This window comes from Sciurus carolinensis, chromosome 2 (genome assembly GCF_902686445.1).
Source record: "Sciurus carolinensis chromosome 2, mSciCar1.2, whole genome shotgun sequence".
Classification (NCBI taxonomy): Eukaryota; Metazoa; Chordata; class Mammalia; order Rodentia; family Sciuridae; genus Sciurus; species Sciurus carolinensis.
In genome coordinates, this window is record NC_062214.1 from 51,160,802 (window position 1) to 51,449,159 (window position 288,358).

The 288,358-nt window shown below is 40.0% G+C and overlaps 3 protein-coding genes and 2 non-coding genes across 8 annotated transcripts; 2 read left to right on the plus strand and 3 right to left on the minus strand.

Moving 5' to 3' along the window:
• The first annotated feature begins 466 nt into the window (after positions 1–466).
• Positions 467–121,726, plus strand: Il16 (interleukin 16). Of its 4 annotated transcripts, none has more exons than XM_047538711.1 (19): positions 467–547; positions 24,639–25,051; positions 64,449–64,557; positions 69,067–69,209; positions 72,798–72,908; positions 76,160–76,274; positions 81,355–81,428; positions 82,192–82,408; positions 85,107–85,224; positions 87,822–87,954; positions 91,953–92,040; positions 96,407–96,888; positions 100,333–100,483; positions 102,601–103,690; positions 104,849–105,017; positions 107,025–107,126; positions 109,659–109,917; positions 110,142–110,267; positions 112,590–121,726. In XM_047538711.1, the coding sequence occupies exons 1-19, from the start codon at positions 508–510 to the stop codon at positions 112,781–112,783; spliced, it is 4,134 nt and encodes a 1,377-aa protein (XP_047394667.1). In that variant the 5' UTR covers positions 467–507; the 3' UTR covers positions 112,784–121,726. The 4 variants fall into 4 exon arrangements, with proteins under 4 accessions (XP_047394667.1, XP_047394668.1, XP_047394669.1 ...); XM_047538712.1 differs by having other exon boundaries at positions 110,145–110,267; XM_047538713.1 differs by lacking the exon at positions 467–547 and adding an exon at positions 11,752–11,917.
• Positions 114,007–125,060, minus strand: Stard5 (StAR related lipid transfer domain containing 5). Its single transcript, XM_047538715.1, has 6 exons — positions 124,917–125,060; positions 124,234–124,283; positions 123,743–123,875; positions 119,850–119,967; positions 118,969–119,062; positions 114,007–116,964 (listed from the first exon to the last, which is right to left on the minus strand). The coding sequence occupies exons 1-6, from the start codon at positions 125,013–125,015 to the stop codon at positions 116,817–116,819; spliced, it is 642 nt and encodes a 213-aa protein (XP_047394671.1). The 5' UTR covers positions 125,016–125,060; the 3' UTR covers positions 114,007–116,816.
• A 6,126-nt stretch (positions 125,061–131,186) lies between these two features.
• On the minus strand, positions 131,187–168,922 carry Tmc3 (transmembrane channel like 3). Its single transcript, XM_047541377.1, has 22 exons — positions 168,834–168,922; positions 167,305–167,451; positions 163,678–163,753; positions 160,946–161,027; positions 159,150–159,256; positions 158,319–158,417; positions 158,074–158,216; positions 156,936–157,083; positions 156,033–156,076; positions 153,039–153,186; positions 151,367–151,476; positions 148,677–148,755; positions 146,379–146,624; positions 145,612–145,740; positions 145,063–145,130; positions 143,396–143,524; positions 140,233–140,343; positions 139,214–139,339; positions 138,437–138,515; positions 135,462–135,504; positions 133,242–133,497; positions 131,187–132,027 (listed from the first exon to the last, which is right to left on the minus strand). Exons 1-22 carry the CDS (start codon positions 168,920–168,922, stop codon positions 131,187–131,189), a joined length of 3,300 nt encoding a protein of 1,099 aa, XP_047397333.1.
• Positions 146,873–146,979, plus strand: LOC124978331 (U6 spliceosomal RNA). Its single transcript, XR_007107369.1, has one exon. It is a non-coding gene; the product is annotated as a U6 spliceosomal RNA (small nuclear RNA).
• A 49,014-nt stretch (positions 168,923–217,936) lies between the features above and the next one.
• LOC124978355 (U6 spliceosomal RNA) lies at positions 217,937–218,047 on the minus strand. Its single transcript, XR_007107390.1, has one exon. It is a non-coding gene; the product is annotated as a U6 spliceosomal RNA (small nuclear RNA).
• Positions 218,048–288,358: the final 70,311 nt, after the last annotated feature.

Here is a 288,358-nt window from a genome sequence, read left to right on the forward strand (position 1 = left end):
AAGTACATAAACACATCAGGACTCATTAGAAACATTAGGGGCGGGGTTGGAGACTCAGCGCTGGGACATGCGAACACTGGAGCACATTTTCCATACATTAGACCTCAGAAAGAATTGAGTTCTGCCCTCTCACAACATCTTCTGGATCCAAAGGAAAGTTTGAGGTTTTACATTTCTGTTTGCGGTACAGGAAAAGGCTTATGATCTGAGGGCTTGAGTCAGTGAAATAACATTGCTTTTATACACATTTGCTTCGCAAGAAGTGCAGGAGTTGGAAGCGACCGTTGTGAAACATTAAAGATTTTCTGGCAGAGGGAAAGGGATTTTTTTTTCCTCCTCCCTCCCTGCCGAGGAAAAACAGTTCTAACGAGGAGTTACTTTGTAGTTTTAACTCCCATTCAAATACTCCCAGCCCTGGAGGCTGTGGTTGGATCCCCCCCACAGCATCTTGATCTGGGTTTGGAGGGACTTTTCCCAGCTCTCCCTCATCCTCCGAGTCCCGTGGTCATGAGTTTGCAGAAGAGAGTCTTCCCCAGAAGGGAGACCGGTAAGTGGAGCTTCTTCGTCTGTCTCAGGGGATTTATGGGGAGATGAATTGGAGGGGCTGATCCTTTTTGATGTCTTCCGGGAAGGGTGGAAGAGCAGTTTTTTTTTTACACTGAGCAGCGTGTGTGTGTGTGTGTGTGTGTGTGTGTGTGTGTGACTGTGTGTAGGTGTGCACACGTTTGTGCGCACATGTGTGTGTGTACACATGCACACGTGTGTGCAGTTAGAGTTCCTGGCTTTCTGTCCTTGCAGAGACTGGTTGAGCTCTACCATGTGCTTGGCAGAAGGGTGAAGGGATATATCACAGGACCCTTGAGGGGATAAGAGTGAGCCCTGGCCAGCTAAGTGTCTGCCCTTCTGTGAGTGTTGCAGGCAATGCTGAGGCAGGGGCATTCATGTCTAAATGTTATAGCTGTCAAGATCCCCAGCAGCGGGGCTCCAGTTTCAGCAGAAGCAGAAGAGGGAGCTGCTCAGTTCCTGGTGGAGAATGAAGCACAGGTCTCAGGAGCACAGGGGATCCCCAAGACTTGCGACTTGAGCCTTGCTTGGTAGATCTTAGAAGTGGGAGGGGCCTCCAACATCCTGGCTGGACCCCTGCCTTCCTGCAGGTACAGCCCATTAGATGAGATCATTTCTTATAACAACCTCCTTCTTTGCTCCAGAAAAATAAACAATGAGGCATCAGGGTAAAGGATTTTAACCCTTCTGCCCAACTTTTAGAGTCGGTGCTGGCGAAACTTCAGTTCTGTTTTAACTTTGGCATAAAAGAATAAACACATGGTTTTCTTTAAAAAGGAGAATGAAACAAGTCAAAGGCATATTCTGGCTTTTCCAGCTCCAGGAAGATATGGCTAAAGCCCTTGGGATCTTTTGCTCAGGTTCCATTCAAGCCTTGCCTGAATGCTGAAGAAAGGTAGTGAGTCGTAGGAACTGAGAAAAGGGGCTGCAGTGAATGGCCACCTGGGCTGGAATCTTGGTCCTGAGAGACACCTAGCCTGGCATATTGGAAAAGGTATTTCACTTTGCTGTGGCTCAGATTCTTCCTTTGCAAAACAGCAATCATAAATTCCTACCATACAGGATGGAAGAAGCAATAAATGAGATAAAGCTCGTGAAGTGCCCTAAGCAGCTTGTGCACAATACCAACTCTCATAAGCAGGCTGCTCCCCTATTCTGTCACACAACCATCCCAAATGCCCAGGGCTCGAGGATGAAAAGCAGCTGTGGTCTCCCTCTATAGCTAAAATGGGCTGAGCACTCGGAATGTGCCCCCTTTGGAGGTAGAGGTTGTGAATATACCTGACCTGGTGTTCAATAGGTGTTCCATATCTAAAGAAACCGTTGACTCCACATTTATTCACAGGGAAGTCTTACCACTTCCTGTCCCTGGCTGCTTTGCCTTTGGTTAGGTTTCCCTGGTAACAGACTCTGAGGCAGGGATTTGTGTGTAGGAAGTTCATTGCAGAGTGCTCTGGGAAGGACACCTGTGAGGGCGAGGGAGACAGAACTGGACAGATGGAGGAGTGGGATCAGCAGCACTGGCTAATCCCAGGGGGCTTTGTGCCCCTATAATGACCAGTCATGTCACAGGGGCTGTGCTTGGAACCAGGGCATGATCCTGGGCAAAGTAGGTTGGAGGCAATGCTTGGTAACTCAGCAATGAGCTATGACAAGCAACCATGTGTTAGCTGTGTGAATGAACACCTTGGTTCTGGGGTGAGGGGCTTAGCTGCATGATAGCTCATAAAAACCTCTCAGTAAATTTGATCACATGCTTTGTTTTTGTTGAGTTCAGCTGTTTAGAAGGTTGGGCCTGAAATACATGGACACCTGTTCAGTTCAATTCTTACATAGCAGCATGATTTTGGATAAGTCCTTTTCCATAGCCAGAACTCAGTATCCCTGCCTATAAAGAGGACAGGAGGGTGTTGGGCTACAGATGACTTCTAGGAACACTTCCAGCTCAACCATTTCACAAGTGAAGATTTTGAGTTTGTGACTATGGTGGTTGGTTGGGTCCCCAAATGTGGTCAGTTCACATGATCTCAGGTGTCTCAATTCCTTCTGCTGAAAAATGGGAATCAAGATCTCTGGAGACCCTTGTCATGAGACCAGCTGTCAGCAGGGAGATGGTGAACCTGAGAAGTTGAGGGAAGTTCTGCCTAGGCCTGGAGCTAGGTGGTGAGTGGGGCTGAAGAATTCTGCTGCCTACATTCCCCCACCCCAACATTTTTCCTAGGGGGGAAAATCATAAACACATGAGACACTTCATATATCTTCAATAGTTAAGAACTATCTAATGTTGTCTGGGACAAACATAGATGTAGCTAGATTTCTTTTCTTACCATCTTTCCTTGACTACCTCCCAATTTTCTATTTATTTTTCAATATACAAAGAGTGAAATCACTTTCCCAAACACTTGGAATTCATTTTCAACAAATTATTTGTTTAGAGCTTTTTATGCTCTTGGCACTGTGCTGGGATCTGGGGATCTATTGGGACACATTAAATAAATGTGTGCACGCAAAGATATAAAGGCAAAGAAGGCTAGGTGTTTGGGGAGCTGTAGTGGGAGAACTGACCTAGCTTGGCTGGCCTAAGAAGGTTTTGTTTGAGCTGTTTTCTATAGAGCGTGTGGGATGGGGAAGAAGGTTCTGGCATGATCTTAGAATATCTCCTAATAAAAATCCACACATTCCAAGCTAGTCGCTGTGGCACATGTCTGTAATCCCAGTAGGTCAGAAGGCTGAAGCAGGAGGATTGCAAATTCAAAAACCAGTCTCAGAAACTTAACAAGATCCTAAGCAACTCAGTGAGACCAGTGTGGCTCAGTGGTTAAGTACACCTGGGTTTCATCCCTGGTCCCCCCGCCCCCCCCCAAAAAATCACTCATTCTAAAGAAGGAAAAGTGTTTGTGGAGAAGCATGGCCAAAATTTCAGTCAGTTATCAAGTTGATTTCATCAGTGGAGGGGGAGATGGAGCTTTGAGGAGGCCACAGCATCAGTCTGGGTTGTTTTTGAATATGAATCTGCTCAGGAGGAAACAATGGGCAAATCTGGCATGGAGTCATCTGTTGGGAGCAGAACTGGAGAAGACAGCCCTAGATGAAGGGGCAACACATTTTTTATGGTTTGAATATGGGACACCTCCCCCCTGCCACAAACTCTCATGTTAATGGAGAAATATTGAGGTGAAATAATTGGATTGTGAGAACTGTCCTCATTAGTTCATCCTGGTTTGAATGGACAGACTGGGTGGTTACCATATGCAGGTAGGTTGTAGCTGGAGGAGGTGGGTCACTGGGGGTGTGCCTTGGAAGAATTCATCTTCCCTGTGGCCCCTTCCCTACCCTCCCTCTGCTTCCTGAATACCATGACATGAACTACTATCCTTCACCACACCCGTCTACACTGATGGCTAACTTAGCTTAAGTCCAGAGCAATGACTATCTATGGACTGTGACCTCTGAAACTGTGAACCCCAAGTAAATTGTCCTCCACTAAGTTGTTCTGGTCACAGTGATGCAAAGCTGACTAAAGGAACATTGCAGAACAGGAATGAGAAAAGAAAACTGTTTCAGACCTTATTGGCTTAACCCAGCCACTGTATCTTTTTAAGTGTACTTCCATTTAGGCTCTTTTTCTTGCAGCATCTTTTAAAAAATAACAAGACAGCTACTTAGGAGCCTGAAACAGGAAAATCACAAGTTCATGGCTAGTCTGGGCAACTTAGTGAGACACTATTTCAGAATATAAATAAAAAGACCTAGGGATGTAACTCAATGGCAAGGACCACTGGGTTCAATTCCCAGCACTGGAAAAAAAAAAAAAAAAAAAAAAAAAAAAAGAAAAGAAAAGAAAAGAAAACTTGTTAGCTCAAGGAGTAAGATGTTTTTGCTGGTGGGGCTGAAGTCTCACTGTATATTAATCATCTGTCTATGTTCCTCACTCTGGCAGCCAATCCCCAATTATGTCCCCAGAGGGGCCTCACTGTGCATCTTCGAATGCCCTCTTTATAACCAGAGGTTCCCTTTTCTTGAGTTGAGTTAGGGTCACCATGGGCATGGCCTCCTTTCATCTGTTCCACTCTGAGCAAAGGCTAGTTGTCTTTATTTTACAAGTGAACTAACACAGGACACAGTGGCTTTCCCTGGACAGTGAGTGACAGGACTGAGATTTGAACTCAGGCAGGTGTATTCCATTTGAAAGTATGTGTTCTTTGCATGCTACATTGTTGCTCAAAAATAACAGTACTCCTTGTACACACAAGGATAGTTTTTTGCATGCTCATGTTCCCACTTGCTGTTGAGTTATGGATAACTTCACGTTTCCTGCATAGGTATCAGAACCACCACCCTTAATGGCCTTAGATAACCACCTCAGATGTCTGACTCATGGTTTATTTTACTATTTCCCATATTATTAACTTCATTTTGATTTCAATTTTATTTTTTCCAAAACATGATTATAAAGATTTTAAACATATGGAAGAGTGGAAAGAATTGTAGTTAATATGCATATATCCACTAGTTTTTACAAAGAACATTCTTACTAAATTTCCCTTATCATGTATGGACAGCTCTCTCTCCTTCTATCTATCCAAGTGTCCAAATTTTCTTAGATGTATTACCATGTGTGTCAGGCATCACTATACTTCAGCATACATATAATTAACTCCAATTTGAACAATATTTCTTGGTGATTCTTCTTTTAGAGATAAAATTTATGTTCAATGAAATGCACATATCTTTTTTCAAAGTAAAGGCAGTTTATTATTACATTTTTATTTACATAAAGAAGAAAAGTGAAGGAGCAGAGAGGAGAATAATTTACACCTGATTCTAAAGACAGACATCCAGGACATTTTGTGTGGTAGCGATGGGCTAATGTCTGGCCTACTTAGGGCAAATGTACTTTCAAAGGCATTCACACCTCGATGGCTTATCCATGTTTATTTAACAAGCAACAATGATAACCTCCCATGTAACAAAGCTGATGCAAAGTCTGTTTCTAGAGGCAACTTCTTCAGGGTGAATGACACAAATAGAGGAAAACTTGGCTGATAGATGTCCTCACAGTGTGATTTCACCTGCAGATCATTGGTGTCACTGACTTCTTTTTCAGATGGCCAGCAAAATGGAATTATCTGAAAAGCGATTTATTTATGAGTTAATGCAGGTATAGTTGATCTTCAACATAATGTTCCAAATAAAGTAATATTTGCTTTGTTGAGGTAAGATTGGTCAGGGGTTTGAAGTAAGAAATTCATCTTTTAGTTCCTGTATTGCCCCCAGCATCCAGTTTTGCTCCTTCTGCTGTCCTGATGGCTGAGTCCATTAGATTCTTTTAAAAAATTTGTTTTTAGGTATACATGACAGTAGAGTGTATTTTGACATATTATACATACATGGAATATAACTTATTCTAACTAGGATCCCATTCTCATGGGTATACATGATGTGGAGTTTCACAGGTGGTGTATTCATATATGAAACGCACATATCTTAAGTGCACCGTTCAGTTAGTTTTGATGGTGTACACCTTTTTAACGTACACATACTCCCAACATGATATAAAACATTACGATCACCCCAGAAAGCTCTCTCATGACTCTTCTCAATTGCTTTGTTTTTACTGATGTTATATAATGTTAGTTAAATAAATTCTGGTATTTCCTCGTCCTCCTCAGTTGTGGGGATGGAGCCCTTACTGGTAGAGACCCCAACTGTGGTGGACAGGCCTCACGATGGGTTCAAGTGTAGGTGCTGGCTTGGGTTCTGGGAAAAGGGAGCATGCCAGGCAGTAGGTAATCCTCAGCTAAATGGGTAGCCAAGGGAAGCAACATACAGAGAGTTTTTTAGGCTGTCACTGGGCAGGAGTTAAGGTTGTGGTTTTGGGTCCTGATAGTAGGGTTAGGAACAGACCAGGGTAAGGGAGATGGAGCAGAGACCTCATCATGGGAACCTGACCCTGAGATGGTGAGAACTGATCACAGCTCTGTAGGTACTTGTGTGCCCTAATGCTCTCTTGTGGGGCCCCAGTGATCCTGAGGCAGCTGAGGGGAGCTGAGCTGTAACCACTAAGACTGGCCTTGTATTTCTTGCCATTATGTATTTGCAGTCCCTCACTGTCCTGACACTGGGGGCAATGAGTGCATATTTATTGGCAAGATGAACACAGAAGCAACCCAAAATTGCTTGTGGGCAATGAAGTGTGGATGGACTTTCAACTGTCTCAATTCCTGTGCTGTTATGAAACATAGGTAGAGAGGGTCCAAATGCAGGAATTTCTGCCTCCTGCACTCTGCCACTCTTGCTTCCCCATTTCAGAGGGCATAGGGCCACTGCAGATGAGGTGGTCTGAAGGAAGGCAGAGCTGGGACATGTTAAACCACCATGTGTCAGAGAGTGAGCCATCCTTATTTAAGTCTTATAACAACTCATTTTACAAATGAGAAATCTGATGCTCAGAAGTGGGAATGACTTATTCCAGGTCAAAGAGCCAGTTAGCAGCAGCCTGGGGATAAAAACTCAGGCTGCTTCACTCCTGGACTAGTGCTCTTTTCAATGCTTGCCTGCCTCCTATGCCTAGGGTGTGCTTATGCATGTGTGAGCTTGCAGTGAACTTATTCATTGGTTCATTTCTTTATCTTGCATTTGTTTCTATGTGTCTGACCGTAGTGATCCTTCTCTCCTGCTTTCCATTGTACCGCCCCATTCTTTCCTCTAACAGCTATTTAGCATTCAATTTGTGCCAGGTACTGTGCTAGATGCCAATGCTACACAGGGAAACATAAGACATGGTGCCTGGCACCAAGGAACTGACAGTTACTGGAAAAGTCAGACAGAGATGAGAGAGATCAGCCTGGAATGCTTTGAGAGTGCCAAAGGGCAGCTGGTAATTTAATGGGTGAGTTGGAAGACAAGGTTGGGGAAGGCTTCCTGGAAGAGGTGACTTTGAGCCAAACCTTAAGAAACATGTGTGAGATTGTTGCACAGAGTGTGCAACATGCAGAGGTGGAGGAATCAGGGAACATCTGGAGGAACTTCAAGCTGGGGGTGGGGGAACCAAGCCTGTGACCTTGGGCAGGGATTTAAAATTTTTACATATTGAGTCAGTCATGTCACGACAATAACAAATAAAGAAAAGAAAGAAGGAATTTCTTCATCTTTTAAAATGTTGCTTTCCAATGCAAGGCAGGAAGGAGCCATTCTTCAGATAATTGTGTGGGCAGAGAGACTGAAAAAGTGAGATAAATAACTGCCTGGCACAGCCAAGCACGGTCCACCTCTCACTCCACCCTTATCCTGTGTCAAAACACATGGGAGGGGCCAGTCTTTCTGTTGGGGCATCTCTGATATTCTGTAAGAGCTACAAAAGTTGAGAGATCCAGCTGCCTCTGGAAGTGTCAAGACTCCAAACTGAATATATATCACTCCTGTCAAAGCCTGGCTCAGTGGAAATGTCGCATCCATCTCCTCCACCACAGAGAAGTGTGCTTCCATTGAGACCCAGTCTTTTCCTGTTGCCAGGTGGAAAGGCAGGATGCTGGTGCTTTGTAAACCATATTAATCTTGACCTTAAAAAAACACCACCCAAGCTCTGACCACTCCCTCCAGTTCTGGTATCTGATCCTTTCTAAGCCTGCCCATGTGGTGGGGGCAAAAGGGCTAGGGAGGGATCTCCAGATGCTTAGCTAGTCAAAGTTGATTTACTCTGCTTTTGTTAAAAGGACTGGACTTTATTGTCAGATAACTTAGCTGGGTTCACATCCTGGCTTTGTGCCTTGAGAAAGTTGTTGCACCACCCTGTGATGCTTCCCTGTCGCTTCCTCACTAGGGAGAGGGAGATAATTTTTTTTTTTTTTTTTTTTTTTTTTTTTTTTTACCAAGTCTACAGGTTCATTGTGGAGGTAGGGACTGCGCTGATCAACCATACTCAGTATCCTTGGACCCACAGCAAGTACTGCACAAATGGTTGTTGTTACTGTTATCAATTAGTCCATCAGAGTTCTGCATCCCCAAGCATTTTTCTTTGCCCTGGAACTGTGAATGAAACCAAGTGATTCTGCTGGTCCAATCCAAGGGGTTATTAGTGCTCTTGGAACTAACCTCTCTTCCCTGGGAGAGAACAGTCTTACTATTTCCTAGACTGTGGCCTCAAGGAGCTAGGATAGAAGAGGGTACATTTTTAAAGTGCCATTTAAAACTGAGTCTAATCACATGAATTGGACAAAGGCATTGTCTGTAAGAGCTCTTTGTAAACTCTCAAGTACAAACAAATGTAGAAACTCATTATGTGGCATTAGTCATTTATTTATTCATTCAGTTATGCATTAATTCAGTCAGTAAATGTTTATTGAGCCCTTATGGGCCAGACATGTTCTAGTGCTGGGGCCCCTGCAGGGAACAAGGCTGATGGGGTCCCTGATGGGGAATCACACTCCAGATGGGGCAGATGGATGATGCCCAAGTACCTAAATAGACTCTGAGGATGCCTTCCAATGGTGGCAAGTTTGATGAAGAAAACAAACAAGGAAGATGTAATAGAGAGTATTGCGGGCTTATTTAGATTGAGTGGACAGGAAGGGTCATATTTAGAATGTTGAAGTAGCAAGGAGCCAGCCATATGAAGATCTAGAAGAGGAACCTTTGGGAAGAGGGAGCAGCTAGGGCAAAAACCTTGGGGCAATGTGAGCCTGGCCTGTTCAAGAACAAGCTAGAAGTCTGAGCTGACTGTGAAATGCAGTAAGGAAGATGACGAGAGGTAGGAGCTGAAGTTGGGAGGACAGACAGCAAGGAAATCATGTAACTGCTTTGGGCCATGGCAAGGAACTTGGATATTATTTTGAAGAAGTAATGCAAAGTTGGGAGGGAATAAGTGATGCACAGGGCATTTTTAGGTCAGTAAATGCATTCTTCTCTTTGATATTATAATGGTGGATAAGTGACCCTATGCATTTGTCTAAATATATAATTCTATGGAATTATAAACACAAAGAATGAATCTTAGTGTCAACCATGAACTTTAGTGAATAATCATGTATCTTTGTGGTTTATTAGTTGTAAAAATGTATCATGCTAATGCAAAATGTTAATAGTAGGAGAAACTGTATGTTTGTAAAGAGAGAGGGCATGTGGGAAACTCTATACTTTGTGCATAATTTTTCTGTAAGCTGATCTGTGTGGTGCTGGGTTGGTGGGAGTTTTCTCTTTTTTTCTGCAGGAGGTCCTTCATGAAGGGCACACCTTGACATATAGACCACCCTGTATGTATAAGGGACAGGGCAGGGTCCCAGCCACACTGGAATACATTCACCTTAAAACAGTAGGGAAGAGGGGCTAGGGTTGTGCCTTAGTGGTAGAGCATTTGCCTCACATGTGTGGGGCACTGGGTTCAATCCTCAGCACCACATAAATAAAAGTATTATGTCCATCTACTACTAAAAAAAAAAAAACAAAACAAAAAAACAAAACAAAAAAAAACAGTAGGAAAGAACGGGTGACTCAAAGACAGAGGGAGAGGCAGGAGCTGGTCTCAGGCACAGGAATCAGTGAGGGCCTAAAGCTGGAGTAGTTGTGAGACTGTGGGGCCTTTGTAGGTCACAGGATCCAGGAAGAATGAGGCTGGGTTCCATGGGCCTAGGGGTACAGAATCACACCTCCCTTGCCACACGGGAAGAGTCAAGGTGGGCGATGCCTATTCTGAGCCCAGATGCCATGGGCCTGGGGAGTTTCAAGAGAGGCCATGGGTGGCACAAGGCAGGCAGCACTGACCAACGCCCCCATTCCCCGAACTTCTGAAATTCTTCCCCTGCACACCAGACTCAGCCCTACAATATGGCACTGTCCCCGGAGCCTGCCAACAAAGGCAACCCTATCTCCAGCATGCCCTCCCTGTGTGTCCTGTGTGATCACTGCCTGGTTTCCCCAGCAGTGGCTGCACCTCCACAGCCATGCCTGGAATTTCAAGGGCTTCCTACAGTTTGCACCTACACCCTCATTAAAACCTCCAGGGGCCCTAAAACATTTGGTGGTGAGCGTCACGAAACATTCCATTTTTCAGAAGAGAGGGCCACACAAAGGTCCCAGTTGGTCACACAGGAACAACTCACAGAGGCCCATACTTAGAAGAGATGTGTGGGATGCTCTCTGGGGGGCAGTGGGGTTAAATGCCTGAGATTAGGCCATCAGAGGGGACATGCGAGGGAAAGGCATTCTGATCACATGCCACTAAATCCTGTAGGACACACAGAGGTGTCACGTCCCTTTAGGTTGTGGTTTTCAACACGTTTTATCTAAGTTAGATCATTGGTTCTTGAACTTGGGCATGCACCAGAATTACCTGGGGGGCTTGCGAGTTGCCCTGAATGTTGGTGCCCCCCTCAGGACTGGGACCAGAGAATTTGTCTTTTTAGCAGGTGGTATTGCTGCTGCTGCTGCTGGTGTAAGAACCAGAACTGAGGACATTTCATGTGCTCCTGAGAGCCAGTTTGATTTAGGGAAAGTCTGGCACAAAGAGGCAACATGAACAGAGCCAAGGTCTTGGAGTTGGTGGATCTTGATTAGACTCGCGGTGTGGTATTTTGCTGACTGTGTGACGTTGGGGAAATTGCTTGACTTTCTGAGTCAGTGATTAGCTTTGACTCCAGGTCACCAAGTATAGAGCATAGTAAGTAGATACTTGATGAACTTTTGGGCAGTGATTTTCTCTACCTGTAAAACGGGTATGATAATATTCACTGGATTTCTGGTAGTAGTGTGAGAGGATGAAGTTTATGGAAAGCTCCTGTCATGTGCCAGTCACATCATAGGCCCTGAGTAGTGTCTGTTACCACCCTGCCCTTCTTGCAGTCACTTCTGTGCTGTCCAGGGAAGGCAGGAGCAGACTGGGACTGGAGCAAGGAGCCTCACTTTGATTCTGCAGCTCTGGAAGGAGCCTGCCTCCCACGTGTTCCCTGCCAGCTCAGCAGATGGTGGACTTTGTTCTGAAGCTGAGCTTCCCAGTCCTGGCAGACCCCTTTTTGGACCAAGTCTTTTCCTATGGAGATGTCAGATGGCTACGGTGGGAAGTCTTTGAGCAAATCTGTGCCAGGCTGGACACATTTGCCCAGAGTCACCTGTCCAGAGCAGGTGGTGTCGACAGTGTCTGACTCAGAGTCCCTTCCATTGGAACTGGGATGTGACTCAGAAGCTGGCCTCTGTTTGAGGAGGGAGTGTCCATTGCTCACTCTGACAGATACTGCCCAGGCTTGGACCCCAGGCCATTCAGAGATAGATGGTACAGTGGTCCCTACTGGGCAGTTGGAGAGAAAAGCAAGGGAGGTGGCAGCCCTGGGGGGCTATGCAAAGGGAAGTCGATGGGCACCAGGTGAGTGAATATACCTCAGGCAGCCACCTACACGGAGGGGCTGTTCCCTGAGGTACCGAGCTGGTTTCCCTGGCCTTGATGAGGAGGTTCTTGGTTGCTAGGTCTTAATTTCACATTTGAAAGTCATGCTGGGATCAGGGCAGGAGCAGAAGTGAGAACCCCTGTTCCCAGTGGGCTAGGGAGGAGGCTTTGGGGGCCTGGGGGAGGGCAGAGGGACGCCACTCGTTCTGGCTGTGCAGTGCTGGAGATGGTCTTAAGATTTCTAGTCTTGTCCTTGGTACTGAGAACGTGAAAGGAAATGGAAAAAAGGAAGCAAGGGAAGCAGAAAAGGCAGCGAGGCTCTTCCTCTCCCAGGTGGGCATGGTGACTGACAGTGACAAGAGTGTTCTCTCTGCCCGTCAGCCACTCTACCCCACAGGACTGCATGCCACCTTGGTCTGTCCCAGGGATGGCATTCCTTTGGTTCATGAGTGTGTTTGTTTTTTGTTGCTGGGGCACGAGACATGGGCAGAATGGGGTTCCCTGAGGCTGCAGGGAAGCACTGGCTTCTCCTGCCCTCATCAGGCTGTGCCGGGAGATTGTCTCTTTTCAGGCTTGAGCTACTCAATGGCTACATCATTGTCCCAGGAGCCCAGTTCAAGCCATGCAGGGCTCCCTGAGGCAGTCCTAAGAAGCTGTTCTCTGTGGCTCCCCTTCCTCTTTCGCCAAGCTCTCCAGGAGGGAGAAGACTGTTCTCCCCGTTTTTCCTCCCAGCCCTTATTTTTTGCTGTGCAGTTAGTGGTGGTCGACACTTAGGAGAACAGCAGAGGGCATCTCCCCTACCCGTGAGCTGTCAGGACAGGTCGGTCTCTTGCTGGAGGCCCTGCTATTCATTTATTCAATGCAATGAGGCTTATTACTAATATTTAACGCTCCAACAGTTTCCTGAAAACTCTCCAAGCTCCAGGCACTGGGCTAAAATCTTTACATTTGTTACTTCACTCAAACCTTACAACGACACTGAGTTTCTGTTCATTAGGGTACCATCAAACCGTACAGTAAAGATCATTCAACTAAAGAGGGGTACACCCAGGACCTGAACCCTAGGCAACGTAACCCCAAATTCCATGCTCTGTGACATGGCTTAACAATGTTTATATTCCCTAAACACCAAATTGTCATATATGCACAGGGTTAAAAGAAAAATAAAACTGTTGGATTATAATTACCCAAAGCAGTTATTTTCAAATTCCTCTTATCCACAAACCATTTTAGAATTAAAATCTTTCAAGAATACTCATATATAAATGGTTAAGGCAGAATTGTTCTGGTGGAAGACAGGCCAGTAGCTTGAGATTGGCCCTCTTGTCAAGGCTTTCCCTTCTTTCTGGATCCTAGCCAGGTTCAAAGTTTGGGGAGTAGTGGGGGGTGGAGGGAGTGTGGCTTTTGAATTGAAATCCACTCCCCAGCACAGAGGGTCCTTATTCTTGAAGGGACTCCTTGGTTATCCGTGATTGCTCATTGTCCTTACTTGGCTATTGGGTCCCTCTCCTCTCTGCCACATCCCTGAGTTCTGCTGCCACCAAGAGATTTGCTCTGACCTGGATACAGAAGGGTCCTTCCCTCATTCTGACCCCAAGTCTCAGCTCATGGCTTAGTTCCTTGAGCTGCCTTTCTAACCAAAGCTCCAAAAGCTTGGAGTCAATTGTTTATTTTGCCTCCATGGATATTTTCTCCCCATGCACAGGAGTATGTGACTATTTACACTGGACTGCCACTTCAGGCTGTGGCAGATTATTCCAGCCTTTAATGTCAGCTCCCCACAGGGGGAATAATAGCTGTTTACACATCTGTCACCCCCAATAGACTGTTAAGAACCATGTCTTCATCTTTGATGTGGTGTCTGATATACAGTGAATTTCAGAAAACAATTATTACAGAAATCAACAACAAGACCACTTTAATAAGCACAAGAATACCTTATATTTGCATTGTCCATTTGGTCTAGCAATGCACTTTTATATGTAATTTTTTTATATTAAAACACCACTCAGTGTAAATAACCATGTACTCCTGGGCATGGGGAAGAAAAATAGCCACGGAAGCAAAATAAACAAAGAACTAGGTCCAAAAACTTGGAGTTTGGGTTAGGAAAGATAGCTTGAAACAGAGATTCACTTTGAATTTTTGTTTCACATTTCTATTAAAACCAGGACAAATCTATGTCAGTTTTGTAGACTAGGCAAGGTGGTTCCGTGTATGCCAGAATCATGGAGAGGCATCTCTGCAGGAAAGAGCATGGAGCAGATGGGGGTGCTGAGCACAGCTTGTAGATGAGCAGACCGCCGGGTGGCAGGGCAGAGTCCATGGGAGCTGTGATGCTTGTCACACTTGCAGAGGCTGGAAAAGTTTGCATTGGCTAAAAAGAGTTTGCAGAACTGGTAGTGTCTCTGCAGGGTGACCCAGATGCTGGGGACAACCCAGAGTGCAGATCCTCATAGGTCTTGTCTGTGGCTTAGGCTTGGCATGCAAAGCATAATGGATGAGCACAGCATCTGGGATGTGGCTGTCCTGCTCTGTCACCTGGAGGTAGTCACTACCAAATCATCTTCGACCCACAGACATTACCCACTGCTGGGATTCTGGGGGCAGAATCACAGTATTTCATGTGACAAAGGAAAGCTAGAGTTAAATCTGAGCCCTTTCCTCAATCTTGCATCTGTGTCTGAGAAGTTCCAACAGGGAACTTCAGAGCCCATTCCAGCTCCCACATCTGGAAAATCGAAAGTTACTCGAAGAAGGGTGGGCAAACGCAACAAAAGTCATGCACACACAAAGAAGTTCAGGGAAGAGAACCAGGTGAAGAATCAAAGCAAACACCCCATATGAAGCTGCTGTGAGAAATTGGAGAAAACCTACAAGTAGTGGTTTTCAAATATGACCCAGGAGTGGAGTGAAACTGCATTTAGTGGGTTGGGACCAACTTTACTTTTTTATACATAAAACAGAATGGGACATATCACAATTCATCAGGGTCTTGGCAAACTTATATTTTATATGATCTTTTCTGTGCTTTTTATTTATTATGCTATAGTTAGGGTATTGCTTCATGAAACTTATATTTTAGTTTGATGTATTTTTGTAGACACTTACATACATATGTTTTATGTGTGTTCATGTGGTGCATACTATGATGCAAAGATGTAAATTCTCACTATAAGTCAAAATTTTATAAAAAGCTTAAGAAACAGTACTCTAGAGCATTGGGTAGGATCTAGAATAGTGGAGGTGTGTAAGAAGAGCACTTTAAATCCAAATGTTCCCAACCTTCTCTTTTGACAAGATGTCCTTTCTGCCATCATCCTAGGCAGGGATCCTCAGCAAAGTCATCCATGGATTTATCTCTCTTTCTGTCCTTCCCTCCTCCTAAGCAGAATGGTGAGCAATGGAAAGGGCTGGAGAGAGCAGACAGCAGGTCCCATCTCCTGTGCCTACACTTTCCTCTTTCTTCTCCTTTCCTCCAAGGATGGTTGAAGTTAGTTCCAGTCAAACTGCAGGGGTCAGGGGACACTGCAGCAGCTGCTGAAGGAGGCAGGGGACTGATCACATTAACTAAGGTGATGTCTAGGCAACATGTATCCCCTGCATTGAGCTAATTGCCAAAAACATAATAAAAGTGTGTGTGGTGTGTGCGTGTTCATATATACATATGTGTATGTATATCATATATATATGTATGTGATTTTACATGCATACACACACACATTTGCACACACACAGTCATATGCCACATAATGTCAGTCAATGTCAGACTGCCCATATGATGGTTTACGGAACACTTAAAACACTGTCACAGCATATACTAGCTTAAAAAGTAAACCCTAGTACATGCCAACAACTAAAAAGTGCTCAAGACACATATAATTAAATTGAAATTTTCTAATAAGAAATTCAAGAAGACAAACTTGAAAATTTAGCCAAATGAAAGAATGAAATTAGTGATAGCAGTCTTCTGAAGAATTGAGTTAAAACTGGAAGTCAACTATAATTATAGAATAACAACAGTAAGAACATCATCTTTCAAAATTCATGGGTTGACCAAAAAGTATTCAGAGGAGAAGCTCTACCTTTAAATAATAATGATGAGGACCATAGTGGCAATATAACTATTCAACAAACTGTGCTAAGAGATTGACATCTTATATTTCAATTTACTATCATGAAGTTGCAGAGGGGTGCTCCTGGAAGCATCTCCATTTTACAGGTGACTGAGTCACAAAAGTTTAAGCAGAATTCTAGGGTCAGACACAGTGAATGATTGGACTGAGACTGAAACCCAGGTTTACCTGACTCTGAAGCCAAGCACATCACCACCACACGAGATGCTTCCATTTCTAAAGAAGAATATCAAGTTTTGAGAAAATAAGTGGCAAACGTTAGAGGATACAGAAACAGAGGGAAACAAATATAAAAGGAGTAAGAAGGAAAAAAATACGTAAAGCAGAAATAAATCTATTAGAAAGCAAACCAAAAGTAGCAGCAGATGTTTTTTTCACTACTTCTAAGGATAGGTGCTTGGAAAGGACCAGCAGAATGGGTAGACTTTAGTGAAGACAAGGCAAAGTCAAAAAGAGGGGCAGCCACGGAAATACACATCCCTGGTGACACAGCACACGGCAGGTGCAGAGCGTCTCAGAAACTTTATAACTGTGAGTCTGGGATGGAGAACTCTACACTGACAGTTAGAAAACCTGAGCAGAAGGGCAATTTCATGGCAAGGAAAGTGATCAAAATTAACAAAGAAAAAGATTTTAAAAAAATAAATAGACTCATATGCAGGAGAGTCACTGAAGAAATTTCAAAGAACTGCCTAAAACTGATGCCAGAATCAAACGATTTTATGGAAAAATTATTTTAAGCCTTTTTAATGAGATATATTTTAATCTGTTAAGTGGTTTCAGAAAGTGGGAAGAGACCCAACTGACACAAGATAAGATGATGGACCACTTCTTTCTTTTCTTCTTCTTCTTCAAAGAGTGTTTTGGACCCCCCACCATCAACTGGGGACCTGGGGATTTGAACCGGGGCCTTTGTGCATCGGAGACAAGCGCCCTCCAACATGAGCTATCTCATCAGCTTCTTCTTCTTTTTTAATTAGAGCTTTATAGTTACACACAGTAGTTGGGTGGTTCCTGACAAAATCATACATGCAGAGAATTTGATTTCACTTCACGTTCCTTTTCCCTCCCCTTCCATTTCCCTTTCTCTACTAATCTTCCTTTCATTCATATATTTATTTATTTTTGATTGGTTTTTTTCTACTTATACATAAAGGTGAAATTCCTTGTGGTATATTTATATTATGCACATAGCATGATTTAAAAAAAATTCAGTCATGAAGGATCACTTCTATTGGCAGATATAGATACAAAAATCCTAAAAAATATTAGCAAGGTACATCTAGCTCTCCAGTAAAAGAAGTACATGCTGTGATCCAGTGAGATTTAAAATAAGAATGAAATGCAGGAGGCTAAGCTTAGGCAAGGCATTCATACATTTCTTCACTTCAGCAAATCAAAAGAGGAAAGGAATAGACTAGTGCCAGTGAGCTGAAGCATATTTAATAAACGACTTGGTTTTGATGAAAAAAACATTCCAAGTTAAAATTAGTAAAAGATAGTTCTTTCTATGATAAAAAATAATTTCATCTCACTCTATTAGTCATGGTCCTACTTACCAGAGAATGTTAGAGGAATTTCCATTAATGCCTGGAAAAAGATGTGGAAAATCTGTATTGTCAGCATCACTTATGAATATTTTAGAAATTCTGGTCAGTAAAACTTTAAAAAAATAAAATGAGATGAATGGTACAACATTATTAAATGAAGCAAGTTTATTAACTTTCAGAGAGCACATGATTGGAAACTCAATACAAGCTATTGAGTAATGACAGAACCAAGAAGACATCTCTAAGGTTGTCAGTTATGAAACAAAGTAAAAAAGTTACAAAGTACTTACACATAAAAAAAAACCAAATAGATAATATACTTTGCCAATGATTCAACTTAAAATATAAACAAAATGTTGAGGAATAAATGTAAGTAGAGATTTTTAAAGCTTAAGAAGAATATGAAATTTGGTTGAAGATCTGAAAAGAAAATTTGAACAAATATAAAAACAAAATAATTTCTAAAATGTCCCTGGATGGGAAAACTTTTCCTACAAGTTGTCCATAAATCTAAGGCAATTCCAAACAAAATTCTATCCAGATATTTTAAAATTGGAGAAAATTATTTCAGAATTATTAACTGATAGAAATTAGTCATGTACTTTATTTTTGTTACCCCAAATAGGCAACCTTTGTTTTTCTGATAGTAACTGTAATATGTGACCACTACAAAAAGAAAGCGAGTATAGGAAATTATTACATAGAAAGGAAAAGACTCCTTGTGAATACCATCCTCCAGTGTCTTCCAGAAGTATTGTTTGGTGTTTATTTGTACAAATCCATTTTTATAAGTAAAACTAAGTCAATACAACTATTTTATGGTATGTCTTATCCTTATAATGTATCATGTATATCTTTTCCCTATCTTTCTATGTTATTGGTTGTATAGTACTTCATCATATGAAAATACCACAAAAGAGTTAATAAAAGCTTTCACAGATGTTCATTTAGGTCATGTACACTCTTTTGCTATGTTTTTGCTATGTTTTCCCATTCTTTCTCATTCACTCACACATCCAAGGAAGTTGGGCTCCATGAAGCTAAGCTTTCCATATATACTATTATTTTTTGAGTTTGCTTTTGTGTGTGTGTGTGTGTGTGTGTGTGTGTGTGTGTGTGTGCGTGTGTGTGCGCACACACTATATGCCAGGCAAACTGGCTCAGAACGTCTTTCTTTCTCATCCTCACAGTGGTTGGCACTGCCATGTCCATCTTATGGATGACTAAACCATAAAGGTGAAATACTTTGCTTCAGCTTGCACAGATAATAAGTGGCAGATCTGGCATTCAGTCTAAGGTCGACTGCAGCATCTCAGCCCGTAGGCATCAGGTTTGCACTACTGGTTGTCGTTCCTCCCAGTTATCAACAGCACTGTGTGGGATCCCCCGGTGATCCCTCACTTCACTCTCCATGACAGTTACTGAGTGTCTTTCACATGTGAGCCCCTGCTTGAGGCCTTGGGTTTTCGGGAGAAGCCAGCCTTGGATAGCCACTCCAGAAAAATGATGGAGAAATAGGCCCTTCTTGAATTGATCTAGATCCTCCTTAAGATGAATTATATGTTCCACTTCCACCATCCTGAGGTAGTATGTGCTGCAGGGGAAGTTCATTCTGATTTACCCTGTGCCCAGGGGCTGGGGTCTTACCAGTGCCCACGTGTCAACGGGTCAGATCTCCTTTTAGGATGCTGAAGTTGCCACAGTTTGTGGGAGGCACTCACATTGTAGCCTTAGGGGCTTCCCAGAGGAGCAACCTCCAGAGTGTTTTCCTGATAGCTCTGAATCATCCTATGCTGAGGGCAGCTCACTCTGGAGTAAATCTGGTACTTGGAGCCCTACATTCTGTGGCCCCAGATGTGTGGGTCTTCTCCCGGAGTATTTCACATCACGTTGGTGCAAGAAGAGCCAGTCGGAAGGGGTCTCTGAGACACTCAGCCACTATTCATTTACTGAACAAGCAAATGCCCTTTCCCTGGGCCAAGCCCTGGCCAAGCTCTGGGGAGGAAAAATTGAGATAGAATCTCTCTCCTCCAGGAGGAAGGAAGAAAAACAAGAGGTATAAAATTAACTCCAAAACAACCTGCTTACTTGGCCATCTGGGAAACTGAGGACCAGAGCCGCCCTCTGTCTTCCTAGTCCCGTATGCAATGCCCGAGACACAGAGAGCACCAGTCCCAGCCACAGGCCCACATGTCCTACGAAAGCTGTGCCTTTTGGAGGAAAAGGAGCCATAGTTTCTTCCCTTCATTACTTATCACTGAGTCACTCTTTTGTTCAAGACCAAAAAATACCCCCTGGACTGGAATCACCAAACTTTAAAATTTGCCTTTGATATAGGACACTGTCAGAGGACTCAGAAATTTAAAACACATTTTATCAACTAGCCCCCCTTTTCTCCATATGGTTATTTACCCTCTCAAAGTTCTCCAGTGAGTGAAATACGTTTTATCCAGATGGAAATACTGTGGCCCTCCTCCAGTGGTTGGTTTTGCCCAGCAAGATGACAGTACATCACCGTTTCTCAACCAGTGCTTTTGAGTGAGAAGAAATGACCATGGAGGAGGAACAGAGGGAGGGGAGCAAGAAGGAGGGGGAGAGAAGGTCCCCAAGGCTGTCTGGTGGAGGATCCACTCGGGATGGAGAAAATCTGGCAAGAATTTGGCAAGTGTTCATGGAACTTGAAGCCAAGTAAGGGAAAGCTCATTAGTTGCGACCTTTCAAAGGGAACTGGCAGGGAGGGTGGCATGGGCCTCCCCCGGAGCTGCTGACGTTTGGTTCCATGAGGGAGTGATAGCTGGTCCCACTGTCCTGAGCACAATTGCCGAAGCTAAGCTGAACCATGTGACCACAGCGCTGTGTTTTCAATTATTCTTCCTCCTTCTCTCTCTCTGTGCCAGGCCTGGAGGGAAGTGGTCCCCACAGAAGTCCGACACTGGCTTCTCTACCGCAGCCCGTTCGCAATTTCTCTCCTTTTTCATTTTCTGCAAAGACAAGGCTTAATTTGAAAACTGTCTTTGCTCCTAACTTTGCCCACCTCCCTGGGCATCGTCACTCTCCCACTCATGGCCCCTACCTTCTCGAAGAGCCCAGGCTGAAGTGGTGGATCCTTCTGGAAAAGCTTATTTTATAAAACTGACAGAACTCATGAAACACTCCTGAAAATGCCCCACCCCACCTAGCAGTTTCCACCAAGGAACTCGATCCTTCTGCTCACCGAAATCCTGCTTGCAGTCAACGTAAGGGTAACCTCTGAGGGAAGCACACAGCACTGCACCTGGCCCCAAAGGTCTCACAGAGGGTTTGTTCTGGAAAATGGTCTGTGAGGGACTTGCCACTGCTGGGGCATTTGCTGTTGTTCAGAAGAGAATACGGAGGAGAAAGGAACTGGGTTTGTATTCCAAGAATCCATGGAGACTGTGGCAAAGTTTGGTGGGACAAGAATACTAGAGCCTGGCACTAGAATGGGGATAGGGAGGAGAAGAATTCAAACTTTGAGTGGGACTTGGAGTAGGATAAGAAAGCAGATTAAACAGCTCTCTTGGTCTTTGTATGTAATTGTTTTTCATGCCTTAAGCCAGTGGAATGAAGAATCATTATTCCAGGAAGATTTCCAAAACTAAAAGAGGAATCTATTGACTTACACAATTGAATTGATAGTGATAGCTTCAGGCATGGCTGAATCTAGGTGCTTATGGGATGATATCTGGATTTAGTCTCTCTGACAATTTCTCTATGTCCTCTTTCCTTTCCCTCCTTCTTTTTCTCCACTTCTGTGAGTTCTGTACTTTCTGTGTTGACTTCACTCTCAGGCAACCCTCTACACATGGGGACTCTCAGTAATTCATATGTATATCGCCCCCCTATTTAATGCCAGGAATATTCTAGTAGGATTTTAATGCAAAAGTGATGATCTTTCAAATTTTTGAATGGTGAATGGATTATTGCTAACCGATCAACACACACACACACACACACACACACACACACTCACACACACTCCTTTCCCATGAATTCCAGGGCCACAATGGGGAGTCTTAATGAGGTTGATCCAAATGAAAGAACTTTGGTTGTTATTAATATTTGTAGTGACATTGGTGTTGAGAGTTGCTAGCTTGGAATCGATTTATTTATATGTTTTTGATGCTGGAGATTGACCCCAGGGTCACTTTACCACACAGCTAAATTCCCGGTCCTTTTTACCTTTTATTTTGAGGCAGGGTCTCACTAAGTTGCTGAGGCTGGCCTTGAACTTGTGATCCTCCTGCCTCAGCTTCCCAGATTGCTGAGATTACAGTCGTGTGCTGCCACACCCAGCTAAGTTCTGGGGATTTAAGTAGGCAGAGTGCAATTCTTCCTGTGTTGGGAGACGGCAGAGAGAGAGCACTGACAATTTAGACTTGAAATGTGGCGTCTGGAAGAGGAGAGTGAGAAGGAAGAAGGAAGACAGACTCTGACAACACGGACTCGACACATGCCCACCCAGTTGAGCCAAAGGTTGATAGACTGCTCACAATCCTCTCAAAATGAAGCAGATTTTATCCAAAAAGCTCAGACCCTTTGGACTTTAAGTTCATGACTCTGGGGCACATCAAATGCAGAACTGATTAAAGAGTGTTTCTGTGGTTTTAGGGGAAGGAAGCAGACTCTGGGTGGAGGCTGGAAAAGGCGTTGACGTGGGGAAGAGAAGGTACAGAGTGCAGGGCATTTGTTGAGAAGCTGTGAAGGGGATAAAAGGAAGGCAGGGAACAAGGGGGAAGATGTGGAGTCACAGCTTTTAAAAGAAAGAGAAGACTTAAGTGTGTTCCCATGTGATGCTATGGAATGGCACAGAGAAAGAGACTGAGGCTATGGGTGAGAGAGGAAATAATCAATGTCAGTGTAGAGCTCCAGAGTCTCTGGCTCCAGAGTCAGACTGCATGGTTTAATTCCTGCTTTTGTTGCCTCTTAGCTGTGTGATCTGCAGAAAGTTACTTTACCTTTCTGTGCTTCAGTCATCACATCTCTAAAATGAGGATACTGATGGAGCCTACAGTAGATTTTATGAGGACTACAGAGTAAAGCAATTAGAACACTGGTCCACCAGAGTGAAGTTTTGAAGTAGTCATTGGGAGAATGTGTGATAAACACAGTACCATTGTTGACCAAAACTGGAGGTCCCCTGAGGGCCATGAATGTTTTCTGGTACCGATTTGCTCAAGAGTGTGTGTCCTGCAAGGCTCAATCAGGCAGGGTGGATCCATCCATGTTTGGGGTTTCACTGTCACTTGAGTTGGAGGAACATAGAATACAGGACTTTGGGAGGATGGAAAGAGTGCTCGATGATATGGGCCAGCACTGAGTTAACTCAGCTAGAGCAGCAAGCACAGTGACTGCCACGAAGTAGGTGTCCATGCGTTCATCCATTCATTTAAATTCATCACCCACTGGTTGCTGTTGATGACTGGAAAATAAACTGGTAAAAGCAAAGGGTTGCTGGGCATTCCTGCAATCCCAGCCACTCAGGAGGTCGAGGTGGGAGGATGGCAAGTTGAAGGCCAGCCTGGGCAACCCAGTGAGACCCATCTCAAAAGGTCTTTAATAAGGGCTGGAGATGTAGCTCAGTGGTTGAGCACCCCTGGGTTTGATCCTCAGTATCAGGAAAAAAAAAAAAAAAGTAAAGGGTTAACATGGAGAAGAAAAAAATTGTGCAAAGTTGTTGTTGAAAACACAGTCTTCTTTCAAGAAGAAATTCTCTTTGACGGGTGTTGCGGGGAGGGGAATAGGCAAAAGGGTTCTCTGTAATGAAAGGCCGGAGGTTTCTGCTTTCCCTTATTCCATGCAGGATGTATGTGAACACCAGTTCCAATGGGCCACGCACATCCCACGACGTGCCGTTCTGGCCCCAGGCTTTGTGCTTGGGCCTGAGTCAGAGCTCCTCCGGATGCAGCACCAGGGCCCCCTTTGCCACCTGCCTCATGGAAACCGAACCCATGGAAGGCGAGACTTGCTGATGGGCTGGGCAGGGCTGGACTGGGTGCCATGCTGTGGGCCTGACGGGGGGTGAGCCATCTCTGGTCCTTGATCCAGTGGTGACGAGTGATGGGGCAGGAATTGTGCTGCCTGCTTGATTGCCACCACTGTGTGACCTGGGGCCCAGGAGAGGGCACACATGTGCACCAAGTGCCTGTTGTGTGCAGCCATGACCAAGCCTCGCCTTTGTTCACACTCATGTTGATCCTGGCTGAACAGTGTTGGGTGAGGCTCCTGACTTTCTTAGTCGAGAGTTTTGCTTTGTGAATGGAGGATGTGAAATATCAGAGGCCTTTTTTTTTTTTTTTGGTACTGGGAATTGAACCCAAGGATATTTTACTACTGAGTTACATCTCCAGTCCTATTAATTTTGAGACAGATTCTTGCTAAATTGCTGAAGCTGGCCTCAAACTTGGGATCCTCCTGCTACAGCCTTCTGAGTCACTGGGATTAAAGGCATGTGCCACCACACCTGGCTACAAATTAGAGGTCTTCAGATTGAGCTCCCTGGATTCTGGGGTTTCTTTGAAAATGCTATGGGAGTCACTAAGAAGAGTAAAAGGGACCAGGCAGGTGGGCTTGGTCCTCACTCATTCCCTAATCAGTTTGCTCTAAAGACTGGAGTTCCCTGTAAACTTTTACTTGAAGATTAGTTTCCAAGTTTAAAATCCCTGGTCTCTACGATACCTAAACTCTCTCCTGTGACCTTGGGTTTGCACTTTTCCTGTCTTTGCCTCAATTTCTCTGCATGTTGGATGAGGCTGTGCACAAGAGAAGCTCTGGGACAGGGTCTCTATTAGCCTGGGAGTGGAGGGGAGTTAACCACTGGATTAACTAAGCCCCTTTTGACTGGCAAAGGGAAGGGTCAGTGACTCCGAAGGATGACCTGCCTATCTGCCCTGCTTCCCAGGCACTGGGCACCATGGCTCAGTTCCAGGACTCATGTCCATCTCCTCTTGTCAGCAGCAGGTCACATTGCTTCTTCCCATTTCCTCTTTCCTCTAGGGACTCATGAAGTGGTGGCTAAACCCAGTTCAGTTGCCACCCATCAACTAAGGACCAGAGACCAGGAAAGGAAGAAAGGCAGCTTTACTTCCTCTCTGAGGATGGAGCCACACAGCCGTTCCGGAAAGAGCCGAAAGTCCATGAAATTCCGATCCATCTCCCGATCCCTGATCCTCTGCAATGCTAAGACTAGTGACGATGGCTCAAGCCCTGACGAGAAGTATCCGGATCCCTTTGAGATTCCGCTGGGCCAGGGCAAGGAGGGGATTTCCCACTCATCTGTACAGCTGGCAGACACATCAGAGGCCAGACTCAGCAGCATTCCTGATCTGGCATTGGCCTCAGAGGCGGCTCAACTTCAAGCAACTGGGAGTGATCGAGGCAAGAACTATAGGAGGATGTTCTTCATGAAGGTATGCCCAGGATTTGTTTGACTAGAAAAGCCTAGGTTGGCTGTGAGCTAGAATAAAGTCTTTGGATTCATTTTTCAAAGGTCAGGTAGTCAAAGAGTTCTAATTCTGAGCAATAGCAAGGAAAAAGTTGAGTCAGTGCCCACTGGACCTGCAACAATGAGCATGGTAGTGAATCAGGCTCAGTTGACACTCTTGCTTCAGAGATTCAGTGAGACACTCTGTCAATCCAAGATATACTGAGCCTAGATCCCTGATGAAAAATGGCAGATGTGATAGTCAATACACTGAATAAGTTCTCATCTGCAGACTCTTAGGCATATCATAGCACGTCAAATCACAACTGTCATGTAGATATGTGGAGGCAGACTTTGAAAGCTTGGACACAGAAGGAGACCTTGGGGCAAGCAGAGGAAGGAGTACAGGGTGAGGAAGTTTTCTCCCCAAATGCTGACTGTGAACATTTTCCAAGTGTACTCTGCCAATCTCAACATAGGTGGAGTGCTGAAAGTGACAAGTGTAGCTATAAATTGGGGGAGGAGTGGTTAAGCAGTGTTTGGGGACTTGATCAAAATTCATAATGTTTTCTGTTAGGTCACATTTCAGTTTTTCGCCATTAAAATGAGATGGGAATTGCAGGGTACCATGAGATCTGGAAGGATTAGATTTTGTCCTGTCATCCCCTATCTAATATTGTGCCTTAGTGCCTGCTATTGGAGGGATTTCTCAAGGGCCCATGTGGCCTGAACCTTGGAGTAAGTACTGCTCACTAAGTGATGGGCCTGCCCCAAGGAGCTTCCCCCACAGCCTACTGCCAAGAAACCCTTGGGAGTCACCGACCTGTGAGCTGCAAAGAGCAGAAGGCATTCCGGTGCTTGAGGAAGGGCCTAGCACTTTCATACAGCTCGGTTAACCTCCCTCAGGAGGGAAGTGACTACTCAACACTTATATGATAAATGACCTCAGATTACATTCCATAGCATGCTGCGGGAATAGCACCAATGATCTCTAGGTACAGATATCCTCAGTCCAGATTGTGCCATCACCCATGACATGACTTCTACTGACATGGCCTGAACTCACCTGATGGGGTAGAAGGTCTCCCAGTTTCTGATAAATGATGAGAAAAATATAGAGTGTCAAATATATTAAAGACAATATGAAAGTATCTAGAGGAGAGGTCAGGTAAATCAAATTCAAAAATCATTTCAAGATCCCCACAGACTCCTAGAATGAATTATTCACTTCTGATTAATTGCATAGGCATTTCCTGAGCACCTACTAAGTGCCAGGCACTGTGGGAATTCAGACCCTGACTTCCAAGAACTTGCTTAAAGTAAATTAAAAATTACACTTCAGGAGGTTCACAAGGCCAGTCAAAGTCTCAAAAGAAAGAGGGAGCACAGCTCTGAAGAGGTATCTGTCCTTTCTTCTTTCAGGAAATATTTATTGCAGCACCTATCTGTTGTAGGGAGACAGTGAGACAGACTCAGTCCCTGCCCTGATGTGGGGGACAGTTATTAATAACTTAAATATAGATGTATATTATTAAATAGTGAAGGCAATGAAGACATATTAAGGAAGATAAGGGATTAGAAAATGAGGAGGTGTTAATGTCCTTTTGAAAAAGGTGATTGCAAAGTCTTTTCTAACCCAATAACTTTGGATTAAGTTTCTGAAGTGGAGGAGTGAGTCAAGTGATCGTAGGAAGAGGGGCACAGAGAGGGAAGAGCCAGCGCAAACAGGAAGAAAGAGTGTGTTCCAGAAGCATCAAAGAGCAGAACACGGCAGGTAGGGAGAAAGGGGAGAAGGCAAGAAACAAAGTTGAGCCAGTCCAGGGCCTGAGCTGATGACAAGGGTTTGGACTTTCATCCTAAGAAGGAGGGGCTGCAGGGGAGTGATGTGTCTGACTGCCAAGCAGAGAGCGGTGTGTAGGAGGACCTGTTAGGGAGCTAGACCTTGAGGACCCGGCCCAGGGATGGCCAGTGGCAGAGGCACTGAGACTGGTCAAGGTGGGGATTCATTTTCTACACAGAAGCAACAGGATTTGTTGTTGGAAGAACAGAGTATGGAAGGAGAGGAATCACCCATGACTGTGAATTGTGGTCTGAGCAACTCGGGGTGGGGGAAGAGAGGGGCCCTGTCCTAACATGGGAAAAACAGTGGTGGTTAGAAAAAGGATCAAGAAATGAAGAGCTGTTCCTTGACAGACATTGATTTTACTAAGCAGGGGCTGGTGGGCGAGGAAACTGCAGAAGGCAAGAGGTAGAGAGGCGACTGTGTCAGGACCACCCGGCCCAGGCCAGTGTGTCTGGGGCTCAGTTCTTGCACCTGCTCAGCAGCCAGGGAAAAAGCCAGCGGACAAGGATAGGAGTGGCCTAGGGGACAGGCCTGGGTGGGGATGAGGACGGACCTCACCTTGTTTGGTTCTTTATATTCTCCTGTGCTGCATACTTTAGTTTTCAAAACAATTCACTGCTTTTCATTCTCCAAAACCTTAGGAAGAAGGTGGTCACAGCAGTATTAGAGTGTTATTTCTTGGGAGCAGGATGGCACTGGGATCAGGGATGTGGGCTCATTACTCTGGTTGCCTGGGTTGGAATCTAACTTGCTATTTACTGTCTGTGTGATCCTGGACAATTCACTTTACCTCTCTGTGCCTCAATTACGATTCACTTTACCTGTGTGCCTTGATTACACTGAAGTTGCTAATAGTATATAACTCATATGGGCCTAATGAAGACAAAGCTGGAGGCATTTATTTACAGGAGAAAATCTACTCAAAACAGTACAGTGCTCACAGAGTAATTACTTGATAAATATTGTTATTTCTATTTTTAAGGATGCTGTATTTATTCTGAATAATTAAGGGATAATGTTGATTGAGTCCTTCAAAGTGTCACAGAGTGTGCAAGAGTTGTAGCTTTCATGGTGATCAAAGGTTAATGAGGGAGACATGGGCAAAGCAGACCATTCTGATTTCAGATGTGGTAAGAGTAGGGGTAACAGATATGCCCAGGACATTGTGGATGCAGTTTGATTTGGGAAGGGGCATCCTGGCGGAGGTGAGGTTGGAAAGCAGAATGCTTCAGTGTGGAAGTCCAGACTGTGGGGAGAGGTGGGGATGTGCAGAGGGACATGAGCTGGGTTTGGAAGCCAGAAAGAGTTTACTGGGGAGGTGGGAGGGGGGTCCCCACATAGTTGAGTCAAGTTTGAGGTAAGGAGGAGCTGGGATGGAAGGGAGGGGTGTAGTCCATCTTGCAGCCTGATACCTCCTGCTCATTTTAAAGGAGCATAGAGGATTCTTAAGGATTCACTAATGAACTCTAAGCAGGTGAGGGTTCCAGTCATGTGAGCAGGTGTCATAATCACAGGTGGGTGGTCAGAGAGGTGAGAGGTGACAGCTGGTCCCCATATCCTTTCTGGAGGTGTCACAGAGTAATACACAGATACCCACTCCTTCTTAGTGTCCCTGCCCCAGCTGCCTCCCTCCCTACCTTCCCTCACCAGAGCAGCCCTGTGCTCAGGCGTGACTCAGTTGGCCCAGATGGACTTCCCAGCTTCCAGCAATGCCATGACTACACCGATTGCAAAACAACATCTGGAATGAGACCCTGTGACATCAACTTCTTCTCTAGAAACGCCTAATATGAAAATTAAAGAAGAGGAAGTTGTATAAACAGCCAACTTGGAAAAAAAGCCCTTATTGGATGGGTTGTGTTTGGCACAGCCAGACCTGAGCAGATTACTGCCTGGGGGCATGCCAAGGCTGGCAGGGACGTGAGGAATTCAGAGCAAGCATTTGAGCCTGGGTTGTATATTAAGATACTGATGGGCTTGTCCCTGGGGGAGCTTCTAGACCCCCTAGGGATGGAGTCACATGGCAGAATATTAAATACCAGGTTTTCTAATTAACAAACTAACACACATTCAATAGATTAAGCCCAGAACTTTGAAAGGAGGGAATAAGCAGACTCGCTGGCTACACTGAACCCGCTGACTGTTTTTTTCAAGTGGAAAGAGTATTTTTAAATGCCCTTTAAGCAGAAAGTTGAGGCCAAAGGGAAAGGAGCTCAGCCAGGTTGAACTGAAGCTCCTGAACTCTCCCTCCCTGTTCTCTTTCCTCTTTTTCTTCTCCTTTATCTCTTGCCTCTTTTTTTCAATCTCTTCAAACATTGCAAAGCACCTGTTTTAAACTCTCCTTTAGGGATAAATAAACAATTTGATGCTGCACCCTTAGGGAACTTGTGTGTAAGCATGATTAATCCCTTCTTTGTTCCTTCAAGCTACAGCTTTGCTCATTCAGTTTTCTTAAGGAAAGATCTTAGGCAGAAGCTGAGTAGTAGGAGGATTATATCCTATAAAGTGATTTCTAGGCCACTGTCTAGTTTACTTTCTGTTACTAGATCAAACTGACACAGACTGGGTGATTTATAAAGGAAGAAGTTTTGTTCGCTGTTCCGGAGCCTGGGAATTCCAAGGACATGGCATCTGGCATTTGGAAAGGGCTTTCATGCTGCATCATAACAAGGTGGAAAGTGAAGGAGCAAGCATCTGCAAAAGAGACAAACTCACCTTAGAACAACCTTCTTTTGTGGCAAATAACTAACGTGCTCCAGCAATAACATTAATCCACTCATGGGGGCTCCGTCCCAGGGGGCCAAACACCTCCTGCTAGGTTCCACCTCCCAACACCACTGCACTGGGAATTAAGGCGCTAGCTCATAAACTTTTAGGGGACACATTCAGACCATAGCAGTTACCATTAATTTCCCTAGAGCATTGCACAGTACATCTCTCTTTATGGAATCCCCTGAAAGGGGAACAAGTCCAGTTAACTTACTGTGAAAGCTAAGCAATCTCAGAAACAAGCAAATAACTCAGGCCCAGTTGAAAGTTTCCTGTCCACATCTCGAGGAAGTTCAGTGTGCATGGAGGAAGGACAGAGGGACAGATTTCCTGGAGAGGTAGGAAAGAGTCAGGGTAGTGGGGTATGAAGGCAGGATGGAGGTACAGGTGCCGAAGGAGATGGTGAGGGGGAGTGGAGACAATGGGGCTGCTGCAGGAGGGAGAGGGTGACTTTTCTACGTCCCACAAGTAAAGCCTGGCCCCAAATTACAAAGGATCCTTTTGAAAGAAATTGTCAGAAAGATATTTTCTCATGTTTCTTCTAGAAGCCTTGCTGCTTGATCTTTCACATTTGGAACTTTAATTCATAGGAAATAAAATTTTGTACATGTTGAGGGGTAGGGGCTTTTATATGTGGGTAGCCTGCTGGCCCAGCCCGGGTGTTTGGAAAACTGTCTCCCGCCATTGCACAGCAGTGTTGCCTCTTTGATAAGTCAAGGACCACAGGTTCAAAGGTCAGTTCCTGTTTTCTCCATTCTTCTTTGCACTAAGAACATACGATTTTAATTCTTACAGTTTTATAGTAAGTTTTTTGATATCTGGTCATGTGAGTCTCACCACTTTGTTCTTTAAACTGAACTTGGCTATTCTGTTGAGATCTTTATTGGAATTGCATTGATTCAACAAATCAACTTGGAGAGAACTGACATCTTTATGGTGTCACATCTTTCAAGTCTTCCAATCCACGTACAAGATTTTCTTTTTCTCCAAAAGTTTGCTGTAGATTCTTTTGGTTTGTTTTCAACGTATCAAATCCTTATCTGATATTCTTGAATAATTACAGTTCTATTTCAAATTTTATACTTTTCCTCCTCTGTTTGTCTGTAACCTACAGTACAATGTTGAGTAGAAGTGGTGAAAGCAGGACACTTTTTTGCATTGATCTCAAGAACAGTTTCATATTTTACTACATCACTATGTATGATTTTTAAATTTTATTTTATTTTTATTTTATTATTGGATTAAAGAAATTTCCCTCTATTCACAGGTGGCAGACACGTTTTCTTCCCTCTTGCCCACCATGAATTGTTAAATTTTATGAAATTATTTTCTGCATTTATTGAGATGATCTTACGGGTTTTTCTATTTTATTCTTGTTTATTTGTAAATTATGTCAGTTTTGAATGTTAAAACAGTTTTACATCCCTGGAAGAAACTCACTCAATTATCATTCTAATATAACTCTAGATTCGATACACCAACATTTTGATTGCTGCCTTTTGTGTTTGTGAGAAAGATTAACCTAAAATTTTCTTTTCTTGTAATGCCCTGTGTGATTTCTCAAAACATGGGTATTTTCACCTTTCCATTCTCTGGGTTAGTTTGGCTAATATTGATGTTCTACTTTTAAAAATGGTTGGAATAATTCACCTATGAACCATCTGGACCTAGAGATTTCTTTGTAGAAGGGTTTTAAATTTTCATTAAATCTATTTAATAGATAGAAGTTTTTTTTCAGATTTTTAAAGTCTTCTGCAATCAGTTTTGGTAGAATGCATTTTTATTCCTGGAATTTATTGAATTTTCATATTTATTAGCATAAAGTTCATAAAGTCTTATTATATTTTATTGAAAATTTGTTGAGATAATTGCATATTTACCCAAATTTATATTTCTCTGTATCCTTTCCCAGTCTCCTCACTAGGTAACATTTCACAAAACTCTGGTATACTATCATAGCTGGCATGTGATGGTGATACAATTCCCTGATCCTTTTTGAATTTCCCCAGCTTAACTCATACACATTTGCATGCACTGTTTGTGTGTGTGAGCTACCTTTTAGACATTGATAGGAACTGTTGTGAGGTGCATTGGTACTTGATGTCTTGTTTCTATTTCTTTCTTAATCTACATTATAGATTTCATCTCTCAAAGAACTTTTTTTGCATTTATTGGATTTCCTTGTCCTGTGTCTTCTACTTAATCAATCTTTACTCTTAGTTTTATCTTCTTTCTTCTTTATTCTTTAAGTGTAATTTTCTGTTTTTAAAAAACTTTGTGAGATGGAAACTTAATAATTGATTTTCCTATTTTCTAATGAATGCACTCAAGGGTATAAATTTTGATGTGTCATATTTTGTATAGACAGATATAGACACATTTTTACCTATTGTGATTTCTTGTATGACTCATGGTTTATTTAGAATTACTTTTCATGCAGTTGAAGATTTTCTAGCACATATTCTTCTCTCTCTCTCTCTCTGTATTGATTAATTCTGAGATTAACTATTCTGTAAGAGTAACTAAGAAAAAAGAAAAGAATATATCATGAATGATCTTAATCATTGAGAATTTGTGAGACAGAATATATATGTATATAAATGTTGTTGTTGGATGCAGTAGTCCGTGTTTGTCTTTTAGGTCAAATTTGATAGCCATGCTTTCCATATCTTTATTATCTTTCTCAATTCCATCTCTATCAGTTACTGAAAAAAGTAATCTAAAATCTCCCATTATGATTATAGAATTTTATTCTTTTTGTTCTGTTAATTTTTGCTGTATATGTTTTGATACTTATTTTTATATGCATAGACTTTTGTAACTTTTTATATTTTCCTGGTGGATTAGTACTCCTATAATTTTTAAATAGCTCTCTTTTGCCTATGGATGATTTTTGCTGAAAAATTATCTGATATTGGCATAGCTTCGCCTACTAATTTTTGGCTAATGTTTACCTGGCATACCTTTTTCCTCTTTTTTGTTTTCATCCTGTGTTCACATATTTAAGATTCCTCTTATGTGAGCTGCACATATTTAAGCTGTTTTTCTTCTATCTTACAATCTCTATCTTATTTTGTGGGTTTGACACTATTTATATTTTATGTAATTTTGGATGTGTTTGTATCTATAGCTACTCTATTACTTGTTTTCTAGTTGTCCCACATCTTTTATATTCTATTTTCTCTCTCTTCTTGCCATCTTTTGGGCTAATATTTTTAATTATTCCATTTCCCTTTCCATATCCTTATTCATTCTCATTTTTCTATGATGATTTTTATTAAAGTATAAAAATACATTCTTATCATTATCTCATGCAAATTGGTATTTTATGTCAGTTCTCAGACAATGCTAAGAAGTTAGAACACACAACTCTATTTGCAATTGCCCACCTTTTCCCCATGTTTTTTGTATTATTGTCATGAATTTTAATTGGACCTATATTTGAAACACGAAAGAATGTCATTATTATATTCAAAGTCAATATTAATTTACATTAATTCTTTTTTTTCAGTTTTATTAAGATAGAAATGACAAAACTTACCATATTTAAGGTATATGGTATATTGTTTTGATACATGTATACATTGTGAAAGTAATACTACACTCAAACTAATGAATATATCTATCAACTTACATAGTCAAATCTGGGATGTTGACAACATTTAAGATATACTCCTTTATAAAATTTCGAATAGTGTAAAATTGTTCCTTTTCCTTCATATCCTCTCCAATATTTATTATTTTTTGTATTCTTTTTTATGTTTTTAAATTTTTTAATTTATTTTTTATTGTAAACAAGTGGGGTACAAATTGTTTCTCTGTTTGTACATGAAGTAGAGGCATACCATTTGTGTAATCATACATTTACCTAGGGTAAGGGTGTTTGATTCATTCTGTTATTTTTTCCTCCCCACCACCCCTCCCACCCCTCTTTTCCCTCTATACAGTCCCTCCTTCCTCCATTCTTGCCTCCCCCCCACCCCCCATTAGGTATCATCATTCTCTTATCAGCGAGATCATTCGTCCTTTGGTTTTTTGAGATTGGATTATCTCACTTAGCAAGATATTCTCCAATTTCATCCATTTGCCTTCAAAGGCCATAATTTTATTATTCTTTATGGCTGAGTAATATTCTATTGTGTGTGTATGTGTGTGTGTATATCTATATCTATATCTATATCTATATCTATCTCACAGTTTTTTTATCCATTCATCAACTGAAGGGCTTCTAGTTTGGTTCCACAGTCTGGCTACTGTGAATTGAGCAGTTATGAACATTGATGTGGCTGCATCACTGTAGTATGCTGATTTTAAGCCCTTTGGGTATAGGCCAAGGAGTGGGATAACTGGGTCCAATGGTAGTTCCATTCCAAGTTTCCTAAGGAATCTCCACACTGCTTTCCAGAGTGACTGCACTAATTTGCAACCCCACCAGCAACATATGAGTGTACCTTTTTCCCCACATCTTCGCCAACACCTATTGTTTGTATTCTTGATGATCGCAATTCTAATTGGGGTGAGATGGAATCTTAGGATAGTTTTCATTTGCGTTTCTCTTATTACTAGAGATGTGGAACATTTTTTCATATGTCTGTTGATTGCTTGTAGATCTTCTTTGGTGAAGTGTCTGTTCATTTCCTTAGCCCATTTGTTGATTGGGTTATTTGTATTCTTCATGTAGAATTTTTTGAGTTCTTTATATATTCTGGAAGTTAGTGCTCTATCTGAAGTATGACTGGCAAAGATATTCTCCCACTCTGTAGGCTCTCTCTTCACATTGCTGATAGTTTCCTTTGCTGAGAGAAAGTTTTTTAGTTTGAATCTATCCCAGTTATTGATTCTTGCTTTTGTTTCTTGTGCTATGGGAGTCTGTTAAGGAAGTCTGATCCTACCTCCATCATGTGGAAGATTTGGATCTACTTTTTCTTCTGTAATCTGCAGGGTCTCTGGTCTGATTCTGAGGTCCTTGATCCATTTTGAGTTGAGTTTCGTGCAGGGTGAGAGATAGGGGGTTAGTTTCATTCTGCTGCATATGGATTTCGGTTTTCCCAGCACTATTTGTTGAAGAAGCTATCTTTTCTCCATTGCATGTTTTTGGCTCCTTTGTCTAGTATGAGAAAACTGTATTTATTAGGGTTTGTGTCTGTGTCCTCTATTCTGTACCATTGATCTACCTGTCTATTTTGGTGCCAATATCATTCCATTTTTGTTACTATTGCTTCGTAGTATAGTTGAAGTTCTGGTATTGCAATACCCCCTGTTTCACTCTTCCTGCTAAGGATTGCTTTAGCTATTCTGGGTTTCTTATTCTTCCAGATGAATTTCATGATTGCTTGCTCTATTTCTGTGAGGTATGTCATTGGGATTTTAACTGGAATTGCTTTGAATCTTTTGGTAGCACTTTTGGTAGTATGGCCATTTTGACAATATTAATTCTGCCTATCCAAGAACATGGGAGAACTTTCCATCTTCTAAGGTTTTCTTTAATTTCTTTCTTTAGTATTCTGTAGTTCTCATTGTAGAGATCTTTTACCTCTTTGGTTAGATTGATTCCCAAGTATTTTTTTTTTTGAGGCTATTGTGAATGGGGTAGATTTCCTAACTTCTCTTTCTGAAGATTCATCACTGATGTATAAAAATGCCTTAGATTTATGAGCATTGATCTTGTAACCTGCTACTTTACTGAATTCACTTCTGAGTTCTAAAAGTTTTCTGGTGGAATTTCCAGGTTCCTCTAAATGTATAATCATGTCATCAGCAAACAGGGATAGTTTGAGTTCTTCTTTTCCTATTTGTATCCCTTTAATTTCTTTGGTTTGTCTAATTGCTCTGACTAGAGTTTCAAGGACGATGTTGAATAGAAGTGGTGAAAGAGGGCATCCCTGCCTTGTTCCAGTTTTTAGGGGGAATGTTTCCAGTTTTCACCATTTCATTCCTTTAGGATATTGACCATGGGCTTAGCGTAGATGGCCTTAACGATGTTAAGGAAAGTTCCCACTATCCCTATTTTTTCTAGTGTTTTGAGCATGAAGGGGTGCTGTATTTTATTGAATGCTTTTTCTGCATCTATCAAACTAATCATGTGATTCTTAACTTTAAGTCTGTTGATATGGTGAATGACATTTATTGATTTCCGGATGTTGAACCAACCTTGCATCCCTGGGATAAAACCCACTTGATCATGGTGCACTATCTTTTAAATATATTTTTGTATGCGATTTGCTAAAATTTTGTTGAGAATTTTTGCGTCAATGTTCATTAAGGATATTGGTCTGAAATTTTCTTTCCTCGATGTGTCTCTGTCTGGTTTAGGTATCAGGGTAATATTGGTTTCATAGAATGAGTTTGGGAGGGTTCCCTCCTCTTCTATTTCATGGAATACTTTGAGGAGTATTGGAATGAGCTCTTCTTTAAAGGTTTGTAGAACTCGGCTGAGAACCCATCTGGTCCTGGACTTTTCTTGGTTGGTAGGCTTTTGATGACTTCTTCTATTCCATTGCTTGAATTTGATTTATTTAAGTTGTGTATGTTCTCCTGGTTCAGATTAGGTAATTCATATGTCTCTAGAAACTTGTTGATGTCTTCAAGGTTTTCTGTTTTGTTGGAATATAGATTTTCAAAATAGCTTCTAATTATGTTTTGTATTTCACTAATGTCTGTCGTGATATTTCCTTGTTCATTCTGAATTTTAGTAATTTGAGTTTTCTCTCTCCTTCTCTTTGTTAGTGTGGCTGAGGGTTTATCAATTTTATTTATTTTTTCAAAGAACCAACTCTTTATTTTGTTGATTTTTTTGATTGTTTCTTTTGTTTCAATTTCATTGATTTCAGTTCTGAGTTTAACTATTTCCTGTCTTCTACTACTTTTGGTGTTGCTCTGTTCTTCTTTTTCTAGGGCTTTGAGCTGTAGTGTTAAGTCATTTATTTGTTGATTTTTTTTCTTCTTTTATTGAATACGCTCCATGAAATAAATTTTCCTCTAAGAACTGCTATCATAGTGTCCCAGAGATTTTGACGTGATGTATCTTTGTTCTCGTTTATCTCTAAGAATTTTTTTCTTTCCCCCCCCCGATATCTTCTGTTATCCATTCATCATTCAATAGCATATTATTTAATCTCCAGGTGTTGGAGAATTTTCTGTTTTTTATTCTGTAATTTATTTCTAATTTCAATCCATTATGATCTGATAGTATATAAGGTAGTATCTCTATCTTCTTGTATTTGATAACAGTAGCTTTGTGGCATAACATATGGTCTATTTTAGAGAAGGATCCATGTGCTGCTGAGAAGAAAGTGTATTTGCTCTTTGTTGAATGGTATATTCTATATATGTCTGTTAAGTCTAAATTATTGATTGTGTTATTCAGATCTATGGTTTCTTTGTTAATTTTTGTTTGGAAGATCTGTCCAGTGGGGAGAGAGGTGTGTTAAAGTCACCTAGTATTATTGTGTTGTGGTCTATTTGATTCCTGGAATTGAGAAGGATTTGTTTGACGTACATGGATGAGTCACTGTTTGGGGCATAGATAGTTAAGATTATTATTTGTTGCTGATTTATGCTTCCCTTAAGCAGTATGAAATGTACTTCTTTATCCCTTCTGACTAACTTTGGCTTGACGTTACATTATCTGATATGAGGGTGGATAGTCCGGCTTTTTTGCTGTGTCCATGTGCATGGTATGTTTTTTCCCATCCTTTCACCTTTAGTCTGTGTGTATCTCTTTCTATGAGATGAGACTCTTGCAGGCAGCAAATTGTTGGATCTTTCTTTTTAATCCAATCTGCCAGTCTATGTCTTTTGATTGATGAGTTCAGGCCATTAACATTCAGGGTTATTATTGACATATGATTTGTATTCCTGGTCATTTGGCTCATTTTTTTTTCTTTTTTGACATGACTTGGTTTCTCCTTTATTTGGCTATTCCTTTAGGGTAGTTACTCCCTTTGCTGATTTACATCATTGTTTTTCATCTCTTTCTCATGGAATATTTTGCTGAGAATGTTCTGTAATGCTGGCTTTCTTTTTGTAAATTCTTTTAGCTTTTGTTTATCATGGAAGGATTTTATTTCGTCGTCAAATCTGAAGGTAAGTTTTGCTGGGTATAAAGATTCATTTTCTTTCAGAGCTTGAAAAATTTTGTTCCAGCCCTTTCTAGCTTTTAGGGTCTGCGTTGAAAAATCTGGTGATATCCGTATTGGTTTTCCCCTGAATGTAATTTGATTCTTTTCTCTCACAGCCTTTAAAATTCTGTCTTTATTTTGTATGTTAGGTATTTTCATTATAATGTGCCTTGGTGTGGGTCTGTTGTAATTTTGTATATTTGGAGTCCTATAAGTCTCTGGTACTTGATTTTCCATTTCATTCTTCAGATTTGGGAAATTTACTGATATTATTTCATTGAATAGATTGTTCATTCCTTTGGTTTGTTTCTCTAAGCCTTCCTCAATTCCAATAATTCTTAAATTTGGCCTTTTCATGATATCCCATAATTTTGTAGATTCTGTTCATGATTTCTTACCATCTTCTCTGTTTGGTCAACTTCGTTTTCAAGATTATTTTGTCTTCAATGTCTGAGATTCTGTCTTCCAGGTGTTCTATCCTACTGGTTATGCTTTCTATGGAGTTTTTAATTTGGTTTATTGTTTCCTTCATTTCAAGGATTTCTGTTCTTTTTTTTTTTTTTTCAGTATCTCTAACTCTTTATTGAAATGATCTCTTGCTTCCCGCATTTGCTTTTTTAACTGTTGATTGGTGCGATCATTCAAAGCCTGCATTTGCTCTTTCATCTCATCGTTTGTTTCTCTGATCATTTTAATTATGTACATTCTGAACTCCCTTTCTGTCATTTCTTCTGCCATGCTGTCATTGGATTTTATTGATGAAGCATATAGGTTTGTTTGGGACATATTCTGCCCTTGTTTTCTCATATTGCTCAGGTATCTACCCCTCTATTAGTGAAACTCTGAGATATTGCAGATTTCCTCTGTTGACTTATTTTGTCCCTGTAGATTTCCAATAACTCTCCTCCTAGCCTTTAGTAGCCTAAAGTCTTGGAGGAACTCGATAATGCAGTGCTCCACAAGGAAGCTGCCCCTCTAGGGGTGGTGGCCTTCAGGTGGAGTATATTCCCTGCTAGTGGGCAGAGGTGCCTCCACTTGTTGACCGATGGTCAACCAAAGGGAGACTAGCCTGTGGGCTGGGGCATGGCTGGTCTGGGTCTGTGTCTCTGGTTTTACTGCCCTGGTGGGAAAGCCTCGCCCCACAGGGAAGACTCACCTGGTGGGGAAGTCTTGCTGGGCAGCTGTCCTCCAAGAAGTTCCCTTTGGTTAGAACTACCACCTAGGCTGGGCAGCCCTCCTCTGCGATATTCCCAGGGGTCCATACCTACCTCCTGGGCCAGGGAGCCTCGCCCTGGGAGTCTCTTGCTGGGCAGCCCTCCTCTGCGACATTCCCTGGGGTCTGAACCTACCGCCTGGGCTAGGGAACCTCACCCTGCGCCAAAGTCTCTCACTGGGTGGCCCTCCTCTGAGAAGCTGCCTGCAGTCTGGTTTTGCCTCCCGGGCCTGGGACCCTCACTCAGTGCCAAAGTCTCTGGCTGGGCGGTTCTCCTCTACAATGCTCCTGGTCGTCTGGGTTCATTGCTCCAGCAGGGGAGTCTCACTGGGCAACTCTACTCCACAAAGTTCCCTGCATTCAGGCACTACCGCCCTGTCTGGGGAGCCTTGCCCAGTGGGAGAGACTCACCCAGTGGCTCTGAGTTGGTCCCAAGTCTCTCAATACCTCCTTTTCTTGAATCCTGAGTCCTGGAGCAACATGAAATGCAGTCACCCTCTAATTCTTGAAAAAAAACCCTACATTAATTCTTATGTTTGCCCTTTCTACCATTCTTCATTTCTTCCTGCATTTCTGTGTTTCTCACTGAGATTGTTTCCTTTTGCCTAAAGCAGACTTGCTTCCAATGTGGACAGGACTTGGGCTGAGCTTGCAAAAAAGATCTACATGCCAAATGTCTAAATATTTAAAAGTTATAAATAAAGGTAAAAAGATGCTTAACATATGTGTTCCACCCTCCCACCTTGACAAGCACACATTCACAGGACTTGGGTGACTGAGTTTGATTAGATTCTTAGACTTAACAGAGTTATTCCCTGGAAGGTGGTGGCCCAAGGAGATCCCTTTTCTGGCTCTTGGCTGTTGGCCATGCTCCTCTTTCTCTTAACCACTCCCAGCGCAGTCCTCCACCATGAGCAGCCTTACATGTGAACTCATGGATACCTGCATTTCTCTATTCACTGCTCTCCCCTAGCAAACAGTCACATTGGCACCCCTGCAACCTAGAGTTACACACACCAGTGGCGTGATTAGCTCTTGATAGTAGGATGGGCTCTCCTGATGGAATCTGATCCCTCCCATCCATATTGTTTCTCAGTTTCTATTTAGCTGACTTTTAGCAGGTCACCAAATAGCCTGAAGTTCTATGTTTATTCACTCTGGAGCTGGTATTCTTTAATAGTGTGGGATGCAGAACTTGATGAGACTTGGAACTGACATATAGCAATTGCCAATATAAATATAAATATTTGTGGAAAGAATGGTTGCATAAATGGGTATAATTAGGCCACCCTTAAGGCCAGAAAGTCTATACATGGTCTGGACTTGTATCAGTTCTTTCTGAGTCAACACGTAGGTTTATATTGGGAATGGCTTTGTGCATTTCCATCAGCTGGGTCTGGAGTCACTGGGTTTTGATCTAGGAGAAGGACAGCAGCAGATGAGAGTAGATGTGTGGGAGGTCCTCTCCTCTGGAGATGTACTTCTGAAAGGATATAAAACACTTTGATCCACATGGGAATGGCCTCCCTAGTGTGGAAAGTCCTGCTTTTCTTTACAAATTCAAAATATTGGTTAGGCCAAGTCACCACTCACGTAGTGTGACTCAGGATGCGATGAAGTCAGATCAACTGTCTGAACCTCTGGCTTATGCTGTGGGTGGAGAGAGGGTGGTTAAGGCCCAACCGGAACAGACGAGTCCTTCATTTTGCTGCCTGTGAGCTGCTCACAGTGGGAAACCTTGGCAAGTGGGAAACCCAATCCTTTGGCTGCTTGCCTTTTTCTGCCACAGAAGAGCAGCTTGTGGATGCTGAGAGCAGCCACTGGGAGGGAAGCTTGGGCATCCAGGACTCCCACGGAGCTTGCCGCATCCCTGAGTGTGTTGGAGGATGGGGAGGGAGGCAAGGGTGGTCCATGTACAGGAAGCAGAGAGGGGCTGCCCATAGGTATGATTAATGTTCGCTTCTTCATAGTCTTCCAAATTTCACGTTATTTCTAGTTGCTGTTTCTGATGTCTGAAAATATTTGGAGCTATTTTCCTAGAAGCTAATTTAATTGGTTAGTATTTTGAATCTCATTAGTTCTGGAACAATGCCATTTGGTTTGTGAAGAGGGGTTTCATGAAAAGGAGAATAATAAAGGAAATTGGGAAGAATTAGTAAACCATCTACCTTTCCAATCCTATTTCTCTATATTGCCCTTCAAAAGTATGTTACAACCTAGCTAGGCTTCTCTCCATCTATAATGGTTTGGATATGAAGTGTCCCCTAAAGACTCATGTGTTAAATCTTTGTTCCAAAGTGCAGTAAAGTTCAGAGGAGGGTATTTTGGGAAGTGATTGGATCATGAGGGCTCTGGTCTCACCTGTGGATTAATCCATTGATAGCTGAATGGACTACTGGGAGATGGTGGAGGTTGTGAGAGGTGGGGCTTAGTTGAAGGAGTGGGTCCTTGGGTTCTTATCCTTGAGATCTCTATCTTATCCCTAGTTCTTTCTTCCAGCTGCCATGAGCTGATAGCTTTCCTCCATTCATGCCCTTCCACCATGATGGTTCTGTCTTGGAAAAAACCAACCCTGGACTGAAACCTCTGAAACCGTGATCCAAAATAAGTCTTTCCTCAAGTATTTGTCATAGTGATTAAAAGCTGATGAGCACACTCTCTTTGCATATAACCCCTTAGTTATGGTCTTGAAAACTTTGTTTTTGCTGCTTCTTCTGGCTGAAATACTTTCTTTACTCTCTTAATCATCCCAAATCTTAGTCACCCTTTAAGACTCAGCTTCAATAGAACAGATGCCATAAAGTTCTATCTGACCTCCTCCTTTATCCAGCACCCCTAGTTCCACCGTTCCTATTTGAAACAGCAAATAATAAAAATTTTACGTGTTCCCACCAAAGATTAAATTTTGGGTGCCAAGCATAGGTATGAAAAATGGACTCTATCAATCTGTGATTCCACTACCAGTATAGGAGAATGTCTCAAAAGATGTTTAAGGCTCCATGAGATTCTCTCTATCATATGGATGCATCACAATATCATTTTAAAATCTTTAAAACAATTTTCTTTAATACAAAGCATATAAAAATAAATTTATAAAATGTATACATAATCTAAAAAATAAGTGTTCCATCTACTTATATATTAGTCATTAGTTTTAAGAAACAAACCTTAGAAAGTTAGTGGTAACTAACTTTGAGGTCCTTACATGATGCCATTCATTCTTGCTCCTCTCAGAGGTAAGCACTGTTCCTCACTTTGAGTGTACTGTTCCCTGCTTTCCTGTATGGTTTACTGTATCTGTTTGTATAGCTTGATGATGTTTGTTTAGGTCTGCTTATTTCTGATTTCATGTTTGCTGGGTATTTTTTTTAATCCTTTTACTTTCATCCAGCCTGTGTTATTAAATTTCACATGAGTTTCTCACAAAGAGCATGGTTAGGTCATTTAAAAATTTGTATCCATTCTGTCAATCTCTGGATTACTGTATTTTGACCAGTTACATTTAAAGTGATAAATGGTATGTTAGGCCTTGTGTTTTTTCATTTTATTTATTTTTTCTGTTTTTTATCCCTCCATTTATTTTCTCTTGCCATTCAGTGGATTACTTGAATTTTTTTCAAGAGTTCACTTTGGTTATTTATAATGTTTTTATTATATCATTTTTGCAACTTTCCTAATGTTTGCTGTGTGTATTATCATTCACACACACATCTTATCACATCACATCACCTATTGGTACTGACATTTTACCATTTTGAGTAACATGTAGAAACCTAGCTTAAGCTTAGTTCCCTTTGTCCTCTTCACTTCTTAAACAGTATTGTCTTAAATATTTATTTATTTTGTATCTACTGAGCACTACATAAGATAATATGATAATTTTTTCCTCAACCACAAAATATAATTAAAGAAACTCAGGGGGAAGATAATCTATTATGTTCACCTCTATTTTCACCCCTTGTACTGGTCCTATTTCCTTTCTGAAGGTTCCAGCCATTTATCATTGTCTTCCTATTTATATAGCTTTCTTTAGCCACTCTTTAAGGGTAGATCATCTGGGAACAAATTCACTTAGTTTTCATTCGTCCGAGAATATCTTTATTTGACCTGAAAGGTACTTTTAACAGATGTCGAATTTATGACTGACACAAATTTTTCTGCACTTGAAAAATGTGCTTTTTTTTTTCTGCCTTCCATGATGTGAAATCTACTGTCATTTGAACTGGTGTTTAAGTGTAGGTAACGCATCATTTCTCTCTGGTTGTTTGGAAGAATTTTTTGGGGGGTGGGCGGGTACCAGGGATTGAACTCAGGGGCACTCAGCCACTGAGCCACATTCTCAGCCCTATTTTGTATTTTATTCAGAGACAGGATCTCACTGAGTTGCTTAGTGCCTCATTGTTGCTGAGGCTGGCTTTGAATTCATGATCCTCCTGTCTCAGCCTTCCAGGCCTCTGGGATTATAGGCATGAGTCACCATGCCCTGCAGGAAAAATTTTTTCTTTCTTTGGTTTTCAGAATTTTGATTATGATGTATCTGGATATTGATTTATTTGGGCTGTTGTATTTGGTTCTATCACCTCCAATTGTTTATTTTTAAAAACTTCTATTTGTTAGTATTCTCTAATTTTTCATTTGTTTCTAGAAAATTTGTAAATGATTAATGAAGCATTTTATGATGCCTTTTGAAAATTTCTTGTCAGATAATTCCAATATCCAATTCATCTCAGCATTAGCACCAGTTGATTGTCTTTTCTTATTTGAATTATGGATTCCTAGTTCTTGATATTGTAAGTGACTTTCAATTGCATCTTGGATATATTAGAAGACTCTTGATCTGATTTTTTTCTTCTTTTTTAGGAGGCAGCCACCATGTGTAGGTGTAGTGTGTAGTTTTCGTCTGCTCCTGTGGTCCTTTGTTGAAATGGCATTGTAGTAGTTTTCAGAACCCTTACAATGCTATTCTGGTCCATTTCATTTTTCCTGGCTCTATGGAGCACTTGCTCAACACCGGCAGTTCTGCCTAGAGGTGAAAAGGGCTTTTCTGGGCTGCCTGATATCACTGGGTGACCATGTGTTGCTCTGGGTGGAGGTTGGCAGAAGCTGCAGGGCCAGGGTCTTCTAGGCCACCCTTTCAGGTAGAGGGTAAGAAAAGGAAGCACTCAGTGGATACTTTCCTTGCAGGTGGGCTGGGACACCTGCATGTTTCCCAGTGATAAAGTGGGGGCTGCGTTAGTCTGGGGTTTATTACTGCCAAGGCACCATATTAGACCACCCTTCAGTGCCATGACTATGGAACTTAGGCCATAGCTCTTCACTAGGTCTTTGCTGAGTGTCCCTCTTTACTGGTGTTTTAGCTAGGCCAGAGGGAACAGGCGTTTCTAATTTATTTGCTTGCTTGCTTTTCTTCTCTTTGCCTGTTGGCAGTTCTAGGTTGCAGGCTCTCCTGTTCCTAGTCTGGAGGATAGGCTAAACAGAAAGACAACCCAGGGAACTCACCACATTGTTCTTTAAGTCCTAAAGTCCCTATCCATTTCTTTCTGACTTTCAGGATCCTTTGATCATTGTCTGTTTAATAATTAAAATAAAATTTAATAATAATTTCTGTTTAATAATTTATCAGGGAGGAGAGGGAGTGAGTCTATGCTATCTTGTCTTTGAACTGGAAAGTTCAGTTCCTCTTTGTTTTGAATGTGACATAAACATAATTGCACAACAATTCCTCTTTGCTGGACTTGCTTCTGTTACTCAAAAGTATGTTCCAGAAATCCATTCGTGTTATTTCATTTTGTTGTGCTCCATTGATTTTCACTGCTCTGTAGAATTCCCTTGTGTGAACTTTACACAGTTTATCTCCCCATTCTGCTCCTGATGGATGTTTGGAACATCTCCCTTTATTTTTTCTCTTTTAAATTAGAGACTCTACTGCCAGGCACATTCCTGTGCATGTCTTTTGGAGCATCAGTGCAAGTTTTAAGGGCTGAAAATCTAGGTGTGGAATTGGTAAGTAATAGGTATGGGTATCTTCTATTATGCTAGAAAATGCCAAACTATTTTCTGAAGTGCTATTCAACCCTTCCATCAGCAGGTGTAAATTTCTACCCTTCTCTACATCCTCCTCAGTTCTTGATATCATCAGACTTTAAACATTTTCTAGTCTGGGGACTATTAGCTTGTTTCTTATTTTGGTTTTAATTTGCCTTTCCCTGATTGCTGACAAGGTTGCACGTATTTTCATATGTTTAGGGAATGTTTTAATTTCCTCCTGTATATTATGCCCATTCAAACCTTTTTCTACTTCTCTTTTTGGAGTGCTAATCTTTTTCTTTCTTCTCCCACCTTTTAACTTGTCATTTTGTTCTGGTTGATGAATAGAAGTACTTAATTTTAATGTAAAACTATTGATCATTTCCTATGTAGTTTGTACTTTTTGCATCTTATTTAAAAATGTTATCCTTTCCTGAAGTAATAAACATATTCCATTATAGCATCTATTTTGTTGTCTTCCAGACATCTGGTAGTTTTGTCTCTTGTATTTATGTTTTCAATCCACCTGGAATTGAAGTTTTGGGAGTATAGTTGTATGTGGTCACTTTTTCCTCATGGTAGACCAGTTGTCCCAGTGCTCTGAACTTTCCATCCTTTTCCATGAAGCTGAAGTGTTAATTTTGTCACAATTTAAATGTCCTCTTGTAAATGTTCTGTATCTTGTCTGCATTGAGATACAGATTGTTGTATTCCATTGGTTAATTTTTTGTCCTTACGCCAAAATACTGCAGTCTTAATTGCTAAGTTTTAAAAATAAACGTTATTCTCTTATATGAAGATTTCTCCCTCCTTATTCTTATTTAAATATACTTCTTTATTTAAGGTCATTTGATTCTTTATAAAAATTGATAGACTTGTGATGTTCTAAAAGACCCTTGAAATTTTGTTTAGAACTACATTAAATTTATAGATAAGTCTGGGAGAGAATGGACATCTATTAAGTCTTCCATTTATATAAACATGGTATATAAAATTTTCCTTTATTCAGAGCTTATTTAAAGTCTCTCAGTAGTATTTGTAATTTTTTTCCAGAAAGAACTTGTATATCTTTCACTTATATTAGTTCCTAGACATTCTTAATTGTCTGATTCAACTACATGTTGACCTTTCTCACTGCTATATACTGATATATGGAATACAGTTTTAAAGTTGCTTTAATTAATTTTTAATTTTAATTTTTTCAGAATTGCTTTTAAATAATCTTTAAAAATCTATGTGTTACAATCACACATAATAATGGGGTTCATTATTCCTTATTCACATAATGCAATTTGATCAATCTCATTCCTCAATACCTTACCTTTATTTTTACATTGATTCTCATAAGGATATAAGAAAATAATAATACTATAGCTTAACACTTCAGTTAGTTGATTGGCATTGATGCAGTCAAGATACAGAACATTTCCATCACCAGGATTCCTCTGGATGACCTTTCACTTCCCTTTGACCTTCACCTCTACCCTTTCTCCTCCTTTTTCTAAAAGTGTTGTAGTTTTGCATTGTTTACTTAAGTCCATTTAATTTTTGTATATGTGGCGAGACTCCTCTGCGGGTGTCCAATTATTTTAGCAGCATTTGTTGAAAGGCTATTTTTCCTCCACTAAATGTTCTTGCACCTTTGCAGGGCATATCTGTGTTCTGGGCTCTTTATTCTGCATGTATATCCATCTTCCAATACCACAGTGTGCATCACTTTAGCTAAATAAAGATTCTTGAAATTGGGGAGGGAGATTCCTCCTGCTTTTAAAAATCATTTTAGCTGTACTAGGTCTTTTGTATTTCCATATAAATGTTGGAATAACTATCTATATCTATAAAAATTCTTATGGGGATTTTGGTAGGAATTACATTACATCTGTAGATCAATTTGGGGAGAATTGATATTTACTATGCTGATTTTTTTCTAATCTATGAACATGATTATGTGTCTATATTTATTTGGATAAATAAATTTTTGACTTCTTTCATTGGTGTTTTTGTAGTTTGCAGCATACTAGTCTTGTACATGCTTTGCTACATTTATGCATAAATATTTCTCCTTTTTAAATTCCCCTGCCCCACCCCCCCTTTTTTTTTTTTTCTAGTGCTGAGGATCAACCCTAGGGCCTTGAGCATACTAGGCCAGTGCTCTTACACTGAGCTAAAGCCCCAACCCCAACATTTCTCATTTTTTCACTGAGTATAAATTATATGCATTTTAATTAGGGTGTCCATATATTCATTGCTGGTATATGGAAAGACTATTGATTTTTACATCTTTATGTTGCATACTGTGAATTGTTGAAACTTGTTAGTTCTAGCAACTGGGATTTTCTATGTAGGCAACCATTTCTATAAACAAGAACAGTTTTGTGTCTTTATTGCAAGTGGATAGAATTTTTAGTACCATGTTGAATAAGATTGTTGGGATTGGGATATTCTTGCCTCATTTCCAATCTTAGTGGGAAAGCATTCAGTTTTCCTAATTAATTATGTTGCTTCAGATTTTTGGAGATTTTAAAAATGAGGTTGAGGATGTTCTTTTCTGGTTCTAGTGTACTGGGAGTTTTTAATCATGTTGCGTGTTTAATTTTGTAAGATGTCTTTCTGCATTGATCATGTGATTTTTCTTCTTTACTGTGTTTAATAGGGTAGACGCATCAATTGATTTTTTAAATATTTAACCATTTGTGAATCCCTGGAATTCTGCTTGGTTGTCATCTCTGATTCTTTTTATATATTGCTGAAATCTATTTGGTGATATTTGTTAAGGATTTTTATATCTATTACTCATGAGGGATATTGGTCTGTAGTGTTTGTTTGTTTTGTTTCGTTGTTGTTTGGTGTCCGGGTAGTACCTACTTCATAAAATAAATTGGGACATGTTCTCTCCTGTTTTCTGGAAAAGACTGTGTACAATTGATATTAATTAATTCTTCTTTAAATATTTGGTAGAATTCTCCTGTAACACTATCTGACCCTAGAGAGATTGGTTGGGAATTTAAAAGTCACAAATTCAGTGTCCCTAATAGTTATAGGACTATTCAAATTGAATTTTGGTAGTTGGTGCTTTTTGAGGACAAATTGGTCCATTTCATCTAATAGTCATATTTATGTGTGTAGCGCTGTTCATCATAGTCCCTTGTTAACCTTTTTATATCTTCAGCATTTGTAGTGATATCCTCTGTTTCATTAAAGATAGTGGTAATTCGTGTCATTTTTACTTCATCTGTTTTGCTAGACAGAGGTTTGTTTCATTAATAGTATTTATTTTTTTGTTTTCAATTTTACTGATTTCTGCTCTTATTTTTATTATTTATCTCTGCTTTGACTTTATTACATTCTTCTTTTTCTAGGTTCTTGAGCTGTGAACTTATATTATTGATTTCTCCAATGTATGCATTATAATTGTCCTCTCAATACCGCTTTAGTTGTGTCTAATAAATTTAAGTATACTTTAATTTTTTATTTTAATTTTAATTTTTGGGGGGTACCAGGGATTGAATTCAGGGGCACTCGACCAATAAGCCACATCCCCAGCCCTATTTTGTATTTTACTTAGAGACAGGGTCTTACTGAGTTGCTTAGCATCTCACCTTTGCTGAGGCTGGCTTTCAGGTTGAGATCCTCCTGCCTCAGCCTCCTGAGCCACTGAGATTATAGGCATGTGCCACTGCACCCAGCAATATATCTTATTTTTATCTTTATTCAGTTCAATGCATTTACAAATTTCCTTGAAGACTTCTTTTTGTCCTCTGAATGATTTGGAAGTATGTTGTTGTTTTTCCAGTGTTTGAAGATTTTCCTGGCATTTTCTGTTATTGATTTCCAGTTTAATTTCATTATGGTAGGAGAACACATTCTAAATGAGTTTGAATTTGTTGAGGCTTGTTTTTTGGTCTATCTCAGAACACATTTTGTGGGCACTTGACAAGAATGCATGCTGCTAGTGGTTCTATAAATGTTGATTAGATTCTGTTGGTTGATAGTGTTGTTGATGTCCTCTATATTCATGCTGATTTTCTATTTGTTTTATCAATTATTGAGACAAGCATTCTGAAGCCTCCAGCTTTAACTCTGGGTTTACTTCCTTCTCTATTCCATTCTCTCAGTTTTTGCTTCACCTATTTTACAGCTCTGCTGTTTGATACCTGCATGGTTTAGTATTGCTTCATGATGATCCTGCATCTCAGTCAATTTTCTTTGTTTTGAAGTCTACTTTGTCTGATGTTGATATAGTTACCACTCCTGTTTCTTTGTGATTAATATTTATTACAAAATATGTTTTCATCCTTTTATTATCTGTATATATCATTATATTTGCCATGAATTTCTTGTAGACAGAATATAATTGGATCATGTTTTAAAATCTACTCTGTCAATCTCTTTTAATTGGTGCATTTTGACCATTATCATTTATTGTAGTTATTAGTATATTAATACCTAGATATGTCATTTTATATTTTCTTTCTATTTGCTCTTTTTTTCTGTTTCTTCTGCACTTCAGTGGGTTACTTGAACATTTTTTAGAATTTCATTGTGATTTATTTAGAATGTTTCTAGCACATCTCAATTTTTAGTTGTAAGACTTACATTATAGATACATAACATTATAATCTACTAGCAATCATTTTATCAATTCAAGTGAAGTGTAGAAACTTTATCTCTCTTTATGTCCTTTTACCATCTCTTGCTTATAATTGTCTTAGATATTTCTTCTATACACATTTGGAAGCACATCACAGTATTACAATTTTTACTTTGACCATCAAATATAATTTAGAAAACTCAAAAGGAAAAGGAAGGTCTATTGTATTGTAAACATTTGCTTACCACATTTTTTCTTTCTACCTGATGTTCCAAGATACCTTCTTTTAATTGTTTCCCTTCTGATTGGAGAACTTCAGTTATTCTTTTAGGGTAGTTCTGTCAATACCAGCTTCTCATAATTTTCCTTCATTTCAAAATGTCTTGATTTTTCCTTCATTTCTGAAGGATATTTTTACTAGATACAGGGTTCTTTTTTAAATCTATCTTTTAATTTTTTACAGACTGCATTTTGATTCATTGTACACAACTGGGAAACATCATTTCATGTCTATGGTTGTCCACGATGTAGATTCATACCATTAATGTAATCATACATGTACATAGGATAATGATACCTGTCTCATTGCACCATTTTTCATACCCCCCTCCCTCTCATTTCCTTCTACATAATCTAAAGTTCCCCCATTCTTCTCTCACTCTCCCCCATCCCCATCATATATCATTCTACACTTATCAGGGAAAACATTCGGCCTTTGGTATTTTGGACTTGGCTTATTTCACTAAGCATGATATTCTCCAATTCCATCCATTTATTCGCAAATGCCATAATATTATTCTTCTTTCTGGCTGAATAGTATTCCATTGTGTATAGATACCACAGTTTCTTTATCCATTCATCTGTTGAAGGGCATCTAGGTTGGTTCCACAATCTAGCTATTGTGAACTGAGCTGCTATAAACATTGATGTGGCTGTGTTACTGTAGTTTGCTGATTTTGAAGTCATTTGGGTATAAACCGAGGAGTGGGATAACTGGGTCAAAAGATGGGTCCATTCCAAGTTTTCTGAGGATTCTCCACACTGCTTTCCAGTGTGGCTGCACCAATTTGCAACTCGACCAGTAATGTAAAATTGTGCCTTTTCCCCCACATCCATGCCAACATCTATTATTGTTTGTGTTCTTGATAATAGCCATTCTAATTGGAGTAAGATGAAATCTTAGAGTTGTTTTAATTTGCATTTCTCTAATTACTAGAGATGTTGAACATTTTTCATATATGAACATAGGAAAGTTATGTCTGATTCATTCTACTGTCTCTTTTTTTCCCATCCTCCTTCCCTTCCCTTCATTCTCCTTTGTCTAATCCAATGAACTTCTATTCTTCCCTCCCCCACCTTATTGTGTGTTAGCGTCTGCATATCAGAGAGAACATTTGGATTTTCATGTTTTGGGATTGGATTATTTCACTTGGCATGATATTCTCCAGTTCCATCCATTTATCAGTAAATGCCACAATTTCATTTTTATTTATTGGTAAGTAATATTCCATTGCGTATGTATACCACATTTTCTTTATTCATTCATGTGTCAAAGGGCACCTAGTTTGGTTTCACAGCTTAGCTATTCTGAATTGAGCTGCTATAAACAATGATGTGACTGTGTCACTACACAGTTTAAAATATTTGTGGTCGTTGATATGATGAATGATTTTCAATTGAATCCTGGACATTTTTACCTTGTGTTATGAGTGCCTGGATCTTATCGAAACCTTCTATTTTAACTCTCTTCTTTTGTCAGTGTTCTTACAGGGAAAGGGAGTGGAGTCACTACTTTGTTACTACAGGTAAAGGTAGAAGTTCAGGTTCCCCACTTGGCCTACATGATATTCAAGATGAGGGGATTCTCATTAACGCTGAAAAAAGAGTGAGTTACAGCTCTCCATTAATACCTCAGACCATGGATGAAGAGATCCCTTTACCAGATGGCAGGGTGGAAGCTTCCATCATTTTACTTAGCTTTCTTCGTTGCCATCCTGGCCATGAGTTCACAGCACTCCATTAGTTCATCCTGGCAAGAGTGGAAGTTCAAATTTCCCACTCAGCCATTGCTACCACGGATGGGATGGGTCTGCCATTTTTCTTTGATGAAAAGTAGTTTTCGTCTAAAGTTTTCTACCTTGTGGACTATTCCCTTTCCTGGTCCTTTGACTAGAAAGATTAGACTTTTATCTGTACCGGCTGGAAATTTCCAGTAGTCAGCTGTAATTCTGGGATATATGAGGCAAAGAGAATTCTCAGGGAACTTATCATCTTGTCATTACTTGGGCCCCAAAATTCCTACTTGCTCTGTCTTCTTTTCTCTGCCTTTCAGAATCTTCTTGTGCTTGTTTTATCAGAAATGTCTAGAATTTTTAGTTGCACATAGTGGGAGGATTAGGGAAAATTAGGCCTACTTCATTTTCTCAGAGTGGAATGGCAATTTATTTTTGTACATTGATCTTATATTCAGCATTTTGCTCTTATAAGAGTGTAGTATTTTATTTGTAGATTTTTTTTGTTTTCTACATGGGTGATCATGTTACACAGATGATCATATCATCTATGAATTATGATCTCTGCTTCTTCTTTTTAAACTCCCTTGCTATTTTTTCACTTTTAAAAATTTATTCTATTTAGTTATAAATAACAGCAGAATGCATTTTGATTCATTGTACACAAAAAGAGTACAACTTTTCATTTCTCTGGTTGTGTATGATGTAGAGTCACACCATACGTGTATATAGGTAATGACGTTTGTCTCATTTCACCATCTTTCCAACCTCCTCCACTCCCCTCATTCCCCTCTGCACAATCCAAAGTTCCTCCATTGTTCCCTTACCTTACCCCGCCACCCCTGTTATGTATCAGCATTCACTTATCAAAGAAGACATTTGGCCTTTGGTTTTTTGGAATTGGTTTATCTCACTTAGCATGATATTCTCCAACTCCATCCATTTTGTGACAAATGCCATAATTTTATTCTTCTTTAAGTCTGAATAATATTCCATTGTGTATATATACCACAGTTTCTTTATCCATTCATCTATTGAAGGGCATCTAGTTTGGTTCCATAGCTTTGATATTGTGAATTGAGCAGCTATAAACACTGATGTGGCTGCGTCACTGCTTTTAAGTCCTTTGGGTATAGGCCAAGGAGTCAAAAAAGGTGGTTCCAATCCAAATTTTCTAAGCAATCTCCATACTGTTTTCCAGAGTAGTTGCACCAATTTGCAATCCCACCATCTCTTGCTATTTTTTTAAAGTTTAAGTTCAAATACTGAAAAAAAGCCTTAGTTTTTTGGTGTAGAGTTCATGAAGTTACAGCCACAAGAAGGATGCAGAAGGACACAGAAGAGTTCTGTGCCTGCCAGAGGTTTATATACCCCTTTGCAGTAGAGTCTTCACTCCACCATGAGTTCCTGGCAACCACTGCCCTCCTCTCTGTCTTTATAGCCCTGCCTTTTACCGAATGGCATATACAATGAATTCAGACACTATATAATCTTTAGGAATAATTTGTCTTTAATTTGTTAAAGTGGTAGATTATTTATTTTTCCAATAATAAATCATTCTTTTGATCCCTGGTTGCAGTCGACTACTGTTTTCTGGTTTTTATGTTTGTGTGTGTGATTGCTCTGTAATTGTGTTTCCTACACTGGTTCCAAGATTGGGCCAACCTCATGCTAGCAGCAGAATTTCTTTGCTCATCTCTTTCATGGGTGGTGAGGTCATATCTTTGTCAGGTCTCTAGACTTTCTGCTCTTAAAAATGTGAGAATGTGAGATGGTGCTTGCACTCTGGAATACTTTGTCTATTTAGGGATTGTTGTTGTTCTAGAGTTTGAACCCAGGGGCACTCGACCATGGAGCCATGTACTCAGTCCTTTTTATTTTTTATTTTGAGATAGGATCTTGTTAAGTTGCCAAGACTGACCTTGAACTCACAATCCTCCTGTGGCATCCTCCTGAGTTGCTGGGTTTAGAGGTGTGTACCACCATGCCTGGCAGGAAATTATTTATTTTTTGAATAATTTGAATAACTTACTGTTTACAACCATCTGGCATTAATGTTTCCTTGTGGGAAGACAAAAACCACTCAGTTTCTTTAATTTGTATAGACCTAGGAAGGTTTCAAAGTTTTTTTTGAGTTGATGTTGATAAGATTTATTTTTCTCAGAATTTTCTCGTTTCATCTAATTGCTTAAATGTATTCTATAAAGTGGTTTATAATGTCTTCTTATCATTTTTTTAAAATCTTAACTGCATCTGTAATTGTGTTTACTTTTTATATCTTGTGCTTTTTCTGTTTTCTTTTTATCCTGAGTAATCTTAATAGGATATCATTGGCATTTAAAAACCTTTCCACAGAACAAGTTTTATATATATATATTCAGGGGAGGGTATGGGGGATTAAACCCAGAGGCCCTTCATTATTAAGTCACAACCCCAGCTCATTTTATTTATTTATTTTATTGTTTAGAGACAGGGTCTCACTAAGTTGCTGAAACTGGCCTTAAACTTGCAATCCTCTTGTTTTAGCACCACTTCAACCAACTCCAAGTTTTAATTTTGTCAATTCCCCATAAGAAGTTCACTTTTATTTCATAAATTTTGTTTTGTTTTGACTCTTATTGTTTTCTCTCTGTTTTTTGGTGATTATTTTATTAGTCATTTTCAGTGCCTCCTCTCCTCCTTCTCCTCCTATTCCTTCTTTTGGTGCTGGGGATCAAACCCAGGATCTTACGCATGCTACGCAAGTGCTCTACCATTGAGCTATATCTCCATCCCACGTTTCTTCTTTGTTAATATATGAATTTAAGAGTAACTTTTCCAATAAGTATTGCTTTATCTTTAGCTGCTTTTCACTGAATTAGTATGTAGATTTTCATTATCATTGAGTGCTAAACACTTATAAATTTCCAATACGATTTCTTCTTTGACTCAGGAGTTACTTGGAAGCATATTTCTAAAATTACAGGTATTTGAATATTTTCCAGTTATCTTTAAAAACACTTTTTTTTTCTTTTGAGATAACTATAGAATCATAAGAAGTTTCAAAGATAATACAGAGAGGTCCCATGTACTCTTTGCTTATTTTTTTCCCAGTGGGCACATTACTATAGTGCAACATCACAACCATAGATTTGATATTAGTGCAATGTACGTATAGTTCTGTGCTGTTGTTTCAGGTGCATACTCCACAGAAGTGCACCATCCACACCCAGCCTCCACCCACTCTCCCTAGTCTCTAGCAACATCATGTGTTGTCTGTCTCTCCAGTTAACTTTTTCAATGCTTTTGAGTAAATTGTGTTTTGTCAGAAAACCCAGTGTGTGCCATTACAGTTTTCTGTAATTGTTCAGAATTGTTCAATGATCCTGTTTATAGTTATTTTGTAAGCATTTTGTTTATGCTTGAAAAGACATTATATTCTGCTCTTATACTTTCTGACTTTTGTCTCTCTGATCAGTCAATTTCTTAGGGGAACCAGTTAAAAAAAAATCTCATGCTTCACTTTCTTTTTAGTTATGTCAGTATTTATGAAGCTATGTTATAAGGTGTGAGCAAGTTTAGAATTGTTATATCTCTTTCATGATTTAAAGTATTCATTATAATCTTTCCCTTGTTTAATCTACTTTGTCTATAAAGTGGCACCAGCTATATTTTGAATAACATCTGACTGATTGATTCATATCTTCTAATTTTTATTCTTTCATTCTTGACCACACATACATATATGTGATTTTTAATTATCTTAATTAATTATTAATTTAACATACTGTTTGACTTTTTGTTGCAAAGTGACTTTAAGTTATTTGTTCCTATTTGAAGGACATCTTCTATTGATCATGTATGTCTTGGTGTTTTTCAGTTTTAGAAGGCCTTTCTAGGTATGCTTTGCTTTTTATTTGTCTTACTTGGAATTTGTTGAGATTGGTGAATTTATGTGTTAGTTTATTTCTTTAGGACTGAAAAATTCTCAGATCTTGTACATGAAATATGTCTCTTTCTCATTGTTTCTATTACCTTTCTGGTATCTGATTAGATGTTAGGCTTTGTCTCGCTAACATGTTTCTTAACCTCTCTTTCCTATTTTCCATCTGTTTGTGTTGCCATTTGGGTATTTTTTTTTTTTCAGATCTTTAGTCTAATTCTCTTGTCTTCAGTATTGTCTAACACTCTCTTCAATCCATTTACTTCTGAATACTAATAATTTATTTAAAACATTTTTGATTCTTTTTCAGGTCTGCGGGGAAATCTTTGTAGCTTCTCCTAAAATTTTGTGATCATTTCTTTCAGATATTAAATGTGTTTGTTTTGTATTTTTGCATCTGTTCATTCTGCAGTCGCAGTCTCCGCAGGTCTGATTTCTGTGTGTGTAACTCCTTGTGGTTCTGTCTTATGGTGCCTGTTTCAGTGTGTGCTGCTTCTTTCTCTGAGAGCTCACATGTCCTGTCACTGTCTCTGTGGGAATCTTTGTGACCTGAGTCAAAGCTGGCTTGTGCCTCCGCCAGGTAAGTAGGGGCACCACCAGCCTGGAGTCATTTCAGCTGAATTCTTGTCTAGATGTTTTTAAGACACCATGTGGTATGAATTAGGGTTGCCCAGTTGTGAGAGCCAGCTGGTAATTATTAATTCTCAGGGGGGATTTTCTCCTTTTCATTCAGGGCCATTTCCAGAGTGATAATTTTTATTCATTTCCTGAGGGGTGGCATGCATTTATTTCTAGTTAACATTCAAAATGAGGATATAGCCCTGTGGGCTTCCTCTTTGTGCAAGAACATCCTATGTGACTCCACATCTTAGGAGGGAACTGAGACTTCTGCTCCCATTGAGGCTGTGGAAGGCAGAATTCAAATTCAGCTGGGTCATCAATCATCTCAGAGCAATAGTCAGCTTCTGAGCTTTGCATTTTTGTTCCCCCTTAGGAAAACCGTGGTACAGGCTTTTATTTTCTTTTTGGCCTCTTCATTTTCCTTACTCACGTGCTATTTCATGAATATAGTTTTATCACAGGTACTTGTTTTCAACACAGGGTCAATGTAATTATCACCATCTCCTGTTATAACTCCTGGTCAGAGTGGCCCCCTTCCCCCGTGTTTCCTGCTACAGTGTGATGATGATTATCTTTGCATAAACATCTTCACATATTTTTCCCGGTTATTTCTCACAATGAATTTTTTAGAATATAAAATGAGACGGAGTTGAGAAATATTTGGGAGACAGTTTGGTACTACTTGCAGACCAATTGGATTATTTGTGTTCTTGGTGGTAGTGACATTAGTTCATTTACTTATTCCAAATGTTCCACTGGACCTAATATGATTATAAATTCCACTGAAGGGCATTTCCATTAAATAAATAGAAATGCAAACACATTTTTTGGAGAAAAAGAGCCAATATATTTTTAAGTAATATTTATCTAGAATTGTTTTTTTTAAATTTAGGGGAGTGCCTCCAAAATTATTGAGGAATAATTTTTGAAAACTAGAAAACATAATTCTATAATGCGTTTGAATAAAATAGTCTATAAGAATAACCAGGAAGAATAATGAGAATCTGATCCTATCAAATATTAAAACAATTGTAGACAGTCATTGATATTTTAAGGCTTCCTTGGCCTGTTTGGCGGAGAGAGTCCATGGTTTTCTCAGGAAGCAGCTCTTGTGTCTGGGAACATCACTGCTGAGGTATGGACACATAAATTAATTCTGGAAGGATAAAGGGAGCAAGAACTGGTTTTCACACAGGCAGGACAGGTCATACAAGTGTCCACACGTAGGAAGTGTGACTGGGAACAAGGGAGGCTTGGGTCAGTCTGGATAGTGTCAGAGGAGAAAGGATCTTAAATGACATGCCAGGATATTTGGGTTTGGTCTTAAATTTTTTGGAAATTGATCCATCAGAGACTTTACTAGGTAATCTGATGAGTTTCCTTTTCATTTTTCTAAAATCATTCTGACAGCAGGATTCAGAAGGATTTAAAGAGAAAAGACTGGAGACAGGGAAATTAGGAATGGATGAATGAACAATCATTTTTAATAATTTTATTGACACAACTCACATATTATACAATTCAACCACCTAAAGTATAATATGAAATGATTTTAGTATATTTGAAAAGTTGTACAACTATCAATACCATCTAATTTTAGAACATTTTCATCACCTCAAAAGGAAATCTCAAGCTGGGCATGGTGGTTCATACCTGTAATCCCATTGGCTAGGGAGGTTGAGGCAGGAGAATCATGAGCTCAAAGCCAGCCTCAGCAAAAGCGAGACACTAAGCAATCAATGAGACCGTGTCTCTAAATAAAATATAAAATAGGGCTGGGGTGAGTGCCCCCCAAAAAAGAAGAAAGCTCATACCCTTCAGCAATCACTTCCTAAGCCCCATACTTGGGCCCCATCCCTACCATCCATTCACCCTCTATGCCACTGTTTCTGTATATCCCTCTGTTCTGAATGTCTAATGTAGATGGAGTCATGCAATACGTGACCTTCTGTATCTGGCATCTTTCACTTAATGTAACATTTAGTATGACTTACCATAACTGTGTTGTCACATGGATTACTACTTCATTCCTTCTGGTTGCCGAATGACATTCCACTGTATGAAATAGCACTTTATTTTCCCTTTATCAGATAATAGACATTGGAGTTGTTTCTACTTTTTGATGGTTATGATCATTTTGAACATTTTAATGTAATTTTTCATGTGGATGTATATTTCAACCATCAGTGTATGATTGTTCTAGTTTATCTTCCCTGTGCTGGTGAGTCTGGAGTAGGTGTGATCATAGCCTCCTAGTTTGTGTGAAGTAGAATCTCACTATGATTTTAATTTGCATTTCCTTGATGACTCACGGTGTTGAATATTTTTTTCATGTTCTTCTTGGGAAAAATGTCCTTTTTCAATTAAAAAATTGAGCTAAAAAATCAGGATGAACCCAACTACTATGTATATCTATGAAGTGCTAATAAAAAATTAGGCTACTGGTCTTTTATTGATTTTTTAAGAGTTTTTTTTTTGCATATTTTAGTTATGCAAATCCCTTTTCAGATATATGATTTGTGAATATACCCTTCAATACTGTAGGTCGTTTTTTCACTTTCTTTATGCTGTCCTTTGAAGTGCAAATGTTTTAAATTTTGATGAATCCCTTTTATCTATTTGTTCTTTGGCCCCTTGTGCTTTTAGTACCATACCTAAGGTGACTTTCTCTCACCTAAGGTCATGAAGATTTACTGTATTCTCTTCTAAGAGTTTTATAATTTTAGCTCTTATATCAGTATAAGATCCACTTTGAGTTCCTTTTTTGTATGGTGTGAGAAAGGAGTTCAACTTCATCCTTTTGTGAATATATGATTGTTTCTGCATCAATTATTAAAAATTAATCTTCAAAACATGCTTGAATACCTTAGGTCATTTTCATAGTCCAATATAAAAAGACTATCTTTGAACCGTGGCATGGGCAAAGAGACTGGATGTGCTGGGGAAGTTCGAGAGGTGGGATTATAAGGATTTGGAGACTATGGTCATGCAGTGGTTAGAAGAAGAAGGACTTGAGTCCTAGGGGCTGGTACCCACCGTGCCACTAATAATAGGAGGTATAAGGCTTCATCCTCCCATGTAACCATGTGGTCATCCCAGAACCTATCTGCTGGGGCCCCTACTTGTTTATCCTCATGATTTGAAGATCAAAGCCTATTACTGCCTGAGCAGCTCAACCACAGGAAACAAGCCTCAGTCAGGACAGTTGAATTATATTTTGTGGTTCCTTCAGACTGGAGCAGTTAATAGTATCTCAGTTCAAAGAGAAAACGGAAAGGTTTGTATCAAAGAGAAATGTAGTCAGCAAACTCAAGAAGAATCCAGCCTCGGTCTGTCATGATTGCCAGAGGGATCCATGTACAAAGGAACTTTAATAACAGGGACCTTCTAATTTTTGGAGAGAAGTTTAGGCTCCAGAATTATCTTGTGTGCAGGACATGATGCCCCAGAATTCTGCATCTTCTTTCTGGATTTGTTCTCTGGTTTCATGGGGAATGTGGGTTTTCCATTTCTTGGGGGTAAGCTATTTAGCACTAAGAGCTATATGATTAATCCTGACTTTGGGAAAAATACTTTAAAGAGCTCTCTGGACAGTTGACCCCAAACCCCACTCGGTTACCATTGGGACTGGTAAATGTGGACTGTGACCCAGGTAATGACGGGGTACCTCACCCACAAAATCTGCCCAGGGCAGTAGTCTCTGAGGGGAACAAGGGAAATGTGTTCAGAAGTGACATTGCCAGCCCCCTGACCTCAGTCAAATTCCCAGCTTCAAGAGCAGCCCCACCTTGGGAGCAGGAACAGAAGAGCTCTGTTCTGCGTGCTGGGGAGGGAGGGAGTCCTAGTGTGCAAACGTTCACGGGCTCCTACAGAGACGCCTTTGATGAAAAACCACTCCACCCAGGACATACTTGCCCGAGAGTGACCAGGCTCCCCTTGGAGCCAAGGAAAGATTTTTTTTCTTGTGAATGATCCTCTGACATGTGACTATTTCAGAGCAGTCGCCCTGTGGCCCTTTAAACATCAGTTACATTGAAAAGCAAAGAGCTGGATGTGGTTACAAAGATAGTTTAGCATATCCCCTCAGCTTACAAAAGAGGAAACCAAGCCCAACAACTGAGAGGGTCCCAAGTCATGAGGCATTTAATGGTGCTGGTCTCGTGACCCTCTCTTACATCCCCCTGTTCATTTCTGGTGAAGAAACCATTGAGCTTGACATTTTAAGAATGAAAAAGAATGAACGATACCTTGAGATGATCCCAGAGCACGAATGAGTACCTGACCCCTTCTTGGTACTTTGGAAATAGAAAGAAGGACCAAACCTTTGTGCATTGTCTCTACATTAGGGACACTTAGAAGTCATGTGGTTTTTCAAGTTAGAAAATTGCTCCTTAGCTCTCATCTTCCCTCATGCTAGCACATTTCCATTTTCCCTGTCATAGTCATCTAGTGAGCCAGTCCACACATGGCACGTCAGAGTGATGCATGTCAATTTCACACAACTATCTAAGAACTTGACAGAGCAGACTGGCTAGACCCAACTTGCTGAAGCTTCCAGCTAGTTCAGAGACTGGCTCCATGACAGAGGGAAAGGACCAACTGCTGTGTGATCTCTGTCTGAGACAGTTTTGGTGGGAGGATGCATGTTGTGGGGAAGGAGCAGGGCTCGTCTATGCAACGTGTATGTGCACAAGAGCTCCCTTGCTCTGCATGTAGGATGCAGGTCACTGCTCCTGGGCACCAGGAGCAAGAAGAGACCGAGTCACTGAAAAATGGGGCCCCATGATAGAGTCAGTTGACTCAGTTTCTTTGGGGTAAGGTAGTCTTAAGTCAATATTAAAACCCCCAAAGAGAGATTTCCTCCTCCTCTGAATGTGGAATTAAACTTTTCCAGTTAATTTGGGGGGGGGGGTCTCCTCTTCCTATGGTCCTCTTGACATCAATTAGTTTTTACTGATCAAGCAATTTTTAAATCATGTTTTAGACATGGGACTTTATAAAGAGGAAAAGAAAGAAATTTAACAATAAATAATATTATGTCTATGAATACGACAATTGAAATAAATGTAAGATTCATACATGCTCACTGTAGAAAATGTGGGAAATACAGAAAGGTGTAAAAAAAAAAAGTAGCCATAATCTCATTATCCAAACACTCTCTTGGTAATTCATGAGAGCAGGATCCCTTGTTTCCCATATCCTCAGTAGTAAGAATCATGTTTAGTATATAGTAAATGCTTGCTAAACATTTGTTGAATGAATTCATTGTTGAATAAACATTTGTCAACTGAATTTTACTTAGTATTTAGTAAGTGCTTAATAGACATTTGCTAGTATTTTGGTGCATTTATTTCCAGTCTTTGTAAATTTATATTTTATATGAGTATAGTCAGACCCCATAATTAACATAACATAATATCTTTTTTAACTTACCATGATAACACAGGTATACTGATGTCACAAAAGTTCTTTATACACATTATTGTTTTAAGATGCTTAGTATTCTCTGTCTTGTATGTACCTAATTTACTTATTTATTTTAATATTACTCAATACTTTGTGGAAATACACATTCAAAGTTACTTTGTGAACAAGGCTTACCTTTGGATAAGTAGATGAATTGGCTGCTTTACTAGGCCCTGCCATGTTCAGTGGAACCTAAAAAGTTCCTGAAATCACATTCTATTATTTAGTTCCAGAGTCTCACTGGAGTGCATGAAGAACTGGAAATAATGCCAGAGGGAAGTCTTGAAATTAGAATCAGGACATGACCTCATCAGACTATTGTAATTAAGAAACAGCTTTTGTATATCTTGTTGTATGAAGAAATTGACTCAAAGAAGTAGCTATTATGTTAAATTCTGGAAATACAGAGCCTTAAGAATTCAGTTCAATTAAACCATTTTCTTATGTAATCCCAGTTTTCTCTCCTTTTAAACAATTCCCTGGGTTATTATTCAGTTTAAAGATGTGATTTTGTTCAGGTTAATACAGCGCCATCTGGTGCTAAAAAGAAAAATGAGTGTGTAGGAGTCGGCTAAGATGACTTCTCTGATTTTAAACGCTGAATTCTACAAGAGATAAAAGGGAATTAATATGTGATTTCTTGCAGGAGCCCCTAGTGTAAGAACTGGGGACATTTATTTGAAAGGTTATAAGTGGACTTCTGGCTCCAGACTGCTACAGCATACACTTTATTAACTCTTCCACCTATTAGAAATTCCTATTAAAACTCAAAAGTAATATACAAGTAGGGAGAAATGCTTGTCAGAACAAGAAACTGTAGAAAGGGGCCACATTCTGAAATTTTCTGTATGACGGAGTGCAGGTAAGCCTGGACTGAAGGAAGGCTCATCCGCCTGCCATCTACCACACAGGAAGGGAAAGCACGGGAAAGCACTGGGGCAGATGTTAGCAGACCTCAGTACCTAGCAGCTCACAGTGGAAGAGGTGGAGGTGAGGGTGGGTTATGGGTCGCTTGGGGAGAGGTGAAAGTGAATCTTCTCTCTGCTTCAGAAACTGCACCACATGTTGGTGACTGCTCCTTCATGGAACGTGAAATTCAGGCCTGCCATGCTTGCCTTCGAGAAAGGGGTCCTGTAGGTTAGAAAGTGAAGTCATGCACCCCCAACAGACTTCCCACTGGAGCCCTAAATACCGGAAAGCGTTTGAGCCATTGACGGTTTCCAAGCCCAATAATTAATCCCTGAAGATTCTATATTCAGCCAATCCTTCAAATGTGACAACCACAGAAAGAAATTCTCAGACTTGCAAATATTCAGAGGGCTTTCCATCCACATAGCTTTCCCAAAAGAAAACACATCCAACATTTAAGGATTGTGGCAGCAAGTAATGAAACCAATAGAACTCAAAAATTAGGTCGTCTTTGTACCTTGTAAAGGTGTGTTAAAATAACAGCTCCATGAAGAGAAGTAAATTAATATCATTGCCCTCAGTATTGACCTCTATCCGTATTACTCTCTGTTTCTAAAATCATGGGAGAAGGAGAGGGAAGACAGAGATATTGTCTCAGGTTCTCATTTTGCCAAAGGAAGAGTGATATTTTCTATTTTGTTATTGACCACAATACATAAATGAGCCCCATTATGTTGTTTAATATACTGCTTATATGCTTAACACAATGAAAATTATTAGTATAAGATTATTAGTATAAGAATGAAGTGAAGAAATTCTGTTCAATTTGGTAAGGTAGAAAAGAATAAGAGAATTATAAGAAAATTTAATGTAATGACATTTTTCTTTTTTGGTACTAGGGTTTGAACTCTGAGGTGATTTACCACTGAGCCATATCCCCAGCTCTTTTTTTTATTTTTTGAGACAGGGTCTCAGTAAGTTGCATAGAATCTTGCTAAATTGCTGAGGCTGACCTCCAGTTTGCAATCCTCCTGTCTCAGCCTCCCATGTTGCTAGGATGACAGATGTGTGCCATCATGCCAGGCTAGAGACATTGTTTTTTAAAATTTTTAAAAATCTGTTTTAATTTGTTGTACATGACAGTAGAATGCATTTAAGGGACATTGGTTTTTAAAGTTCTAAATTAAATCTTTGCAGATATAAATCAGCAATATAGTAAAATCATAATACTCATAAGAATAATTGGATGTTCAATACTTAGAAGTCTATTTCTATAACATTCAGTTAGCAAGTGTTTTGTGAATGCCTATTATTAAATCTCAGAATAATGTAACATACTCATCATTGTCTCTAATATATAGATCCCAGACATCCTATTCATGTAACACTCTAGTTCTTTTCTTCATTGCAATTATCATTCTCTGCAATTATCTTTTACCTTTAGTTGTTTCCTTGTTTTCTGTCTTCTTCCTTTGCTAAAATGCCATTTCTCCAAGATCAGTGTTCTTGTCTGTCTTGTTCAAGGGCATGCTTTTCCTTCCCCTGTAGTAGATGACAGGCAGATGAGCCTTCATTTAACTTTCTGAATATCTCCCATGTCTAACAAAGTAGTAGTCACATAATGGGTGACAAATTCACTCAATATTTATTGCATTAATTAAATATTTATGTAATATCTATTCAATATTGCTTGTTCAATGAATGAATGTATGTCTGTGAATGGATGGATGACAATAATCCTAAGTCACCGCCCTTATAGTGCCTGTCACTTAGTAGGAGAGACAGATAATTCAACCAGTGCTTCTTCCATGGTTAGTGTCGAAACTCCATTTTGCTAATTAAGCTTTATTATTTTAACTTGCTGAATAAAACACGGGGATTGTTTTGCAGGAATCTTCCACAACTTCCTCTAGAGAAAAGCCTGGAAAAGTAGAAGCACAAAGTAGTAACTTCCTGTTTCCTAAAGCCTGCCACCAAAGGACACGCAGCAACTCCACCAGTAAGTGTCTCATCAAAACATCCTCAGTAACAGGGCTTAACTGAACATCTGAATATCAGGAATGTCAATGATGAGGGGAGGTTTGGAGAAGGTGTATATTTTCTGATCCAGTTGGATTAAACCAAGATGGTGGCCTACTTGCCTCTCTGAGGGCATTCTTCTTTGCCTATGCAGATCCTGGCCAGGTAGAGGGGTCCCCAATGACTTTTTGAGCTTCCTGTGATAAATTCCTCCTCTAGCTGGGTACCTACTGCCATGCTGAGAAGAACTGGCCTGGGGGATAAGAGATAAAGGGTTACTATTATTCTGATTTGTGACATTTCCTTAGTCCTGAGTAAGCCACTCTGTCTCCCAGGGCTTCTGTCACCCCATCTGTAACATTATGGGGGTTGAGGCTTGAAGACTTCATGACTCTTGGTTGCTGCAAATAGAATAGCATTTATATAAAAGTCAGGAAAATGTGAAAAATGCAGAAAAGGATGAGGAAGTTAAAATCACATCAAATTATAATATCAGAAATAATCTATACTGACATTTTCAATTATTTCTCAGTTATTCACATATATACCTACGGGAAACATATGCACATACATAAACACACATGCATCTATATCTATGTTTCATGTTATTGGGAAGTCTGTTGTAAACACTTGTGGGGGTTTCTGCCACGTTCTGCATGGATGAGAAAAGTTTAACTTCCGGAGGACAATGTTGGCTATAAATCAATCAATTACCCATCATGAGCCAATACTCTTTTTAAATGAGAGGGGGCATGACGGGTTGGGCCATATCAGATCTGGCCTCTAACAGCATGGAGTAGCCCAACTCTTATTTATAGTCGCACAGGTAAAGGGGCCCAGAACGGGAGGGGCTTCTTCTGTGATGAACTGGGTGGGGTGGAGTGAGGGGAGTCAATTTGCTCAGGGAAACTATCATATAACCAGGCAGGGAACCACTCCCACAGTGCCACATACTCCCGGCAATCTGGGGCAGACCTCTGTGTCTGCCAGTTCCGAGAAGTCAGGGCTCTGTGTCCTGTGGCTCAACCTCGTCTGATTCTGCTAGATAAGGATGGCTTCCCACACACACTATTTTTAGTAGACATGTCATTTCATTGTATGAACATACACACTCTACCCTTACTAGATATTTACATTATTCTCAGTATTTTACTAACAGAATCCACATTGCTGAGTTTGTACATGAAATTTTGTTTGAGGTTGTATCATTGCCTTAAGGGAAATACAGTCTGCTCTCCTTATCTGCACATAGACTATATTTGAAAAAAAGGTACGTCTGTACTGATATGTGCAGAATATTTTTCTTGTCATTATTCCCTAACAACTATTGACATAGCATTTACATTGTATTAGGGATTATGAATAATCTAGAGATGATTTAAAGTACACAGGAGGATTAGATAGGTTATATGCAGGTATTACCCTATTTTATGCAAGGGATGGAAAAGTGTCCATAGATTTTAGTAACATAGGGATCCTGGGACCAATCCCTATGGATTTGGATGACTGTAAATTAGGTAGTGGTGTATACTTAAGGGCTTACATTTGAGAGACAGTGCACTTGAATTTGGATCCTGCTTCTGGAACTAAGTGTTGGTATGACTTTAGACAAGTACTTTAAAAATCTCTGAACCTCATGCTATGGCTTGGATACAAAATGTCCTGGAGAGCTTTTGTGTGAGACAATTCAGAAATGTTCAGAGGTGAAATTATGAGAGCTACAACCTAATTAGCAGATTATTCCATTTGATGGATTAATAATTTGAATGGACTGCTGCACTGGGTGATAATTGTAGGCAGGCGGGGCATAACTGGAGGAAGAAAGTCACTGGGGTTTATATTTTATCCTTTGGGGTTTATATTTTGTCCCTGGCTCCTTGGACTCTCTCTATTTCCTGGCTGCCATGATCTGAGTAGCTTTCCTTCTGCCATGATGCTCCTTCATGAACTCAGGCCAGATCACTGGAATGACTGACCGTGAACTGAATCTCGTAACTGTGAGGCCAAAATAAACTTTTCCTCCCCTAAGTTGTTCTTGTCATTGAACATGATACTTTTGATCTCTTTCTTGGTTGGCTGGAGCACATCCACAAGTAATTTTCAGGAAACGTGAAGGAGGGTTCAGAGCAGCTAAAGCTTTGGAGAACCTGTTCTCTCCTGATTCTGGCCCCCATTCATGCAGATCTGTTAACAGCTAAATGCCTTAATCAACTGGCTTCAATCTACTTCTCCCGCCGTTAGAAAAAAAGGTGGGAGAAGCCCCGGCAGAGTTGAAGCTGCTCCTTTGAATTTGCAATTCAATATGAAAATTCACCTCAGGGCTTGGTAAAAAGAGGATTCAACCTCTGTCTTTGGATTTACAGTCTAATGCTTGCTCAGCCATTTTACCACCTACTTATGTTCATCAACCGTTGATTATTCTCAACAAATCACAAAGATATTGGAACATTATATCTCTTATAATGGGTTATATCTGAACCCATAGCAGGAATAGGAACCCCATTCCCCACCCCAAATGCATGAGGGTTGCCTGGATCAGGTAAGGTTGAAGAAGAGGTGGGTGTGGTCTGAACATCTTGGTGCTGGGTTTGCCCATCACTCTGCAGTTGATTGACTCTGTGAACCATTCCAAAGTTGCAGCCTGTTTGCATGTCCTTATTCCCTCTGAACCCAAACCACACAGTGCTGCCCTTCTTCAAATTGCAGGTCAACCCTGCACTGCCATGGGCAGAAAATGCGGAGACTAGGATCCTGGAGGCCTGGATTATGTTTTAGACTCTCTTGTTTGCTGCTCTGGAGCCCTCTGAACTTCATTTCCTTGCTGATGCATAAGAGAGGGAACTCCAGCAGATTCCCCCAAAGACTAATGATTGCTGTCTGCATCATCTGGACAACCTGAAAATATACAGGTTGCCTCCGATCCAGCCAGTGTGGAGAAGGGATTTGGTAGGTTGGGTGGGATACTGGAATCTGCCTTCTTATTAAACACCCAGAAAAATATGATGCATAGGAAGATTTGGGATTATATCCCCAGGTTCTCCTTCCAACTCTGACCCATGATGATGGGACTCCCTTTCCAGTGTGTGGTTTTCTAAATCCTCTGACTTCTCCCTCTTGGTCCACTGGGATACACTGGTCCTTGTTGGAGAGGACCACCTACTTGTACTGAAGCAGCTGCTGGGAGCAGCTGTCCTGGCAGAGAAATGTTTCCTCAGTCATTCTTGGAGCCCTGATGAACCAAGGCTCTCCTTTTTTCATCATTCCTCTGTCCCTTTTGTCACTTCCCTTTTGGCATCGCATATTCTCTCATGCTCATTCTCTTCTCTTTTCTTCTCACTCTACCCTGGCTAGTGATTTCCTCTCTTCAGCTTATAAACAATCTAAAGTCTTTCCTATCCTAAAAATAAAAGCAAACCTCAAACCTTGGTCCATTTTGTATTTCCTCTGAACTACCATCTATCTCATTTTTTTTCCTTGGGGTAATTTTCTACAAAGTCCTGTCTGCTAACTTGAGGGATGCTGTACTAGCCCTTCATTAAAAAAAAAAAAAATTAGAAATAATAATCATAGCCCCTTTTTAAAAAGAATTTCAAATTTTGAGTTGCTGAGGTTGGCCTTGAACTTGTGATCCTCCTGCCTTGAGTTGTCATGATTATAGGAGTGTGGCACTGTGCTGGCATCACCTGTTTCTTTTAACTTTTAAAAATGTGACTACTAGAAAAATTTCAATCATCCATGTGTCTGGCATTGTATTTCAGCTGAGAAGCACTGCTCCAGACAATGGTAATCTCTGAGGTTTAAATCAGATAATCTCTGAGGGCTTTCCAATTGTATACAGTGGTACAGTGGGTTCCTGGTTGGACAAAATGAAGCCTGGAATTCCCACAAAGAAGAGGAAGCTGAATTCTTTGCATTTTCTTAGATCCCAAAGATTTGAGTGTGGTGTGCACCACATACCCTTGTGTGAGTACATGGATAAGAAGTAGTCAGATGATCTGTTTGGGCGGTTGGAGGATCTCCTGGCCCACCCTGTCCCTGCCTGGTCTTAACCTTCAAGGCCCTTGGTTCAGTTCCACCCATCCTGGGGACCCTTTGTGCTTCCCTCCTCTCTCTTTGGCTGGAATTGAAAAAACTCCCTGACGGCCAAGACTGGATTTGATATGGACTCATGGTCTCCCAAGAGCCCGCACACTGCTTGACATGCAGGAGATGCATGTGAATTCTTGCTGAGTTGATCTTTCACTCTCATGGAAGTGAGAGCTCTGCCTGCACCCTGCATACAGAATGCACGAATGGAGAGAATAAAATGCCACCCACGTCTTCAACAGCCATCTCTCCCCATTGTGCACCTGGTACTAGGGCCTAAAAGGTTTATGTTTGCATCAGCCCCTGCTAATGAGGGTTTGGTGGGGGTTGATTTTGTTCCTTGTGGAACTTTTCATTTTGAGAACACAAATGATCTCTTCCTACTATTCCTCTCTTGGTTTAGGTGTTAATCCCTATTGCACAGGAGAAATTGATTTTCCAATGACCAAGAAATCTGCCGCTTCCGCTGACAGACAGCCTTACTCTCTCTGTAGTAACAGGAAGTCCCTTTCTCAACAACTGGACTGTCCAGCAGGAAAGGCTTCGGTAAGAAGAAAGGGAGGGAAAGTTGGGGAATTGGGAGGAAGGGGAGGGGTCATCGTTAGCAGTTGCTGAAGAAGTTTTCCTTCTAGTCCTGTGCCCTGTGTCCTACTGAGAAGAGGGGCTTACTTAGTAGGCAAAACAATCACATTAGGCAAAGAACCGCACTACAACTGGGCATCCATTGAGCACCCTCTTGTGCCAGTAACTTGTAACTGCAGCCACTTCTATGCGGTTAGGAAATAATAGATAGTAAAACTGCATATGCAGTCTCTGAACTAAGGCATTATGTGGATCCCTGTGTTTCATCTGCACAGTAACTCTCAGCGGTAGACCAGGGAACTGGATCTGGGACAAGTTAAGGAATTTATGCAAGTTCACGTTGCTAATAAGTAACAGGGCTGGGACTTGAAGTCAGCTTTGTGACTCCAAAACCTGTGCATCCTATGATTAGGATTACCTTATCAACATTGTCACTAATTTTTAAAACAAGTTGAGAAAGGAACATATGATTAGACCCATTTCACAGTGTGCAAACAGGTGTGGCAAGGTTGTGTGGGTCCCAGTCCGTGTCCTTCGCACCCACAGGACATCGGCTTACAGCTTGGGAGCTGAACAGACACCAAGCACAGTGTCCTCTGCACATGTCACTCCCTCCTGCCTGTGACGCCCCCTCCTGTCCTTTCCCTGAACATTTTCTCAGTGACTCATGCTGCCACTCATATCACACAGTGTCCTCTGTCTGTAGTGTCCCTTCATTCATCTCTGTCACTAGAAACCATGCCCCCAAACCTTCCCGACTCCTCCCTTTCCTGGAAGCACTCCAGATCCCTCCAGCTGCACCAGCTTCATGATTTTTTCAAATGCTCATCAGAAGGTGCCTGCACCTCTCTCACAGTGCTCACCAGATCTGCTTATTAGGATCATTCGTGTTAGTGTCTGATCTCCCAGCTGATCATGGGCTCTCCAAAGATAGGTTCCAAAGTCCAATTATGTTTGATTCCCTGCATGGTACATTGTAAATGCTCAGTAAATTTCATTTCTATGTTCCCTTCTCTTCCTTGGATCACTGTTTTTCACTTGCAAACTGGGAATGTTGGTGTCCTAGTGTCAGAAGAAGATAACTTTCAAAGTGACTCCCTGAGCTGAGAACTCTCCCGATCCCTTGGTTTCTGGAAACCTATCTAAAATCTAACATCTGCAGCCAGCACTGGTTCCTAAGTCTTGGGGCACTGGTGGTGGTGGTGGGGGTGGGCAACCAGAAATTGGCCTCCTGTCTTTGCTGTCTCATACTTTTAGAGTTCCCATTTCTGGGAACAGGAGGTTCTTCTGGCTAGCATGGATAGGCTACAGGTCAGTTGGTGGTAGGTCCCTGGAGGGATGTGTTGAAAAACATCAAAGGGCCACATCCAACCACTTGATGTTTGATTCAAAGCATCAAGGGGTCCTACCTATCTATCATCTATCTATTTATCTATCTGATTTATTATAAGAAATGGGCTTATGTAAGAATGGAGGTGGGTGAGTCTCAAGATCTTCTGGATGAATTAGCAAGCTGGAGACCCAGAAGAACTAATGGTTTAGTTCAAGTCCAAGTCCAGAAGTCTGAGACCAGTAGGGCTGATGGTATAGTTTCTGACTAAAGGTATGAAGGCTTATGACCCAGAAAGAACCAATATTTCAGCTGGAGTCCAAGGGCAGGAGAAAAACTGCCACAGGTTGTAGATGGTCAGGCAGGATGGATTCTCACTTAAGGGAGTGTCAGGCCTCCGTTCTACTCAGGCCTTCAACTGATTGGACGAGGCTCACTCACATCAGGGAAGGTAATCTACTTTGTCTACAGATTTAAATGCCAATCTCATTCAAAAGTACCCTTACAAACACACAGAAAAAGCCAGGCATAGTGGTGTATACCTGAAATCCCATCTACTTGAAAGACTGAGACAAGAGGATTATAAGTTTGAGGTCAGTCTCAGCAACTTAGTGAGATTGTCTCAAAATAAGATTAAAAAGGGCTAAGGATGTAGCATAGTTGTAGAACACTTGCCTAGCATGTGTTTGATCCTGGGTTTGATCCACAGTACTGATAAACAAAAACAAGAATGTTTGACAAAATATCTGGGAACCTCATGGCCTAGTCAAGTTAGCACATAAAATTAACTGTTACAGATGCCCATGTGTAGTTCATTTGTCTTCAAAACAACACTGCAAGGGCAGTGGAGAGGAGGTGATCAGAGAAGGACTGCTTTTAGAAGGGAGGGAGGGAGAGTGGAGCACACAGGCTTGGGAGAGACTTAGGGCTACAGGACCTACTTCGTGGGTACCTTTGGGGGAGATCACCCAACCAGATGTGGGCAGCTGCAAGCCAGCAAGAGGAGGAGCATGAGAGGTGATGAGCTGGTTGTCCAGGGAGTGACTGTAATGAGCAAAGGTGCATCCCAGGTTCGCTACATGCCAGTCATGGGACTGTATATTTTATGTGGATTCTATTATTCATCATCTAGAGAGGTGTAAAACCAAGAGAGTACAACCCAAAGAGGTCAGTACTTTAAATATCCAGCTTTTGTAGGTGAGCAAATCAAGAGAAACTGTCATTTTCAGATGACCTAATCAGTAGGTGGGGGAGCAACAGGATGAGAAGACAGGCAGATTCAGAGCCCATGCTCTCCTCCCTGGCTCTCCTGCCTCCTCCACCCAGAACCATGGGGACAGCGTCTGCCCAGGAGTCAGCAGCCCAGTCCTTATGTTGCAGCATCTCAGAGCTCAGTGAATAGGAACCATGCAAGTGTTGGCATATTCACAGCTGGTGTGGCTGCTTTGGTGGACATACAGGAAGCCCCAAAGAATCTTTCCAGGTCATAGAGGGTTGAAAGAAACAAGTAGCAATAAGAAGCATCTATAAAGCATGTTTTAAGCACTTGCCAAGAGTTGGTCTCCAAACCAACACCTTTAGGCAGGTCTTATTAGAATCATGATCTTACAGTGGAGGAAACTGAGAGAGTGGCTAAGCTACTTCCCTAAGGTCACCAACTGATAATTGTTTGAGCCAAGAGAAGAATCCAGGCAGGGAGGTTCCAAAGCACCATCTTAACCTCCAAGCCATACTGCCCCCACTGGGGCAGCTCCCTGGGGCACTGATTGTGCCTCTCTTTAGCATCCTTTGCTTTTCCTGTGCAAATAGCTAACCAACTGTCTTTCTCCCCTAGAATTTAAGTTTTAACTTTATAAATCTTTGGGTTTCTGCCTTCTTGGACACTACCAGGTGCCTATTGTAAATGTTTCTTAAATTGAACACAGTTTGTAGAGGGCATTCCTTCCAGTTGAACCTTAACTTTGGGGACTTGTCCTAGGGCAGCATGCTGGTCTACAAGGAGACAGGTGGAGCACAGCTGGCTCCTCAAGCTCCCAGAGTCAGACCCTGCCAACCACTGTGGCACATTCCATTAACCACGTTCTAGTTCTTATGCTGTGGGTCCTTGGGAGAGAGAGAAAGGATTTGGCTCCTCTCCCTGGCTGAGCCTTCTGCCTTCCCTGGGAGGTGTATGCTGTTGTTCCACATGGCTCACTTCTGCCTGCCCTGGTTCCTTGTTGCAGGGAGCTTCGAGACCAACACGGTCACTGAGCACAGCTCAGCTTGGGCAGCCATCCGGGGGACTCCAGGCTTCGGTCATCTCCAACATCGTGCTGATGAAGGGCCAGGCCAAGGTGAGCATGGACCACTGCCAACAGGAAGTCTTGGAGCGGCACCTTCTGAGGAGCTGTTATGTCAAGGGAAGGATGTGAACAGGCGAATTGGGCATCCCGACGCATCAGAAAGGGGCAGAGTTCAGTCTTTTTTAAACTTGGAGCCAGCTGAGTTTCAAACAATACACATTCTTGTCATTAGACAAAGTGCTCATTTTTTTCTCTTTGAGGACCCCATTCCCTGACAACTGCCTTGTCACTTTCAAAGCTTGTTCCTTAATTCCTTCCTGGCATGATATTTTTCAGGCCTCTACTTATCTGATGCATAAATCCAAATCATTTACATAGATTTCACCTCTACTGTTCAGATATTGGAAGAAGAAAGTTGGACTCATACACAAGTTTAAAAATATATATGCTACCAGCTGTTTGTGAATAATTCCTCCATCTATAGTACTTTTTGCCATTAGTGGGTGTTTCCCGAGAGTCCAAAATGACTCTAGTTCTCCATCAGTGCTGAGGCATTGTGCTGATTTCTGCCCTATAATTGAGAAAAATCAAAGGGGAAATGGAAGTATTGGTGGTGGAGGAGCATCCCAAATGTTTCTTTGTGCTGACCTCAAACATATTCGTGCATGGGGTTGGCATGTTCCTAAAATAACTAGAAAAGGCCTAGGCAGTTGCTGGCAAGTTCTCAGACTAACCCAAGCTACCCAGATGCTGACCTAATGAAAGGCTGGTTTCTTTGGTTCAACTGATATAATTTTGGTGTGTGGTGGGAAGCAGGGATTTAACTGTTGCTTATGGTCTTTCTAAGGGCAGTATTCCACCACACACCTAAAATCCTCTTTCCCTCTGTCTCCAGTTTCTTCTCACTCCTGAAAGCTCAGAGAATAAACAAAAGGTCAGCTGTGAGGAATGCTGGCATGAATGCCCTCAGATCACCAGGGAGTAACTGTCTCCTCTGTGGTTTACTCTGAACAGTTCCAGCTTCTGATTAGTCAATCACAACACTTTCTCCCCTTGAATTTAGAGAAAAAAGATTTTTAATTTTTTCATAATGCTCAAAAGAAGGAAAAGTGGAAAAGGGCATTCAAACTCATGAAAAGATGACCAAACATGGTTTAGATGATCCTGGTATATAATATATTCAATGAATAATCTTTATGGGACCCAAGGATGAAATGTGTTATTTGGTTTCAGAAGCCTGGAAGACAAAGCAGGGGAGATGCATTCAGAAATGAGGGGGCCTTCCATGTCTAGCTACACAACCTACACACCTATGACCTCATCAATAGCAAGGATGACAGGTAGGGGTGAGGCTGGAGTTGAGTTCAGGAGGGGAGGAATCAGGCTTGAAGGACCAGGAGGTGATGGAGACAGAATCAGTCAAGTCAGACAACACTAGCTACCCAAACCCAGGCCTGTGCTCAGAGCTTTGTAAGGCAACTCCTTTGCTCCCCACAACAACCCTGTTAGCATTTCCCTTTTATAGAAGTGGAGACTGAGGGTCTGAGAGGTCATGTGGTTACTGAGCAACTGACCCAGACAATGGCCCTGGACTCCCTGACCCCTGGGTTTCATTCTCACCATTATCCTGCTCAGAGCAATTATTTCAGCCAGGATCAGACTGGGGTCACCTGTGTTACTCTGGTAATATTTGTCCCTGTCATCTTGGAACACACATCACTTTCACCAAAAGCTTTAGAACCCTGACCAATGGCCTTCCTGGCTGGTGCATGCTCACCTTATTCCCTGTGGCATCTTGAAGACGGCTAACAGGCCGCCATCTCCATGGTCCAGGAGGAATGCTCCTAATCAGTTCCAAGCAGCTGCTGGACTGAGATAAATTGCCAATAGCAGTGCTGCTATTCCATTCGCTTTAAGTGTCTGCCTAGGAGTCATAACCTGGTACCCTGGTGAGTTGAACCCAAAGACCAGGCTTTATTCCTTAAATAAGTGTTTCAATCACCTGCCAGAAGCCAGACATTGACAAATACGCTTCACTTTCTGCTTTCAGATTGCTCATAGTCTAGAAACAAGTTCCTCAAGGCCCAGCTAAGCCTGCCTGAGAAGTATTCTTCAGCAAAATGAAGCTTACTGTTTGCATTTCCTTTGCTTCTCCGTGGGTCTGTCTTAGTCTTTTGGTTAAGTCACTGGTAGGTCTGTGGGGAAAGCCAGACCTTCTCTCCTTTCTCTTCCTGCTGTAGGTCTCTTTCCCACCTTCCTCCTACAGCTGACCTTCTCTCCACTGCTTCCTCGGAGACTGCTAGGCCCCAGGATCCTCCCAGAGCCACCTGCACATTCCAGGATGTGTTTGTCAGCTCCTGGGAATGACCTGGTAAAATGACAAGGAGGACAACAGTGTAGGTTCAGGCAGGAATCACATGACTGGAGTGATGTCCTTGAGAGGCAGAGGGGTGGGATGCAGAACAGAAAGGGGACAAGGGGGCCTTTGGTAAGAGAAGGGACAAATTTCCCATTGTAAGTTGCTGCTATTATTATTGTCAGTCAACATTGTCTTCAATGTTGTTGCCAGGTATCGTGTTTGATCTTCAAACACAACCTGTGGGTTAGGTAACATCACCATCATTTTACAAGGGGGAACTTGAAGCTCAATAAATAAGAATGAAATTATGTCATTTGCAGGAAAATGGATGTAACTTGAAAGCAGTATGTTTAAGCAAAATAAACCAGATTCAGAACGTCAAGGGACATATGTTTTTTTACTCATATGTGGCAGCTAGAGGGGAAAAAAAGGAGGAGGGGAAGGAATTTCATGAAAATAGAAGGGAGACTAGTATAGGAGAAGGGGATTGAGCAGGGGGAGGGGAGGAATAGGGAGGTACTAGGGAATGAAATTGACCAAAGTATGTTGTGTGCATGGATGAATGTCACAACAAATCCTACTATTATGTATAATTATAATGCACTAATTTAAAAATTAAAAAATAAAAAGGCATTGAATCTGAGAAACAGGAAGTGATATGACCACAATCACCAACTGGAAAGGTAGAGAGCTAGGGTCTCGCCTCCACCCAGCCTCCTTCAGTGTGAGGAGCATCAGATTCATGAGAGAACTTCAGACACCACACAGGCCAGCTGACTGGTGTGCTACTGAACCTCCCATTCCTTTAATCCCAAAGACCTATGGGACTAAAATTGTTGCCTCCTCTCCTGTCTGACTCTTTGGTTCAGACCAAGGCATGCTCTCCAGAAGCATCCACAGCATAAAACCCTCCTTATTCTACCTTCTCCTCTTCTTTCTACAGGGCCTTGGCTTCAGTATTGTTGGGGGAAAGGACAGCATTTATGGGCCCATTGGGATTTACGTCAAAACCATCTTCGCAGGGGGAGCTGCAGCGGCTGATGGAAGGCTACAGGAAGGTAGATTTCCAATCCCTATCCTATCATGGTTGAGAAATCAAAACAGAATCCAGAATCAAGTCATAGAAGACATTGGGATGCAAAATGTATCTTGAGTACTCAGAACATGGCTTCTGTGGGTACCAGGTTCTGCTGGCAGTGGGGACTTCTTCCTGGAGAAATCCATCATGATGGGCCCATGAGCCCCTGGCACCATCACCTCCCAGCTGGTCCTATCAACAGCTTGGGACTGAAGGCTGATCTGTCCCCTCCCCTTCCTTGCCCTGCTCTCTGCTGCCTTCCTTTGTCTCTCTAAGGTCCTTCCTTAATTGCCGGGATTCACAGCGATCCCCTTCCCTTCTTATTCCCTAACTCACAAGTATGGAAAAACCAGGTTCACTGCTTCTAACATATGAGTTGGATAAATATTTTCTGACAGCTTCCAGAATACTAGGTTCTAAGAACAGCAAACCATCAGACATGACTCCTTTTGATTGAAGGGCTACTGGCCACCCTCTCTGTCCACCATCTGCCCCTAACTGCCTCCTCCCAATTCCTTCATATTTCCATAGAACAGAAGCCCCCAGCCATCCCAGAATGAGCTGCCTGGGGAACAGAGCTGCCTGTCTTCTTGTCCTAGAACGTCAGACACAGCATCCCACTTCTACCCCAAGGTCCTATTTGGATTATTAGGACATAGGCTTGACCCGAGGAGATCTCTGGATCTCAACTAGAAGGCAAAGTTCAAGGTAATGAAACCATGAAGTAGAGGGGGCCACTGCAAGCCAGGGATTTCACTATATTTCCACTCTTCCCTGTCAGGTCAGTGTCTGTAGGCTATGTTGGCAGCTGAACCATCTTTAGTAGTCTGACTTGTTTAGGGAAGGGCATGTACACTATAGCCTTTAGACTAAAACACCACCAAAAAAAAAATCTACATTTCTAAATAGTTAAAAAAGTCAAAATTGTTTTTGATCCTTTTGCAACCTATAAAATGAAGTGAAATATAAGTTCAGGGCCCACAGGAAAGCTTCATTGTAACACAGTAATGTCCCTTCAGTTACCTACTGTTTCTGGTTCCCACTGTGCTATAAGGGCAGTGTGGAGTAGCTGCAGCAGAGACTGTATGGTTCACAAAGAGGAAAATATTTACTGTCGATCTCTGTACAGAAATCATTTGCCAACCCCAACATGGTGCAGCATTAGGCATATGGGTTTCATTGTGTGGGCAGTGGGGGCCTTTGAAGGCTTTTTATCATATGGGAGGGACCAGCTACAGAGGTTTTGGATGATCTAGGGAGCAGAGTGTAGGATGCAGTGTCCTGGCAGGAGACACGAAGTGGGAAGAGCAGCAAAGAGGTCAGTGGGGGAGCCAGGTTCAGCTCCTATGGGCTGCCCGGAGACAGTAACCCAGTGAAGAGGCAGGGACAGGAGTGACAGAGTCCGAGAAGAGAAGCAGCAAGTGAAGAATGGGTAAGGGGAAACTTGAAGGTTTCTGGTCTCGGCCAACTGGAGAAAGATGATGTGTTACTTAGAGGAAGAGGCAGCAGAGGCAGTGGGAAGGAAAGACTTAGGTTGAAGCTGCAGAGAGGAGGCTGATGTGCCCAGATGACCACGAGGTGGCACTATCAGGCCAATGAAAGCATGAGCTACTGCTCAGGAGGGTTAGGATGGAATGGAAATTTGAGGGTCATCAAAGTGTGGGAAATAACTGAAGTTACAGAGTGAGCGAAAGCAACAAGAAATGAGGGAAGAAGGGAGAGAGGAGAGGGACACAGCACAATTCCAGAGGAACAGCTACATCAAGAGTAGACAGACAATAGGAGCCAAGAAGGGAAAGGAAGAAAAGTGGAATCAGAATCTGGAGAACATGGTCTTGTTTGTTTCATTGTCTTTCCTACTTGTTTGGTTTAAGTACAGGGCCAGGGAGGGGTTGAGGTGGCAAGAAAAGAGAGTTTTGTACTTTGTTTTCTTCTTTTGTATTTTGCATTTCTTTCCTGAATGCAAGCCTGCCCAAATCCATGGTCCTTGTTTTTTCCTAGGTATTTATTTCTCTTAGTTAATAGCAATCATAAAAAATGAAGAATTTCAATGAATCAAGATATTCTGATAGTGTGCAGTCCTTGGCTCTAGCCTCAAATATTTGGCCAAATCGCCTTTTGTAGTCTTCTTCCAGCAGTTAAGTTTCTGAATCTACTCTTGAGTCCCTGGGTGGATACAGTGGTGGGGACAAGAATTTGTTGTACAGATCAAGGCCATACAACAGCCTTTAATATCCTCTCCAAAAAATGATCATGTAAGATGTACTTGGCAAGATTGAGGTCAATCGATTCTCACCAATATGTCCCAATAAGGAAAGGACAGAAGAGCACAGAACTGGGCTATACAACCCTGTTGGTATGGGCGTTGTAAAGACTTGAGAGGTTCAGCCCCTTACATAATTAAGAATGGCATTCTGCAGATTTTTCTTTGTCTATCATTTTTTTCAGCACCCAATTACATTTTGAATATTTTTAATGTGTCTGTTCTTACTTCTGGATTTTGAGACTCACAAGGACAAGGGCTGGGTCATTCCATTTTTTTCACTCTGGTTCCAATGACCTGCCACACTGAGCTGATCTGAGTATTTTCCACCCTGCCTCTACCCTCTACGGCAACACACAGACATATTGGATGAAATAACACATCTGAATGGAAAAGAGAAAGAGATAGAAAGGAAAAAGGAAAGAGATAGAAATGCCCAGCTGCCAGAAAGCAAAGAACAGCTTTAAATACAAGCAAGGCAAATTCAGAAGTTGATGATATGGTAGCCCAGAGAGCTGCTGAACTGTTACAGTCCCTAAGGGACAAGGGCAAGGACTCCAGTGCTCAAGTAGGGACAGGGCACAGGGCCCTGGGTCCATGTGAGGCTCTGAGAATCTGCACAAAGTCCTGATACTAAAAGAGCTATGACTCACGGAAGGCCAACAGGCACCAGGGAAGCAACAAGGAAACCTGACTTTGCCCATGACTTTTTAATTTATTTATTTTAATGGTACTGGAGATTGAACCCAGCAGTGCTCCTGGCCTCAAACTCAGCCTTCTGAGTCTCTGGTGTCTGCCACCACATCTGGTTGCCCATGACACTTGAGTGGGGGGAAAACAAGGAAATAAACATCAATGCTTGTATTATATGTGGGTTCAAAGGTCGTATTTATAGTCTCTGTAGGAATATAAATCTCCAATCTGGGAAATCAGTATTAAAACTCATCTTGAACCAGCAAACCCCAAGGGGTTCCTGGTGGAAATAAAGGAAAAACTGGGTGACCTGAAGTATATAGGAATCCCACGGGATAACAGAAACACTCTGAAAAACAAATTCACAGTAAAGATTACATACTACATCAGGAGGGTCAGCAGAAATAACATAGAATGTTAGCCCTCAAAAACCTAGTATAATAGAAAAATGAAAAAGAGACAATAGAGCTACTGTGTTTAAAATAATTTCAAGTGCTGAAAGAATACGAACTATAAGGAATAAACAGAACACAAAGAAAAATTAGATGAATGTGAAAAAGTGATTTCTGGATGTCTTTTTTAAAACATGGTAATTGCAGTAAAGTATCAATGGATTGGTGAGAAAACAGATTTGATGCAGATATACGAAGAATTAGTGAACTAGAAATTATCCAGGAGACTACACAGAACAATAAAGAAGAAAAAGAACAGCATTAAAAAAATATGGAGGGCCAGGTGCAGGAGTGCATGCCTATAGTCCCAGCAGCTCAGGAGGTTGAGGCAGGAGGATCAAGAGTTCAAAGCCAGCTTAAGCAAAAGCAAGGTACTAAGCAACTCGTTGAGACCCTGTCTCTAAACAAAATACAAAATAGGGTTAGGGATGTGGCTCAGTGGTTAAGTGCCCCTGAGTTCAATGTTCAATCCCTGGTACACTGACTTTCTCCAAAAAAAAAAAAAAAAAAAAAAAAAAAAAAGAGACATGGAGAACTTATTAAAAATTTTATCTAATAGGAATTTTAGAAAAAACAGTGAAAGGAGAGGGGTGATACACAAAGAGATAGTGAGTTTTCCAGAATTGATTTAATACCTGAAACTATAGCTTGAGGAAGAACAGGGTTTCTTTCTGTCCTAGCACATCAGAGTGAAACTGCAAAATATCAAAAACAAAGAAAAAAAAATCTTTAAAGCAACCAGAGCAAAAGAATAGAATATATACACTGGAACCATAATTAGTGACATCAAAGTCAATATAAAAAATAGCTTTTGTATCTGAATTGCTCAGCACAGTGTGGAATGAAGAGAAAGTGCTCCTTGTTTGTATGTTGAATAAATTGAATGAAAGGGAGAAAGTGATTTTCATTCACATAAAAATAGACTTCTGGATAGAAAAAAAAATTCTCCTAGGGGTAGAGTGTGATGAAGAAAAAATTTGATGTTGAAAGATCCAAGTCCTAATTCTCTTTACCTTGTAACTTGGGACTTCTCTGAGTTATTTCTTCCTCTGTAAATGGGGTCTACTCTGCATTCTGGAAATACCACACTCAACCCACATCTATTGAGCACTTTGTTGACCTTACCCAGAATTGACTCTGGGTTATCATCTAATATGAAGAAGTTCTTCTCCTGTCACCCTGGCCAGTGAACGATTTTTGCAGGTTACTGGTTACCACACAGGGTGATGAGTGCTATGACAGTGGTAGGTACAGGGTGCCTTGAGCATTACAAAAAAACGATAAACATAACAGAGGCTGAAAGGTTACGAGAGAGTTGAGTGAGGAAGGTAAGAGAAGTACATTTTAGTTGAGAAACTGCCATGGGACAGGCATTTAACTGCATAACCATTGCAGAAAATGCAGGTCATGTTGAAAATGATGTATGGGAGCAAAGGTATGAGCATCAGGGAGGCAGGGAGGGTGGATGTGAATCAAGGAGGTAGGTGGAGACCAGATCAGGCTACCATTTGCTGTCCTGCCTGCCTCATAGTGGGGACCAGGGAATACAAAACTGTTCTTCCCTCTACAGAAGGTTGGGCAGTGGTAAGAACAGAGTTCAAAGTAAGGACAGTGTCCTGTGATGGGCAAAATTATTCCCCTTATCTCAACAGGTGATGAAATTCTGGAGCTCAATGGTGAATCGATGGCTGGACTAACACATCAGGATGCTTTGCAGAAGTTCAAGGTGACAGTTTCTAATCAATATCCAGTCAAACTCCAGGGCCTTCAGGCAACAGCACCAACTGTTCCCTCCTTTACATGAAGGGTCCCTAGCTGATGCTGATCTTGAGCACAGTGTTAAAAAATGGCATTACTCAGAAAATCAGAATGTGATCAGGATTGTTGTTGAGGGATATTTGAACTACTTAAAATTTATAAAGTTGTTTTAAAACAGTATGCATGATATTTTATGTATTTATACTCATATATTTACAAATATATTTTGAGTTTTTAAGAAATAACTAAAAGAAATTTTTGAGTCTCCATATAGTTGGTTCAATTCAAAAGACTATTTTGTATACACATACACAAATATGTGTGAATATATATATATATATAGTACTTATATATCTGCTTATATGGTATGTAATATATAATATAATACACATTGTACATAATATATAACATATAGTACTAATGTATGTATAGATATATAACATTTATTATATATGTGTGTGACATATATATCGTATTCAATGCTATATACAATGTCACATATAATGTTATATATTATATGTAGTAAATAATGTATGATATACAATATAGTACTTTTGTGTGTGTGATATATGTCACTTATATGAATAATACACATGTTTATATATTACACACACACACTGAGCTGCATTTCCTTTATTAAGTATTTTATTACCGTTACTCATGGAAGCCAGTTTTCCTCACCTGCCCTGGCATGGCTGGTGGGTATTGTCACATTCTCCCTTTCCTTTCAGCAAGCCAAGAAAGGCCTCCTCACCCTAACTGTGAGGACCCGCCTGACAGCGCCCCCTGCCCTGGGCAGCCACCTGTCTCCACCCCTGTGCCGCTCCCTGAGCTCCAGCACATGTGTCGCCAAGGACAGCAGCCTGTTTGCCCTGGAAAGCCCTGCGTCTCCTGCCAGCACTGCCAAGCCCAATTATAGAGTCATGGTGGAGGTTTCCCTGAAGAAAGGTAGGAGCGCTGCCCACTAGAGACTCTGCCAGCTTCTCCCAGCCTCCTACTGGGCTTCCATAGCTGGCTGAGTTCAGGCTTCCCTGTTGGAATCAGCCCAGGGTGGGCAGGATGCTCTCAACTAGCAGATCCCATGGCTGTTGCTGGGCTGAGCTAGGCAGGAGGTTGAGTTCTCTGCTTAGAGAAGCTCAATACAAACCATTCAAGTCCAGACAAAGTGTCCTTATGTAGTGGTGGAAATAAAACAAAACACAGATGGTAAGTGGGAGGAAGGAAATGGACACAATGGTCCAGGCTTTGTAGCTCTGCAGCTAATGTACTCAGTAACCTTGGGCAGGTTACTTTCTCTCTGGGCCCCTGTTTTCTTACCCAGACAAGAGAATTGAAGTTCTTTCTAGCTCTGACATTTGAGGGTCCACAGCATTTTATTATTTTACCACGGGGCCCAGGAAACCCTTTCTGCCAAAGTTCAACTGAACTGAGACCAGAAGGATGGCAGCTAGTCAGAGTTAGGATCCAGCAGAAGGTCATGTGTTCTAGGAACAGAGGGAGGATCAGCATGACCAAAGTAAGGTGGACAGAGTGAATGGTGATGTCAGAGTGCTTGGCATCCACAGAGAGAGGCTGACTCCACAGAACTTTGCAACTGGATTCTGTTCTAATTGCAATTGGAAGCTGTTCAAGTATTTCTAAGTAGAGGGTGACATATCAGCTCAGGCTTTGAACCACATCTCCTGGGTTTCTCTGTGCATAATATCCTGTGGTGTGATGAAAGTGGAGGCTTGAAAACCATTTGGATCCTTTTGTGTCAGAGCATGGGAGTAGTGTTTTGGAGAGAAGTAGATGGATTGAGATGAATTGTAGAAGTTTGGGGGGAAGAGGTTGTGTAATTAATTCATTGCATAGGAATCTGCCTGATGTATGTCTTAGCTCCCCTGCTGGACTGGGAGCTCCTGGAAGACTCAGACATCTCTGTGTGTCTGAGGCCTGGTGCAGTGTTGAGAGAAGTGCTAGGTGCATATGGGTGTGTACAGGCATGCTGTACAGGGTTCCTGCAGGGAGTTTTCTGAACATCCATGAAATATGGGTAAGGCATGGCCTCGGAGTGGTGTTTCCTCTGATCACTGGTATCTGAAGCACCTTTGGGAGAGTCTTTGCCTGCATGATTTAATAAGCACCTTCTTATTCTTAGACTCTACCTGAACAGATTTTGCTTCAACAGTGTTTGGACTGAGGTTCAGGGATCTACATTTTAAATAAGGACTCCAGGTGATTCTGATGCCCATTGGGCTGAGGAACTCTTGCTCTAGCCAGGAAGGCTGCCTAGGGTTCTGACTTGCGTTGGTGGTTCATGTCACAGCCCAAATTCTTCACCTGTAGAATAGGGTCACTAGCAATGGCCCATGACATCCTGCAGGGGGCTTTGGAGAGAACCAGAATGAAAAAGGTGAAAATATTCATGAAAGTGCTTTGTAAAACATGTGAAAAACCATAAAGGAGGTCTTCCTTCTATTTTGTGGTCACTCAATTTAGTCCTCCCTGCTGACTTCTCGTTTTCCAGATCTCTACTCTGAGACCTGAAGTGGCCATCCTGTCACCTATTAGCAAACCTCTAGTCCTCTCCTTCCACATTCTGTAGGATTCCCCATGGCCCGATACCACCTATATGCTGCTAAAAACTTTTAACTTCTGCTCCACTTTCTTCCTGGGTTCCAGGATGACCTGGGCCACTCTCTGCAGCACAGGTCCTCCCAGCATCACAAGTGCAACTTGAGCGTAACTGAGTGCTGGGTCCTCATTCTCATCGTCACTGTCCCCGCTAACTTTCCCAGTTTTGGTAAACAGCATTGTCATTCATTCAGTTACTCAAGCCCAAACCTATCTGAGTTATTTTGATATTTGTGTACTAAATTCCTGTATTTCATCCCTCAGCAAATCTGTCTTCAACAGATATTTCACACACATAGATCTTTCTTTCTTCATTAATGGTGAAGTCAAGGCCACTGTTGTCTTGCTCAGCAGTGCCACTCAACTTGGCCTCCATGCTTCCCTTCTTGAACACCTATAGTTCTTTCTCGCTGCTGTCAGACATTCGTAACAGAAGTTAGATCACGACACTCTCCTGCTCACAGCTCTCCCATGGCGTGCCTTCTCAGTATGGAGTAGCATCGTTTCTGTGGTGCACTTGCTTCCAGAGCCCTGTTTAATCTGGCCCTTGATCCTCTCATTCATCATCTCATGCCACCATGCCCTTCCTGAACTTGTAATATGGCATGCTTTGTCTTGCCCTTGGGCCTTTTTCTTATCTTTTCTTTTTTTTGTGTGTGTGTGTGTGTTGTTTGTTTGTTTTTGTTTTCTGCTTCTGGTATGCTCTGCCCTGTCTCCTCATTCCTGGCTCTTTCTTGTCATCCACATTTTAGCCTAAACATCATCGTCTCCTCTAAGGTTCAAAGTGGTCTCCTTCTCTCCTTTCTTTTTAGTGTTTTCCCACTTGGAATTACTCAACTTTGCCTGCCCTTGTCACTTTAGAACCCTAAGTAGCACCTATACACAGTGGATACCCCACAGATGTGGGTGGATTAAATTGAATGCCATGATAAATAAGGGACCCTGATGGACAGTGTTGAAGGCAGCTAAATGCCTAGTGCACACCTGGGAAGGCTCACCGTCTCCCGCCTCACCCTGTTCTGCCTTGCAGAGGCTGGCGTTGGCCTGGGCATCGGCCTGTGCAGTGTCCCCTACTTCCAGTGCATCTCGGGCATTTTTGTTCACACTCTCTCACCAGGATCTGTGGCACATCTGGATGGACGACTGCGGTATGTCCTCACTTCTGTTTTTGAATAGACCCCTGACTCACGGCCAAGGGAAGAAATACCTAGGAATGTCAGGAGATTGATTAGGAGATTGCTGCATAGAACGACATAGGCATGGCCCAGAGTCTGCTCCTCAAAGTGGCTGGACCAGCAGCAACATGACATAGACATCACCTGGGCCCTGGGCTCAATCTTCAGCACACTGAGAGAGAGAGAGAGAGAGAGAAAGAGAGAGAGACAGAGAGACAGAGACAGAGACAGACAGAGACAGAGAGAGAGGAGGAAGGAGAGAGAAAGGAGAAAGGTTTAGGAGGGAGAGAGAGGCAGCCGACTGGATCTGCATTTTAACAAGACCCCCTGGGATTTGTATGTATGTGACAAACGTTTAAGAAGCAAGGCCTCAGAGAGCCAGTCTGCAACAGAAAGTGAAGTAAACACACTTTAACTCAGATTTAAGCAGTATAGAATTCCTAGTGTCACAAATAGGAGCTTCCAAGGTTTGCCTGTGAGCTCTATATAGAAAAAGCGGTTCTCTGAACAAATCAGTTGCATAAATACAGTGTCTTGCTGGCACAAACAAAATATTTTCAGGCACTCCAGGCATATTTCTTTACAAATATATTCTAAGAGCAGTACAAATCTAAATGTTCTTTTCAATAAGTGACCTAATTTTGCTCAAAATATTTGATCTCAATTCAACTTGTTACTTTATACTCACTGTAACATTTGCATATAGTACATTTTCTTTCATTGGGTTTGGGTTTTGCCAAATCAAGAGATTTCTGCTCCATTTTGAAAGTTTTCCTATAATTGCAGTATATAGGCAAGTCTTGCATAAGATGGTATCTTGGGGCTGGGGAGACAGCTCAGTTGGTAGAGTGCTTGCCTTGCAAGCACAAGGCCCTGGGTTCGATCCCCAGCACTGAAAAAAAAAATGGTATCTTGATGGAGCTTCTGAATTAGAGATACACTACTACTGTCATCTGCAGGAGGGTGATAGCTGACTTGCTGAGCTTCTATGCTGGTACTTGGGGCATAACTGCAGGGTCAGGGGGATGGCCTTTGTCCTAGTACCCTCTAACAGAGAGTGTCTCCTTCCTAGGCCTATAAGGTAGGGATTATTCAGGAAACTTTTACTTGCCTTGGCATTTAGAGCTCTATGACAGTAACTTTTAGTTACATCAATAAATTGTGTACTTTCTTAGCAAGGGTGAAAGGGGACCTGCTCAGCAGAAATATAGGAAAAGGGAACAGCAGACCACAACAGGGGTATCAGGAAAAACAGCATAGGAACCTGCATTTCCATCCTGGTCCTGCTGATAACCAGTGAGGCCAGGGATCTGCAAATTTCAGACCTCTTGATTATTCAATAATTTTTTTTTGGAAGAAAGCCATAAACAGGTGTCTCTGAATTATCCATAGCCACAACTGTCATCCTACAACAACACAGCTTGGTCACTGTGACAGAGATGGAATGACCTGTGAAGCCTGAAGTACTCACTATTTGCTCCTTACAGAAAACGTGTCAAATTCCCTGCTAGGTTGTATCAGAGATTTTTTCATGTTTTGTGTCAGTTTCCTCATCTGTGATGGGGAAAGAAGGTAAATTGCACAAATCCTCCATGTATCAATGCACCCCTATCTTTTCTACCTCTTTTATTTTACTGTTTAGGTGGCTGTGTTAGTCAGTTTTCTGTTACTATAACTAATGCCTGAGATAATGAATTTATAAGAGTGAAGGTTTATTTGGTTATTTGGGAGGTTCCACTTCATGTCTGATTGGTCCCATTGCTTTTGGGCCAATAGTGAGGCAGCACATCATGGCAGGGTGCATAATATGTAGCAAACTGTTTACCCTGTAATGGGAACATGAAAAAGAGACAGAGGAATGGGAGTGTGTCACTCTCCCCTTCAAGGGCATTACCTTCCCTTCCCCATAACCAGAAGGCCTCTTGCTTGGTCCCACCTCTGAAATGTTCTATGACCTCCTAATAGCACCAAGGTGAGGATCAAGACTTTAACATAAGGATATTTGGGGGACACTTCTCTAAACTAGAACAGTTGCTGGTAACTCCCATCCCATGTTAAAACTAAAATGAGGTTCATCACCTGCTTTTAAAATTTCTATTTGCAAGAACCTCAATTGATTTCCTACCTAGCTATTTCATTTTTGCTCTTCAGCACATTCTATCCAATCCTTCCTCCTAATCATTCTACTTATGAGAACACTGAAGTCCAAGGAGAAGATGCGATGGGTTACATCATGGTTGACTGCTCAATCAGTTACATCAGATAAACCCTGCCCTCAGCTTGATTGGGTGTAAATGGGAAAAGGAGGAGCAAAGTTACAGATGAAGTTTGTTCATGTTGGAGCTAGCTGGGTATGAAATATCGGCTACTCTGTGGTTGTGCAAGAATTGGGTGAGGGATGTATTGCTTTGGTGCACCTTGTTCTGAGTTTTGGTTAAGTAGTGAGGGAGGTGCACTTATTGCTATGATATTTTGATCTCATCAACAGCCCAGGCTGCTCCCAGGGCAGTACCCTTCCAAATGTCAATATTCATTAGCTTTCTGATGGCTTCCTGTTGGTTTTTCTGCAGGTGTGGTGATGAGATCGTAGAAATCAATGATTCGCCTGTGCACTGCATGACACTCAATGAAGTCTATGCGATCCTGAGTCACTGTAATCCCGGTCCAGTGCCCATCATCGTTAGCCGACATCCAGACCCACAGGTAACATCCCACTAGGTTATGCACTTCTTCCCAGGTTCACTCTTCCAGTACCAAATTGGAACAAGAATGAATGACAACAGAATATTACTGGCTATGGTTTGAACTGAATCCCCATGAACCCATTCCAACTTTCTGTGATAAACCAAATAACTTTATCAGAGATCCATTAACAAAGTCCTAGACATCTGGAGCAAATGGGTTCAACTCAGGCAACCTGTTACAACTGAGTTACAAGCAGGAAGATAGAGACCTGTGGTCCCAGTTAGTATATGCAAGAGATTTATTTGCATATGTGTCTAGTGGGTACACACTATGGTAATGTCTGGAGCTCTGCACTGAGGATAGAGATGAACAAGTTCACAGTACATAGTCCTGCAGAAGTCCACAGTCCCAATAAAGAGACTGACAGAGCAATAAGAGCAATACAGAGAGGAAAGTACTAAGGGGAAGAGATGAGTATGTAAGGCAAGAAATCCTAGAAGCTAGTTTTCTTCAAAGAATTTGAAGTAGATCATCCCAGGTAGTAGGAAGGCAAAGTTCAGAGTCATGAAGGGACCTGTCATGGAAGACAGGCAGTTTTGGGGGGGGGCAGCATGTAGTGTGCTAGGCAAGAGTGATCAAGAACCAGGTTTGGCTGGTGAGGCACTGTGGTTACCTTGTAAAGGTTGTTAGACAGATTGCTGAAGACTCTATTTTTTCCTGTATGTAGTGCAATGCTACAGAAAGTTGATAGTTATAGATGTAACACGTTCAGATTTTTTTTTTCAGTATAGAGTGGGTGGAGTGTGAAATTTGTAGGAGGAAAGACACAGATAGAGAGGGCCTGAATGAAACAGAAGACATGGGAAGAGATTACAGGAAAGGGGGCAATAGGTGGCCAAGCTTGGGAGCAATCAATGGTATTTGTTGACTGGTTAGCTGTGGGTGAGGGCAAGCATCCTAAGACTTGGGTGTTTCTAGACTGGATGACAGAATGATGGTAACACTACCACCAGAATGGAGACTTGAAGAAGGGGAATGGGCTTGGGAAAGAAGAAAATGACTTCAGAGTGGGACATATCGAAGTTAAATTTCTTGTGGGATGTCCAGAGGGAGATACCCAGTAGACATTTGATCTGGGTCTGACAGTGGTGGTAAATGAGATTCAAGTTGGAGCTAGACTTGACAGTTGATGCCATGGCCCTGATGAGATCATTTGGGGGAACCTGGTGATTATCACTGACACCTTTTATTTAATCCTTATTGTGTGCCACGTGTAATGGTTGAAGACTTGACACACACAACTGCATTTAGTTGTTGTACAACCCTCTGCAGTTGGTATGCTCCCCTCACCCAACTCACCAGGAAGAAACTGAGGCTCGGAAAGGAAAAGGGACTTGCCCACTGGTGGAGCCACTAAGTGGAGAGGCTAAAACTTAAGCCCACCCAAAGCCTTTGCTGTTAAGTAATTAATTCCCAAACTCAGTGAAAATAGGACAGGTAATGGAATAGTGGGGAAGATCAGTATATACAGGGTAGAGCAGGTTCAAACTTAGCCCCCTTCAACCACTGCACACTGAAGCTAACCATGCTGGAGAAAAGCAGGCTTCTACTTAAGCTAAACAAATAATTGACCTAAATCTCTGGGACATAAAAGAAAAGAAAAGAGTCTCAATTGGTTTGTGGATGCCTCTTGCTTCCTGAAGGACTATGATGGAAGAGCTGTGGAACAGGGCCAGGATGTGGGGCAGATGCTGTGGCTCTGAGCAAGGGACGCTGAGAGATGTGGCTGGAGACCTGGGGCAGACACTCCGAGAGCCACAGGAGGTGATGGCCTTGGGAGTGAGGGAGTCATACACATGATACAAAACTTATTTTAAGTTAACAGTTTAATGACATTAAGTACATTCAATATTGTTGTACAAACCACCAAGTCTCACCTTGCAAAACTGAAGCTCTGTATCCAAGAAGTAAGAAATCCCTACTTCCCCTCCCTTCAACCCTTGGTAACTGCCCTTCTACTTCTGTTTCCATGATTTTGACTGTTCTACGTACCTCATGTAAATGGAACCATACAGTATTTGTCCTTTTATGACTTGATTATTTCATTTAGCATGATGTCCTTAAGGAGTATCCATGTTGTAGCTTGTGTCAAAATTTTCTTCCTTTTTAAAGGTTAATTAATATTCCATTTTATTGCATATACCACATGTTGTTTATCCATTCATCTATGGATGGATAATTAGGTTGCTTTCACCTTTTGACTACTATGATAATGCTGCAATGGATGTGAACTGTAGAGATAGCTTTGAGTCACTTATTTTAATTCTTTTGAATATGTTTAATTCTTTGGGATATGCTGGATCATATGGTAATTCTGTTTTTGACTTTTTAAAGGAACTTCATACTGTTTTTCCATAGAGGCTCAACTACTTTATATTCCCATAAACAGTGAATAAATGTCCCAATTTCACCACATCTTTGCCAAGACTTGTTATTTTATGTTTTATTTTATTTTTATATTTTAATTTTTAATTTGTTTGAATTAGTTACACATGACAGCAGAATGCATTTATGCATTTTGATAAATCACACATAAATGGAGTATAATTTCTCATTTTTTCTGATTGTACATATTGCAGGATCACGTCAGTCATGCAGTTATATATGTACGTGAGGTAATAATGTCTGTTTCACTGTACTATTCTTCCTACTCCCAGACCCCTCCCCTCCCTTCACTCCCCTCTACCCAATACAAAGTAACTCCATTCTTCCCTAGTGTCCCCCAATCCCTTATTGTGAGTTAGCATCCACATTATCAGAGAAAACATTCAGCCTTGGTTTTTTGGGTTTGGCTTATTTTGCTTAGCATGATATTCTCCAACTCCTTAAACAGATAAAGAAAATGTGGTATATATAGATGATGGACTATTACTCAGCCTTAAAGAAGAATGAAATTATGGCATTTGCTGGTAAATGGATGAAGTTTTATTTTCTTGATAGCAGCCATTCTAATAGGTGTGGAGTGATGATTCCTTGTGGTTGAGATTTGCATTTTTCAAATGATAAGCACATTTTTCAGGTGTTTTTTGGTCATTTGTAAATCTTCAGAGCAAGTGTCTATTAATTTCCTTTGCCCATTTTAAATTGAATTATATTTTGTCATTGTTGAATTGTAGGAGTTTTTGTGTGTGTTCGTGTATTTTCTGGATTTTGACCCTTTATCGAATACATAATTTGCAAGTAATTGTTCCCATCCTGTGAATTGTCTTTTCACTCTTGATCTGTGTTCTGTGATGCCTGGAAGTTTTTAATTTTACATACTCCAATTTATCTTTCTTTTATTTTCTCTACTTTTTCTTTCAAATGATTTCTCAAATATCTCTGTCTGTACTGTGAAGTGGGTTCTATTATTGTTATTATTTTACAGAAAAAGAAATTGAGACTTAGAAAGTTAATTAACTTGTAAGCAGGAACAAGGACTTGGAAAAAAGTCTGTTTGACTCCAAACTCATACTCTTAACTTTTACTGTAATGAGATTACTGACTTGTGAGGCAGCAACAGAGAATACAATGATGATGGTGGTGGTGATGGTGGCCTGATGGTGTGGTGGTGGTAATGATGATGTTGAGTGGTAGTAGTGTGGTGATGGTGATGGTGATGATGGTGATGGTGGTGATAATATGGTACTGTCATGACAGCATTGCCAAGAATGGAGTTGCTTGCAGGGGTAGACTGTGAAATAGTTACTTTACTTCAAGTTTTATAGCGAGAAGTGGGGAATAGCTTGGAGAGTCAAAAGGACCCACCCAACTCTTTTATTGGCAGACTTTGGACATTATCTGGAAGATTCTGGGGAATCACTGACTCCCAGGGTATTTCTGGAAGTGGAACTTGTCAACTGTTTGCAGAATGGACTGAAAGGAAAGATATTAGAATCCAGGGGCACAGGTGGCTTTGCACTTGGAGCCTAGGGCAGGGGTTTCCACTGTTTGAGAATGGAATCAATGTTTTCTAGGTCTCTGAGCAGCAACTCAAAGAAGCTGTGACTCAGGCTGTGGAGAACATCAAGTTTGGAAAAGAGAGGCATCAGTGGAGCTTGGAAGGTAAGGAAAGTAGTGAACTTTGATTTGAAATATCTTCTTTGAAATGCAGGGTTTGGGCATTAACACCCTCTACCGTAAGAATACGTGAGAACGGTCAGCACAGCAAGCCTGGTGCACAGACAAGGGTTGAAAGCCAGGATTCCACCTGCTAAACATGCCTCACATTTTTGCTTTGTTTGGAAGGTGCAAGATTTTTCAAGCACCTGAATTTGAATTCTTTTAAATATGGCAGGCACCTTCCAGTTCTCTGTGGTCCCCACCATTTCCTTTTTCTTCTACTAGTTTACTTTTCACACGCATTTCCCTATACACATTTAATTTTGCAGCCACTATTTTTTAATGATAAAATCTGCAGAAACTGTAATAACTAATAATATATCTCACTTATTGAATTCTTATAATATCAGACACTGTGCTAATTCATGTTTTATTTTACTGAATTTAAAAAAAATTTTTTTTATTGTAAACAAATGGGATACATGTTGTTTCTCTGTTTGTACATGGCTTAAAGGCATACCATTTGTGTAATCATAAATTTACATAGGGTAATGTTGTTTGATTCATTCTGTTATTTTTTCCCTTCCTTCCCACCCCTCCCACCCCTCTTTCCCCTCTATACAGTCCTTCCTTCCTCCATTCTTGCCCCCCTCCCTAAACCTAACTCTAATCCTAACACTAACCCCTCCCACCCCCCATTATGTGTCAGCATCCACTTATTAGCAATATCATTTGTCCTTTGGTTTTTGAGATTGGCTTATCTCAGCATGATATGCTCCAATTTCATCCATTTGCCTGCAAATGCCATAATTTTATCATTCTTTATGGCTGAGTAATATTCCATTGTATATATATACCACAGTTTCTTTATCCATTCGTCAATTGAAGGACATCTAGGTTGGTTCCACAATCTGCCTATTGTGAACTGAGCAGCTATGAACATTGATGTGGCTGTATCTCTGTAATATGCTGATTTTAGGTCCTTTGGGTATAGGCCAAGGAGTGGGATAGCTGGGTCAAATGGTGTTTCCATTCCAAGTTTTCTAAGGAGTCTCCACACTGCTTTCCAGAGTGGCTGCACTAATTTGCAGCCCCACCAGCAATGTATGAGTGTACCTTTCTCCCCACATCCTCGCCAACACCTGTTGTTGCTTGTATTCTTGATAATCGCCATTCTAATTGGGGTGAGATGGAATCTTAGGGTGGTTTTGATTTGCATTTCTCTTATTACTAGAGATGTTGAACATTTTTCCATATGTTTATTGATTGCTTGTAGATCTTCTTCTGTGAAGTGTCTATTAATTTCCTTAGCCCATTTGTCGATTGGATTATTTGCATTCTTGGTGTAGACTTTTTTGAGTTCTTTATAGATTCTGGAGATTAGTGCTCTATCTGAAGTATGATTGGCAAAGATTTTCTCCCACTCTGTAGGCTCTTTCTTTGCATTGCTGATAGTTTCCTTTGCTGAGAGAAAGCTTTTTAGTTTGAATCTATCCCAGTTATTGATTCTTGCTTTTATTTCTTGTCCTATGGGAGTCCTGTTAAGGAAGTCTGGACCTAAGCTGACATGTTGAAGCTCTGGACCTACTTTTTCTTCTATAAGATGCAAGGTCTCTGGTCTGATTCTGAGGTCCTTAATCCATTTTGAGTTTAGTTTCGTGCATGGTGGGAGATATGGGTTTAGTTTCATTCTGTTGCATATGGATTTCCAATTCTCCCAGCACCATTTGTTGAAGAGGCTATCTTTTCTCCATTGCATATTTTTGGCCCCTTTGTCTAGTATGAGAAAATTGTATTTATTTGGGTTTGTGTCCGTGTCCTCTATTCTGTACCATTGATCCACCTTTCTATTTTGGTACCAATACCATGCCGTTTTTGTTACTATTGCTTTGTAGTACAGTTGAAGATCTGGTATTGCGATACCCCCTGCTTCACTCTTTCTGCCAAGGATTGCTTTAGCTATTCTGGGTTTTTTATTCTTCCAGATGAATTTCATAATTGCTTGCTCTATTTCTGTAAGGTACATCATTGGGATTTTAATTGGAATTGCATTGAATCTGTATAGCACTTTTGGTAGTATGGCCATTTTGACAATATTAATTCTTCCTATCCAAGAACATGGGAGATCTTTCCATCTTCTAAGGTTTTCTTTCATTTCTTTCTTTAGTGTTCTGTAGTTCTCATTGTAGAGATCTTTCACCTCTTTTGTGAGATTGATTCCCAATTATTTTATTTTTTTCGATGCTATTGTGAATGGGGTAGTTTTCCTAATTTCTCTTTCTGAAGATTCATCACTTATGTATAAAAATGCATTCGATTTATGTGCATTGATCTTATATCCCGCTACTTTACTGAATTCACTTATGAGATCTAAAAGTTTTCTGGTGGAATTTCCTGGTTCCTCTAAGTATATAATCATATCAGCAGCAAATAGGGATAGTTTGAGTTCTTCTTTTCCTATTCGTATCCCTTTAATTTCTTTGGTCTGTCTAATTGCTCTGGCTAGAGTTTCAAGGACGATATTGAAAAGAAGTGGTGAAAGAGGGCATCCCTGCCTTGTTCCAGTTTTTAGGGGGAATGCTTCCAGTTTTTCACCATTTAGAATGATATTAGCCATGGGCTTAGCATAGATGGCCTTTACAATGTTAAGGAATATTCCCACTATCCCTATTTTTTCTAGTGTTTTGAGCATGAAGGGGTGCTGTATTTTATCAAATGCTTTTTCTGCATCTATTGAAATAATCATGTGATTCTTGACTTTAAGTCTATTGATATGGTGAATTACATTTATTGATTTCTATTTTACTGAATTTTAACATGTAATTTTTGTGTACATTTTATAGAAAAAAAGTGAGACCCTGAGAGACTCGCTTACCCAAAATCACAGCAAAATTATGCAGAGGATCTGGGACAGTGACCCAGCTGGCTGGCTCCCATGCCCAGCTGTTGGACATTAGGGAGGTCATTATGGAGCATCCAAGTGCAGTCACCACACTGATACTGACAAAGAGAATAAATGGTGCAGGAAACATTGAGAGAAAAAAACAGGACATAGAATTCTATTTCAACTGTGTTCTACTATTTTCATCCACCCAAGATACATATATGCTATGGGGAAGTTGACTGAGAAATTCACCAACATTTCAACTATGGTAATCTCTAGATGATTGGAATACAAGGGAGTGTTTACTTTCTTCCGTGCCTTACTCTTTTGTGGCTGGGTTTTCTCAAATGAGGATGCATTATTTTGTGAACAGGAAGAAACAAAAGAAAACTTTTTTTTTAAAGAGGATTTGAATTATAAGCTTGGCTGGTCTTGGTTCTCTCCTAAAGTCTAAGGTGCCTTCCCATGGGGCTCACTTGGCTCTCCCAGCCTCACAGAATATACTGGGGTTTGAGCAAGAAACCAGGCTTCAATCTACTCCCACCTGCTTTAGTTGTGATTCTAAGAGAAAGGAGCACCTTTGACAGTTTACTACTAGAGAGAGGGACCTCTCAAGGATGTGTGGGTGGCCCAAGTACAGGAAACTATGGGGGATGGGTTGAGGACTAGAAGGAGGTGCAGAAATGGGAAGGGCAAGAAAGAGAGGGCCACAGCAAGAACCTATGGTTTACTGAGCTCACTTTATCTTCAGCTGGAAAGAAACTGTAGCTTGTTGGTATAAGGTTCAAAGTGCCTTCCCTTGTATTCTCTTTCCTTGATGTTGAACCTTAAAGCAAGCCTAGCAACCTTGCAATTATCCTTATTTTACAGATGCAGAAATGGAGTGTGGTGGGCTGAGTTCCCCAGGAAGCTGATCTTGAGATGGAGTTTAGCATGCAAGATATTTTTAGGAGGTTTCCCCAGGATTGACACCTGTGGAAGGGAGGAGAGGAAGCAGGGTTGGGAAGAGGCAGAGAGGAGCCCTTGGAGATCTGAAGCTAAAATGATCCATTAAGGTTGGCCTGTGTTGGCAGCAATGGCAGGACTGTTCTCACCCATCTCCACCAGTCACTGGAACTAGGCCACCCCCTTGGCAAGGCAGCTGTCTGCAGCTGAGGTGGTTCCTAGAGGAACTGACATTTGAAAGCTATCTGCCACCAGTCACTGCACAAGAGGGACACCAAACCCTTTTTGATAGGTGATCTGAGCAGCACATCTTTGTATTCACCACAGGCTCAGAAACTTTGAATGATTTTCTCAACCCAAAACCATATAGCTCTTTGGAGACCAAACCAGAGGCTGCTGAGCTCTAAATACAAAATGGTCTTGGCTGAGCAGCAGACAGCTGAGAGTGGTGTGTGCTGCCTGGAGCGGTCAGGGCAAGGCTGGGGTGTTTTCTGACTTCCAAAGCTCAGCTGTGGAGGTACCCGTATGCTTCCCTTGTAGGTGTCAAAAGGTTGGAGAGCAGCTGGCATGGGCGGCCTACGTTGGAGAAGGAGCGAGAGAAGAACTCAGCACCCCCACATCGCAGGGCTCAGAAGATCATGGTCCGCTCCAGCAGTGACAGCAGTTACATGTCTGGGTCCCCGGGGGGCAGTCCGTGCAGTGGCAGTGCTGAGAAGCAGCCCTCTGACCGGGAAAGCAGCACTCACAGCCCCAGCCTGCCCCTGGGGAGGGAGCCAGGGGTGCTTCCAATGGCCTCATCCAGGCCATCTCAGGAGAGCCCACCCCTCTCGGAGGGCTTGGATGGCCATCCGCCTCTAAGACTGAAGAAATCCTTCGAGATCTTGGTGAGAAAGCCTACGTCCTCCAAGCCCAAGCCTCCACCCAGAAAATACTTTAAAAGTGACAGTGAGCCTCAGCAGAGTCTGAAAGAAAGAGAGAACTCCTTATGCTCTTCTGGGCACACCTTGCCCAGCTGCAGCCAGGTAAGAGGTCATGTGGGTGGACTGAGTGTCATCTAGTTGGTGTCACACACAGGAATTCCTGAGCATCAGCCGTGGCAGAATATAGTTTCCTGCTCCAGCAGAGAAAAGCTGATACTCAGGAGTCAGGTGAAGACTTACTGTGCAAAGATAGATTTTGAAGCTTGGCAGATCCAAAATGGAAGCCCCAGTCCTGCACAATGGCTCTTGGCTTCCCATCCATAACCCACTGGAATTTGAGGTCCCCTGTGTGTGGGTTGTCACACCCTTTGTGATAGACAAAAAGATGTCCAAGAGGGTCACTCCCTGATGGGGGGGAGAGGTCACTGCACAGAAATCCTCAGGTGCTCTGCTTGAGAAGAGTAGTTGCCTAAGTAACTAAAAGGGGACAAGAGCTAATTACCCTCTTTTTAATGTGAGTAGACAGATGCGATTATGAGATATTGGCCCCTATTTCTCCCCCAGTGAGCTTAAACTTCCAAAGTGGGAATCCTTGAGGGAATCTCAACTTCTCTAAGCCGAGGTTTCCTTATCTGTCAGTTGAGCCTGCATTTAGTTATTCCCTCAAAGAGCTACTTTACCAGTTAAGTGTCTAGCACAGTCTCAGACCCAGTGTGCTCCTTGCTGTGATCATTCCCCCATCACACCCCTTAGAGACCTTCTTCCTCACAGCCCCACCCACCTCCTTACAGGAAGACCAACTCACAGACAGGAAGCAGCAGTACTGGGAGCCATTTTATGCACAGAACTATGCTAAATACTTTTATGTACATTATCTCAGCTCATGCATGTACCATTCTGAGGGTGAGGGTCCCAATTACACAAAGACAGAACTGAGAAACTTGCTTAAGTTCATATTGCTAGTGGGTCCCTCTTAACCACTGTGCCATGAGTTTTCCCCAGGTAGCTGCTCCACTGGGAAGGTAGAATGAAGCCTCAGAAGTTCCCTACAATGAGGGTTGATGAGCTTCAGGAGTGTAAGAAACCCCGAGTGGTGGTGGAGAGGTAGTGGGAGAGAATGGTCTCAACCAGGAGAGACACAGTGAGTGAGGATAGGATGAGACCAGGTTACTAAAGAGGAAGTGCAGTCTTGTAGAGAGCAGGAGGATGTGACTGGCTACCAACACATGGTGGAGTTGTCAAGGTGGATCTGAGTCTCCACCTTTTGGCAAATAACTCATTTTTCCTTGGGCCTGAGATCTAGGAGAAGGGAAGATTGGAAACAGGCAGGCTGAGAGGTCATGATTTTACTCTCTTCCTGGAATGAAGTAGGGTAGTGGGCCTAGTAATGCCCAGGGGCCACCTGGTCAGGTGGGGCCATACAGAGGGCAGGGACTAGCCCAAAGTAAGATGGCAGGAGGAGGAAGCAGGGTTTCTGGGCAAGGAGCTGACACAGGAGCTTTCTTGCAAGCAGCTGCCCTCATCTTTGTTACCTTGTCCTGCCTTGTCAGTACACCGCTCCTTCCTGCATCCTCTACCAGCAGCACAGAGACAGCTGGCAGCACAGGGACAAATCTGCAGCTGCTCTTCTCTGTCCCCTCTGTGTTTTCCCACATGGCCTTCTCCTGTAATCTATTCCACCGTGCACAATAAACACAACACACTTGTGCTGGGTGCTGGGGTTAATAAAGAAAGGACTATAGCCCAACAGGAAATAGGAAACAATCTGCTTGATTTGGCTCTTAAAATTTCCTTGACGGTTCCTGGGCACTTCTGATTGGACGTTATTCTGTGCCTCCAGTGTACACAATGTCCCCCCCACCTCTTTCTACTTCTTTTTCCCTCCCTCCAATCCTTACTCCCCTTTGTAGATCTTTTCCTTCATAGTCCTAAGCCCTTCTCAAGGGCCTGTGGATGTCTCCCAAATCTTTCTCTTCTACTATAACTCAAGGGAACTTAACTTCCATAACCAAAATGACTATCAGGATGTTTTCCTCAACAAAACACCAATTCTTTTCTTTTTAGAAAATCAGCACAAACTATAACCTGTGTTAAAGCAACAACAACAACAACAATTACTTTCTCTCTTCTCTGCTAAATCCCTCTCTCTAGACCTTTTTCTTTCTTTTCCTTCTCCCTCACTCATCCATCAAGCACTGTGCCAGGAAACATTTGTCAGAAAAATACTTTATATAAAATTAAACTTATTTCAGTAACTAATTTTAAAAACCTCCCATGAGGAGGGTGCAATATCAGATGTATTGATTAAAAGAAAAAAAATACATTTGTATCTATTCCCAGATGTCAAGCTACTTTGATGATCCAGGCTCGGTGATGCATACCTGTAATCCCAGCCACTTGGGAAGTTGAGGCAGGAGGCTAGCCTCAGCAACTTAGTGAGGCCCTAAGCAACTTAGTGACACTTTGTCTAAAAATAAATAAATAAATAAAAAGGGTTGGGGGTGTGGGTTGGTGGTAAAACACCTCTGGGTTCATTCCCCAGTACCTTAAATAAATAAATAAAGCTACTTTGATTACCGTGCTTCGTATCAATTGGTATCAGTTGTGTCTGCCTGTAAAAAGTGCCAACAATTTATGGACAGATGTCACTTTACAGAACTTAGAATGGGATGAAATGAAACATCCTGAGTGATAAGAGTTGTAGAGACCTTCAGGTTAATATTTTAAGTGTCCAATGCCATGGCCAACCCTTGCTTTTTTGAATGACTAGTTTAAGAAGCCCAAAAATTCCTTTAGATTGGTTGATCTCTCAGTATTTCCAAACTGCTCTCTTTAAGCTCAGTTTTACAGTAGGAACTTGGAATGATGCAATGGCTTGTGAACACGTTTCTAACTTCTGTACATCTTTCCTTCCCAAAAAATGTTTCTTGTTGATGTGGATCTCAGACTGTGGGCATGTGTGGTCCCAGAGGATGCATGCATGTGCTCCTCCATCTTTCCTGCCTCTCTGCAGGGAGGCCTGCAGCCTTGTCAAATGACCCAGTGTTACATGACTCTGGAACCAATACAACGCAGAGGTCACCACAGCACAGTGAAGTGTTTCTTTTGCAGATGATGGAATATAAGAAGCATCATTGTGATGATGTCTGCCTTTCAATTCTTTTTTTTTCTGGGAGGGTATCATGCTTGGTTGGTCTATTTCTCTAGTACACTCTTATTTAGCTTCTCTGTAAAATTATTACTCTTTTTTCAAAAATGAGACTAAAAACACCTCTTTGGTGAAGCCTCCTCTACCTCTGGAAGACAGCTGGTACCCCCTGCTTCCAGAGCCATGTACTGGATGCCAGGTTGTCTGGGGCTCCAGGAAGGGCCAGTTCTGCCATGGTGGCACCGTGGAGGAAAGAACCCTCTTTACAAGGCTGCTGATGAATTTTCCATTAAAGGCAGCTCAATATCCGCCCTCCAGTCCTAATCAAAGTGTGCCTGGCCTTCTCACAGCTGGAGGCTACCGTTTTGACACAATCTTGCTTCCTGTTTACACCACAGGAAGTCAGAGAGCTGCTGTCACCACTGCTGCCACAGGAAGACACAGCAGGGAGAAGCCAGGGTGCTGCTGCCTGCTGCTCAGGACCTGGAGTAGGCCCTCTGACGGCGTCCTCCACGGAGGGTGAGCCAGGGAGGAGAAGAACCAGTCCAGGTAAGCTTTCATGGAGATCTTCTAGAAGGAAGGGCCCCCTGGAGAAAGGTCCAGTGATAAAGTAAGAGCTGGAACTTGGTCTGAGGATCAGTTTTCTGCATTGACATGTCTGGTGGCTCAGGCTGATAAGCCATCAGGAGTCTGGGGCTTTGGGACAGCAGAACAATGGATGCTGTCCAGGCTAAAAAATTTCCAGATTGTATCAGTGATGCCGCAGTGGTTGTGGTGAGAATGCAGAAGAATCCAGGAAGGCAATAGGAGAATAGGGCCCTTGGGAAGAGGTCCAAAGACACACCCACTCAACCATCATGGGGGCAGCCACCTGTGGAGTGCTAACATCTAGCATGCTGCTTTCAGTCTTTCCCAGTTGGAGAACATAGTGTCAGAGACGTATAAGTAGCATTTTGTTGGTGTTCATCATATCCACAAGGTGGATAGCAAATGTGTGTCCCCCATGGTACATTGAGCAGTGCTAAGACATTACCCGAGTATTCATGGCTTGCTAGAAAGCGTAGGATTTGGAGTTGGGAAATCCTGAATCACCCATCATTAACTGTGATTCTGGACACCTATTCTGCCTTTGAGAGCCTCAGTTGGCTCATCAGCAAGGTATGGAAGATCTCATAGGAATCCAACACATGATTCAATTCAGCAAGCACATGCCAAATGCTGGATTCCAGAGGCCCTTATGCTTGGTGCTGGAGGAGAGAGAGAGAAAGGGATGAGACAGGCAAGTTTCTGCTATAAGGAACTGCAAGTTACCACAGAGAAATAAAAATGTAGGCTACAAACCATATGCCTAGTTGAGAAATACTACCAAAAAGCTCGTGACAGGCTCCTGGAGAGTTAAGGAACATTATGAATAGAAAGATCCAGCACATCTCAGCCAGACAGGTGCACCTGTTAGTCTTCCCCAGCTTGCAAAGGTCTTGCCTGTAGAAACTTTGACTCCCACATCTCAGCACAGGAGCCCCTAACTGCTGAACAATTTATAAATGCAAAACAGAACAAGAAGACTGTATTCACTTGTCTGAGTCCTGGGGTCATTCATTGCCACCCAGGGCTTTCAGATTGAGCAGAGAGCATCAACACAGCCCTGGTGACCTGGCATTGAGACAAGGGATAGAGCAGAACAGTGTTTCTTAAACTGGGTTGCATTCTGGCATCAAGCATCTCGCTTAGAAGCACACAGCCAAAGCAGCATATGCTTAATCAAAGAAATATGGTATGTGGGAAACACGGCAGGGTCACGTGTCGACTTGTTTCTTGACACTGGAGCTCAGGGGCCAAACTTTTCCTATCCCTGAGAAAGACAATTGGGGCAAATTCTTCTATGCCCATGCAGATGCGATGCCAGTTCCATGCCCATTTCTGAGGACTCCCCTGTGCCTCCTAGGTTGAAGGGCTGGACATGTTAGGGCATGCCTGAGGTCCCTGCTGGCACAGAGCTGGTGGCACTATGAAATCCCCTGTAGGGCTTATGGAATTCCCAACACCCAGACTGCACCCCAGCTGCATCAAATCTGAACTAGGGATGAACCCTTAGATCTGATGTTGCCAAGGTTGAGAAGCAGTGTCACGGAGCTACCTGGAACATTGTGATCAGCTCTTAAAAGTGTGCACATTCACATTGGACATAGGCCATCCAAACCAAATATGGGAACCAATTTGGCCTAAAAGTTTAAAAGGGAAGAAAATTGCTTTGGTCTTTACTTCTTTAATGAGTTCTCTGCGTGGCTACTTTAGGCAGTGGAAAGGACATGCGAGTGGCCAGACAGGAGGTGTGGGGTCTCGTACTTGCTCTGCCAGCGGATGGTCCCTGGCTCTTCATGCACGCTGCAGTCCTCAAGTGCAAAATACCAGAGATTAGACCAGACATTTCTTGAGAACATCTTCAATGCTGGAACATTAGGATGCTAGGAAGTTAACTCCCCTTTCTGGTTCTCCTGTCCTGCACCTCAGTCAAGTGATGGCAACTGGAGCTGCCCATCTTGGTGTCCACCATTTCTGCTCATCTTCTCCAGAGCCCTTTTGCTACTCAGCTTTGAAACTAGAATTTAGGAAGAAAAGTCATAATAAGATTAATGCCCAGCTCTGGTTTTGTTTCTCCTCCCTAGTGACCCAAGCGTCCCCAATTAAACACCCACTGCTTAAGAGGCAGGCTCGAATGGACTATAGCTTTGATACCACAGCCGAAGACCCTTGGGTTAGAATTTCTGACTGCATCAAAAACTTATTTAGCCCCATTATGAGCGAGAACCACAGCCACATTCCACTGCAGCCCAGTGTCAGTCTGGGTGAAGAAGATGGGGCACAGAGCCATCCAGACGGGACCTCACCAAAGCTGGACACTGCTAATGGTGCTCACAAAGTTTACAAGTCAGGGGACAGCAGCACTGTGAAGAAAGGGCCCCCTGTGGCCCCTAAGCCAGCCTGGTTTCGTCAAAGTTTAAAAGGTCTGAGGAATCGTGCTCCAGACCCAAGAAGGCTACCTGATACAGCCTCATCCCCGCAGCCAACACCGACTTCTAGGGAGCCCCTGGGGCCACACCCGTGGGCCACCTCCTCTTCCATTAAGCAGAGAATCAGCTCCTTTGAAACCTTTGGTTCCTCTCAACTGCCTGACAGAGGAGCCCAGAGACTAAGCCTTCAACCCTCCTCTGGAGAAACCTCCAAACCTCCCACAAAGCAAGAGGGAGGACGGTTTTCTGGTCTCTCTGGGCGAGGGACTCCATTCTCTGTGGAGCACAGACAACCAGAGCAGGAGCAGCTGCCCTCAGGTTTCCCTGCAGCCTCCAAGGCCAGTGATGCAGGTGTGTCTGAGTCCCCTCCCCCAGGACAGCAGCCCCGTCAGAAAGCCCTCTCCCTTGACCCTGACCCTCTCTCGAGGCTGCTGTCCACACAGATTGAGGACTCTCAAGGCCCAGTCCTCAAGATGCCAAGTCAGCGGGCACGCAGTTTCCCCTTGACTAGGACCCAATCTTGTGAGACAAAATCGTTTGATGAAAGGACCAGTAAGCTCTACTCCATCAGCAGCCAGGTGTCATCGGCTGTCATGAAGTCCTTGCTGTGCCTTCCATCTTCAATCTCCTGTGGCCAGACAACTTGCACTCCCAAGGAAGGGGCATCTCCAAAGACACCATCCAATGAAGATGCAGCTACAGATAGTTCTGAGCTGGCCTCCTCAGACCTGGGGTTCTCTCTCAAGTGAGTGTCTATACCAGTGTTTCTCTCACTGTCCTCACCTTTCTTTCCTTTCTCATTTTCTTTCTTTTTTCAGTTCTCCATACCACTTTATTTTATTTTTGTGGTACTGAGGATTGAACCTAAGGGTGCTGTCCCAATGAGCTCTATCCCTAGTCCTTTTTATATTTTATTTTGAGTCAAGGTCTCAATTGTTGAGGCTGGTCTTGAACTTGCAGTTATCCTGCCTCAACCTCCTGAGTCGCTGGTATTACATGCATGTGCAACCACCTATACCAGTTTAAAAAATTTCTCAGATGTATTATCAGATGCACTAGTTTAAAAATTGTTCCTCCTTTTCTGCTGTTCTTCCTCTTCTTTTACCTCCTCCTCCTCCTCCTTCTTTGAAAATCTAAGTTGGCACATTATATATAATAGTGGGATTCCTTGTTACATAATGGTACATTCATATAACATAATTTAGCCAGTTTCATTCCCCAGTACCTCTTTGAGTATGTGTGTGTGTGTGTGTGTGTGTGTGTGTGTGTGTGCACGCGCGCAGGCGCGCACGTGCTACACTTCTCCCTTCCATATCAAGGAGAAGTTTTCACAATGCCTGGCATCAGGAGATGGGGCACAAGAATGGTCCCCTGGCAAATTACCCATGGAGAGTTTGGAAGGCTGGTGCACATTTGAAAGATCCCATTCTTAACTCAGATGAAGCTAGGAGATTCCCCCCTTGGGAGTTCCTAGTGCTCCCCAAAAGGAATTCATTTGTACTTTGCACATTGGCTCAGACCCTTGGACAGGCATTTAGGACACTTGGGTTCTGGCACTAGCTCAGGTACTGACACTCTGACCATGAGCAGGTTCCTTCAACTGAGTTTCCACTTCAGCTGAAATTAGGAGGTGAAAGAAACCCGCTTTGCAGAACTGTGAGCTGCCAGAGGTTTTGGGTGGCTTCTTCAGAGCGGGAGCTTGATGTTCTCTCTTTAATAAGTTCAGTTCTGCATTTGTTAGTCTTATTTATTGTTCTTAAGCTGCTGAGAAATTGCAGTTGCTGCCTCAAATTTTAAAATGCCCAAAAGTGTTTAGCATCATGCCTGCAATAGAGTAATTTTGCAACAAAAATTAGCTCTTAATAATATTACTATTCATGCGGTATGCTCTTTCTCCCTTCAGCCTTTCAGAGCTGAGAGAATATACAGAAGGTCTCACTGAGCCCAAGGAAGTTGATGACAGGGACCATTGTTCCTGTCAGTCTGGTCAGTCAGTCATCTCCTTGCTCAGTTCAGAAGAATTAAAAAAACTCATTGAGGAAGTGAGAGTTCTGGATGAAGCAACATTAAAGGTAGGTTTCTTTTGTAAGTATTTACAGTGACAAGGGTTTATTGTGGGTTGTGTGGTTACCTCAGTTTGGACAAAAAGGAAGCAACTCAAGAAGTTCCATGAGTTTTGAAGCTAGAGAAGTCAGCTCCTAGGAGACCCAAGTCTCTCTTTCCCAAGGTAGAAGGATATTGTAATACTTGACCTCAGTAAGACTTTACATTTGAAGGAAGTTTTTCAGCATGAGATGCTTTTAATACACTGCATCATTTTGCCCATTTCATAAATGAGAAAAGCAATGTTCAGGACACAGAGCCTCGGTGCTCTCCCTCCAAGTTCAAATTCAGTACTGTGTCCACGTCCCATGGGTTACCAACCTGGCCTGAGTCTCCAGAGAGATGCCGTGTGGCAGCACAGTGTCCATTGTAAATAGTGTGGGTTATGAGAGCTCTCACCTTGAAACTTTCAGCAGTTGCACTCCACACTGGAAGGGGATGAGGGTCCCCATGTATCAGCCAAGTCACTTCCCTTATGCTTTCTGAGCACAGTCCAAAGGTATATAGTGAGAAAGTGGCTGGGCAGAACTAGGACCAACTGTCAGATGATTGTGGGCTTCCCAGATCCCACACAGAATTCCTGCACTGGAACAATCCAGACTAGGAAGAGAGAACAAGGAGACCCTCACTTCCCTGTAAGAGGAAGCAACATAGTTGCAATTCCCAGGTCAAAAATGTGGTAAAATCTAATGAGCACAAGGTGCCCATGGCCTTGGTTCCTCCTCTGAGGCTCTCATCACTCCTAGCTGGGACCATGGTTCCCCAACACCTGATCTAGCTCAAATGAAATAAAGGAGTCAAAAGTGCATAAAATACAAAGACTTGTCCCACCTAGGGTGTTATTGGGAGGGTATTTGTATTCTAACCTGGAAAATGCCTACAGGGCATACCTGGGAGATTTGGGCTGGCACTGGATCAGCAAGGGACATTGATCCTTTCATCATTTCTGTGTCTTGGAGACGCCAAATCAAAGTATTACAGAGTTAGCTGCAAGTCAGGGCTTTGATGGAGCTTTGAGAGAGTGAATTCTTTGACATAAATTTACTCCCTAGCACAGGTTGCAAAACAGTGATTGCAGAACTTTAAAACCTGAAGGTGTATTTTCTTTGGTCTGTATGGTGATATTTTTGTTATTGAATTCTAGATATTACAAAACCTAAATCAATACCTGGATTTCTAACTCATTTCTTTAAAGGGAATGATCTAGTAGCCTTGGGTCTACCTTCCTGTGTAGATACCCACCTTTTAAGAGCAGGAAATATATTTGATAGCTGTGATTCCTTCATCTCACATCTGCCCATTTTGCTCATTTAAGTGACCTGCTGGCCTCTGTAGGAAATGGAGCTTAAGACTGCAGTTCTAGACCAGAATAGGTGTCTCTGGCTTTGGTCTGTACACAGAGGTTATCCTGGCTCTGTGGGAGCCCATGTCCAGGCTGGAAAGTGCTGTGTGTGTGTGTGCCTGTGCTTGTGTGTGCATGTCTGGTTATGCATCTCTCTCCTTGAGAGAGTTGTCAGCTGGGCCTCCTGACTGCTGCTACTGTACTCCATGGAGGAGAAGGGAGAAAGAGGGAGCAACCAACTTCTGCAAAACTGTACTGAACCCTGGACTTTCTGACCCAAAGTCCTTGCTCTACAAGACATGGTAGAGCTACGTGATCTATCATGCTGGGATCTCGGCTAACTCTATAGCAGGTAGACCAGCATGTATGAGTGTGGGTGCAGATGGGACAAGGAAGACAGGAAAAGAATTGTGCTTGCTGCTTTACATGCATCTTTTTTTTTTTTTTTCTTCTAAGCTTCCTCTGGTTTCTGAAAGTACAGTCTTCTCTACAGTTGATGAAACTGAAACTGAGGTTTGAGGAAGTAACAGAACTTACTGGCCCAGCTGAGCTTGATAATCAGTCTGATATTAAAGCATTGATTGAATTGTTTATGCTGCTGCAGTGAAGTGTTTGTATGTATTTTCATTTACAGCAATTAGACAGCATCCACGTCACCATCTTACACAAGGAGGAAGGTGCTGGCCTTGGTTTCAGCTTGGCAGGAGGAGCAGATCTAGAAAACAAGGTGATTACGGTAAGTGGCCCAATGATGGGGGCATGTCAGAGCCAGAGGGAATGTCTCTGGGGGAGGGGAAAACTTGCCAGGTTGGGGCCCTGTGCTGGGGAACAGAGAAATGCATGACACCAGGTCACTGGGCAGGCAGTTAGGACAGGATCTTGAAGGACAGCCTTCAAGACCTTTCTTTTTAAGAACCATAGATGGGTTACCTGTGTGGGACTCCATATTTGACCCTCATCATAATCCTTACTTTAACAAAGAAGGTCTCTGTATACCCAAAACAATTTTAATGTACCTAAATGATTTTCACACCAGGACATTTGAATCAGAATTTTGTAGGACTGAAGCCTGATTGCCTACAATTTTTAAGGTTTCAGGGGAATATTTTAAAAACTAAAACCAATTTTATTCAATGTCATGTCTCTTCCTTTGGAAATATAGGTCCAGTAATCACTAAGATTTAGACAAGAATGATTTGTGAGCACAGGAGCCTTTTGAGAAGGCTGTACAATCAGGATTGAAAACCTGACCTGAGGTGCAACACAGCTTACCTTATGGAAAAGAGATGTGAGAAGGCAGAGCCCTGTAAAAGCAGTGGGTTTCCTTCTGCCCACCTGGAGGGTGAGAAAGTTCACTTGGGCAGCTGAGAAACCAACCTCATGGTTGGTTGAGCACAGTGAGCTCCAGCTGGAGGGAAGACACAGTTACTGTGCCTTCATGTAGACTGCACACCACAGTGCACACCTCAGCACTTCAGAGTCTGTGATCCAGCCTGTTCACAGAGGACCTACTAAAGCCTGGATAGTGCTGGGAGAGTGACACACCTGGCTGCATCTTTTCTGGTGAACCCCATGATTCTGGCCTGGGCAATCTGATCAGCCCACTGTACTTGACCCAGATGTTTTCTGATCCTTCTAGCTTCATGGACCAACCAGGCTGTGACATAGCTGCTCTGTCTCTCCAAAGCTGAGTGCATAGTTGTCATCCCACAGCTGTGCTGTCTCAGGGTGTGTGGATGGTGCTGGGCTTATTTGAATGTCTTTGCCCAGCTGCAATAAATCCTCCAGTCCATAGCACCAGTCAGCACTTAACACACCATACCCCCTCACAGTGGTGACTTGGCACACTCCTGTTTGTCACTTCAGTCAGTCCTGTGTGAGCAGTGACTTCCTTGATTTATTTATAAGTTCTGTACCACAAAAAAGCACATAAAACCAAAAAGTACCTATTTCTGTTATTAAGCATAGAGCTGAACATTATAAACAGGTTCAGATTGTGTAGTTCACTTTCAATTTGTAGAGAAGGCTCTCTTGTGTTTGAAGAGAGCCTGACCATGGAATAACACTTTGGATCTTTTTCTCTGCCCTTCAGTAGCAATTTCTCTCCACTCCATTTGGCCAGCCACCCCTTAATACTCAAGTTCAGCACATCGACTGAGCATGTGTGCAAAAACTTCCTCTTTCTCCTTCCGTGTTTAACAGTTCTCTTCATTTACAGATTCATTAAAAGAGAACTAACTATGAGACCATGCATGACCAAGCACCCTGATGGGCCCTCAATGACCTCTTGTCTAAATTAATCTTCCCACCTCTTGACTTGAATGGTTGTTTGATAGAGGAGGGACCTGAGATTCACAGCAGAAATTCTGCTTCATGCTGGGAAGTCAAAGCCCAGGAATTCTAACCACATCTGACCACATAATAAGAGTTTTCTGAAACTAGTTTAGGTTCAAAACTAAAGAGCTTGTTCACTTTCTAAAAAGTACAACAATCTGTAGCCATTTGAGTGATTGCCTATCAATCCTCTTAATTATAATTTACATCATTAAAGAGGGTGAGAGAAAGACATTTTGTTTTAATCCTGCATACTTTGCTGAAAGAGATCAAGAAGTGACTGGAATTAAAGAATTCAGTCAGAGAGTTGCCCTGGGTGTGGTGAGGAAAAAGCTTTAAAAATGTCTAGACGGCCTAGGATGCTGTATATCAAATGCATCCTACAGAACATGGGACCAGAGAGAGCATCTTTCTATGGAAAAAGGATTCCTTGGTGAAACTCACCACCATATCATATTGCCAATTCATAGAGACCTATGCAAATTTACGTTGTAGAGTTTCTAATGCCTTTAAAGAAGTAGACATTTTCAGAGTCTTTTTTTTTTTCTTAACTCAGTATTCCTCTTTTCTTACATATTACTTATTAACATGCCATAGAATCAGAATTCAAATGAAGTAGTTTGGGAAATGCTGATCTAGGGCAAGTAAGGCAGAATATTTCCCTTGGAATATCCATGAGGATTGTTGTGATGTGGTCCAGGGCATGGCACTAGGAAGGATTCTGAGGGTTCACCTGGCTGTTATTGCTGGTGATCTGTGCTCTTGGTAGAGAAGGAAAGGAATCTAGCCCCTGTGCCAGCAGTTCTGATCTAGGACACAACTAGTCTTAGTTTTATTTGGTTTTAAAAACCCTGACAGGTTCAGATCCTCTTCCATCAAAAATGTGAATCTGACTTGGTGATTTTGGGGTCCTGATTTCCTTTCATTGGCTCAGGTTCACAGAGTGTTTCCAAATGGGTTAGCCTCCCAAGAAGGGACTATTCAGAAGGGCAATGAGGTTCTTTCCATCAATGGCAAGTCCCTCAAAGGGGCCACCCACAATGATGCTCTGGCCATCCTCCGCCAAGCTCGGGATCCAAGACAAGCTGTGATCGTCACAAGGAGGCCAACTCTGGAGGCCACACTGGATTTGAACTCCTCCACTGACTCTGCAGCCTCAGCTTCTGCAGCCAGTGATGTTTCTGTAGAATCCAGTAAGTTCTTCCCACTCAGTGGAAGTTTTATGGGCCACATTGCCTCTGGTCACTGGGAGCCAGTCTGGGTGGGGATGTTCAGCAATTTGTGACCCCAAGCACATGTGGCCTGCCTAGTATGTTGTGGAATGTGTGTCTTGTGTTCATGAGTGTGTGCACAGGCACAGCATCAGCCATGCCTTGGAAGCCAAACAGCCTCTAACAAATCCATGTATTTTTCTCAGCAGCAGAGGCGACAGTCTGCACGGTGACACTGGAGAAGACCTCTGCAGGGTTGGGTTTCAGCCTGGAAGGAGGGAAGGGCTCCCTGCATGGAGACAAACCTCTCACCATCAACAGGATTTTCAAAGGTGTGGTATGCATGGGGCTCTTGGCATACTCTCCAGTCGTTAGCACTTTCTGGTGACATTGGTTTCCCACAACCCCATGTCCTCTTGAGAGGCACACAGGCCCATTGCTCAGTTCTGCTTTTTGACTTTTACCCCTTCACTCAGACATCCTCTTAACCCTCTGTTTTGCTCAGTCTTCTTAAGCAACTGAGCCCTGGGTTTGTTCAGCTTAGCAGGGCCAAGATTAGTGTGAGGCAGGTGAAGCCCCAGCCTAAGGCTCAAAATTTAATGGGGTACCATAATACACAGTAATCAAGATCAATATGATTTCCTTCCTTCCTTCCTGTGGTACTGTGGATTGAACCCAGAGACCCTCTATCACTGAGCTATACTCTTGATCCTTTTTATTTTTTATTTTGAGGCAGGGTCTCCTTAAGTTTCTGAGACTGGCCTCAAATTTATGATCCTTCTGCCTCAGCCTTCTGCGTTGCTAGGATTACAGGCATGCACCACCAAACTCAGTTCAATGCAATATTTTAATTATTAATTAAATAATTTTGCAGTACTTGGGAATCAAACCAGGGGCCCTGAGCGTGCTTGACAAATGCTCTACCATTGAGCTATATCCCCAACTCTCAAAGCAATGTTTTTAAAAAATTGAAATTAATTTAAAAAAATTCATGATGAATGAAATATCAAAGTTTTAAATAAAATCAAAGTCTGGCTTTGTACCTGCTCCACTTGACTTCACTGGCCTTACCTTAGTTCTGACTCGTTGGCTCCCACCTTTCCTTATAATTTTGATATTTTGTTCATCATAGATTGGGGTACAAAGAGAGTTTGACATGGGGGTCACTCTGATTTGGGTTTTCCTATGAAAATCATGAATGACCTGAAGCTGCCATATAAATCTTCCTTGGATTCTTTGCTGCTCTTCAACTGGAAGCCTGTGTACCACAGGGCAAGGTGTTGTGAGACAGGAACACTGGAAAGGATGCTAATAGGTCTGGGAGTTAGTCCCAGCTCCGCCTCTGATTGGCTGGGTGACCATTTCTTCTCATCAAAGGAAAAAAATAAAAGAGGCAAAGAGGAAGACGTATGTACTGAGTGCTCTTAGAACTGGGACCTTAAGGGCCTCCCAACTCTGCTCTCTGTCCTACACAGGTCCCTATGACCAATGGTTTTAAATCTCTGTGGCAGCTGTGAAAACCCAGAGGGTAGGTTGAGGTGTATCTGGTAGTTGCCTCAGAATCCATGTTAACCCAATTTTGAGAAAGATATTTTTAACTTTTTCAAAGGTCAATTTGGAGTTAACTTGGGGTCCAAAGTCAACAGAGTCAAGGGACATGGACCCATAAACTTGGTTCCAATGTTAGTTCTACCACTTACAGTAGAATGACCTTGAGCAAGTCAATTCACCATTCGGGGCCCATTTGCTTATGTGGGGATATGCCAACCAACTGCATGGTGACATGGTACCAAGGAATGTGGATGCTGGATCCAGAAGTTCTGGGTTCAAACACAGGATCGACCACCTTAGCAGTTTTGGAGCTTTGAAAGAAGTACTTGAGTCTTTGGTTTCTTCACCTGTGAAAAGGGAATACTAAAGGCACACACCTCATAGGATTACTGACATGAATGCAAACCGTTAGCACAAAGTCCATTATAACAATTACTCAAAACACTTTAGCTATATTTTTATTATTATCATTATTTTCTACTCTTCTTCATTATTTGTGAAGATCATGGTGTCAAATGGGAGATTTAGAAACAGTACAAAAAGTACTGTTTTCACTTGCAGTTTTTTAAGAGTAGGTGCCATATAGAATTATGTTATTTTTATATGGGCACAGAAGTCTTCTTCATGCTGTTCAGAGCCAAAAACCCCATAAGACTGCCTCATGAAAATCTCACCAGTTCTATTCCTGTACCATCCAGTGATGCTCTCACCAGAAGGGGAGATCAAATGCAAGGGGGTGGGATATTGGCTCAATGTCCAAGGGGGGGCATCGAGGAGGACTCAGTACCCTAGAGTCTTCTGTGAACCATGGGAGTCCCTTTAACCAGACTCCCATTTGGCACTGCCTGGAATCTCCTTCCTCTGGGAACAGCAAGGGCTACAGTTTTCCAAGGGCCATAGAGAGCTGGAGTCTAGTGTCTAAACACTGAGCCACCATTTTATGAGAGTCCTCATTTTGGAACCACCACCAAGCTTCCAAGAAATGGGTGTGTCTTTCTCTTTGAAGTTATCTTGGCTCCTTGGAGATCACAGGTAGAAGGTAGCTTCTCTTTTTGCCTTATCACTAATGGAGCCCATTATCATGTTCTTCTCCCTTGTTTCAGGGGCAGCTGCAGAACAGAGTGAGATGGTCCAGCCAGGAGATGAAATTTTGCACCTGGCTGGCACTGCCATGCAGGGTCTTACACGGTTTGAAGCCTGGAATGTCATCAAGGCACTGCCTGATGGACCTGTCACTATTGTTATCAAAAGGAAAAGCCTGCCTTCCAAGGGGACCACAACCACTGGAGACCTCTAAGCAGGGTGCCAACTCTGAAGCCAAAGCCATGAACACACAGCTCCCATAACTGCTGATTCTCAGGGTCTCTGCTGCCCACCCCACCCATATCAGGGAATGCACAAGTGTGCTTCCTGGGGATTGCTGCTCAGGTCCAGACTTTCTGGAAAACAATCCAGCAAGAGGATTGTCCCAAAAATAAGGCAGAGTCACACTGGGGTGGCTGATACAAACTGTAGACTGTATATATAGAAAACTTAATGATAATGTTGTGGTGCCATAATAAAATGGATATATTACATTTGATCTGAAATCCATGTCCTGCTGTAAGTACTATAACTGTGACAACCTGCCCCATAACAGCAACATTTGTTTATGTTATGAATCTACAGTGTGGGCAGGACTTGGAGGGACAGCTCATCTCTCTCTACTCTACTTGGCATCAACTAGAGGAGCTCAAAGGCTGGGAGTTGTCTACTGGGGATGCAGCTGGGCTTTGGCCTGAACACTTACAGGTGGCCTCCCCCTGTGACCTGGGCTTCCTTACAACATGGCTCCTGAATTCTCTGGGTGAGCATCCCAGGAGTGCAAGAACCAGGTAGAAGCATCTTCTTTTTTAGGCACTTGTTTCAGAAGTCTCTATAATCTGTTAATAAGAGCTGGCACAAACACACCCAGATTTAAGGGAAGGTAAAATATGGCCAGGGCCATTGTAAAATAAAATATCACACAAAACTGTTTTTGGTTAGTTTGAAGAAGTGATCCTAGGCAAGGATGGTGTCAAGGTGATAGAGCCAGCAAGCAGAGAAGAGTAAAGGTGAAACTCAAGATGTGGACAAGTACACCAACAGGATGTACCACTGTGTATGTGAGCAAAAGGTAACATGGCTACCACTTCCTTGTCACATGCCAATCACTGTACTTGATGTGAAATGGAGTCTTTAGTAATCACAGCAGTTTGCACAGCTTGTGGTTCTGTGCCATTATGTTGATGAGGGCACTGAGACTCAGGGACAGTAAGTAACTTGCCCAGCTGCAAAGCGATCAGAGAGATTTGAGACCTTTAGTGATTTGGGAGAGATCAATGGGTTTTTAGATCTTGGAGGCCAAGCTTTCTCTAAGCTAGGGAAAATACCTCTGAATGCCTGACCAGTGGGTATTCACTTTGGTCATCCCTGAGCACCTGATTGCCAAGCTCGAGATAAGTCAATGTGACTCTGAATTAGCAACAGCCAGCATACTTTGACTAGGCCCCTCCTGAGTCCCTGCTCCTATGCACTGAAGATATGGGGGAAGACCTGGCAAAGACCACAGACGAAACACAAAAAGTAGTTTATTCCCAGGCCAATATCAGTGGAACCATGCTAATGTAATCTGATGGCTTCTCCAGGGTCTACAGGAAGCCAAGAATCTTTCAGAATGCCGGACTCAGAAAACCCATCTGGGCTCCTATTCTTCGTGTAAACCCCTTTAGTGTCCTTGTCACAGTTGGCATCAGCTGATGGTTTTATTGATTCTGAGAAACCATGGGCTTAGCTTGTTTGCTGCATGTTACCTTGCTCACCCCATCCTGAATTTCATCAAGTAGATAAGAAATTTGAAATACCATTTTATCAACTTCTTTTTCCTCTGGAGGTGAACTTGATGAAAGGTGAAACTCAATACAATACCCATTCCCCACTGTCTTACTGTGTGCCTGCCAAGGACTGGGCAATGAGGCCACATTCCCTGCCTGCACAATCTCATCATCTGGGCACTGTGATGTTTCCTATAACCAGGAATTGTTTTTTGAGTCTTTTAAGGCAGCCAAGTGATAAGGCTGGACCAGCCCAGGGAAAGAGAAAAGGTGGGAAAGGTATGAGCATGGAGATACATGAGGCAAAGTCAGCTGATGGGAAGGGAAGAAGTTGTCTGAGGACAAGGGCATGGACATGGTAAGCCCAAGGCTCTCCCAGTTCTCTTCCTGTCTCTGGCCTATTTTAGAAGGTCCCCTCCTCCTGCCCAGGTTCCTGGTCTCCAAGCCAAGGGAATTCAGGGCAGGGCAAGAGGGCCCTGAAATTAAAGCTCATCCATCTAAGCTCCATCCTGCTAGGATTTCATTGTGAGGTTTCACTGTCTTTGGCTACTTCTTTGAAGCTGACAAAGGCTTAGAAAACAGTGGCTTGGAAACAATGTTTCCAGTTGCCTTCCCACATTGCAGACATCACAGTTAGCAATCCTGGATCCACCTGTACTCTCCATGAGAAGGAATTCTCTCCAGGGCCTCGCCCAGGAAGTCCTACTTCTTTGCATGGCATTTTACTTATTAATACATTATCTTCCTGTGTCAAAATTCAAGAAACGGACTATGCTGGGATTGGCATTTGTTTCTCCATATATTAGGAAGTCAGAGCAGACCTACTTTCTGGTTCCTTATCCTGGGCTCAAACCAGTTTAACTTGATGCCAGCTGATACATGTGTGGTCAGCACAGAACACCATATGGGCCAGAGACAAGTGAAAGGTCATCCAGTCTGCTAGACAGGATTACACAGGCTACCCCATCTTGGTAAGACCACCACTTTCTGAGGTCTTCACCTCAAACAGGCAGGCATGAAAGTTCTCTTTGGCTGGGGCACCCAGAATTGGCTTTGCTTGGGAGGTCAACTCAAATGAGTTGACAAATAACAGTGCTTGGAACAGAGTAGGGACCTGTTGGGCCCCTACTGAATAAAGGAATGAATTCTAAGCAAATTCAAGAGTTGGATAAAGATTTCTTACTGAGTCAAGAGTTTGCTGGTGATCTTCATGGTGTCACTATGGGTTCTACAGTTCATGACAACAGAGAGAGGGAGCTTTTGTGTCTTAAAGCTTGCTCACATCTTGGCACACTAAGGAGACAGTCAGCCCAAGTTAAGGCAGGTAAGTTAATATCACATAAGGGAAGCGACTTATGTTTGAAGGAGTAAAGGTGGAATGCTATGGAAATTCCTGCATAGGAATAGTAACAGAAGCTGCCTCTGGGCAGACACAGGAGAGGTCTTCCTTACAAAGGTGGGAGCCCAGACAAGGTTTCAAAACAATGCTAGAGGATCCCTCTGGCTGTGCAGCCCTGACTGGACAGAGGTAAAGGAATTTGTGTGCTAACTTTCTGTTGAGTCTCTTCTGGGTGATAAAGCTGTGCTCCCTGGCTCTGAAGATGTATAGGGTGGATATTGACACGGCAGTGTTGTACAGTCTAGCAGCAGATTCTCAGAGGGAGGATTCAGACAGGGGCGCCCTGCCCTCTTTCTGGGTGGCAGTGTGGCCTGATGGGGCCCTGGAGGCCGGAGCACTCCGGCCTTGGCCTCCCTAACCGAGGACAGGCAGGCACCCTTATTCCTAGAGTTCTGCACACAGACAGGAGCAGTTTGCTCCATTTAGAGTCACTCCCAAAGAAAACTAATCTTGAAGACTACAGATTTGCCCTGGGGCAGATTCAAACTCCCTGGTGTTACTAAGATATGAAAGTTAACTCACTGAAAGGAAAGAAGGCAGAAAACCAATTCCAACAGAAGATCCACTTAAAGTATTGATCCAAATGGAAAGAATTTTTTCTTAAGGCTTATTCCATTGTTCAAAACCAATATTTTCCAAGTTGACATGTTTTTAAGGGGAAAATCATATTAAAAACATGTATGAAGGTTTCTAAAAACTGCACACAGGACTTGGTTTCAGTGTTCATGATAATTCTCTAGGACAAACATGGAGACACGGTCTCTGACAGTGACAGGCACATACAGGATTGGAACATAGTGCCCGAGCTGAGTCCTTGTCAGGTAGCCAGAGCCTAGGTTCACCCTGCCACAGGTGTGTTTGGATCACAGATAGAGTAAGAAGTATGTGAATGGCTCCTCCCATGCCAACCGTGAGAGGACAGAGGAGGTAGGAGTGGGTGGGCCGTTGCCCTTGGCTGGCATTCTTAGAGAGTCATTGCCCAAGAGCAAAACAGGCTTGGGTTCTCCTAGATCCGTGGTGTTCCATGAACCAGAGCTCCTTAATGAGTCATAGATGTTCTTTGCCAACAAGTGAGGGCATCAGTCATGGAATTTCTTCACTGCTTTCTGAAGGTTGGCATAAAAACTGGTCATGCTGCGAGGAAAGAAGGAGTCCACAACGCTTTGTGGGAGGTAACCGCTGAGGTCAGTCTGGAAGAATGTGACCAGGTTGGTCCTGTTGGGCTCTCTGTGAAAGCAATAGCAGAGCTGTGTTAGTTATCTGCCACAGAGGGGTTGGCACAGTACCAGGTAAGGCAAAAAGAGCCTGGCACAGTAGAAATGGCCATTACACTGACCATATTCAATCCTTTGTGGGGTTCACTGCCCAGGGTGCCACGTTGGACTTTCTTGTTTAAGATGAAGACATGGCCTCTAGTGGACATGTCCTCCAGTCCCACCAGGCTCTCAAGGGTTGAGGGGGAAGTCCCTCCTTCCAGTCTGGGAAGACAGATTCCCTCTGACAGATTTGTTTGCAATTGCTTTCAAGAACCCTCTCTGTACGAGGCCCTGGGAGGAGTGGATGCAGAAGCTGATTTTGTCTATCTGCTCAGGTGTCAATTCTCCAAAGGTCAGGAGTTTCTGCGAGTCCCTGGCACCCTTTCCAGGTTTTCATAACAACACAAATAGATGGTTTGCCTTTTTCACACTTGGATCTTTAATGCATTATGTCCCATTATCCCATTTATGAAATGCCAAAAACATTGAGCAACAAAACACTTGTGGTAACTGAAATAATTTGTTTTTAGAACTCTATTCTTTTGAGAAAATAGGTGAATGATTTGTGATAATTTTCATTAAAATAATAAGTTTCATAATACAGTGATAATATCATTTAATGATTATTTAAATAATTAAATGATAAATTACATAACAAGCTCTAGATTATAACTTCCAACCTACTTCAATGCACCCATGTCAGTTTCATTGAAGTATTAGCAGAACTGAAAATGCAGGACTTAATAGGTTGAGTGGACAAGAGCTGGGTAAGTCAATGCTTGATTTAAAATCTGTCTAATAGCTGGGTTTTGTGGGGCCTTTCTGGTCCCAACTAGGCCATCTGCAAAATATGTGCAATAACCTTTGCTGTCCTATATGAGGCTCATCATACTGTATGTCCTCCCCTCCCACCACAACTAAAAAGATGGTCCTAGGGTTCAGCCTCCAAGGAGAAAAGGCTCAGTCTCTTATTCTGAAAAATTCCTTTCCAGCAGAGCTGGCACCATGGAAAGGTGGTTCTCAGCACTGACTGCCAGGTGGGCAGGACAAGGAAATGAGGCAGAGGTTAGAGCCCTTGGTGCAAGCCAGTGGATCTGGGGTGCCTCTGTACTGAGAGGACTGAAACAGCAAGTATGTGTTAAAGCATGGCTATGTTATTTTCAGACTCAAAACTTTGTCACATTTAAGAAAAGTCTTTTAGAAGATGCTTGTAAAGCCAGCTTAGCAGACACAGGTCTGGTTTCTTGTAAAGTCCTATGGCACCCGGTCAGCCTCCTGGGGCTGAGAGAAAGCTCAAGCCCCACCTCTCTTGGAGTCTGCAGGAACACAGGGACACACTGGCAGGCGTAATCTCTTTCACTGTCAATTTGCATGGTACCAGAATAAACTAGTGACCTTCAGGTAAATCATTACATAGAAACTTCCTGGTAAAAACCTGGCCTTGTGAGCTGTGGGTAAACAGGGAGGGATCCTGGGCTTAGTTCTGTGAGTGACTCACAGTGTGGTCTGATTTGCTCTCCAGCTCCTGAGCTCCACCCAACTCCTCTGCTTGATGAGATGATTGCTGTGTGGAAAGTATAGTAGGGACTGCTCCAGGCTGGTGGATGGTCCCAAGAGTATAGGAGGAACATCCCAGAGCCCAGTTTCTGTCAATCTCCTAGATTGACCATGGACACATCATTTAACCACCCGAAACTGTCTCTTCATCTGACATTTGTCCAACCTGCCTTATGGAACTGGAGTAAAGATTTTCCACATTAAAAATTTAAATTATAACAGCTCCCCACAACACTTTCCCATGTGCTTTGGCATATTATGTCACTCGTGTTCGTGTGTAATAGTGTTTTGTAACATCAAAGCCTAAAGAGTTTAAAGCATTTTTGTTCTTGTGAATTCTTGTCAAAGTACTCATTCTTAGTGTCCACAGTGAGGTCAGTAGGTCTGAGACAGGGGTCTCCATCCTGATCATTCTTACCCTGGCAGAGGTTCACAGAAGCAACCACAGGGATGGTTGAATCCTCTCACAAAACCTGGTTTTGGGGGGCATAGTGGATGTTCCACATGGGTAGCTGGAAGACAGTTCAGACAGTCAGTGATCTACAGCTTCCATCAGGGCCCAGCCACTTAAGTGCCACAATGCCTGCAGCACCAGTTACTGGGAGCTGGGGAGAGGGCAAGAGATTCTAGCTTCATGGCCTCAAGTTTCTTCCCCATCCTATACAACCACTTATACTCATATACATGTGCAAACACTCAAAATCACACACACATGCATTACACTCCCACATGCAGCTTCCCCAAGTTGGGAAGAATATTGGAAAAAAGAATATTCCAGAATGCAAGGTTTGGAGGGAGGAGGAAGGGACCCCTCTTAAAACCCAGTTGACAGAGGAGGTGATGTGTCTACCATCTCCCCAATGAGGCAGACTCAAAGGAACAGTGTAGGCTGTGTAGTGGCAGTTTTGCTTCTTGTTAAGTGGGAAGGGAGTGGACAGTGCCCATCCCTCTCAAGAGGACACATCCATGGACTCAGTGAGTTACTGCATATCAAGATTTTGTGACACCCAACTGTAACCTGCACGTCCACAGTCCAAACTACCAGTCTCAGTAGGAACAAGAAGGGATTCTAACAAGATCTGGGACTTAAAAATAAAATTACTGGCACATCGATTCTCCCACCTCAGAACCCCATGGTATAGAATCCCCTCAAACCCTGAAGGCAAGGCACATACACAGAAAGGACCCAGGTGAGTTTTCTGGTGGTTTCTAGCTGCTTGGCTTTCCTTGAGAATCTGAGAAGCGGAGGAGAGAGCTCAGCCTCCTGGGCAGGCCTGGCAGCACTTGGCTGTCACTCACCATTGGAACTGATGGTCCCATCCTCATATCTCTTGACTAGCACCACGTCCACAAAATCCCTGGGAGAAATGAGCTTCATGGCAGCTGAGGGGGTGGAGGTTCTGCTTATGCACAGTGTCTGCCGAAGAAAAAGGGAGCCTAGACGTGTCTGAAGGACAGACATCTTCTCTCAACCCTCCCCTGTCTACCAGAGCCTGGTTGTTACATACCTGTACGTGTACACAATATAACAATATAATTTGGTCAATTTTTTTTAATAGCCATACCGCTTCCACCCCTGATTATTAGCCCCAAATATATCATTTCTGAGGGAAAGTATCTGGAGACCAAGATGATGAAAACAATAGAAATTCTGAAGCTAGCAGCAAGTCAGAAATGCCAACAAATTCATGGTATGACTCTATGTTTCATCCATCCATCCATTGATCTATAGTCTATTTCAGAATTAGAATATTTAAGATTTGTCCAAATGATGCCAAGAAATGCCATTCTATGAGGAAGGGCCTTATCTCCACATTTTCATTATTTTCCCTGAATGGTAAAGAGCTACCATTTGTCAGTTCTTCTCAGATTTTTTGCAAACCAGTAGCCTGTGCTTTCTATGTTGCTTGAGGTTAATGTCTATTGAGAGCTGAACCTCTCTGGCAAGAAATCATATCTTTTCATGGATACATGAATTAATTAGAAGAGTTCCCATTCATCTCATCCAGAGATTAAAAAATACTTTTCTTTTTGTTTAACAATTCCCCATCAAAAGTTGCAATGAAATCATGCTATTTTAATAAATTATACTCATACCTCAATCCATTCAGATTAAAAAAAATTAGTCTTATAGTCAAAAGAAATGATGATTAAAAAATAATTTTAATTTATATTCATATCTATGATGTAATATGATGACTTCCAAGAATAACAAGTATTATGTTAAGATAAAATTCATTGTGTTGTGTGAAATGGAAATTTGAGTTTAAGGAGAATAATTATATACAACTTCTGACTATTAAAAAAATACTTGTGTATTTTTAAAATGGGTGATAGTAGATACAAATTCATATGCTATTTAGATACAACTAAAAAAATGGTGCCATTACTTTGTTCAAATTGACAAACTTATATGTCAAAATGCCATGCTTTGCAACTTAGAAAACTTTAGCTGTCAACTAGATGTGTGGGGTGATGCACAATTTCTCAAAACTCTGTCAGAGGTATGAAATCAAAGAAATTGAAGACCCTTGCACTGGAGACTAACTGGGATCAGGCAGGATACATGGGGCAGACCATGGCCCAGCAAGGGATGAAGGGTCCTGTGTTGCCTGAAGCAGAAGCCCATATAGGGAAGCAGGCATGCATAAGGACAAACCAGGGTACCAAGAGCAGCAAGAAGACCTGCTTGCATGACTCACTGGCAAGCTGATCAAGAGACAATAGCAATGTGTACCAATGTAGAATTCAGCACAGGTGAGCACCTGGCTATCTTATATGGTCCTGGTAAGATGGGAAAAGTGAGGAGCTCACAGTATAACAATGAGGAAAACAACTCTGTGGGGCCTCTGTGGGATCAGGTCACCAGGACTCAGAACTGGAGCTGGGGCAGAGGCAGCGGGTTAGAAAGAGGTTCTTGGTTTCCTCTGGAAGACAGTTGGTACCTGTGGTGACTGAGAGCCAGGAGAGCTGGAGCCATCATCTGGCTCTCAAGTCCCAGGTCAGTCTCTTATCTGTGTGAACTTGGGTGCTTCCCTTTACTTCTGTCAAGCTATTTCCCTTCTCCAAGGTTTCAGTTAAAGTTTGTAGCATTGTATAAAAAGATACAATAAATGACATCTCAGTATGTAATCATTGTTATAGAATCTCAGTATCAACCTCTAATTTTTGAAGTCTTTTATTCTCATTCCCACCAATCACTGTGTGAAGACAAAGAACTGCAAACACGATAAAAAAATGTAGCCACTTTTACCTTTAAAAAGAAAATTCTGTATGCTAACTTTTTTTTTTTTTTTTTTTTTTTTACTGGTGATTGAACCCAGGTTCACTTTACCACTGAGCTACATTCTCAGTTCTTCTTTAAAAAAAACTTTTTTTTCTTTTTAAATTTTGAAACAGGGTCTCATTAAGTTGCCCAGGTTGGCCTAGGACTTGTTATTCTCCTGCCTCCGTCTCTTGATGGAGTTGCTGGGATTACAGGTGTGCACCATCATGCCTGGTTGTATTATTCTTTTTTTTTGGTTCTAATTAGTTATACATGACAATAGAATGCATTTTAACATATCATACATGAATGGAGTGTATGATTCTCATTCTTCTGGTTGTAGATGTTGTAGAGTCACACTGGTCATGTAATCACCTATGTACATAGGGTAACAATGTCTGATTCATTCTATTGTCCTTCCTACCCCCAAGCCCTCTCCCCTCCTTTCACTCCCCTCTGCCTAATCCAAAGTACCTCGATTTTTCATTATTCTTTAAAAGACATTAACTCGTTTCCTCGGCTTCAATCATTTGCATATAATTATTTGAATACTCTCTTAATTTTTTCTTTTTGCTATCTCTGGTATCACCTGTCATGTTAATTCACTTCATATTGCTCTCTAAATGTGCTACATTTTAAAAACTTAGATCACTTGATTTTAAAAGGAAGTTATTCATCAGAATGGAAAAAAAAAGTCACTTGCCATAAATTAAAGGCAACTGCAAAGTACACATACAAGGGATTACAGATACAACACTAATCCTGACCCTGAGACCAGCCATCTATTTTGTTATAGAGGAGAGCAACAAATGTTACACAGGTGTCAAGGGCATATCAGCAACAGAGAAAGATACCTGTAAGTCATCAAAGAGATTAAAGAAGAATTGAAACAGGGCAGTTTTCCTGCTGTGGGATTCAATTTCAGCTTTGACTGTGTAGGATCTAAAGTCCCCTTTGATATCCCAGGGATGCATGTCTTATCCTTCAGAAAATGTTGACATAAATCCCTGTAAGACTGAACTGGAGAGAAGTGTGAATTCTTGGACAGGACTGAGAATACCTGGCTGCCAAACATTCATTGGTTTGAGGTTTCAAAGAACCACCTGTGTGAACACTCAGGAGGGTGCCCAGTCTCTGAAGTAAAAATCAAGATATCATTCAAATTGGACAGGTCAGCAATGCTTACCCACAGCAATTTGCTTATTAGTTTTAGTTATGACTTTTCCCCCTGAAAAGTCTGTAATCCAAATGAGGTGATCCCAGGGCAGACTTATCAATATCTGAATTTTACTATGATAGTCACCAACTCCATGTGGCTATTTAAACTTACATTTAGATTAGTTAAAATTAAATAAGCAATTCATTTCTTCAAACTAGCCACCTTCTAATACCCTGTGGTCATAGGGGACTTAGTGACTATATTATTGGACAAAGTGGTTACAGAACATCTCTATCATTGTAGAAAGTTGTGCTAGATAGGGCCAGCCTGAATGGTATACATCTTCCTAAAGGAAACACCATAACCCAGAAACTACCACCTGGCACAGCCCCACAGCTGGCAGAGAATTCTGACTCCATGTCAAAGGTCTCTCTGTTCATTCTCATGGCCCCATTAAGGGGCAACCTTTCAAACGAACAAATTCAGGCACTGCCACCTTGGAGCCCAAACTCATTCTATACTTCATCAGTTACTGTCATCTATATTTTCTTGGTTCTGTTGCTGTCTTCTCTGCCTCTCTAAGTCATGGTTTCCTACCTGTATCTGGGTCAAGGCTGGGTTAGAGTATTTCAAGCAGTGGGCAGTCAGTGTGTACAGGGCATGCTCTTTACCAAAAGGTGCCACAGACCCCTTCCAGAGGAGATGGGGTTAGGTTACCGCAGCAAGACCTAGACAATGTCTATGGATAACATGTTCAGAAAAACTTACATCTGTGATGCTTTGGATTACTTCAAAACTGGTCACATTCTCATCCCACTTCTCTCGAAGGCCCCCAGCAGCTGGCTTTACACAGTCCCACACTTCTTCTGGTGTCCCACACACAATCCCTTCTCCTCGATACCTGGGGCACAAAAAGGAATTTGACCCCCAAGGCATCAATCAAACTTGTGTATCTTGGGATTATATTTGAGAAGTGGAAGGTGGACCATGCCAAGTCCATCACAGCTCCTTAGGAAAGGCTGGTAGAGAAGGGGCTGAAATATGCTAGGCCACCTCCCCTTGGGCCCGCAGAAACAGGTGGTATGCTTTTTTTTTTTTTTTAAACAGGAATATGACTTGCTGTAAATGATTTAGTTAAAACAGAAGCTAGTGCTTCTGGGGAAGATAACTGGCTAGTTGATCACAGTGTGCTAGGGTTGATGGGAATCTTCTGGGAAGCAAACTCTCTGACAGGCTTTTTGAGCAAGGTGTGCACTTACAGGTTCCCTGGAAACTCCACAGATGGCCTCCAGGAAACTGAAACTCCATTCTGTGAAAAGGCACAGAATCACAGAATTTTAGAGCTAGAAGTGCTCTGGGAGAAAACCTGGCTCAGTCCCATGTTCTTCAGAAGAGGAGTCAGAGACTTCAAGGGATGCGATTCTCCAAGGTGTCCCACCCCATCCGGGCAGAGTTGGGACTAGTAAAGTGCCACCACCGCAGATGGTGATGGAGAGATCTTAACTGCTGTGGTGGTTTTCAAATCATCTTTAAAGCCATTAACCATTTTATTTCCTTAAGTAATTGGGGGATATTTGTTAAAAAAAAAAAATTACAAGTGTTAAGTAAGAAAAACGATTCCCATACCACCTTTGGGGCAAAGAGGATCACACTATAAAGAACAGAGTAAAGGCTTGGAGCTTGGAGTTTCGGGTTCCAATTCTAACCACCATTTACCAGCCCGGTGACCCTGGGTAAGTCACTTAGAGAAAAAGGGCAGAATCTTGCTTTCTGGAGTCATTGTGAGCACAACAGGTCCAATATTTAATAAGGAAACAACCCCCTATAAGATGCCCCTCAATTGTGCTATGGGGGCTCGGAGTGCGGTAAGCCACGGGGACTTTGGGGACTCGGCCCCAGGGAGCAGTCTCCGCGACCCCTTCCCGGCCAGCTTCTCACTCACGCTTTCCCGGCAGATCTTCCAGCCTGACGCGTCTCGCCGGTACTGGAGCACCTTCTCTGCCACGGTCTCGCTCACTTGCGCAGCCACCGCTGAGTCCATAGCACCCAGAGATGTGAGGAGAGAGGAGTGGCGCACTAATTGGGAGGCCGGAAGCCAAACCCTAGGCGGAGCCTGGAGCCCCGTCTCCGGTCTCCCGCTCCAGGATTGGTCCGGATCCACAGCCTAGCCAACCCCACATCGAGATTGGCAGGTCGGGAGACTGACGGACAGGCCCCACAGGTCGCGCCACCGCCTGGGTAGGCTCAAGATCCTGGTGCAGGTTCCGCAGTTTTGCAGCATCCGCCCAGTGCACTTGGGCGCTTAGGCCGCTGGGCTAGGTCCTGTAACGTCGGGACCAGAAGAGGTCGGTGATGGAGAGCCAATTGGGCCTGGCCAAGTCATGAACAATGTCGTAGCGTTGTTTAACGAGCGAATTCCGGGAGCTGCTCTAAGGGAGGGAGAGGGAATGTGCCTGGAGGCTGGGAGACCCATTAAGGAACTGCTGAGAAGGTGAAAAAGAGTAGAGGCCTTGAGCGGGGCCAAGGGAGGACTGAGAAGGACTGAGGAGGAGTGAGGGACAGGAGGTGCCGACCCACGTTGAAGTGTTTAGGAGATACAATATAGAGGTCTCTGCCACTGATTGTGGAGGATGAAGAAAGAGGAAGGAAGCATCACGATTCCCAGTTTTCTGACTTGCCCCGCTGGCGGCTTAGGTAACATGGGAAAGAGATAGGCTCCAGGAGGAAGATGGTGAAATTAGTTCTGGACCTTTAGATTCCTCAGGGACCTCCAAGTGGAGATATACAGGAGACAGTGTGATGTGCTGGCTCGCAGAGGCCCTGGCTAAAGGGCCTTATCCGGGAATTCTTTGCATCCAGGTGACCTAACCAGGGGGCAGGGAGACACTGGGTGAGGTCTGAGGTCTGAGGTCTGGAGTCGCAGCCCCACAGTGGGAACTAAAAGGGCAACTTGATTCTTCTTCAAGGTTGTGTTCATCTAAATTTTAAAAAGGTTGTTGCTGAGACCTATTTATATTTTCTTTCTTTATTGCATGCTCATTTTTTAAGGTTTGAAAGAAAAGTTTGGAAGAGTGGTGTAAGCAAAATGACAACTTAAAAGTCCCTTTTGGAAGATGTGAAGGACTGCCACACTCGTGAGGAGGACCTGGATGAGGAATTGGGGAACCTCAAGTGTCACACATTATTGTTTGGGTGGTTTGTGGCAAGTCGCTTAACCCCTTTGAGCCTCCAAGGTGAAATGGGATAATAATAAATATCTCCTCAGGCCAGCATGAAAAGCAGGTGAAATAATACATATGAATATTCCTAGGAGCCACAAAGAATAACCTAAGTATATCCACATTAAAAAAAATATTATGCGTACCAAAATACAAGTTAGATAAGAAGCAGAAAAATATTGGGACATATTTTAATCAAAAGTAAGTATCTTATTGAACAAAATTCTTTTAAAAATCATTAATAAAATTTCAAGCAGCCCTATAGGGGAAAAAAAGTGCATCAGACATAGATACTTTGTGGAAAAATAAATCAACAGAACTAATAACGACACAAAAAGATGCCAAACCTCAGAGAATTACAATAAAACAGACACTTTTAAAAGATCCATCTAATGGACAAACATGAAGAGGTTTGTTAATACTCTGTGTTAATGACAGTATGGGGAAATAGTTTTGTGTTTGTTTTTACACTGTGAATGAGAATATAAATGAATGCAACTCACTAGGAACAAAAGAAATACATTAGCATTTTACTTTACTTGTTATTTGACTTAGAAACTCCTACACAAAGGCATATAAGATTGATTTTGCAACTGGAAGCAAGCTATTTCTCATTATATTAAACAAAGTTACATTATATACATTTATTGGAATATTATGTAACCATTACAATAATGTAATATGAGGCTAGAGAAGAAACTCAGCTGAGGCCCAGGCTGAATCTGGCAATATTTGTTAATATGAATAGACTTTTCTCACCAAATGCAGTTTACTCTCTCTAAAGGACATGAATGGTATTTAATGTTATTAAGTTCTTACCCTTTCCAGTAAATTTCTTTTGTATATGAACCAATAGGGAAAAATATTCAAATATTACATTATATAGTAAGTCAAAAATAGAATTTGAAGGGCAATGGTGTTGTGAATAAGTAAGCAGATTTCCTGGTTCAAATCCCAGCAGCATCACCTACCAAGTCATTGACTTGCCAAGCACTCTCATTTGGAAGGTGAAATAAATAATAGGACTAACAGTTGGTGTGAGGGTGAAATGGTTTGATAAAAATAGGATGGTGGTTCACATACAGTGAATGTTTATATGTAATAACATATTTTCATACATATGTATGTATGTGTACATATATATATATATATATATATATCTTGAGTGAGAAAGAAATAGACATGTGTTTGATTGTGTTTATATGTTCATACTTAGATACAGTCATGTGGTGCATAAGGGTGTTTTGGTTAATGACAAACAATATACACGATGGTGGTCCCAGAAGATTTTATCACCTACTGATATCATAGCCATCTTATATAAGTTCACTCTATGATGTAACAAAATCATCTAATGACACATTTCTTAGGATGTACTCCTATTGTCAAGTAATGCATGAACATGCATATATGCTGTATATGTTCATACATGTTTATGTTTAGAATATTCACTTATAGGAAGGAAGAAAACAAATTTGTAATAATGGAGAGTAAGGCCAACAGACATTTCTCTTTCATTTTTGATCACCATATACTGTTTAATTATTTTACTTAACAGCATGTAGGACTTTTAAATTTTTAAAAAGGACTCATTAAAAATTCAATGTAGAATATTTCTATAAAGTTCTGGCTTGACAGTCTGACTGGGGCCTATTAGAATTTTGTTTAAAGCACTTTGGAAACAAAAATAAGGGAAAGTATGTGTTAATGTAGAAAGTGATTTTTGTTAGATATCAAACATTCAAGAGATGATTACCCTTATTAAAAGAGAACATGGACTACAGGTTTAAAAAAATCAGCACTATAAGAATCTTTAATCTTTACTTCCACCAAATTGGGAAGTCCTGGGTGTACAAAATATTTGGAGATAGAAACTGTCCCCAAGGCCTGCGACAAACTGGCAGACCCAACGGTGAGGCCAGGGCAGCCTTGTTGCAGGTAGTAGTTAACCTATTTTGCCACTAGAGGCCGGCACAGTGCAGGATGAACAGCGGGCAAGAGCAAGAGGGAGGTTGCCACTGCCCACAGACTGTCCCTGGGGCAGTGATCTACTTTGCAATCAGCTTGAGGCTGCAATTGAGAGTTGAAGGAGAAAGAAGAATGACTGAGCTTTATAAATTTCATTGACCAGAGCCCCTCCCATGGGCTTCTCAGTTACCCCAAAATGTTGTCCATAGCAGATCTTAATCCTAGTTTAAATTTCAAACTGGTGTTTATGGGAGAAGGGGATCCAGCATCATATTACTAAGTTAGCTCAGTAAAGTGTTATGTGAATCTACACAAGTAAGCATTTAAATGTATATAATTATTGTTTGCTGAGTCTTAAGTAATTGTTACTCAACACTACTGGCCAGCCACTATTCTATGTGCACTTTATGTAGCATAATTTTTAACCCTTGCAGAACTATGAGATAATGAGTACTACCTCCATTTTGTAGGTTAAGAAACTGAGGATTGCATAGTGTATCTAAAGCCACATAGCTAGTTAAGTGACAGAGTTTGTGGGCAAATAACCAGTTTCTAGTTTCAAAGACAACTTATTTATTCACATGCTTTATTAAATCCACTTCCTATAAGCTTGTGTAGTGTTTCCCATGAAATGTGCGCAGGCTTGGAGTAGCTTGAAAGTTCTATCTTAGGCTAGGGAAAATGGTCATTCAGAGATGTGCAGAAAGCTCATCTCAAAATTTTCTAGCATTCACAAATTCTGTAACACAAGTAGTGACCCAAGGAAGCATCTCTAGTTTGTTAAGATGTTCACCAGGCAGTTCTTATCAGGAGGAATTGTTCTTCATTTTTAATGAATAGTTGTTGTTTTAGTCAGCTTTTTTGCTGCTGTGACTAAAGGACCAGACCAGCACAATTGTAGAGTAGAAAAGGTTTATTCAGGGATGCATGGTTTCAGAGGTCTCAGTCCATGGAGGGCTGGCTTCATTCCTCAGGGCTCAAGGCGAGCCGGAACATCATGGCAGAAGAGTGTGACAAAGGAAAACAGTTCACATGATGATCAGGAAGCAGAGAGAGACTCCACTCACCAGATACAAAAATATATACCCCAAAGCCACACTGCCAGTGTCCCACCTCCTTCAGCCACACCCTACCAGCCTTCAGTTACCACTCAGTCAATCCCTATCAGGGGATTAATTCACTGATGGGTTAAGGCTCTCACAACCCATTCATTTCTTCTCTGAACTTTCTTGCATTGTCTCACGTCCAAACCATAATGTTGTTCTGATCTTTGATGCTTGAGAGAAATTTGTTATATAAGTGTTTTTGGTGAGATTTTTAGAAAATGCTTGTATTAGTGCATTCTAGTGGGGTCATTTTGACCTATTCATACATACATGAAATATAATTTGCTCCATTTCTATCCCCAGTGCTTCCTGTTTCCCTCCCCTCCTCTCTTCCACACCCTCCCTTTCTGTACTCCATTGGTCTTCCTTCTATTTATTTATTTTTTTAAAATTGTTGCTGTACATATATATATATATATATATATGTATATATATATATATATGGAATCCACTGTGGTATATTCATGCTTCTTTATTAGTAGTTTTCACTAGTACAGACCCCTGTGCCTCAGCAGACAAGATGACCATTTTCTAACAGCCTCACCCAAACTTAATCTTTGTAGCCAAAGATAATTGATTCAAGCAATTGATGTAATTCTCAGTTTGCTTTTAAAAACTTCCCCTTGCCTCAAACACTTTGAATATGCTCACAGTCTACAGTATCATTTGTATTTCCATTACAATGTCCACTATTACTGAAGAAATTTAATACTTGGAGAGTGTACCTTGCTATTTTGATTGGCAGTAGCAATAGAAAACGATTATCCATTATATGTCAGTTGCTGGGAATGTAGAAATGAATAAACACCATTTTTGTTCTGAGGACACTCAGAGTTTGGTGGAAGAGACAGAAATGTTAAAAAGACACAATTTAGTGTGGAAAGAATTATATGGAAATACAAATTGGGACACAATCCTGGTTGACATGGCAAATTGAATACATATTGCTGCCCAACCTTGCCAGTCAAAGGATTAAAAGGGGGTCAACCTATAAAGGTGAAGAAATTGTGAAGTAGAGAGGGTAGCTCTGCTCTTTTTTTTTTTTTTTTTTTTTTTTTTGGTAGCAAAAGCCGGCTCAATGCTGGCATTTTCTGTGGCTATGAATTCATCTTCCCCTTACCACAGGGAGGAAGCCTGTTGGCAGTGGGAGAAAATGAAGTCATTTCAAGTCACTCAATTGGTTACTGCAGTGCAAAAACTGTCAGGATCAAAATGCAGTCACTTGTGTCAAGTCATAACAAGAAGATAACAGAGCAGAGAGGTGAAAAAACAGATAATCCTGAAGAAGTTTGAAGCCCTGGCTCCAACTAAGCCTGTGACTGAGCTTTGATTGCCATCCTTTCCAGTTAAATGAACCAATAAACTTTAGGTTCAATAAACTTATGTCCAATCCATGATGTCATAATGAATATGGACATATAACCCAGAAAATGGAGTAAAAGAAGCTCTCAATAAGTTTGTTGCTTTCATCATTACTAAGTGGATTATTACTAGGCAGATTATTCCTTCAAGCTAAGCATTGTGAAATCTTTAAGGGCAGCTACCTAATTTCTGTGTGATATTTGTATACTGAAAATGGCACAATATATATAGTTCATTCAAATCACTAAAGAAAAGAGTAGACATCTCTGGAGGCTTCTGCAGTGCAATGAGATTTACAGTCACCTTGAATAAAGGAAAAGGACTGAAGTTTTCTTGAAATGATGGCCTGAAAAGACTCCAGGAAATCACGCACTTGTGTATGGATACTATAGAATAGACGGTTATAGCCCTGTGAGTCTCCATGCCTTCACCAGCAACCATGGATGTGACTGAATATGCTCCATAGCCTTCTAACACCCACCAGAGGTGGTAAGACCTTGTGCTGACCCAGTGCTTCAAAAGGGGGCCAATCTGTGTGACTGGGTCACTGGAGGAAGCCTAGACATTTGAACAAATTAGATCGCTCAGATCTGTGGTCAGTGCCTGCCTGGACTTGACCTTTCTCCTGCCGAGTTGGCCTGAAGATCTTGGCAACTTGCCCCGGCTGTGGATCACTTGTAGGTATTGGTCAGCATTGCTGTTCTGCTGGTCGCTACTGGATGCTGCTGACATAGAATCAGATTCTGTGAAGGATGGCTCGAACTTGGGCTTGACTCTGGGCTTCAGAAGATGCTGTGGGTATTGGAAATGACGGGAGCGTGTTTTTTTGTGCACATGAATAGGCCTGTCAAGGTGACCCTCAAAACCATTATTCTCAGAGCTGTAGTGCCTCCGTCCCTGGTGTGCTTGATCTAGAGCCTCACTTTCTGACCTTCCACCAATATAAAAGTGAGGAGCCTGATGGAGGTCTGTCAGTGAGCCAGGCGGGAAGGGACCTTTGACCAACTCTCTCCTCAGCATCTCCTCCTCTTCTTCACTCAGCTGTGGAGAAGGCTGATGAGAGGCCCTGGATATGTACTGTCGAGTGTTCCTGGGGTATATTTCCACAATGTCACCTGAAGCATCTATTTTAAAATGTTTCTCTGGATAGAAAGCTGGACATGTTTTTTTGCGAGAATCACGTTCATTAATGATATAATATCCGGGGGCATGACGTCTGTGACCATATGCCACCACGGCAGAGACCCCAGGTCCACAGAGAGAAGGGTTGATTTGTTGAAAGTCTTTCCTGAAAAGAGGTTCTGAGCGAATGTCTTCGATGTGCCGTGTCAATGTCACAGGTGTGCAGGATCTGTTCTTGTGAAGGTCACCAGTGCTTGCACACAGACCACGTTGATACCTGTAAGACAGAAGTAAGTAGACATGACCTTGTTGTCTTTAAGCCCCTACCTGAGCACTGTGAGCTAGGGAAATGCTAGGTTCCCTCAGCATTTTCACTAGTTCCAGAATGTTCATGGGTTCTGTGGCTTAACATTTGGGGAACTGGGCCAAATAGATTTCTTCATTGCTGTCATGCTCAGAACTCTAAGGCAATGTCATGTACCACCAATCTCCAATGGGGGTGGGGAGCAGCACGGGCTTGCAGGGCAATGGTTTGCTAATGTATCTTGCCATGGAGCTCTCATTCTGCCAAGGAGCATGTCATGGGACTGATGTTTGTGGAGCACATATTATGAACACTATTCCTTCTCACCTCTGCTAAACAACCATCCAGCTTCTCTGGAACCTCCTTGAGTTTCCACTGGGGGGAGTTGATATCTGTTGGAAAATTCTTCCTCATAAAGACTCTGACCTGAGTCTCTGGTTTGACCCCCAGTGACCTTTCCGGGAGAATTTGAATCCCTGCTCATTGTCAAGAACTTGCACAGATGAGAAGACAACCCCTCATATAGCAAGGCTTCAAGTTCTTTGGTAACTTAGTCATTGACTTAAAAAAAAACAAACCCCAAAATGAAAAAGTCTATCTATGTTGCTTTTACTCTGCTACATTGTTGATATGATTTTGGGTCAGCATAGGCCTGTCTCTTCATCTTTTTGGATGTTCTATTAAAAAAAGCAGGATCTTCATCTTTCTTCTTTGGAAGACTGAGCCATTTGACCCCATTAAATGCATAGATGACCTTGCTGAGAACTTCATGGCCCAAAGCTACAGTACAGACTTGCCAATTACATAACCCGTTTGGAGCTTAAAAAAAATAAAAGGAAGATAATCAATTAAAAAGAATTGTTATTTCCTTAGGCTATAGGAATATGTATCCAAGGAAAGTTTGCTTACAGGTTCCCCTGCAGAGAGTGTAGGAGGAAGAATTTGACCTGTTTGACAAACTCTGACCCCCTTCCCTTCCATTTCTCCCCAGTACCAGCTGTCACAGTCTGTTGACTTCCTAGCTAGCCTTCTGGCAGAATGGAATTTAATGGCCCAGGCCTCCTGAAACTGTTGAGGCCTGCATACTCCTAATGACCCTTCTGCCTACAATTTCTGTGGCCTGTGAGCCATTGCTGATATCACATTCAAGGATGCCAGATTTCCTTCTGTGTTCAGTTCAGCCTCACCTGTTAGTATTGTGCTCTGGCCTCAACTGGGAAGTGCCAGGAAGAGGTGAGCAGGGACCCCTTTGCCCCATCCTAGGACTCTGGAGCATGGGTTGGGTGATTGTCTCTATTTTGCTGTTCTTGTTACTCAGTGAGTCAAAACTGACCACATTGCCATTGTTTTGGGGTGTTGCCAGGTGTGCTGAGGACAGCTGACTGATGAGATTGCTGTCCTTCGGAAGTCTCTTGGTGCTTTCCTCCTTGGTCTGGATTCGAGCTGCAGGTAAAGGCAGGATATATAACCACATGATGTCTGAGTAAATAACATATTCAGGCTTACTATACTATACTATACTATACTATACTATACTATATATCCTAAAAGTCCCCCAAAAGCCCTGTGTTAAAGGTTTGCTCCCCAGGATGGTGCTACTAGGAGGTGGTAGAGGGTGAGGTCTTTAGGACTTTCAGGTGTGCCCTTGAAGAGAGTTGTGGGACCTCACTCTATTCTTCTCTTTTTGTCATGGCTATGAGGTGAGCAGTTTTGCGTGGCCACATGCTCCTGCCATGCAGGATATGCTACCTCAATCAAAGAAAGGGGACCAACTGATCATGGACTTAAACTCCTAGAACTAGAACTCCTTAAACTCCTAGAACTCCTAGAACAAATTAAACCTTCTCTTTTTATAAGTTGATTATCTCAGGTATTTGTCATAGTAATAGAAAGTTGACTAGTATAAGTCTGGCTTACCTATAAGAGTTTCATGATTGCTAACGATTGAGTCTACAAAGTAATTGGGTGCATTTGCAAACACAATGAGCCTGTGGGTAACAGACAATCTGTAATTCAAATCATTCTATCACAGAAAGTCAAAGCAAGGGGCATAAGAAGAATCAAATGGACCCAGAGACTCTACAGTGTGCCATTTGGCACCCCCATGAGAAAGGCAGGTCACTTAACAGCTTTGGGGCTCTAATGCTTCATCTACACAATGAATATAATAATGCCTATGTGCCTATTAAGACTTTGTGGCATTCTGAAAAATCATTTGACTTTGAACTGGAAAATGAACATTAGACAATGCTATTGCTACGTTGAAGAAAGTGAGTTAGATCTTGGCTTTTGAAGGTGCTACCTGAAGTAAACTTAATTATTCTGGATTAGCAAGTAATTCCTGATAATTAGGGTGGAGTTTTATAGCACAAGCCACAGTCACCTTCCATAGTTAATTGTTCTTTGCCCCCCGACCCCCATCCCCACCTGGTGCTGGGGATTGAACCCAGAGCCTGCAAGACAAACACTCTACCAACCGAGCTATATCCCCAGCCCAGTTAATTGTTCTTTAGTGGCTTCTCTCCACAAAGCTGAATGGAGCAAGCATAACCCTTAGGCCTCATGACTCTCCCTGGCATCTCCTTGTAGGTCTCTTCTAATGTATTAAAACAGGAGATGACCCAGGGAAACTTTCTGGCTCCCTTTCCCATACTGAGGGGCAATATGGACTATTCCAGTCTAACAGTGCCAGATATGCCTTCTGGCTCAAGGCATGCTCTGTTAGTGGTCCCAAGAGGCAGACCTTCCCTGCAGTTTTTTTGAGCTGCATCTACCCACTTGCTTCCCTTACCACCACACCAAAAATCTGTTTCCCATGCTTTCATTTTTTCTGGAGCTCAATTCTTTCTCATTTTCCCAGTGAACTAAGATGGGAATGAGTTTAGAGAACCTGGGGTGAGAAGGTGTGCCCTTGGAGAGTCCTTGGATTCGGGACTTACTCCCTTACTCAGGAACCCATTACTCAAGGTCTGCCCAGCTGGCATCACTAGGGACTGGGATGGAAAGGACAGGACCTATGGTGGCTGATCCCAGGGCAGAGGCCTGGGAGGGCATCATGGAGGAAGAAATGGAACACTGGAAGAATCAAGGGAACACTGCACAGGAAGCAAGATAAGGATGTCCTTGGGGTTTTGTTCCAGATGTGTTGTTTTTCTCTCCTACTTTAAAACTTCCTCTGATTTTCTGTTAGGAGGTTATTTGTAGGCTTGGGGTGATGTCGAATTTGATTATTTAAACAAGTGTTTATTGCCTTAACTTTTATTTTTTTGTGCCTATTTAATTGTGAAAAACCACTACTGGTTATCAGGAATTTTTATAGGTGGTGTACCTTACACTATCTCACTGCTCTTTTTAAAAATGCCCATCAATTGAGACATCAGACTTTTGCATTTTTAAAATGTACTTACCTTCCACCATTTGAGCAACCTTTTTCTTATCTTCAGACCTTGCCTAAAACATAAATGATAATCATGTTTGTTTTGGACTTAGCAGAAAGTAGTAAAAATTTTTGTTCTTCAGAGGAAAAAGATTTATGTGCCATTGTTCATACCTTGCACCATGACTGAACCCTGGGGACAGAGTGTTCTGGACTGGGTCTACTATTTGAATGAATAATTGCAGATACCTACGAGTCAAAGTTTTATACTTAGTTGGTTTTATTTAGGGGCAGCTAATTCAAAGAACAGTGTTAGATTCTGACAATATAGTTTGAGTATCCCTTATTTGAAATGGTTGGGACTTGAAGTTTTTGGATTCCAGGTTTTTCTGACATTTGGAATTTTTGCATATATATACTGAGAATTTTGGGGATGAGACCAAGTCCAAACATGAAATTGATTTATGGTTCATATATACCTTACACACATGGTCTGGAGGTAATTTTATACATAGTTTAAACAATTTCATGCCTGAAACAAAGTTTTATGGTGTGGAATGTTCCACTTGTAGCATCATGTCGTAGCCCAAAGAGTTGGATTTTGGAGCATTCCAGGCTTTGGATTTATAGATTAGGGTACTTAGTTCATAATAGCTTGCCTGAGTACCAAAGAATATGTGGGTCAGATCAATGGTACAGAATAGAGGACATGGACACAAACCCAAATAAATACAATTTTCTCATACTAGACAAAGGGTCCAAAAATATACAATGGAGAAAAGATAGCCTCTTCAACAAATGGTGCTGGGAAAACTGGAAAACCATATGCAACAGAATGAAATTAAACCCCTATCTCTCACCCTACACAAAACTCAACTCAAAATGGATTAAGGACCTCGGAATCAGACCAGAGACCCTGCAACTTATAGAAGAAAAAGTAGGTCCAAATCTTCAACTTGTTGGCTTAGGATCAGACTTCCTTAACAGGACTCCCATAGCACAAGAAATAAAAGCAAGAATCAACAACTGGGATAGATTCAAACTAAAAAGCTTTCTCTCAGCAAAGGAAACTATCAGCAATGTGAAGAGAGAGCCTACAGAGTGGGAGAAAATCTTTGCCAACCATACTTCAGATAGAGCGCTAATTTCCAGAATCTATAAAGAACTCAAAAAACTCTACACGAAGAATACAAATAATCCAATCAACAAATGGGCTAAGGATATGAACAGACACTTCACAGAAGAAGATGTACAAGCAATCAACAGATATATGAAAAAATGTTCAACATCCCTAGTAATAAAGGAAATGCAAATCAAAACTTCCCTAAGATTTCATCTCACCCCAATTAGAATGGTGATTATCAAGAACAGAAGAAACAATAGGTGTTGGCGAGGATGTGGTGAAAACAGGAACACTCATACATTGCTGGTGGGGTTGCAAATTAGTGCAGCCACTCTGGAAAGCAGTATGGAGATTCCTCAGAAAGCTTGGAATGGAAACGCCATTTGACCCAGCTATCCCACTCCTTGGCCTATACCCAAAGGACTTAAAATCAGCATACTACAGAGATACAGCCACATCAATGTTCACTGCTGCTCAATTCACCATAGCCAGATTGTGGAACCAACCTAGATGTCCTTCAATTGATGAATGGATAAAGAAACTGTGGCATATATATACAATGGAATATTACTCAGCCATAAAGAATGATAAAATTATGGCATTTGCAGGCAAGTGGATGAAATTGGAGAATATCATGCTGAGTGAGATAAGCCAATCTCAAAAAACTAAAGGACGAATGATCTCGCTGATAAGTGGATGAGGACACATAATGGGGGGTGGGAAGGGTTAGCATTAGGTTTAGGGTTAGGTTTAGGGTTAGGGATAAGGAGTGTGGTAAGAATGAAGGAAAGAAGGACTGTATAGAGGGGCAAGAGGGGTGGGAGGGGTGGGGGAAGGGAAAAAAAATAAACATCATTGCCCTATGTAAACGTATGATTACACAAATGGTATGCCTTGACTCCATGTACAAATAGAGAAACAACATGTATCCCATTTGTATACAATAATAATAAAAAAAAGATACAAAAAATAAAAATAAAAAAAAATAAAAGATAAAAAAAAAAAAAGAATATGTGGGTCAACAACAATGGAGATATATATTGGCAAAATGTCCTTTGCAAGTCCAAATGAATTTTTAATTTGACTTTTCATAAAACTAATTTGTAGTTTTTGCATGAATTAATATTTATGTGAATATTTTTTAACTAGAAAGGGTGGAAGGAGTTTTGTTTCTGTGAGGTCAGGATGAAGGTAAAGTAACTGAGTTATCCAGGGTACCACATTTAAAGGGGTGTTCACTCTCAGGACTGTGAAAGGGCAGGGTTAGCACAACCTCGAGAGAGCTTCCTTAAATTTGCTATACTAGGCGTCTCCCTGGATTCACCCTAGTCATGACCCTGAGGGAGCACTGAGATATGCAGAGGAGGAGACACTGTGGACAGTTTGGGGACAGTTTGTCTCTGACTCCTCTGAGAGGGTCTGAGTTGCTGATGAGAGAGAAGGTCAATAATATACAGAATCTAAAGGAGGTGAGAGAGGTGAGTCTTTGGGGATAAGATAGCATGTTTGGGTTTAGATGTCCAGGTTGACACAGGATGGGGAAGGGGCCCTTTCTCTTCTCTGCCAGTCTACCAGAGTCTGCAGAAGTACCTGGTACATGGAGGGCTTGGTGAGGTCACGAGGAGCACTGAAGAACCCAAGGGCCATTGCAGAGAACAAAAAAGACAAACAGGCTTGCTCCTGAGCTATGTGAGCTACCTCTGGGAATCCTTAGAAATGAATCTAGGAGATCTTGGGGGTGGTGGACGTGGGCCATAGAAGGTTTCCAAGAGTCATAGAAACCTAAAGGGTGACCTTCTTTGCATTTCTGTTCTGCACAGAGTTCAGTCATGTGGTTGATGGATGGCCAGCGATCATGATAGTGAAGTTTATATAATACTTGCATTTTGGATCTGCATTCTGAGCTGATGGTTGCTGAGCTTCAATGATCGTGCGATGCTCTGAAGGTAATAGATGAGCATGCTAAAATAGAAGACAGACTGGTGAGTGTGCTGCAATTGGCTCTTGGACATTTAGGCCACATTTCCTTGCTCAGGAGGTTGGTGGAAATAAGAGTTCCTGGATCACCCCGGTAGGCTATCCACTGACTCCTCCACCACAGACAAAACCCAGCGGGGAGTTCCCAAGTCCATGAGCACTGGAAAAGAGCTGCTGTCCTCTTCTCTCTCTTGCTTCCTTCAGGAACCCCTACTGACCTGGAATTCTGCACTGGTGATCAACAAAAAGTGGGCGGAGATGGGGGCAGGGGCATTTTGCAATGTTTCAAGTTCTGATTACTGGCTCCACTTGTTTTTAGTTTCCCCTTTAAGCCAATATGAGTTAAATCTACTCAGCTGAATTGTAAAAGTCTTTTTTGAGGTTATTTAAATTTCTGCTAAATGAGATACTGATATGAATGGAGTTCAGCCCCATTATCATGGCCACAGTCACTGACCCAAAGCTGTGGATAAGTCCTTAACTACCTGATAGCAGTGGAAATTTCCCCTCTCTCACTGAGAACCATTGGCTGTGTTTCCACAGCACAGTGGGTGTGTGACTCAGTCTCTGCTTAGATCATCAGGCTTGGTAAGTGATTAATGAGTGAACTAATTAATTTTATATACTTATTGGAAAGTGGAGTTGTCTTGTGGCAAAGGCTGGCAGGCATGGCTGGTACTTACAACAGAAGCAACACAGCTGGCAGGATGACTATTGGGCTGCTGATGTACCCAACCACGGAGCCAAACCACATGGGGAAGTCATTCTCAATTGTTTCTGACACAATGTCATAAATTTTCTCTTGTCCACTGTGAGAAAGAAAAACATAACTCTAGATTGTATTGCTTTTAGCAGAAAGATGCTACAAGACATTGAAAAATGTCTGGATGCCTAGAGGCAGACCCTTAAGGTCAACTAGAACCAATACAGGTAAATAGCCAAATGGAAAAAGATACCTAACATTCCCAAGGCACCCATGAAGCTGCCATCTAATTAAATATGTAGAATTGATAATCACATTGTATGAGCATGTGTTTTAATAGCATACACAAAGATAGACTCTGTTACATACGTGTTGTATCAAAACTGATTTAAACTCTAGGTGGAGATGGTATTATAGTTTTCTGCCTGAATAAAGCTAGATAATGTAGAATAAAAAGTTATATGGACTTTCTTTTAATAAAACTGTCTGGGGTTTGAACAGGTGAAATTTCTCTCTAGCCCAGGAGAAATGTTATTTCCTTATTTTATTTTAACTAATTAATTGAGGTATTTATTGCTTCTGTGGTGCTACGAATTGAACCCAGAGGCATTGTACCACTGAGTTACAACCCCAGACCCTTTTGGTTCTTGAGACAGGGTCGCAAAGTTGCTGACGATAGCCTGGAATTTGTGATCCTTCTCCCTCAACCTCCAGAGTCACTGGAATTACAGATGTGCACTCCTGTGCTTGCACTTTTTTAAAATTTTATTTTAAAGGAGCTTTATTTTTTAAATGTGAGCACAGAGATGACTATATCTACAGGCAGTATGCTATCAAGGAAAGAATTTCTCTCTTGGCTTCAAATGATGCAGTTTTGAGCTCCTTCTGTTCTGTCTGCCTGTTGTGTGAGCCAAAAGAAGAATGAGATTCGATGTGACTCAATTTCCCTACAACTCAAGGTGGCTCTAAGGTATAATCAAATGAACTAAAATAACTTACCTGAATGGTCCACAGTTTAGAGATGGCTTGTATCTGACAATAGCAAAAATAGTTGGCAGCATACATAGGAATAGCATGAACAGGAGCATTGCCAAATAGAAGTTGTTGGATCTGTCAAGGAACCAAATGCTCTGGTTTCAGTTCATTCCATAGCGAGGATGCATATAAGAACTAACACAGAAACTGTCACCCCAGCTCTTTGCAGACAGGAAGATGTTTCCATCAGAGCTACCTAGGTAGGAATGGGTGTGCTCTAGGACTGCATACTACTCAGAAACCTGGAAATCAGTGCTGAAAGGAACCTTATAGACCTGTCAGCCCAATCTGTTCTTCTAATAAACACTGGAAGAGCACACATCTACCACAAACCATGAGGGCAGGGAATCTGCTTCTGCATCTAGGGCTCCTACCCTGTTATGGTTTGAATGTGAGGTGTCCCCCAAGAGCTCACATGAGAGACAAGATGAAAGAAGGTTCAGAGGAGAAATGCGAGTGTCTTAACCCAATCAGAGAATTAATCCCTTGATAGGGATTAACTGAATGGTAACTGAAAGTGGTAGGGTGGTTGGAGGAGGTGGGACACTGGCTGTATGGACTTGGGGTATATATTTTGTATCTGGTGAGTGGAGTCTCTCTCTGCTTTCTGATCATCATGTTAACTGTTTTCCTTTGCCACACTATTCTGCCATGATGTTTTGGCTCATCTCGAGCCCTGAGAAATGGAGTTGGCCTTCTATGGACTAAGACCTCTGAAACCATGAGCCCTCAATTAAACTTTTTCTCTTAAAATTGTTCTGGTCAGATCTTTTAGTCACAGCAATGAAAAAGTTGTCTAAAACATACCCAGCAAGCTCAATTTATGGAAAAATCTTAGAACCATTGTCCATCCACCTGGGCCCTTATCTAATACTTCCCTCTCAATGCTGTCACCCTAGAACTTTGTCTCATGTGTTTCAGATGGTTTGGTTCTTTTTGTTAAGATTCTTGACTCTCTCACCTGGAAGGGATTGGCACTCAACATCTTTACCTCTATGCTTCTGGCCATTTAGGGTAAATGTTCTGTCTGATTAAGCCCTGGTCCCTGGTCTCTGAGCCCTAAGCTGCTATCAGGGAGCTTGACCACCCAGGTCTCCCCTGAGGGTACCTCAAACCTATTTGATGTGCAAGGCCACACACATCATTCTGAAAAGAGAACTCAGTCAATCCATCTAGTGACCCTCAATCAGCATTCTCGGTCTGTTTCTCAACTATTAGTCTTGATCATAGTGTACAGGATGCAGTACCATGCCGCTAGGGTTTGAGTGTTTGTCCCCTCTAAAATTCATGTTGAAATTTGTCCTCATGGCAGCATTAGGAAGTGGGACCTTTGAGAAGTGACTTGAGTCTTGAGGATGCCACTTTTATGGGTGGGATTAATATGGATATAAAAAAGCAAGTTCAGTCCCCCTTTGCCTCTTTACTCTTCTACTCCTCTGCTATATAAGGAACATTGTTATTCGCTCTACAGAATGCAGCATTTAAGGTGCCTTAACCTGGCTCTCTGGTTCTCACCACTCATCAAACCTTCTGGTGCTTTGACCTTGGACTTCCCAGTCTCCAGAACAGTGAGTCAACAAATTTGTTGATTATAAATTACCCTGTCTCAGGTATTCTGTTATAGCAGCACAAAATGGACTAAGACAGAAGGTGAGTATACACTTATGAAAACTTCTTTCTCTCTACCCTTCACCACACAGAGAAAATCTACACACATATATAAAATAAATTTAAGTAAATATATTAAAACATATATATCTGAATATAATCATGTATGTGTACTGGTCACCACATAACATGTAAATACATTGCCATGCATATCATAGTCAAAAATTTTGAAAGTTACTGATATAGATAGGCACACACACACACACACACACACAAAACTATTAATGTCAAAGTAACATAGTTGCACTCTGGTGTTCAAAATGGGTTATGAATTCACAAAAATGAAAACCAGAAAATAACATGTATTGAAAAGGTTGTGGAACAACTGAACTTCCATACAGTGTTGAAGTATAGAATGGTGTGACCACTCAAGAAAACTTTCTAGTACTCTCTACTAAAAGTGAACATCTGCATGCCCTACAACCTGGCAATTGCAATGCTGAGCATATCCTCAAACAGACACAAGAATATTCAAGGTGGCGTTGTTTATCTATAGGTAATAGCTAGAAACATACATGTCTATTGGTAGTAGTATGGATAGAGAAATAGGGATATATTTCTTCAGGAAGATGACTCTTACTAACACAATGTTGAGTGAAAGAAGTTGAACATGAAGGAGTACATCCTATATGTGGTTCCACTTACATAGAGTAAAAAGCCAGGCAAACCCAACCATGCCATTAGAGGTCAGGGGTTATTGGAATAGAGAATACATGGGGGTGTTCTGAGCAACATTCCTGGTCTGTGTTTTAATTTTGATGTTCATTGCATGCTTATGTTCAACTTGTGAAAATTTATCAAGCTAAAAATTTATAATTTGTGCCTTTTTTCCCTAAATGATTATTAATTCTCAGTAGAGTTTTTAAAATGTGTATTAAGGATGGGTATGAGGTGTCCCCTCAACAAATTCCTATGTTAATGCAGGAATATTCAGTGATGAAATGATTGAATTGTGAGAGTTGTAATCTCATCAGTCCATACTAGTTTGAATGGACTGACTGGGTGGTAACTGTAGCTGAGGTGTGACTGGAGGAGGTGGGTTCCTGGGTCCCTGTAGCCCCTTCCTCTTCTCTCTCTGCTTCCTGGCTGCCATGAATGAACAGCTTCCCTTCTCGATGCCCTTCCACCATGATGTTCTGCCTTATCTTGGGATCAGAGCAATGTTGTTGACCCACCATGTACTGCTTCTCTCAAACTGTGAGTCAAATTAAACTGTTCCTCATCTAACATCTTTGTCCTTGTTGGATATTTTGGTCATAGTGGTGAAAAGTTGACTAACACAATGCGTCATGAGGTCCAGAGGAATAATGAATAATTCTGAGGGTGAGTCACAGGAGATGGTTTCATAGAGAAAATAAAAAAGGAAAACAGGCAGGATTTTGACAAGCAAAAAGTGGGGGGACCCTTGCCACGTATAGTGACATGAATCAAGGAGAATAAGATCTCCTGAGGCACTGACCTGGAGGCTCGGAAGACTTGCTGGTGGGGCACGTTACAAGTCAGCACAGCCCAACTCCTCAGGTACATGAGCCCAATGAGCTTGAGAACATTGAATGCTGGGAGACATGGGGAGAAGAAGGCCCCCATCCTGGAACCACAAAGAAAATCAGTTTGCATACATTCTTTTCCAGTGCATCTTACAGGTCTGTGGTCTGGAAGCCCCAGAGAAGAAAGTAGCTCTGAGACTTTGGGCATTTAAAATGCTTAAAGAATTGGGGAAGACTCCTGAAGGTCTGAGACCCCAACCTTCACATTCTAGAGAAAAGATAAGTCCCTGCAAATGGGTGGCAATCCTATTTTTGATATATCCCTTTGCACCACTATTTGTGTCTGAAAACTGGCAAGGCCCTCCTAGGGAAGGGAATACTGGATAACTACATCTTGGAGTAATCTCAGATTTTGCCTGTCAACAGTGAAGACTGTGTTAATAAACTACTGAGATTCAATTTAATCATATATGTTGAGCACCGACTTTTGATAGACATCCTGACACATTTTAGTGCATCTAGTCATTTGTAATTACAAAAGGAAGGGTAAATATCCAAAGCAATTTGGATTTACTAGTAGGATAATAAGTATAGATAAAAGGATATGTTTAATAAGTACAAGACTTAAAATAGATGTTTCATTTCTTGTGGCAGGCAGAAATGTCATTCTGTCTGAAGATAGGAAAGATGCTCGGCTTCCTTGTGCCTCAGTCTCATCTTCAACGTGCAGACAACGATGGCAGGTACATCATAGGGTTACAATAAAAATTAAATAATTTACCTTAAAAAATGCCTGATATCTAGCTCATGCTAACATGTTATTTTTAATACTGTATTTGTGAAGATATTTTTCAAAATACAGTGAACTATAAGAATGCAGCATTTGACTGTAGGAATATTACCTTTTGCCTCTCAATTCCCCACACATTTTAGTATTTGAGTGAATGATTTTGAAGCAATATTGTGTTTTCTGAATGTGCAGGATATCCAAGCTTCTTCTTTTTCTTCATTTGCATGTGAACAAATAGAACAGTTTTCGGTCCAATTGGTAAAAGCAGAATGTGAAATAACTTAAGGGCTCTTCCTGCACCCCACCCACATGCATACTTGTGCATTGGATGACCCCTATGGTTTGACAGTGTCTGTAAAAGCAGGGTTGCCTTGCTTCTGGGAGGTGCCTGGGTGAACAGACTTCTGACCTAGATTATTTGCCCCTCTTCTGGGGTGGATCTGTCAATCTGGGATTTGGCCCTGCTCCTGTCAGAGTGAAAACCAGGAGCAAGGGGGAAGCTGAGGGCAGGGCTGGCCCCATGTTCCCCAGTTGTGAGCACCTGCACTCTTGAAGCCTTCACTGGGGAGAAGCAGCTCCTCCTCCTTGCCTCTCCCAGTCCTGCCCCAAAACTTATTCTACGATTAATATGCAGATTTTTTCCTATAATGAATAGCAGTTTAAAATTGGACTATTTCCTTCACCATTGTTTATCACAAAATCCATAGAAAACCATTAATAAAATTGCTACACATGTGGAATCCCTTGCAAACACCCTGTAACTGTTTATTCTGGTCACGACCTATCCAAATGAATCAAAATCTTAGCCCAGATGGCATGTGAGCAAAGACAAGAAGCTTCGACACCTACCAAATCATTCCTTGGTTGTAGACTAAATGTAACACATTCTCAGCTATTTTGAATTCCCCATATTCAGGCTAGAAGAGAAAAAGAATTTCCACATTAAAAATGAAAGTTGGATGCCAGAATCAGTGACTGGGAAGCTGAGGCAAGAGGATCACAAGTTTAAGGTCAGTCTCAGCAACTTAGTGAGGCCCTAAGCAACTTAGCAAGACCCTGTCTCAAAATAAAAAATAAATTTTTAGAAAGGGCTGGAGATGTGACTCAGTGGTTAAGTGCTTCTGGGCTCAATACCCAATTAAAAAAAAAAAAAAGAACATTGCAAAGTCCTTTGTATAATCTAGTTCTTTGCTCTGATAGACACTAGAAATTATTGCCAACAAATGGGGAATTTAAGATGCGGGGTGAAACTCAGCTTTGTACACCTCTCCCCTCTTCCTTCTTATGTTTTCCCTTATGTGCCCCTTCAGTCATTCCTGGCCATTTCTTATGGCCTGGCATGGGTAAAAGATGGATTTAGCCATAGGAACTTCCCCAAGGACACAGCACTTTACTTACAAACTTGCTTTCCAGGTCCCAACACCAGTAGTCACTTAAGTAGCGAACAAAAAGTCCTCGAAAGAAGTCTATGAGCAGGATGCTTGCCACTGTAAAGAGCATGTCAATGATGGACAGCTTCAGCATCTCCTGCAACATGGGGTAGGGAAGGATCTCAATTGCCATCATGCCCCACCCTCCCACAGCCCTCTCTTCCTCTACAATGCTCTTGTCTCTGTCCTTTCTCCTGGGCATAAGCCATTGGGCCCTCCAGGGGCACCTTCAGAGAGAAGGGCTTCTGGTACATAATAGATGCTCAATGAATATTTGTTAATTTGAACTTGGATTCTGATATATAAAGGCAGAGTTACAGGAAACTAGGAAGGAATCTAAGTTCTATGGTTCTGAGTCACAGGAGACTCGTTTCCATGGAGTAATAACTCAGGGTTGAGATTCTCTGTACAAGATTAAATATTGAAGATGAAAAGGAAATGGCTGAGGATACAGATTTTGGAGCTGTGCCTGGGTTCAAGTCTTTATTCTGCTCTTTGCGTGTCCTTGGGCCTCATCTTTGCCTATAAAGGGTGATAACAATAAAACTCTCATGAGGATATCACCCAGCACTTAGTTACTACTGCATAAGTCTGTGCTCTTATTTTTATTATTATCAATTTTGGGACCTGGAAAAGCATAAACCTCAATGAATTTTACTCTCCTTTTCTATAAAGTAGGGGCAATGATGCTTCAGAGAGTTGCTAGGATTAGACAAAGGGACAAAAGAAAAGCACCTGGCCAACATATGTTTCCCAGCACTGGCCTTGCAAGCTCAGAGTGTGGAGTGTAGTCTTGTTGGCCTTAGTGACTGGTGTGGTGTAAGTTGGAATGCTGGTCTCTTCCAAGACCCATGTACTGTTTGTCCTTAATCCCATTCCAGACCAAGGTGTGGACCACTTCCCTTCTTCAGGGGCTGTCCTGGTGGCAAAGAAGACGGCAGAATCTATCCAATGACTTGTGTTATTTTTGGTGGTAGTTTCCTGTGGGGAAAGAGGCAGGAAAGGAAGGAAAAAATAAAAAAAGACAGAGTACCTGTTTATAAATAAGAATCCATCATGGACACCACCAAGTTTATCATTGGATTGCCTGGGAATAATTACATTCTCTCTCTCTTTTTTTTTTTTTTCCATTTGAATAAAGTTGGCCTCAATTATGGGACACAGAGATGTGTTTATTGGTCCCTGGTGTCTGAACTGCTCTGTAACACAGGTAAGAATTATCACCCCAAGTGCTCGCTTTGACAGCACATATACTAAAATTGGAATGATACAGAGAAGATTAGCATGACCCCTGTGCAAGGATGACATGCAAATTCATGAAGCGTTCCATATTTTTTCCTGGTTCCCATCCCTGAGCTCCTCTTCATGCTCTGCATCTTCGGATACCTTATCTTCATGATTGTCTATAAGTGGCTCATGTTTTTGGCAGAAACTTCCAGGGAGGCTCCCAGCATCCTGATTGAATTTGTCAACATGTTCATATTCCCAGCAAGCGGGACGAGTGGCCTCTACCCAGGGCAGAAGCACATGCAGAAAGTCCTGCTGGTTGTCACAGCATTGTCTGTTCTCATTCTCTTCTTGAGAAAGTCACTGTTTTTGTTGTGGCTGCATGATGGGTGCAGCTGCTTTGGCGTGAGCAAGAGTGGTTATACATGGAAAGATAGCGAGGAAGAAGTTTCTCTGCTGGGCAACCAGGATATAGAAGTGGGAAATAACCAAATGGAAGATGGATGCCCAGAAATGACGTGTGAAGAGTTTAATTTTGGAGAAATACTGATGACGCAAGTGATTCACTCCATCAAACACTGCCTGGGCTGCATCTCCAACACTGTGTCCTACCTGCAACTTTGGGCCCTCTGCTGTCTGATGTCCTGTGGGCCATGCTGATGTGAGTGGGCCTGCGAGTGGACACAACCTATGGCGTCCTGCTGCTGTTCCCAGTGATCGCTTTCTTTGCAGTTTTGACTATTTTCATCCTCTTGATCATGGAAGGGCTTTCTGCATTTCTTCATGCCATATGCTTCCACTGGGTAGAATTTCAGAACAAATTCTGCGTTGGTGCAGGCACCAAATTTTTTCCTTTCTCATTCAGTCTACTCTCATGGAAGTTCAGTGACAGTGACAACGTGGCATGATCATATTGCTGTAACCAAGGAACTTTCAGATTTACGGAGAATAGCATGTTATAGAATTTCACATATATCCAATTTGTGATAGGAAAAATTCTGTCTTCACTGGTTGCCTTATGATATAGCCAAATAATTCTGTAAGATATACCTCTTCCTCATGTCAAATATTTGTAAAGTTTGTCAGATTCGGACAAAAAAAAAAAAAAAAAACCAGAATTATCACCCCAAGTTATGACCGGAAGACAAAATTGCTTAAGCTCAGTAAGTGGCAGGCAAGGATCCAGGTCTATGTAACCTCAAAACCCTGATGTAGACAAATGACTGTCTGTGGTTTCTTCTGCCTACAAGTCTTGAGATTTGATGCTAGTGTGGTGTATCCTGAACAAACAAGCCTCAGAAAGCTTCTTCTCCCTGGTATCCCCTTTTCCCACCATTTGGGGTGTCCTCAAGGAGGAGCAGGTTGGAAATGGAAAGTTGTCCCCCTGGGCTGGGATGGTGGGCCTCACTCTGAACTGTTTGCCATGAGATGATTATTTTTTTGCAAATTGTCTGAATAAGCCTCATGGCCTACTGCTCTTTCTGGGATCATTTATAATAGCTGTTGACAGCGTCTCCTGATGGGATTCAAGGAAACAGGGCACAAAGAGACATGGAGTTAAAAACCCTAGTCACTGTCACTCACTAGCCATGAATCACAGACTCTGTTTCTTTATTTGGGAAATGGGAACACTTTTTCTATCCTCACCTTGAGAAGACCACAGTAGAGTGGAATTTGGATGTGCTGTATGAAATGCAGTTATTAGCACTGATGCTGGCAATTATGATGATGACCTAGGTGTGGGGGGATGGGGTGGGGTAGGAAGGGTAGTGGTTGGGCAGGTGACTGTCCAATCTGGGCACTCACCTCAATGCTCATGCTGTTTACTTTGTCCAGCAGGGCAATGATCAAACTGTAGAGATTTCCCAAATATAGCACAAGGACCCTGAAAGGCACAAACAAGTCCATGGGTCTAGACCTATCACATAGTTCTAGACTATTGTGGATATTCTAAGACAATGACTGCTACACTTGCATCTTTTAAGTCACCTTGAGGGCATTCAAATACAGAATTCCAGAATCCACCTTGCTTCAGTAGCTCTGGGTGGAGTCTGGGTATCTTACATCCTTCCCAGATAATTTCCACTATAGCCCATCCTTGGGTCAGCTTTTAAAAACACTAGTATAGCAGGTGAGTAAATTTAGGAAGTGGGGTTCTAAAGGGTAGTGTAAAAGATGTGTCTCTGTGCTGTGTTTCTGGTTTATAAAGTATTCTTCCCAAGTACTGTTTCATGATTCTCATTCAGCTCTATGAAGTTCTCATCCTTGTGAACTCACTTAAGAAACAAGTTAACTGAAACACAGAGAAGCTGAGTAACTACTCAGTTTCATCAGGTTAGAAAGAATCAGATGCAATATCTGCATCTCAGTGCTCCCATTAGAAACACAGATGGGCTGTGGATACAGCTGTACCATGTGGGTCACTGGAAGTGAATGGAATCTTCCAGCAACAGTCTCTATCAGTCAAGGACCAAAGACTTGATGTCAGTTTACGTAGAGTTAAAAAGTTGCTTAGGTAAGCCTATCATGGAATATCCCAGGATGTAGCTTTGATTTCTTATGGGAAATCAAACAAGATGGAAAAGGAAAATGGTAAGTTTCCAAATACTTCAATGTGACAAGAATTAGTACATTGAGAATCATGAAACCAGGGTCAGTTGATAGGAAAGCAGCTTTATCTTGACAGAACAGAAACCAGAACCAAATTGAACCATGAGTTGGCCATCCCCACAGGCTTTCTTTACCTCCTCAAGGTAGTGGTGACCACCTGTGTGCAGGCAGAGACATTGCAAGGGGACATCTGTGCAATGTGCAAGACTTTCTCTCTGAAATTGTGAAGGGACTTCCTTTGGTATAGTGCCAGGACCTTTTCATTTCTGTATTTATAGCGCCTCAGGCAGGTAATAGACCCTCAGAGTACATACAGTAAGAGTTGTTTGAAGGAAGTGTGGAATGAATCTCACCTCCTCTTCTTGGCATCCCATTGCTCTGGTTTTCACTATGCCTTGGATAAAAGGTAACATGGTCTGCTGGTGAGTTAATGGAACTAAAATAATATGTCTTGCTCTTATTATCAAAATTAGCCCTAATTTGTCTGGGGTAAGTCTCTCAATGTCTCTGTTTCTCTAGTTTTGAACATGAATAACGAGGTCAATCTGTATAATAGGATTGCTGTTAGACCAAATGCAATAATGGAATTGATTCTCTCCAATGCCTGCTAGTGAGGAAGGAGCTGAGGAACACACTTCTCTTATTCAGGTCAAAGAGGTGTTAAATGGAGCAGAAAGAACCAGGGTTAGGGGTCAGGGGGCTAAGAGCCTCATTCCCCAGGGGAGCCATCCTGGGCTGTGAGACTCTGGCCAACCCCTTTGTTCTTTCTAGTTAGTTTTTTTTTTTTTTTTATCTTTAAAATGACAGTTGGATTTCATGGGTTGGCAAGTTATGGCCTTAAAATCACCCTCCCCTATTTTTGTGAATAAAGTTGTGCTGGAACACAGCCCCATCCTTTCATTTGCATATCATTTCTGTGGTAACTTTCATGGTACAACCTTAGAGCTTAGAGTTGTGACAGAGATATTTAAAAATTAAAATATTTGACTATAGTATCATTCTCAGGTGTTTACCAACTCCTGAATGGGAGCAAATCTTTACAAAGTGGTCTGCGAAAATTAGTTCTGGAGAATGTTATTAGGTGATACAGGAGCAAACAGGGTGAAATTGATAGGGGTATGGGTGGGAGCAAGAAAGAGTGGTTCTGACTGTCTCCCTCTCCATGCTCAGCTTTCCTTACCTGCACATACAGCTTAATTTATGAATGAGGACACCATGCTCCAGGGAAAACAAGTGGATTTTTCAGGAAGACAATGGTGAAGTCACACTAGAAATGAGAATGTTTCTTCTGACACCTGAGGCAGGTGTCCAAGGATGTTCCTTTGGACATGCCAGCTGCCACTTGTTCTTGTGGCCATGGATCATCCTGGAATAACCCCAGAATCTTCCAAGAAAATCCAAAAGAACCTCTCTGAGTCTGTGCTTTTGGGAAATTATTAGCAAAGCACAAACTGTTCTCATATCTGGAAGAACAACCTAGATCTCTTCCGTCACTCATAGTCAAACCATGGAGGGAAATCAACAATGAGGAAAACCAGACACACATTCCATCACCCTGCTCCTCTTTCTCCTCTACTTTTTCTATCTAATTCTCCCTCTCCTCCCTCTTTCTTCTCCTTTCCTTGTTCTCTTTGTCCACTTTCTTTTCTTCACTACATTTTAATCCATTTCTTCTGTCCTTGTCATCCTGATCCTCTTTCCTGTCCCTCATCTTCCCCTGCCTCCTCACTTTTCTCTCTGATTGTATCCTGTGTTTCTCTTGAGTGAAAGTTCTGGGCTAAGTTGGGGGAAAGAAGCAAACTCTGGCTCACAAGGGACTCATGTTCCCACTGCAGTAGCCAGATGGGTGATCCACAATGTGGCATGACCTGGCAGGGCTGCCATACCTTGCCAACTGGAAGCGCAGTGTGGTCCGTGGGTGGTACATTTCCAAGGCGGCGATGAGGTCAAAGGCAGATGGTGCCAACATGGTGACAAGAGAGACTACCACACTCACCTGTCAAGAGAGCATGTGTGAGACCCTGCAATTTCCAGGGTCCCCCTGACCTACTTCAATTACTTACATTTGGTCTCTTACTCTAATATTTGGACTGTGGGTATCCACAGGGTCATGTATTTCCTATGTGAAAGACTTCTCCAAATCTCTACTAATTATCTTGTTTTGAAAGGCCACTGTTACTTTATCACAGGTTTATTCTTTATAGGAACACTCCTTTAGCATTCTGAAGACACTCATATGTACCATTTGGGATTCAATAGCATTTCTGCCACATTTTTCAATTACCATCTCATCTCATTTATACTTTCCTGACCTGGGATTGAAGATGGAAATAACTGTGATTATTTTGAATAGAAAAAGGAAGGCAGAGGGTAATTTAATATTCTTTCTGTACATGGAAGATTAATTACCTAGAGAATTATTCCTGGCTCTTGTTTCTCTGTACTTACAGCAAAAGAGAGAGGCATTTTAATGGGTGTATAAGATGTTTGAGCTAAAATAAGACATAATTTCTAACTATATCTAAAAATATACCTATCTATCTGTAAAAAATACACACATTTACATAACTTAATTGATATAAAGTATAAAGAGGTATGGGAAAAGATACCTCATATAGTCTTAGATTTTAATATATTATTATACATGGATAGATATGTATAGAATAAATAGATGATCATCTTCTGCATACATACTTCTGCATACATACTTTGCTTTTTAAATGGTGATACTTTTTTCATAGAAGTGGTCTAAAAAGTTTCTTTTTTTTTTTGGTGTGCTATTTCTGCCTTTCAAATATTTCTAGGTAAATTGAATCAAACTTTCAGAACAATATACCAATATTAAGAATTGTAAAATTGTCCATAACCTTCCATTTGGTAATTTTCCTTTTATGGAATATTTACACAGTGGGGGAAAGGCTGTTCAACATACAAGCCATTTATGTGGAGCTGATTCTAGGAGTATTATTTGTAATTTAGAAATATAAAAACTTCCTAAGCACTCAATAGCAGGCACCAGGCCAATTTTGATGCACACACTGGAGTACAGTGCAAGCATGGATGTGCAAGAACAGATGTGAGAAGAGCAGCTGGGTGTGGTGGCACACACCTGTAATCCCAGGGGCTCTGAAGGCTAAAGCAGGAGGATGGAAGTTCAAAGCCAGCCTCAGCAACTTATCAAGGCCCTAGGAACTTAGCAAGACCCTGTCTCAAAATAAAAAATAAAAAGGACTGGGAATGTGACTCAGTGGTTAAGTGCCCCTGGGTTCAATCCCCAGTACCAAAAAAAAAAAAAAAAAAAAAAAAAAAAAAAAGGTTTAAAGGTAAAGATCTGTGCAAACACTTGAAGTTTCTCTTAAATCAAACTCTTCCCCTGTGGCAACCAATAAAATCATTTAGCCAAGTCTTGATGTTGTCATTCAATGGCTCAAAGCCCTCGTGGTTCATGCTCTAGGACAAGGCTGGAAATATTCCCTAGAAGTAGTTCTATGTAACCCACTAATGAAGCGGAAGGGCAGCTATTTTGAAGACTGAATTCAGATAACAGACACTGGGTACCTCATTCTTTTCCCAAAGAGTCAGTTCTTTCTTTGACTGCTCCAGCTTCTGGGACCGGTCCACCACAAAGTAGATGAGATAAATGCTCCCAGCCAGTGACAGAAGAACCAGGATGTTGGCAATGATCCTGAGGCAGATGGTCACTGCCCTATGGAGAGAGGCAGGCACCATGACCATCAGAACACCAAGATGCACAGACAAAAAACACATTCCCTGCTGAGAGGGTCCTCCACCTTGAGGAACCATCTCTTTTCCTCACCTCAAATTCCTCATTTTCTATGAGATCAACATTGAGTTATAAAGTCCACCAGCCAGCATCTTGGGACTTAAAACACATAAACAAATAACACTGTTTTAGAGTCTGAATATTTGGCTTTCAAGACAATCTCTGTTACTTAAACTTGGAGCCCCGTGGTTTGTATGTTTATGTTTTAGGAATTGAAATAAATGTATTCAGTAGAGGAAGGGAGAGAAGGAGGGAGAGATGATTGCCATCACTCTATACAAAGAATCTGACACAGCATCACATACCTTCTTGGGGCCTTATTAGCTGTCTTTCTGCTCTGGAATGTAAGTTCCCAGACTTTTTAGTGTTTTTGTTGTGGTATCCTCAGCTCTTAGAATAAACCTAAGCACATCTAGGCATGTGATAAATATTTGACAGATGAGTGAGCAAATAAAGAAGCAACTAAATAACCGTGAGACATGGGACTCATCTCTCTCCTCATTAGGTCTCACTTTCACAAGTCTCTTATAATCTGGGAAATCCCAAAATCAACAGTGATTCTGGAATTTAGTATAATTGAAACCCATTTACTTTTTGTCACAATGGGGGACAACTGACTGATCGGCTCTGGTTGGCCTGTTTTTAACATAATCTTCTGTCAACTTTGGGGCTAATTTTAGCCTACTTCTCCTGGTAGCAAGATTCCAGGTAGAGGCCTGTTTGAATGCAGTTGATTTGGGAGGTGACCCTGGAAAGCAGGACAAAAGAGTCATTAGCAGAAGGATGTGTGGTAAAGTTGGCGACAGCTGGAGGCAACTGCAGGACCTCCTTAGGGACCTACAGAATGCCTCCTAGAACTGTCTGCCCAGAGTGAAGGAGAGAAGCATTGATTCCATTCCCTATGGGTCAGCACCCTTCCAGCCTATGGTTGTATGAGTGTTGACTGGGACTTTGTGGGCACTCCTCAGAGGACCCTGGGGCAGCAAGCAGTAGGCAGAAGTAGTAGGCATATAGCCAGCGGCATCCTGTAAAGCCTTACCTGGGGACAGAGACAGGAGAAAGAGATATGGTCAAGAGGAATTGAAGGTGCACACAAGAAGGGCACCATCCCTTCTGTGAAGTTCTACCAGCTGGGAACCTGTGAAGGTGTTCTGACCCTTCATCTGCACAACGAAGGAATGCATCCCCAAATTGAAATGAAAATGTCACCTTGCCAGGTAAAAATAAAAACATGGCATACTATGGTATTATTAGCAACTCTGGTGGTGGAGGACTACAGATCAAGAATCATAGAACACTGGACATAGAAAACCCTGAAAGAAAGAGAGAGAGAGAGAGAGAGAGAGACAGAGAGAGAGAGAGAGAGAGAGAGAGAGAGAGAGAGAGAGACAGAGAGAGAGACAGAGAGAGAGACAGAGACAGAGAGAGAGGGTGTGTTAGGTCCATGAATGCCATCCTGGTGCTTCTTTATTCCCTCCAGTCTGTAGATCACACCATCATTATTTCCAGGGTCATGCTGCCTGCTTGGTCTCAGTCCAGAGAAATGTGGCCCTGGAGCAGGTCCTGCAATTTATTTTCCCTTCCAGTACCTGGTGGCCCTTCTGGGGATTACACCAGAAAATGCATGTGGGCCGAGTGTTGTAGCCTATCAAATGTTAGATTCACCCTTTCTCTACCCTCTTCTTCTGGGTCCTGTTACAGCATGCCATATATCCCAGAATGGATACCATTTTTGCTTAGAAGAGAGATGAGGAAAGGTTTCTCCTTGGATCATTTGCTTGTTTTAATAATGACTTCAATTATTCGGAATGAATTTAAGATAGCTACAATTTTCAAATTTGAGGAAACATTGTAATCATGTTGTAAGATCTACTAAAGATAGATTTAGTGATCTATTCTCAGGGATTCTAATCCAGTAAATTGGGCCACAGAAGTCTTCATTTCCAGTGAATGCAGGTGACTCTAATGTGGGTGGGAGTTCTCCAGTTTCTGAAGCACTAATAAAGTCCTATCCTTTCATTTATCAGGTGAGAAAGTGCAGGCCAAGAAAGGTCAGGGATATTTCCTGGGTCTTGGGAATGAACGACAAGGGCAGGGCCAGAATCCATGTCTTTAGAAGACCTGTAGATAGCCTTTCCCAATTCCACCCCTTGCTTCCTGCCATTATCCCTGTGATTGGTGTGTTTCTTCTCCACAACTCCAACCAATCTGTAGGATATGAGAAGAATGAACAGACAGAGCCACTACCCCTTTGACCCTTCCTGGGAACACCCTTGCCTTGCATCTGTTCTCTGGTCATGATGTTGTCCCCTCACCAACATACTTCTCAGGTTCTCATGAAGAACCTCACATGAGGAAACCATCTTGAGGGACTTGTGAATGCAAAGGATGCTATTTGTGTCTTGTGAGCTTTAGGGATTTATTTCTAAATAAAATTAGTCCTAACAGCTTTTGTAGATTTGCTTCATTCACCAAACTAGAAGTTGACCCTAAATGTAACAGTTTTATTATCTAAGTAAAAAGGTAGAATGCTGGTTCACTTCATATTTATCACCCTGTCACAGGCTCTGTGGAAGGAGCAAGCACTTTTAAATACTGCTACAGGAAAATATGGGGTTCCCACAGACCATAGTACCAGGGGACTGACATCACAAAGAAAGAAGGCCTATTTGACTTTGAAAATAAAATATAGATAATCTAGTAAATTTTTGTGCTAAGGTGAAACAAAACTCATCAATGACTTTAGCACAGGGCATATTAATACCTACAGATTTTTGCTTTTCTTCTTTTCCTGTTCTTCTAGGATAGCCTCCTTTAAGGAAAAATATATATAGCATTAGAAGTTTAGCACCATCATTAACTGTAAATCATTAAAAATATTCAGTATTTTAACTCATATGTTTAAGACTTTCTTTTGTAAGATTCTATTAATATCAATGAATTAGATAACAATTGTTTAATAATCAACCAAAGAAAGGAAATTGGAAATTGAGAAGAAAGATTGGAGATGGGAAGATTGTCATAGTTTGAATTATTGAAATAAATTTTTCTCAAAATAGGGTGCCATTTAATTGTTGGAGTGGTTCAACTAATCAGATTTTTGATGCTTTTGATTTCCTTTTCTAAGTAAAAAAAAAATGCTTATAACCCCAGCTTATGCATATTGAATCATTTACAGGTTATATAATGTACCATACTAATCATCCAGTATGTGAATTATAAAAAATACAACAACTGAAATTTTTAAAGGATGAAATAAAAGTAAATAAAGGGAAGTTCTAGCCAAGTGTTGTGGTGCACTCTAGTAATCCCAGTGCCTGAAGCAGGAGGATTTGAAGTTCAAGGCCAGGCTCCACAATTAGTGAGCCTCTGTCACAAAATAAAAAGGGCTAGGGATGTAGCTCAGTGGTAGGGAGCCCTGGGTTCAATTCTCAATACCAAAATAGAAAGAGACAGGGAAGTTCTGACGTTTTCTTTCCTCACTTGCTGGAATCTTTTGTTGTGTTGTCTGGGGCTTGCTCTCTTCTGGAGACTCTGCCCTGTGCAAGGCGCCATGTGGGGTAGATGGCATGACTCTCCAGCAGAACACGCACGCAGCGCTGCTTTAGTGCACTGAGCAGGGACTCAGCAGCACACTCGCTGCAGGGCAGCCTGGACAGGCCTCCACTCACCCTGATGCTGTTCACGACTGCAGCGGTTTTGCTCTCTGCAGCTTCTGGGTTTCCGATGAGGTAATCCCAGGCACAAAACACCCGCCAGCAGAAGGTGTAGTTTTCATTGGAAGCACTAGCAAGGCTTGTGCGGGAGTTCTTAGCCATCCTGCAAAAGAGGAATCAGAACAGGATCATGGGAACTGTTTCAGGACTAGGATCTTCCTAAGTTGTTGCTACTGGACTCAAAGTTTTTATGTGAATTAGAAAAACTGCCCCATCTGGGTGGATGTAGCTCCTTAGGCAGAATACCAACTGGATTTCATGCCCTCAGTTGACCTTTCTGAACACTGAAAAGTGCATTGACACATTAGTGTGAGTCCATTTGACAAGGAGTCTCACCACTGGGACTTTGTTTGCACTTTGGTAAATTGCCACAGATTGGAAGCACAAATTATAAAGAAGTGCACTTGAGACAATATGGTCAAGTGCACTTGAGACAAGTTCTCCCCAAGTTCAGAAACTGTTAGTCTGTGTTCCTTTAATGTCTTAATTTAATTTAACATAATTTCTTAACAGGACATTAAGCTGTAAGGAAACCTGGCGATTTTCCAACCCAAACTGCCCATTTTACAGATGAAGCACAGAGAGGGAAAGCAAGTTGCTGCAGGGCTCCCAGTGGGGTGGTGCAGGACTCCCAACCCCTTGACAGTTTGCTTTCTTTTGCATTGTGCCTCCAGTAAAGGATGAGTTTGAAGTTCCAACTGTGTCACAGCATAGATAAGCTGACCTTAGCAGAATCCAAAACCAGGTCATCAGCAAACATAAAACCAAAGGAGCATGTTTTGCTTTCAGTAATCTCTGGTTACCTAGGTCATATTATTCTTCTCTATTAAGGCAGTTACTACATTGTCTAAAATTGCATAAACTGGTAAGTCTGAATGATCCTTGTCTTCCCAATTCCAAAACAGAACCTAACTTGAGGCTGTAAGTGTTCAAAAGCACTGGTTAAAATGAGCATACCTCTTTGGTCCTGGTCTCCACCTCTGTAAAAATAGGTACAGTTATGCCACAACTTAGAAGGGTTATTGGCAAGATTAAATGAGATCACATGTATCTTAATTCCTGACATGAATCTTGAGGAATTGAGGAGTCATACTTTTTTAAAAGAATGATGAAGCTGTAAGCAAACACTGCCATCCCCACCAGGAAATATGCCAATGGTAGCCGGTAGCCTGCTCTCCCGATCTTCCTCTCCCTGCCATAATAGCCATAGAAGAGAACTGAGTACTGGAGGTAGCCCTGCAAAGAGAATAGTCTGTGTCATTTCTGATTCCCAGGTCTCAGAATTGTGCCCATTCACTCCCTCACTCAAGGCAAGAGTGTGTCAAGTATCAACCTCACCCCCAGGGACCAGACGGTGTCCAGGTCTTGGGCAGATGCAACATGCTCCTGGGGGATGCTCTTGCTGGCTGTGCTTCCAAAGGGCTGGCCTGCGATCAGCTGGTGAGAGAGAAAGGGATGTCATATGGTCCTCCAGGTGAGGGGATCAGAGAAAAGGGAGGCAGATTCCCACAAGTCTGTAAAGGTGTCACACATAAGAGCTCTTACGGGGCTTTTTTCTTTATTCACACGAATGGAAAGTTAATCATGGGTGATCAGATTTTCTTTTGCTGTTTAGGGGTTGCCTGAATGCACTCTCTCTGGACTAGATGTGGTATCTGGGTGGATCACTGAGGTCCCTTGGATTTTGGGATTGCATAGGAAATGAATGACCCCATTTACTTTATTAGAATGAAATTTAGTTGAATAATGGGTTTTATTTTGACAGGGTTGGCAAACTGGGCAGTCTGTCACTTTTTTTGTAGGGCCTTAAAGTTAAGAATGGGTTTTGCATTTTTGAGTAGTTGGGGAAAAATCAGAAGAAAAATAATATTTTGGAATAAACTAAAATTATATAAAATTCAGCTTTCAGTTTGCATAAATAAAGTTTTATTGGCTCACAGACACATTAATTGTTTTGTGTGTTGTCTGTGACTGCTTCTCCCTGGCAGATCTGAGTAGTTGTGACAGAGACTGAAGGGCTAAAATGCTTAATTGTGCCATCCTTTATAGAAAAGATCTGTTACACATGCATTATCCTTCCCACGAGATTAATGAGAGGTCATTTTATACTATTGTAACATATCCCCTTTGAAGCAATGGTACTTTGTTCTCTTCTAAAATAGTTCTTACCTCTGGGATGACAATAAAAGCACCTGTCATTATTGTGAGCACAATATTAATTCCAAATAACCATCTCAAGAAGATGAAATAGGAGGCCACACCTGATCCAAAATGACCTAGAGAAAGGTAAGACAATGCAGTCCATTTATGCCCAATTCTTCCAGTGCAAGCAATCTTCATAAAGCAACACTAATTTTTCCTGTTATCATCAGGGTATAGAGTAAAAATGCTATATTATACCCATAAGAGTATTTCTCCAAATGATAATTTAGATGGGTCAAGATGACCATGAATATCTACTAGTTTTATATGAAGAAAACAAATTCTTAGTTTACCAAAAATAATCATTTCCCTAATGACATATTCATCTAAAATGCTCTATCAAACTTACAATAACAAATGTATATTAAGAAGTGTGAACATCTTTTGAGAATTCAATATATTTCTCTTCTATTAGAGGTTCTTTCGAGAATTCCAAAGATTTTTCTGAGGGTCCTTTTGGTTAAATTTCAAAATAAAAACCAATTTGTTAGATGTTTACAATTGGGAATACCAAGTGAAGGATACATGGGAATTCTTTGCAAATTTCATTTTGCAAATTTGTAAAAATTCTTTGCAAACACATCTCACTCTAAATTAAAAATTAAGAAAGTGCTTGATTCCATTTAAACATTGAAAATAACTTTCCTCATTTGTTATCTAACTTTAGATTTATTTTTATGTATATAACATTTCTTTTCTATGCCATTAAATATAGCAATACTTTCCTTGATAACTTCTTTCTTCACTTTTACAATTAGATGGGTCTCCATTCTGAGATCAAATCACTCATATTTTCTTTGATTCTTTCAGGATTTCTAATTAGATATTTAAATACACAAAGCAATTTTAAAGTAAAGGAACTAAACTTACTCTTTAAGACAATTGAATCAATTATTCCAGCAATACGTATGGAGTAATTTAGACTATAATAATTATCATATGCTAAAGGTTTGCATGTACTTCTGCTTCTGATTTTTTTGCTTATTATTTTGATTTATCAGCCAATCCCTGCACTATTCTATACTGTTTTGATTGTTTAGCTTTCTAATGTATTTTTAAGATTTTGGTTGCACAACTTCATTTGTATTTTTCCTTAAAATTTTTGTTTAATTGATTTCTTCAATGTTCTTCTTCCATCTAACTTTTGTGATTATTTTGTCAAGTACTCAGAGCAATATATTGAAACTTTTATTGGAATTGCATTAAACTTGTAAATTAATGTTGGAAGTCATCATCTTCCAAATATTAAATCTTCTCATATCTCTTTATAGAACTTTTGTACTATATAGTCCAATTTTTATGGCTTCCTTTATTTTAGAATTATTGTCAAGTTTATTCATGGCGGTCTTTGTGTGTGTGTGTGTGTGTGTGTGTGTGTGTGTGTGTGCTTGTAAAGTGTGATTTTACTTATTTTTTCAGCATATGTTTTTTAAATGCTTACAATTATTTTTATGAAAATGTAATTTTTTTGTATTATGCAATTCCTCGCATTACTATCTTATTTATCCTCAGAGTTTACTTCATCCTTTGGGGTTTGGTGTGTCAAACTGACTGAACTGACTAGGAGAGAACAAACAGGGCCATTTTGGAATGTAGCAAAGAAGCATGGGGATTATTCTTATCTTGGTGGGGACAGACCATGCCTGCTATGCAAGTGCCCCCACCTGCACATTGTGGGACTGATACACACGAGACTGTTGTCAGGCTGAGGCTTGACAACTGGTCCTGCATCCCTGACCCCTTTTCCAGGTGCAATTACTTACTCTCAATTTTCTTTATCCTCATTTCCCAGGGAATGAAGATGACCACAAAGTTACAGGCGAGGCGAGCAAATTTCCGCCAGAGCTAAAAAGGAGAGGATAGGATTAGAGAACTTCCTGTTCATGAGGATGGCAGTGGCCAGGTGGTACCAAGGTCCACTGGAGGAGCGACTCCCAGACATACCCTTTGGTACATTTAATGATGACTTCATAGGCCGTTAAGCAGCTCTAGGATCAAAGTAGCATCCTTGTCTTTCCCTGTGCTCCTGACCAGGTGAGTGGAAAACTGCTTTGGGCTCTGAGTTGTGTCTGTGTTAAGGTGCATACTCTTTAATGATGTAGCTCCTCTTGTTTATGCCATTCCTGATGCAGGGATGAAGGTCAGACTTAAGGAATGATGTTTAAAGACACCACTTGACCCTGCCACAGACCTAAGGTTACTCTGGGAGTGGGGCCCAGGAATTCACACAGCTAAAAAAAAATCCCCAAGTGACCACACCTGTATCTCTGTTTAAGGCCCTAGAGATGAGAGCCTACTGTGAAAATCAACCCCACCTGATGTGTGTCTTGCATCCTGAGCAGGGTTAATTTCCCAGGCTGAAGTTGTCAGGAATAAGGTCTAGAAATTTGTCTTGTGGATTTAAGATGCAATTGTTAAAAGTTTGAAAAAACATGTTTTTCTCAAAGAAGAATAAAGTAAAACATGTCCTGACATTGGCTCTGCTCTCGGACAAAGTTGGCAGGTTGTGCATTTTAACACACAAACAATCTGGGTTTGTGTTGGAAGCAAATGATATCATTGCACAAAGAAGAGTTACAAATGTGATTACCACATTCTGAACTGTAAGACAGCACACGGTCCTGATACAGACATGTATGATAATGTCATTCTGGATGTGTCTGCTAAGGCCAGACGACTGCTTGGAAATGAAAATCTGAATTTTATCAGAAGTTGGAATTGTTCATCTTCTGATCATGATTCCAGAGCCAACTCAAATAGGGCCACTCCCATGTAGCTGTCATACAGATTTTCTGTAGCCAGAAATAAATTTGTCCTGTCTGAAAACTCCCTTAGCAATGGCCTTTGGTCTGTCTTATGATGTTGATAATGTCCTACCTTGCATTACCTTTATTTGGTGCATCTGGCTTAACTCTTCAGGCACAGAGGTTTTCTGATCTTTGTCCCCAATATTAGTCAGAGGCAGGGGCTCTCAGACATCTTTTAGCAAGAAGTTTGGGGTTAGAAAGTATTTGGGTCTTTGTTCTGTTTTAAAAATATAGTCTAGGAAATGGGTGGGAAGCCAGAGATCTGAGTTCTAGCTTCACTTCCACATCTCTCACTCTGTGCTGCTGGGGAAGTCATTCTCTTTCTTTGGGATGTTCCTGGCTCATTTGTATAAGGAGCAGTAGAAATCAGCCAGTGGCATTCAGAGTGCTCTTTGCATGTAAAATTGCTTGAGAATTTTAGTACATGAAAACTGCAAAAGCAGGGCAGCTTTTGTACATAGTTTTTCAGACATGTAAATTTGTGATCATCTTTAATTTAAATTTTATTAAGAATATTTTGAGACAGACATTACCCTATGAACATGTATGATTACACAAATGGTATGGATGTACATCATGCACAACCATAGAAACAAAATGATGTACCCTGTTTGTGTACAATAAATCAAAATGCAATCTGTAAAAAAAATTTAAAAAAGAATATTTTGTTTTAGAGAATTTAAGAGTATATTTATCAATTTTTCTGTTACAATAAACTTTTAAAAAATGTAATACTCAACATTGGTACATATGAGACCAATAAATTGTTTCATTGTGTATGACAGTATAAATTAACAAGACTTTTGGAAAATAACTTTTTAATATTAAACAAGAGCCAAAAAAAGGATTATAATCTTTTCTACAGGGATCACTTAAGAAAAGAATTTAAAAAGAGGAAAAACTATATACAAAGATGTTCTTTGCAGGGTTATTAATAATAATGAAAAGTTAGAAGCAATATAAATATCTACTTGCAGATGATTAAATTAATATACACTAATCTGATGTAATATTAAACAGCCATTAAAAACAGTTAAGTCTAACATGGACCACAAGCAACATAGATAAACTTTATGATATTAAGTGGAAAAAGTAGCAAAACAAAAATATTTGTAAACTACAATTACCCTGAGGTGAAAATGACATATTTATGCAATGTTTGACACATGGGAGTTTTAAAAAAATACCATATTGGGGAAGTGATTTTTTTTTCTAAAAAGATATGTGAAATATCTTTATACACATATCATTTCAAGGTATACTAAAGTTTAGTTTAAGTAACTGCTTGGGGCTGCTTGGGAAAAATAACAATCAAAACTCTTAGCACTGTACTATAAAGTGAGAGCTGGAATATGCCTGTATTCTCTCATTGCCAGGGATTCAGTGATACAGCTGTACATAGCTGTATCTGCATGGGTGGGGTTAGGTCAGGATGGACACTGAATCCTTCTCACAGGGAAGCCATCTTTTCCTGATAAGCTAGGTTTATTGGGGTCACACAATTGGTAAGTGATGGCATCTGGGACTAAAACTGAATTTTGGGGAATTCAGATTTTCTGGTTTATCATCCTACCCTACAACTGTTAATCACTGAGTCACAACCTATGTCCACTGGCAAGTGCAGCTTCCTGGCCCTGGAGACCACAGGAAGGGACAGCTGTGAACACACACATGTGTGTGTTCTTTACCTCTGCACCTGCTGCTTGGTAGCCTCGGGTCCTGGTTAGCCTCCCTTCAAACTTCAGCACAATCTCCTTTGCTCGTCTGAGAGAAGAGAAACAAAAGGGTGAGCACAATTTTATACTCCAGTTTTTAAAATATTTGTGAAGAAGTAATAGAAACAGATACCAAACCTGCAGGGTAGGGTGGGAGGGTGGTGTTAAACTAAGATCTCGTTTCCTGACTTTTGTTAACTAGAAAACTCCACAAAATATTTTTCTTTAATACTTAAATAGATGAACTAACCTGATGAATTCATACCCAAATTAGTTACAACTGAATTTCTTAAAGTCCTTCGCTGATTCTGAAGTTTGGCTGGGAATCATGAGTTTTGGAAATCCTATAACAGACTTGAACATCTTGGCTCCTTTAACCTAGTAAGGTTTCTCTTTCAGTCAATGTTTTGGAAGTGAAAATCGGATCTGGCTTCAGAGAATTATCTTCAAGAACAGGGTGGTGTCTGGTTAATGAGAGCAAAAAGTTGTGTTTAGATAGCCATGAGCAACCTGAATCATTCCAATTAAACTATTGACACACTATTGATATCATTTTGTTGAGTTGACATGATTTCTCTATTTAAATGTTTGATTCTTAAAAACAGACCAAATTCCTTTGGATAGATGGTTAAATTCACAAATAAATAAGCAAAAGGATTAGAAAATAAATGTTAGTGCTATGGAAAAGACTGAATACTTTACCTCAAAGTACCCTAGACATACATGACTCCAATGCAGACATCCTCCTTATCTGGTAGTCAGCTACCCTTTGCTTGATTGTACTCAGTGTTTAAGAACTTAGTTCTTCAGAATCAGTCAATTTGCTAGTTTGGCAAGTTTACTCATTGGGCTCTTCTTTTGTGTGTCTTCCAAGCAACCTCCCAGTAACACCCACCAGTTGTGAGTCCTCCCTTAGGAGACACAAGTAACTAGCCAGCTCTCTTTTCCACAGCCAGGGTGACTCTCCAAAACATGACCTAATCAAAGTACTGGGTTTTGGTCTCTGCCCACTCATTATCATAGCTCAACCAATGCACTGGCTTCATTCTGGTAAAAAAAAGAGCAGATAAGGGTAAGGTTGATGTCTGACACCATACTCTAACTGCCCTAATAGGGACCATCTTCAATACAGTTGCATGCTACATACATCTAGAAGATGAGAACCCATCCATATTAAATAGCAATTTATTTTATGTATTTATTTATGATATTTTCCCAGCAAACATTTCTGTGTACCTATTTTTGATCGAGCATAGTAGAACACAGACATGTATAAAGCAGAGACACTGCCCTGGAAAAGTGTGGCACTTAGAAAGGATGAAAGATCTAAATATACAATGACTGAGAAAGAGTGGGATAGCATGTGCTATTCCAGGGGGTGATCAGGGGCAGAGGTGGCAACGAGGAGTAGATCTGACCTAGGCACAGTCATAGAACTATGTTGATCCCACCCATCTGACCACTCCCTTCCCTTCAGGGGAAACAGGTGTGTGCTATGTCCTCTCAGACAGTGGTGTTTTATCTGTGTCAGATGATGCCCCCTTGATTCCCAAGCAGTCAGGGATCAGTGCTTTTTGCACCTTCCACTGAAGTGCTGGGATAAGCCTCAGCAGGTCCAATTAGTGAGGTATTGCTCCAGTAGCTTCTTAAGGTGATAGAGAAGAGACCTGTGTGACAGGGGATGAGAGATGGACGTGCTCAGAGGGCAAGCTGCACTCTGAGAACCTTACCATTGGCCTGATGTATGGCTGGCATTAGCTCTTTGGAGCTCTGGCTGAGTCATGCAGCTAAGCAACATGGTGGAAGGCCTAGTTTTATCTTTTGTTTCTGAAGTGCTTGACAGTAAAGCAATCATTTTCTCTGTTCTGGCCTCAAGGTTAAAAAAGGCTTAATCTCCTATTATACAAGTAACAGTTAGTCATCATTTCTGAATGATTTTTTTAAAAGTTTTAGTGGAACATATGCTGTTTTTATGTTTTAGATTAATTTATCCAGTGATCAATTTGATAAAATTCCTATGTTTCAATACCAGAGAACCCTGGACTTGAGGCCAGAAAATTTTGCTTAAAACCAAATTCTAGCACTCAGAATTAAACCATGCATAGCTTGGATTAGTCTTTTAACATCTGAGTATCAGTCTTCTGAGCTGAAAGGGGACATAGAGCCATCCTTACTCCAAGAGTAGAAATGATGAGAACTGATAATAGTCAAGGAAGACAGATAAAGGAATCAATTGGGACTATGGATGACTAGCTAACTGTTGCAGTCACCTGAGAGGCAGGTTAATCCAACTGGAAGAACAGTGTCTGGAATGGAATCCTAAGGAAAGAGTGATTTGATGGAAAAGTGCAAGCTCCATAGATGGTAGGTATGGAGAGAAAGAAATGTCTGGTTAGCATCTAGAAAACAGCACTAAAGAATAAGGTGTGACAGGTTCTGTCCACACAGTGGTTGCCTGATGGCCAGGGTGGTGTCTGCTTTGTTATGAGAGTGCTCTGATAGCTCACAGTAGCTCATTGACACAGGTGATGGAGGTCATCCTGCTGATTCCCCTTGCTGGGATCCCTGGCTTGGGCATAAGCAATCATCAGTCAGTCTTAGTGAGTGACTACTACCTACCCAATACAGTGCAAATCCTTCTACGAACTGCTGTCAGTGGTCTCAAACTTGACTTTGTGAAAGAATCAACTTGAATGTATGTTTAGAATACCGGGGGACCTCTAGTTCTGACCCCAGCACTGGAAGATGAAGGGAGAAGAGGAAGAGGAGGAGGAGAGAGGAGAAAGAAGGACAAGAGGAAGAGGAGGAGGAAAGAAGAGAAAGAAGGACAAGAGGAAGAGGAGGAGGAAAGAGGAGAAAGAAGGACAAGAGAAAGAGGAGGAGGCAGTGGCTACCAAAAATGCCAGGGCCTTCCCTGACAGCCTGGTTTAGTAGATTTGAGGGTAACCAGTGTCTTTGAGTTTTTAATTGTACTCTGAGAACTTAGCAGTTGACATTTTTGGAATTATTTCTTCAGGATGTAAGGGCTATTCCTTGTTATCACTTTAATTTTAAAGTGAAAGGAACTGATATTTAAAGAAACTAAGAAAAGTACTCAATATCCAATGATTAGAGATTGGCGGATAGTATTTGAATTCAGGCAATCTGTCTTCAAATCCTTATACTTAACCATTATACAGACACACTTGCTAAACTGACTCTAAGTACAATAATCTGGCTTCCCTCCCCTCCAGGGGAGGTAATAGCAAGGAAACTAAAATGAACATCTCTTTTCATTCCGGCTTGTTCCCATCTCCTGTGATTGGAAACAATGTTAAAAACTAGCGTTTGGAGTGGAGGTAGAAGACCAAACACTTTCCACCAGCACACACACAACAGACACATAGATGCACACCATATAGACACACCCACTCACACACATGCACCTGCTATATGGACCAGTCAGACCCCTCAGTCACCTTTGTGACTTCTCTGGGTCAGATCAAGGGCCACAGGAGACCATGCTCATGTGGATCTGTCTCTTTGCTTCCATGGGTAGGGCTGGGTGGCTTATCAGAACGTCTATTTACAGTAATTAGTAACCACTGTTGAAGACCTTACCTCAGTGCCTTTAGCTTTTGTCCCATGGTCCAGGGCCTGCAGCGAATATTTGCCATGAGATCTTTCTGGAACTGTATATTCTGGAAGATTTGTTCCGGATCACTGCTGTCCCCTGTTTCATCAGCATTAAAGCTGTCATCCAAGTTACTGAATGGATCATGGCATTAAGAAGGAAATCTGATTAGTAGAATTGCTTCCAGTGAAGATCATCTTTCCTGGGGAAAGTTCAGCATCTCACTGCCCCAGGGTTAACTGTATGACCTGTGTGTGTGTGTAAGGATCCATGGAGGTAGAGAGAGAATTTGGCAGTGTTAGCAGCCCACTTAAGCACATTTCTTGGATTCTATTACTTCCATAGTCAGTGAAAGAGAATGATTTCTCAGGGCAAAAGATAATATCAGAAAAAATAGAAGGGAGACCAGTGGAGGAGAGACAGGGGGTTGGGGGTGGGAAGGGAAGAGAGGAGGGAAAGAGGAGGTAGTGGGGAATGAGCTTGATCAAATTATGTGCTTGTACAAATATATCACAATGAATCCCACCATTATGTTTAATTATAATGAGGCAATAAAAACCATACGAAAACACACAAAAGGAAGCAAGAGGGGACATGATTTAATTCCAGAATAGCCACAATTTTGGTAGGCAAAACAATTTGTTTTACAGGATCATTGAAATAATTTTAGAGACTTCTCCTTGTTTCCCAATTCTGCAGGTGAAATATATAAAAATCAAACTTCTGTCACCTAGAGACCCTTCTCTGCCCTTCCACTTTGATTCATTTTAAACCTGAGATAACAAAGGCAGCAGTTTCTATGAACCAGAAATTAGTTAAGTGAGTGAATATGAGCAAAATGTGTCAGGGAAATAGTTACTCTCTAAAAAAAAAAAAACAATTTTCAATGTGTGTCAAGGTTTATTTCCAGTAATAATTGATATGCTAATCCTAATGCGATCTTTTCAGGAGATGAAGATTCTTTGTGACTGTTAGAAACATTTTCTTTGTTATTCTCATTCAGATTGTTTCTACTACTCAAAGGAGAATTTCCTCCAATTTCTCCAAAGTAAACAGAAGTCCTAATACTTAACAAAATATTCTTTATAAATATGTAACAAACTCAAATAGCACTTCCATCCACTTCTAACTATTCTGAAACCTTTTCTAAGGGACACCTTATTTATTGTGACAGATGTTTTATCTGCTTTCTCTTGACATTGCTGATTGAGTAAACAGAGAAAACAGACAAAGCACATTTATGGAGCTGGCAGCAATGAAGCCAGTCTGGGATACATGTTGTGGGAGTCTGATCCCCTCATCAAGAACCAGCAGCTAAGAACCAGTTCTCCCTGTGCACATTGCTCATGTTGCCATCCTAGTTGTACAAAACCTGTATGAATAAGTTTCTGAGTTAATTTTGAAGAATAACAAGCACAACAGACAGAGATGTTGCCCTGGCTTGGGTGATCCAAACACGCATCCCTTTCTCACACACTTTCCTCCTCTGCCCAGGTGATGAAGGGGACCCACTCACCTGAGCAGCAGGGACTCCTGGTAGAGGTAGCGCTGGCTAGCATTTCTCCTGATGCTTCGGTAGCGCTGGGCTGCTCTTGAAGATTTCATGGGAGCAGACCTGCCAACTGTGATCCCTGGTGTCAGCCAGGGAGCTGGTAAGCTGGGAAACTGGCAGGCGAGGGTCTGATACGACTGGAGGTTTCTAAACAGGAGCTGCAGTGTTGCTCTGTCCTCTCCTTCTCAGGAGCAGGATTGCTTGCCTGCTGCTGGCTCTGGGAGCAAGGAAGAAGCCAGGAGGCTGATCATGCATATATAATGTTAAGGTGGCTGCAACAGCACTGATTGGCTGGAGTCTGGGCAGACCAAGGTGGAAAGCTTGGCCAGGTGATGACATGCACTGCCCAAGGAACCTATCCATAGCCCCTAGTACTCAGACAGGGTTTTATGGTTTGCAAAACACTGTATGTCTATTACCTTGGCTAGTGTTCATAAAACACTTAGGGGATACAACAGACAGGGCTTAATTTCCCCATCTTTACCTCTCAAGAAAAAGGCTTAGAGACAGCAAGGAGTATGTCCATGTTCACGGCAGAGTCCAGGAGAGGCACCAGCATGGCATGGTTTTAATTTTTTCCTTTTATTTATTTTTTCTGTTTCTATCTTCCCCTCCCAACACTATTTGAAAATAGGTTGCAGAAATAATAATATGGCAACCCTAAATACTTCAGCATGATGTTAAAAATAATCAAATTAATATTTCATCATGTTTTTGTATTTACCTTATGGGGTCACATTAATGAGCATGATGACCTTATGAGATTGAGTCTAAGAGAAATGAAGGAACTTGATAGAGTTTCACGGTAAGAAAGAATTTGATAGAGATCAGAGATCCTGAAAATAAATTGCCCCTGTAAAATGGGATGCCTAACCCATGATAATCCTTAGTCAAATTGGCAGGACTCCCAGCTACAGGCAGATTGGTACCCTGTTCCCTTGTCACCTGTGGCTTCCCTTAGTTAGCCATGCACTAAGATTCTCAGTCAAAGGCTTTTCCCCAAGTCCAAGACCTGCCTATGGTTTCACAATATCAACCTCTATTTGCTAGTTACCACAAGAAATGGCTTGTTTTTAGTGAAGTTAATTGTAGCTTTGGACCAACTGAATGGGAAGGTGCAAGACTGGAATAAAAATGGCTTTATCTGTTGAGACTCTACCCAGTATGCATTAAGGACTCAACAAATGGGTGAATTCTTAAATTACTGGGTTATGTACCAGACAACAGAGCAGAAAGCAAATTCATCAGCAATTTCAATTGTAGGGCTTGGGAGAGAGACTCCATTCATTCAAACCTCCATTAATTGATTAACAAATCATTAGATAGCTCTTATTATATGCCACACACACTAACCTGGCAAAGGTGAGCCAGAATCCCAGCTCAGAATCCTGGGGTACAGGGCTACCAAACAGGTGTTCAGATCTAGGGCACAGGGCATGGGGACAAGGCTGAAACTCATGAACCAAAGCTGACCTTTACTCATAAACAAATCTGGGGGTCTTTGAGACCAAGTCATGTGTCTATCAATATGCCTGAGGCCATTTGACCTGATAATCTACCTAGAACCCTGCTATAAAACATGTGCTTGTCAAATGGATAAATGGCATATACATCAGAATTCTTTTTAGATCTACTAAGACATATTGGGTTGTTTTAGAGAGCTTTCTACACTTACAGGAATGATTTCTGAACTTTCCAATACATTTTAATCCTACTTTTTTCTAAGGTCCTGACTTAGAAATATTTACTTGAAAATGTAAAATATTTTATGTTGATCTTATACATTTAAGTATTTCAAACATTTTTGTTTCTTCTTTGCTATTATATGCATATTTCTTTTTTAATTTGTTCTTTTTAGGTATCTGTCACAGAGTGCATTTTGACATATTATACATACATGGAATATAACTTATTCTAATTAGGATCCCATTATTGTGGTTGTACATGATGTGGAGTCATATGGGTCAAGTATTCATATATGAACATAGGAAAGTTATGTCTGATTCATTCTATTTTTTTATTCCCACCCCACCCCACCTCCCTTCCCTTCATTCCCCTTTGTCTAATTCACTCAACTTCTGTTCTTCCTTTCCACCCCACTTGTTCTGTGTTAGCATCCACATATCAGAGAATACTCAACCTTTTATGGAGGGGATTGGCTTATATATCCTTTGTTGGGGAAGATAAATAATGATGGTAGCACATTTCAAGGTTCTATGGAGCTTTATCAAAATAAGTGAATGCAAACCCCCATGTTATTTTAAAAATTTTTGTGAACATACTTTACACACAGACCATTGAGTGAAATGTTATATCTAGACTCTACCCATATCTTGAGCATCCATTTCATTCTCCCAAATACATTCTTTTTGCCATTTATTTTCTTCTGCTTTGAGAATCATTACTTTAGAATTACTTTTCTAGAAGTGAAATTACTGGATGAAAAGGAATATTATTTTTTAAAATTAAATATATTGTCAAATTGATACTATTCTTTTTACATTTCTATTAATGCATGTTAGTGTTGCTAAAATAGATTTTAGAAATTATTGTTAAATTAAAATTACTTTTAATTGACACATGGTAATGGTACATGTTTTTGAGGTGCTGTGTGCTATTTTGATACATATATCCAATGTTTAACAATCAAATCAGGGTACTTAACAAATTCATTGTCTGAAACATTAAAAATTTCTTTGTTTTGGAAGCATTCAAAATCCTTCCTTCTGGCTCTTTTGAAATCTATAACTTAAAAGAAAATTTTAACATGGTCACATTTACCTGAGATTCCTTATGGTTTCTTTGGTCTGGTGTTTTAAAATTCCCTTGCAGGTCCCCTTGGCCTTGATTTGGTCATGTGATCAGGGTGAGGCTCTGATTACTGCTCCTTAATCCCCAGTGGAAGAACTGGGCCTCACCTCCTCATTTCCTTTCTAGGTTTCTGTCAGTCCTATGGCAGTTTGATTAGAAGTTTAAGATGCATTGGATGATTTGAAGGTAAGCCATAATATGTCTATAGATAAAATGATTAAAAATTGGTCAAACACTTAAAATTGGGTCTTTAAAAAAAGTTCAGAAGGTATCTGAACTATATCAAACTGGGTTACAACTGTTATTTCCCAGAGCAACGGCTTCCAGGATTTATATGGTAGAGAAAGAAAAATCACACAGGGAGAGAGATAGTGAAGCAGCAGGTCAAGAACTAATTTGTATAGCTTGTGCATCTCTTTCAGTTAAAAAAAAAAAGGGAAAAGGGAATAAAATTTAGTTATAAATCCCAGAAGGTTTTAACAGAAATCATTCGAGGGCTTAGCTTACAGGAACAAAAACATTCATTTCCTACATCATCAATTAAAGAATTTTTCCTCCTGCTAAGTGAATTCTATTCTGAGACATCAGTATCCCTGGGCACATCTTAGAGTGTATGTGTGAGTCCACTCTGTCCCACCAGCAGGGCCAAGCTCCTGCTTCCTTCTCAAATGTTTAGCTCTGGATTTTATAGGACAGTCTTGCTCACTTCTTATATATAGTTACATGACTATAGTATTGTGCTAGCAACACTGAGAACTTTTGTTTGAAGTTGGGAAATATTTGTTGAGTCTGGAGAATGTTATGCTGGGAAGATAATCTCAAGAGTAGATTATTTCTAATATTCTGAGCAACAACTGAATTGGTTGAGACTGAGAACAATTTTAATTTTAATTTTTTTTGATTCTCAATGAAATCAACAGCAGCAAATAAACTTGAAACCCCACAGACTAGCTGAGATTTCCCTTATGTGATCCTCTGTTCTTCATTTAGAGTAGTGATTGATTGGTAAATGGACTGGTGGCCATGGTTGTCCTTTGCCACAGTTTCCCCTTTACAGTAAATGAAGATCAGTTCTTACCACCACAGCACAGTCCTTTGCAAAAAGGGTATTTTTACCATCAAGAAATGATAAAAGTTCAAGCTGAGTGTGGTGGTGCGTGTCTGTAATCCCAACAGCTCAGGAGGCTGAGGCAGGAGGATTGGAAGTTCAAAGCCAGCCTCAGCAACTTAGTGAAGCCCTAAGCAACTTAGGGAAAGCCTGTCTCAAAATAAAAAAAATTAAAAAAAGGCTTGGGATGTGGCTCAGTGGTTATGTGCTGCTGGGTTAAAATCTGAGCACAAACAAAGTATAAAATATCATCTGGTACCCAATAAATATATGTACGACTTTTATGCTTTTATGTATCAGTTAAAAATTAATTTAATGTACATTAAAAAAAGAGGGACTGATCATCACACAGGTTGCCATTTGGATCTAAGGTATAGGGCTTTCCTGTCCTGCCAGTAGTTGACTTTTCTCAAAGAAGAAAATTCTTTCTCACATGTTTAAATACACAAACTGCCATTTCCTCCAATTTCTGACAGGAATTCTGTGCCTCAATCAGCAGATGGAAGCCAAGTAGCATCTGGAATTAGCTGAGGAACAGAACAGAATGGATTCTAGATAAAACATCTTTGTGATATGTGGACCTACCACCAAAATAGGCAATACTCTTGCTTTAGGTTCAGTATGATATTTTAAAATTTGTTCTTTTAGGAAAACTATCTTTATCATTTATCTTTTGGGTTAAAGCATATTTTCATAGTTCCAAGTCTTGCCACATCCCCACGCACAAATGTGGATTTGTAGGTTTTTGAATGAGGAGAGTGGTATTTTGGTCTCTGTATGCCCAGAAATAGTGTTCATGCATGAATTATTTTCTCACCTTCAATATATAAATGCTGTAATGTTCCTCCTTATCAATCATCTGACATTCTATATTCCTTGTAATTTTATGTTGTCTGTGTAGAGACTAGAGCAACAGCAGGCAAAAGTGAAATTTCTTACCACTTTTTTCTTTTTTTACAACTTTTTTCTTTTATTTTTGCCAACTATTATGGTTGGATAAAGGAGTTCCTCAAATTCTGTTAATGTAGGAATGTTCAGAGAGATGAAATGGTTAGCCTATGAGATCTGTAACCTAATTAGTGGATTAATCCTTTCAATGGCTTAATAATTTGACTGGACTAACTGGATGGTAGTTGTAGGAAGATGACAGAAGGAAGTAGTGACTAGGGACATGCCTTTAGAGTTTATATTTTGTCCTTATTGCCTTGTCTTTGCTCTCTCTTTACTTCCTGGCTACCGTGAGGTGAGCACCTGCTCTCCACCATGCCTGCTGCCATGACGATACACCTCACCTCAGGCCAGAGGAGGGAAGCTGGCCAACCATGGGCTGAATCTCTAAAACCGTGAGTCCAGAATGTCCTCCTCAAAGTTGTTATTGATATTTTTTTTACATTGATAAAATACTAACACACCAACATTATTTTTGTTTCCAGTCTCACTTTCATCCCATTATTTTTGTTTCCAGTCTCACTTTCATCCCAGTGGCCTGTCTATGGCTGTCTGGCTTTCCTTCTGTTGATACACGCTGCAGCCTTTGCCAGGTGAGGGTTGGGAACATCCCACTGTAGATATAAAGGAGTAGATGGGTGGCTTCCTATCAAGATGAACCTCCCTGATTGGATGCAACCTAGTAGAATCAGTAGAAAGCCCAGCCATCAGCTTTGGTTGAAATTTTGTAGTGAGACTTTTCTTTGAATCTCCTGCTACAGGCAGAGATGAATGTCATGGATCTTTTCTTGCATCTCAATTGTAGCATCTTGAAAGAGCTTGGTACTGGGCTAACATAGCTAAGCAGCAAATGTGTCTCCCAGTGTCCCTTTCTCTGATTAAAGCTGGGTTTGTTGTGGTTGGCTAAAAATGATATTGGTATAAGATTTGAAAGGTAGAAAAGAAGGCACTGCTGTTCTGTGTACTCTGAATGTATCTGAAGGGCACTGGGTGCTGCACAGCATGTCTTTTCTCATCTGCTGTCCTACTTTGTTGGCATAGAGTTGTACGCAGGCCCTTAGTAGCCCTGGCACCCAGTAGGACTCCTCCTCCAGCTGCTCTGAGCCCTTGGCCAGGTGTGTGTGCAGCTCCATGGTTGAAGGCACCAACTTCGCTTGCAGGCCATCTCCATTTATTTCCACCTTTGTAGTTGGAGGTGGTAAGAGAAAAAGGTGGGCTCTAATTTGCCCTTCTGTGTTTTGGTTATCCCAGAGGGATGGGGGACAGTCCCTTTAGTCCTCTCTTCCATCGTTCACCAAGTTCTCTTTTCTAGCTCATAGGACACATAACCTAGAGAAATTTCATCATTATCAGAAGTAAAAGCAACACAGAGACTTCACATACAACCATATTCCAGGGTTGTGTAGTTTGTAATCACTATTTAAATCCTATGTATTGGATCTGCTTGTCCAATTGAGCCATAAGTGGCTCTATGGCTACTATTACCTCTGGATTTTATCTCTTGAATTAAGGTATAGCTGCTCTGCTAGGACTATTTGACTTCATGAACACTATCTCCCCACTCTGCCCTCTGCCCCCATTCCTTTCTCAGAAGGAAAGTGCTAAAAGTAGGGATTGTAATCATGCCACCAATGACCTATGGTCAGTTAGTAGTGTGGTCTGTCTGCACGGTACATTTCAGTGACATCAAGAACATTCATCTTGTTATGTAACCATCACCACTGTCCATCACCAGAACTTTATTCATATTCCAAAACTGAAATCCATACCCATTAAACAATTCCCCGTCCTCCTCTTCCCCTAGCCCCTGGAAACTACCTTTCTACTTTGAGTCTCTATGAATTTGACAGGCACCTCATGAAAGTGGAATTATATAATATTTGTCCTTTTGTGACTGGCTTACTTAGCATAATGTCCTCACCATTTGTCCATATTGCAGTCTACATCAGAATTTCCTTCCTTGTTAAGACTGAATAATATTCCATTGTATGCAGGTACCATATTTTGCTTACCATTATGAAGGTTTTTAAACTTTAACAAAAAACATGATGAAATTAGAAATGGTCCCCATCTTTTCCACAGCCCATCTTCATGTCTAGTTCCTGCTCATACAAAATTGTGGTGTCTGTAGGGCTCTAGAGACTTCCTGTAAAGACACTTAATTTCCTGTGGATGAAAGTTCTGAATTACAGGCACTGGGGCCTGTACTTAAGTTTCTTCTTTTTTACCATATCTTCTGGAAACTTCTTGAAGTATTTGGTATGTTGATAGTTCTTTTTCCTAGTTCTTAATGGTCAAGCAAATTTCCCCTTAATTAAAAAAAACTACTAAATACAATATTGTCTGTTTCTGTTGGATGAAATTCCCATGTTCATGCCACTTTTCCTCTGTTCTTACAAGTGTTAACTCTTTTGTTCATTTGTTTGACAAATATCTACTAAGGACTTGTTCTACATTGAGTTATTCAAATCCTGTGTCACAATATCCCCATGAGATGGGAGCCATGAGCACCGGGGAAGCACTGGGCAGTTTCCTGGGGCCCAAGAAGCCTTTGCTCAGACTAACTAGTCAGAGAAAGTGGGTTTGATCTGGGGATTCTGGTTGTCATGGAATCTTCTCAAGTGTATCACAACAAATGTAAACAAACACCACTGTGCAAATGTTTAAATTCAGAGAATATTCTTGGCATCACAGAGATAGGTTAAAAAATGTCCCCTAGGCACATGATTTAGTCACAACTTAATCCCTGGAACCTGTAAATATAACCTTGGTTCGCAAAAAGGTGACCGGGGCAGGGAGTATATGTCTGCAGATGTGGTCAAGGATATAGAGAGGGAAAGATTTTTCTGGGTTATCTGGGTTGGCCCTAAATACAACCTCACGTACCTCTCAAGAGGCCGAGAAGCTGGAGATCTTACTACACACTGAGGAGGAGGTAGTATGAAGGCAGAGCAGAAAGACTGGAAGATGCTGACCTTGAAGACTGAAGTGATGCAGCCACAAAACAAGGAAGTGCCAGCACTTATCAGAAACTGGGAAAGTCAAGGGAGCATCCTGCCCTACAGCCCCTGGAAGGAATGGTTCAGCCAGATGTTCATTCTGGCTCAGCAATAGGATCAGATTTCAGCGTACAAGCTTCTGGCCTCCAAAAACCTGATAATAAATTTCTATTGTTTCAAAATGTACATCCTTTGGTGATCATTTATTATAGCAGTGTCAGTGAATTAATAGTCACTTTATCTATAAAATGAGACTAATAATAGCATGTACTTCAAAGTGTTTTTGTAAAGATAAGATGAATGAATGAGTACCTGAAGGAAGCTCAGAATCATGCTTGGCACAGTAAATATTCACAAATGTTAGATACAGCCAGGTGCGGTGGCGTACACCTGTAATCCCAGCAACTCAGGAGACTGAGGCAGGAGGATAACATGTTTGAGCCCAACCTGGGAAACTTAGCAAGGTACTGTCTCAAAATGAACAATAAAAAGGGCTGGGATGTAGCTCAATGGTATAGTACCATTGGATTTAATCCCAACTACCAGCAAAACCCCCCACAGAAACAAAGAAAAAAACAAATATAGATTTAATTAGGAAAGATTTATCTAAAACATGAGGCCACATCATTTTCCAACATTAAAATGTTAAGTAGCAAATATATTAATGAAATATAACCTTTTATTCAAAAAAACTGAACCCTCAGAGCATAATCAGCACCTGCCTGCGCCACAGCCCTCCATGACTACAGCCCCAGTCCAAGTCACTATCACAGACCACTTAGCTTGTCACCATAGCTTCCTGATTGTTTCCCTGTCTCTTTTGACAACCTTTAAAGACTATTTCCCCCACAAAAACATCCCTTTCTCCTTTCTGCAGCCACAGAGTTCTTTGTAAAAAACGTCAATTCAGGTCTCTTCTCTTCTAGAAATCTAGAGTGGTTTCTTCTCTGGGTCAGAGCAAGTCAAGTCCTGAGTAAGACCCTCAATGCCTGACAAGAACTGGTCCTCTGCTGTCTCCCTGAGCAATTCTTCTGAAGGTGAGGTAAATAACAATATGTTCTTTGAAGTGTTTTGTGAGAATAAAATGAATGAATATCAGAGAAAGCTCAGAAGAGTGCTTGGTGTAATAAATGTTCAGAAATGTTAGATATATTTATGATAGATTTATTTAAGCCAGTGGATGATAGATTTATGTATTTGTGACTATTTAAAAAATGTCAACTCTCTTTATGGTCACACTGGCCACTTTGTGGCACCCAAGTACTCAGGCCTCAGGGCCTCTGCAAGTTTGTTCCTTTTTGAAATGTTTTTTCCTCACATGTTCAGTTGCCCCTACCCCTCCTCCTTCAAGTTCCTTCTCGTATGTTGTTTTATTTGGTGAGTCTCTTCAGCAACCCTGGCTATAAGAGCAAAGTCGAACATCCCTCACAGGCAGCTTATAATATTTATTAATTTTATAATACTTATCCCTACTAGATGTTAAATATTTATTCCTTGTGAGTCTACGTATTATAGCACTACACATTTGCATGACATTAAAAAACAAAAATCAGTTTACACATTACGTCTTTCTTTCAAACATACAGTTTATTTGTGTGAATGAATGACAATTGAGTCTGTCACTTATTCTGCTCCTCCTAAGAATCGAGCTTATAAACCAAAATAGTCTGCTTGATATGTTGCAATGAACACGGACTTAGGGAAAAATAGTTTAGGTATTCATTTTAGTCAGATTTTTTTGCTGCTGTAACCAACAGACTTGACCAGAACAATTTTAGAGAAGGAAAAGTTTATTTGGAGCTTATAGTTTCTCAATTCGAAGATGGGTGACTTGATTGCTCTGAGCCTGAGGTGAGGTAGAACATCAAGGTGGAAGGTTATGGAAGAGGAAAGCAGCTCAGGACCTGACAATCAGGAAGCAGAGAGACTCCTCCTCTGACCAAGGACAAACTATACACCCCAAAGGCATAGCCCAATGACCTACCTCCTCCAACCACACCCTTCCTACTTAGAGTTACACCCAGTTAATCCCTATCAGGGAATTAATGCACTAATTAGGTCAAAACTCTCTAACCCAATTATTTCACCTCTAAACTTTTTTCATTGTCTCTTACACATGGGATTTGGGGGATACCTAATATCTAAGCCAAAAAAGCTTTAAATACCAGTTATACTCCTTACTAGATTGGATTGCCTTGGAGACATTGCTGCCCACCCCTAAGTCTTTCCTTACCTGCAAAATGTAAATAAGGTTGCAATTTTGTGAGGATTAGTAAAATTATGTGTGACACACCTAACACAGAGCCTGGGGCATGGTACGAGCCTAAAATCTAGCATTATGCTTATAATAGTAGAGTTAAACTCCATCATAGAAGCATGGTCAGAATGGTTTGGATTCATATGAGCTATTGTTATAGCCATTATTGTCATGACTATTAGCATTATTGTAACATCAGCATGAAAACTTGGTTGGAATGCTTGAAATTAGTTATGTTTTTAAAACTAAACTGATTCATGTTGAGATTTTTAAAAAAATACTACAAATATATTTATTAACTACACAACAGACACACTGTCTGAGCTCTTTAATCCAGCTACAAATACAAATAAAACTCTAAAAATGACTTCTTGCTTTAGATAAACAAGTCTGGACTATATTCAGGTACATGTATAGAATTTAACTTAGGGAATTAGAACTTCCTGCTGCAGGCCTTGGGTGTGGGAAGCAGCCTTCCCAGGCCCAGGGACACAGGGATTAATTCCCAGAGCTCAGGGAGGCCTGCTGATTGGTGAGGGAGACTGTGCTGTGTAATTGAACATGTGGTCCCAGCCCAACTGCAGGAAGGATGAAATTTGTTAAGTGGCATCTTTCCTGAAGTTAAAAAAGGAAGACCAACTGTCACTGATTATGAAAAGGTCTTATTAAATTTCTACTCTACTAATTTGGAAACTTTGATAATTCAGACTTGGAAAATATGATACAGAATAAAAAGTACAATGAAGTACTATCATTTGGAAATTTCACATTATAGCATTACTGCTAGATGGTATAGGTCTATCATTAATTTCACTTATTTTATTTCAATACTATTATTAATCCCCAAGTGTCATTTACTAGAAGGATGTTTTGGATCACCTCTGATATAGAGCTCAGAGTACAAGAATAGGACCTACGCGCCAGCAAATCACTTGGGTGGTTGCAAAAGAGACAGAAAGGTCTATGAGGATTATTTTTCTGAAGAAACCCCTGGGGGAAGCATTAGGGATGTATTACAAAGAAATACCATTCTATGATGCACATAACTAACCAAATCCTGGAGCAGAGAGCTCTCTATTGTAACTGAGAAGGGTGCCACAGTGAGGACAATTTGAGACCTGTGACGCAGGATTGGATGACTACAATTTCAAAGAGACAGCTCCTGTTGGAGCTCACTGGGACCCTGCCCATGTCACCTGCCTCATGACCTCACCAGGCAGGAGTTCAGCTGGGCTGAGAAAAGAGGACCGTCTGTTTTTCCTTGTTGGTTTAACCATATGATGCACAATCCTGTAAACAAATTAATTTCCCCTGAGACTTTTGAAAGCATCCTAATTGCATTATCATTTTTCTGCATAAAGGAAGCTCAGCTAGAGAACAGTTATGGAATGGGCTTCAAATGATCTCCAAATGACCATAAGATAGAGGTGGTGGTTAGCAGAGATGCAGGGAGGAGGGGATTAACAAGGTTTTGTTTGCTAAAATCCAGGATTTGATTATTCTGAAAGCTGCATTATCTCACCCCTGTTCTTTCTCTTTTCTCTCAGCTCCCTGCAGAAATCATTCGCACTCTTGTCCGTAAAGTTTTTACTCTTCTCTTACTGTTAGTAGTTTTCCTGATCTGGCTTCCAAGTCAACCTCATGTCAAGGTCAAAGTAGAATTCTCAAACTTGGCTTATTCAGGGACAAACTGACACCGCCAGGACAGGGAGTACATGTGAATATTTCAGGGTGACAAGGAATGAATTTAGCACACTCATTTGTTTATTCTCTCATCAAGCATTTGCTGGTTTGTACCTGACTCTGCGCACTTCCTTGTGGATTGAAATGAATAATATACCGGAGCCTTTCTAGGAAGTGACTTGATGCTTAGTGGTATGACAAACAAAGTGAGGACCACAACAAGGCCCGGGGATGGCTGTGCTAGGTGGACACTTGGAGCTATAGAAGGAATGGAGGAAGAAGAGGAGCAGAAGTGTTGCTCAGTTTGGGACTTGAAATATATGTTACTATTCTGAAAACACAATACATAATGCATGATAAATGTATTATGATAATGTAATTATGTATGTGACTGATATTCTATCTTGATTTCATGAAAAAAATCTCTTAAAGAGCATTGACTGTAAATAACAATAATCAACTGAGAGGATTATAGCCTTGTTTCACACTTTTTAATAATCCTTCCAGCAGATCTTTCTAATCCCAAATGGCCAGCCTCAACCCTTCAGTGTAATCTCATTTATTCTGACCTCTGTCCTTTCCTGCTGCTTAATGATCTTCTTATAAATCATGTAGGGAGTGATGCAAATGCGCCCACCTGCTCAGATGCAGATAAAATAGGCAGGAGTTTGGACAGCTGTCTCAGTGTCTGGTGACTTCTGATACCAACGATGAAGAGTTGGGCCAAATTTCACAGGCTAGCGGCATAGTCCTCCACAAGTTCAGGGACTTGCAAGCCACTCTCACCTCTGATCAACTGGCTTCAACTTTAGAGATTCCCTTTACTCTGTGGATTTCAATAATTTAATAGAAGCGGTCACAGAACTCAGGAAAGTACTATAGTCACAGTCACTGTTTAGTATAGCAAAAGGAGATAAATGGCAACCAGACAACAGAATGAAGTCCGGGAAAGACATAGACCATCAATCACAGAATGGAATTGCTCCAATGACATCATTAGCTACTGGAGAACAGTGATCATGAGAAACCATTTCAAATGTATTAGAATTCTGACTCTCCAGTGAATAATCCATTGGATCTTCAGGTCACAGTCAATCTTTCTTTAAAACCTCTGTGTCAGTGCTTGCTTCGGTAGCACATATACTAAAAACCTTTGTGTCATAGAATACTAAGTCTCTATCCCAGACCTGAGTCTCTTCAGACTACAGAATCACGATCAGCCATATTGTTGGGATGGGTGGGTGGGTGGGGTGTTGTATGGGGCAGTGAGAGATTTATCTGCATGAGAAAATGGAAATTAGATGACTGGCAAGATTTCTGGCCCTTCAAAACGAGATTTCCAAGTTCCTTCTTAATTCTATAGTTGCAGTTCTAGAAGGAAGATATATAGTACAGAATCAGGGAACTAACTTCTTGTTCCTTATATATAGTGTTTGTCTGATACATAAAAACTGCGCCATTTTTTGATCTAGCCCAGGACAAAATGCAAATGGAAAAATGTTTCTCCTTATATAGTCTTCAACCTTGAGACAGTAGGAATAGAAAAAGGAACTTTCCTATCTGGACTGAGTAGATGCAAGGAACTGTTTTAATGTATCTTTCAAGAGCAGGATCAAGCTGGGCATGGAGGTACATGCTTGTTATTCCAGCAACTCAGGAGGCTGAGGTAGGAGGATCAAGTTTGAGGCCAGCTTCAACAACTTAGTAAGACCCGATCTCACAATTAAAAAAAAAAAAAAAGGACTGGGGATGTAACTCAGTGGTAAAGCATCTCCAGATTCAATCCCCAGGATGAAAAACAACAACAATAAAAAATTTAAGAGCAAGGTCAGCACTTTGGGACTAAGGTACTATAAGAGAAGCTGGGAACCCATTATAGGGATTAAAAGACCAAGAGGCTACATAAGAACAAGGAAGATGACAGGTTTTGAGAGTCCAGAGATTCCAATTCCTTGAACCAGAGGACAGGACCCTTCTCCAAGTTCTTCCATACTTAGACTTAGTCTGAGTTAGCACTCTGGCCCCTGCCCCTGGTCCTACTCAGAGCCCCACATTCTGACTTTATCTGACAAGATCAACACATACTCATCATAACTGTGATATGACATTGAAAAAACGGCACTTCCCACCATCAGTTCTGGTCACTGTCCTTGTTGTTTTAACTATTTGTAATAAAGAACACATCTAAATTTGTCACTGGCCTGAAAGGTAGCATCTAAACTCTCATTATTTCCCCAGTGATAGGAGCATCTTTGTTATTCATGGAAGGTCATTTGGATCACACTTAATAGTTTATGCTAAGGAGATGATTCAGGATAATGGCTAGTCCTGCAGAAAGACCATGTGATTAGAGGGTGGGGGCTTTGAGCAAGGCAATATCAGCTCAGTCTCCAGGGAGAGGAGGAATTTGGAAATTGAATTTGAATACATTGCTAATGATTCACACCATTAAGCTTATTTAATGAAACCCCCAATGGAAACTCTGGACACCAAAGCTCAGTCAACATTCCTGGTTTGTGGTAATACTCTGTATAATGTCACACACTGATGTGCCAGGAAGGTTGTGCATTTTGAATCCACAAGGATAGGACTACAGAGACTGTGTGGCAGAAATTTCCAGACTTCATCTCATGTGTATATTTCTCCTTTTGACTGGTTCCAAATTACCTCCTTTTGCTATACTAGAACTACTATCATGAATCTATAGCATTTTCTTTAGTTTTGTAGGTTATTCTAGAGAATTATTGAATCTGAAAGGGTCATGAGAAACCCTAAAATTTATAACCAACTCGTCAGAAGTGAGAGTGGCCTCTGAAGCCCTGAAAATGTACTGGTATCTAAAAATTGGGTGATCTTGTGGAGGACTGTACCCTTAGCCTGTGGAGTTATCTCAGCTCTGGGTGGTGAGCATCAGAAACCATTGAACAAGGCACATGTGGAACCCCCTGATGTCGGGGACACTCTACTTCAGCTACATGCTCCCAAGTCTTCACTAAGTCCCTGTCACCACCTTAGTCTTTTCTACTTATGAATAATACCTGACTCCCTGGTCATACAATGACCCGTCACAGGTATCACTGTATTTTTGTTGTTGTTGTTGTTCCTCAACTACAATGAGATATCCAAACTCTTAACTCTTCCAAATATTAGCTTTTTTCTGTCCTCATAATTGCCAGTCTTGAACAGAATCCCATGATTCTGTGTTAGTTAGCTTTACATTACTGTGACCAATATGATCAACAAAAATAACTTGGAGGAGAAAAAGTTTATTTTGGCCCATAGAGGTTCAGTTCATGGTTGGCTAAGTTCATTGCTCTGGGCCCAAGGAAGGCAGAACATCATGGTAGAAAAGCATGGCTAAGGAAGGCAGCTCAGGAAGTAGCAATAAGGAAGCAGAGAGAGCCTGAGTGCAAGGAGCCAGGGATAATATAATCCTCAAGAGCATAAACCCCCAGTGACCTACTTCCTCTAAATACCCTCCTATCTGCCTACAGTTACCACTCATTAATCCATCAAATAATTAATCTATCAAATGGATAAATCCACTGATCATGTTACAGCTCTTATAGTCTAATCACTTTACCTTTGAATATTCCTGGCTTGTCTGTCTCAATGGTGAGCTTTCAGGGGACACTCATATCCAAACCATAACAATGACTAATTTCTGAAATTAAACTATTACAAGTATTCTTGATCTCCTGGCATGTCTACCTTTCTGAATACTTGTCCCAAAAAAATATAATTCAGAATCAATCTTAAGATATGCATCACAGTCAAATATTTGCAGTCTTAGTTTCCTGGTTCTATAGAGGATGACTAATATCTTATTGTCTGATCTCTTAGCAGAAGAGGAATCAGATAGACAACAAAGACTCCAGGGTACCAGTGATGAAATTATGGGACACTAAGGGGTGTGTATGTTTGTGTGTATGTATGTATGTATGTGTATATGTGTGTGTGAGGTGCCTAGCCTCATTTTACTTTTGAGACTCTGAGATCTAGTGATGATAAGTGACTTGAGCAAGGACACATTAAGATGACTTCTGCCATTTTGGACCTGAATAAATTTGTCTTAGAATTTGAAAGCATGAATTTTCCCCTCCACATTTATAATTTCTAATTGGGAATAGATAGACCCCAGACCTTGCCTTATTCAGTAGCAAAGAGTGGGTAAAAAGGATAACTGTAGAAAGTCATGACAGTTTTTCATCTTAAAGACATTACCTTCAAGACTAGAAAGAAAGGGTATCTTCTCCACTCTTTCTGTATCCTAATACTCAGTCTGCTACCCCTTGTGTTAATCAGCTTTCCATTACTATAACAAATACTTATAAAGAGAATAGGTTTATTTTGACTCATAGGTTTGGAGGTCTATGATCAGTTGGCCCTGGTGCTTTTAGGCCTGTGGTGAGAAGGAACAAACCCAACTTACCTCATGACCAGGAAGAAGAGAGAAAGAAGAGGAGATCTGGGTCAAACCCTTTTTGGGGTACACCCCAATTATTTTAATATCTTCCTCTAGGCCCCACCTTTTAATGGTTTGACTACCTCTCAATAGCATCGTGGGTGGGGGACAAAGCCTTTTTAATACATGGACCTTTGGGGGACAATCTAGATCCAAACTCTATCACTCTTATCCCAGCCAGTAGGATGTCCTTCAACTGTTGAATTGCCTTGTTAAATAAGCTGCTGCCACCTTCATCCCATAAAGATTGCCTGATCTAACTAGGCAATCTGGGTTCCCATGTGCCTGACACACATGCTTCCTCCCACATGCCCGTGAGTCTTCTCTATTGTTCCAGCATGATCTGGATAATATGATACTTAGTACAAGCCTGAACTTGTACCTCACCACCAGCAAACTCAGTGTGGGCACAACTGCTACCAGAATTCTTTTGCTCAGAATAATCCATCTGCATAGACTAATATATCCCCAACCATGTGATCTTATTTGCAATGGTTTGAGTAATGACTTGGGACAACTGGAAAGACTTCTGAACGTTCTCCTAGTTTAACTGTAATGCTATCATGATTTTTTTAAAAATAGAATTTGTAAACAAATTTACTGTGCTTCATTAGAAGGCAGCCAAGCATTTTATGCCTACCTTCCTGTGGTGAAGTTCCTGTACTTTGCTTCTCTGTGATATCATGGGGGCGGAAGCAAGTAATAAACAGCTCCTTTTCCATGGGATTGGTCAAAGTTAGGGCTCTGGTGTTCTAGCACAGAATTGTTCTGTTCGTTTCTTTCAGCTATTTGATCATTGTATTCCAAACCAAGATTGAGTCTTTTGCAGTTCTGTTGCTTTTCCTTGTTATGTCAAAATAGGAGAAAGATAAATTCTTTGGAAGGTTCATTGACATGAAATACTGGAAATTATCTTTTATGCCTTGAATATGAGGTGTCTCCCAAAAGCTCGTATGTGTGAGACAAGCCAGAATGTTCAGAGGTTAAATTATTACATATGAGAACTGTAACTTAATTGGCAGAATAATCCAATTGAATTGACTAGCTGGGTGGTAACTGTAGGCAAGTAGGGTATGGCTGGAGGGAATGTCTTTGGGGTTTATATTTTGTCCCTGGTGAGCAAGCTTTCTCTGTTTCTGGATATCATGAACTCAGCTATTTTCTTCTACCAAGAGCTCTTGCTGTGATGTTCTGCTTCCCTTCAGGTTCAGAGCTGTGGAGTCAGCTGACCATGAACTGAGACCTCTGAAACTGTGAGCCAAAATAAACTTTCCTTTCTCTAAGTGTTCTTGTCAGCTACATTCATCATAGTGAGGCAAACTGACTAAAATACCATCTGTGGCTTTTTCTCCCACTATTTCCATACCCAGAAATTTATTTCCTTTGTTTACACGGGTATTGGCAACTCCCAGATATGATTTGTCATTGTGTGGCCTGGAGGTGGGAGAGGTCCTTAGAAACCATTCTATCTTCTTTGCAGAATTGATTAAAAATCTCATGGACAGTAATGGAAAAAATTTACTCCCCATATTTGAGTTCTGACAAAGCCTGGCTTGTTGAAACAGAATTCTGATGTTCTCAGAATTGGGATAAGTCATTTGTCTTTCACCAAAACTTGATAGATTTTCTACATTAAAATCCACAGTAGTCAATTTTTGAATTCCCGTGGCTGAGAAAGTAGGATGCATCAAATGGTCCAGGTGTTCCCTTTATGTTTATCGTTAGTCTGGTCGATGTAACCAGTTCTGGCCAACAGTGTGTGGGTGGAATGATGCTGTTATGGTTTGGATATGAGGGGGCCCCTCAAAAGATCCTGTGCTAATGCAGGGATGTTCAAGGTGAAACGATTGGATCATGAGAGCTGTAGCCTCAGCAGTCCATCCTACTTCGCATGGACTGACTGGTTGGTAACTTGTAGGCAGACGGGGTGTGGCTGGAGGAGGTGGGTCACTTGGAGGGTACCCTGAAAGAGTTCATTTTCTCTGTGGCCTTTTCCCCACTTCCCTCTATCTGCTTCCCTGCAGCCATGTCTTGAGCAGCTTACTTCCACCACATCCTTTTACATGGTGTTTGCCTCACCTTGGACCCAGAGCAATGAACTCATCCAACCATGGACTAAAATTCTGGAACCAGGTGCCAAAATACAATCTTCTTCCTCCAAGTTGTTCTTGTGGGGTATTTTGAGCACAGCAATGAAAAGCTGACTGACAACTGTTTTGGCAAAAACAGCGGAACACCCATACATAATATTTCAATTTCACTTCCTCTACTATGGCAATTAAGGTTGCATGAACCAGATAATGGAATTACAGAATTACCTAGCTCAGCCTGGATCCTTGAATAGTGATGTGGGGTAAAGCGCCATGGACACTTGTTGGATATGACCATGAGTGAAAAGTAAGCCTTTGTTAGTTAGGCCACTGACCATTTGCAGTAATCTGTTACCACTGTACAACTGAGCATATCCTAACTAATATAACTCTTGTTCTCCAGATGTTGTTTTTCTTTCTTGGCTATATAATTTGCTCCAGTTGTTTGCTTATAAGATTTCATGGCTCCTTTTCCTTTCCCATGTCATCTTTTTCTTCAAGGATCACCTAAGTCTTCTATTGAGTGTGCCTCCCAACCTCTTCTCTATGGATGGAAAGAACAGTGTATTTCACTTCCAACAATCATCTCATTTGCTTGCCTGCCTCCTCCCCTTAACTCAGAGCTCCTTGAAGGTGGAGACCACATCTGAGTCATCTAAACCCCAAGCTCCCAGTTCAGCATTTCAGGGTAGTTGGTATTATTTATTTATTTGGTTGAAATGGAGCTTTCTCTTTCTGTCATGAGGATAACAAAGCATAGGCCAATGTATACAGCACTATGAAATGATTTTAGCTAAACTCTCTGCCAGATAAATAACAATGGGAGGAGATGGAAAGTCAAAGAAGAAAGAAAGAAAGAAACAAACAAACAAAAAAAACCCTTTACATGAATCAATGTGATTTTCAGAATGTAAGAGAATTAGAATTTTCTATCAGAGAAGATGGAAGAAACAGAAGTGATGCTAACTGAAGAATACCAGATGGAGAATTCGGAAACAAGTTTCTCGATCTGAACCCTTTGAAAACTGATCCAGTGAACTCTCTAGGATGCAGGTTCTCCATGTTGTGGACGGGGTCAGAGGCTGGACTAGAAATTAAATAAGGTCACAATTGTTAGATGCAAAGATTCCAGGAAGTAGGCTGTTTTCTAGAACTAGGGCGATGTCTCCATCTTGTGGTTAACTTCTGTTTTACATTCACTCTTCATATTACTAACACTATCAAGCAACCAAAAAGTCAACTTAGAGATCAAGGACTTCTATGTGAAATAAAAACACACCTTAAATTAATGCATGCAGCAGAACAGGTTTCATCCACAACCATTTTGGAAGAGATTTCCACTTGTACAGTGAACTGTGCAAAGATTCATTATTTTACTCAAGAGAGGATCTTTTCCTTACCTTTTTCAGCATCTAGAGTGATGTCCCTTGCACTCCTTAGCCTATCATTCTTTCCACTCTCTGAAGTCAACAAAATGGCTTCTTGTTTCAGATTTTACTTTGCCTTATTATTCTGTATCAAAAGTCCCTCTGTCTTGCTCTTAGAAGGGCACTCAGATATCTATGATAATCTCCCATCTCAAGATCTTCCATTTAATTATATTGGTGAAGGAACTTTTGTCCTGTAAGATAATCTCCACAGATTCCAGGATTAGAACCCTGGAAACCATTACTTAGTCTGCCATGGGAAAGAGGTTGGGAATGTTCCCAGGAGACTGGTGTTCTATCCAGGCTTCATTCATTCATTCCCATCATTGGATGGCAGCTAAGAGGTGCCTTCCTTCAGCTCTCGGAGTGTATTCTGAAAAGTATAAACACATTACTATTCCCCCTGACACCAGTGATCTGCTCAGGAATGGGCACTGGAACTAATTCAGATCACCCTCATGAGCTCCCACCCCATAGCTAGGGATAGAGATGTTTCCTTTTCTTCAAACATTCTGGTGGGTAGCAACAAGAAGTGAAAAGGATTGCAGACTTTTGTTTATTTGTAAGCCTGTTGTATTATTTGACTTTTTAAATTATGTGCATAAATTACTTGAAGTTATTTTTAAAAATTGAAGTGGAAAAATAATCAGATTTAAAAGAGAGACCTAACAAATGTAATGTAATTTCAGGGTATGGTTATTATTGTCCAGAATATCCTTTGTTTCATTCTTGTTCTTAAATTGAAATTCAATGTGCATTGTCCAAGCAGCATGTTGACTAAAAGGAATATGTTTTGAATGGACATATCATTGTGGAAAGGTGTTGGGCATCCTTGATCTTTTCTGCTCATTGCAGATGCTTTCTAGAAGACAGTTTATCTTAAAAATATCCATGCTTCTCATGAACTAAATAGTAAACCCTTCACAATACTGCCTTTCCCAGTTTTCTTGGCTTTTCTTGACAACTCTCTTGTTGGAGAGTTCCTATAGTTATTTGTGACATATTCTTTGTTGACCGTTTTCTGTCACTAAGAGTATGATGTGAATGGCCTCTATTCAGTACAGCCTCTTCATAAGAACATGGGCACACCCTATCTGAACACACTTCTTGGAAACTGCTTCATGGGCTGTAGTCTGGACTCTTACAGCCAGTTCATCATCTGCCATGGGTCATCCCCTCAGTTTTGAACCAGCTGTGGAGTACGTTCAAGAGAGAATCCTCTGCCTTCATAGCTATTCTCAAAGTCAATTTCTTCCCTTTTTTTTCTTTCTAGTTCTCTTGTCCCTCTTTTTTCTAGTGCCGTGGAGGGCTGAATTTTTTTCTGGAGAGGATGGCAGTTTCTCCATGTGTCAACTTGTTTTTATTTCCAGGCACACTGGCGATCCAAGGTAAGGAATACTCACAAGCTGTGCAACAATTCTTAAGTTGGAAAGGGTTTTGAAGCCAGTGAGTTCAGTGTCTCATCAAGGGAGGAAACACCTGTTAGAAACTCCCTGACCTACTGACATCTTGCATTAGTTAAGAAGAAGGTGTGCCTGAAATTAATGGAATCTGATTTTTCAGATGAAGAGAGGTCTTGAGAATGATCCCAGGTAATATTTCTCAATGTGAGAAATCATGTGGATCACTTGTATCAAAATCATCTGAGATATTCATTTAGGATTCAGATGTTTGGGGCCTAACCCTGACTGACTCATACTCTCCAGGGACAAACTCTACACAAATGCCTAGAAGGGGAATCTTAACTACAATGCCATTTCAGATAAATTGACTAACTGCCCTATCCAGTCTTCAGGCCACCTTGACATTGACTTGGTAAGCGTTATGCCTTCGCTCCAGAAAAAAAGACATGTGTACCCTACTGCTTACTGCCCCCCCATGTATTACTATAGATTTAATTAGAGGAGTTAATGCCAGTGGCTATATAAAGTCAGGGGCCTCCCAGAGTTATTTTTCTCAAAATGTGAAATACATATTGCTCATAGCATATTAGTGGTCTATGTGTTGTTTGGCAATCTGAGAAATAAAAGTGAAGAAACAACCCAAGTCACATGTTTTATCAGTTAGAGATATAATACTATTATTTTAAAATTCCATTGCATTGTCAATTTTATATCCTAAAATTAAGACATTAATATTATATTATTATTACATAATAATAATATAATTACATAATATTGTATTATTATTACATAATAATAATAATTAAGGTGCTCCCAGAACAGCACTGGTGAGTTCATATTGGCTATCATTCAGATAACAGGGTCCTGTATTTTCCAGGTTGTTTGTATTCTATTGGTTGTAATTTGCATTCCTAAATAATTATGCTGAAATTAATCTATGGTGACAGTAATCAGTAGAGTAGGAATGGCTTGCCTGCAAAGAGGTTCATGATCCTGGGAATTTTGGGGAAAAAAGGAATTGTTCTTATCTTGATTGGAGTGGTTACATGAGTGTGTACATTTGTCAAATATTCACATGAAATGAATGCATGTTATCATATGTAAATGATGCCTTGATAATTGATTTTTAAGTAACAAAATTGTTTCGATGTATTATTATACCATTTTACAGCTAATTATTATCAAAGGTGACTTATTAAGGAATGTAATGAATAAAATTTAATGAAAGTAATATGTCTGGAAAACATAATAGGTATAAACACTAAAAGGGTCACCAGTGAAAATAGAGAAGGAAATCTGTATATACTGGGAGAAGTGAAGTTGCAAGAGTGTTGATTTCATACAAGCAGAAGAGAAAGAACAAAGATAAGAATGGATACCTGAAAAGTAGACTTGTTGATATTATTGATTCACTCACCTGCTAGTCCCATTGTGAAAATTCTCCCAAGCAGTGTTATGAAATCTTTTAAGGGTTCGTGAAATTTTCCAAATAAAATACAGAATCTCTTTGGTGAGGCAAATGAGTATTTTTGAATGAATAAAAAACTTTTCCGCTAGAGATCAATGTATTTTAGGGCAAGAAATGAAGCGGTTGTTAAGAATGATGGCATATCAGGGTCGGAGTTCTCCCTGCTGGAATGGAAAGTTACAGAGCAGCAAAGGGAAGAGGTTAGAATTAGCCACAAATAATTAGAGTTGGAGAAATCAGTATGAACTCATATTTAGCTTTATATCCATAAATATTTATAGACATATGTGTATACATGTGTTAGAATTCATATATACATACAGTCCTATATATATTCAGGTTTTACACTCAGAAATTCAACAAACTATAGATAAAAATATTTGGGAGAGCAGAACTTGGCATCATGTACAGACATTTTTTAGTGTTATTCCTTAAATAATAGAGTATAACAGCTATTCACATAACATGTTACATGGTATCAGATACTGTAAGTAACCTAGAGATGCTTTGAAGTATACAGGAGGATGTGCATAATTAGCAACCATCCGTTAATGGTGTGTGCCCCTGATACAATGTGATGAGAATTCTAGCTTACTGCTGATGGCCCTCTCCAAATTTGGTAATAGCAGCCTAATCATGAGAAAGACATTTGGCAAATTCAAAATGATGAAGATTCAATTCAGTTGGTAAATAGCAAATACTATGTATTTTATATAAAGAGCCTGAGCATCACAGATTTGGTGTGCTCAGAAGATTTTGAAACCAATCTCCCTTGGGTACTAAAGGGAAACTGTATTTCTTTGCTTTGTTAGTTGAGAGGAATTAGATGTAATTGACTTGGGTAGCAAGTATATCTGACACTCAGATTCTGGTTTTTAATACTACTATCCAAAACGAAGAATCAGGAATCCTTGAAAAAATGGATGATTTTAGGACTGGAGGGAGAAATATATAAGATGATTCAGAGCGTAGAGTCAGAGATAAGGAAGTGCTAAAAATATAAACAACAACAACATAATACCTGGATTGATGGGGTAAGTCAAGAGAGACAGGAGTCATCAAGAAACTGAAAGAGGACTAGTTTGTGCAACAAAATAAAGTAGTACTCAATTTTAACCCAAAGTATAGAGTAAATATATCAGTCCACACTGCCATAAATAAATGGCTACATAAATAAGAAGAGGACCCAAATCTCCAAGCAGAATTCCAAATAATTATGTAGATACTCTGATGGTTAATTTTATATGCCAACTTGGAAATTTCATCCAACTTTTTGGATGAGATTAACATTTAAATTAGTGGACTTTGAGTAAAGCAGATTGTCCTCTATAATGAGGGTGTTTCTCATCCAATCCGCTGAAACCAGAATAGAGTTTGGCCTCCAGAAAAAGAGAAAATTCTCCAGCAATCTGCCTTTGGATTTCACCTGAACCATCAGCTCTCCTGGTCTTGAGGCTGCCACCCACACTGAGAGTTTTGACTTGCCACTCTACAAAATCACATGCCTACTCCTTAAAATAAATCTCGAAAACACTAATGCAGATACTATGACTCAAGAAAAGTGAACAAATCTCCCCATGTCTTGTGTGTAGGTTGCACAGAGTAACTTCCTTCCATAAATCACAGCATTGGAAGTTGAGAGAAAAGAGGGACTTTACAGTGGAGAAACCCGATAACTACTATTTCGGGTGAATCAAAGTTAATACCAGGCAACTATTGGTCACACTGGTGTGTTCCCTGATAGGAGATGATGAGAATCACAGTTTATCTCTGATTTTCCCTTTCCAAAATCCAGAATAGTGCCTGATCATGAGAAAAATTAGATAAATTCCAGTTGATGAATATCCTATTAAACACCTAACAAATCCTCAGCAGTGTCAAGGTCATCAAAACCAAGGAAAGACTCTCACAGCCAAGAGGATCCTGAGGAGACTACAACTACATGTAGAAAGGATATTGGGTGGGATCCTGGATGGGGCCATTAGGCAAATACTAAAGAAATCAGAATAAAGTGTGGACTATAGTTAATCATAATGCATTAATATTGGTTCATTAACTGTGACAAATGTACCCTGTTAATGCAAGATATTATTAACAGAGGAAACTGTATGTGGGATGTGTGAGAGCTCTCTATTTACTATTTTCACAAATTTTCTGTACATCTAAATCTACTCCCAAATGAAAAGGTTGATAAGAAAAGGAGGAGGAGGAAAAGGAGGAGACCAATACAAGGGAGCATCTTTTGAAGTCACATGCCCCAGAGCAAAAAGAACTACAGGTCATATGCTACCAAGAAGCTTGGAATTAGCCACAAAACCAAGGATAAACATTACTCCTGGGAAAACAACAACTCAATGATTGCAAATTTTAGGGAGATTATACTATTGAACACCACATAATAACAATGATATAGAATGCATTGAAACATACACTATTATTTTTAAAAAAATCCATATGTGAAAATAAAGCAAAAGGGAATTGTTGGTCCTTTCAGTCTTCTATACTGGAACCTTGTGTAACCCAAGGATTATTTGTTCCAGAAGATGGACTTCTGCTTGGTTTATTATTTTCCATTGATTGAGGCCAAGACTCTGAAGTTGCAAGTTATCTCATATTTTTTTTTGTCCAATGGAGATGAAAACATTAACTAGTTAAGTACCTAATTAATTTTGGTATTTCTTTCCTAATATGCTATATAATCCCTGTTCCTCTAATTTTTCTTTAAATTATCCTGTGGATGTTGCTGGTTTCCTCATTGACTTAAATGGCTCATTGACACATGCTCCCTTTATGTTTGTATGAGAGTAATGTTTTTTTAAAATTTTGGAAAATCATGCTTTGACACTAGAAGGCATGTTCTAATGGTTATTTTATGCTGCAATTAGATCACCAATCGATCACTGGTGCATGATTCTGCATGCATGCAGTGCACATATCAGAGGAGCTACTTGGTGTTCTATTTTCCTATTTTTTAAGGCAGAGTACTTTTAAACTCTATTTTAAACTAGAAAACTCTAACTACTACATGGAGATAGCCACTACTACTCAAATAGGACTTGTTCTTGGATGCCAATTTGTACACTCCTTTTCTCCCCCCTCTTAAAAAGTCATAATTTAACTAAAACAGAGCATCTGGAATTGATTCAGTGTTCTCAAAAATTGTAAAATTTTTTTGGTGAGGGTACCAGGGATTGAACTCAGGGGCACTCAACCACTGAGCCACATCCCCAGTCCTATTTTGTATTTTTTTAGAGACAGGTCTCACTGAGTTTCTTAGCTTTGAACTCCTGATCCTCCTACCTCAACCTCCCCAGCTGCTGGGATTACAGCCATGCACTACTGTGCCCTGCTAAACATTTTAATTATAATAAAATTGTGCCTGCAGATAATATACATTTTTAGTAAATCCCACCAAGAAATTTGTAGCAAGGATATGCTTATGCTTTTCCTTGTTGATCCACATTGGCTGCCAACAGAAAGGTTTTTGAAACAAAAAGAAGAGCTTTAAAAAGTCTTTATTACACCAGTGATCCTAATGTGACAAAAGTATATAAGGTTTATTTCTGTCCTCTGACAACTTTAGCCTGAAGCTCCTGAGCTGGAACAGGAGGTGTAAAGTGTTGTGATATTCCAGAACCAGAGCTGCCCAGGTAAGAGATGTCCAGGTAAGAGAAGTTAAGAGATGGTAGTACTTACCCCTCTGTCATTAGCTTGCCATGTCCCTCAGCATAAGTAAGAGCAAGAGTCAGGAAGAGAGCAGAGCCTTCAGAGTTGAAGTCGAGGATATGACTTCTTATGCTTCCCCAGTGCCCACATGAAATGACAACTGCTTTTAGAGTCACTTGCGGAGATCTGGATATTCAATATTGTCTTGAAGTGTGTGGTGGGGGGAAGAGTCTCAATTCCCTGACAGACAGCTGGGTAGGCAGGAATCTGACTTCAGCATGTCCTCTGTGTGTATTTAAGCAAGGGGAATTGAGGAGGGAGACAGTAGGACAGGCAGAGGAGCTGTATCTGGGGTCGGAAGATTTTACCTTTCAAGTGGACACCATGTGAGGGTGCTGGACTTCAGTCACCTCCATGGGACTTCATTAAAAGGGATGCAGGCCAAATAGGAGAAACTGGGGGCTGACCAGGGAACATGAGGACTAGGGTGTCCCTATGAGCCCAGGAGCTGTGGAGAAGGTTTACTAAGAGGTTAAGCAGGAATGATTCTCCCAAATAAAAAAATGTGCCTAGGAAAGCCTCCTGTAGAGTCTCCTAAACACACACACAAGACCCCAAAATAGCCATCCTCCTGCACAAAGCACATTTCCCATGAGACACCTATAATGATAGCAGTTAAATAAAAAGACTTTGCCTCTCATTTCTAGCACATTCTCCCCTGCCCCAAAGTAGAAGCTGAAAGGAGAGGGGCAGAGGGGAATGGCGGAGCACAGATCATTCTGAAGTCTCTGGTCTGGTGCATGGCTGGTTCTGGGGAGCAGAAGAGAAGCAATATAAGATTTTGTAAGTGATTGAAATTTAAAATGAACCACTAGAGTGGGGTTTTAAACACCACTTTAGTACCTGAAAGTGACTTAAAAAGCTATGCGATTTGCCAAAGCATCTAAGTGATGCAAAAAAGAGATATAACTAATCAAGTTTGAAAGAAAAATGCTAGAGAAAAATAAAAACCATTTCATGTTGTACCCCATTTAGTTTAGATGATTCAATAAATTCAGTACATGCATTTGGAAGTATATTTCAGCAAAATAGTAAATATCTTAAGTAGCTTGGATTTATTCACTCAAGAATCCCAACTTCTAATGTTGAGAGTATGATATCCGAGATGATCGAGATTCAGTTATGGGGCAGACAAACTGATCATCAAGAACTTCATTTTCTCGAGGCAATAATTTACTTTCCTCATTGAAGAGAGGATCTCATATTGAATGTATTTTAAAGTCATATGATTGTGAAGAAATTCTTAGACCCAAGTGTAATTGGAGACCATTTACCTCTGCTAATATTATTTTTAAGCATTTATGTAGCATGGCCTGTGCGGCAAGTACTCTTCAAGGTATTTTGCATATATTAATTTGCTTCATATATATATATGTATATATGAAAACCCTTTGATACTGTTCTATATGTAAAAGGTTTTTGTAAGCTATAAAATGTTGCACAATTATCAGAGGGTATTACCAATGTTATAACAATAATTATTAACATAATTAGAATTTTTTCTTGTTTTGGAAGTTGACTTATGTTAATATGAATTGAAAGAAAATGAAAAAAAATGTTCATTGTAGCATGTTCTTTAATCACACATTAATCTTGTTACTGCTTCAGGGGTCAACATGTTGGGGACAATAGTACTCTTTTTTGATCTCACCAACATCTGGATTTTTTATTTCTTCCTTTCATCTTCCCCTTCCCCTGCCCTATGTGTACCCAGAAATTCCCACCTGTTATCTATGATGACATTATTCATAATAACATGAATTATGAATGTGCTTATGTGATGTCCATAACTAGATTATAAAGCAAGAAAATAATTCTGGTTGAGAGGGAATGCATCTCGCTCAGCATCCATCATATTGAGGACCCAGGGGTTGAATCTACATTGATGGGATCTCTGGGTTTGAGTATGGACTCAGACAGTTTGTTTTCAGAAGCAAAGCCATCTTCCTAGGCTAACTCTCATGCCCTGGTGACAGCCTGCTTGTGGGAGTGAAATCTAGTAAACACTTAGCCTTTCAGGGAGTACTTACTACACAGGCCTCATTCTTCTCACTGGGTAGAGTCTACTCCTGCAGCCAGATTAGAAAACCTCATGATTCATAGGTCAGTGGGTAAAGTACACAGAAAGATCTGGTCCCACCTAATAAATCCTAATGCTTCTTGAATGCTGCTGAAGTGCCTCTGTGGTAAGCACTTTTATGCACATCAAACCATTTCTATCTCACAATAGTCCTACATGGTGCAGACCATTAAATCCATTTTGGAAAGAAAAAGATAGAGGACAGAGAATTTATATAACTTCTTCAAGGTCACACACTTTATAAATGGTGGAGCTGTTATTTGAACCAAAGCAAATCTCAGAACTTATGTCTTTATATGGAAATACTCTAACTATCTTCCTATCATCCTTCTAACACCTGAACTTGGGCTAATGAAATTTAAATTAGAGTCTACTCAAAGTAAGTGGAGTAAAGCACTCAACTCTTGCCTGGTGAGATTTTCTGTAAACAGCCTCTCTGCATAGTCCATTCTTTCCTACCACTTAAAAAAATGACTGATAGTGCTGTTTGATGTTATATTAGGAAGGATATGTGGTCAAAATTGCATAAATCATTTCTTCAGCTGGTGCTTCACTTCACCTTTATACGTGTGATCAGGACTCTTAATTTAGAATGACATACTTGAACCTCTTGGTCCCACGTGGTTTGTCAGAAATAAATTTCAGGATGTGACTCTAACTTAAACCTCCAGATGGCACTAGAGAACTGAGAAAAAGAGAATTCTGTTCCCAATGAGTTTGTGTTGTTAAGAGAGACAGAAAGGCTGAGGAAAATTGCCCTGTTTGTGGTTTAGTCACCTTTAAAGAGAGGGAGTCACCTGATGATGCTCTTTGCTCATGTGGAGGGAGTTTTGGTTACAGACAATGAATTGTGGAAATCCTTGGTGTAAGCATGCAGGCCTTGTATTTTTGTAAGGACCTTAGAGGATCAAGAGGGTAGTCCTCTTGGCTGTCTTTGGAACGGATTGGGTAAGTACTCAAAGATGTGTTATTGTAGAACTTACTTGTTAAAGCTCCTGGCAACATAGATATGCAAGGATACCTACTAGAAAAGCAGGAAAATAAAAGGGCTACACAGTCTTAGATGTTGTGTTCATTCTCATTTGCAATAGAAAGTCCTGTTATGGTCTCTCATAAAGTCACAGAAAAAGGTAACATTGAAAACTGTCTGTGATAAACTATTTACAACACATTTGAAAGAGGGTTTGTTGAGTATAAAGTGAAATCTGTTGCGTTTCTGTGCCATTAGAGACTTGCTTACACTTTATCTCCTAAACAAACAAATGAAAAGGTATCACCCAACTGGGGGGAATTTCTTAGGATAAAGTTATAACCAATGGTCATCACCCACCATATCTTCTTCAGTTGGTTATTAGCTTATCTTTCAGACACTGGCTCTACCAAGAGAAACCACAGAGACACCTTCCCCTCTTGTCCCTATCACATCATGCATCTAGCCTCCCAGTAGCGTGCAACCACAGGCTAATGAAGTCTGGGCATATCCCAGCACAACTCCGGCAGCACCAACACCATTAAACCTACAACTCATGACTTAATTCTATAACATTGAGACACCTGATAGGGTCAAAGCCCAAGGAGCAAGTGGGAACCTCAAGTGCTCTTTATCTCTCTTATCTCATAGCTGTTTATCTCATCTCTCAGTTAAATGCCACCTAGTGGGAGACATCTCTCCTGATCTTTCTATATAAAATGCTTTCCAGTCATGTACTCATCTCCCTGTTTATTTCCATGTAGCACTTATCAAAATAAACTTATCTTATTCATATTTGTGTGCCCTGCCTCCCTAGAGTTACTGTTGAAGCATGAAGGAGCCTCTGCAGTCTGCATCCCATTATATCTCCACCTTTTTTTTTTTTTTTCTTTTTGATGCTAGGGATTGAACCCAAGGGTGTTTTAGCACTTTATCACTGAGCTACATCCCCAGTCCTCTTTATTTTTTGAGACAGGGTCTTACTGAGCTACTTAGTGCCTAAGTTACTGAGGCTGACCATGAACTTGACTCCTGACTCAGCCTCTTAGGTCCCTGGGATTACAGCCCTGCATACCACATCTGGCTTTTATCTCCACCTTTTAATAGGTATGTCACATTGTAGAAAACTCAAAATGGATTGAATAAATGAATGAATGGTCCATTTTCATATTTCCTTCTGGTTAAGAAATTTGGTTAGAAAATAAAATTTGGGACCACATCCACTAACAGAGAATGTTCTATCAACATAAGTAACTAAATGATGCCTTCAGAATGGGTAATGCCAGTTGGGTGAGATGCTCAGAAAAGAGCATAGAACAAGAAAGAATTATAGATAACCTAAAGGAACACCTTCCTTTCAGTGATAAAACAGTATAACACTTTAAAATAAATGGCAAAAAAGTGCAGGAGTTCTGTTGACGAACAGTTGTACATAAAAGGAATATGATTTCCACGAGAACAAGTATATCCTGGCTCAAAAATAGCAGAATAAAATTGGTACAACCTCAGGTTTATTTTGTTATTTTATCTAGAATTGCACAACCATGTGGGACACCCTCCAACTCACCAGTACTGAACTGGGGGGAAAAAAACCCACCTTGGATTCCTCTTATATTTATAGGAATACAAATTAAAAATTGCGTTATCTCTAACACACCTCTGGATGAGCTAGAAAAGGTCATCTGTCAGCACTTTCAGAAAACTCTTTCAGACTTTCAGATAAGCCCAGGTTCTTCTGTCATTTCTTCTACTTCTTCCAAATGATCTCAGTTGTAATTGAGTGATGAGTTAGCAGATTTATGTAGCTTCTTTCACCTTCTTTGGAAAAGTATGTATCTTGATGGCTGAGATCAGTTCCTGTCCAATAATGTCTTCCTAACCTGCTAAATCAAAAGTAATAGAAAATAATTGCTGAATGGATGAATGGAAAAATTGAGCACTTACACTCCAAGTATTGCTAAACATTTTTCTGTGTGCGTAGTATTGGGAACTGAACCCAGGGTTGCTCTGCACATGCCAGGCAAGAGCTCTACCACTTAGCTACATCCCCAGACCTTGTAATATATTCTTATATATACTTAAAAATTTCATTTCATACAGCTCTGTCAGGTATATAATAGTTTTTTTTTTCATATTTTAAAGCCATTTTATTTTTTTATTTTTTTTATTGTAAACAAATGGAATATATGTTGTTTCTCTGTTTGTACATGGCTTAAAGGCATACCATTTGTGTAATCATAAATTTACATAGGGTAATGTTGTTTGATTCATTCTGTTATTTTTTCCCTTCCCCCCCACCCCTCCCAACCCTCTTTCCCCTCTATACAGTCCTTCCTTCCTCCATTCTTGCCCCCCTCCCTAACCCTAACTCTAACCCTAACACGAACCCCTCCCACCCCCCATTTTGTGTCATCATCCACTTATTAGCGATATCATTCGTCCTTTGGTTTTTTGAGATTGGTTTATCTCACTTAGCATGATATTCTCCAATTTCATCCATTTGCCTGAAAATGCCATAATTTTATCATTCTTTATGGCTGAGTAATATTCCATTGTATATATATACCACAGTTTCTTTATCCATTCATCAACTGAAGGACATCTAGGTTGGTTCCACAATCTGGCTATTGTGAACTGAGCAGCTATGAACATTGATGTGGCTGTATCTCTGTAATATACTGATTTTAAGTCCTTTGGGTATAGGCCAAGGAGTGGGATAGCTGGGTCAAATGGTGGTTCCATTCCAAGTTTTCTAAGGAGTCTCCACACTGCTTTCCAGAGTGGCTGCACTAGTTTGCAGCCCCACCAGCAATGTGTGAGTGTACCTTTCTCCCCACAGACTCGCCAACACCTGTTGTTGCTTGTATTCTTGATAATCGCCATTCTAATTGGGGTGAGATGGAATCTTAGGGTGGTTTTGATTTGCACTTCTCTTATTACTAGAGATGTTGAACATTTTTCCATATGTTTGTTGATTGCTTGTAGATCTTCTTCTGTGAAGTGTCTATTCATTTCCTTAGCCCATTTGTTGATTGGATTATTTGCATTCTTGGTGTAGAGTTTTTTGAGTTCTTTATAGATTCTGGAGATTAGTGCTCTATCTGAAGTATGATTGGCAAAGATTTTCTCCCACTCTGTAGGCTCTTTCTTTGCATTGCTGATAGTTTCCTTTGCTGAGAGAAAGTTTTTTAGTTTGAATCTATCCCAGTTATTGATTCTTGCTTTTATTTCTTGTGATATGGGAGTCCTGTTGAGGAAGTCTGGTCCTAAGCCGACATGTTGAAGCTCTGGACCTACTTTTTCTTCTATAAGATGCAAGGTCTCTGGTCTGATTCTGAGATCCTTAATCCATTTTGAGTTTAGTTTCGTGCATGGTGAGAGATAGGGGTTTAATTTCATTCTGTTGCATATGGATTTCCAATTCTCCCAGCACCATTTGTTGAAGAGGCTATCTTTTCTCCATTGAATATTTTTGGCCCCTTTGTCTAGTATGAGAAAATTGTATTTATTTGGGTTTGTGTCCATGTCCTCTATTCTGTTCCATTGATCTACCTGTCTATTTTGGTACCAATACCATGCCATTTTTGTTACTATTGCTTTGTAGTAGAGTTGAAGATCTGGTATTGTGATACCCCCTGCTTCACTCTTTCTGCCAAGGATTGCTTTAGCTATTCTGGGTTTTTTATTCTTCCAGATGAATTTCATAATTGCTTGCTCTATTTCTGTAAGGTGCATCATTGGGATTTTAATTGGAATTGCATTGAATCTGTATAGCACTTTTGGTAGTATGGCCATTTTGACAATATTAATTCTTCCTATCCAAGAACATGGGAGATCTTTCCATCTTCTAAGGTTTTCTTTAATTTCTTTCTTTAGTGTTCTGTAGTTCTCATTGTAGAGGTCTTTCACCTCTTTTGTGAGATTGATTCCCAAGTATTTTATTTTTTTGATTCTATTGTGAATGGGGTAGTTTTCCTAATTTCTCTTTCTGAAGATTCATCACTTATGTATAAAAATGCATTAGATTTATGTGCATTGATCTTATATCCCACTACTTTACTGAATTCACTTATGAGATCTAACAGTTTTCTGGTGGAATTTCCTGGTTCCTCTAAGTATATAATCATATCAGCAGCAAATAGGGGTAGTTTGAGTTCTTCTTTTCCTATTCGTATCCCTTTAATTTCTTTGGTCTGTCTAATTGCTCTGGCTAGAGTTTCAAGGACGATATTGAAAAGAAGTGGTGAAAGAGGGCATCCCTGCCTTGTTCCAGTTTTTAGGGGGAATGCTTCCAGTTTTTCACCATTTAGAATGATATTAGCCATGGGCTTAGCATAGATGGCCTTTACAATGTTAAGGAATGTTCCCACTATCCCTATTTTTTCTAGTGTTTTGAGCATGAAGGGGTGCTGTATTTTATCAAATGCTTTTCTGCATCTATTGAAATAATCATGTGATTCTTGACTTTCAGTCCATGGATATGGTGAATTACATTTATTGATTTCCTGATGTTGAACCAACCTTGCATCCCTGGGATGAAACCCACTTGATCATGGTGCACTATCTTTTTAATATGTTTTTGTATGTGATTTGCTAAAATTTTGTTGAGAATTTTTGTGATGATGTTCATTAAGGATATTGGTCTGAAATTTTCTTTCCTTGATGTGTCTCTGTCTGGTTTAGGTATCAGGGTAATATTGGCTTCATAGAATGAGTTTGGGAGGGTTCCCTCCTCTTCTATTTTATGGAATACTAGAAGTATTGGAATGAGCTCTTCTTTAAAGGTTTTGTAGAACTCGGCTGAGAACCCATCTGGTCCTGGACTTTTCTTTGTTGGTAGACTTTTGATGACTTCTTCTATTTCATTACTTGAAATTGGTCTATTTAAATTGTGTATGTCCTCCTCGTTCAGTTTAGGCAACTCATATGTCTCTAGAAACCTGTTGATGTCTTCGAAATTTTCTATTTTGTTGGAGTATAGATTTTCAAAATAACTTCTAATTATGTTTTGTATTTCAGTCGTGTCTGTTGTGATATTTCCTTGTTCATTCCGAATTTTAGTGATTTGGGTTTTCTCTCGTCTTCTCTTTGTTAGTGTGGCTGAGGGTTTATCAATTTTGTTTATTTTTTCAAAGAACCAACTATTTATTTTGTCAATTTTTTGTATTGTTTCTTTTGTTTCAATTTCGTTGATTTCAGCTCTGAGTTTAACTATTTCCTGTCTTCTACTACTTTTGGTGTTGGTCTGTTCTTCTTTTTCTAGGGCTTTGAGCTGTAGTGTTAGGTCGTTTATTTGTTGAGTTTTACTTCTTTTATTGAATGCGCTCCATGAAATAAATTTTCCTCTAAGTACTGCTTTCATAGTGTCCCAGAGATTTTGATATGATGTTTCTTTGTTCTCATTTACCTCTAAGAATTTTTTAATTTCCTTCCTAATATCTTCTGTTATCCATTCATCATATAATAGCATATTGTTTAATCTCCAGGTGTTGGAGTAGTTTCTGTTTTTTACTCTTTCATTTATTTCTAACTTCAATCCATTATGATCTGATAGAATACAAGGTAGTGTCTCTATCTTCTTGTATTTGCTAACATTAGCTTTGTGGCATAATATATGGTCTATTTTAGAGAAGGATCCATGTGCTGCTGAGAAGAAAGTGTATTTGCTCTTGGTTGGATGGTATATTCTATAAATGTCTGTTAAGTCTAAATTATTGATTGTGTTATTGAGATCTATGGTTTCTTTGTTCAATTTTTGTTTGGAAGATCTGTCCAGTGGTGAGAGAGGCATGTTAAAATCACCTAGTATTATTGTGTTACGGTCTATTTGGTTTCTAAAATTGAGAAGGATTTGTTTGACATACATGGATGAGCCACTGTTCGGGGCATAGATGTTTATGATTGTTACATCTTGCTGATTTATGCTTCCCTTAAGCAGTATGAAATGTCCTACTTTATCCCTTCTGACTAACTTTGGCTTGAAGTCCACATTATCTGAAATGAGGATGGATTCTCCAGCTTTTTTGCTGAGTCCATGTGCATGGTATGTTTTTCCCCATCCTTTCACCTTTAGTCTATGGGTATCTCTTTCTATGAGGTGAGTCTTGCAGGCAACATATTGTTGGATCTTTCTTTTTAATCCAATCTGCCAGTCTATGTCTTTTGATTGATGAATTCAGGCCATTAACATTCAGGGTTATTATTGAGATATGATTTGTATTCCCAGTCATTTGGTTCATTTTTAAAATTTTATTTATTTATTCATTTATTTTTTAATACACCTTGGTTTCTCCTTTATTTGACAGTTCCTTTAGGATAATTCCTCCCTTTGCTGATTTGCTTCTTTATTTTTTATCTCTTCCTCATGGAATATTTTGCTGAGAATGTTCTGTAATTCTGGCTTTCTTTTTATAAATTCTTTTAGCTTTTGTTTATCATGGAATGATTTTATTTCATCGTCAAATTTGAAGGTAAGTTTTGCTGGGTATAAGATTCTTGGTTGGCATCCATTTTCTTTCAGAGCTTGAAAAATGTTGTTCCAGGCCCTTCTAGCTTTTAGGGTCTGGATTGAAAAATCTGCTGATATCTGTATTGGTTTCCCCCTGAATGTAATTTGGTTCTTTTCTCTCACAGCCTTTAAAATTCTGTCTTTATTTTGTATGTTAGGTATTTTCATTATAATGTGCCTTGGTGTGGGTCTGTTGTAATTTTGTGTATTTGGAGTCCTATAAGCCTCTTGAACTTGATTTTCCATTTCAGTCTTCAGATTTGGGAAATTTTCTGATATTATTTCATTGAATAGATTGTTCATTCCTTTGGTTTGTTTCTCTAAGCCTTCCTCAATCCCAATAATTCTCAAATTTGGCCTTTTCATGATATCCCATAGTTCTTGGAGATTCTGTTCATGATTTCTTACCATCTTCTCAATTTGTTCAACTTTGTTTTCAAGGTTAAATATTTTGTCTTCAATATCTGAGGTTCTGTCTTCCAGGTGTTCTATCCTATTGGTTATGCTTTCTATGGAGTTCTTAATTTGGTTTATTGTTTCCTTCATTTCAAGGATTTCTGTTTGGTTTTTTTTTCAATATCTCTAACTCTTTATTGAAATGATCTTTTGCTTCCTGTATTTGCTCTTTTAACTGTCAATTGGTGCTATCATTCAGTGCCTGCATTTGCTCTTTCATCTCATCATTCAATGCCTGCATTTGCTCTTTCATCTCATCGTTTGCTTCCCTGATCATTTTAATTATGTACATTCTGAACTCCCTTTCTGTCATTTCTTCTGCCATGCTGTCATTGGATTTTATTGATGTAACATCTGGATTTGTTTGGGGCATTTTCTTCCCTTGTTTTCTCATATTGTTCAGGAATCAGTGGGTCATTAAGATATTGCAGATTTCCTCTATTGACTTATGATGTCCCTGAAGATTGCTAGTATATCCCCTCTTATCCTTCAGTAGCCTGCAGTCTTGGAGGAAGTTGATAATGCGGTGCTCCACAAGGAAGCTGCCTCTCTAGGGTTGGCGACCCTCAGGTGGGGTATATTCCCTGCTAGTGGGCAGAGGTGCCTCCACTTGTTGACCAATGGTCATCCAAAGGGGAACTAGTCTGCGGGCTGAGGCAAGGCCTGTTTGTGCCTGTGTCTCTGGTTTTACTGTCCTTGTGGGAAAACCTCACCCGGCAGGGAAGACTCACCCGGTGGGGAGGTCTCCCTGGTCAGTTCCCCTCCTAGAGGTTCCCCTCAATCTACAACTACCGCCTGGGTTGGGCTGTCTTCCTCTGCAACGTTCCCAGGGGCCTGGACTTACCTCCTGGGCCTGGGAGCCTCACCCTTTGCAGACGAATCTCCTTAGGCTGCCTCTCCACAGAGAATCTGCCCGCAGTCCTGGAAACTTCGCTCCGCCCCTAGGCGTGTCTCTGTGTGGCTCTTCCACCAAGAAGCCCGTCCTGGGACCCTGCTCTGCACCTAATCGCCTGGCTATGTGACCCATCCTCTGAGCCACCACCTGGAGCCCCGTACAATAGCTCCGAGACCCAGAGACCCGCCACACACCTCTTCCTCTGGACAGCCACCCAGTTTCTGACCCAGTCACTAGGAGTCCAAGCAACTCACTTTGCGTCTCCTCCTCCCACCAACCGCCCATAGCCCTAGGCAGTCACTCTGAGTCCAAGTGACCTGCCCTGTTCCTCCTCCTCCTCGGGGCTACCCCCTGGGTGTTCAGGAGCGGTTGCTCGGAGACCAAGCCACCCACCGCGCTCCTCCTCCAGGCAGGCCACCGGTGTTCAGGAGCGGTCGCTTTGAGTCCAAACAACTCACTACTGGCCTCCTCCTCTGGCAACCGCCTGTGGCTCTGATGCAGTCACTCCTAGACCAAGCGACCTGCCACGTTCCTCCTCTTCCTCCGGGCAACCCCCTGGTGTTCAGAAGCAGTCGTTGAGTCCAAACAGCTTGCCACGCAGCTCCTCCTCTGGCAACCGCCTGTGGCTCTGATGCAGTCACTGCTAGACCAAGCGACCCGCCTCGTTCCTCCTCTTCCTCCGGGCAACCCCCCGGTGTTCAGAAGCGATCGCTCTGAGTCCAAACAGCTTGCCCCGCTGCTACTCCTCAGGCAGTCGCCCGGAGCCCCAGTGGTTGCTCCGAGTCCAAGCCCTGTGCTGAGCCGCCTCCTCTACGATGATCCCAGTTGTCCGTGTTTACCGCTCCAGCGGCGGGGGAGGGGCGTCTCGCCGGGTAACTCTACTTCACAAAGTTCTCTGTGTTCCGGGGCTACTGCTCCATTCGGGACGCCTCCTCAACGGGAGAGACTCACCCGGCGGCTTTGAGTTGGTCCCAAGTCTCTCACTATCTCCTCTTTTGAATCCTGCATCCTGGAGCAACATGAAATGCAGCCGCCCTCTAGTCCACCATCTTGCAAAAAACTCTGGAAGCTTTCTGCTTAAAGCTCCCTGCTTTCATTCAGGGCAGTGTCTCTCCAGTTTTTTGAACAATTTCTGGGTGTTCAGGAGCTGGTCCTTCTCCCTAGAGATCTTCAACCCCTGCACAGCAGAGCAACCTGGGGCTCCTAAGCAGGAGAGTGAAGCCTAGAGCTGAATGGCCGATATGGCGGACTCAGGAGAATCTATACTAGGTTTATCTCTGTTTTATAGATGAAAAAACTCAGTTAAAAAGATCAAGCAATATAATTGAATAAGATTCAAACAATAAAAGATTAAGCAATAGATAATTGAATAAGAATCAAACAGTAATATCCATAGCAAGTTGCCTATGTTAAATGGTATTTCACTGAGAACTTGAATTACTGGGGAAGGAGGAGATCTTTGGCAGAGACATGCCTAGAAGCTAATCCCATTGCTAGACATCACTCTGACCTACTGAAGATCAAAAATGTACACATTCAACCCTATTTTTATTTGTGTCAGACCAATTACAAGTCACACAGAGAGCACATTCTGACCAAACATAAATGATTCGTTGGTTCAATATGTTGAACTTAGCACAGTTTGGAAACAACTTTATTTTTCTCCACCTCTTTCTTCAAACCACTTAGTTACATCATGCTTTTCTATCTTTTAATGGAATCTTGGGCAGACCTCCCAACATTAACTCAATGGTACAGCACTTGCCTAGCAAACCTGAAACCCTGGGTTTGATCCTCAGCATAGGACACAGAAGGGTAGTGACATCAAGAGTAAAATGTGAAAAACGATACATTAAGGCAGGATCAGTGGCACGTGCCTGTAACCTCAGCTTCTTAAGAGGCAGAGGCAGGAGGATCACAAGTTTGAGGCTAGCCTTGGCAACTCAGTGAAACCCTGGGTTTTAAAATTTTAAAAAGGGTTGGGAATGTAGCTTAGTGGTAGAATGTCCCTGGGTTCAGTTTTCAGCACAGTTAAAAAAAGAAAAAAGCTATAGCCAGGGAAATACTAGCCAAAAGAACTCTGGTATTTCTATATTAATAGCAAACAAAATGGTTTCTGAAACAAAAATATCAGCTAAAAACATCCTAGCTTTCTTCACATTATAGCATTTAAGCAAATTCACATTTGGGGAATGTGTAGCCTACATTTGGAATAAATTGTATCTTTCCCAAATTCATATGTTGAAAACCTATGCCCAATGTGACTTATTTGAAGATAGTATCTTTGAGGAAGTAATTGAGGTTAAATGAGGTCATAAGGGTGGGGCCCTGACCAATAGAATTGGTGTCTTTATAAAACCAAGAGACAACAGATCTCTCTCCTCTCTGTTCCTCTTTCTCCTTCTCTCTTGTCTCTCTCCATCTACCACCTTATCCCACAAGGAATGTACAGGAGAAGTCTAATGAGAAATCTACCCTGCTAGCACTTTGATCATGAACTTCCAGCTTCCAGAACTGTGAGAAACACATTTCCATTGTTTTAAATCCCCAGATTATAGTTTTTTATTATGGCAGTCCTAGCAGACTAAAACACTTACTAAGTAACTACAAATTCTAGATATCTAGATGGTGTACCTATGTCATCTCATTGAAAAATTAGATACTTCAATGTTCACAGTCTATCAAAGAAAGGGAGTTAACAAGTGTTTGATGGATCCTGTTTAATCCTTATTTCTTTATGTCCTTCTTCCTTTGGATGTGATTTCAAAACAGCATCACTCTATACCCTCCTGCCAAGGAAGAATCTGAGAAAGGCAAAAAATAAAAATAAAAAAGAATTTGCTCTCCTAATCTTGCCTTTTTCTGCTCAGCATTTGGCTTTAAACTGTTACCTGAGACTCTGGAATTGCTGAGGCCCTTGACTTCTTACAAAATTTGACTTTTATAATGATCTCAGTGGGTTGGGTCCTCATGTTTCCTTTCATGCTTCAGAACACGACAGACCAAGAAAACAAAATCTTGATTCCTGATGCCATGTGGCTCAGAGTCCAGACAATTTTCCCTGGTCACAGAAAATTGAGACAGAGTCATTTTTCTCACATCTGCTCCATTACCCTCTGTGCCATTAATTCTGCAATAGTGGATCCAACACTCTGAACTAAACAATGTAAGAGTGTATGAGTGGTTAGGATGAATGAGTTTATGTCACTTTACTAAAACTGTGATAACCAAAACTAAAGGAAATATAAATTCAATTGTTTTCTCAGCCTCTGAATTATGAGTTTTAGTTAGGAAGTAAAGTGTTTCTTTGTACCTTCTTGTTAGGAAGCTATAAAGGAAAAATTTACTCAAATCTTTAAAAATTATTACAAACCTGGTATAATTCTTCTCAGATATTTGTTAAAATATATGAGCTATTTCAGACGAATAAAATAAAAACTTCAAATTGAGACATTTAAAATCATGGAATAACCTAATAACAACACTATCTCCTTTTTATTCATTCTCAAATGACATATTGAGTTTCTGATTTTTATAATGAACTACTCTAAGAATGAAACAGTGAAATAGTGTATCAACAAATGAGCTAGTTTTAAAGTTTTAGTCATAGGGAAATATAATATTGTTGAAATAAATAACAATCTATTTTTATATTATAAATTATTTTTGTTTTGTTTTAGAATTTAGGGTCCTATAGGGTTAGAGTTTTGCTAAAGCTAATAATTATAACTTGTATAAAAGCATATTGTCATAAGAACATGTAAAATCATAATATACCAATATCTTTGCATAGATCTTTTGCTATAACATTATTTTCTTCTTAAAATTTTAAAACAATATATTTAATAAATACATGTCACTTTCCAAGATAATTGTTCAAATTACAACTTTGTATTAACTTTTATGGTATGGTGATCTGAAACTAATATAATAATAAAATGCATATTGCATAATGATGTGTATGTATATATATTCTATATAACATTACTGTAATAGTAGCAAATAATATATTGAAATATTAATTCAGTTAACCAGTGCTAATGGAGAGCCTACTATGTGTGAAGGACTATAGGTGAAGGGCATCAGTTACAATAATGTTAGGTGCAACGAACAGCCCAGAATCAAATTGTCTTAAGGAAGTTTATTATTTCATGTACTTGGAAGTCCAGAGAAATAAGGCACAGCATATTTCATGTCTGAAAGATCCTTCCATATCTTTGCAAACTGGGGTTCTTCCATCTCTCTGCTCTGCCACCCTTAGCATTCATCATGAGGCTATTTTCCCCCATTAATTTAAATGGCTTCAGTTGTTCAGGGAGCATCACTTAATTTAGCCAGTGTCTAGAGGCAAAGAAGAACTTCTCTTCTAATGTGTCCTTAAGAATGTGGAAATTATTACCAAGTACTCTTGGTTGACACCTGTTGTCACTTCCTTCGTCAGAACTTGGTTATCCTGTTTTCCAGTCTCCCAAAGGACAGGTAAAAACCTGAACAAAACCAGAGCTCCGAGAGCAAGAGAAAAAGTAGACAGACCTTTCAACTAGGTCTGCCACAGCCCTGCTCAGCTTGGATAGCAGACGTCAGGCAGGTAGAGGAACAAACAATAGGAAATTTACACAAGGAGAAACCATATGTGATACATGGAGGACTGAATCATAATACTAAATATGTGTCTTTAAGTTTTCCTTGGAACTAGGAGGGGCATATAAAATATATTAATAAAATATCAAGTGATAAATCGTAAGAGTTCATTATTTACAGATAATGAATTTATGTGGGATCAGAGGAGAAATAGCAGGCAGGCAATCTCTCCGGAGAAAATTTTATGGAAGAAATAGAACTTGAAGAAGAATTAGGTAATTTTAGAATAAATAGAAGCATTTCTTTTTTGTCTTTTCTTAAGGCTTTGAATCTGCTGGCTGGTAATACCACCCACTGAGAATGAAGCCGACCCTCTCCTTCTGTTCTTGGATGACATCATTTCTGCTTTTACTTTAACACATTCCTGGTATCTTCAACTCCAGGCTCCATCAAGCCCTATATTTGTTGTTTAAAAAGAGACCCCCACCCCCATCCCTCATTTTTTAATCACTATCCACAGGTTTCCCTTTCAATAATCACTCACAATACCTGCTTGGATAACATGATGTCCTCACTAGCCTGGCTCACCTCTTCTTCTATTTCATTTCTCATTAGCCCAAGTCCCAGGATCCTGGCTCTGCCCTGGTGTCCACAACTGAAATCCCCATTGTACTGACCTGTGATGGTAGAGTTGACTCAGTCTCTCTGCCTTCCACCTGAACATGTACAAAATGGGCACATAATCTTACATTGTTGGGTTATCATGAAAACTAATGAGTTAAATCCATGTAAAGTATTTAGAAAAGTATCTAGATGGAGTGGGAGGGAGGGAAAGGGGAGGTATACTTGGCAATAAAATGCACCAAACTATGCTATGTTCATTTATGAACATATCACAGTGAAATCTACTTTCATGAATAATTATAATATACCAATTAAAAAAATAAATAGAAGGGAGACCAATAGAGTAAAAGAAGGGAATTGGGGGAGGAAGGAGGAAAGGGAAAAGAGGATATACTGGGGAATGAAATGCAACAAATTGTTATATGCATGTCTAAATATGTCACAATGAATCCCAATATTATGTCTAATTGTAATGCCCTAAAATAATATTAGAAAACTATCTGGAAAATAAATTCTCAGTAAAAATTAGCTACTACTAATATCATTATTGTTTTATTTTTGTTTTTACTTTCCTGATAATCTAAAAAGCTTGGGTTCAATTGCAGAGATAATTATGAATAATTTATTTGTACAATTTATGCAATAACAATGCCAATTTAGGGCTTGAATAGGTGAGAAATAGTGAGAAGATAAAAGATGAAATAGCTGATACTGTTATAATTCAGACTTGTCAAAATAACTTAGGATTTGGTCTAGTATTTGGGAATGAAAAGGACCAGGAAAGCATTTCAATCAAAAAGTGAAGAATTTAAGAATCTTTTTTGGTATAACTGACAGGATTCAATGAGAAGGTGTGAGTTTGCATATCTGGAAGAATTGACAGAAACGGGCATTTAAAATTTTTTTCTCAGATTTGGGAATTTTTCTAGCTATGCTATCCATTATCATTTTTTCCCAAAGAAGCTGTATTCAATCTATTAACTTTACATTAAATCTTTTCTTTAATAGATGACCAAAAGGACTTCCCTTTGATTATAGGGGGAGTTCAACTCCCAGGAAAGAAAAGCAGGAAAAGGTTTTTAGAAATGTATATATTAATTTATTTTTTATTATTTTTTATTTTTTTACAGACTGCATTTTGATTTATTGTAGACAAATGGGGTACATCATTTCATTTCTATGGTTGTACAAGATGTAGACTCATACCATTCGTGTAATCATACATGTACATAGGGTAATGATGTCTATCTCATTCCACCATTTTTTATACCCCCTCTCTCTCATTTCCTTCTTCAAAATCTAAAGTTTCCCCATTCTTCTCTCCCTCCCCACCACCTCACCCTCATTATATATCATTCTCCACTTATCAGGAAAAACATTCGGCCTTTGATTTTTGGGGATTGGCTTATTTCACTTAGCATGATATTCTCCAATTCCATCCATTTATTTGCAAATGCCATAATATTATTCTTATTTATGGCTGAATAATATTCCATTGTGTATATATGCCACAGTTTCTTTATCCATTCCTCTGTTGAAGGGCATCTAGGTTGATTCCAATAATCTAGTTATTGTGAATTGTACTGGTATAAACATTGATGTGGCTGCGTTATTGTAGTATGCTAATTTTAAGTCCTTTAGGTATAAACCGAGGAGTGGGATAACTGGGTCAAAAGGTGGGTCCATTCCAAGTTTTTTGAGGATTCTCCACATTGCTTTCCGGAGTGGCTGCACCAATTTGCAACTCCACCAGCAACGTAAAAGTGTGCCTTTTTCCCCACATCCATACCAACATCTATTATTGTTTGTGTTCTTGATAATAGCCATTCTAATTGGAGTAAGTTGAAATCTTAGAGTTGTTTTAATTTGCATTTCTTTAATTACTAGAGATGTTGAACACTTTTTCATATATTTATTAATTGCCTGTGTATCTTCTGTAAAGTGTCTGTCCTGTTCCTTGGCCCATTTACTGATTGGGTTCTTTGTATTTTTGGTGTACTCAAACTAAAAAGCTTTTTCTCAGCAAAGAATACAATCAATAATGTGAAAAGAGAGACTACAGAATGGGAGAAAATCTTTTCCACATGCACTTCAGATAGACAACACTTACCTCTAAAATTTATAAAGGTTTTTAGAATTTTAAAAGCGTTCATTTAATCCTGCAACATTGTCCTCCATGTAAAATCACAAGTGTGTTGAGTTTAAGCAAATGTAATTAGGCCCAGAAATCAAATTAAAATATGGGAAACATTCTTTGCCCTAAAACTTTTCTCTTCATGCAAATCAGGCAGAAAACATGTGTAATTTATGAGAATGTTGATTAAATTACCCTTCAGCAACCACCTTTCATAGTATTGTTTTTCCTCCAAAAGCCAAAGAAGAAACACAAGAGATGTTAGGATCAAGTAAGAATTTTTTTTCTAAAGAACATTAATAAAATAAAATTAAATAAGTATGAGAATCAATTTAATGATGATAGAAGACATTGGATGTGCTAATCTTTGGAAAAAATGTGCTGTCTTCAAATGCACAATTCTTTGTCAGATTATGTAACCCATATGGGTTCAAAATTCCATTTCTATTTTATGTTGAGTACCAATTAGTCATGGGTACCTGTGCTTTTGTGATTGACTAGAGATGGTCACTGTGACCACAGAAATGTATTAGTGTGCATATATTTTCATTGATTTCCTAGCTATACACATATTTTGAGAAAGGGATACCCTGATTCAGAGAGGTAAAAGCAGAGAGAGGGGCAAAAACAAGTGTTCTGGATCCCCCTAAAATGACATTACACTGTTCTTAAGTCTTAGTGACACAGCAGGTTCCTCCTCTACCTTCCTTTTTCTGGTGTATGAAGGAATTTGGCATACATGGGAGCCAGAGAGGCTGAGCTGCTAAATGATCCAGGCTCAGTGAATTGACTCCATCTTACACATTCCCACTCAAATTACAGAAGGAACATGACAAGTGAGAAGTACTTTACCAGCAGAAGAAAGCATACTTCCATGTATATCAGAGAAACTGGCTCCAACATTAAGAAATTCCAGAACAATTTTGTTCAGGTGAGACCAGATGAAGGGAAAGACCAACAAATGTGTGTTAATGACTGAATGTTTATGATTCTCAAATTGGCATGCTGCAATCCTGATCCTCAATGTGTTGGCGTCAGGAGGAGGGGCCTTTGGGAGGTAATTAGTCATAAAGTGGGGCCCTCGTGAATGGGATCAGTGGCCTTTGTGAAAGGTGTCCAAGATCTCTCTCTCTCTCTCTCTCTCTCTCTCTCTCTCTCTCTCTCTCTCTCTCACACACACACACACACACACACACACACACTCACATACACACTCACACACACACACACACACACACACACACCTTCTTACCATGTGAAGATGCAATGAGAAGATGTCATCCACAAACCAGGAAGAGGACCCTCACCAGACACCTGATCTGGATGCACCTTGATCTTAGTCTTCTTAGTCTTTAGAACCATGAGAAATAGATATTTGTCATTTTAAGCTATTTAGTCTATCCAGTTATGAGAGCTGCCTGAACTAAGACAATCTGTAAGGCAAGTCACATGAGGAAGAGGAGCCAAATCCAAGAATGAATATAAAAGACTCCCAAGAGAACCCTGCCAACATTTCTTAGTTTAGAAGAGCAGAATCAGGAAGCAAGTGACATTATCCTCAGGGGTTCATGCAAAATGCCAGGTTTAGTATGAATTCAGCCTTCATGCCACAGGGGCCATATATTGAAGCCTAGTCCTTGGACTTCTTAGGGCTTGCACAAGTTGTATAATTCATATAATAGTAAAAGTAACACACATTTAATGTTGAAATTTTGAAAATAATATCTCTCATTATTCCTTTCTGAGAAAACAGTTATTAATATTTTGGCTTTCTATTTTCTGTTATTTGCATGCATATGCCTGTTCATGCATGCAGAAATTTTTAACTTTATTTTTTATATTGTGGTGCTGGAGATCAAACTCAGCCTCACACATTCCAGGCAAGCAATGAACAACTGAGCTTTATCCCAGCCCTTAAAATGCTTTCAAAGTCAATTTTATTTACATCATTGATCATTTTATGACATAAATTATTCCAGAGTATGATTTTAGTGATAGCATAAATGACTGTTCTATAAGATACTGAACCATTTATCTATCATTGGATATTTATACTGTTTCTAATTTTCATCCATTATCATTGTGATTCATGTTTTTCAATGTAAATCTAACTCTGCATTTGGTTATTTTTCTAGGATTATTTTCTAAGAGGTAGAATTGGTGGAGACAGTGTGTATTATGAAGTCTATTAAAGGTAAAATTTTAAATTTCATTTTATAGTGTTTGGATTTGTTTACATTCCACTACTAGGGTCTGAGAAGAGTCTTTAGCCATCCTTGATAATTCTGATATGTATCATTTAAAAATCTTTGCCAATTGACTAAACCAAAAAGACAGCATTCTTATAGAAATTGTTCACTTATTTGATTATTCATAAAACTTGAACACATCTGGCACTGGATTGTGACATTTGTTTGGCAAAGGTAAGCTTTTAAAACCTTGTGCCAATTTTTCCATTATGAGAAGGGGGCCAAGGGAGGGTGAGGTTCTACTTTGCCTTAGTAGTTCTCTTAGTAATTCTTAGTAGTTCTCTGGTTCCTCCCTTGACCCCACATTTAACCCATCATCAAATCCCATTCACTCCTCTTCAAATGCATCCACAGAATCTGCTCTTTCCCATACATGCAGGTAACCCCAAGAACCCACCAAAATCCTTCCTGCGCATTAACTTAACAGTCTTATAACTAGTCTTCCTGCCTCTACTATTATTCCTTTACCATGTCACTCAGGGAAAACAGAGTGATCTTTGAAGAAAGAATATGATGCATTGTTCCATTTAAACCTTTTATGTCTTCTTCATCTCTCCCCATTTTCCTCCTCATCCAAATGACTTGGGCTGCTTTCTGATTTTTCAAACCTGCCAAACTCTATTCAGGCTCAACACTTTGCACTTGCTATTTTCTGTGCTCAGAAAGCTTCTTCAGATTTTTTTCATGGCCTCTCCTAGAGAGACCTTTTGATCATCTGACCAAATTGGTTCTTCCCCAACCCAGCCTAATTCTGAATTCCATTAGCCTGTTTTCTTTTTTTTTAATTTAATTTTATTTTTGATTCATTGTACATAAATAGGATACAACTTTTCATTTCTCTGGTTGTACATGATGTAGAGTCACACTGTTTGTGTAATCATACATGTATGTAGGGTAATGATATTTGTCTCATTCCATTTCCTTTCCCCCACCCCCTCCTTACCTCTCATTTCTCTCTACACTACCCAACGTTCCTCCAGTTTTTACTTACCCCCCCCACTATGTATCATCATCCACTTAACAGAGAAAACATTTGGCCTCTGTTTTTTTGGGATTGGCTTATTTCACTTAGCACCATAGCCTCAAAAAATAAAATAAAATATTTGGGAATCAGTTTAACAAAATATGTGAAAGAACTTTATGATGAAAACTACAGAACACTAAAGAAAGAAATTAAAGAGAACCTTAGAAGATGGAAAGTTCTCCCATTTTCTTGAATAGACAGAATTAATATTGTCAAAATGGCCATTCTACCAAAAGTGCTATACAGATTCAATGCAATTCCAATTAAAATCTTAGTGATGTAGCTCATAGAAATAGTGAAAGCAATAATAAATTCATTTGGAAGAATAAGAGACCCAGAATAGCCAAAGCAATCCTTAGCAAGAAGAGTGAAACAGGATGTTATCACAATACCAGACTTCAACCAAACTATAGAGTCACAGTAACAAAAATAGCATGGTATTGGCACCGAAATAGGTAGACCAATGGTACAGAATAGAAGACACAGAGACAAACCCACATAAATACAGTTATCTCATACTAGACAAAGGTGCCAAAAAATATACAATGGAGAAAAAATAGTCTCTTCAACAAATGGTGCTGGGAAAACTGGAAATTCATATGCAGCAACATGAAATTAAACCCCTCTCTCTCACCCCGCACAAAACTCAGCTCAAATGGATCAAGAACCTTGAAATTAGACCGGAGTCTCTTCACCAAAGAGAAGAAAAAGTAGGCCCAAATCTTCATCATGTCGGCTTGTGACCAGACTTCCTTAACATGACTCCCAAAGCACAAGAAATAAAAGCAGGAATCAATAAATGGGATAAAATTAAACTACAAAACTTTTTCTCAGTAAAGGACACAATCAACAATGGGAAGAGAGAAACTACTGAGTGGGAGAAAATATTTGCCACATGCACTTCAGATAGAGCACTAATTTCCAGAATTTATAAAAAACTCAAAAAACTTTATACCAAAAATACAAATAACCCAATCAATAAATAGCCCGTTTTCTTTAAGGCATGTTTCAAGTTAAAATTATATATGCAAATGTGAGTGTGTGTGCATGTGCATGTGTATGTATTTGTATTTATTTCTGTGATTGTGGTCTCGCTTCTCATTGGCATAACACTGTGAGGGCAGAAACTTTATATATATATTTCCCTTTTCTTCTTTTTTTTAAAATATGGAACAACTGCTTCACAAACTTATGTGTCATCCTTGTGCAGGGGCCATGCTAATCTTCTTCATATCATTCCAATTTTAGTATATGTGTTATTGAAGTAAGCACAGAAACTTTATTTTTATGTTGTTTGTATTTTAAGAAATATGAATGTTTGACACATAAGCATTCAACAGATATCTGTTAAATAAGCAAATGAATAAATATCTGTAAGGTTTATGACACAATGTTTGCTAAATATGAAGTGTTCAATACTTGGCTTTATTGTTATTGTTATCATACTATTAAATATTATTTATTCATCATTGGAGAGAGCTTGAAATCTTATTTTATGTCCTCTTTATTATTTCTATCCCCTTTTTGCCTCCTGTCTCCTTATTTGAATAAGAAAAAATCCTGGCAAAAACAGTACCTCAGTATGTATTCAAATACCAGGTTGTACAGGCACAATCTCTTCTACAAACAGGAACCCTCTTCTTTAATTGGAATGAAATTTTTGAGTTCAAAATGACATATAATGGTTTTGCTTGAGGAATTCATTTTGGACTGTCCAAATGACAACATGGCTGATTGTACCTGTGACCAGTTGACAGATACCTCCAATCTTCAGATAGGTTTTCACAGATTGCACAGGAAATCTAATTTTACCATCAATTACTCTTGGTGACTTAGAAGAGCTTATGCTAAACACAGATTCACATAATGTAAATGATACATTAGGGTGTGTTTGTATTTTAATAAAGAGAGGCTGCAAATAAATTTAGAGCAAAAGAAATTATGTTAACCAGTGGGTGGTGCTTCATGATTAGTAGGGCTTTTTGGTTTTTTTGTTTTTGCGGGATGTAACAGTCACAGGTATGGCAGCACGTGTGCTTCACCTTTTTGGCAATGTTAGTCCATGTGTGTATGTACTGGGTGCTACAGAGCGTTATGGGTATATTTTGTTCCCTAAGGATATAGCTGTCCACAAACTGGTAGATAGGAGGGATATGAGCAGAAGCACTGGAGTTAAAACCTGTCATGCTATGGAAGGCAGTAGGACATGGAAGAGGAAAAGGAAGAGATATCCTGCAATATGGTGGCTAGCTCTATGGAGGTACTCTATGCAAGAGCCCCATTTGGCAAAGTATCCTCATCCTTCACCTTCTCTCTCTCTCTCTCTCTCTCTCTCTGTCTCTCTCTAGATAAACTTTCTCTGGCTAACCTGCCATTGCCTGGTTCTTGGTTTTGAGGATGACCTAGATTGGAGTGTCACATGCAACTACAGGTAGGACAAAATTCCAGCAAGCTGACCCTAGGGTCCACATTAGTCAAAGTAGTCCCCCTTCACTTCATCTCTTTAGCATCCCCTCAGGGAGAGAGGATTCAGATTTCTTAAATTTGAAAAGAAGAAAAGGGGTCTCATGCTGTCTTGCCTAGAAAATTATTATAATTCCTGACAGGTTAGTAGAAAATTGTGGTTTATTTGTTTTTGGCAGTGTTTCTTAACTTTCTTATGGTCATGGAATTTTGTTCTGTTTTTAAGAAAAATGCTTGTGTGCACCTATAGCAATCATATGAATGAAATTTTAGGAGACCCATGGGCGGGTGCTGTGTCCGTGGATACTTGAAAATGGGAAGTTTCTTATATCTTACAAAACATCAATGGCCTCAAGCAAAAGAGAACTGGACTTGTGAGTTTTCAGATAATGAAACATGGAACAGAGTTAGCCTTGGGAAGGGAAAAAAACACATTTTCTATGTTTTTGTTTTTAAACAATACAATCTACCCTAGTCCTTCAGGATTTTCAATATAGTAAAAGACAGACCCAGTGTTTTCTCAGGGCCACTGAAAAAGTGTGGTGTTGAAAAACTTATCTAACACTTGGAAATAAAGTCAAAGGGTGACCACACATACTTTTGATGTTATATGAAAGCATTATTTTATAATCCTTTCTAGGATTATTTCACTATGTAGCAAAATACAACTGAGTTTGACTTTGTTACTACTACATTGAACCCACACACTGCAAAGTTACATATTAATTAGTAGATTTTTGCCTGGTATAAAGATAGTTCCAGTGGTTACTGTCACCCTGTGGGACACAACATAGTTTTATGCCCATTAACAAATTCATTTCAGCATTTTTGAACTGATTAACTCCATCCATTTTTATTTCTTGTTCTTTGAACCAATTTTACCATCCTACTGGTCCCTCATTAATGAATGCATTGAATAAAATACTTGACATATGATCAATCTCCACTTGAATGAGAGTTGTGTTTTTAACTTTTTGAGTAGTAAGGAAGAATAGAATTATGTCATGGTTTCAAGAATGAACTGCAGAGCAGAGGTTGTCTGGCAATTAAAGGTCACAAATCTCAGGCTCAGACATCCTTTATTTGAAGGGTCCTTCACATCGTCTTGAACATCAATACAGATAACTATGAAGAAGCAGAAGCAAGCTTATGGCCCAAGCTTGGACTTGCAGGGAGGGATCAGCAAGTATTCTTGAGAAGAAATGGATGGTTGAGAACCTTGGAAGGTTAGGGGATAGTTAACATCTAAAGATATAATCAGAACCTAGAAAAGTCTTGAAAAACTTGAACATTGGGTTGAAGTAAACCACATGTAACATATAAAAAGAAAAACTATATTTGAAGCTTCATAGCATCAATTGCAAAACATTTGATTCCTAAGACTCTATATTCCCACATATGGAAATCTATCTGAAGTTAATAAAAATATGGAAAGGGATTTTTACACAAAAATGGTAATTACAATGATGTTAAGAATAATGAAAAATTGGAGGCAATCAAAAAACCACCAATATGGTAATGATTAAGTAAATTGTAGTGCATCTAATTCATGGATTTTTCACTAGCAAATTAAAGTTATGTTTATTGTGAAATGTAGCACATAATACAAAACTGCACACTACACACATGTGACTTATTGAATTACACACATGAATGACTTATTGTTCATTACAAAGTGAACAGCTGGATTACCATACCCACATCAGAAAGTGGGGCATTACCAGCACCCCATTAGATCTCTTCATATGCTCCCTCCAAACCAAAATGCCCTTCTTAACTCCTGAGGTAATCATTATCCTGACTTTTATAATAATGACTGAAAAGTTTTATTTGTTATAGTTTTACTACCTAAGTATGAACACTTGGTCACTATAACTTTGTCTTTTGAACTTTAAATTAAGGGAATGTTTGTGTTTGGTAGCTTTTGCTGTTTTACATTTTTTTTTTTTTTTTTAGAAAATAGAGAAATAATACATAGATCATAAAATTCAGCCTCTTACAGTGTACAATTCAGTAGATTTTAGTATTTCTCCATTTGTCACGTGATGGACATTGGGTTGTTTCCATTTTTGAGTTATTAGAAATAATGCTGCTATGAGCATTTGTGTGAAGATTTTGCATACTCATATATTTACATTTCTTTAGGTACATGCTATAATTGCTGGATCATATGTGTAGGGCCCCTAAAGAAATGCGGAACAATAAAACACTATGTCCCTGAATGCTCTTTTTCTCTTCCCCAAAACCCAGCCAAGTTAAGGGAACAATAACAAGCCTGGGCCAGAATGTCCAGAAACAAATTCTCTCGAAGGACTCTGGCTTTCTCTTATGCACAGTGGAAACAAAGACAAGTTAATATTAGCTGTAGAAAGCTCCTTTCTTGCATGTACACCAGGACAGTTTTTCCATGGGATGATGGTCATACAAGCAAATGAAGTAAGTTAATGCTGATGATCTCACTGCTTCCCCAGCCTAATCTATAAAACCCCTCTCTCAGTGGGCACTGGTACAGAACTGAGGGCACCATGGAAAGGATATGTGTTACTTTTCCAGCTGGCTGCCACTGGACAAGACGTCATGAGGAAGAGGAGGCACTGTTGAGCCACGAACCTTGAGGAATTGAGGTGCAATCTGTTGAGCCTGTTGCCACTGAACTCTTCTTAGAGCAGTCACTGATGGCTTGTAAGCTTTTCCCAGTAAATTATATGCCTCACATTCTATCTCTGGGCACTTTCTGTTGGCCTTTCAGCAATGTAGTCCACTGCCCCAACACAACTGTGCTGTGGATGCGACAATATGGTAACTCTATATTTAACCATTAGAAAAGCTGTCAAACTGGTTGTCAAAGCATCCAGTATCATTTTGTAGTCCCACCAGCAATGTGCGATAGTTCCAATATCCCAGCATCTTAGCCAACACCTGTCATTGTGCATCTTTTTGATTATAGCAATCTTAGTGGGTATGAAGTGGGTATTGGTGGTTTTTGATTTATATTTTCCTAATGATACTGATGTTGAACATCTTTTCATGATCTTGTTGACTATCTTCTTTGGATGAACTTGTATATCTTTGGATGAACTCGAATTGTTTGTCCACTTTTTCAGTGGAATTAATTATCTTTTTATCATTGAGTTACAGGAGTTCTTTATGTATTATGGATGCTAGTCCTTTATCAGATATATGGTTTGAAAAAAACTGAAAATTTCACCATGTTATCTTGGTATTGCATTTTATTTCCAAAAATCAATTTGCCATAAATATAAAAGTATATTTCTGTATTTTCAATTCTACTCCACTGATATCTATATCTATATCTATATCTATGTTCTTATTTCTGTAGCAGAAAGTTTTATTTACTATAGCTTTGTAATAAGTTTTAAAGTATGGCAATATGAGTCCTACAAATTTGTTTTTATATTTCGAAAGTGTTTTGGCTATCATGAATTCCTTAAATTTCCTTATGAATTTTGTATTTAACCTGCCAAAGAAAGGCAGCTGAGATTCTGGTAAGAATTTTATTGAATTTGTAGAATTATAGAAAGTTATTATCTTAGCAATATTGTCTTTAGATCCATGTATGCAGATAAGCCCCATTTGGATAAATCCTTTTATATACCGTTGGATTCAGTTTCCTAGTATTTTGTTGCTGAGGATTTTTCCTCTATTTTTCATAGGGGACACTGGTCTGTAGTTTTCTCTTCTTATGATGTCTTTGTATGGTTTTGCCATCGGGGTAATATTGACCTCGGAGAATGAGGTGTGACATGTTTCTTGCTTTTCTGTTTTCTGGAAAAGTATCAGATGATTGGTACTAATTCTTCAACCTTTGTTAGAATTTATTGGTGAAGCATCTAATATTTTCTTTATGGGATATTTAATATTAATAATTCAATCTCTTAAAATAAATTTATTCAGATTTTCTATTTATTCTCGAGTCAGTGTTAGGATTTTTTCTTTCTAGGAAAGTGTTCATTTAATCTAAATGACCTAATTTGTTAATATACAATTGTGCCTAGTATTCCCTTAAAATCTTTTATTTCTGTAAGGCCTTCTATAAGGACCATAAAATGTTCCCCTTTCATTCTTGAATTTGGTAACTTGAACTTTCTTTCTTTCCCTCATGATCAATTTTTTCAAAGGAGAGTCAGTTTTACCAATTTTTTAAAAATCTCAATTTTTTGGTTTTGTTGACTTTCTGTATTGTTTTCCAGTTTTCTCTTTCCATTATATCTATTTTAACATTTATTACTTCCTTTCATCTGCCAGTGCAGTCTTAATCTACTTACATCTAATTTAATCCCTGTGAGGTGTGATCTACATCTTCCATTGTGCTGGTTCCTGTGTTTCTTCTTTGCTGTGGTTGTTGCTCTTCTCCCTCTATTCCTTCCTTACTGAATACTTTTGTGTTAAGTACATATTTTCTAGTGCTCTGTTTTAATTCACTTGTTTCTTTTGTTAATATTAGTAGTGGTTATTTTCTTAATGAGAGTCAAGAGGAATTATAATTAATGACTTGTTGCTGTGATTTAAATTGTGTCTCCCTAAATTTCTGTGTTGGGAAATTAATCCCCAATGCAACAGTGTTGGGAGGCAACACATAAAAAGAGGTGATTAGGTCATGGTATGCATTACTTTGTTCTCACAATATGGAAAATACTTCTTTCTTTCTGTCTGACTCTGTCTGTCTTTCTCTTGCCCTTCCACCTTCTGCCATGGAATGATGCAGCATGAAGTTTCTTGCCATCTATGGACCCCTCAATTTGGACTTCCCAACCACTATAACTGTAAGAAATAAATTTATGTTTTGAATAAATTACTCAATCTTTTGTATTTTGTTATAGCAATACCAAATGAACTAACATGTGTATAATAATCTAGGTTGGATTAATAAAATTTGAATTTCAATGGTATACAAAAATTTTGTTCCTGTATAGCTCCATTTCTTCTCCCTCCTTTATGCTATTAATGTCATAAAGATTACATTTTTATACATTGTATGCCCATCAACATGAATTTATTAGGTGCTTATGCACGTATCTCTTAAATCAGGAAGCGTAAGAGAATAATTATAATGAAAGCCCCTGTGTGCAGTAGGTTATATGCAGTATGTTACTTATGTGGTCACATTTGTTGATGCTTTTTATGGATTCATTAGTTTCATAGTATTTTATTTATTTATTTGAGCATCTCTCCAGTGTTCTTTTCTGTTAGCCTAAAGGGCTCTGTGTAATATTTCTCTTAGGAAAGTTTGGCTAGTAAAAAATCATTCTTATGTAAGAATGTCTTAATTTCCTCTTTATTTTTGAAGGTTAGTTTTGTTGGATATGGAATACTTGGTTGACAGTGTCTTTTTTCTTGCCATATTGCATTTTCTTGTCATATGGATTTCTTACAGTATGTCATTTTACTACTTTCCAGACTATATCATAATTTTATTTATTATTATTTTTATTTTTTAATTCTTCTTTTTAGTTATACATGACAGTAGAATGTATTTTGGCAAATTAGACATAAATAAAGTGTAACATCTTTATTAGGATCCCACTCTGTGGTTGCTCATGATATGGGGTTACCCTGGTTGTGTATTCAAATACAAGGCTAGGAAAGTTATATCTGATTAATTCCATTGTCTTTCCTATTCCCCACCCTACTCCCTTCCCTTTGTATCCCTTTGTCTAATCCAGTGACTTTCTTTTCTTTCCCTCCCTACCTTCCCTTGTTTTGGGTTGGCATCCACATTCACATATTAGAGAGAACATTTGGCCTTTGGTTTTGTGGAATTGGCTTATTTCACTTAGCACAATATTCTCCAATTCCATCTGTATACTGGCAAATGCCATTATTTCATTCTTCTTTAAGGCTGAGTAATATTCCATTGTGTATATATACCACATTTTCTTTATCCATTAATCCTTTGAAGGACATATAGGTTGTTTCCAAAGCTTGTCTATTGTGAATGGCTGCTAATTTTATTGAGGATGTCTCACATGGTATCTTCTCTCTTGCTGCATTCAAAATTAACTGTCTCTATGAATATGATATAGATAGGTGTGAAACTCTTTAAAAACACACCTATTTGGGTATCTTGAATTTCTTCAATATCTAGGTAAATGTTCTTTCATAAAATTTGTAAGGTTTTGGCCATCATTTCTTTAAGTACTTCCTCTTGTCTTCCTCCCACTCTCCTCTCCTTCTAGGACCCAGCATGCATCAGCTGGCACACCTCCTGGCGCACATTCTCTGAAGCTTTGTCCCTCTTTCTTCATTCTTTTTTTCTTTGTCTTTTTAGACTGGATGATCTCAGTAGAGTTATCTTCAATCTTACCAATTCTTTGCTCCTCTTGTTTGAATATAGTGTTCAGCACTTCTAATGACTTTCTCATTTGGTTATCATACTTTCAAACTCCAAAATTTTCGTTTAATTTCTACTTCTGATTTTTTATGTAATTTTAAGTCTCTTTACTGATATTCTCTGTTTGTTGAGACATTGTTCTCATACCTTAGTTCTTTAGATATTGATTTTCTCTACATTTTTTTGGCTTGTTTAATTAATAGACTTTAGTAAGTTGCACAAGGTTTACAGAAAACTGGAGTGGAAAGTACAGTGTTCCCATAGATGACTCCTCACTTCTCCCCGAGTTTTCCCTGTGATGAACATCTCGTACCCATAATGTGGTACTTGTGTTACAGTTGATGAGGAATAATAATACATTATTATTAACTGAAGTCCATAGATTACATTAGGGTTCACTCTATGTGTTGTACATTCTCTGAGTTTTGAAAAATACATAAAAACCTGCATCTACAATTACATTCTCATTCAAAATAGTTTTTAGTGCTCTAAAATTCTCTGCTGCACTTATTTGTCCTTCCCCTTCCCTCACTTCTCTCAATCACTGATCTTTTAACAGTCTCCACAGTCTTGCCTTTTCTGGAATATCATATGGTCGATATCACACAGGATATAGTCTTTTTAGATTGGATTTTTTTCATTTAGATACATGCATTTCAGTTTCCTTTATATATTTTTATGGTTTGACATCTTGGCTTTTAAAATCACTAAATGATATCCCATGATATGGTTGTGCTACAGTTTGTTTAGCCATTCACTCATTCTTGGTTCCTTTAGATTTTTGGTAATTACAAATAAGGCTGCTGTGACCATCAGGATAGAGGCTTTTGTGTGGGCACCATTTTTCAACACTTGGATAAATATTAGGGAGAATTATTGTTAGATAATGTTGTACAGTAGGAGAATGTTTAGTTTTGTAAGAAATCATCAAACTGTTTTCTAAAATGGCTTTACCATTTTGCTTTCCCATTAACAATGAATCAAAGTTCCCAGTGTTCCACATCATCATGAGTAATTGCTATTAGCAGTGTTTTGGATTTGGGCTATTTTATTAGATGAGTTGTTGTATATTATTGCTATTTAGATTTGCAATTCCATAATAATACATGAAGTTGGGCATCTTTTGTCTTTTCATTCTCTCAGCAGTGTCTCTTTCAAAAGAGCAGAAGTTTTTAATTTTAATGAATCCCAACTCATTGTTTCTTTGATAGATATGGATCATGTTTTAGTGTCCTTTAATTTTGAACATAATTAAAGTAAAGTAAATGAACAAAAGTCTTTGTTTAGAAGGTCCAACATCTGGGCTTTCTCAGGAACATTTTCCCTCCAATGTATGGCTCATACTTTTTTTTTTTTGGCAAGTCTCATAACTTTTGTGTTGAAAATGATATTTTAGATAATATAATGTGGCAACTCTGATGATTCAATTCTCCCCTTCTCTACAAATTTTTTTTGCCATTGCTGTTGTTGAGTGTTATTGTTGCTGATTGTTTTGTTTTGTTTTTATTTGGCTTTCATATTTTTAGTAATATATCTTAAGTTTGCCTTTTGCCAGGTATAAGCACTGAAATCTCTGCATACTTAATTTATGATCAGGTAATGCTTGGTTAGAGACTTCCTTTAGTTTCTATAGTCAGTAAGTCTCCCTGTGTTGGCCAAGGGTTCTGTGTGCATGTCAGGGCATGCCTTTGACTCTCAGCCACCTCCTTGACAACTCAAACTTAACTTCCTCCTCTTACTTATTCAGAGCCAAGGTCAGTCAGGGTTGAGAGTTTAAGACCTTCTTAGGTCTTTCCAAAGCATATGCCCATTCCTGGACTTGTGTGCAGCTCACACACATGTGACTTTCCAGGTTCCCATGAAGATTTCAGAAGATTCACAGACGGTTTTCAGAAGATTTCACAGCCCCATGGACGTCTCACTTCGCAAGTTTTCCTTTTAAGGTTTTTGGTCAACTTATGTTTTAGTCAAATTTTGCATCCTTGTGAGCAAACTACCCAACAAGAATGATTTGGAGGAGAAAAAATTTATCTGGCAAATAAAAATTTAATTTTTATTCATTATGATGTCAGAGGTCTCAGCCCATAGACAGCCATCTCCATTGCTCTGAACCCAAGGTGAGGCAAAATATCATGGCAGAAGGACATGGTAGAGGGAAGCTACTCTCTTTATGGCAGAAAGAAAGCAGAGAAGAGTGGGAGAAGGGGCTACAGGGAAGATCATCCCTTCCAGGGCATGCCCCTCATGACACACCTCTTCCAACCAAGACCCACCAGCCTACAGTTACCACCCAGTGTGATGGGCTGACAGATCTGGCTCCATGAGAATGTTACAGACCAGACTATGAGGGAATTGACTAAACAGACTCCATTTTGCTCTGAGACTCCATGTTATGTAGGAAATAAGTTTTTCCCATGGGAACACCCCGCCTCTGTGCTCATCATCAGTTACTTGGTGTGATGCGTTTAACAATATAAAATGACAATTCCTATGTAATGAAAAAGTGCTCTCTTTTTATCTCTATTGCTCCTAACCAGTGTACCATGTAGCAGTAATTGTGTGGTTGTTAGTCACCATTCTTTAGTTTGTACCTAAGTGACCCACTCCCCACTACCCACTCTGTCAATGATCTCATGATGTTAATGTGTAATTTCGAATCATAGCAACAGACACTTATGATTAATGTAATTTTTGGTATAAGAACCCCTACAATCCTGTGGTCGGGGCTGTTCTCCCAATAGCCATTTTTGGGGGCATTGTGTGAGACAGTCAACCAACCAGCTTAATAAAGATTCTCAAATTTGGACTTCTCAGTGGTGATCGATCTGTTCTTAAGTTGCATCCCATAACATCAGTCAAGTCCATTCAAATCAGGATACCCTGATTAGGTTACAGCTCTCACAATCTAAACATTTCACTTCTGAATATTCCTTAATATTCTGTTAATGCAGAAGCTTTCAGAGGGGACACCTCATATTCAAACCCTATCAATTTGTTTGCCCCAAATTGTTATTGACACAGCAATGTTAAAGAATTAATGAAGCTTTTTGTTTGTTTTTTGTTTCAATTTTGCAAACATATTAGTATACTTCTTTTTAAACAAATAAGCTATATTTTGTAATGATAAAATTTGACATTTTTTACATGAAAGTAGAGTATATTTTGAAATATTATACATACATAGAAAAAATATAACTTGTTGCAGTTAGGCTCCCATTATTGTGGTTGCGTATGATGTGGAGTTACATTGCTTGTGTATTTATATATGAGGATAGGAGGGATATGCCCAATTAATCCTACTGTCTTTCCTATTTCCATCCCCCTCCCTTCTCTTCATTCCCCATACTTCATTCTTCATTCTTCATTCTTCATTCATGTCTAGTCCAATGAACTTCTAATCTTTCCCCCCTTATTGTGGGTTAACTTCTACATAATCAGGGAAAACATTCTGCCTTTGTTTTTTTTGGGGACTGGCTTATTTTACTTAGCACGATATTCTCCAGTTCCATCCATTTGCCTGCATATGCCATAATTTTGTTCTTCAAGGCTGAGTGATATTCCATTGTGTATATATACCACATTTTCTTTATCTGTTCATCTGTTGTAGGGTACCTAGGTTTGTTCCATGGCTTGGCTATTGTGAATTGAGCTGTTATAAACATTGAAGTGACTGCATCACTGTAGCATGCTGATTTTAAGTCCTTTGGCTATAGACAGAGGAGTGGGATAGCTGGATCAAATGGTGGTTCCATTCCAAGTTCTCTAAGGAATCTCCATACTGCTTTTCATAGTGGTTGCACCAATTTGCAGTCCCACCAGCAATGTATATGTGAACCTCTTTCCTCATACCCTGGCCAACATTTATTGTTGCTCGTATTCTTGATAATTGCCATTCTGACTGGGGTGAGATGGGGTGACAAATGTGGCCCTGGACAAAAGGCTACTAAAGCTACTAGCATCTGGGTGACAACTTCTTCTTCTTCTTCTTCTTCTTCTTCTTCTTCTTCTTCTTCTTCTTCTTCTTCTTCTTTCTCCTCCTCCTCCTCCTCCTCCTCCTCCTCCTCCTCCCTCCTCCTCCTCCTCCTCCTCCTCCTTCTTCTTCTTCTTCTTCTTCTTCTTCTTCTTCTTCTTCTTCTTCTTCATACTGGGGCTTGAACTCAGGGGTGCTTAATCTCTGAACCACATCCCCAGCCCTTTTTTAAAACAATTTCATTTTGAGACAGGGTCTTGCTAAGTTACCTAGGGCCTTGCTAAGTTGCTGAGACTGGCCTTGAACTTGTGATCCTCCTGCCTCAGTCTCCCTAGCTGCTGGGGTTACAGGTGTGTGCCACCACACCCAGCACATCTGAGTGACTTCAGGGTCAAGTTGAATAAGGACAAGTCTTGTGTGTCAAGTTTTCTAGGGAACTGTCAGATCATATAGTTATGGTTCTTTGAGAATGAGGTTTGAGAGTCCCTCCCTGTCTGCCCATTTTGCAACCCAGGACTGCAATCCATGTCTGCTATGTTGCTGGTTCTATTGTGGGCTGTTAGTTTTCAAGAGTACTGTGTAATTGAGGTAATGGAGATAGAGCAAGTGAAAATGTAATAAAGATTATTCTTCTTACCAAGATTTAACCTTTTGCTTCTTGAAAAAATTCTGCTGAAAATCTCTGGTTAATTCCTAGAGATTCAAAAAGTTAATTTTGTCCACTTTTGCCAATATTCTCATTCATATTTATAAAGAGGACTTTCAGAGGCCCTTATTTCACCATTTCACTCATATCTCAATGTTATAATTTCAATATTGCTAATATCATTGATTGGTTTCAGTCTTAATATTCTGGTTATGAGTCATGCTTCTGTAGGTGAGAAGCACTCATGTCATGCAACTAAACAGCTGGGTAAACAAGTTCCACTTGTCCAATCAATCAATCATGTTGATCAAATCAATGTGGCAATGAATGAGCCATGAATATCCTACCCAGGTAATTTCCACATTCACAACTTTAAGAAAACTCAGAGTGTTGTAAAGTTTCCAAAAATAATGTCCCAACCAATATCGAGTTTGAGTTGCTTCATAATGTGAGGTAATGCTACACATTATCGAGACTTTATCTGATCATGGGATGACTTTTCAATATTCTTCTAAAATTCAGATTGCATGAGTTGATGAAGAAATCTAATCATATCAATGTTCCAAGACTATAAGCCATTTGATTCCTATCAGAAGAGAAATGATACAAATTTTTAGGGTACACTTCACTGCTGCCACTGTCTCCTTGTCTTTGATAGTATCCCCCAACCATTCAGTCCTGCAGTGATTCTGCAGGGACAATTTAAATCATTGAGGAAACAGATAAAGGGCCTAGTTCAGAAATATCTCATTTTCCACTGGATTCAGATCAGTGTATTATACAGTTGAGTCTGCCATTTACAGTCCCATTTGAACACTAATCTCCTCATTCATAAAAGTGGGAAAATGGGACTCACTTCACAGCTTCTAGGAAGATTAAACAAAATACCTGTAAAAGAAGTGAAAGCTATTCTAACATAAGGTCTTATAATGATGACCTTAAAAAAATCCCCTTGAATCTGGGTTCCAAGACAATGGTGCTGCCAGGAGGCACCTACTTCTACCATGTCCAGTGAATACCTCACAAGATTCAGATTTAATTGGCCTTGGATGTGTCCTGAGCATGTGGGATATTTGAAAAGCTCCCCAGGTGATTATATCATGTAGTTTGGGTAGCTTCACCCTGTTAAGAATAGTTGAAAGAGAAGAAAACTTCAAAAATGATGGCTTTCAGATCTCTGTTTATCTCCATGGCTGCAATCGACAGCTTGAGTTTTGCTTCCAGAAGGCTTAAAAAAAGAAACAAAATCAGTGAATGTGTGAAAATGGTTCTTGAAATAACTCTTAGAGATGCTTGAATCAACACAAGAGAGAATATAGATGAAAAGACCAGCATGATTCTTCCACTGTTCTGGTTATCTCTGCTGAAAACGAAATCATCTCCTAACCTAGATACAGCTTTTTGAATTCCTTTTCAGGGATATATTTCCTGTAGCAATTTCTCTTATTTCTGTTAAATATCTTAGCAATAATAACCATGCAAATATGTTTCAATTAATTCTAAGGAGAACAATCTTTGTGGCAGTCCTAAAGGCAATATGTGTCTTATACAGAAACCACCCAGCTGCCGGTACTTCCACCCCAACGAATCCAAGGTATTTCTTTGTTCTTTCTTCCTTTGGTTCTCTCTGACTCACCTCCACAGTATCCTGACCTAAGAGTATAACCTCCTGGCTATTGAAGTGAATTGCAGACTCAAATTTTCTTCCTTGTTATTTCCCTTATTTCTATTCAGAAAAATTACATTGAAGCCATGAAGCCTGAGTCTACACTTATCAGGGATTGACTGATTGATTTCATCTAGTCTAATCTCATTTTGAAAAACCCTATATGCTTTGCAAGACAATATTGTCAGTAAATGGAGAAGAAAATGGGACTCTAATACTTCACTATAAACCTGTAAAAGTCACATAATTAGCCATCTGAGCTACTAAATCTGAAGAATTGAAATTTGGGAGACATTCATGACTCTAATCAAGATGGTTGGAATGTAATCTTGAATGTGCATTGAATTTAAAAGGTTCGTAAATATCACTTATGATTTGGATGTGAGGTGTCCCTAAAAGCTCATGTGTAAGACAATGCAAGAAGGTTTGGAGGAGAAACGACTGGGTTATAGCCTTAACTTAATTAATGGATTAATCCCTCATGGGATTACCTGAGTGGTAACTGGAGGCAGGTGGGTGTAGTTGGAGAAAGTGGTTAATTGTGGGTGTGGTTATGGGGTATATATTTTGAATCTGGAGCCTGGAGTCTCTCTCAGCTTCCTGATTACCATGTGAGCTGCTTCCCTCCGCCACACTCTCTGCCTCACTTTAAGCCCAGTGGAATGGAGCTGACCTTCTATGGACTAAAAACTGGGAGCCCTCAAATAAACTTTTTCTTCCCTAAAATTTTTCTGGTCAGATCTTTTAGTCACAACCTGTGGAAAAGTTGATGAAGACAATCACATCTTTATTTTCAAGTGTATATCTAACAGAATTAATATCATCTTTCTTTGTCTCATTCAGTTCCTTTTCTTGAAAAAAATTTTTGGCCTGGGTATGATATTGCTAACCTTATCTCTTTTTTAGCTTTATTTCATTCTTGATTTGTATTTGTTTGTAACAACTCATCTAATTCCTTTATTTTAAAATTCCTATACTTTTTAAAAGTTGTCATTTAAAAAAAATGTCTGTTATAGTTTAGATATCAGGTGTTCCCCCAAAACTCGTGTGTGAGACAATGCAAAAAAACTTAGAGGTGAAATGATTGGGTTATGAGAGTCTTAACCTAATCAGTGCATTAATCCTCTAATGGGGATTAACTGGGTGGTGGTAACTGTAGTCAGGTAGGGTGTGTCTGGAGGAGTTGGGTCATTGGGGCTGTACCATTGTGGTATACATTTTGTCCATGGTGAAGGGAGTCTCTCTCTTTTCCTCCCTCTCCCCCTTCCCTCTTTCCTGGTATAATGTCCTGAGTTGCTTTCCTGGGTCACACGCTTCTGCCATGGTGTTCTGCCCTGCCTCAAGTCCCAAGGAATGGAGCCAGCTGCCTATGGACTATGAAACCATGAGCACCAAAGAAACTTTCCCTCCTCCAAAATTGTTCTTGTCAGGTTCTGGTCACAGTTGCAAAAAAGCTGACTAAAACAGTGTCAAAATTAGTCTTCTATTTTAACTTTTGCATCCAGCCTCCCTGTATTCTCTTTCATCCCTCTCTAGCCCACCAAATACTGGGAGTATGACTGGAGTGGCATCAATGAGATAGATTTTTTTTTTTTTAAATGGAAGAACAGGAATTGAGTGAAGGCATTGACTCTTACCACATATGAATATGCTATGTCTTTTCTAATCTGTATCAAATTTTATGACCCCTAGTGAAATGTTTAAAATATTTTCCAGGTCCTGCATGATTCTTAATTCCTGTGAAGTTTTGTCTTTTACACCTAAGGCTTAATCTGTTTGTTTACCTTTATTACTGGGGCTGGGTCAAGGACTCTGATGGTAATCTTTTGACAGGATTGCTAAGTCCATGGCAGTGGTTTTAGAGGATGATTATCAAGAAGACTGCTTTTGTTGTGAATTGGGTTGCTGGTAAGACACATCCAAGATGAAGTGGCACTATTCTTGTGAACCAGAGGCATGGCCCCTTCAGCTCTAGAACAGCACATGTGCCCAATGGAAGGGAAAACCTTGCTGAGGAGGGGTGATGGCTGTCTTGGCCCAGGCCCCAGGACCCCTTCCTTTAGGTTAGTCAAATAACAGGAAGCTTTGACATCCCAAGAGAGTCACCAATGGTTTTGAGTCGTCCAAGGGGAATCCACCTGTCTGTAGAGAAAACACCAGTCCTGGCTTTGATGCTAAACCTAAGTAAGAATGGAGTCTGAAATATTCCAGGGTATCCCTAAGCATATAGCACACGAGTGCCAGGAAAGGTTTAGTTTTATTTGATTTTTCAGGAAGAAAAGTGAAATCAAGACATCATATTTCATTCAGTTTTTTTTCTTTTTTCTTTCTCTCCTTTGTTTCTCCCCTGCTGGGGATGGAACCATGGGCCTTGCACATGCCAAATGTATGCTCTACCTTTAAATTACACCCCGGTCCTGAAATGTTTTAGTAAAATTCAAAATATGTTGCTTTATTCATCTTGAAGACATGTCATGCAGTACTGAGAGGTTTATGGTAATGGTTCATCATTTGAATCGTTCCTCTTTTCAAAGTGAGACTTCAATTTATATTACTTAACATTTTCACATTTATTTTAAATACACAGTTGTCTACCCTAAATTCATCTTTGTTACTTGGTTTTAAATATTCTTGTTAAGATAGTCTAAATATAGGTTTATTATTTTTTCTTGGCCCAGTCTGTAAGGTTTTGTCTTTTACATAAAAGCTTTGAGCCATTTACATTTGCTATTCTGATATTTTTTAAAAGGGTGGTTATGTATATGTGTGTGTGTGTGTGTGTGTGTGTGTGTGTGTGTGTGTATGCTGTCTTAAATTTTCTCAATTGCACTCACATTTGCAAAATAAATTCATCTTCTTTAGTTTTTAATCTAATTTTCCTGATTCTTCATTTTCAATGAATAGTTGGAGGCAGGTGAAGGACTTAAGATTGTGTGCACTTTTCTATTTCTTTTGGTTAAATGTTTGATCTTTCAGGTTCCCATCCCCTCTCTCTTTTCCTTGCTAAGCAGAATCCGGGTGTGTGAGAGCAACTTTCCAGCCAGTTCCCATGGGCACTACCTGCCCCACTGACATTATAGGTAGGTTTTGCTCGACTATCCAGTGTCTTTGTTGGACTATCCTGTGGAATTTTCAATGTAACTCCCAGTCAAATTACAGACTTAAATTCCAGCACATAGCATATGGAAATGACCATTACCTTCAATTTTCTTACATACCCTTACTCCATGGGAATGATATTTGACCCATCCCTCATGGTTTCTTCCCAGAGAGAAGACTCAGGGAAAATGAGGCAGGCTTCTGATCTCTTTCCCCTCACAAATAAAAAAGGAGGCCTGTGTTTCCTCTTCTACTCGTTCTAGTGGTTATCTTTAGAATTATAAAATCAGACTTATTGTGTTAATGAAACTTTAAAATCAAGAAATATAATTTTTTTGACAATTATGTCTCATGGAAAACCTAGGCTTTCATTTAAAAAACATGTTAACACAGATTAATTATACATATTAATGTGGTGCAGTGTGACAGTTATGTACAATGGTCCATGCAGTGATCAAATCCAACCTCCCTTTTCCTAACTTTCATATTGTTATGGACTCAGAAATCCTATTCTGAATCTTGTTCCATCAGTTGAATATTTATTCTTCCTTTTTCTTTCTGCAACAATCCTAAACCTCCACAGGCGAAGAGGAGGAAGTCACATAAAAGAAAACACAAACAGGGTTAAGTATATTAACATATTTAAATACTGATATATGCTATATTCTCATATGTACGAACAGGAAATCCAGAAGGATATGTACCAAATTGTCAACAGTGCTTGTATCTGTGAAACAGAAACAGAAGGGACTTGCGGAACATTCATTTTTAACTTTAGCATTATGTTATTGAAATATTTTAAAAACCATATTTACCTCTTCAAGGTAAGAAATCATTTAAAATGTGAACATTTAATTTAAATTTTTATCTTGTTCTTTGGTTTCTGCTTTGAATGCATCCTTGGTTTTTCCTTTGGTTTATGACTAACATCTCATGGTTTCCTTTGGTTGGTCTTATAGTTTATGATATTTATTCCTATTTGCCTGGTACAGTGATTACTTGCTTTAAATTCTGCCAGAGATTAGAGTGGAGACACTTAACTTAGGTAGACTCAACTATGAGAATACAGAGGGAGGGTGGGGGGAAGAAGAGAGGGAGGGAGAGAGAGAGAGAAAGAAAGAGAGAGAGGAAGAGAGAGAGGGAAATGAATCCTTTGATCCTTTCACTTGCCTTTCCAAGTACTTTTCTTCAATTGCTAGAAGGTGTGTGTGTTGAGAGGGAGTCATTACTAAGAAAAACAAATCATGTCTTTTGAACTTAAGGAACCCAAGTCATGGTGATTTAAGGGAAGATTTCATTTTTCCCTCCAGGGTGGATTTGTCTATGCACTTTTTCTGTTTTAAAATCTTGTGCTCTCATTTTAGAAACTCACCCCAGTATCAGAGGCAATCCAATTTAGTCCTGAATTTCCCACAAGCCCTTTTAAAATCCTTTTTTTTTCCTGATTTTTAGAGCTAAGACTATGAGTTGCACTTTTAGGAAGGGAAAGAGTACCAGGAACTGAGCTCAGGGCATGCAGCAACATCAGCACTGGGTCCTTGCACATCTGCCTCTGTCAGTCTGGAGAAAGAGTCTCATGTTCAAGGGCAGTTGATAAGCATCTTCTTCACTATGGCTCCCCAGTATCCTTGTGAAAATAGTAATTGTACCAACCTCTCTCTTCCTACAGCATCACCCATTACCTTGGGTCTAGCATGAAAACACCATATGATAGTTCATAATGTATATTTTTGCCTCAACCTTTCGAGGGCACAGTGTCCTTTTTTTTTTTTTTTAATCATTTTGATTCTCAGTTCTAAACTGTGCTTTTACTACTATGGGTTTGGAAAACATATTTCTGAACCATATAATGAATAAATGCATAAGTAATTTAATGGTAGGAGGGAGCACCATACTTTCATCAAGTGGAAGGTGCAAATATGTCTTCACACTTTGACATCAAGCAAGCAGGATGCATTTCCCAATCAAAGGCATACCATAGTTGATTCAGAAACTTTTTCTTATTTCTTAGTAGTTCATAAAATAATGATGTAATGTATAATCAATTATCTTGGATGCAAAAAAATGCATACTTCAGTGTTTGATAACCATTCTCAAATTATTCCTTTTTGATAAACATCATGATTAACATAGGCACTTATCACATTTCTGCAGGTAATTAACTGTACAGTCACTCAATAAGGGATTGATTTTCTATTAGGTCTGCATTTTTTAAAGTAATAGCTTTTCTCTTATATGGAATTACCATATATTTTTTTAAAAATGAAAAACAATTCTGTTTTTAAAGTGAATACATACCTGTTGCCCAAAACAAATAAACAAATGAAGAAGCATAAAGGAGAGAAATGCAATCTCACCATTTGGCTTATGTCTTTCCAGATATCTGTGTATGTGTATTATGTGTGGCTGATGTTATAAAAGTAATATCATATTGTATCTGTCATTGTTATATAGGAATGAATCACATATATTGTTTTGTAATAATAAAATGACAATGAGCTAATATCCATCAATAAAGGATGATTAAATCAACTATGATACAGTGCAAACATTGTAAGAAACATTTAAGATGAGATTTTTAAGGGGCCATTAAAATGACAACTTAGAGCTAAATGCACTCAAATTAAATGCTGTTTATTCTTCATAATTTTGCATATTTATTTAATCTTTATTCATGCAATGTAACTTGAAGTTCTTAAGAAAGAAATGGAGTATGATGCCGACAAGAATTTGCCAATTTTTAGTCACTTGCAAGTGGGAAGGAATAAATAGGTAGGGAAAAAGTCATTTGTTTAAAAACGACTTTTTAAAAATGAGCAATAAAGAGCAAGAAAAATTTTTGTTTTAGTAGCAAGCAAAAAATATTGCTTATGATTGAGTCATAAGCTAATACTAACAATGCTCAGCAGCCCTGAGCACTGTAGTGTTTCAGGCGCACTAAGAGATTCATATGTATCACCTACTTATTATTTATTTAATTTTTTACAGTATCTCCTGGTAAGTTCAGCCATCTATCCAAATGAGTCCTCACTTTATCCTGGGAAAGTGAAAATTAACTCAGTGATTAATTATGCTCTTGTTAATTCCAAGTGCATTTTTAAAATTTTATTTTAAATCCATTATTAAACTGAAATAAAAACATGTTGTACATGTTAATGGGATGTCACATGATGTTTCGAGACATGTTCACATTATGTAATGTTTCAATTAGGTCAAACACATTTATCTCCTAAAGCATTTTCATGGTGAAAATGTTCAGAACATTCTAGTGTGTGAAATACATGGTATGTAATTGAAATATATAGTATGTAATTGTCCTTTAGGGTCACCCTACTGTACACTCAAATTTCTTACTCCGATCTAACTGTAACACAGTATTATTTGGTGGACCTTTCCCCATATCTGTCACTTTGTACCATTCTTTCAGCAATTTAATTTTGTTGCCGTTTTACAAATGGGCATTTGGACACTTTTTTCTGCATGTCAGTGATTCTCAGTGTGGGTAGGTTGGTGAACAGGAACCTGGGTTGTGACACGTGCATGACTATCACAGGTGCAGCAGGTGGGGAAGGAAGCCAGAGGAGCACTATGCAGAGGAGGAAGCTCGAGAAGAGAGGGAGGTCTCAAAAAGTAACATTACCCTTGGCAAGTGGAAATAAACCAATGCCGAGTTCCATTTATGTTGGAGTTAAAAACAAATATCTCTTGTGCTCTTCTTGGATATCAATGATTGGAGAAGAACTTTGAATGCAGATGAACCTTAGTTCCAATGAAGTTTCTTTGGTGTTCATCCTGAGACTTTGGCAAGGTCACACAAATGTTCCATTTTGCTTTTATGAAGTAAATATCTGACTCTTAAAAGCACTAAAAAGGTTAAATGATTCCTTAGACACAGCACACAGCAAAATGCCTGTCCTGTAATTATTCCTCATAGGTATATATTTTTTGATACTTGAATTTAACCCAGGGTGCTTTACCACTGAGCCACATCCCCAGAACTTTTTACTTTTTATTTTGAGACAGGGTCTCACTAAGTTGCTTAGGGCCTCTTTAAGTTGCTGAGGCTGATCTCGAGCTTGTGATTCTCCTGCCACAGCCTCCCAAATCACTGGGATTATAGGCATGTGCCACCATGCTTGGCTTCTTTCTCAGATTTTTGATAAAAAATTTTACAAAGCCTATACATATTATACTGGGAAAAAAACCTAGGCTCCATCGATGGGTGATGGATTAAAAAAAAATGTGGTGTAGATGTACGATGGGGTATTAGCCTTAAAATGGAAGGTAATTGACACAGGTTACAACCTGGATGAACCTTGAGGATGTCATGCCAAGTGATATTAGCAAGTCACAAAGGACAAATATGATTCCATTTGTGTGATTATCTAGGGTAGACTAAGTATAGAGAAAGTAGAATGGTGGTTTCTAGGGGCCTAAGAGAGGGTGGACTAGGGAGTTGTCTAATGGGTATAGATTTTTAGGTTTGCAAGATGAAGAGGCTTCTGGAGATTGTACCACGTTAATGCACTTAACCCTACAACATACACTTAAAAATGGTTAAGACAGTAAGTTTTATTTTGTGTATATTTTGCCACCATTAAAAGAACACATCACGAGCTTCACTGAAACATTGTACTTATTGTAAAAAGTTATAATGTCCAGTAATTCGATAAACCATAGTAGGTGTGTTTTGGAGGTTTTGGTGGCTCCTCTGCATCCCAGACTGATGGGATGAGAACATTAGCATCGTGACTCTATCAATTTCAATTTCTATGTTCAGTGTTCTGTGTTGTATATTTATGTATTATTTTATTTTGTTCATAGATATTCATTGTGACCGTATCTTTGTCTTTGTCACCTTTCAATGGTTTTTATGCTTGCTAGCTGACAATATCTTTTCCTCTTTTTCCTTTCACATATTCTATGTTTTTGCTTTAGAATGTCTCTTTTAAAACACATGTGGATCAAATTTGGTTTTCTTGCCCATTCAGAAAGTTTTGTCATTTAGTAGAGGATTGTCAGACTTATGTGTGTGTTTCCAGAATTAATGCATATGTCATTTATAACATTAACTGTTTTTGTTGCTTCGTTACTTTCTGTTCCTGTCTTTTTGGTAATGGGTTCTGTTTTTCCTTCTGTTGAACTCTAATGATTTTGCAAAACTGCAGCTAACTTTTATCCTCCAAGTGGTTACTAAAATGTATTCACTTGGAGAATGAAAAAATTTTTAACTTATTTTTCTAATGCCATTGCTGACAATAAAACATATGTTGGCCAGTCAACAGGTAAAATAAGAAATGAAGCATTCTTGTACAACTTGGTGCCCTCCAGTTTTGTAGTTTTATAGATATAATTCGAGATTTTATCAGGGGTTAGTTTGCCTGGGTTCAGTTTAGGCTCTGCCCCTGTGATCTTTAGCAGGTAACTTAACCACTTAGTGTCTCATTCTCCTCATCTGCAAAATCGAACAACTAATCATGCTCACTTTTTAGGGCTCTCATGAGGATTAAGTGAAATAAATGTATGTTTAACTTTTAATGACACCACCTGACCTATCATAGGTTCTCATTAAATGTTAACTAATATCATTCTTATTACATGTGATCTGCAACTTGTGAGAATTATTTACATTCTTTTAAAAGAACTTTAAAAATAATCTTAGCAATAATTAATTTTACAAACAAGTCTTTATATAAAGGACCTAAGTGCCACCCCATCTGTTACAGAAATGAGGTGGAACCACCAGGGATTGCATCTGGCCCCACGATGTTCTTCACGTTGGTGGCCTGTCTGCTGAAGGTGGAGTGCAAGTTGAGTGTCATTTGCACCAAAGTAAAAGTGGGCACAAGGTCAGAAGGTACAGAGCCTTAAAATTTTATATCCTTTATTTTAGTAAAGCTGATGTTTTTCCTATGAAAACAACAGTTTGAAGAAAACTATGTGCAAGAGAGTTCTGTGTGGCATTATTTATAGTGAGAAAATAGTAGAAAAATAAAAATGATGAAAAATAGAAATAGAAAATGGCAAACAGTACAAAATTAGTGTTTGTGTTTGTCCCTTTGACATCATTAAAATATTATAGAAGAGTATTTAATAACATGCAAAATGTACAATGTCAGAATGAGTAGAATATGTATAGAATGGTCTCTTCAAATGATATATGAATTATGTGAATGGGTGTATGTATGATATATGTATTTACAGAAAATGTTAGCTAAAAGATGATTATTTTGGATACTGAAGTTATAGGTGATTTAATAAAAATATGAAAATTCAAATATAATAGTTTTACAAAACATAGAATAGTGCTCCTCCCTCCTCTCTCTTGTTTTTCTTTGGACAGTTGGAATTAGAGGAAATAACTGTTCATCCTGAAGAGCCCCCACTGTCTGGATCTTGCTGATGCTCCCCAGAGTATGTGTAATATGTTTTGCTGCCTCCTCTATTTCTCAAAGCTGTGGCTACCACCTACTTTGAATTATTAACTCCTGTGGATCTAGTTTAATCTGCACTCTAGCATTACATCCTGCACTGGACTGGCTTTTCTTGAACAAACATAAGCATTGTATCATTTCAGTTACAACATTTCAATGTGCACATCTAAAAGAAAGAATCTTAAAACACTAGCCACACCACTGTCATATTACTACAATCCTCACACTACTGTCATATTAGTACTCCTTAATATCAATATAAAGTGTTTAAATTTCTCAACTGTCTCAAACACACAAACACATATAGTTTGACTTATCCAAATCAAAATTCAATGGTTTACAAGTAATGTCTTGTTGGGGCATGATTTAAGCACACTGCAAATTTCCGCTCTCCTCTCTCTCGTTTTTCTCTGGACAGTTTGGGTTGGAGGAGGTGGTTGTTCACTCTGCAGAGATCCCCCAATGTCTGGATCTTGCTGATGCTCCCCAGAGTATGTGTAGTATGTTTCACTACCTCTTGTTTCTCAAAACTTGTGATTTGATCCAGAGACTTGAAGAGATTTGGGTTTAATTGTTAGCAAGAATACTTCCATTGATGATCATTGCCTTGGTCTGGTATTCCTCTAGGAGTTGCAAACTGATGATATTATTTCTTCATTTATTAGTTAAAATAATTTTATAAAACAGAACATTTCCCCTCATCAATTATTTGATTGTCTTAGGTAAAGCTCTTATAGTAAAGATAGGATAGGATAATGCTTGTGTTTTTCTCTACTTCACCCATTTTTGGAAAGATGAATCAATTCCCTAGCCTCTTCCAAAGATGACCAATAAATTTTTAAAGTATCATTAAATATATTTGGCATTTCCTATCTCAGTGCATCTCCTATCATGACTCCTTTTTCCTAATTTCTGGTTCTTTTAAGAGCCTTGAAGAGATCTACTCACATCCTCAGAGAGTTCACCAAAGTCATCCAGGAGCAAATCCTGCACTTACAGGCTCCCTGGTCTCCGCTATCTCCTCGGAAATATAGAATCTAGGGCACATTATGAGATCCCACAAACTTGTGCTGTTTCAACAAAGACAGAGTTCACTTTTATTAACTTTTTAAGCATCTCTGTACAAAATGAAAACTTGCAAGCTGTACCTGCCCTTTCATCAGGCGTTATCTAGGGCAGTGCTCCTCAAAGCAGGGTCTGTGAACCAGAATGTCTCCATGGAGTATTTGTCACTGGTGTGCACTGTGATAAATATAGGAATTGAGCAAAAGTGTTGGTACTTTTATAGCAACCTGAGACAACAAGCAACTTTATGTCTGCCTAATTTGTTTAAAATAAACAGGGTTTATTTTGTAGTTTTAAAATTTTGCCTTTCTAATAAATTACTTTGTTGTATTTCCCCAAATAATTGTTCAGTGATGGGTTGGGGAAAAACCCTATATTTTTTTCCACAAAGTTTGAAAGCACTGGTATAGAAAGCATTCTGATATATCCTTACTGAACTGAAGTGGGAGCCCCTAATCAATTGTATGTGGTGACTTTAAATACTCATTTGGAAATTATTTCATGAGAAATCCACATTATAAAGAGGGTTATGCTAGCAAATAACAGATGAAATGTAAAAGTAATTATTCTTGCAATGTAGCACACATTTATAGTCATTGTTAAGTACTTCTGTGTTTTAGATTACAAACTTGAAATTGCAGAAGAGGAAAATATCACATGTGATGCCTGATTGTATTCGTTCCACAAACCCAATTTAACCTACTTGTTTTTATAGGCACACAGAAAATGTATGCCATTAGCATAAATTATGGATGCAGATGAAAACATGCACTCACTCTTCTTAATAGCCCTTATAAATCTGACACACCCCTGCCTAAGTTTCCAAGGAATACACATGGTACAAACATTACCATTTTTGGTAACCAGGGTTCATTTTTGTCAGCCTCCAGAAATCAGAGCAAAGTCAAGACATTGATTTTTTGCTTTTGAAAGTCCTTTGTTTGGCTTGTCTCCCTTGTTAATAAAATTGAAAGTATATATTAACAGGCTGGAAGTTTGACCGGCTCCAGGAAAATTAGAAAATTTAGTGGTACTGGTATGGAATCGTCAGACAGCCTCTGATGCGTGATTGAAAAATTCACTTTGGGTAACCATCATTTAAATTTGTCCCCAATTCTTCACTTAGACTATGTTCAACATCACACAGATGGTGAAGCTCAGGAGGAAATGTGCCCATGACACATTCTGATTTCTTTGTCCACCAGAGAGAGAAAAAGCATTAGAGAGATTTTACTCTGCAAAAAAATTGTTTCATACAACTATTTGAAGACTAAATATATTGGTGTAACTAAATACAATAAATATTGCAAAGTTTACAGGATCTGATAGTGAAACACACAGCACAGGACTCCTTCAGCAAGGAGATGGAGTTTCTCCTCCCCACCAAAAGCTCAGGGAACTCCAAAGGGACCTGGGTCTCTGGTCTGTGTCCTGCTCTCCCCTGATTAAGATAGCATGATACCAAATTGACTTAGGTTTTTATTATATCATGACAAATACTCAAAAAGGTGGCTTCATTATGCATAAGCCAAACAACTAAGTGACTGGTTCCTTTTCATTTCACTTTGCAGCCCCTACTTATGATTACTGTGCTGCTTGTAGTTGATGTACATGGGACTGAGTTGCCACTTCTGCACCTAATGTCATTGAATTATGTAGGACTTAGAGTTTCAGACTGAAAACTTTCTGTAGTACATGTCAGATATTCAATTAGTTTTTTTAAAAAAAACTTTATTGGCTTAGTTATATGGAACCACCAGGTAGGGTGGGCTTCAGGGAGGATGAGGACAGAGCACTGCTTATCTCTGATTTTGTCAGCACTTCCACCTTTGTGCAGGGGTTGGCTTTCCTTTTAAGAGAGCTTCTGTAAAGTACAGGGGGGTCTCTTGACACTTCTATTCATCATAGTACTGGAAGTCCTTGTTAGAGCAATTCGTCAAGAAAAGAAATAAATGATTCCAAAGCAGAAAGGAGGAAGTTAAAGATATCTTCTTGCAAATGACACAATCTTATACATATAAAACCCTAAGGACTCTACAAAGGACTGTTGGAATTATTAAAAAAAAGGGGGTAAAGTTTCAGGATATGACAGTAACACACAAAAATAAGTTGCATTTCTATACAAGGAACATCTGAAAAGGAAATCAAGAAAATAATTCCATTCATAGTAGCATCAAAAAATAAAATACTTAGGCATAAACTGGAGGTGAAAGACTTGTGTACTAAAAACTGATGGAAGAAGTTAAAGAAGACATAAATAAAAGGAAAAATATGATGTTCACAGATTAGAAGTCTTGATATTGTTACAGTATCCATGTTATCCAAAGCAATGTACAGATTCAGTGCTGTCCTCACCAAAATAGCAAGGAAATATTCAGAGAAATTGAAAAAATGATTCCTAAAATTCATATGGAACCACAAAACACTTGAATCACCAAAGCAATCTTCAGAAAGAAGAACAAAACCTGAGGTATCATACCTCCTGATCTCAAAATATATTAAGATACAGTAACCCCACAACACAACTATGTTCCTAGCATAGAAACAGACCTAGAGACCAATGGAAAATTGAAATATAATAATAATAATAATTGATAGCATAATGTATGGACATACCACCTTATTGTATGACTATTATAATACAGTAAAAGAATGCATTAGAATATAAGAACACAGAATAACTAAAAACATAAGCCAGCCAAAAACAAGTTGCAGAACATGTACAGCATGACAGAACACATGGCTTCTCTTATGTATTTTCACTTCTGCAACAGGAAGCCTGGTGAGAAGGGTACATAGTAACTTTGGGACAGGGTTTACCTCTGGGGAAGTAGAGAAATGGAATGCACCTCGCAGGTTGTGAGCAGCCAGCCCCTCTTCTGGTTTGTTGATGCATTTGTTATGCCTGGCTCAATTGTTGAGCAGGCTTAGTATTTTCATTGCTTAGTTATTATTTTACTCTTATAATTTTTTTTGTAAATTATTGTAAGAGGAATTCTAATGGAATAGGAGAATCAGTAGAGGAGAGCACAAGGGAACACTTATTTTTGATGATCTACCCTCTTCCATAATGTAATCTTTAAAGCAATAGGCAGAGTGAAATAATGAAAACTGTGGACAAAAAAGAAAGACTAAATAAAAAGATGTGACAATATGACAGAAGAGAAAAAAAAAAGAAAGCTTAAGAGAACAGAAATTTAAGAATTTATAAGTTAACAAAGAGATTCAAAAGAGCAAAAAATGTGAACCAGGAATTTGATAGGTAAAATTAAAAGTCTACAACATATTAATAACTAAAAGAAAAATGAAGCAATCCTAACAGAAGTAGTAGCTCAGAACATAGTTATTTAATTATGTCAAAGGTAAACTACAAAAGGGTGGATAAGAAAAGTTAAAAGCAGATAAATAATTAAAGGGAGACTTATAAAGCAAATTGACAAATCAAAAATACCGGAGCTACAAGCTCACTTGTTATCCAATGGTGTTGATTTGGATCCTCCTATGTGCCAGAAAAAGTATTTGCCACTGGAAATGAAAGCTCAGACATTAAAGGCCATAAAAATTATGTTCATGCTAAATTATTAAAAAGTAGGTAACAAAAAATATTTAAGGAACAAATAGACACAAATTTTAAATGGCAAAAAGAGATGAAAAGGATTATGAAATCCTGAAAGCTTAAAAAAATAAAATGAGATAAAACAAAGCACTTTGAAAGAAATGCACTACCTCAACATTAGGAAACCACGAAGTTCCACGTAAACAGCACAGGCTGAGGGTTGCCACTTGCGGGTGGTGTGGCCAGGAGCCATTTGGGAACCTTCTACTTCTTGAATTTCTGACTTGTGCAGAGGAGAATAATAGTGGTTCCTAACTAGGTGAAGGTCAGACAAGTTTTTGAACACATAACACTTAATAACTGGCTGAAGTCAGTTCTCAACAACAGTTAACTGCCTCTAAATTATGATGAGTTTTAGAAACTATAGGATGAAAGAAAAGAAAGACCAGGTGGGACCTGCTGAAGTAGTGGAGCCTTATTTTTCCTGCTCAGCCAGGCCCCAGACTGAGCTGCCTTTGCACAGGGGCTATCCTAGCACCTGATGGAATTTCTAGGGACAAAGAGAGAGAGAATCACAACCTCTGACTTCCTGATTTTGCCTTTGATCTTTTCCAGATTTTGGCCTCTAGTGTCTACCTCAGATTCTGAGAACCTCAGTAGTGGGACAGAATCTTCTAGAAGGCAGTCTTCTTACTGAGCTTGGTGCCACTGTCTTCTCATACCCCTATAATAGCAAAATTGACCCAGTTTAGGTTCCCAGTTTCCTCGTCTCCAAACACTCTAGGAATCTCTTTGGTTCCCTTTTAGGTCTGTTCTTGTTAGCGGGTAGAAAAGAATATCGAAATGTCAACCTTTGCAATGGTGCTGTGAGGTCAGACCACTGTGGGGTTTTAGTCACTCACACTAGCATTTAAACTGTGCCCCTGGGATTTCTGCTCAGTTTGTGACTGTGGCTTTGACAATCTAGACAAGTTGGCTAGTATGGTCAAGAGGCCACACTGTAAAAAATACTACTTATAACAAAGTCACTTTAGACAAATGAAAACAATAAGTTTGAAATTTGTCCCCCCCATACCCCCCAATTTTATTTTCAGCTTCACAATTGCATTGGAAAAGAATAGGAACTTTATTTTAGGATGTGGATAATTCTAGATGATTTACACACTGGCATTTGTATATTGCATGGAAATGTGTTAAAAGTGAAAAGAGTGAGAGCATACTGGCAAAGATCTGCATCAAATTTCAGAGAACAACTTTCAGGGATTGCTAAGTTGGAAAGTAATATCTTAAGTGATCGTACAGTCAGGAATATTGGCAACATGAAAAGTGTTCCATTTTATCCTCCAGTGGGAGCAGAATTTGCAAGCAAATTTGGCAGAGGAAAAGATCCTAAAATGCATTCTTAACTCTCTACAATTTCTTTCAAGTAAAGTGCCAGTAAAGAAAATTAAAGAAGAGGGTACAAAGGGGACAGAATCCAGTTTGCTGTCTACTTGTAGTACTAGAGAAAATTAAGAAGGCAGCTATATGCACTGGATTTATCCAAAAGGATGTGTATTTTCTTCCCTTTTCCTCCTCCTCTTCCTTCCTCCTCCTCTTCATCTTCTCCTTCCCCTCCTCCTGCCTTCTTTTTCCCCTTTCTTTGGTCAATGTCAGAATTCTGTAGAGAGCATTTGTGAGCCACTCAAATAGTGAAACTATGGTGAAGGGCATGACACTGGGGCAAGGTGACACACAGTTGGATTTTAAGAGAAGGAATTTAGTCTACATGGATAAAGCCTCTTCCTTCCAAATTTCCATCCAAATGACCAAAGAAATGTGAAAATGGGAGGGGAAAATCAGCATAAGTACTTAAAAAGGGAAAATATCACCTGTATGTAGAAACTCCTGGGGAATCCTACAGGCAATACACAGCCAGGAACAGACTGAAGAATGCACCAACCACCAAGCACAGGATCCTTGCTCTGCTTCCATTTTGCAGAAGCTGCAGTCAGCAGGCCAAGAGTAGCCATCTGAGACTTCCAGGAGGAACATTCACTCCCACTTTTTGTCCTGATGAGCTCTTGAGATTAAGCTTTCCCTTCCATACCACCGCCAGTCTCACCCAACTTGGTGACAAGAATCATGGCCTTTGGTGGATGTGTAAGTGCCTTGGGGTGATGCCAGGGCTCTTAAGGAGAACAGTGCAGAAGGACATCCTCCTTACTGGATAACCAGTGGATGAAGTGTTGGCTGTTCTCAGAGAGACGTCTTTTGTAAAGATGATGGCTATCACCCCTGGATTCACAAGTAGAGACCAGGCAATTTGTAAAAGTAACAATTCCTGTTGTTAGAGTGGATCCTTGTTGCAGACCCTGTTGTCTCTTTTATCATTTTGGTCTTGGCTTCCCCCATATGTTAAGCTCAGGTGAGTGAGTGAGTGACTCAGTGTGTGCGTGTGTGTAAGGGAAAGATAGGGAAGGAGCTTTGCCTCTGCGCGCTCTCTCTCTCTCTCTCTCTCTCTCTCTCTCTCTCTCTCTCTCTCTCTCTCTTTTCCAAATATGTCTAAACTTTTATTCTTTTCCTTTTCTCTCAGGATCCATGTTTGATACTCAAAGCCAGAGAGCAGCTACAATTTTCTTTTCCCTCATATGTCATATCTCTTTGGGAAATGAGCTGAGGACAATCTAGTTCTTAAACAGAAAGGGTTGGGAGTGAAACAAAAAGATGGAGCAAACATTGGCATGACAGGGACATTACCTACAATTATTGAAAAAATATTATTTCATCATACTTATGATTCTCTTCTCACTTCTTCACTGGAATTCCTCCTCGATGGTTGGTTGAATACCTTAAGCTACAATCATCACCATGTGCCAATTAAACATTTTTGATATTAACCAAAAAAGCACAAAGACCAGCAGGGTTGTCTCACCCTATCCTCCTGCCTCCTTTATGCTATTGTACACAGTTGTCTGTTATCCAGTGCAAGAAAGACAGTCCAGGCTAGAGGAAGTGGATTGAGAGTCTCTGACACAAGCCACACCATTAGATTCTGTTTTAGTCAGAATTTTCATCACTGTGACCAAAAAAACCTAACAACAATGTAGAGGAGAAAATATTTATTTTGGCTCATCATTTCAGATCTTCAGTTTATGGTCATCCAACTCCATAGATCTGGGCCCAAAGTGAGGAAGAACATTATGGTGGAAATGTATGGCAGAAGGAAGAAGTTCAGAACATGGCAATGATGAAGCAGGGTGAGACAGCTCCTTTCACCAAGGACAATTTAAAAACCTCAAAGACACACCTCTAGTGATGTACTTCCTCCAGCCACACCCTAGCCGCCTATACAGTGACCACCCAATTAAATATCAGTGAAATAATACACTGATCAGGTTAAAGTTCTTACAATCTAATTATTTTGCTTCTGAACCTTTTATATGTCTCAAATATGAGCTTTTGGGGGACATCTCAATCCTAAACCATAACAGATTCTTTGGCATTCTGATATCATGGAAGGATACTAGCCAGAATTGATTGGTCCATAGAAGCCTATGATACATGCCCTTCCAACTGAAGGTGGATAAAGTAGGAAACATAGTCAGCCATTAACTGCAGGACAAAGGGGCAGCCATAAGTTATCTTTACTACACAGCTTGGAATCCCAGCTTAGCATGGATCAATATTAGGAAATTGATGTTAAAAAATAGGATGGGATGGTCTAGTACAGTGGTTCTCAAGCAGGGATGACTTGGTGTCCAGTAGATATTTGGAGATAATTTTGTTTGTCACAACTAGGGGGATGCTAGTAGAATCTAGTGGTTAGAGGTCAGTGATTTTGCAAAACATCCTAAACTGTGCAGAATAACCACCCCTCCTCTGCAATAAAGTATTATCTCACTTACAATGCTGGTAGTCCAAGTTTGAGAAAATTTGGTCTAGCAGAACTACAGTTATTCATCAGTTTCTGCTGCAGCCAAGACTGTGTCTCTCTTGAGGAGCTCCCAATACTTTTCTGGTTGTAAGGTCATGTGCTTTCTTACGTGTCATGTGCTCTCAGGTTCATTCATGCCTTGGTATCCTGCCCTTGCTCCTCCTCATCCTTCATATCTTTGCATGGCTAGTTGCCTTGATTCTTCTGATCTTTGTGAAATGCCATAAATTCTTTTTGATCACCCAATCTAAAGTGGAACTGCTTCCCCCAGTGCATTCCATAAGATCTTTTCACATTCCTTCATGACCACCATGTCTCACTGTTGACCACTAGAATGTCAGCTCTCTGAGAGAAGGACCATGCAGTGTTATCCATCACTCACTCAGAAGAATGCCTGGCACTGCAGAACAAAAGTCCACTGGTTAATGACACTTCTCCCTAATGTTCTTGGAATGAGAGCTGGGACCATTGCCATGATTAAATATAGGTCCTTAGCAGAGCAAAGATCAAGGCATTTGTATAGCCTAAGATAATATAGTAATAAGCTTTTTAAGATTTTTTTCAGTCCACATAGGAGTATTTCCATAATTTAAAAATTTGTGATCAAATATTCCTATCATTTTTATCACTCTGGATTTCTTGTCTTGGTTACAATGATCTCTCATAGTTTTCCTATGTTATTTATTTTAAATCATAAATTTTTCAATATGAGCTTTAAGGTTATTTTATTACTCCAAATGGAAGGGATTCTACATGGAACTTTCTTAAACTCATTTGTTAATTAATTTGATATTAATTAATCGAACTTAGATAATAAACCAAGTTCCTCCTCATGATCTCCAGGATGCTGTAAGACCCGCCTATGTGCATCCCTTCACCCTACTTCCTGTCTTTCTCTTCTGTTCCTGCTGGGCTCAAGCCTCGCTGGGCTTCACAGAATGTCTCAGAGACCTGACGTTTCCCCACTCAGCCTTCACACTCTTTACTCCCTTTCCCCAGAACACTGGTCCATTACCCACAACTCCTTCTTGTCATTCATGCTTCAGGTGACATCACAGTGGGCAGAAGCTCCTGTCCTTCATACTATGGGACTTACTTCCACTCCAATGAAGCCACTCTCTGCCAACTTACCTTCTGCAAACATTTTTGTACCACTTTTTATGATCTGAAGTTATTCTTTGTCTCATATATTTATCTCTTGCCTGCCTCTTTCAAATAAAATATAAATATGAAGCAAATAGGTTATTTTTCCCCTGAGTAGTGTGGTCCTAGCACTTAGAAAACCTGAAACTTACAAGAACCCAAATATTTGTTGTAAGAATGAATGAGTGAATGAAGACATAAGTGGAATCTTGGCAACTAAATCTCTACTTTTAAATTTGAAATGGTATTCAGAAGACATTGATGTCTGAAGAGGAAATGTGCTTTCTGCATCGTTGTCTACCCATCCAACCATGTTGATATCATAGTAAAATTAGTTCATCTGGTTACAGGGCTCTCCAGTAGAATGTCTGCAGGTTCTTAAACCTGTATTGTCCAACACAGCATCTACTCTCCTTGTGTGGCTATTGAGCACTTGAAATGCAGTTAGTGGGACTGAAGAACTGGATTTAAAATTTTATTTAATTTTAATTTAAATAGCTACATGTGACTAATGTCTATCATACTATATACTTCAAGTCTAAAATTTTTATCCTAAGTTAACATAGATGTTCTCCAATTTCATTTTTATGCAACAATATACATCCCAATGCTATATTCTCAACCTTAAATTCTTAGCTCTATTTTACTTCTAAGATTTATTAAAATGTAAAGACGTTGATTACATTGACCTGATTCAAAAGTATGGAACGTAATAATGTCCACAACCTAATACCACTTATGTAAATTGATTAAAATCACTTTCACAAGCAGTTAGTCTAACATTTTATAAAGATGCATATAACATTTTTGACATACACATGCATACACACATGCACACACATGCACACATACCCCAAACTTAAATAACATCATATATAAAAAAATTGGGAAAATTTTCAGGGAAGTATTTTATCTCATATATTTTTATTGATGATAAAGTACTGAAATATCAAACCAATGTTAAGTAATCATACTAACAGGAGATATTTGTAACTTTCAAAAATATATACTGGAACAATTTTTCCAACATGCAGCTTGTATGTCTCTAGGAGTGAGGAATTGGCATGAGAAATAAGTAAAAAGGAAAATCAGAGAGTCCTTGAACAGGCCAGTGATAACAGCATGTCATGAACTGAAGAATCTGATTAACTTAATTATCTGTTGCTTGGATTGAGGCACATCCTTCTTATAGACTGAATTGTATTCCCAAAAAGTATATGCTGAAGCCCAGTGTGATTTTATCTGGCACTAGTGTCTACAGGAAGTAGTCAAGGTTAAAAGAAGTCATGAAGGTAGTCCCTAATCCAACTGTACTGCAGTCTTAAAAGAAGAGGAAGAGGGAGATATTTTTCCACATGCACTTATCAAGGAGGGGATGCATGAGCACACAGCAAGAAGGCAACCATCTGCAAGTCAGGAAGGCAGCCCTCACCAAAGCCCATCCATGCTTGGACACTTATTTCAGACTTGCAGCCTTCAGAACTCTGAGGCGTAGATTTCTTTTGTTTAAGCCATTCTATGCTAATGTCTTTTGTTATGGTGACCTCAGCTAAGACAATCAAATCACATTATTCCCTGAAAAACATAACATTTTCAAAAGTTTGGATTATTTGATAACTGGTACATGAATAGTTGACTAAATATTTTTGTGAAGAAAAGGAAGTTTACATTTTATATTTATAATACATTCTAGATGGATTGAAGATTAAAATGTTAAAGAAGGAATAAAGAGAAATTTTAGATAAAATATTGCCATGTAGCATTTGTAGTTCATTAAAAGCAAAGAAAACATGATGATGTAGGTTTTATTATTTTGTTACATGGAGACAGGAGCATTTAAACTTGATGCAATACATAAATATTTGGGTCAGATTAAAATGTCACAGATGAATAGTTGTACGGCTAACCTGAGAGATACTGTCTCTTCACCCAAAATTTTTTGGTAAATTTAGTATTCATTTTAGTGAAAAGTTCATGATAAAATAGGAATAAAAGGGATATTTTCTTAAAAAACATAAATAATATTTCAAATTAAGTCAGTCTCAGACTTAATGTGAAGTACACAAAGAATCACCAGGAACGAGTGCCAGGCACAGTGCACAGGAGGCTGAGGCAGGAAGATCACAAGTTTAAAACTAGCCTCAGCAACTTAGCAAGATCCTGTCTCAAAATGAAAAAAAAAAAAAAAAAAAAAGAGCTGGGAATGTGGCTCAGTGGTTTGGTGCCCCTTGGTTCAATCCCTGATACCCCCCAAAAAGTTGTAACAAGTAACGAATACCTCCAGTTACTGTTATTACTTAATGAAGGTTTACAATGTCAGTTCCTTGTGATCAGATCAGACAAGGAAATTAATGAGATGAAATATTTAATTGATGGGAAATTACATCTTTGTAGATGGTGTCACATTTGCATAGAAAACAAAATTAACAGAATTTATTAGAATGAATACAAATTTTCAGTAATAAAACGAACAAAGTGATGTTTGAAGGAATATGTTTGCTATATGCTAGCAATCTGCAGTTGCAAGTATAATGAAAGAATGATTTCATCCATAATAAATGCATAAGAAGTCTTGTAGTTATGCTGTTGGAAAATATGCAGGACTTACAAGGGAAGAAAAAGATAAACACTTACTGAAGCATGTGGAAGAAGTCAAAATAAATGGAAAATTTGCCTGAGAAAATAATACAGTATTCTCAATCCATCCTTAACAAATCTATATCTAAACATAATTTTAAAATGTTTAAATGAACTGCTTAAGAAATTGAAAATAAGGAAAATAAAACTTAATCTCAAAGAAAAATGAAAACATTCCAAAAGATAATATAAAAGGATTTTGCTTTAAAATATAAAAATGAAAATATAAAGTTACAATAATTTAACAGTATGAAACTAGCATAGGAATAGACCAAATTAAAATCTCAGAAAATAGCCAAGTCAATATGCAAACTTAGCAGACTGTAAAGGTATGATTTCATATTCCTGAGGAAAAAGGAAGATTTCTTGGTAAATATCATTGAATCACTGAATCAATGATATTTTGTTAAGCATTTTTTTAGGGGGGAAAGAATATAGAACTCTAGCTTACCTGTTAAATCAAATTAATTGCCAAATATATCTAATTTAATTTTCAAAAATAAAGCTACGAAAGTAGTAGATGAAAATACGGGATAATTAGAGAAGTTCTTTCTAAAAATGACCTCAAAAGCAGAAGTAACAATGGACAAAGAAATTTAAAAGTTTTTCAAAATATGAAATACAAAGAAACATAAATATTTGATCTGAAAAAGTGAAAAAATATTAATAATAATATTTCCCACATCAAATTGAAAATGATTTAAATGTTCTTATATCACTAAGAGAAGAGCATAATCCTAATGATTCCCAGAGGAATTGCAAATAGTTGTTCATTGTCTTAAACAGTTTCTCACTGTATTCCAAAAGCTTTTACTTGTGCATTTTCTTTGATCTACCCACCCCCCTTTTTTTTCAGTACCAGGGATGGAACCCAGGATTTAACATTTATATTCTTAACATTATTCTATGGTATTGATACCACCTGCTCCAAACACTTCTCATTATCCTAATTGTATGGACTGTAAACTCAAATACTAACTCCACCGAGTGACTTTCCCTGAGGATCTGAGGCAAAACCATCTCAGAGCCAAGGTTGTTCCTGGTCCCAAACCCAACATGATGAAATATTGCCATTTCCTAAGCTTCTTCCTGGTACTTATCAATATGTGGAGTCATATAATTTTATTAACTTGTTAATATATGTATATCACTTACTCATCCCCTTTTAATGGCAGCTCCGTGAGAGCCAGCATTAAACATCTTGCTCTTATTGTATCCTCAGTGGTAAGATCCAGTGCAGAGATGTTGGGTCAAGATTTGTTCAATAGAGTAGGCTTTCTTATGTCAATTTTTTTTAAATATGACAGGAGACATGCAGGATTTGGCCTTTGGCCTGGGCCTGCAGTTGCTCATCTCTATTCAGTGTTGTAAATGCTTTTTCATTTGTTTGTTTGTGATTTAATATGTACTTTTTATGTATGGACCTTTTCAATTTTTGTACAGTTATTGGTAAACTTTAGTTTTGCCTTATTTGGAATTTTACTTAGAAAGTCTCTCCCCATTGCAAAGAATATAATTATTCTCTAAATTGTTTAATATATTCAAATGTATTGAATCATTAGGATTTTTTTGCCTCTGTTCTATTCTCTGTGACATAAATTCCATGTGTAAAATTCTATCCTACAAAAGCAATTATACCTGTGCATAAAGACCTTCCCACAAGGTTCTTCATCACAAGGAGTGTTATAATAGACATTTTCAGCAATAACTTAGTATCTAATAATTGAGAATTAGAGATATCACCAATAAAAACAAATTGTATCAAATATTGAAAATTATTTTAAATTAAGTTTAATATCGACCTGGAACTGTATCCACAATATATTAAGCAAAAAACTCTAAAGCAAATGCAATAGTATTTCCAGTATTACCCTTTAAAAACAGTACTGGACTTATTTGGTACTTAACAAGCATCTGTAGAATAAGTAAGTGGTGAATAGATGACAGGCTAGAGAAAAGATAATACCTTCTTATTTCTGACAATATATCTGCACACTGAAAACGTTAGATTTAAAATGAAGAAAAAAACCACATTTTTTATCTCTAAAGTATAATGTGGTTTACAGGAAGGTCAGAGAGTGTTTTTGGTTCCAGTAGCCACATGAAAATGGGACTGTGTTGGAACAAGCACATGCTGGAGCTGATCTTTGCCCTGCCAGAATGTGATAATCTGAAATTTCCAGATTTGCAAAAAGAAAGGGGAAAATCTCCAATCCAAAAGAGGGTAACAAGAAGAAAAACAAAAAAATGGTGAGACAAAACAAAATGGTAGAAATGAATGCAAAGGTGCCAGTAATTACACTAAACTCACCCATAAAATAAAAAAGGTTGTTAACCTTGGTAAAAGAAATCACTTCCAACAACTTCGCAGTCTGTAAAAGATACATCTAAATCACAACAGGTTGAAAGTCAAGGACAAAAATATATATACCATGTAAATACTCAATAAAACCAAACTGATGTAATTATATTAATATCAGACAAAACAGTTGTCAAATCAAAAACCTTATAATTACAGATTGGGTCCCTGCGTAGTGGTAAATAAGGTTCAAGTGGAAATGGAGTATAGACTCCCATTTTATCTGTGAGTGGAACAAGGCAGTGTAGCCACCATCTGTCCCACTGCCTCTGAGTCAGAATCTTTTCCTCAGATTGGGGGAGTCCTGGGAGAAGCCTGAGGAGACCTGGAGAATACAGCTCCATCTGGAGGTAAAGTAGTTAATGCAGGATTGAAAAAATTCAGAAGCAGGAATCTGAAAGTCTAGATTCACATCCTCAAGTAAGACCCTTAACTTCTCTGAACACCTGTTTTCAGGTTGCAGAAAGAAAAGATCGTTTTCTTCCCCATATTAGTTCACTTTGCATTACTGTAATGAAATTCCTGAGTCCAGGTTGCTCTATAAAGAAAACAGGTTTACTTAGCTCAGTTATGAAGAACAAAGGTCTGTATTATGTGATGGCCTTCTTGCTGACAGAGTCTCCCGGTGACACAGGGTCTTATGACAAGAGACAGGGAGTGTGTTTGTGTATGTATTTTCCCTGGTCTCTCTCCTAATAAAGCCAGCAGTATGCAATCAGGGTGGGTGCCCACCCACAGCTCCAAGAGGGGATACATTACACCCTGATGATCTTATCTAACCCTCATCTCCTCCCAAATTCCCCACCTCTAAGCATCCTACTCAGATTAAGTTTCCACACCTCTTAATACTTCGCAATGGGGATTGAATTTCAATACCCTTGAACCATTGGGGGACACATTCAGACAGAACCTGACTATAGTACATGGCAAAGACCTCCCAGGACCCCTGTGGGTATCAGGAGGCACAGAGCTGGGTGCAACCAGGAGGAAATGGGCTCAGAGAGGCCTGGCTGGAATCTCAGGCATCCCACACATTGATTATCTGACTTTGGCCAGTTTCTAATGTAAACATTGATTCTGTGCCCTGTAAAATGGGGTTAATTCCAGTACCTTGGTGGTTGGTGGTGAGACTTGAGATAACCTTTATTAAAAAATGATTGTCTCATTGAAAATAAAACACAAAAAGGGGTTATATCATTAATATGTGAAAGTACTTTGCAAGCAGTAACATGCTTATCAAACCAGAGGAAACAACAATTGCTTGATTAATAATAACAATGATTATCACCTCTAACCCTGTTGCCCAGGTTTCCTATGGGTACAGAGGAATACTGTTCATAGAACTACTGAATCAAAATTAATTGAATCTAGACTCTTCATGTCCTACATTTATTTATTGAGTAAATTTTTAATAACAGAGGGAAAGCCTGGGTTTGATTAGTTGTGGGTAGGAAGAGAAGAGTGAGAACAGGATCAAGGTGCAAGTGAGATTAGGGGGTGAAGATTAGCTGTGCTGTGAAGCTTCAAGCTTGTGATCTAAATTCTGTGGTTCCAGGGAAGGTAAACTCAGACAAATGTGCAGTTCTTGTGCGGCTGAAGGCCCAAGAAACCCTCACCATTAGGAAAATGGGAGAGAGACCGAAGGTGATTTGAGGGCAAATTAGCTCTCCACTTCTTTGTGGTTTTCTGTTTTCCTTTGACCCCTAGCACAGCTAAGCATGGACTGTGCCCAGCTCCATGGATGGCCATGTACCCACAGCTTCAGAAAGAGGAGGAGATAAGGGGGAAAATGTTTTCCTTCTATTCATTTTTCTTTCAATGTGATGGGAAACAAACAAAAAAGGCAAAAGAAAATACACGAATAAAGTTAGTATTGACTTTCTTTTTTTTTTTTTTGTTCTTTTTTTTTTTTTTTTTTTTTTTTTTTTTGCTTCAGATGACAGTAACAGAATCCCTACCCCCAAGTTTAGACATTAAAGAATAGTGGTTTTCACAAATTCAATGTTTTCAGTAACATAATTTTTTTTCTTTTTTCTTTCTATAATTTTCTCTTTGGCTTTTGAAAAGATGATAGTACTTTAAAATTAATTGCAGATAAGGGACAAAACAATGAACCCACAAATGGAATTCACACCTAATAAATTTATCAAAAGTGAAACAAACAAAAAAGAACACTCCAAAAGTCTAGTCTAAGTACAGCAAAACCAAGGTCAGTGGCCTTTTTTAGAGTGATTTTTTTCCCCCCAAGAACTATGTAGTTTTCTCAGAATAACATGTTCATTAATTGTGACCAGGGTGGTAAATGAGGTTTCTGGGTCAGCCCTAAATTTGTCATTTAGTGTGTGACTTTTGGACAGTCACTTTTACTATCTGGCCTCAGTTTCCTCAACTTGAACAAGGTTGGACAAGAATTCAACATCCCTTGCACCTATGAAGCTGTGAGGTTTGAGATTTTGCAGTGCATTCTTCTAAACCCCCACCAGGGGACAGCATTTGCATAGCCAAATGCAAACTCCAGAAACAAGCTCAACTGGGTGTGCAAAACTGCCAACAGCACCTCTCACTTCATCTCTGCTAGAGGACAACAATACAAGCAGGTGGAGACCACAGCCCTGGGTGATATGCTGGGATCTCTGTGTCTATCCGCAGCTCTAAGAGGGAGTAACAACCACCCTATACCAGCCTAAGGTTTTTGGTCTTTGGTCTGATATCTGTGGTGAGGTATTGTATGTCTTGTTTCATTTACTAATGATTTTTTTTTCCTTTCTTGTCCCTTAAATATGAAGAGAGACATCTGTACTGCTTTTCCCTCCAAGTTTGAGGGGTTATTCTCATTGGTAGTTTTCAAAATGATAGCCAAAAGAGTACTAGGGGTAGATACCATGGGACACTTGGCAAACCTAGCTATGGGGAGCCTTCCTGGACTCAAGGCTGTTAAAGTAGGGGGTTCTAGAATTCCAGGGCACACAGTGGACCAAGTCCAACCCTAACCTCCAGGGTGGGCCAGGGATCTTGGGATTGTTGAGATTTGTAGAAGTATTTACATGGTGGTAACAAATGGGTAAAAGTTAGAACAGTCTTTGAGATTGAGTTCACTGTACCCTCCCCAACCCAAACCTCCCACTTCTTCCCACCAAAAATATCACCAAGGCTGCTGAGAAGCTGTCAGACACCCTCTTTGCTTTGCCTCCCTGGTAGGGCTGCTGATGACTGAGGCATCCATCAGGACAAGTCGTTGAATATTTATTGGTCCCCTGGAACTAGGAGAGGTTGCTGCAGAGTATGGAGATCCATGAGACAGGCTTCTGCCCTCAAGGGATTTTCAGGAAGAGGATAAATCCAGAATACAAAGAGAGTTATCCCTCAGGATCCATGAGTGATGGGTAGCAGATCCCTGCAGATAACAAAATCTGTGGATGTTCAAGTTCCTTATATAAAATTGCACACAATATTTGCATAAGACTTATGTACATCCTCCCATATACTTTATATTATCTCTAAATTTCTTATAATATCTAATTCAGTGTAAATGCTATGTCAGTTGTTATGCTGTATTGTTTAGGGAATAGTGACCAAAAAAGTCTGTGTGTGTTCCATACTGATGCAAGCTTCTGTTCTGAATAGTTTCAATATTGCAATACTGAATCCACAGATGCAGAGCCCAGAGACACCAAGAGCTGGCTGCATGGTTAAAAAAAAAGAGTACTTTGGGAATTTCAAGACAGAATGATCAAGGACTGGGGGAAAGGACCAGTGATGGTGGAGGAAACATCCCATGGGCATTCCCTGACTGGGTGGCCTGAAAGAGAGGAGAAGATTTTGGTGGAGCTGAAGACAGAGCAGTGACAGGTGACAGGAAAAGAAGAACTAAACACACTGGGCATAGGATGAGTGGGGCATATTTGGTAAAAGAAATGAATAGCCACTGGCAGATGGCAAGGCAAGGAAAGAGAAGCTCCCAGGCCACGAAGCAATGTCAGGACCATCCACAGCTTTACTTGGCTCACCATTGCCTGGGTTTACAGTGAAAGCATATGGCAGACTTGAATTCTCCTGTGCTCCTTGTGAACATGTAAGTCATGGCAGACTTCCTTCTGGTTAGTTTGACACTATGCACCGAAATAAAGAATATATATATGTACACCTGTCAGCTAACGCTCCTGCTTCAAGGAATTTCTGCTAAACAGATAAGCACACAAATATGGGAAGACTATATGAGAAGCCAGTCTTCATAGACTTATTCTTAATAGTCAAGAATTAGAAACAATCTACTTGCCTTTCAAAACAGAACTCAAATAAATATTCAGCTATAGGAACCATTTAATAAAAACATAAAAATTATCCTGCAGTAAGAAGTCACATTTGTTGCAATGGGCAACTTACAGAACAGCAATAGATATGGTCTATGTGCATGTGTGAATGAGATGTGTTCCCCAGGGAGAGTTGTCTGAAAGGATGCTCACCAAAATAGATGTGTGTGATGTTCTAAAATGACACAAGTATAGCATGCATGATTTTATGTATTATCCTAATCCTTGACAATGAATGTGTCATCTTTACAGAAACTGTTGGGTAATGTTAGGGTTCTCCAGAGAATCAATAGGACAATGGGATAATCGGATGTGTGTGGCTATGTGTGTGTGTCTGTGTGGAGAGAGAGAGATTGAGAGAGAGATTTAAGGAACTGGCTCATGAGAGTGTGAAGGTACAAAGTTAAAATCTGCAAGGTGGGTGGTAGGTTGGAGACCCAGGGGAGAGTCACAGTCCAAGTTCATAGGCAGCCTGCTGGCACAATTTCTTCTTGCTTGGGGTGGGAAGAAGGAGGTCAGTCTCTGTTCTTTTAAGGTCTTTCACCGATTGGATGAGCTCTCTCACTACGGAGTATAATCCACTCTACTCAGATTCTACCAATTTAAATGTTAACTCCACCAAAGACATCGTCACAGAAACATCCAGAATAATGGTTGGCCAAATAACCTGGGCAACATGGCTCACTGTAGTTTACACATAAATTAGCCACCACAGGCAGTGCCCAGGGTATAGGATGCTGGGACTGGCCATGGGTCTCAGGAGTGGAGTGCAGGGGAGGTGGGGGTACTGGTGACAACTCCAGGCAAGGGTTGTCAGTTTCATTTCACTTGGTTGACTTGAGAAAGTTGGAGTCACATAGTAAATTACTGACTTGAAGAACAATCTATGAAGAAAAATAAGGAGATTTTTTTTCCGATGTTAGGCAAAAGTTGAAATTTCATGCATAGTGGTAGACCCAACCAAGAAAATCCTCTTGCTTAAAAAAAAAAAAAAAAAAAAAAGACCAACAAAAAGCATGTGAGTCTTTTACACATGTGTGCTCTTCTCTTTCAGTGTCTCCAATACAGTGTCTTTGTCTACATAACCTCTTAGGTCCTCTTACATTTCCTTACCTGTGACTCATGCGCCTTGATAGAAGCAATAGCTGGTATTGGTTTTAAAGATACAACCTGCAGAAAAGAAGCCTATACTCAAAATATAATTTTTTGTTTTTTCAGTTTCTTTTACACTTCTCAAGCCATGATGCAGGAAAGTCAGGGTGCCACCTTTGTTTCAGGTGAAATTAATTCATTGTAGGTCATTGCAGTCCAGTCTTCTCCTCCTTGGAGAAAAGCTCACTGTTAATCTACTCAGTCACATTCTAATGAGGGGTAAAGAGTTGGGCCGAGTAGCATTCGTAGCCCTGTATATGGCTCCTGCGGATGCAGGGCCTGGAGGTTTTGGTGCTGTTGGCATTAACTGGGTCATTCATTGTGGCTCCCCAGGGGCTCCTCTTACTGAGAGCCAAGGTATCAAGCCTCCCTAGCACATAGCCAAAGAGCCCTGTCCTCCTCTCCCCACTGTCCCCAGGGTCCAACCATGTCTGCTGATGAAAGCAAAGGTCAGGAAAGAACTGTCTGCCAGGCTTAGCCTGGGCAAATCCTTCCTTCCCAACTTCCCATTTGAAGCCAGGCTCCTTTCCCACAGGCAATTAGTCTTAATGACAAATGACAGAGGTTCTAAAACTGGGATCCTGAGATTTGCAGAAGCAACAATGATAAATAAACCCAGAAGCTATCAAATCATAGCAGCAGGGTTTATTCGTATTAGTATTAGAAGTTGAAAACACAATGTAAGAGCTTGTGCTCCTTTTGGCAGGAGCTTTCTTGTGTAATTACTCCCTCTTCCTGAACACCCTGGGATTTCCATATGGAGAGTTCAGAAGGAGAAGCAATCTGCAACCTTGGCCTCAGGCTCTCTTTTTATTTCCTTGTGAATTGTTTAGTCAACTGTCCTTTGGGCAGGGAACTTCTAGTCATCACAGCTTCTAATGAAAATTTCTTTTCAAAAAATCTGAACTCAGCCAATGTGGGTTTGGTCCATTTGATTTGCTTACCCTGGCCCAGCAGCTGTGTTCTTATAAGGCTTTCCAAGTTCAATGTTGAGCTTGTGTGTGTGCAGAAAGCAGAGAAACTTGTTTGCTCGACACCACCTGAGGTTAGGAGGCTTACTAAGGGAGGAGAACCTGATTTTGGAGTCACAGGTGCCCCAGGTGTACAGGCTTGTTGACAATCTGCCTTACAACTCTGCCTCGATAAGTAGACTGTGGACATTCCCACCCGAATTTACAACCTTCTTTCCCTTCTCTGACTTGTTTTTCTTTGTACATAGTTCCATTTAACAGTGTTGATGTGCCCCTACTTATCTTGTTCATTATCTTCTCCCAGCCCTCACTATAAAATATTTTCAAAAGAGTAGTAGTTTTAATTTGTTCTGTTCACTGTTTTTACCCCAGAGATCAGTTCAGTGGCTCTCAAAAGGTATTTGTTGAAGTTGGGTGAAGTGGCACACATCTGTTATCCCAGCTACTTAGGAGACTGAGGCAGGAGGATCACAAGTTTGAAAACAATCTGGGCAATTCAGCAAAATTCTGCATCAAATTAAATTAAATTTATAAAACAAGTTGGGAATGTAGTTTAGTGATAGGGTGTTTATATAGCAAGTACAAGTCATTGGGTTAAATCCCCAATATTACAAAGAAAGAAAGATCTATCGAATAAGAAATGGATGAACAAATTTCAGCACGTTGGTCCTAGGTCTGCTCTTTGGACCTTACATGATAAATCTAATCTAAGTCTAGCTAATCAGAAACAATTCTCTAGTTCTCTGTTATTTATGAGGTGTTAGAAAGTATAATATTCCATCAACCTGGAAAAGACTAGATTATCAGTCTTTACAAAAAGAGGCATTTATTTAATAAATGGTAGGAAAGCACAGGCAGTGTTCCCTCACTGCTCTGAGGGCTTACAGATACCAGTCCATTTACTTCTCTAGGGGTACTTTAAGGAAAATAGTATTGTTAGCCCATTTTACAGATCAGTGAGACTCAAGAGGTTGAACAGATTGCTAAGAAGCACACAGCTGGTAGGTGGCAGAGAATAGTTCATACCCAGGAAGTGGGACTGGAGAATCTACTCTTAACAGCTGTCTTTTCTTGCTGGACCAACGAGTACTTGATGAAGGGTTATGGAAAATATTATTCTTACAAGATAGCCCCTGAAGGAAAGCTGAGAGAGGTGTAGCTCAGGAGGAGGGAGGGGAAACTAGCCAAGGATTAACCTCCCAGTAAATCCTTTCCTAATAACAATGGGCCCTGAAGGAAATGGGGGGATACTGAATGCTGGGCCCAGGATTTTGACCTTCTCCCATTGTAAATTAGTCCTAAATGGAGGCACAGCAAATATTGAAACTCTGGGATAAAATGCGTCCCAGAGAAGAAAAACAATGGGCAAGATTTGAGTACTCATCCCTTGGGATCTGGACCCCTATCTCCCCAGATAACAATGAGTTTCAACCTTTTTACAACTATCCACCTAAGTTAAAGTTTCAACCCATACAACTAGTCCCTGACTGTCCAAGCTGCACATCCACAGTTTCCAATGATTAAACCATCCTCATTGTACTCTATAAAAACCAAAATCCCCTCTGTAACTGATGGCCATTTTCACATCTGGAAAATGAGCCCCAAAAGTGCCTGAGACCACGAGGTCTGCATCTGTCATTTTGCACTTGCCCTTGGTACTCTAGCTAGTGAAACAGTGTCTGAGCTCACAGAAGATGAGAACTAGGTACAGCAGGAGACTCACCCTTAGGAAGCTCATGCTGTGCTGAAGGAGGCAAGATACTGGTTTCTAAGCTGGGCATGCCTTGTGAATAAGTGTAATACCCCCTGTAGGATGTGAGAGCAGTAACTCAGTCCTGTGGCCAGTTCTCCAAATTCCTGGGACAACCTCCCTAGCATTCATGATTGAGAGCACAGGTATCCCACCTCAAGACCTACCCAGGTCTTTGGGTACAACCCACTCTGCCTCTGAACGTGCTTCTCAGAGCACTGCAGGGTGGAGAGAAGTGGCAAGGTCAGTGCTATGGTTTGGATATGATTTGAGTGTGTCCCTCATGGGTTTACATGTTAAGAGTTTGGTCCTTAGTGTGGGACCTTTATGAAGTGGAGCTTAGCAGGAAGTGGTTAGGTCATTGGGGGTGTTGTCCTCAGAAAGGATTAACATAGTTCTCATGGGACTCCTGTTAGGTTTTTTGAGAGGGTTGTTTTGAAAAAGGCAAGAATGACCCCTCCATGGTCTCTCTATGGCTTCCTGTCTTATCATGTGATCTTTCCCTCTTACTTCATACCATGATGTCATCTGTCATGATGTGATATGACCATGGGGCCTCTCACCAAAGACCAAACCAATGCGCTTGTTCAATCTTGGACATTCCACCTCCCAAAACTGTAAGCTAAATAAGCCCCTTTTCTCTGTAAGGTATCCAGCCTCAGGTATTTCATTACAGCAACAGAAAATGCACTAATACAGTCAGTATATATACTAAGTCTTAGTATACATACATTTTTTTCTTCAAAATGTGTCCATTCCTTTGCTTGAGTAAGCTCAGTGAACACTATTATCAGTGTTGTCTGTCCACTGAGGGTAAGTTGGCCTTTTGGAAGAGGGGAGGGAATAAAGAAAGAATCATAAATTGTTCTTAAAAGCTTCTGCTCCAATGTTTATTCCTGTTCCATTGGGAAAAACCAAATCACAGGTCAAACCTGATGCCATTGAGGTGGGAAATACAATTCTTCCCCAGGGATGGTCAAATAGGGAAAGACAGTAATTTTTTTTTTTTTTTTTGTATTTATTCATACTAGCCTGGTGTGACAGGGTCTATATAATCAGAATAGGAAACAGTTGGCTTGACTGAAGCATATGATGAATTGAAAAGAGGCCCTTTAAGATGTACTAAAAAAGTAGGTTGGGAACAGAACATGGAATGTGGGCTTCACAGGAAGCCATTGGGGGCAGGGGAGGGTTTTTGAGCAGGGGAGTGATCCGGTCAGAGCTTTGCTTCTCAAGGGCTGGATTGTCCCTTTAAGAGCACTTTACAGTAGGCATGCTCTGCATACCACAGGGATAATAAAATATAATTACTCCCACAAAGAGCAGTTCACTTAAAGAAACTTAAATCAGGATGCTTGGACAGTAGTCTACAAAATGGTGCCAGTCTGGCTGCATGAGAATCACAACAAACCTTGGTGGCTGCCTCATCTAAGTATGTTGTTAATGCCACCACTTCTTACCACCCCTGCCCCTGTTCTTCTCATCCCCTACAGCCACCAACATCTTTCCTCTGGTAAGTGCTCCCACAGCCACTGGCCACTCTTTTCTCACCATGGCTTCTCCTCCCCAAGCAGCAGATTTGCATTTGCTCATGTCACTACCTTGCTCACACCATGGGTTGCAAGCATGTGCATAGAACAGCAGGCAGACTTAAAAGGGCTTTTGGAGACAAAGTGAATCTACGTTACAGAAACTCAGATGGTTGCAATTCAATGTTAGCTATTGCTCCTCCTAATCTTTCTTAGATCTTTTTGGAGTCTGGGGACTGACTACTCTCATTTGCGCTCTCTCTCTCTCTCTCTCTCTCTCTCTCTCTCTCTCTCTCTCTCTCTGACTACTCTCATTTGCGCTCTCTCTCTCTCTCTCTCTCTCTCTCAGCCCTCCACGTAACTCTTGTTTATTGGGATACAGAGAATTTTAGCTATTTTTCTGGTTATCCGAGTGGACTCATCCTCAGGGACTCAAAATCCTTTGGCAGGAAGAACACTGGGGCCCACCGCTGTGCTGCCGCTACCTTTTCTATTTTCTTTTGAGTTGATATGAGTTTATCTCTTTCTTTGTCTTCGTCTGTCCAGTGGAGTGCTGGAGAGTGCTCAGAAGACCTCCCTTACACTGACTTCCCAACACTGCGTTCAGTGACCTAGCGCGGTACTTCACAATCAGCCACAGAGTATGTGTTTATGCTGTAGAAAATGGCAAAGGGTACTCCAGGTTTCTCTTCTTAGAGAGTCAGTTGTTAAACATTGACCAGCACGCCACTGTATCTGTATGTCTGTGATTTGTTTGCTTAGTCATATGGAATAATTTCTAGTAAAATTGAATTGCAATATTGCTTTAAACCTACTTTCTAGGTTCATGCTATTTAATATATTTCCTTTTTCTTTCTTTCTTTTTTTTTTTTTTCATGTTTTGTTACTGGGGATTGAACCCAGAGGTGCTTAACCACTGAGCCACAACCCCAGCCCTTTTTGTTTTTTATTTCAAAACAGGGTCTCACTAAGTTGCAGAGGCTGACCTCAAACTTGAAATCCTCTTGCCTCAGCCTTCTGAGATTATAGGCATGAGTCACTATGCCCAGCTATTTAATATATTTCTATTGAATTTCATTACACGAGTTCAGCATTTATTATTATCTATTCTAACAATCTCTTGAACATTTATGTATCACCAATAATTGTTAAAATTTTGTTTATTTTAATTAAATGTTAATAAGACTTTTTTTTTCAAATTAGAGGATTATCGTCACAAACAATTAGTTGGGTTCATCCCCCCAAAATTGTACATGCATGGAATCTGACCCATTCCATTTTATCACTGATATTTTTACATGCCAAACTCTAGTGAAGATATTGATAGACACCAATTTGAGCACATCTTTAATTATTCACTTTTAATTGATGACGAGAACCTTAATCGTTGGGTCTTAGGATGTTAGTATTTTCAGAGGTCTGGGTCTCCATTGCCAAGTTGAACTCTGGGAAGGTTGTATCGTTGGTGTGTTACCAGGTAGTGTGTGACCATACCCAGTTCTCCTCCATTCTCTTCCCAATTCGATTTATAAACAGAGCATGATCCCACTCAGAATTTGAAAAGATTATATGAATAAAGTTTACTAAATAAGACTTAAGTTCATCTGAAGTGTAAGCATATACCAATGTCCATGACAATATAAGACCTTGCTGGATGTTCCAGTTCATCACCAACTTCCACAATCTGAACAGCTAAGCACCAGAACTAACTGATCAGAAGAGAAATTCTAAAAATCAGATGTATATGTGTGTGTGCTTTTGTGTGTATGTGCACAAAATACAGTGCATGCTTTCCTTGGAACTTCATATTTGTGGGACAAAGATGGATCAGTTAAAAAGTCAGGTGGGGACAATAAGGGGAACAATTAAGCAAGATCTCATCTGAACCTCAAAGCAAAACAAAATGTCTACAATTAAAAATAAAGTTTTGACAAAAACATAAGACAGAGGTTAATGTAATTATTATGTTGAAATGTCATTTCTTCTTAAGAATGGCATTGAAGCCAGAAATTAAAAACATTAAATTAAATTAATTGATAGATTTGTATTTTATAAGTGTTTAAAGAACCATAAAGTAAACTTAAAACAGTTGAAAAAAATATATATACATATATTTGTCAAATATATGGCAAAGATTCAGGATACATAATGTACTAAAATCTTACACAAATTAATAAAGGAAACACAAAAATATTGTCAAATAACAAATGATAAATTTGCAAATAAAAATGACTTCTCAAACATTAAGAAATTAAAGATTATGTTTTTTATGTGTAACAAATTTCTTTGTCAAGTTTGTTGTAAATGTTTTTATGTTCCATTTCTTAATTCCCATAATTTTTTGTATAATTAGTTTTGTAAGTGTAATTCACCAAGTTTTAATTAATAAATACTATCATTTCTGGAGATCTGATGGTCAATTTGATTTTATGAAAAGTTTTGAGAATATTTTGCTTTGTATAGGTTCTATAATTTACTTTTTGTAATTTAACTCTCACATTTGGAATTTATTTTGTATGTTATGAGATGTGGAGCTAATTTTATTACAGATTTAATAGTTCTAAAATATGATACTATTTATTCTTTCTCTAAATTTTGATGATACATTAATAGACATTCATTTATTCATTCAACATAATTTATTAAGACTTCTGGTGAATTATTTTATTATTGTGAAAATTTTAATTATTACTGATTTAGAGCAGGTTTTTGAATTTAGTAGTACTATCTATCTCAAATCTACCTCGTTTTTTAAGTGTATTTATGTTTACTTTGTTTTCCTAAATCAATTTTGTAAATTTTTGAAAGGTCCTGATATAGGTGTAGATGTAATGATTTAAGTGTAGATATGTGCATATACCTATAGTGTATTTGTAAACTGAATGAATGATTCAATAGGAAGAAACTGGTTAAAATTCCAAAAACGTAGGGTAAAATGTACTTGTGAATGTTGCAGGTAGAATCAAGGGGTCAGCCTTGGAGAATATGCATAAGATAGTTTCTGCAATAGGAGAGGAGGTAAGGAAGGAAGGAAACCGAGACAGGTCATTGCCAAAGGAGGAAGTGGAGGGGGACCAACTTCTGAGAGGGCACCCTTCCCAGGGAACCAGGAGATGGGGTGTATAACAGAATACAAAAGATCTTGGTTCCCCAGGAGAGATTTCTAAAAGAAATGGTGTCACAAGAGGGAAATTTTGCAGAGAGTTAGAAGTGTTTAGGTGGGGGGTCTGGTAAGTAGGGAGAAAACAATAGTCTTTTTTGCAAAGAATCCACACCTGAAAGGAGTTAGCAAGCACAGAGTGGTATTTGAGAGACGCTGGAGATTATTCCACAGGGAGATAGTATGACCTTGATTTTACAGTTACATAACATTTCAATAATGCATGTGCTTGCTGCACTCTAAGAACAAAAATTCCTTTTTTCTAACATAAACGTATGAGTGCTGGCTACCGCACACCATTTTCTGGAATGTCTTTGGCTTCTAATGAACATAGCCCAAGGGAAGATGTAGGCTAGATGCTGAGATTGCCAGGGGAGTTTTATTCTCACTTGGAGTGGAATTCTACAAGCGAAAGTAGAGAAAAAGAGGTCAGGGGACAGTGGAAAACAAATGGACATTTTAACAGACTTGGGCTTAATTTACAGAATCTGTTCAAAAGCATAATTTCATACATCTCCATAATATCCTTAGGAGCAGGAAATTGTTGTTACCACCTGAACTTGACTGAGAGATAAAAGTGGGCCACTGAGATCAGAACCTCTCTTCTAAGAGGTGGGGATGGGTTACAATGGTCAGGAATATACAACAAGATGGTTCAGTAGCATCAGAGGTCTACATAGTCTTAAAGAGAGGGGATATGATTTAAATAAAATAAACTATCATCATAGACACAGGAAAGTAAGATGTTTTACCAATTCAATTGTTTTGATTGCCCTCATTGAATTGCATCAATTTATTTGCACGTGTTGACAGAGACCCAGCAAAGAGCTCTAACCGACAGCCAGCATAGCCTCATCTCAGAATGAAAGAAAGTTTTAGCTTATGGCTTTGTGCCTGGGGAGGAAACGTGAATCCCTGTTCAGAAGAAGATGTGCTTCACCCAGCGACAGGAGCTGCTTTGGAGCTTGTTATTCAAATTTGGCAGGATGGAAGATGGTCTGGCGAAGGGACCAGGTTTTAGATGAAAGAGCCAATGGTCAAGTGATTGGAGATGGGAGAATGCAATGTGCTTTGGGCAGAAGCCCTGGAGGCAGCTTCTCTGCAATGGGTTGTCCCATGGCCCTGCGCCCATCATAACAATGATGGAAAGCTGCCAAGAGCATCACAGCAGCCCCGCTTGCTCATACAGTCTGGCTTGTGTGTATTCACCACAGAGCATTCACCCTGATCTCCACAATGGGGAGAAAAAACCCACATTAAACACCTTTATGAAGGAAGACTCTTAGCACTTCTGCAATCGAGCAACAGTATTTAACATGTGCTCCCAAAATTCGATTTGGAAATTTAACCTTTCATGATGCAGGAAAATGTGAGTCTCTTTATCACCACCCCCAAAACCCAAAGGCTTCAGTGTCAGGCATTGGCAGCTTTCCCAAAGCACTGGAATATTTTCCCCCTAAGAAAAGCACAGCTGAGATTTTAACCGTATAATAGCTGGGGAGGCCACAATAAGAAATGGAGAAGGTTTGGTTCTTTTGAAGAATGAGTAGGTTTTCCTTTATGTCTTTTTCCTCTTTGTTCTTACCACCTCCCCACCCCCACAACAGCACTGATGTAGCACTCCAGCTATTTGGCAAGCCAAACTGCATCCCTAGGGTGACAGTTACTGAAGTGTTTTGCCCATAATTAGCACCCAATAAAGTATTGACTGGTTGACCAGGTTATTACATTTTGAGCTTTTTTTTGTTATCCTTTTTTTTTTTTTTCACTAAGCAAACTTATCGCAGATCCAACATCATAGTAGGTAAACAGGTCAACATTAAGGACCGATTGACTCTTGTGTTTGTGCAGGTTTATTCCCTTTATGAGGCATACCCATTGTCACCTAATACCTTATTCCATACACACAACAACTCTCTAAACTATATTACTCAGCAGGCTTTATTGTAAAATTCCAGATTGTAAATATTTTAGGTTTTGTGCGCCATTGGTCTGTTTCAAACTATTCAATTCCACCACTGTCTTGTGAAGGCAGCCCTAGATGTTACCATTAATGAATGGATGTCTACTGTGTCCCAATAAACCTTTATTTATAAAAACGGGTGGCAAGTTGCATTTGACCCATGAGTCATCGAATATTGATGGCCTGACATTGCCCATTAAGAATACAATGCCTACGAAAATGATGTCTGGTTTCTTTGTTTTATTCTACCTACAATCCAACTTATTTTTTAAAAAATATTTTTGTTGTTGTTCTTTGCTTTTGCTGCTGCTAATTTTGGACTCAACTATAATAACTCATGATTATCAACATTGGGTAATCATAGTTAACTTAACCCCACTCTGTGTAGATCTAGATTTTTACCCTCCTAAATCCTTGCCCATTGTGCTAGTGGAAGTGATTGATCCAAGAAATAAAATAAAGAAGGTGCAGCATTGCTCATAGTGCCTAAACCAAATGATGTTGTTAAGGACTGTGAATGATAGAATAGCAGTTCTTCTTGCTGAACGCCGTATGTGCCAAAGTCCATGCTGTGCCCATTGGATCTACTAACATCATTGCTCATTCAGCTCTGCCAGGCAGCAACTCTCCTTTCATTTCAAACAAGCTCCTCAAGGTCAACCACAAAGTCACATGCAGTTGCACAGGACCCCATTCTCAGAAGGAGCCCTGGTATGCTTAAGTTAGTGCTATTTCCACCTTGAATTTTTAATGAGTTTTGAACAAAGAGCTCGGCATTTCTACTGGGTTCTGCTAATTATGTAGCCCATTCTGGCCACACAGCCAGGAAGAGTGAAGCTGGGATTCAAACCCAACTCTGATTCCAACCTGTTTGACTTTTTCACAAATCTTTGTGTTCTGCTCACCATTGACTCCCAAGTGATTGACTGAGTAAAGATTTTTGTGTTCATCATTAGGTTGTCTATCACTGGAATGATAAATTTGCAGGGAAGAAATATGAATATACTCAAGGGACTATATCTATGTGACCTAAATAAAAAATGCAAAACTCAATACAAAATATTTTGGAATTACGTGGTTCAAAAAGTCATAAGAATAGACCTTACATACAAATAGTGAGTTGACTTCTATTTTGTGATGGACTCCTTCCAATATCCTTGTAAATGTATAATTATGATATTGTTTCAAGTGAGAAAACTGAGGCCCAGAAAACATTAATTTGTAAAAGGGCAACAGCAAAACAAGATGCAGATCCAATTTTTCTCTCTCAAAACAAAAAAAGAACCTCTTTTTCAGGTCTCATCTTACTACTTAGCTCTATAAATGATTCTTGGAATGGTATATAATTATTTCCAGGTATAAATACTCACACTAATTCTGCCAACAAAGAGTTAAAGACAAGAAAAAGTGTGCCATTTTCTTTTTAAAAAGAGTTCTTCTTCTCCCTTGATCTGGTAGAGTAGATGTTGTGGCTTTTGGTTCACTGGATGTCTCTGGGAAAGGCTCAACCAGAAAAGCTATATGTGGACTCCAAAGGAGATGTTCAGTGGGGACCCTCGTAAATATATTTTTTTCCTGGAAAACACCCACTCTGATGTGGCTTTACATGTTTTATAGTGCTGCCTCAGCAACAATGAGAAAAGCCTGCTGCCCCCACATTCATGGCATGGATTTTAGGTCCATCAATCATAGGGAAAAAATTATTTCAATAAACCCTTTCCAGAAATTGAAGCAAGCCTAGGGTGCACTTGAGAAGTTTATAATCCAGAAGCCACAGCTTGCCAACTTGTGAAAAGTAAATTCTAGGTGCCAAATATGATGGCTGCCTTCTCCCTGGGGTGTTGAAGAATTTGCCAGGTGAATTAGGAAGGCTGGGCCTGGGAGAGCAGCAGCCATGATGTGGGGCCCTGGCTCTACGGCTCACTCGCAGTGGGATTTGGAGCAAGTTACCTTCCTTATGTGGTACTTTAGTTTGTTCAACTAAAACAGTGCTGATAATAACAATTATCTTCTTTTGTTGTTGGTATAAAACAAATGATAGTAATGTATGAAAGTAAAGCATAAACGTTAGTTAAAGAAAATCCCCAGAGAGTAAACTATAATAGCAACAAAAACGTTGGTATGGAATTTGAGTCTCCAGATCCTAGAAATGACCACATTAAGACTGCAGGATAACTGCAAGAAAATTGTAGTATAGAATTAAAGTCCTCTGGGTCCCAGCCAGAAAGATATGGCACAGTCCAGAAGAGGCAGTTGAGAGAGTTTAATGAAGGGTCTATTTACAAGGATATGAGTAGGTTATGGAGACCAACAGAAGACGGTTAATTGTCCTCAGGTTTTCAACTACCTGGAAGTTTCTCTGTCAAGACCTGAAAAGAGTGATTGATAGCTATAGGAGAGGGCTTTACATAGAGCATAGTTGCTGCCAAACTGAGGGCAAGGGGAATGAAGATCAGTTCCGGTACTCACCACACGTTCTTCTCACTACTTCCTGCCAGTGCATCCCAGGGGTGGAACCCACTCTCAAGTCAGGGAGGAATGGAACCCACTGATGTGACTTCTAAGGGGCACAAAACGGGGTGGAGAAGGTTAGGGAGTGAACGTGGAGATGCACACAGAAAATATCAGACATAAGAGACATCAAAAGGCAGTGATTTTCAAATCTGGCTGATGCCTCAACTCATCTGGGGATCAATATACATACTGTCTATACATATATCCAGCCTCATCCTTAGATGTGCTAATTTAGAAGGTCTGGCACCAGTTTCTCCATTGATGTTGATAGGCATACAGATTTGGGAACCTCTGAAAGATGTTCTTAGAAAAAGCTTCCAATCCCAGCATGTAATGGATCTGCAGCAACACATGTGCTGCAAAGATTGATCTCTTGAAGTGCTTGCCCACCCGCCTCCCACCCAGTTCAAAACAACCAGTACTGATTGAACATCTGCAACACGCACACACTGTGGTGGGCATTTTTGCATGGAATTTTCTTTCCATCTTCCACAAATACATAGGAGACAGGGTCCACTGTACTCAAGGGTCCTTCATTCTAGTGAGAAAACATGATTCTGCTAGAATAAAAGACTTTCATAAAACTTCAAAGCAGTAAGAGGGGAACTAGGGCAAGAGAAAAGTTGGTAAGAGCCAAATAGGAGAAATTCCACTGTGGGAGAGGGGTCAGAGGAAGAAAGCAGCAGCCCTTCTGCATCTTCACAACAGTCAGTGAGCTGGCTGACTCCTGGCTATTCCATTCTGCAGGTCGGCAGTCCCTCAGTTGTTCCTTCCTCTATTAAAAGTATTAAAAATTATATTTATCTGGGCATGTCTGTAACCCCAGAGACTTGGGAGGCTGAGGCAGGAGGATCATAAGTTCAAGCCCAGCCCAGGCAACTATGAGACCCTGTCTCAGGATAAAATTTAAACAAAGATTGGGAATGTGGCTCAGAGGTAGAGCACTTGCCTAGCCTATGGAAAGCCCTGGGTTCAATACCCAGCATCACATACAATATGTAATATGTGTGTGTATGTTCACAATTACATTGATATAAAGTCTACTATATGTATACATGCATATGTGTGTGTATATATGTGAACACATTTATTACATTGTATATGTAATTACAATTACATTGGTATATGAATGAATACTCTAACACAAGCTGGATTAAGTTCATTTTTTTTCTTTTGATTTTAAAATCCTGTTTTTGAGGGCCCCAAAGTTTTCATGGGCCTTGTGCACTATGTTTGCTGTGCCTAATGGAGAAGCTGGCCCTGGGTGTTAGTGATACACCCTCCAGCACACAGTTGGTTGCCAAAATGTAGCAGTCAGACTTTAGAGTTATAGAGCTCACCCTCCCTTGGCTGCACCTTAGGATAAGTGGGGTGGCTCCCAAATTCCCCATCCTGGTGCCCCCCAGGCCAATTAAACTGCAGTCTCTGAGCACAGAGAACAGTCACAGACTGTTCTCTGTCTGTCCAGGGCATAGACAAGATTGAGAGTTAATATCAAAAGCCCCGGCTCTATCCTCTGTTTCATGCTGCTTCCTTCTTAAGGAACACAGCAGAGACTCCTCACTCTGTCTCCAGCTGATATTTCCCCTCCTGTGACCAAGGTGGGGGATTTTTCATATTAACACAGAGACCTCCGTAATCAGCTACTGCTATCCTCTCCACCCTTTTATTCCATTCTCATGCATTCTCTGCAACTAAAATGGGGTCCCTGGAAAAGACTTTGCATGTTCCTGTCTTTGTTCACATGGTTTCCTGATGTGTAATTCTCTTCTCCAGTTACCTGGATGCAAACCCAGTCCTACCCCAGCAGCAGGCCTTCAGTGCTTCTCCAGTTGATGGACGCCTCTGACCCTGTAGGATGGCCTGCCTATTCTCAGAGCCAGGATCAGGGGAGGGCCATCTGGAGCATCACCTGGGGCTTTCCAGAAGGTTGAACAGAGGCTGAGAGGCACAGGGGCCTACTGCATGTACATGCCAGGGTTGGGCTTCCTCTAGGTAGGATGCTAGCCCACACCTCCACACCCTGCACTGAGGAGGACTTGGCTAGCCCACTCACTTGGCTAACCTGTCACCTGAGTGCCTTTCATATTCACTTCAGTATTGCTTTTTCTGTTTATTTAAAAAATTGCCTTTAATTGGTTCATTATAATTATGTTTGCAGGATTCATTGTAATATAGTTTTACTTGTACACAGCAATAATTTGGTCCATTTCCTTCTACATTTTCTCTCCCTCCCCAAATCCTTTCTTCTACTCTACCATTTTTCCTTTGATTTTAATGAGATTGCCATTTTTTTTACTTTTTTATATTTTAATTTTTTATTTGTTCTAATTAGTCCCACATGACAGCAGAATGCATTTAGATATAATGATAATCATACATAAATGGAGTATAATTTCTCATTTTTTTCTGATTGTCCATATTGTAGGATCACATCAGTCATGCAGTCATATGTGTACATGTGAGAAGAAACAATGGGCCCTTGACTTTCTGAGTCTGGCTTATTTGACTGCACGTTATGTTCTCCAACTCCACCCATTTAACAGCAAGTGACATAATTTCATTCTTCTTCATGGTTGAGTAAAACTCCATTGAGTATGTATGCCACAACGTTTTTATCCATTCGTTTGTTGAAGGGCACCCGGGCTGCTTCCATACTTGGCTATTGTGAACTGCAGTGCTATAAACTTTAGAATGCATGTATCAGTGTTTGTGGATTTCAGTTTTTTGGGATAAATATCAAGGAGTGAAATAACTGGGTCCTATGGTGCTTCCATTCTTAGTCTTATGGATTTCCATTGTGGTTGTACTAATTTGCAGTCCCACCTACAAGGTATGAATGTACCTTTCTCCTCACATCCTCCCTGGCATTTATTTTCTATACTCTTTATGGTTACCATTCTAACTGGTAAGTCCAATATATAGGCAAAGGCATAGACTTTATGAATATGAAACTCCTACAGGTCAGGAAATAAAACCAAAATCAATAAGTGGGATGACATTAAATTAAGAAACTTTTGCACAGCAAAGGAAATAATAAGAATATAGAAAGAGAGCCTACAGAATGGGAGAAAATCTTTGACAGCAACTCTTCTGACAACAGGATTCATAACCAGAATATATAAAGAACTCAAATAACATCTAACAAAGCAAAAAAACCCAATAACCCAATTAATAAATGGGCAAATGAACTAAATGAACATTTCCTGAAAGAAGTACAAATGGCCAACAAATATATGAAAAAAGGCTTTAGGCACTTAGCAATCAGGGAAATACAAATCAAAACCACACTGAGACCTATTCTTAGTATTGCCTTTTAATCACTTCAGACTCATTTCACCTTGATGAAAATGTCCAAGGGAGGGAGAGGACCAAGGCATAGAATAGTATTATCCTGTATTTAATTAGAGAACATATAAACTATTTTTGAAGGTCGAAAAGATTTAAAGAGATTTCAACTTTTAAGGAAAAAATTCACAGACAAATTATTTGAACTTAATAGTATTTATTTACTATATCATAAATATCTTTTGTGTACACATGCAGTTGGTCAGAATACTGTATTCTGCTCGTATTCTTGATAATAGACATTCTAATTGGGGTGAGATGAAATCTTAGTGTAGTTTTGATTTGCATCTCTCTTATTACTAGAGATGTTGAACATTTTTTCATCTATCTATTGGTTGCTTGTAGATCTTCTTCTGTGAAGTGTCTGCTCATTTCCTTAGTCCATTTATTGATTGTGTTATTTGTATTCTCGGTGTAAAGTTTTTTGAGTTCTTTATAAATTCTGGAGATTAGCACTCTATCTGAAGTGTGTGTGGCAAAGATTTTCTCCCACTCTCTAGGCTCTCTCTTCACATTGTTGATTGTTTCCTTTGCTGAGAAAAAGTTTTTTAGTTTGAATATAGACCATTTAGGTATTGGCAAGGATATGGGGAAAATGTACACTCATACATTGCTGGTGGAGTTGCAAATTGGTGCAGTCACTGTGGAAAGCAGTATGAAGATTCCACAGAAAACTTGGAATGGAACCACCATTTGACCCAGCTATCCCACTCCATGGCCTATACCCAAAGGACTTAAAATCAGCATACTACAGTGATGCAGCCACATTCAATGTTTATAGTAGCTCAATTCACAATAGCTAGATTGCGGAACCAACCTAGATGCCTTTCAATTGATGAATGGATAAAGAAACGGTGGCATATATACACAATGGAATATTATTCGGGCCGTAAAGAAGAATAAAATTATGGCATTTGCAGGTAAATGGATGCAGTTGCAGAATATCATGTTAAGTGAAATAAGCCAATCCCCAAACACAGAGGCTGAATGATTTCTCTGATAAGTGGATGATGATACATAACGGGGGTGGGGGAGGCAAGAATGGAGGAAGAATGGATTGTATAGAGGAAAAAGAGGGATGGGGAACAGGTCAGGGGAAGGAAAGATAATAGAATGAGACAATTATCATTACCCTTGTACATGTATGATTGTACAAATGGTGTGACTCTACTTCGCGTACAAGCAGAGAAATGAAAGTTGTACCCCCTTTGTGTACAATGAATCAAAATAATAAAATTTTTTAAAAGTACAAAAAAAATACCATATTATGAAAATTAACCACTGAACTATCTATTTCTCACATTTTGCACTTTGGGGTTTATCAGAACAAATAATGCATGACTCTTTGCTGTGATGAAGACCATACCAGGTTGAAGATATGCAGAAAGCAGCAGCCACGTGGATTTTTGCCCAGGAGGAAGGAGTGCCTGAGAAGACTCAGCTAGAACCATCTGCATAGCCATGGCTTTCTCATGGCAGCTCTCCTTGGCGCTGAGGACCTGAAGCTGAAATAAGAAGCTAGGGGAACCACTGGGGAAAGAGTGGAGAACTCTGATTCACCCAAAGACCTGAAACTGAAGTTAGGAGCTGGAGGCCACATAGGGAAAGAAGGGAGGAGCCTGAGCCACTGTCCTTGCAATGGGCCCATCTGGAGGCCACTGCAGCTGAGAGATCAGAGTAGGTTGCCCTGATCCATGTTTATTTTCATTCTTATGCAAGAGTAGGTCTTCTAACACTGAATTGAGATTACATTTGCAACCACAGGGAATCATATGACTTTATTTGTTGGTTCATTGTCTGTTTGATTTCACTTGAGTGTGAGCTGGAATGTTCATCAAGGGACAGGAAAAGAGCCACACCTCTGTGTGTAGTTTTTAAAAGGGAGAGAGACAAAGAGTAGAAGCTGGTGCTTGTTCAACCCATCAGTTCCACACCAACTTCTCATGGCCACTTTATACAAACGAGTGTTCGTTGTCTGTCACCTCTGGAAATATCAAGAGGGGAGCAACTTGTTCATTTTGTTCACTTTTCTCTCTCTACTGCCTAGAACAGAAGCACATGGCATGTGGAACAAGTCTAATACAACTTTTTGAATGAATAAGTGATATATTACCTTTACTCTCTGAAATGCATACTTTCATAAAGGTGTGGAAGTCAGAGTTTGAGAAGCAAAGTTAAAAACATAACTGTGCCAGGCACAGTGGCACAGGCTTATAATCCTAGGGGCTTGAGAGACTGAGGCAGGAGAATCGCAAGTTCAAAACCAGCCTCATCAACTTAGTGAAGCCCTAAGCAACTTGGTGAGACCCTGTCTCTAAATAAAATAAAATAATATAAAATAAAAAAGGGCTGGGGATATGACTTAGTGGCTAAGTGCCCTCTGTGTTCAATGCCTGGTACAAAAAAGAAATGTGCACAATATTGGCAGTTCAATTTAATGACTATTTACGGAACACTCATTAGGAACCAAGAAATGTGGAGGACAAAAAGACTCGGAGTTCCCTCTAGTAAAGGAGAGGGTACAAAAACATGAACTTGAAATTATTGAGACCTTTTAATGTGTTCTTATCAACCATGAAATCTCATATATTTAATTGCAATATTGGCTGTTTCAGGTTTGTTTGGCTATCATTTTGGAAGATGCATACACATACACACACAAAAATGATAGAAAAAGGAAAGAGAAAGGGGGTAAAAACCAAAAAGAAACACTGAAATCAAGTTGACCTTGCTTTGCAACCACATTCACATGCACATTGCAAAAAAAGGCAAAGAAATGTGTGTGAAGGAGAAACTACAATAAATAAATGTGTCCTGTCACAAAACGCTGTATCCTGAACTTTTTCTCAGCTTGCCAGGTGGAGTAGCTAACCCAAAACTTACACAAAACATTTTTTTCCCCTCAAGACTTCTATTTAATCTGAGTCTCTAGAGTCATAATTGAAAAGTAAATGGTATAATAATTTTTTTGTGTGATTTGTAGAGTTATTTAAACAGAGTATCTTCCAAAGCATACAATTTAAATCACAAGTGGTAATGTAGTTGATGAATTGTCTTTTTAAAAACTACAGAATCTGTGAATAATTTAAACTCTCCAGTATTTTAAAAAATCAGATTGGACCAAAATATGGGATTTACTCTAAAAGTTAAACTCTATTCATATCAATAAACACAATGAGTAAATGTAGTCTTTTAAATTATATAGAAGATTTTTGAATGATAAAGTGTTCATCATATACTGCTAAGAGAGAAAAAGCAGGTCCCAAGAGTGGCTATGTTATGACCTAAAACAGTGTTCTCACACTCCTTTGACCCTGGTCCAAGCTCAGAAACATATTAATGACACGCACATAGCCCCCACTCCAAGTATACATGCATGACATAAAGGGTTCACAAAACCCTGAATCTTTTATTTCACTGTTTTTTTCATTTTAGACCTTTATGAAATCCCTCTCATTTCTTCGCCTTAATATGGGTCACAACACCTAAGTCAATTTCATGATCCATTAGTGTAGGTCACACCTAGTTTAAAAACCACTGATACAGAAGATAAACAATGAACACCTATTGAGTGAGTACTACTTTCACACTAAGCAATTTACATTAATTAAAATAATTAATTAGATCATAACCCATTTTATAAATGAGGTAAGTGAGGCAGAGAAAGGTGAACTAATTTGTGCACACTCACAAAACTTAAAGTATTAGAGCCAAACATTTTTATCAACTCTCTAGTCTCTGTGAATATAATGCTTATGATTTTACTTTTGACTAGTAGGGGTATGGGAATAGGAAGGATAGTAGAATGAAACAGACATTATTACCTCATGTACATATATGACTGCATGACCATTGTATATATAGAATTCTATATATAGAATATATCAGGACATATATATATAAATAAATATATAAATAAAATCAGAAAAATGAGAAATTACACTCAATCTATCAAAATGTATACATGCATTCTACTGACATGTACAACAAATTAGAACACATTTTTAAAAAACTTTAAAATAAAGTGTATGAACGAAGTCTGGAGATCCACACCAGAGGTTAGACAGGGGTCAAGGACTACCTCTTGTTTTAGTCACCTTTTTCACTGCTGTGACTAAAAGATCTGACCAGTATAATTGTAAAGGAGGAAAGTTTATTTGAGGGCTCACAGTTTCAGAGGTCTTAGTTCATAGAAGGCTGGCTCTATTCCTCAGGGTTCGAGGTGAGGCAGAACATCATGGCAGAAGAGCATGGCAGAAGAGCATGGGAAGCAGCTCATGTCATCAGGAAGCAGAGAGACAGACTCCATTCTCCAGATACAAAATATATACCCCATAGCCACGTCCCCACTTAATCACTTCTTCCAGTCACACCCCATCTGCCCCCAGTTACCACTTAGTTAATCCCATCAGGGTTCAATTCACTGATTAAGGCTCTCACAACCCAATAATTTCTCCTCTGAACTTTCTTGCATTGTTCCACACATGTACTTTTGAGCGACACCTCACATTTAAACCATAGCACATCTAAATGAGGAATATGATGATTTTGGCTTTTTTTCTGCTTGTCTGCATTTATACTTTTTAAGATTAATATATTATTTTGGTAATAAAGTTTGTAGTATTTGCTTTATGTATTTCTTGATTTACTTATTTCTGAATTTGATGACTTAATGTTTTTGGATAAATTCATACTATTCAACAAATCTGTGTTCTTCTAAATTTTCTAAACATATTTTTAATAGTCTCTAAGCAATTCAGTTGAATTATCCAGAGAGGTTTTATAAAATCACTCTAATGGTCATTGATGCCTTCTCTGATTTTTGAGAGTTGTTAATCAGCAGAAATCACCTGTCAAGGTCACATTTTCTGTTCACTAACAAGAGGGGAAGTTTGCATCTCTCTTCTATTTGTAGGATCTTATGTATGCCATTATGAAAATTATGAGGGCCCTTCTGCACTCTCCAATGCTCATTTTTCCCTTTCCAATTTCACTAGGAAGTTCTCATTAAGATGGGATTTGAGAAAACAAATTTCACATAAAAGCACCACCCTTCCTGTTGCAGCTTATATATGGCTTCTCCAGTGAGATATCCTCTGTTCACCAAGGAAATGACAGACTCCACTGCTGCACAGCCCCCAGGGCTTTTAATTTCCTCCTTTAGATGATCATCACAATTACCATTGTTTAATGGCTCTATTCCTGGTAATCTGTATGTATAAGCCAAGAATTGTGTTCCTCTGGCGCTCAGGTCTCTTCCCAGCCCTGGGCACATTGTCTAGCATACAATAGTAACTCGCTATTCACTGGATGAAATGTGAATAATGAATGTATCTATGGCAGAATGAGCAAATGAGATATGAGGAGTACCTTTGGAACCTTCCTTTTTTCCTCAGGTAAAGGCCGTTGAACATCTTGCTTTCAACTGAATCCTGGATAATTACATGGAACTTTCCAACTTTCTTCCCAGGGTCACAGCAGTGGTTTCCAATGCACTCAAGCTTGAATAAGGAAGCATATTTGTAACATACAAATGTATGAATCTCGGTGTGGTGGAAAAGAACTTCTACATCTGGGGACGAGAAGCATTTATGAGCCTTTGGGTTCCCACACAGTTCTTTGGTCCCTGTGGAATTGTGGTCACAGTGTGGACTCAAGAAGTCTCAAAAATCAAATGCTTATTTACCTGATGAACATGATTCAAAACACAATAAATATTCTTATCCACAATTTTCTACCTCACTTAGAGACTACTAAGTTAGTAAAGCTTCAGTTTCTTTTTTTCATTATTTTGAATATTCATACAAGTATTCACACCAGGCACTGGTACTAATAAGTTGTGCCCCTCCATTTTTGAAAAATAAACGTGGAAAATTACTGTAGCATTCATTGAGTGAGAAAAAGTCAGAACTCAGATACAGGATCTCAAAAAAAAAAGTCAACTTAAAATATTTCATTTGAAACTTCATATGGGAAACTTTAATATTCTTTCAAGATTGTTCATCAAATACTTGTGTTTGAATAAATAATCCATGTGTTCAGCATTTCAACAAAGCACAAAATAATTCCAGTATCTTTACCTGCAATAAAATGATACAAATTAATATTATTAAAAATATATTTACAGTAATTTTTTAAAGATTAGATGTGTTATTGGCCTATGGTTGACCTACCAATGTTTAAGAATTTTAATGTTAACTTTTTAACCTAACACATTGACTTTTGTAATTAGATAAATGTTTTGTTTCACAATTGTTAAACATAAACCTGTCATGCAATTACTAAAGTAAAATACTTTAATTGTAGGGAACAAAAATACCTTATTTATGTGAATTATTTACAATAAATCTGTTTTGTCTGCAATAATAAAGATTTAAGTTCAAGGAAAGTGAAGATAGCAGTGCCTTGCAGTATACGCCTGTAATCTCAGTTCTTTGGAAGGCTGAGGCAGGAGAATTAAAAATGTTTGAGACCAGCCTAGGCAACTTAGTAAGACCATCTCAACAATTTAAGTAAATAAATCAGAAAAAGGTTTGGAGTATAGGTCAGTGCTACAGTGCTTGCTTAGAATTGCAAAACCCTGGGTTCCATCCCCAGTACTGACCTCCAACTCCTTTCTCCAAAAATGATGTGAAAATGTACCCGTGTCACTGGAGAAGAGGTATCTCCAGGAAAGGGTCCTGGTGAGTTCCTTGGAGAGAAAGGGGAACTCGATTCAGGATAAGCAGGGTCCTTTACATATCTGATGGAAAAGAATTTCAGCATGTGGCAGTAGAGGTACAGAGATTTATTAAGGAAAATAAGAATGCATATTCAAGGGAGAATACAGACCATCTCAGAAGTGAGACTCATTTCTGGGATTCCAGGCTCTCCTTTCAAAGGAAACTTGGTGAGGGGTGGGTTTGGGGAGGTATGTAGGGATGACATCAGTCTAGTGATTACAAGATGATTTATGATGGTCTGGTTATTCTCAAGATCCTTAGGCTGACATGGTCTCCATTATTGATAGATAATACTGAAAATCACCTAAATTATAGTTTTCCCAAAATATTGCTTCTTTCTTTGCTTGATCTATTTATTGATGGACTAATTAACAGTACACAAGGTAACTATCATATGTGAGTGAATTCTTGTTAATTTTAAGATTTACATATTTCCCCCAAAATTTGGGAACTAGACTGACTTGGGGAGTGCCAGGCCTAGAAAAGTGGGCAGAACTTTAAGTTAACATTATATTTCTTTGTCTTTTCTTTATGTGACCTTTCTACCTATTTTTATTTCTTCTATCCTACTTTACCTGGAATTAGTGAGGTGCTGGAGCTGAAACACACCAACTTGTGAGAGCAGCATGTGCACATTTCTTCACAGTAACATCAATCATGTTCGGAGTATTAACATCCTGGACATTGGCAAATTCTATAAATCAAGGCATGCTTTTTTTGGATAGCTCATTAATACACATTTACCAGCTTATCACTAAGCACAATAGAAAAAATCTGTAACTGTGGTTGAGTTTTGCTGTGTGCTGTTGCATTTTTTTTGCAACAAACCTCATTTTGCATGATCTTATCTTATGCAATCTATTCACTGAAGCACTAGACACTATAGTTTCGGCAGTTAAGTGAGTTCCTTGGAGTGAATATATTGTAAGTCATACTTCCTGCCTTGAGTCATGCTTATCTTATGAGTCAAAAGACAAATTGTCATGTCTATTTTAACAAATGTGATTCTTTTGGCAAAACTTTTAAAAAGTAAATCTTTCTAAAAATTATCACTCATAGTCATTTTGACATGAAAGTTGAAAACGAACTGATATATTTTCAAACCTTTCAAATATCTTTGAATTCTGGCAAAGTAACCTTGTAACGCAGCATGTGGAAATGTTTCTGATTGATACAACATTGTACCCATGTCTGTCCTGACCAATGACTGTAATCTCATAGCTCCATGCCACTACAGAAACACTAAGGGCTTTAGCTATTAAAACAGCATGTACACATATTAATTTTAATTATCATGCAATTAACTTGTGAATTGTCATATATTATAAGGTTTCAGTGTTCAATGACTTTGGATTAGATTTATGTAATTACTGTGTATTAAAATCTACCTATTTCTAGAAAACTCAGACTACTTCTGAAAAAAATAAGAATCATCTTAGAAAATCAGATTCTATTTAGAGAAGAGTTATTGAGTTAGTATTCAAAGAATCTGCCTGCTCTCTTAATAATGCAACAGTCTTACCTTCCAAAAGAATGTTGGCATGAGACAGGTGGCTACTGCTCTGGGTACTTCCCAGTATCCTGACCTTTGCAGGAGATGTAGGGAACTGACACTTTGTTATAACTATTGTGAAAAATATTTGTAATTTTAGGGGCAGATAGTTCTTAGGAAGTCTCATCTCTTCATTGGTAATTGAGCTGCTCATAATTTCTCTCATGGTAGATTTATATTTTATTAGGAAATCATCATGGAGATTATCAAACTTACTTGCATTGAATTACAAATAGGTTAATTTTTTTATATGTCTGTATTTTCCCTTATGATTCCCTTAGCTTAATTTAATCATTCCTAATTTCTTGAATTACAATCTTAGATAACACATTTTCATAAATTTTGTTCATTCATAAAATCATTTAAAGCTACAAATTTTCTTGTGACAACAGCTTTGTCTTGTTGACTGCACTATGAAGTTTTCATTGTTTTCTATTTATTCTATAAATTGGTTTCCATTTCCTCTTACAGTTGCTTAGGGAACTGTTAACGTGTTCAAGAGACAGAGTTTTTATATCGCTTTGTTTTCCATGTAAGGTATCTTCTTAAACCTTATTTTACCTTGTCACTTGTCTGTCAAGATGGTGTATGGCTACTCAGAACAGCAGTGTCATCCATTCAACATGTAATCAATGATGCCTACTGCTTTCTTTCTGCTGAGGTAAGATAAAAAATAAAGTAGTGAACAAATGCAGATATCCCTGATCCTACCACATTTATACTTAAGTGTAAGATGCAAAAACTAGTTTCTAGCTAAAAATTACAACTATTCTAAGTCCATGGTGCAGTGATTCCATATCAGAGGTTTGACTTAGTTAAGGAGTTAAGAAAGACTTTGACTTAAGTAAATGGTGTTGAGTTCTGAAGAATGGTGGGGACCATGGGACTAGGAGTATTCCAAGTGGAGGTAATAGAAGACACAAAATCCCTGTGGTAGGAAGAAGAGTGACTTCTCAAGGAACTGACAGGTGGGTGTGGATAGAGTGCAGAGAATGAGAGGCAATATAGTAGTAAGTGACTCTGGAAGGTAGGTAGGAGGACCACATGGTGGCCAAGAGTGGGTTTTTGGAGGACTAGTTAGGCAACCATTGCAATGGGGCAGTGTAGAGATGGTGGTAGATTTGGAGATGGTAGATTTGGTGATGGTGTACAAACAATGAGAAACAGACATTTAAAATATACTTGTGAAAGAGTCAGAAATACATATGTGTTGCATTATTAATTGATGGGTTAAGGGAGATGGAATGATCACAAACAAAGCTGATTCCTCAGTCAGATTTCCAGTGTGGTGATACCTGACCTGTGGATCCCACCTTTTCATGACTCCTTTTATACTCCTAATAGGAAACCCCATTCTTTTCACATGTTCCAATAATCCCTAATTCAATGCCTTCATTCACACTTTGCTGCACCTCTTAGCCACCCATCCAAATCACAGAGAATAAGAAAGCAATTTATATATAAATGTATGTGATTTTTTCCCTGAGTTTCTTTTTGTTTTATGGTCATTGCCATATTTGGTCAGTGTATTTGTGGCTTCCTGGAAAGGATGTTCTAGTCGAGAATGGGCTCTTGCACTTTAAACACTTGGGCTTTGGAGAAGCTCAGAATAGAGAACAGAGGTCTCTAAAGAAGAGTGTACAAGCCAAGCCACTGGAATGTGGGAAGAAAATAAGAACTTTGTTAATGTAAAAGGATTGGCATGGATTCTCTGTTTAGGTTACAACTTGGTTAGTGAAGTGATGTGAGGGAACTGTAGGATATTTCCATCAGTGCCTACCATATCCATTCTTTCTTCTACTGTCTGCATGTACTATAATTTTTACATACCTAGTATAGTGGTCTTTGGATTGTATTTCTTAAATTTAACTAAACCAGCCATCAGAAAATGGACAGGTGGCTTTAACAGGTTTTTGGAAGGAAATTTTGGTTCAAAATTTGTACTATAATATATGCACAAGAGAGAAACAAGAAAGTAGCAGAACTGACATATCTCCTATTCCCAAAATGAGTTTTCATCTACCTCATGAGTTCCAAAATGATAATTTAATCATATCTAAAAAAAGTCAGCCAAACTATTTTGAAATTATTCAAAGTATTAGAAATAGGTATTTAAATCCACCACCATGAACAATAAGTCTAAATTTACCTAATTCCTCCAGGTAGTAATGGATACCATGATATAACATAAATTAATATATAATTTTGGCATAGCATGCCCTTTTTTGTTAAGTGTTTTTGATCAAAAGCAAATTACAAATTCCTGGCATAGAGAATTGATGGATCATAGCATTAACTCTCCACTCACTGAGACTAGAAAATATCCCCATATTGCAAAGATGAGAGGAGAAGTTTAAGAGGAGATAGGACCTAGATTCTGATGCACTTTGTGGGAGAAGTTCATGCGTGACTCTGCCTGGTGAGACTCTGTGATAATGAGGTGACTCCCTCACTGAACATCCAGTCTTCTGTTTGTTAGGTGAAGTCTCAAGGAACTTCATAGAAAACTCTACTTCTCCAGGGATGTAAAAATAGTAGAATTAACTTCAAGCACTTGAGAAGAGACATGGAGTTAGCAGAAAGAGTTGCTGAACTTGAAAGAGTTGCTGAACTTGAAGTCATTAGGTGGGAGAGAGAGATGCTACAGCAACAACCTGTAGGGAAATAGAGAACCAGAGAAGTCATGCCATGTCTGTGGTTCTTCAACATACATGTTTTAGAGCTGTCTCAGTTCTCTGTTGTTTCTTCCTTCATAGGCTGGAAGCAAAGTGGTTTCTTAAAACCTTTCAATATTCTTCAAAGTACCACGATTATTGATAGGAACATGCAGATGCTAGTTGGAAGCATATTGGTGTACTAATGCACTGATCTTTAGAAATATTTGGTGTAGCACGTATCTATTTTAAATGCTATGGGTGATATTAATTCTGAGAAGAAAGTAACAAGTAATGGCCTCTCACTTGTCAGCAGAATCCATCGTTTGTTCATTCCTTTCTTTTAATGAGTACTTTCAAATTGGACAAAAATGTTCAGGAAGAGTTCTTCATCCTGAAGAACACGTATTTCATTTTAACAATGCAACTGTTGGCCTAGAGAGCTACAGCAACTTGTTTAAAGTCACTCCAGGGAAGTAGTGATAGAAAGTCAGATTTTTCACCTTTCTAAATTCTATGTAGAAATTAGGGCAGTGGTAAAATGGTTAGTTTTTATACTTTCGTGTTACCTATTAATTACTTTAGAAATTGGTGGTTCTTTTTTAAAAAATAAAAGAAATAATATTTTCAGTGTTCACTTCCTTTCCAAGAG

Bases quoted from the DNA above. Each gene is read 5' to 3' on its own strand.
- Il16 (XM_047538711.1), top strand. From the start codon at position 508: ATGAGTTTGCAGAAGAGAGTCTTCCCCAGAAGGGAGACCG. The intron at 76,275-81,354 runs GTAGATTTCCAA...TTATCTCAACAG, and splicing joins TGATGGAAGGCTACAGGAAG to GTGATGAAATTCTGGAGCTC. The intron at 81,429-82,191 runs GTGACAGTTTCT...CTTTCCTTTCAG, and splicing joins ATGCTTTGCAGAAGTTCAAG to CAAGCCAAGAAAGGCCTCCT.
- Stard5 (XM_047538715.1), bottom strand. From the start codon at position 125,015: ATGGACTCAGCGGTGGCTGCGCAAGTGAGCGAGACCGTGGCAGAGAAG. The intron at 119,968-123,742 runs GTAAGTTTTTCT...TTTCTTCGGCAG, and splicing joins TAATCCAAAGCATCACAGAT to ACACTGTGCATAAGCAGAAC. The intron at 116,965-118,968 runs GTAAGAATGATC...TTGCTTTCACAG, and splicing joins TTCTGTGAACCTCTGCCAGG to AGAGCCCAACAGGACCAACC.
- Tmc3 (XM_047541377.1), bottom strand. From the start codon at position 168,922: ATGAAATCTTCAAGAGCAGCCCAGCGCTACCGAAGCATCAGGAGAAAT. The intron at 143,525-145,062 runs GTAGGTGTCGAA...TTGTGGTTCCAG, and splicing joins TACAACCAAGGAATGATTTG to GATGGGGGCCTTCTTCTCCC. The intron at 140,344-143,395 runs GTCAGTGCCTCA...GTTCCTTGACAG, and splicing joins CAAGTCTTCCGAGCCTCCAG to ATCCAACAACTTCTATTTGG.